Below are 288,358 nucleotides of genomic sequence, written 5' to 3'. Positions count from 1 at the left end.
ACTTTTCAAGAAAGGCATCCAGTCCCCTCTTAAATTTAAGTAATGAATCACTCGTTACAACATCATACGGCAGAGAGTTCCATAGTCTCACTGCTCTTACAGTAAAGAATCCGCGTCTGTTATTATGCTTAAACCTTTTTTCCTCCAGACGTAGAGGATGCCCCCTTGTCCCTGTCTCAGGTCTATGATTAAAAAGATCATCAGAAAGGTCTTTGTACTGTCCCCTCATATATTTATACATTAAAATAAGATAACCCATTAGTCTTCGTTAATCCAAACTAAACAGCCCCAAGTGTAATAACCTATCTTGGTATTGCAGACCCCCCAGTCCTCTAATAACCTTGGTCGCTCTTCTCTGCACTCGCTCTAGTTCAGCTATGTCTTTCTTATACACTGGAGACCAGAACTGTGCACAGTATTCTAAGTGTGGTCGAACTAGTGACTTGTATAGAGGTAAAATTATGTTCTCCTCATGAGCATCTATGCCTCTTTTAATACATCCCATTATTTTTTTTGCCTTTGTAGCAGCTGCCTGACACTGGCCACTGAATATGAGTTTGTCATCCACCCATACTCCCAGGTCTTTTTAATTGACGGTTTTGCCCAGAGTTTTAGAATTAAGCACATAGTTATACATCTTATTACTTCTACCCAAGTGCATGACCTTACATTTATCCCCATTAAAGCTCATTTGCCATTTATCAGCCCAAGCTTCTAGTTTACATAAATCATCCTGTAATATAAAATTGTCCTCCCCTGTATTGATTACCCTGCAGAGTTTAGTGTCATCTGCAAATATTGAAATTCTACTCTGAATGCCCCCTACAAGGTCATTAATAAATATGTTAAAAAGAAGAGGGCCCAATACTGACCCCTGTGGTACCCCACTGCTAACCGCATCCCAGTCCGAGTGTGCTCCATTAATGACAACCCTTTGTTTCCTATCCCTGAGCCAGCTCTCAACCCACTTACACATATTTTCCCCTATCCCCATTCTCATTTTATGTATCAACCTTTTGTGTGGCACCATATCAAAAGCTTTTGAAAAGTCCATATACACTACATCTACTGGGTTCCCTTGGTCCAGTCCGGAACTTACCTCTTCATAGAAGCTGATCAAATGAGTCTGACATGAACGGTCCCTAGTAAACCCGTGCTGATACTGGGTCATGAGGTTATTCCTCTTCAGATACTCCAGTATAGCATCCCTTAGAATGCTCTCCTGGATTTTACCCACAGTAGAGGTTAAGCTTACTGGCCTATAATTTCCGAATTCAATTTTTGTCCCCTTTTTGAATATTGGCACCACATTTGCTATACGCCAGTCCTGTGGCACAGACCCTGTTATTATGGACTCTTTAAAGATTAAAAATAATGGTCTATCAATGACTGTACTTAATTCCTGCAGTACTCGGGGGTGTATCCCATCCGGGCCCAGAGATTTGTCAATTTTAGTGATTTTTAGACGCCGCCGTACTTCTGCTGGGTTAAGTCATTTAGCATATTGGCTTTTTCCTCATCCTCATCCACCATTTCCCCCAGACTATTTTTAAGGGGGCCAACACTTTCATTTTTTAGTTTCTTACTATTTATGTAGTTAAAGAATATTTTGGGGTTATTTTTGCTCTCTCTGGCAATGAGTCTCTCTGTCTCAATTTTTCCTGCCTTGATTTGCTTTTTACAGAACTTATTTAATTTTCTGTATTTATTTAATGCCTCATCACTTTCTACTTCCTTTAATTCTCTAAATGCTTTCTTTTTGTCACTTATTGCGCCCCTTACAGCTTTATTTAGCCATATTGGTTTCCTCCTATTTCTAGTATGTTTATTCCCATACGGTATATACTGTGCACAGGTCCTATCCAGGATGCTAATAGACGTCTCCCACTTTCTTTGTGTATTTTTATGTCTCAGGATATCGTCCCAGTTAATTGCACCAAGATCATCTCTCATCCGTTGGAAATTTGCCCTCCTGAAGTTTAGTGTCCTTGTCACCCCTCTACTACACATCTTAATAAAGGATACACGAAAACGTATTATTTTGTGATCACTATTCCCCAAGTGACCCCCAACCCTTATATTTGATATGCGGTCTGGCCTGTTGGTTAATATTAGGTCTAGCAGTGCCCCCCTTCTTGTTGGGTCCTGAACCAGTTGTGAAAGGTAATTGTCTCTCATAGTTGTCAAAAAACGATTACCTTTGCTGGAACTGCAGGTTTCTGTTCCCCAATCTATTTCAGGGTAGTTGAAGTCCCCCATAATAATGACTTCTCCTTGAGTCGCAGCTTCATCTATTTGCTTTACGAGGATATTCTCCATTGCTTCCATTATTTTTGGAGATTTATAACAAACCCCTATCAGTAATTTATTTTTTCCCCCTCCCCTTATCTCCACCCACAGGGACTCTACATTTTCATTAAATTCACCTATATTATCACGCAGGATGGGTTTTAAGGACGATTTTACATACAGACACACCCCTCCCCCTCGCTTACCTGTACGGTCATTTCTGAAAAGGCTATAGCCCTGCAAGTTAACAGCCCAGTCATGGCTCTCATCCAGCCATGTTTCAGTTATCCCCACCATGTCATAATTATGCTCCAACAACATTAATTCTAATTCGTCCATTTTGTTGGCGAGGCTTCTGGCATTAGTATACATGCACTTGATGTTACTCTCTGTACCTCTAATCTTTCTTAAATTATTAACTGTTCTAACCCCACCCCCCATGCCACCGCCACCCCCAACTTCCTTATTTGTGCCCAGGTCTCTATCTGCCCTGTCTTCCCCTCCTATAAATTGAATACCCTCCCCCCCAATCCCTAGTTTAAACACTCCTCCAACCTTCTAGCCATTTTCTCCCCCAGCACAGCTGCACCTTCCCCATTGAGGTGCAGCCCGTCCCTAGCGTAGAGCCTGTAGCCCACTGAGAAGTCGGCCCAGTTCTGCAGGAACCCAAACCCCTCCTTCCTACACCAATTCTTGAGCCACTTATTAACCTCCCTAATCTCCCGTTGCCTCTCTGGCGTGGCACGTGGTACAGGCAGTATTTCGGAAAATACCACGTTGGAGGTCCTTGCTTTCAGCTTGCATCCTAATTCCCTGAAATCATCTTTAAGGACCTTCCTCCTGGTAGTTACCCCATATCCCGCACCACCACTTTACTTTATGGATCACACGTGGCCTCATAAGGAATTCTCCTTCCCTCTTTCCTTTCTTTTCAGCCCTTAAAGGGACCGTACCTCATTTTGCCTATTATCTGCTACACAGGTCAGTGCTTTCAGGCGTTTATTAATACCAGTTCACATCAGGTCCACTACAGGGTATCATTTAACTTACCATCCAACTCACTTTACTTAGCTTGTCCCCAGTCCTAGTTTATTCAATATTGCTCCTCGGAAATTACATAAACCCACAAGGGACCAGTGAGAAGATTCCAGTATATTGATCATACCTCATGAACTCTCTCCTAATAACGAGATTTATAAATAATTGATTGTAAATAGACTTGTTTGTACATTTGTCAATTTTTGTTTCATATGTCTTATTGTATGTACATAGCACTAATTGTAGTTTGCGTTTATTTGCAGTTTCAGAAAGACCCGCAATAGGGTCGAAACGTTACTCCATCTCTTATCCTGCTGTGTGTGTGTATATATTTGTTTCAACACATGTGATTAAATACATCACCTTTTTGCAAGATATAACCTGAAAGAGTGCGGCTGTTTTCTTGTTTATTGGACGACTTTGGGTTTCTTTCCCAAGTACAGCCTGCACCACCTAATTGGCCGAGTGCGCTCCATTTTTTGAATACCACCAGTGCAGTGGGCAGAGGTGCTGGCCCCCATTTGGCTGGTGAGCCCCAGATGGCCTGTTAAGATCTGGCATTACAGGTTGCGCAAGAGTATGCCAAGTTAAAAACTACAAATTTGGCATGCGCGGGAGTGACTATGTCAGTGAGAGCACAAAGGGTTCACCACTGGGCATATTGTGGGGGTAAACCGCCTCGGTCCCAAATGTTTGACCTACTGCATCTGGTGCAAAAATGTCTACAGCCAGAATCGTCCACTCCAGCCCAGATGGTCGAGCGGGTTGTCATGGGCAGATTCGTGCACTCCCTTCCTAGGCCGGTGCGGATCTCGGTTGCCCAGCAAGTAGCCCGAAATGCGGACAAACTGTTGGGCCTAGTGGAACGGTTCCAGGTGGTCGAAAAGGTCGCTAAGGAAACCGCGGGGTGGTGCATCCCCATTACGGGGTTACCCAGCGGGAACCTGAGTCCCAAAAGAGAGGTAGTAGAGCCACCTCTGGGGTTTGTCCTAAATCCCAAGGGGTTGCTGAGTGGTTGTCAAAGGCCAGAGGGAGAGACTTGCTTTGTTGAAGATTTCGCCGTTCAGGAAATATAGCAGCCCGTTGTCCCTTGGCCACCAAAAAGATGGACTTCATCCTAGGGAGGCGCTGCTCCTACTATGCATATCTCGTCTGCAGTGTGGACTATTAGCCCGGAGAAGGGCCGCAGTCATGTCCTGTGACCATAAACGGAGTGGTGGTGTCAGGACTGTTAGACTCAGGGAGCTTGGTGGCCTGTCCTATGACTGCTACACAGTAGCAAATGTGGGCATCCGCTGTATCCATGGGGATGCCAAGGACTATCCTGTTGCCAGTGGCTGGATAGGTCAGAGTGCATGCGCCAGCCTCTACCTTCTGTGCTTTTTCTTTTGCCTACTTCTCTTTCTGGGGCCCACCATGCATTTCACCGGTGTCCTGGTGGGCCAGTCCGACCCTGTATACCACCCTTTTTAGTCCTTTGCTAAACATTACAGATGGCTTTAACCCCTTTACCCCCAAGGGTGGTTTACATGTTAATGACCAAGCAAATTTTTACAATTCTGACCACTGTCCCTTTATGAGGTTATAACTCTGGAATGCTTCAACAGATCCTGATAATTCTGACATTGTTTTCTTGTGACATATTGTACTTCATGACAGTAGTAAAATTTCTTTGATATTACTTGCGTTTATTTGTGAAAAAAATGGAAATTTGGCGAAAATTTTGCAATTTTCCAACTTTCAATTTTTATGCCCTTAAATCACAGAGCTATGTCACACAAAATACTTAATAAGTAACATTTCCCACATGTCTGCTTTACATCAGCACAATTTTGGAACCAACATTGTTTTTGTTATGGAGTTATAAGGGTTAAAAGTTGACCAGCGATTTCTCATTTTTGCACCATTTTTTTTTTAGGGACCACATCACATTTGAAGTCACTTTGAGGGGTCTATATGATAGAAAATACCCAAGTGTGACACCATTCTAAAAACTGCACCCCTCACCACATTCAAGAAGTTTATTAACCCTTCATGTGTTTCACAGTATTTTTTGGAATGTTTAAAAAAAATGAACCTTTTAACTTTTTTCACAAAAAATGTACTTCAGCTCCAATATGTTTTATTTTACCAAGAGTAACAGAAGAAATTGGACCCCAAAAGTTGTGCAATTTGTCCTGAGTACGCTGATACCCCATATGTGGGGGTAAACCACTGTTTGGGCGTATGGCAGAGCTCGGAAGGGAAGGAGCGCCGTTTGACTTTTCAATGCAAAATTGACTGGAATTGAGATAGGACACCATGTCGCATTTGGAGAGCCCCTGATGTGCCTAAACATTGAAATCCCCCACAAGCGACACCATTTTGGAAAGTAGACCCCCTAAGGAACTTATCTAGATGTGTTGTGAGCACTTTGACCCACCAAGTGCTTCACAGAAGTTTATAATGTAGAGCCGTAAAAATAAAAAATCATATTTTTTCACAAAACGGATTTTTTCGCCCCCAATTTTTTTATTTTCCCAAGGGTATCAGAAGAAATTGGTCCCCAAAAGTTGTTGTGCAATTTGTCCTGAGTACACTGACACCCCATATGTTGGGGGGAACCACTGTTTGGGCACATGGCAGAGCTAGGAAGGGAAGGAGCGCCATTTGGAATGCAGACTTAGATGGAATGGTCTGCAGGCGACACATTGAATTTGCAGAGCCCCTGATGTACCTAAACAGTAGAAACCCCCCAAAAGTGACCCCATATTGGAAACTAGACCCCCCAAGGAACTTATCTAGATGTGTTGTGAGAACTTTGAACCCCCAAGTGTTTCACTGTAGTTTATAACGCAGAGCCGTGAAAATAAAAAAAAACATTTTTTTCCCCACAAAAATGATTTTTCAGCCCCCAAATTTTTATTTTCCCAAAGGTAACAAGAGAAATTGGACCCCAAAAGTTGTTGTCCAATTTGTCCTGAGTACGCTGATACCCCATATGTTGGGGTAAAGCCCTGTGCGTGGGTGCACGGAAGAGCTCGGAAGGGAAGGAGCACTGTTTTACTTTTTCAATGTAGAATTGGCTGGAATTGAGATCGGATGCCATGTCGTGTTTGGAGAGCCCCTCATGTGCCTAAACAGTGGAAACCCCCCAATTCTAAGTGACCCTAACCCAAACACACCCCTAATCCTAACCATAACCCTAACCACACCCCTAACCCGAACACGCCCCTAACCCTAATCCCAACCATACCGATAACCCTAACACACCCCTAATCCCAACACACCCCTAACCCTAATCCCAACCATAACCCTAACCACACCCAATAACCCTGACACACCCCTAATCCCAACCGTAAATGTAATCCAAACCCTAACTTTAGCCTCAACCCTAACTTTAGCCCCAACCCTAACCCTAATGGGAAAATGGAAATAAATACATTTTTTTAATTTTATTATTTTTCCCTAACTAAGAGGGTGATGAAGGCGGGTTTGATTTACTATTTATATCGGGGGGTTTTAGTGGATTTTTATGATTGGCAGCTGTCACACGCTTTGTATTGCAAAAAATAGTTTTTGCGTCTCCAAATTTTGAGAGCTATAATTTTTCCATATTTTGGTCCACAGAGTCATGTGAGGTCTTGTTTTTTGCGGGACGAGATTATGTTTTTATTGGTACCATTTTCGGGCACGTGACATTTTTTGATCGCTTTTTATTTCGATTTTTGTGAGGCAGAATGACCAAAAAACAGCGATTCATTAATTTATTTTTTTTGGGGGGGATGCGTTTATACCGTTCCACGTTTGGTAAAATTGATAAAACAGTTTTATTCTTTGGGTCAGTACAATTACAGCAATACCTCATTTAGATATTTTTTTATGTTTTGCCGCTTTTATACGATAAAAACTATTTTATATAAAAAATAATTATTTTTGCATCGCTTTATTCTGAGGACTATAACTTTATTATTTTTTCGTTGATGACGCTGTATGGCAGCTCGTTTTTTGCGGGACAAGATGAAGTTTTCAGCAGTATCATGTTTTTTTATATTCGTCTTTTTGATCGCGTGTTATTCCACATCTTGTTCGGCGGTATGATAAAGCGTTTTTTTTTGTTTTTTTTTAAACAGTGTTCACTGAAGGGGTTAACTAGTGGTATTTATTGGAACAATATTTTTTTTTCTTTATTTAGGAATTTTTTTTTTTTTTTTACACATGTCAATTTTTTTTTTGAGCAGGAGCTTGCAAACCACCTGCCTGCAGGACCCGGAAGGAGCCCCGTGGCCATTTTGGATCCGGGGTCTGCAGGGAGGAGACGCTCGGAACAATGCGATCACATCGCGTTGTTCTGAGGGTCTCAGGGAAGCACGCAGGGAGCTCCCTCCCTGCGTGATGCTTAGCTACTATGCTGCCGGAGCGCTGCGATCAAACCGTGTCGGGGGTTAACGTGCCAGGAGCGGTCCGTCAGCTGACACCCGGCCGCGATCAGCCGCGGTCCCCCCTTAAGCGAGGCTGATCGGTGATGACATACTATCCCGTCGGTGGTCATAGGGGCCCAGACCACCTCGATGGGTAGTACGTCGGATTTCAGAAAGAGGTTAATATTACAGAGTGATCTACAGTGGCGTGTAAAAATTTGGGCACCCCTGGCCAAAATTACTGTTATTGTGAACTATTAAGCAAGTTGAATATTAAATTATCTCTAAATGGCCTAAAGTTATAGATGACACATTTCCTTTGTATTTTAGGAAAAAAAATATATCTTCATCTTTTACATTTTAAAAATTACTTAAAGGATAATGGGTCTATGCAAAAGTTTGGGCACCCTGCATGGTTAGTATCTAGTAGCACCTTCCCCTTTGCAAGTATCACGGCTTGTAAACTCTTTTTGTAGCCAAAAGTCTTTCAATTCTTGTTTGAGTGATTTTCATCCATTCTTCTTTGGAAAATCCTTCTAGTTCTGTGGGATTCCTCTTGCATGCACTGCTATTTTGAGGTCTACCCACTGTTTTTCAGTGATGCTCAGATCAGAGGACTGTGAAGACCACGGTAAAACTTTCAGGTAGTTTATTGTGGATTTTGACGTGTGTTTAGGTTCATTATCCATTTGTAGAAGCCATCCTCTGCTCATCATCAGCTTTTTTACAGATGATGTTATGTTTGCATACGGTAATTAGTTGAAATTTCATTGAATACATTCTTCCCTCTACCCATGAAATGTTCTCCTTGCCATTGGCTGCAACACAACCCCAAAGCAAGATTGATCCACCTCCATGCTTAAAGGGTATATCTGGGACTTTATAAATAAAAATGCAACTTACCTGCCTGTTGTGCACAGCGCCGTTCCAGGCGGGGATTCAGCTGCCTCTCCTGACGCGATGGGGTGTGACTTCCGATGTCATTCTGACAGCCGGCTCCCCTAGTTATGCAGCAGGGATCTGGTTGTCAATCAGAATGACATCAGAAGTCCCGCGCTGCTCTGTAAACGTGACGTTAGCAGAGGCTTCTGAGTTCCCGGCAGAAGCGGTCTGTTACCATACTCTGATTTGCCTCTCTAGCTGTCACTGAAATTCTGAAATATAGCTTGGTCTTCCAGACCTTATTTTGACCTTCACTGTTCCTGTTATCTGCCATTTAAGCACCTTTGCCTGTTTTTGGGGTGTTTTTACTGTATTAAATAGGTAGCCATTAGAGATGATCAAATCAATTTGCGGGACCCTGGTAAGTTGCCTTGTCAGTAGTCTCTGGCTGCTGGATGGGAGACCTGTAACCCACCTCATACCTGATGGCATCCCCGGCGCCTTTTCTGACTACGGTAGTAGGCCCAGTGCGACGTTATGCCTGCATCACACCACAATGATGATGTTGTGCCAAGGATCCCCAATAGGTAGGAGGCCATTCCCCGAGCTCCCATGTTGTGGTAGCCTCGTGCTACTGACGTGGTCACTTGACCAAGGTTCTGCAAACAATAGTAGTCATGCTCAAACGATTACTCTCTTTGTAGATGATTTGATCTAATTTGATATTGTGTTAAATTTACAATCTACAACTCACTTTATTAAATAAATTATGTTGTCTTAAAATCACTTTACAGTGCTAACTGCTGGTTGTCTTCCTTTTGTGAACTAGTTGGTCACTGTCATGCGTAATCTGTCTACTAGAGGCAGAGAGATCAAGATTGAAAGTGGGGAAGAGTGTGTATCTTTGTGTTCCTACTGTACTATCGAACTACATATATACATAATGAATTGGGCTTTCAGTTCAGTACATTAAAACCCTTAGACAATGGCCAGTGCAATTCATGCTAGTAATTGAGCAAACGGAAGTTTCAGAACCTATAGTGCTGACGGAAAGATGATTACAGGAACTGTCCATTCAAAAAGAATGAATGAATTTGTAGAGCAAGAGAATTGGGACAGTCAGTGGCCATATTAATCTGGTATATGCGCTAAAGACAGTTTACAGGGCTGTTCCTGTCTGAGACATTTGTGAAGGACGTGTGTGGGCCCCATTCCCAAGAAATAGATGCACCTCCCAGTATGGGAACCCTCCTAATAGACATTTACATCATATGCTGTCAATATGCCATACCTGTTACAAAGGAGAGCATCCCTTTTCAGTTTGTGGAGGTGAGGGCAAAATAACCATGCATTTCTACAGGTTTTGTCTGAAAGCGCAGGTATACTTTAAAGAGTGTAAAAAAAAAGTTGAGTTAAATGCCTTGAAAATAAACTCTGAGCTCCACGAATTATGGCTCTCTATTCTGTTTTGCATTGCATCATTCCATTGCAGAGATATTCACATGTGTTGCATTTGGGGAGCAGTATGTGAAATCTCTACTTGAAGTCCAACTGAGTGTTTCTTCAGAGTCTTCTCTGGGGGCATGCACTTTCACTCTTCCCTTCCAGACACTGCCAATCACAGCTCAGCAGCTGCTCTGGCAATCTAGCAGTATTGAGTTGTGATTGGTAGTGTCTGGTAGGGAAGGGTGAAAGCGTGCACCCCTAGAGAAAACTCTGAAGAAATGCCCAGTTGGACTGCAAGCTGAGATTTCACATACTGTGCTCCAAGAGCAATAAATAATGAATATATGTGCAATGGTTTGATGCAGCACAAAATGGAAAAGAGCATCAGAATCAGGGGAGCCCAAGGATTTTTTCAGGACATGTGACTCATTTTTTGAGCAACTGACAGGTCCTCTTTAAGACTTTTTTTTTGCATATCTTGATTGAGATGGGCCATGAATGCACACTCTTTTCTTTATTACAGGGTATGAGTGTTGAAAAAATGTTGGCATATTCTGTGCTTTTCTGAGAGGTGTCCCAAAAGTTGAACCTCAACCTGTCAGACATTTATGCATACACAACTGATATGCCATAAATGAGCCATATGACTAGAGGGGAGGGGGGGTTGCACAGTCCCTTGTCTGTTTGGAGCAGAAAAGTTTGTGCACTCCTGATCTTGTGTGTAGTTATGTCCATTGGTAGTGTACTATAGTGTAATGTATAGTTATTTTCTATTTTAATGCATCCCTATTCACATTTTTCGTCTAATAGTACCATCATAATATTATAGTGATTGCGATATTGAGGAATGGCACACTGCAGCCCATTGAAAAAATCTTAATTTATATGTTATTATATGCAAGCAGCAGATTTGTATTATTTGCTCTCATGTGATGCACGGAAGTATTTGAGACTTGTTTAGCAGCAGAAGGTTAATGTTATTATTTTGCACTTTTAATTGTTAATGTACAGAGACAAAGTGGAGTAATACATTGCAGATCATTGTCACTAAATGCCTGCTGGAACGCATGGCGCTTTCTTGGGTTTCTTCCTTCTTTCTTTTCTTCCCTTTCCATCTTTCCTGTTTTTCCTTTTAGGGTTTTCAATGCAAGGTTTCATTTCTTGTGGAAGTGATGTTGTCACACCTTTGAACACTTCATGCTTGATGGTGGGCACAATAGTAGTAGTTACAGAGTCTACGTTTCTTATAGGTTCATCATTAAGTATATCATTGAATGGATCCTGTCTATGTCCTATGTCCAGCATGGAGTCCAGTGATGTGTTTGCCACAGACACTCTCTCATTTTTGACAATCTCCTCACCCCAGATGTCTTTGGAAGGGGATTTGATGTTTTCTTTATTGAGCCAATTCTTCCTTTTACCTTTAAGACCTTTTCCCTTTTTGTTCTTTTTCTCTTTCTGCTTTATTTTGTCTTTCTTCTTCTTCTTTGTAGTGTTCTTTGTGGTGGACGGATCAGGGGAAGTAGTTGGGCTCATTGTCACCATGATCTTCAGGAGATCCTCAGTAGCTTGCATAACTTGTCCCAGTGTTGGTTGTCCTGGTGGTAGCTCCAAAGATGGCTGTTGAGTAGAGTCTTTGTCTTTGGGCTTTACGGGCTTATCTATAAGATTTCCTCCATAATCATAGAGTCCAGACTCTCTGAGAACAGCAAGTGTTTCATTTTTGTACTTTTTACACCTGGAAGAAAAGCACTGTAAATATTGTAGCCTAGAACCACTAAAATAACACCTACATGTTTAAAGAGAATGTCCGCCCACAAGATATTGATGACCTGTATGTAGAATAGGTCATCCATATCAGATTGATGAGGTTCCGACACCTAGTACTCCTCGCCAATCAGCAGTTATGTTTTTGGGCTACCACTGACAGGTGTTGCACACGCCAGTCTTAGTGAACAGGCTCTCTAATTACATGTTTTGCTGCCAAGAGTTGCAAAAGCAGGTCAAGAAAGGAAAAAAGAAAAATTAATTTGGCCCATATTTATGAATTGCTTGTGCCATTTTGATGAATTTGGCGACAAAAGTGTCAACTAATATCACGAGACACAAAAGGAAAGTGAGGCTACTTTCACACTAGCGTCGGGCTCGGCCCGTCGCCGTGCGTCGGGCCGAGGTCCCCGACGCTAGCGTTGTCCCCGCCGCACAACGGGGGCAGCGGATGCATTTTTCCCACGCATCCGCTGCCCCATTGTGAGGTGCGGGGAAGTGCGGAAAGGTGTGGGCGGAGTTCCGGCCGCGCATGCGCGGTCAGAAAAAGCGGACCGTCGGGAGCAAAAAACGTTACATGTAAGGTTTTTTTTTCCCGACGGTCCGCTACCACACGCCCAAGCGTCGCAAAACGGACGCGACGTTTGGCAATGCGTCGCAAATGCGTCGCTAATGTTAGTCTATGACGAAAAAACGCATCCAGCAAGAACTTTTGCTGGATGCGTATTTTCGGCAAAACGACGCATTTGCGACGTATTGCAGTTAACGCTAGTGTGAAACTAGCCTGACTTAAAAAAAAACGAGAAATGATGAATCGCGGCCTAAATTGCTTCACATTGACCATTGGTTCCTAGTATTGTCTTAAAATACTTCTGTGATAGCATAAAGTAGAGACAGCCGATTACTTACCAACCATACCAATATCGCTCCACACACTGCTCCTTATATGTGAATTCAAAGCACTGCACCTGGATGACATTAAAGAAGGCTTGTCCCACAACCCTGGACGCGGTATCATTCACCTTTCGAAGACAGTCTTTAAAGCTAAAAACACAAAAGTAATAGAATATGTCAATAACAATAGTCTTGGAAGAGGTTATGCCATAAATAGCATTTATCACCAACAAGATAGATGATACATGTATGATTGCTTGCAGGTCCATCTCCAGGTCTCTGTTTGCCCCTTGGCGAAAGTCTCAGTGGGCCCCTTTAACATATGTATACTGGACCCCATATATTGCTCGATTAAGTATAACGGGCCTCATATAGTGCTCCATTCAGTATAACGGGCCCCATATATTGCTCTATTCAGTATAACGGGCCCCATATATTGCTCCATTCAGTATAACGGGCCCCATATAGTGCTAAATTCAGTATAATGGGCCCCGTATAGTGCTCCATTCAGTATAATGGGCCCCGTATATTGCTCTATTCAGAATAATGGGTCCCAAATAGTGCTCCATTCAGTATAATGGGTGCCATATAGTGCTCCATACATTAAAAATAAACAAATACTCACATCTCACTGTTCCACTACTGCTCCGGTATTCTGACCCTCTGCACTGCTCGGCACACAAGGCGCGCTATAGTTTTGCACCATTTTATCTACTTGCTGGGACTGTACTATATGATGGTTCAATAAAGTATTTCTACACTGTGTTACCCTCACTCTGTATTATGAGTATTATTTTGTCCACGAGAAAGGAGTACAGTCGTTCGGTGCGATGAAACATGCAGTCTTTCTAAAGACAGCCAGGCCAGCGGACGAGAGCACCTGCAGCGCCCCAGAGTCCTGGTCGTTGCAGTACTGTGGCTCCGCCGCTAAGGGGGGCTATAGTACGTCTGTTGGCACTGAAGGAGTTCATCTGACCAGGTATCACATACACCAATACATTTCACAGTCGGGCCTCCAGGGGGAGCTAAGGGTGCTATTTATTAGGCCACTCCTCACCGTGTGGGTAAACTGGGGGTCAGGCAGGAAGTTAGTGGAGAAAGCTGACTGGGTTGGAACCAGGCAACACCCTGTGGCAGGGGGTGTTGTGGGGAAGATTCGGTAGGGTCCCTGTCAGGTTTGGGACCCTGACAGAGGCCTGGCAACAAGAAAGAAAGTCACGGGACCGTGCCTGCTCAGCATAGCGGCGGTGCCCTAAGAAAGGATCAGAAGCGAGATATATTGTGCTGAGTGAGAAACGAGATCAAAGCAAGAAGGAGAATACCAGTAGGAGTCGTGCTGTAAGACCGAGGCAACATCCTACTGAGGCGCACAACCGGCGGCCGGAACACCGAGGAAGTATTCATATATCTAGCTCCAAGCAATACTTCAAACCAATGGCAGGACAGTCAGTCACAGGCGGGCTGTCTCACCTAAATCACCTATGCAGACTTGGGGGGCAACCTGTGGAGAGGGGCGACTAGGGTCCCGGAAGAGCTCCGAGCCTACCCGTCATACGGGTGCGTCCCAACCATACCACCGGGAGGGACGGAAGATTAGCAGAACATCATCTAATCGAGTTGTGAGGGAACACGAGAAACAGACACAACAGTTGTGGGGACTATCCCGTAAGCACAGCAGGGGAGGACCACAACACATAGCGCTAGCAGGAAGGCACAGATTTCCACCTGCAAGGAGAACTCTGGAGGTGCCATCGGACCGGCCGGACTTGCGCAGCCTGGTGAACCGTATTCCGGACTGAGGACCCAGAGACCTTCAGTAAAGAGGTAAAGAGACTGCAACCTGGTGTCCTCGTTATTTACTGCACCGCACCACCACCACTATCTACATCTATCACTGTACGCCCCTCAGCAGGGTCACGGACCGGGTCTAGCCACCGTGACAACCCCAGAGCAGAGACTCAGAGGCCCGGTAGCGTGTGCCCCTTGGCCCTGCGGCAGTGGGGGCGCTACAACTTGGCGTCACAAACAGGATCTACTTAAGCCTGAAGAATCAGGTCATGTGTGCCTTGGAACTGTGATTTACTGTGCTTGGACTGTGACTTATTGCAAAGACTGTGGATTGTCACTTGCCGCCAAATGTTCGCGCCAAAACTGCCGCCATTACAGCGCTAAGGAGAGCGCAGGAGAAGAAGAAGGGCTTGGAAGTGGGCGTGAACAAGCTGAAGAGCGCGAAAGACAATGGCCGCCCAGTCTAAATATCTCGGCCCCTTGAGGACGTGTCCGTCAGCAGCCGAGATCCGCCTCCTGATCCTCAATGGTGGGCAGAGACAGAGAAAACGAAACCGCCCACGAAGGAGAGAGCGGGAAAAGGACCAGGAAGAGGAGGTGAGCGACATGGAGGACGCCATGGCGAGTCACCCGGAGCCGGAGCGTGGGGTCAGAGCCGAGGACTCCCCCAGCTACCCAGAGAGGCACCGCAGCCAGACCTCCACAGTTGACGCTGACCTCCTGCAGACCGGAGCAGACGAGCTGATCCACCAACTCCTGCAGACGCAGCCGAGCACTGAGGCCGGGTGGAAGAAGACCATCATCGGGAGCCTCGCCAGACGTCTGTCGGCAGCCTCGTCTGGTCCGGAGCAGGAAAGAAGTTCCAGCGCTCTGAAGCTGGAAAGCAGGGCCCTGCCGGAAAGCGGGATGCTGCAAGCCGAGATGACAACATTGCAGCACAAGGCCCCGCAACCAGCGTTCCAGACCCCAGCGGAGACGGAGCAGACCGGCACCGGAGGGACCGCATCTGAAGCAGGTATGAAGGACGACCCTGCCCTGACAACCGACATCCCCCCAGTGGCTGCTAGTGCCACAGCTGCTGACTCCGTTCTAGTGACTGATCTTGCAGCAGCCGCTACCTCTGCTGCAGCAAATGCCCATACTCAAGCTGCGCAGACCTCCATCGCTGCGCATGATTTAACTGTACATGAAAGACGGATTAACGGCGTTTGTCCAGCACTGGGTGTAACCCTGGATCTCACTTTTCCCAGGCCAAGAAGGGTTAAGTGCCAGGTGCAGCCCTGGAAGCCGTCCCACTAAACCTCGGAAACCTGAACATGTAAATAGTTAACTGTTTCTACTGTTTTGCTGCTAAAACCCGTTTAGGGTTACTCTTAAAGGGATCCCTTTGTTGACCCGGGATCCCTATTACTTTTTGTTTGTTTTCCACTTTGTTGCACAAGTTATCAAAAACTGCTGAATCATGAACAATGCATGATACAAACTTCTTGTATATAGTTTGCACCTTCTTAAAGGTGCTTTCTACTGTTTTTTTCACAAAAACGGGACTCTTTGCGAAGAAACTGTTCCTGGAAACAGCATTGGAGTCCTTACTGTGAACAGACTTGCAGCTTGAGAAGTTGCACTACCTTATAAAGACTTGGTCCCCTCTTAAAGGGGATGTCAACGTATTGCGCTTATGAACCGTATTGCCTTAAGACAGTTGGGTGGCAATAATGTCTCAAAAAGAAAAAGTAATAATGCTGATATGTAAGAGTTAAATGTAACTAACTAGTTAATTGTGAGGAATGTTGATAATGTTGATGGAAGAATGAGGACAGGAAGTGAACCCGTAGGGGTTAGTGGTGAGTCCTCTTAGGAGTCATAAAGGGATGGCTCAGTGATCTTAAACCGAAGGAAAATGATATGTTCTATACTGTGTATAGTTGGGGAAGGACAGTAGGCCCGGGCAGAAAGGGGCGGTCCTGTAATAGAAAGGAGAGGCAGTAGGTCTGGAGCCGTTAGGACAGGCGGTCCTGCAGACATAAAGTAGGAGAATGTAGCACAGTTGCTTAAGCCTTATAATGTGTTATAAGAAGGTCTTTAGTGGATTCAGAGTGTACATCCTTAAAGGCAATGTTGAATTAATGTTTAAAATTTTGCACTTAGTAGAATACCCGGTTGGGTAAGAAAAGTTATTTGAAAGTATTTAACCATGTTTGTAACGTTTAAGTGTCCTCACCTCCCATAAAGGGAAGCTCTGTTCAAATATGCTTATTGTTATTGCACTCACAAAAATTGTATGTCTTTTTGCTGACATGTATTGTTGCTTTCTTCCCAGTCCCGGAGTACTGGATACTGGATTTAACCGGGGGGGAGTGCAGCGCCCCAGAGTCCTGGTCGTTGCAGTACTGTGGCTCCGCCGCTAAGGGGGGCTATGGTACGTCTGTTGGCACTGAAGGAGTTCATCTGACCAGGTATCACATACACCAATACATTTCACAGTCGGGCCTCCAGGGGGATCTAAGGGTGCTATTTATTAGGCCACTCCTCACCGTGTGGGTAAACTGGGGGTCAGGCAGGAAGTTAGTGGAGAAAGCTGACTGGGTTGGAACCAGGCAACACCCTGTGGCAGGGGGTGTTGTGGGGAAGATTCGGTAGGGTCCCTGTCAGGTTTGGGACCCTGACAGAGGCCTGGCAACAAGAAAGAACGTCACGGGACCGTGCCTGCTCAGCATAGCGGCGGTGCCCTAAGAAAGGATCAGAAGCGAGATATATTGTGCTGAGTGAGAAACGAGATCAAAACAAGAAGGAGAATACCAGTAGGAGTCGTGCTGTAAGACCGAGGCAACATCCTACTGAGGCGCACAACCGGCGGCCGGAACGCCGAGGAAGTATTCATATATCTAGCTCCAAGCAATACTTCAAACCAACGGCAGGACAGTCAGTCACAGGCGGGCTGTCTCACCTAAATCACCTATGCAGACTTGGGGGGCAACCTGTGGAGAGGGGTGACTCTAGGGTCCCGGAAGAGCTCCGAGCCTACCCGTCATACGGGTGCGTCCCAACCATACCACCGGGAGGGACGGAGGATTAGCAGAACATCATCTAATCGAGTTGTTGTGAGGGAACACGAGAAACAGACACAACAGTTGTGGGGACTATCCCGTAAGCACAGCAGGGGAGGACCACAACACATAGCGCTAGCAGGAAGGCACAGATTTCCACCTGCAAGGAGAACTCTGGAGGTGCCATCGGACCGGCCAGACTTGCGCAGCCTGGTGAACCGTATTCCGGACTGAGGACCCAGAGACCTTCAGTAAAGAGGTAAAGAGACTGCAACCTGGTGTCCTCATTATTTACTGCACCGCACCACCACCACTATCTACATCTATCACTGTACGCCCCTCAGCAGGGTCACGGACCGGGTCTAGCCACCGTGACAACCCCAGAGCAGAGACTCAGAGGCCCGGTACCGGGTGCCCCTCGGCCCTGCGGCAGTGGGGGCGCTACACACCCACTGACCTTCGTGTCTCTACAGACGTCATTGCACCCTATGCGCTGAGACATCACAGAGCTCAGACTCAGAGGTGGAGTTTTCAACTGTATTGACATCCAGTATGCCAAAATACATTAATGTACCATGCGCTGGCACAGTGTCCCCCTGGCTCATGACCTCGTAGTGTCCGCGTGGTCTGCCACCATTGGTGGTACGCCACTGAGTGGGCTTCCTCCTATTTGTTCAGGGCTCCGGCACTGATTGCTGGGGTTTCCAAAGTCCCCTGGGTGGTTTGAACGGTAGTGTGAAAATGCCTTTTGTGTATTGTTAGAAAACCACATCCCTCATAACAATATACAGATCTTATGACACCCCCCACTATCCTTAACCCCTTAGTGACAGAGCCAATTTTGTCTTTAATGACCAGGCCAATTTTTACAATTCTAACCACTGTCACTTTATGAGGTTATAGTTCTGGAACACTTCAACGTATCCCTCTGATCCTGAGACTGTTTTTTTCGTGACATATTGTACTTCATACAAAATAGATCAATGGCCAAACTTATCTGTGCTAAAAAACAAGGAAATGTGAAATATGTGAAATGTGAATAGCATACTGGCTTATGAACTTTATGAACAAACACATGAGATTTTTAGCACAAGATTTGCAAACGTTGTGAGCCCATTCAACAAAACGTCAAGGTAATCTCAGATCGAATGGGTAACTACACTGACTGTCTGGTGTGAACACTTACCTATGGTATCTGAGCTGAATGCCTAATGTGAACACTTACTTATGGCTAATGACAGGATAAAGCCTACTTATATAGGAGGCTCAGAACCAATTGTGTTGAGATGTAATTAAAACATGGAGAAAGGCAGGGCGTTCGAGTCAGAAAATAGTATATAGTAAAATAGATCAACTGACCGAACAATATATATATATATATATATATATATATATATATATATATATATATATATATATATATATATATATATATATATATATATATAAATAGTTTGTAGCCACATATTTCACATTTCCTTGTTTTTTAGCACAGATAAGTTTGGCCATTGATCTATTTTGTATTTGACTTTTTTTGGCTACAAACTATTTATATATATATATATATATATTGTTCGGTCAGTTGATCTATTTTACTATATACTATTTTCTGACTTGAACGCCCTGCCCTTCTCCATGTTTTAATTACATCTCAACACAATTGGTTCTGAGCCTCCTATATAAGTAGGCTTTATCCTGTCATTAGCCATAAGTAAGTGTTCACATTAGGCAGTCAGCTCAGATACCATAGGTAAGTGTTCACACCAGACAGTCAGTGTAGTTACCCATTCGATCTGAGATTACCTTGACGTTTTGGTGAATGGGCTCACAACGTTTGCAAATCTTGTGCTAAAAATCTCATGTGTTTGTTCATAAAGTTCATAAGCCAGTATGCTATTCACATTTCACATATTTCACATTTCCTTGTTTTTTAGCACAGATAAGTTTGGCCATTGATCTATTCTGTATTTGACTTTTTTTGGCTACAAACTATTTATATATATATATATATATATATTGTTCGGTCATATTGTACTTCATGTTAGTGGTAAATTTTCTTCTATATGACTTGCGTATATTTATGAAAAAAATGGAAATTTGGCAAACATTTTGTAGATTTTGCAATGTTCAAACTTTAAATTTTTGTGCTCTTAAATCAGAGAGTTTTGTCACACAAAATAGTTAATTAATAACATTTCCCACATGCCTGCTTTACGTCAGCACAATTTTGGAAACATAATTTTTGTTAGAAAGTTATAAGGATTAAAAGTTGACCAGCGATTTCTCTTTTTTTCCAACAAAATTTACAAAATCATTTTTTTTAGGGACCACCTCACATTTGAAGTGACTTTGGGGGATCAAAATGACAGAAAATACACAAAAGTGACACCATTCTAAAAACTGCACTCCTCAATGTGCTCAAAACCACATTCGAGAAGTTTATTACCCCTTCAGGTGTTTCACGAGAACTAAAGCAATGTGGAAGGAAAAAATTAACATTTTACTTTTTCACAAAAAAATTTCTTTAGAACCAAAATTTTTATTTTCACAAGGGTATCGGAAGAAAATGGACCACAAAATTTGTTGTGCAATTTCTCAAGAGTACGCCGATACCCCACATGTAGGAGAAAGCCACTGTTTGGGCGCATGGCAGGGCTCAGAAGGGAGGGAGCACCGTATGACTTTTTGAACACAAAATTGGCTGGAATCAATGATGGGTGCCATGTCGCGTTTGGAGACCCCTGATGTACTTAAACAGTGGAAACCCCCAACTCTAACTCCAACCCTAACACAGCCCTACCCCTGACCCTAATCCCAACCCTAACCACAACTCCAAAACCCCAACGGTAAACCCAACACAACTGCATCCCCAACACAACCGTAACCCCAACACAACAACCCTAAACCCAACATAACCCTAACCCTAGACCCAACCCTAACTCTAGCCCAACACTAACCCTAGCTCTAACCTCAACCCTAACCTTAGCCCCAACCCTAACTTTAGCCCAACTCACTTTAGCCCAACTCTAATGGAAGAATGGAAATAAATACAATTTTTTTATTTTATTACTTTTACCTAACTAAGGCTAGGTTCACATTGCGTTAGGGCAATCCATTTAGCGCTAGCGCTAGCGGATTGCGCTAACGCAATGTATTTGTAGTGGCCGCGTTTAGGGGTCGCGCTAACGTCCCCGCTCTCGCAGATCCCCGATCTGCGAGAGCAGGGAACGGACCTCGGGCGCGGCGCGGATGCTGCAAGCAGTGTCCGAGGCGCTCTACAAAAGAACGGCACATCGCTAGCGCGAGCCGAAAAAGGCACGCGCTAGCGATGCGCTGCAGGCGAAATTTACATTGCTGTCAATGGGTGCGCTAACAGACCCGTTGCACGGCGTTAATTGCGAAATTTTCGCCGTGCAACGCTGTCCGTTAGCGACCACCCACTAACGCAATGTGAACCTAGCCTAAGGGGGTGATAAAGGGGGGGTTTGATTTACTATTTTTTATTTTTTATTTTGATCACTGTAAGTCTTTCACAGTGATCAAAATGAACCAATAGGAAAAATCTCCTATTGTTCCCAGGTGCCGGCTGGCAGATCTCGGTGGGTGCACTGCGCATGTGCCCACCATTTTCTTCCAGGAAGAAGATGCCAGGTCCTGGAGACAGAGCCAGAGGGTCCAGGATACTGGAGGTACCAGGGGAGGCTCAGGGGACCACATTTCTCTCTGGTATGCTAGATCAAATCAGAGGAGTGTCGTTAAAAAGTGGCACTGAGGAATAAGTACCCTTAACTGCCACCGTTAAAAGGCGTATCAGCGGTCATTAAGGGGTTAAAGTAGATCTATCAGAATAATTCACAATACAAGCTGCACATTTATTAAACAGAACTCTGAGACTTGATAAGAATGATGTGTTTACTTTGATTATTTATGTCAGAATAGCTATATAATCCTTAATGAAAATTTCACCGAAATCGCCTCTTACCTAGCCTGGTAACCTGCTTCTTAACCCACCTGCTGCTGAGGTCTCACACTACTCAGTACAAGCTGCAGCTGTCAGTCAGGTTGGGTGCGTGGAGACTAAATACACTTGGATTAATGAACTATTTCATTATTGGGCTGGACTTAAAAATGCTCGTCTCTAATCTAACAGGATACTAAAATCATTTTGAAGTTTATTTTATTGTAAATACACAAGCATCATCAGATCTAAATCTGGTCACAGATCCATTTTGAGAACCCATTGGATAGATTCCCTCCATCTCCATCACATAATGCGTATGGGATATATTGTGGCAGCAGAACATAATACATTTCCTAAATTTTCTTAAACTTGGCTTACATAGATGCAATTCAGGTGACCTTCAGATTTTACAACATAACTGAATATTTCCCATTATAATGTTTTTTTTATTTTCCTTTTTACAAAAGTGTTTCGAGCATGGAAAATTAGAAAGAAAAATAAAACTTTATGGTCGGCTCATCTACCACTTGAGAGTAGGACTGTAGTAAGGCGGTGCATAGAAAAGTTGGGCAGGATCCCAGCTGTATTCAATGAAGGTAAAGATGAAGATAAAAGCATTGTAATCATAGACTATGAGCGGACAATGGGTGAGAAGCGCGCAGGACGAAGTGTTTCTCTTTCATTATCTGTGCTTCTTAAGACGAAGTAATAAATCTCCACTTTTACATAGGTGCTGGATTACAATGTTTTTAGCTTCATCTTTACCTTCATCAGAAGTGTTTGAATGTTTTCTTTCACACGGATCCCATCTTTGGCCTCCTGTTTTTCCTATCATGTTTTGTTTCTTTTTTTTTTCATGTTAATTTTTGAAGGCTTTAAATTTTTTTTCATCAACTTCATTTTCCTACATAAACTTGGTCTATAAAATTGGAAGGAAGAGGTGATTTTTTTATTAAATTTTCAGTATAAACACTCCCCCTGTAAATAAAAAATAGGAACTTTTAACAGTAATCTAAATAAACAGCACCCCTGAAAATGAGACAGACATGGTAAAATATGTCAGGGGGACACTCAGTAGGGGAGTTTTACCTAACCCCAAACTGTGCATTAGTATATATAAAGGCAACACGACCAGCCTCCACATCGTGCTGTTCTCTGATACCACAGACTGTAAATTGAGGGGTGGTACACATGCTCGACCACAGCTTCCTTCACGCTGTATATAATACCCCCTTTCTAATGATTGATCGAGGTTGAAGACAACAGACTCCACTGATCTACTAACTCTCACCTGTCTGGTGGGTAGGTGAAAAATTTTAGACTCTTCCCAACTGGAATACCCCATTAAGCATAAATTACAGTATAGCTATAGAATTCAGGATACAAAAGTCACATAAGGTCCTTTACTTTGTTCCATTAATAAAAGTTATATTTTATTAACGGAGAAGGCATTTAGTGCCTCTTGGTGACTGAATATATTATAGTGCACAAACTCATTGTTCAGTCTTACAATAAAGTGATAATATCACAGTTTAGGCATATGTTAAAGGGATTGTCCACTACTAGGACAACCCTTTCTTAAAATAAATGTTCGGCTCTGAAAAAATAATAAAGCCTACACTCACCTCCCGTGGCGGCTCCATTTCCGTGGTGTCGGCACTCCTGGTCCCGGGGCTGTGATGCCTTGGAATGACACATGATGCCGGAGCCCAATCAGCGCTGGTGTCACTGTCTGCGCTTTTAGACAAACTAAACATGAAGAGGCAGTCCGGGCTACAGCTGATCTCTGACTTCCTCTTCGTGTTAATTTTGACAGGAGGCGGGGACAGTGACCCCAGCTGTGATTGGGCGCTGGGTGTCACGTGTTACAACACCACATCACAACCCCGGGACCAGGAATGCCGACACCGCTGGAATGATGCCATCACTCTGTTCTTCTAAAATGCGACAGTGGCCTCAGATGTGTGCTTTGGATGATTAACATGTTGAAAACGTGCACATCTGCTAAGTACATGGAGTGATGCCAGAATCTTCTCTCTCAATATAGAGCAGTACATCTGTGAATTCTTGATACCATCAATGAAACGTAGCTTCCCGATACCAGCAGCGCTCATGCCACCACCATGTTTCTCTGTAGGCAACATGCATTTTGAGAAATTAAGTTAGAAAAATGCACGGTGCCTGCAGTGAAACAGGGTTGTGGCAGTGTCCTTATGTGGGGCTGCATGAAAGAGAGGTCTGAGGACACTGATCATTTTAATTTGGATCAAAACTGAAAAACTATATTTTTGTTGCCCATAGCAACCAAACAGAGGTCAAGTTTCTTTTTTTTTCTTTTCAGAATGATTTAAGCAGTGAAAGAGGATCTGTGAATGGTTGCGATTGGCAACAAAGACAGATTTATAAATGAGGACGATAGAGTTCAATGATTAAGACAAATCATGTTGTAAAAATAACCTAGAGGTTTAGATTATATTTCTTCTGGAATTGCAGTCTTAAAGGGGATCTGTCACTAGATGTCATAATTTGAACTGAATATATTATGAAATATCTCTTACACCTGATGAGGCTGGTATACTTACTCAGAAAATCCAAGTCAAAATGGGTGTATAATCCTTTTTGAAAGTTTTCTTGTACAATGTTAAAGTCCAGCTTTTGTTCAATTCATAATATGCTCATCTTAATATCAGGACTATTCAGCCATTCTGAAGTAAATTTTTCCAATTACACCAGCCTCATCAAGTCTAAGAGATCCATCTACTTGTTGTACATGCCACATAATCTGGGGGCAGCATGTTACAGAGCAGTCAACCACAAGAAGAACTATATATATATATATATATATATATATATATACACTCACCGGCCACTTTATTAGGTACACCATGCTAGTAACGGATTGGACCCCCTTTTGCCTTCAGAACTGCCTCAATTCTTCGTGGCATAGATTCAACAAGGTGCTGGAAGCATTCCTCAGAGATTTTGGTCCATATTGACATGATGGCATCACACAGTTGCCGCAGATTTGTCGGCTGCACATCCCAAAGATGCTCCATACAAGGCAGGATGGATCCATGCTTTCATGTTGTTTACGCCAAATTCTGACCCTACCATCCGAATGTCGCAGCAGAAATCGAGACTCATCAGACCAAGCAACGTTTTTCCAATCTTCTACTGTCCAATTTCGATGAGCTTGTACAAATTGTAGCCTCAGTTTCCTGTTCTTAGCTGAAAGGAGTGGTACCCGGTGTGGTCTTCTGCTGCTGTAGCCCATCTGCCTCAAAGTTCGACGCACTGTGCGTTCAGAGATGCTCTTAGGCCTACCTTGGTTGTAACGGGTGGCGATTTGAGTCACTGTTGCCTTTCTATCAGCTCGAACCAGTCTGCCCATTCTCCTCTGACCTCTGGCATCAACAAGGCATTCCTGCCCACAGAACTGCCGCTCACTGGATTTTTTTTCTTTTTCGGACCATTCTCTGTAAACCCTAGAGATGGTTGTGCGTGAAAATCCCAGTAGATCAGCAGTTTCTGAAATACTCAGACCAGCCCTTCTGGCACCAACAACCATGCCACGTTCAAAGGCACTCAAATCACCTTTCTTCCCCATACTGATGCTCGGTTTGAACTGCAGGAGATTGTCTTGACCATGTCTACATGCCTAAATGCACTGAGTTGCCGCCATGTGATTGGCTGATTAGAAATTAAGTGTTAACAAGAAGTTGGACAGGTGTACCTAATAAAGTGGCCGGTGAGTGTATATATATATATATATATATATATATATATATATATATATATATATATACATATATATATATATATATATATATATATATATATATATATATATTTTGTAAAACTAGTAAATTATTCATTAGTGCCTCTGCCCAGTCGGAGGCCTGTTCAGTGACTGGTAGGGTACCCAGTACTAGTGTGCATACAGATAGCTTGGCCAAGTCAAGAATGAACTGAGGTTTAAAGAACTAAAATACAAGTTTTTCTAATTATTTTTCCTCAAAAATTTATATCAATCTTCTCAGCTCATTTTGCTCTAAATTATGGCATCTGCAGATTTAACTTCATTTTTAACATGATTTTTTCCCTTTAATACAGTAGAAGAAACCTTCCCCAAGAAATACTTTTTATTTTTGTATTTTGTAGTCTCCAGTTTCTGCCCATCAAGTCTATACATCCAAGACAGTTTATGCCAGACACAATTCTTCCAGTCAAGGACCTGTCGCCTTATCCCTTTTCCCATTAGTCTCTCTCCATATTGTGTCCTTGTATATGGTGTCTTGTTTTGGGGTCCAGAGATGAAGTACTGCATTCCATTGATAAATAGGCATGAAGGTCACTATGACTGGTGGTCTCCATGAATAGTCAATATGGAAGAACAAAACAACTTGGCAACCATACTGCCTTAGGCTTCCTTCATATGTCCGTGTTTGCAGTACGTGTAGTATCTGTTTTTTTCATGCATGTCACACGTACTTATTATAACCTATGCTGCTGTGGACATGACCGTGTTTTCACATGAACCGTGTGTCCGTGTAAACCACATGGAGACATGTCCGTTTTTAACATGCAGCAAGGATGACAAGGTCCAATGCAAGTCTATGGTTCCATGAAAAACATGTGCCTTACGTATTTTACAATGAAAACTATATGAGAAGCTTTGTAATTTTGTTCTTTCTTTATCCATACCGGATAAGAATGGATGACACACTGATGGCACACTGGTGACACACTGATCCAAAATACTAATGACACCGGTACTGTTTTTCTGGTACTGTTTCTTATGCGAACGTGTGAAGGGGGCCGGAAAAAAACAGTACTGGTGTCATTAGTGTTTTGGATCAGTGTGCCATCGGTGTGTCCGTTTTTACATCAGTGTTTGCTCCGTGTGTCCATCTTTACCATTAGTGTTTCAACAGTGTTTTTCACAGATCAATAGAGAAATAAATACAATGGTTTGCGAAAGTACTCACCCCATTGGCATTTTTCGTGTTTTGCTACCTTGCAACCTACAATTTCACTGTTTTTTTTTTGAGGGTTTGCAAAGAACGTGCCTACAAGTGTGAACAATTGGTTTACTTTTTATTGTGAAGTAAACAACAAATAGGACAAAATAATTTAAATCTTCAGTGTGCATAACTATTCTCCTACCCTAAAGTCAGTACTTTGTAGAGCCTCCTTTCACACCAATTACAGCTGCAAGTCACTCTGGATAAGTCTGTATGAGCTTACCACATCTTGCCACTGGGATTTTTGCCCATTCCCCTGGTGAACAGCAATCTTCAAGTCTGACCAGAGATTCTCAATTGGATTAAGGTCTGGGCTTTGTCTAGATCACAAAAACATTTACACTGTTCCCCTTAAACCAATCGAGTGTTGCTTTAGCAGTATGCTTTGGGTCATTGTCTTGTTGGAAGGTGAACCTGCTCCCTAAACTCAAATCATTGACAGACTGGAAGAAGTTTTGCTCAAGAATATTCCTGTATTTCACACCATCCATCTTCCCTTGAACTATGATCATTTTCCCCCCGACCCTGCTGCTGAAAAATATCCTCACAGCATGATGCTGCCACCGCCATGTTTCACTTTGGGGATGGTGTTCTCCTGGTGATGAACTGTGCTGGTTTGGCGCCAAACGTAGCAGTTAACTTGATGGCCCAAAACTTCAATTTTGGTCTCAACTGACCACAGCACCTTCCTCCATATATTTGGGGAGTCTCAGACATGTTTTATTGTCAAACTCAATATGAGCCTTACAATTTTTGTATGTAAGTAAAAGCTTTTTTTTTCTGCCCACTCTTCCATAAAGACTACCTCTATGGAGTGTACAGCTTATTATGGTCATATGGACAGATTCTCCAGTCTCTGCTTGGGAACTCTGCAGCTCCTTGAGGGTTACCTTTGGTCTCTGTGCTGACTGTCTGATTAATACCCTCCTGAGAGTTTTGATGGGCATCCTTCTCTTGGCAGGTTTGTTGTGGTACCATGTTCTTTCCATTTGATGATAATGGATTTGATGGTGCCCCCGGGGGATCATCCGAGATTGGGATAATTTTTTATAACCCAACCCTGACTTGTACTTCTGAACTACTTTGTCCCTGACTTGTTTGGAGATCTCCTTGGTCTTCATGGTGTTATTTGGTTAGTGGTGCCTCTTGCTAATGGTGTTGCTGCCTCTCTGTCCTTTTATAAAAGGTAAAGTATATATACTGAAATACCATGTGACAATTAGATTGCACACAGGTGGACTTCCTGTCACTAAGCATGGTGCAACCAAGGGAACTGCTTGCACCAGAAATTTTTAGTTGCTTCATGGCAAAAGGGGTGAATACATATTAACATGTCAATTTTTAATTATTTGATCCCATAACTTTAATTTATGCCTATATTTTTCTCACTTCACTTCATCAACTTAGACTACATAAATTAAATTACAAAATATTTAAATACAGGTTGTAATTTAACAAAATAGGTAAAAAGCCAAGAGGGTGAATACTTTTGCAAGCCACAGTAAATGACAAAGCTTCTCTTATACTTTGCAATGTTAAACACTGAGGCCATCCATGTGCAGTACGTGTTTTTCATGGGCCCAAAAACTTGTATTGGCCCTTTTCATCCAGGCTGCCAGTAAAAAGCAGACATGTCTCTGTGTGTTTTGCACCATAGGTTATAATCGGTACATGCTGTATCCGTGGAAAAAACTAATGCAACACGTACGTGGAGCACGGATGTCTGAATGAGGCCTAATGTAGAGATAATATTCTAAATATTCTATACTCAAAAGCTCAGATCCATCAAGACTCTCGTTTTGCACAATAGTCTTGATGAACTATGTGCTGGAAAAGGGAAACAAAATTAATTACCAGGTGTACACATCTTAATGAATTTGTTGCATCATTTAACTGTCATGCGCCATCACCAGAAATTATCGCACATATTTGTCGTAATTTATGCTACAAATTTTGGCATAAATTATGATAAATTTGTCTGGCCACTCCCTGTCCAGCCCAAGCCTGTCCTTCTATTCAAAAAGTTAAAGCAGCCTACTGGGACTGTGCAAAAAAATTGCAAAAGTGTCAACATTTTTGCACAACTTTGCTTTGCGCCAATAATTTCTGATATTTCATGCAATTTTACCCCAGAAAACTGGTGAAAACTGCTTCATGAACTGGGGCCAAAGCAATTTCAGAAACCCAAAATCCACTACTGATATCCTATAGATTCTTCAGTTCTTGTCTGGTGCACATATCCCCACGGACACATCAGAAAATTGTTGCTGCAAAGTCTGCTACTCCCAATGCATGAAAGGTGAAAAAAGAAAGGTAAAAAGATACAGCCGGAAACTTACTTGTTGTCACACTGGCAATGACTGATGGTATGCCAGAGGAAGTTGCTGTAACCATAGCTGTAAGTAAAGGGATGGATGACATGTTCACAGTGATCGTGAGTCCTACAACATGAGTCTGTCTCCTTATGCTCACCTATATGATGACACGGATATAGAAGAAATTGAAAGATTAGCCCACATCACTGGATTATATGAATACAATGCATGGAACATTATTGCTACTCACCTGTCCTGGCTCCGGCGCTGGGCCTTGCTACCTTCTGTACTAGTAGGCACTGGATTACTCTGGTAACCCATCAAGCAGGAGCATAACTATCACAGTAGAGGAGGGTGCAACTGGGACCGGTCCCATGCGGGAGGGGAGCCCACTGGCACCAGCGCCTATTTCAGAAGGATATGCGTCAAGTTTAAGTGTATGGCGCAGAGACCCGATGGCTACCCACACTGCAATATACGCAACCGGCCAATCAGAGGCCAGCAGCTGATATCGGCATGCTAGTTATGGGCGGCGCATGGCAGTAAGTCATGCGCCACCCATGGCTGGCACATCGAAGCCAGCTGCAGGCTACAGAAGAGTGCGTTGCATGTTTATAGAGTCGAGGAAGGTAAGAAGAATTGTTTGTTTACTTTTCAATGTGTTGGAAAAGAGAGGCAGAACGGACATTATATAAAAAAGGGGCCGGGGATGGGGATATTATACCAGGAAGGAGTTCAGAATGGGGGTCAATATACCAGGATGGGGACATCATACCAGGATGGAGTAATTACATCAGAATGGGGGACATTATACGAAGATGGGGTGGCGTTATATCAAGAACGCGGTCATTATACCAGGAAGGGGAACTTTATGCCAGGGAGGGGTTCAGGATGGGGGACATTATACCAGGAAGGAGCTCAGGATGGGGGATATTATACTAGGAATGGGCCAGGATGGGGGACATTATACTATGAATGTAAATGGGCCAGGATGTGAGACATCATACCAGGAAGGGGTCCAGGATGGGGGACATTATTATAAGAAGGAGCCAGGTTATGGGATATTATTACAGAAGGATGCCAGGACAGGGGACATTATTAAGAGATGGAGCAAGACGGGTACGTTATTACATGAAGAGTGAGCACATATGTTTTTATAGGATCTAGAACGCTACAAGGGCCCATACATCTGACCAACATGCAGGTGGGGGCCTAGGTCCAAATTTTGCATTGGGCCCATTTGGACTCTAGCTATGCCACTGCCTGAAGCATCTTTGATGTCCTCACCAAAGGCTTTTGAAGGCAATCTCAGGCAGTTATGAGTTGCCTGATTATTCAGGAAGTATAGCACAATGCACCAAGTGCTTTTGCAGGAATTAGCCTCATCTTCGTTTCGGCTCTGCTCCAGTCACATCTCTTATTATCCGCCCTGCAATTCCTGTCTGCTTACCAGTATCCAACTATTTCCTAGCTCTGTCCAGTGAATCCTATTAATATTGGTATCTCAGCTCTTCTGCGTCAAGCTACTAGATACCAACTTGTCTCTGATAATGAGTTCTTCTCAATCAAGCTGCCAGCTCAAACTAATTTCTGATATCACCACTGGTAGGTGGTGTCGCCAAGTGGGGTCAGAAAATGTATTCAAATTTATGTTGAAAAAGTGGCAGAAATTATACAGTAATTTACAATAGACCCTGACTTGAGTACATTTCTAACATTGGCGAACAGCAGCTGAAACATGCCAAATTCATCAGCAGGCACAGGCGTCTTAATGAATTTGGCACATCCATACTGCATGCCAGTCTTAATGGATCTTGGCCAAAGCATTTCATGTTCTTTTCAGTTTCCAAATGCTGACTGAATAAGAACTGACAATCCTTACGCATACAGTCACACACATTTTAATTCTGTAAGAAGCTGCTGACAAAGTCACATAACTTTAAAAATGTCATACTGCAATCCGCCAACTCCACAAATTTCTCTTTCTTGCCTAAAATGAAAAAAATAAAGCTAAATAAATTACCAGTGAGCCCTTACCTTGCCCTACTGAGTGGTTCAATGTCAATAGATGAGTGCCACAGCAGTATATCTACTGATAGGTTAAGTGGATAACACTAAATAATCTCACTCTAAAGGTACCTTCACACGAAGCGACGCTGCAGCGATAGCGACAACGATGCCGATCGCTGCAGCGTCGCTGTTTGATCGCTGGAGAGCTGTCACACAGACCGCTCTCCAGCGACCAACGATGCCGAGGTCCCCGGGTAACCAGGGTAAACATTGGGTTGCTAAGCGCAGGGCCGCGCTTAGTAACCCGATGTTTACCCTGGTTACCAGCGTAAAAGTAAAAAAAAACAAACAGTACATGCTCACCTGCGCGTCCCCCAGCGTCTGCTTCCTGACACTGACTGAGCTCCGGCCCTAACAGCACAGCGGTGACGTCACCGCTGTGCTTTCACTTTCACTTTAGGGCCGGCGCTCAGTCAGTGTCAGGAAGCAGACGCTGGGGGACGCACAGGTGAGCATGTACTGTTTGTTTTTTTTACTTTTACGCTGGTAACCAGGGTAAACATCGGGTTACTAAGCACGGCCCTGCGCTTGGTAACCCGATGTTTACCCTGGTTACCAGTGTAAAACATCGCTGGTATCGTTGCTTTTGCTTTCAAACACAACGATACACGGCGATCGGACGACCAAATAAAGTTCTGGACTTTATTCAGCGACCAGCGACATCACAGCAGGATCCTGATCGCTGCTGCGTGTCAAACTAAACGATATCGCTAGCGAGGACGCTGCAACGTCACGGATCGCTAGCGATATCGTTACAAAGTCGTTTCGTGTGAAGGTACCTTAAGTGCAGCTGACAAGGGGTGAGATACACAGGGTGATTCACTCGCTACTGTACTTGGAAAAATTGCTGTTACTACTAAAAGAGACGGTTGACCGTACTGAAATTTGGACTGTACGTACCTTGGTTCATGAGAAACTGATATTTTAAAGTGTTCAAAATGTCCACGATTCACAACTGAGCACGCCTGCATGCGCGGTGCCATATTGTTGAATGTGTTCCACAGTATGTCTGGGGTCATAGCCTGAATTTCTCGCTGTATGTTCTCTTGGAGTGCCTTTAATTTTCATGGCTCGTTAATGTACACCCGACCTTTCAAATGGCCCCCAAGGAAGAAGTCCAGTGGACATTTTCAGACGTCGTCTATCATGCCTATTCAGTAACGTTCCTGTATGTTCCAGCTTAATCACCAATGAGAAGAATACACGGTTTGAACAGCAGATTTCGACCTTCAAACTTCTTTAGAAACCTACTTTGGCACCTCTTTAAGGACTTAGTTTTCCAATAATTTTTCACAATGAAAACACGCTCCTCTAAACTGTATCTGAACATTGTTAACAAACGAAGAAGTAATTCGGCAGGAGCGAAATGCAAACATCACACATAAACTGAAGGTGTGCCGCAGGTCTATCTTGTAGTGGAGACGACTGGCGGGGCGAAGAGTAGGCAAGACCGTATTTCTCGTCGCTGTTGCTGAGGTTCATTGCACTTTCACTTCTCGTGAACCAAAGGATGTACAGTCCAAATTTCAGCGTGGTCGACGGTCTCTTTTAGAAGTAACAGCAGTTTTTCCAGGTAAAATAGCGAGTGAATCACCCTGAATTAGGCAGCAAGTGAAAAATTAATTTTCAAAGTTGATGTTTTAGGAGCAGGAAAAATGTGCAAGTGTAAGAATCTAAGCACCTTTGGCGAGGGTTACATTTTAATGACTAGACTACTGGGTCTTAGAAACTTCAAAATGGCAGGTCTTGTGGGATGTTCCAAAAATGAATTGGTTAATACCTACCAAAAGTGGCTCTAGGAAGGACAAGCAGTGAAACGAAGTCATGGATGCCGAAGACTCACTGATGTGTGTGGGAAGGAAAAACTTGTGTGACCATGTTCACCCCTTCATGTCAGCGATATCCTCCATGTATAATATTATCTCATCACACTACAAAAATGTATCAAGAATTGTTTGCGGAACATGACAAAGAGTCCAAAGTAGTGATCATAAGCAATCAGTTATCTGTGGGATGTATTGATAAATCGTGCCTGATCCATGGAGTCTTGGAGTCAGATACTAGGACACCTTCAGAAGTCTCGTCTATTACTCAGTGGGTCAGAGGAGAGTTGTCAGCACAAGACGCTCACAAGAAAAATCTGGTGGTTTACGTTTATAGCTGATGGGTGCATATATTCCGAATATTAAATGTATCAGTGTCTTATGGATCTTACCAGAATATTCTTCAATGTTTTGAATGTTATATGTGAATAATTGATATTACCAAATATAAATGGAAATTGCCATACATATAAGTATGGGAATGAACCTCAATGGGAGTGAGGAAATCCTTCCCAAAAATCACTTATAAAGAGCGTCAATCAATATCTCTGCACAAATATACTTTTGTGGAACATCTTGGGAATAGTTGTCCGGCACAATGAGGCAGCAGATGTCACCACAATGATTCTATAGAGTCATTTCGGAAATTAAGCTTTCTCCTATTTTCTCATGTTTCCTCTTTATTCAGTGTTTTGGCTACTGCCGTATATAATATTTGCACATACATACTATTAAAACAAGATTACCCACAATAATCCACTGTTATCTGCTGTGTGGGACAAATATTCCTTTCTCAGGGAAGTTCATAAAAACTAGTGGGAACATTTATCTACATATTTCAAATGCTTGTGTCTGTAATTCAGGGCTCTTTACAGAAAGTAACCTGATGGGAATGACTTGTAGGGAAAGGCAGTGTTCACGTCCATATGTGTTCATTCATTTTCTGCTTTTCTTATAAAGTTACTACACGCAATGTAATATTTGAAATTAGATTGCCAGATATGTCTTTATATTGAGTATTCCAGGGGTGTACATTCTAATCCACTGTGGTGCATAAATTACTGAATATTATACTAAAGATCAAGTCCTGCAGGAATGTACGCAGGGTAGGGTCAATCCTATCAATGCATTTATGAGTAGACTCTGAACCAGGAGCAGGTTCGTGGGACATAGTATAAGTAGCTGCAGGATAACTGAGTGTTAAGTATTTGAGCTGATTTCAATGAAATTTTTTTTTTCGCTGCTCATTTTAATGAGATTACAGACCTGTTTTGCACTAAACATTATTTTCTCATAAGTTTGCATCTTACATGTTTGGTTAATTTCTTGATGGAAACATGCTACATATGGAAATGCTTTCTCTTAGATGTGTCTAGATGGACCTCCATTATTGAGATTAATAGGTTAATTATTAATATGATATTATATGATTAATAATGATATTATATGATTAATAATTGAGGTCTCTGTGGACCACCTTTTTAATCATGATGAGGATATATTGCCTACCAATAATTACATTGTAGCAGGTTATGGTAGAACATTGTGCAGGACAGCTATGACTTATAGCAGAGCACACCTGGACCTCTCGCTTTCTCGGGTCATTGTACAATAGGTAGCCATAAGCCCAACCTTCTTACCTAGATCACTCTCTTTTTCAGCATTGTTTCCTGCTCCACACCATAGTGTTCCTGGGTAGGTGAAGCCCCTCTTGACTCTGACATGTTGTCCTGTGAATTCTCCTCTCTCTCTAGAGTTGTGTGCACTCAAGAAGATCAGACATGCCATCCTGGATTCTGTAAAACCTCCAAAGTCCCACACACCATCTTGATTTTTCCTCTGGCATTTGGAGAGGAAATCTCTAACAGTCTCAGCATCTTCATCCAGAGAGCATGACACCAGCTGCCTGCTCTTGTCCCAAACTGATGTCACCAGTTCTTCACCATCAGTCACCTGGTGCACAGAATGGTGGCCCTGAAAGGACAGCTGGGCACAGTCCCGCACACCCACATTGCTCTGATCACCAAGAGCCCCCAACACCCAACACACAAAGGCGCTTATTAAGATTGCCAGCATCTCCCCCCTCCCCAAGGTCTCCTGTGACTTCAGCACCACAATCAGGAGACAGCACCAGATCAGAGCAAAGTGCCTTTATAAGGGGACTTTGCAAGGTGGTCTGAGCACAGACATTTAGGAGGAGGGACTTGCAGATCAGTAATGTGCCTCTCTGTCCCTACATAAATCATTAGGATCTACCTCTTGTAATTCAGCAATTCTGGAAGTTAACTTGTGTGACTACTATGGGTCTGATCCAAAATCCTGGCAGATCAGATGACCACCCTCCCACATATATCTCATTCTCTATACAAGGGGATACGGCTCTATTCATCTATTGAGTCAGGAACCTGTTGTTTTGTTAGAGCTGAAAGCTGTAGAGCTACATTATCCTGGGTAGCTTTTATATAAGAATTAAGGTATGGAGATAATACTTAAAATTCATCTCAATTCCTGTAACTATTCCTTACATTCATTGCAGTACTCTGCTGCAGAACATCTTTTTTTAAGTTAAGTGGTAATCACAGCTTTTCCAAAGAACAAAGAATTATGAGATATAAAATCCCCGAGCAAACTGTAAAGAAAAATTATATACACACTCATTAGACGCAATTATAGAAAGCACCACATAGACAAAGATACAAGAGGGAAAAGTAGCAGATTTTCAGGACCTCTTTTTTAAATACAACTTGAATTTCTTCTACTTCAAGAGGGTCTGCAGCGTTAAAGTGTGTATAGGATTGCTAGTCACATTGTGTCCCCAAGTGGCCCCTACAGTGTGTCCTCGGCCTCGGCGCTGAAGTTAATTCTCTATACTGGCAGCTACAGGGTATTCATTGCTAACCACAGCCTCCCATTGTGAGCAAAAATGCCCATTGTCAAATCTCCCCAGCATGGTTGGAAATAGGATTGTGTGTGGTCGTGTACGACCAATTGCTGAATGGCATTACGCTCCCCAACTGTGAACTATCTATTGTATAGAAACCCCAACTGTGTCCAAGTTTGCAGCAGACCCAATGACTATAAGTTGTACAAATTATACTCGCCCGTCTCACAGGGCATTATCTGATCCATACTCATGCCTATCTCACATGTGCAAACTCGGAACAACTAATCCTCGGAACAATCTGAAAGCGTAAAGCCTTGTTCACATACGGCTTCTGTGAGGATTTAGGCCTGCATTCTGTTCTCTAGTCTAGTAAGAGGTGGTGGAGGAAAACGGGAGAATTACTGGAGAATCAGACAACATAGGCTTTGTTTGTAGTCTATACAAAATTGCCAGGCGCTAGCGCTAAATACTATGAAAGCGTTTAGTGAATGGCCTTCAAAATAAAGTGTTTCAAAGGAGAGTCATAAGATGAAAAAGACAACATTTACATCTGAGGAATTGCTCATGCATCAGACCGATTTTAGTGTTCGACTGCATTCTGTGGTTTTCACGGATAGCACTCGTATGTATGATATTCTATGGGGCTGTGCACATGTCCGATTTTTTTACTCGGACCGAGTTGTCTTTGGAAAAAATTGGAGACGTCCTGGTTTGATCCAAGTGTTGTATCAAAATCGGCAATGTGAGTCTATGAAAAAATCAAACCGCACTCACAATGACATCTAAGTGCGGTCCTATTGACAGAATGGAGAAGGTGCAGAAACTTTTTTTTTTCTTTCTTTCCACATCTGAGAAAAACTGATGACATTCTCTGATCGAAGTCTGATTAGAATAAGTGGACCATTTTTATCAGATGTGGAGAAAACGGTAATGTGAACCTACCTGAAGACGGACTCTACCTCGGATAATGCTATTTTTTAAGAAACACTTTTATACTATTTTTTTTAGACTATTTATACACTTTTATTCTATGTATTTAGTGCTAATGGCTGGTGTTTATATTTCTTTTTCTTTTATTTCTGTTTAACTATTCACCACTCTGAATAGCAAATTTCAAGCACCCGTTGGCCACCGTGGAGGCACCTACAGCTCCTACAAAAAGAACGTTCCTGGTTCTACTTGCTCTGGGAAGTTGGAGTGGCATTCCTAATTAAAGGTGGGGACCTCCACTACTTTCGCTCTATATATCTTTTTGTGTGATTTGTAGTATGCTATGTGCCACCCTCTGCTTTTTTGTCATTTCAAGTAGCCAGGAATAGATCTCTAACAAATAAACACATTAAACACATATAGTTTATCTTTTCATCTTGTGACCAAGTAGAATCATTTTTATTTTACAAACCCAATTATAATCTTATAGTATAGATTATAAGCACTATTGCAATGTATTTCGGTGAAAGGGGTTGTCCGGCATTTAAAAAGGGATTTATGTTTGCTTTTTTCCAAGAAAAACACTACTTTGTTCATGGCCTGTGTGGGATATTGCACTTTATCCCCATATCAGAATCCTTCTGTGGACCGGTGTGGTGCTGTTTCTAATCCTGGACACATTATTTAAGTTACTGCATCACACACTTAAAGGGGGATTTTGAAAGCTATCACCTATCCCAAGGTGATAGAGGCTAACTTCCCGATCGCTGAGAGTTTGCTTACTGGGGTCCTGGCCCCCATCGATCCATGGAATTGGGGCTGATGAATGGAGCGATGGTCGATCATGTGCACTACCGCTCCATTCAATCTAATCAGAGTGCAGATCAGGCGAGCGCAGAGTTCACCGATCTCTGGGGTTCCCATTAAGAATGAATGGAGCAGCAGTGCACGATTGACCTCCGCGTCATTCACATGGACCTAATTCTCGGGATTAGTCGGACCCCAACGATCAGGAAGTTATCCCCTATGCCACAGAAAGAGGAAAACTTTCAAGCTTAAAAACACATCTTTGATTTTCTTTCTTTTATGTTTTTAGGTGTAGCTCATTAAAGGCTCTTTCCACTACTAGGACAACCCCTTTTCAATCTGAATGTTTGTGTTTGTTAAAAGAAACCAAATACCTACACTCGCCTCCTGTGAGAGCTATTAATGGGTAAACCCTTTAAATGTTCGGGATGAGGTATTTCTGTATTGATTATACAGCAGACGCAGAAGTGACATTGGTGGCCAACAGCCACTTGGACTTTCTGAGCACTGAAGAAAAATAAATTTTTCCAAAGTTTTACGGTAATTGTTAGCGCGGAGTATGAAGTATGGTTCCTGTATCTTATCTGTCGCCTTGCTTTGTCTATTCAATGTGCGTGAATGAAAATGTTTGAATGCTTCACGGCCGTGAGTTCAGATTGTGTCCCAGTGTACAATTCTAATCCCGTTCCCAGAACTCTGTGAACTTGAGTTACCTCCTCAACTTGTTCACCCAATTCCCCAGCTCACCGGGGAGGAGGGGCGGACGCTGGAAGTGTTGCTGTGGTGGTTTGGTGGTGTGATGCAAACGGACCCATAGGATTCTTCCTTTTTCAATTAGTCCCCAAGCTCCACATCATTTGTCATTCTGCCTTTCATGTTGTTGTCTTTTATTATTACTATTCCCCCTCCTTTGGGGAAAGAGGCCTATTGTGCGCTGCGGCACAGGCTGTGACCTATTTCTAGTCTGTGATCTGCGGGGAATGTACAAGAAAGAGTCTCTTTATTACAGCACATTAATCAAAGTTGTATTAAGAAACCCAGTGAGTTTTGATGGGGGATTACAGGGAAAGCTGTGAAGTATGTAGATACATTCCTCGGCTACGCGGCCACATGCTCGAGGATTGGTCATGTCCGATCAGCTGTTGTACCACCCGCCCATCCAACTGTACTCTATGTGATTCCTACAGATTTCTCACGCAATGTAGTCCATATCATGTAGATACCAGATTTCCTATTAATTCAGAGTACGCACATCACAATAACGCACCTCAAGTGGATTTTACACTGCACGATCTACACCCTAAGTAGAGATACCCTCCAACAAAGAACGTTTTATCTGCTTTATAGACAGTGTAGCACTTTTCTTCTCCTCACTAAATTATTTGGTAATTGATGTCTTTTTACCTGATTTACAATTTTGGACTTTTGGTGTAAATACCATATTTCTATGACTATTGACCCTTATTATATTATACTGTTGTATGATGTTGTGCTGTATGCTTATGACCGCTCAGGGACAGGAGAGCACAGGCTTCACTCCAATATACCATACAATGTACTTAGTCATGTTTGACCCTTGAACAATATTCTCATGGAGGGTCTCCTGTGCCCTGGTGAGAAAATCCAGATTGCTTATGCCCATTCTATTGTGAAGACATGGGAAGCAATAATGGCCTTGACCGTAGCAGAAAATCAAAGACGCCAGGAAGTACTTTACGTCATGGTGCTTTCGAAGAAGGAAATAAAAGGAATATTGTTATCTGGTCATGTAGAAGCTTCCTGTTTTACAGCGTCACAACATTTACAGTCATTTCCATTTGTTCAAGAGGAATGTTCGCACAATGTTATAGGACCAAAAAATCCAATGTCCTACATTATAATACATGACATTTCTAATTATTTTCTATGTCATACAAAATTAAGTCTTTATAGGTAGCTATTTCCCAAACACATCCACCATGTAATATTCTTAATATAAGTCATTTAGAATGATGCGATTATCTAGAAACATTTCCGGTACTTTTTGAAGAGCCTGGAACTGTGCTACTACTTTTCCTAGGAACCACATATTTAGTACATGTAACTAATCATTATACGAGACGAACAATCACTGGAGAAGGACGTCATGGTCAGAAGAATAGAAGGAACAAGGCGAAGAGGAAGACCAGCAACGTGATGACTTGATACTATCAAGATAATAGCGGAGAAGATCCTGGTGGACCTATCTAGGTTTGCACAAAATCGAATTTCCTACAGAGCTTCATCCATCAAGTCGCCGTGGCTCAAGATAGAGCAGAAGGCCATTAACAAAATAAATAAATAAATTTATAGTTGTGCTTACAAGAACTTTTATATCCCATTTATATTACTAAAAAATATGATAGGAATGTTTTCAAGAAAGGAAAGAAAAATGAAGGAAAACTGGATCCATAAAATAGGGTCAGTTTTAGCTTTCCTTATAGGATACAGACACTTTTGAAAGATTTCCCTAAGGCTGGCTCCCACTGTGCTAGTGTGCATCAAGTTTCTATAGTACTTTAGAGCGCACTTGTGATATCATCGCCTAATGATTTATACGGCAGACTCAGGCTGCTGCACATTGCCTGAGTATTCAGGTAGGAAGTGCCTGCTGCTGTGCTGTTCTATCCAGCAGTCTATCTACACTTCTTATCCAGTTCAGCAACAATTAGGAGCCTGATTGTCAATTTTGCTCAGTTGTTCCTAAGTGCTATCCACACTTAAGGTACCTTCACAATAAGCGACTTTACAACGATAACGATAGCGATCCGTGACGTTGCAGCGTCCTGGATAGCGATATCGTTGTGTTTGACACGCAGCAGCGATCTGGATCCTGCTGTGATATCGCTGGTCGTTGCTGAAAGTTCAGAACTTTATTTGGTCATCAGATCGGCGTGTATCGTCGTGTTTGACAGCAAAAGCAACGATGCCAGCGATGTTTTACAATGGTAACCAGGGTAAATATCGGGTTACTAAGCGCAGGGCCGCGCTTAGTAACCCGATATTTACCCTGGTTACCATTGTAAAAGTAAAAAAAAAAACAGTACATACTCACCTTCTGATGTCTGTCACGTCCCCCGGCGTCCGCGCTGCTGCTCAGAGCTTCCTGCACTGAGTGTGTCAGTGCCGGCCGGAAAGCAAAGCACAGCGGTGACGTCACCGCTCTGCTGTTAGGGCCGGCGCTCACACAGTGCAGGGAAGCGGACGCCAGGGGACGCGAATGTGAGTATGTAGTGTTTGTTTTTTTACATTTACACTGGTAACCAGGCCCTGCGCTTAGCAACCCGATGTTTACCCTGGTTACCCGGGGACTTCGGCATCGTTGGTCGCTGGAGAGCTGTCTGTGTGACAGCTCTCCAGCGACCAAACAGCGACGCTGCAGCGATCGGCATCGTTGTCGATATCGCTGCAGCGTCGCTTAGTGTGAAGGTACCTTTAGGCTCTCCTGTAACAAGGTACCTGTTTGTCTACTCTGTTTCAGAGTGCTGTCCACACATCTAAAGGTACCTTCACATTAAGCGACGCTGCAGCGATAGCGACAACGATGCCGATCGCTGCAGCGTCGCTGTTTGATCGCTGGAGAGCTGTCACACAGACCGCTCTCCAGCAACCAAAGATGCCGAGGCCCCGGGTAACCAGGGTAAACATCGGGTTGCTAAGCGCAGGGCCGCGCTTAGTAACGCGATGTTTACCCTGGTTACCAGCGTAAAATGTAAAAAAAACAAACAGTACATACTTACATTCGCGTCCCCCGGCATCCGCTTCCCGCACTGACTGAGCCCGGCCCTAACAGCAGAGCGGTGACGTCACCGCTGTGCTGTACTTTCACTTTCACTTTACGGCGCTCAGTCAGTGTGGGAAGCGGACGCCGGGGGACGCGAAGGTGAGTATGTAGTTTGTTTTTTTTACATTTTACACTGGTAACCAGGGTAAACATCGGGTTACTAAGTGCGGCCCTGCGCTTAGTAACCCGATGTTTACCCTGGTTACCAGTGTAAAACATCGCTGGTATCGTTGCTTTTGGTGTCAAACACGACGATACACGCCGGTCTGACGACCAAATAAAGTTCTGAACTTTGTTCAACGACCAGCGATATCACAGCAGGATCCTGATCGCTGCTGCGTGTTAAACTAAACGATATCGCTAGCCAGGACGCTGCAACGTCACGGATCGCTAGCGATATCGTTTAGTGTGAAGGTACCTTAACACTTGTGAATCAAGTCATTTATTTGCCTATTTGTTTATGCTAACTAACATGCTGTCCACTTAAGGTACCGTCACATTAAGCGACGCTGCAGCGATATAGACAACGATGCCGATCGCTGCAGCGTCGCTATTTCATCGTGTGGTCGCTGGAGAGCTGTCACACAGACAGCTCTCCAGTGACCAACGATGCCGAAGTCCCCGGGTAACCAGGGTAAACATCGGGTTACTAAGCGCAGGGCCACGCTTAGTAACCCGATGTTTACCCTGGTTACCAGTGTAAATGTAAAAAAAAACAAACAGTACATACTTACATTCCGGTGTCTGTTGGGTCCCCCGGCGTCCGCTTCCCTGCACTGTGTAAGCGCCGGCCCTAAAGCACAGCGGTGACGTCACCGCTGTGCTCTGCTTTACGGCCGGCACTGACACATTCAGTGCAGGAAGCTCTGAGCAGCAGCGCGGACGCCGGGGGATGTGACAGACATCAGAAGGTGAGTATGTAGTGTTTTTTTTTTTACTTTTACAATGGTAACCAGGGTAAATATCGGGTTACTAAGCGCGGCCCTGCGGTTAGTAACCCGATATTTACCCTGGTTACCATTGTAAAACATTGCTGGCATCGTTGCTTTTGCTGTCAAACACAACGATACACGCCGATCTGACGACCAAATAAAGTTCTGGACTTTCTGCTCCAACCAACGGTATCACAGCAGGATCCAGATCGCTGCTGCGTGTCAAACACAACGATATCGCTATCCAGGACGCTGCAACGTCACGGATCGCTGTCGTTATCGTTGGAAAGTTGGTCAGTGTGAAGGTACCTTTACTCAAATTTGCTGCATCAAGATACCTGTTTGTCTACTTGTCTCTCCTAATGCATGGCACGGTCAGCACACTCAGCTGTGCTTCAACAAGGCATCAAACAACCTGCATGTCTCTGTTTATCCAAGATTTTGTTTGCATGTTCAATTCTGCTGCATCAAAGTGCCTGCTTGTTTACTCATCTCTGCTGATCCAAGGCGCCTTCAGCAAACAATTCTGTTGGGTCTAGGTGATTTCTTGTCTCCTTGCCTCTGCTGATCAAGGTCCTGCCCTCACACTGAACTCTGTTGCATCAATGTGCCTTACTGCCTACTTACCGTATTTCTACTGAACAAAGGTGCTATCTACACACTTCTCACACGGCTCTGCTGCATTTAGCACTTTCAGCTCTGCAGATCTATGTGCCAGCTCTACTGGCCCTTCTCTGCATCAATGCCTCTGGTTCCTGATATTCACCTTGACTTATGGCTTTGCAAATCCATCTTACTGGGTGAGCTCATAACTCTGTCACTGAATTAAAGGGAATCTGTCACCCCATTTTTGGCTTATAAGCTGCGGCCACCGCCATCAGGAGCTTATCTACAGCATTCTGTAATGCTGTAGATAAGCCCCCGATGTAACCTGAAAGATAAGAAAAACAAGTTAAATTATACTCACCCAGCGGCGGTACCTGTGTGGTCCGTTCCGATGGGCATCGCGGTCCGGGTCCAGCGCCTCCCATCTTCATCCGATGACGTCCTCTTCTATGCTTCCTGTCGTGGCTCCTGCGCAGGCGTCATTCTCTGCCCTGTTGAGGGCAGAGCAAAGTCCTGCAGTGCGCAGGCACCGGGAAAGGTCAGAGAGGCCCAGTGCCTGCGTACTGCAGTACTTTGCTCTGCACACTCGGACTGGGTCGCGGTTAGCAGTGGGGTACCACAGGGGTCACAGGGACTGGATACCTTTCTGGAAAAGTATAATGTTACAGGGTATATATATTAGATTCCTTGATAGGGCGTTGATCCAGGGAACTAGTCTGATTGCCGTATGTGGAGTGGGGAAGGAATTTTTTTCCCCAATGTGGAGCTTACTCTTTGCCACATGGTTTTTTTTTGCCTTCCTCTGGATCAACATGTTAGGGCATGTTAGGTTAGGCTATGGGTTGAACTAGATGGACTTAAAGTCTTCCTTCAACCTTAATAACTATGTAACTATGTAACTATGTAGATAAGCCCCTGATGGCGGTGGCCGCAGCTTTTAGGCCAAAAATGTTGTGTCAGTTTCTCAGTAACAGAAATTTCTGAGCAGTGCTAAGGGTGTTTTCATTCTGGAAATTAGTAAGCTGACAAAGATCACAGTCAATGTCATCTTCTTACATTGTCAAAACAAAAAACATTCTGTAATTTTAGACTTAAAATCATCAGCAACTTCACTCTGTGTTTACATGCTCATAGAGGTGAAGCCTGCAGAGTCTTCAGGTACTGCTGAATAAACCCCATGATACAGGTTACATTGTAGATAGCAATACTGTTTGCACTCAAATGCAAATGGCACGTTTTGCTGAAAAGTCCCTTGAAATTATAATTAAACTAAAACATATACACAAATTAGCTATTTTTTTAATATTTAATATACTTAATAGACATTTCTATTTTCTTTACATAACTATGAGAATATACAGTAGCAGTTAAAAGTCTAATCATATTGTAGATTTAGACCACGAAGGTACACATAAGGAATAAAGAGACATATGTGAAACGAATCAGAATGTGTGTTAAACCTTAGATTCCTCAATGTACCCTCCATTACTCTGATGATAGTTTCACTCATCCTTGCAATTCTCTCAAGCAGCTATATTAGGTAGTCACCAATGAATCTTCCAAGCCAGAATATGGCAAGAACCACTCAATTAAAGTGAAACCATAGTAAATCATTACTTTAAGGCATGAAGGTTGTTCAATCTGAGAAAAAAAATGCTAGAACCTTGAAGGTATTTTCAAGTTCAAGTGCAGTCATGAAAACCATCAATCGCTATGATGAAATTGGATCTCCTGAGTATCGCCCCAAGAAAGGAAGACCAAGAATTATCTCTGCTGCTGGTTTAACTCAAAGTCCTCCTCTACATCCACCTGCTCTTCCTCCCTTCCCTTCTCCTTTTCTATCTCCTCCACATTCTTCTGCATATGACATTGTCCATGATAGCCACGAAGAACTCCAGGGCCACGATGAACATTTAGAAGTTGGTGTTCTTCTTCCATCCAATGTCCTTATAAGTGTTTTTTTTCCAATATAAATATGAAGGGGATGAGACAGTTTATGTCACAATTGTTCCTAATGATAAATTTAGTAGCCTCTTCGAAGAGTCTCAGTAGGCAACATGAGCATTTCATCAGCTACCAGTGACCGATTTCTACGTAAATCAAGCTCCAGTTTTCCTGCTGTATGATATAATCAGTCACCACTTTACGCTGCTTGTGCAGATCCTGTAATGTACGCAACGTCCAATTTCATTGTGATTCCATGGTACAAAGCATGTGGCACTTAGGTAGACCGTTCTGTTTTTGCAAAGCATTGAAGGTGTGCTTCGCCATGCAAGAATGGTTGAAATGCCCAGACACTCTCTTAGCCATGTGCATTACCTACTAAATTCGGAATATTTCTTTAAAAAATTAGAACAATTAGTTATAGGACATCATAGTTTTTTTCATAGTATTATAGTTTTTAAGGATAAAGGTAGACATAAGTCCATCGAGTTCAGTCTGTACCCTAACATGTTAATCTAGAGAAAAGCAAAAACCCTATGAGACAGATGCTAGTTACCCCATTTTAAGGGAAAAATTCATTCCTGACTCAACATACAGCAATCAGACTAGTTTCCTGGAATATTACACGTTATGGGTACTATAATCAAGTACCCAGAACCTGTAATATTATACTTTTTAAGAACGGCACCCAGGCCCTCCTTGAACTTTTAAAGTGAATCAACCATTACAACATCATGTGGCAGAGAGCTTCATAGTCTCACTGCTCTTACTGAAAAGAATCTATGCCAGCACTTATGATTCCACCTTCTTTTCTCTAGATCAGGGGTCCCCAAACTGTAGCTCGGGAGCCACATGTGGCTCGCGGTCCCATGAATTGTGGCTCGCGGCTGTTTGTCAGCTTGCTGCATTAGCTCCTGTTCTAGCAAACAGTTATGAAGAGCACATCTGAAAATGATGAATTTTTTGAGCAGCCCTGCACAAAAGAGCAGATCTGGATGCATATATCCTGGTCTTAGGGGTTTTTAAATAATTTAAGTATGGTACGCTGGAGACAAAATGACACCACCTGTCAAAGGAGGTGTTTGAAGCTGGATGTGACAGTGTCTTGGGAGTGCTTTATAGGAGAATACTGAATGGGGGTATTGTAGGAACCTCTGGATCTTTGTATACTGCTTTGGGGTGATTGATTTTTGTGGAAAAGCTTTCGTTACCATTATTCCTGTAATGGGGGCTTTTGGTTGCCACTATTGTGAGGGGAGCAGGAAGTGAATGTGGCTCTCGACCCTATCTCAAGGTTGGATGTGGCTCGCGGCCCTCTCTCAGAGCTGAATGGGGCTCTCAAGGTCTGAAATGTAGGGGACCTCTGCTCTAGATGTAGAGGATGCCCCCTTGTTATTGCTGCAGGACCAGGTGTAGAAAGATCTCTGTACTGTCTTTTCATATATATCTACATACTAATAAGACCGCCCCTAAGCCTTCATTTTTCCAAGCTGACTAATCACAACTTTGAAAACCTATATTGGTTTTGCAGTTGTTCCATTTACTTAATAACCTCGGTCGCTTTTCTTTGCATCCATGTGCCATGCTCGGAGCATGTGATACTTTGTCCAATGTAGTGCAGCCAGTGTTCCTGGCATTGCTGTTTACTACAATGTCCATTTGTACTTAACAAGGAGTTATCCATCGTGAGATTTGCTGCTTGATATAGAGGAGCGACTTGTCCGGCTTTTGTTGCCTATGCTCAAAAGCTGTAAAACAGCTTGGCAACGCTTAAACTTAGAAGAATGAAAAGACTGAGGGCGGGAAGGGGATGCAATGTTACTGTTGGGGGTGGGGTTTTGTCCATTGAAGAGATGTAAAAGGATATAAATAAGTCCAGTCTGGTGTTGAACCAGTCCTAGCTCCCAGCTGTCCTGGTTGCAGTGATGCATAAAAGACATGTACTGTCTCTATTCATAATTGCAGCTCAACATGTCATTGGTGCAAAGCACTTTTGAGGTCAATGACAAGTTAAGGGAACAGACCAAATTCTCTTACACATGAAAGCACAGGGCAGGCAACCCTTTCTGTGAGAAATAATGGGTGTCTTCCAACAAAGCTCAGTGCACACCATCATTTCCTAAAAAGCAGTGGAATGCACAAAGTGGTACAACAGTGGCATGGCAGCAACTGCACCACCAGCAACTTGACCAGCTGGGAGTTGAGATGGTATTATAGGTAGCACAGATGACACAGGACCAGATGTATGGACACACATAGGAATAGAAGAAACTGGGTATCTTCCAGCAGAGAAACAGTTGATCACTAGAATACAATCTGGGAGGACAATGGTTAAACACAGGACTAATTGAGAAGTTATATATGGTCATTGTGGGGCAGTATTTATCCGCCATGTTATTATTATTATTATTTATTTGTATAGCACCATTGATTCCATGGTGCTGTACATGAAAATGGGTTACATACAAATTACAGATATCACTTACAGTAAACAAACTAACAATGACAGACTGATACAGAGGGGCGAGGACCCTGCCCTTGCGGGCTTACATTCTACAGGATGGTGGGGAAGGACACAGTAGGTCGAGGGTTGCAGGAGCTCCGGTGTCATGAGGTGGTAGCTCCGGTAGTGGTGAGGAGGCAGCGGGGTCAGTGCAGGCTGTAGGCTTTCCTGAAGAGGTGGGTTTTCAGGTTTCGTCTGAAGGATCCGAATGTGGTTGATGGTCGGACGTGTTGGGGCAAAGAATTCCAGAGGATGGGGGATATTCGGGAGAAGTCTTGGAGGAGGTTGGGTGAGGAGCGAATAAATGTGGAGGAGAGAAGGAGGTCTTGGGAGGACTGGAGATCATTGTTAGAAGCTCCCTGTCCTCTCCAACAGCTGCAGGTACCTTTCATTGCAACCAGAAAAAATGTAAACCTTGTCCATTTATAATGACCACGGACAAGATAAAGATCCTCAATTCACATCAGGACTACAAGATCCCAGGTACTTTCAGCTGCGTCACTTCTAATGTGGTGTACTTAATTATTTGTACTAAATGTCCAACTGGGGGTCTGTATGTAGGGGAGACAGGGCAAAAACTGAGAACAAGGATGAACTCTCATTGCCATACAATAAGAGAAAAAACAATGGATCTACCTGTGGCAATACATTTTTGTCTCCCCAATCATAGCATTGTGGACATGAAATTACTTGTATTAAAGGGTAACTTCAAATCTCAGAGAAACCGAAGAGTATGGGAATATAAGCTGATGATGACCTTTGACACTCTCAGTGCAGGAATGAATGTGTCGCATGGATTTATGTCTTTTTACATTAACTAAGGAATTTGCTCCTCAGAGCATGTGGGGTCAGCATAACAGAACCAGACCCCAGTCAGAAGACAATAAAACATTCCTTATCTATGAACTGTTCCAATATTTATGGACGTAACTGTTTATCACTCACATAATGGCAATTCTGCTTCATGTCACTCTGTCTTCAGAATTTCTTTTAGTCTTTGCCTGATGAAGAGACCTGAGTAGTCTCGAAAGCTTGCAATTTGTTACCATCTTTTCAGTTAGCCATTAAAAGGTATCAACCATTGAGGACTGTCCCTTTTCCAAGAGCCATAACTTTTTTGTTTTTCTGCCAATATAGCCTTATGAGGGCTTGTTTTTTTCAGGACTAGTTGTACTTTTGAATGACACCAACAATTTTTTTAAACATAGTGTACTGGAAAATGGGAAAAAAATCCAAGTGCGGTGAAATTGCAAAGAAAAGTGCAATTCCAGAATTGTTTTAAATTTTTAAATTACCATGTTCACTGTATGATAAATCTGACCTGCCAATATGATTTTGCAGGTCAGTATAAGTACGCAGATACCTAACATGTATAGTTTTGTTTATTTAAGTGGCGAAAAAAAATTCAGAAGTTTGTATGAAAACATTTTTTTTTGCCATTTTCTGAGACTCATAGCTTTTTAATTTTTTGGGATAGGGGGCTGTATATGGACTTTTTTTCGTGCCTTTAGCTGACATTTTTACTGATACAATTTTGGTTTAAATATGATGTTTTGATCTCCTCTTATTGCATATTATTGCAATGTTGCTGGTGTTTTTAATATTTTTCATTACCCTGTTTCAAATGGATTAATTTATTTTAGAGTTTGATAGCTCTGACTTTTACGAACGCAGCGATACCAAATATCTATATTTTTTATTTTTTTTTATTGTTTTATTTTCAATGAGGCAAAAGGGAGGTGACTTGAACTTTAGTGGGTTTTTTTATTTTTTTTTTTAATATTTTTACAAACTTTTTATTTTTACTTTATTTAATAGGGTACTTGAAGCTGCGATCCTCCAATCGCTTGTGATTTACATAGCAGTGCATCAACATTGCTATGTATAGCAGAAATCACCATTTCCTATGAATGCCAGCCGTGGACCGGCATTCACAGGAGGATCATGACTAAAGGCACGGGGGTCATCAGCAGAACCCCGGCTGTCATGACAACACATCGAGATTGACAGCGGAATTTAACAGGGTGAAAGTCGCAGGCAAAACTCCACTCCACTGGCAGCTGTTAAAGGCACATGATATACTTAAATATAAGTCATATGTTGTGAAAAGGTTAAAAAGCCTAATGTGATGATTTAGAGGAGTTTACTTAAAAAACTACTGCAGAGGAGAGCGAACAAATAAGTTTTCAAAATTTGTTTGAGTAAAATAAAAAATATTGCTGGTAAAATTTTAACCCTTATAACATCCTATCAAAATATAAGAATGTATGAGAAATGATGCTGACACAAAGCAGGCATATGGCAAATTTTATTTATTTATTTATTTTTTGTGTAGTTTGATAGCATTATGTAGTATGAAGAATAACCATTCAAACTTTGAATACTGCTAATTTTTCAATTTTCTTTCCAAATTTATAAATAAATGCAAAATATATAAAAATTTACCACTAATGTAAAGTACAATGTATCTCGAAAAAAACATTCTGAGAATCACTAAGATCTGCTGAAGCATTTCAGAGTTATTACCATGTAAAGTGACACATGACAGATTTTAAAAATTGTTACCGATTACTACAGGGAATCTTTCAGTTTTCACATTGACTACTAGAGCAGTCACAATAGGCTGCTGGTTCCTATTTTCCATATTTTACTTGTTGGCTTTGCTGTATAGATTGGGACAATATAAGCAGAATGTTCTCATACTGACAACTTTATTATACTGATGCCTATATAAGGCGGGATAGCTGCATAGATAAGGCCTGTATACATCACTAAGCAAATACATATGATATTCCCTTTCATTTCACAACAAATAAACCAACTCTGCAGATGACATCCTAGATCTCTTATTCCTAGATCTCTGTGAGAATGACTTAGAGGAGATTGGTAATGAGCTTACATGCAGTCAAACCATCATTTTTAGGCTTTTCAGTGGTACTTTGTACTTGATTCTTGTCTTTGTGTGTTTTGTCATATTCATTTACTGATATTAGAAAGTAGAGTATCCTGTAAAAATGCATCATAATCAGCTGATTAAAGGGAATGCATCTCCAGATTTTTCCTACCCCTTCTGAGAGCAGAAGGATGAAGGGGCAGAGACCCTGATTTCAGCGATGTGTCACTTACTGGGCTGCTTGCTGTAGTTTTAATAATATTACTGTTTTTTCTGCTGCAGATCTACCAGTTCTCTGAATGCTGAGCTTTGTATAACCCCGCCCACACCACCAATTGGAAGTTTTTCTGCCCATGGACAGTGTATACAGAAAGCTGCCAATCACTGGTGGGGGCGGGGTTATACAGAGCTCATGGATATAGAAGACTACCTGGCAGCAGGTCTACTAGTTGTCTAGTGATAATCTTCTGCTGATAAAGCAGTGATTTTATCAAAACTACAGCAGGCAGCTCTATTGGTGACACATCCCTGGATTCAGCATCACTGTCTCTACATAATACTGCTCTCAGATTAGGGGGCAAAAACCTGATGACAAAATCCCTTTAAGAGTATTACACAGCTTTCCAATTATCTATATTGGGATTTTTGGGATTGGAACTTTGACCTTTATTCTAGATCTTATTTTCATAACCAATAAATGTCTTATTGAGTTTTATTCCCACATTATCAAACAAGCTAATTAGTTATAAATGTAAATAGCTAGTAATGAAGCTTCAATTACCATAGCTAATGAATGAATTACTGTACGGCATATCAACTGATTGGTTCTTAAAAGGGTCAAAGTCAGTATTTTCCCAATTTCCATCCTGCCAGAGGTCTTTCCAGTTCATTCACCTTCACTGCGTCCCACACAATCCTCTTTGTCGAAGCATACTTGCCATTCTAGGAGGCAGCTCAGTGTAGAATGAAGCTTTGTATTCCAAAATGAGAAAAAAAAGAAGAAAGTGGCGTGAGATGGTGTAAGGAAACCCCCGCTGAAAAGGGAATTGACATAATATGCTTTAAATATCTGACTGTAATCTACGTCCCTCCGCAGTGTACCGCAGGTCCCAAACTTTGTGTTGCATGTCTATAAACCCCCTTCAAACCTCCAGTTTTACAATGGCGTGGAATATGTTGCCCCATATAAATAAACTTGTAAGGTGGAGGCACAGTGGTGGTAGTATGCCCCCTTTAAATATATAGGATACAATGGCTATCGGTTATAGAGAGGGTCCCCCTTTCACAGATGGTGGAAGGAATGCAGTATTAAACAGAAGAGTGGCCAAGAACAATTCACTCATAAAGAGGCAATGAGCTTGTTAGTTACAGTATTGGGCAACAAGATTGATGACTTCAGCCGTCTTACGAGAGGTAACAGCTTGGTATCAGCATCTGTAGTATGTAGACATTTGGTATTTCCAACAACAGTGAGCTTGCACTTGTGACTTAAGGTACTTTATACAACTGCTGGCAAATTCTTCTGCAGCTCCTCCTTTATTTTAGCACAGTGCTGTAGTACTCGTATTACAGCACACTCTCTCGATGCTCGTCACAAACCCTTTCGCAGTCGCTTCTCTACAGCATCAATGCACCTCAATAGCTGTGGTACAAAAGAGGTGAAGTATGTTAACAAAAAAAGAGTATATTAAAATCATGGACAGTTCAGAACATAACAGTGGGGTTCATATGGCATAAGTGCTTAAAGGGAACATGTCACTATGAAAATGCCGTCCAATCTGCGGGCCCCATGTTATAGAGCAGGGGGAGCTGAGTGGATTGATGTATAGTTTTGTGAGAATAGCCTCTGTGTAACTTGTGGCTTAATCCTTTAATCCTCTGCTCCTTCTTGGACTTTTGGGCCAGTGGGCGGTCTTATAGAAAGAAAGCTGTCAGTCATAGGACCGCCCACTGGACCAAAAACCCAAATAGAGCAGAGCGTTAAATGATGAAAAAAATGTTATATTGAGACTATTCTCACAAAACTATATATCAGTCTATCCCCCACCACCACGCAGTATAACATGGTACCTGAAGATTGGATAGTTTGGAATGTATTTTCATGGTGACAGGGTCGCTTTAATTTTTGTGGCAGGCGTATTTTCAACACACATACAAATTTTCTTGAGTTTCCATCTGAGATTGGTCATAGGCCTGATATAGTACCATCCAATTTACTTTACATATCACTAGTGTCATAGTGACAGGAGGTGCAGATGTTTCCGTTGCCCCTATACCCAGGACAGTTGTTCTCTATTTATCAGGTGCCAATTGTGCCGAGGGGCTATTTCATTTTACATTTGGATCCAAAACTCGATCCAGGGGAAGGAATTGGGACAGCATGCAGCTGCAAATATACATCCAGTCATGCAGGAGTGCAATGTGACATTTCCAGAACATGTGAATCTAACAACAGGTCTTTGAGACCCCAATTGAGAGCAGCATGATGTAGGGGTAGAGACCTTGATTCCAGCAATGTATCACTCACCGGGCCGCATATTGTCATTTTCATAAAATTTCTGTTTTGTCTGTTGCAGATCTACCAGTACTGAGCTCTGTATAATCCTGCCCACACCACTGATTGGCTGCTTTACACTATGCATAGGCAGAAAGCTGCCAATCAGTGGTGCGGACGGTGTTATACAGAGCTCATGAATATGGAGGACTACTTGGCAACAGGTTTACTAGCCCTTTAGTAATAATCTCCTGCTGATAAAACTAGAATTTTATGAAAACGACACTAAGCAGCCCAGTAAGTGACACATCAATGGAATCAGGGTATCGGCCCCTTCATTATGCTGTTCTTAGATTAGGGGTCAAAAAAGTAAAAAACCTAGTGACAGATTCCCTTTAAGATGGCCATAATTTGAAGACAGAAGTAAGTTGATGGTTCAATGCTTTTTTCAATGTCTTATAAACTAGCATTTCATTGACTCAGTCACACATATTTTAGTCCAAAACTATTGCTTATTGTTAAATTTCACGCAATCAACTTTTCTTATCATTCATTTTCATCAACCTGCTTTCGTCTAATCTCTATGAGCACCTTTACTGTTCCATCACTCCTAATCCTTATGGGTGTATAGACCCACTTATTGAAGCCTTGCCTTTAATCAACATCTATTTATATTGAAAAAATGATGATTGTTATTTTACTAAAAAATATCTGGATAGTCATCATTTTATATACACTGTGTTCCAAATTATTATGCAAATTGGATTTAAGTGTCATAAAGATTTAATTGTTTTGCTTTTCAAATAAACTTGTGGATGGTATTGTGTCTCAGGGCTCAATGGATCAGTGATCTCAATCTTAAACACATGTGATAATTATTTTTCCAGGTGATTCAAATTAAAGGAAAACTACTTAAAAATGATGTTCCACATTATTAAGCAGGCCACAGGTTTAAAAAAATATGGAAAATAAAAAGGATCTTTCTGCTGCTGAAAAGTGTTAAATAGTGCAAGGCCTTTCAGGCATGAAAACATTAGCTATTTCACGAAAACTTAGGAGTGATCATCATACTGTGAAGAGATTTGTGACTGAACCAGAGCGCAGACAGAGTTCATGCAGATAAAGGCATAATGAGGAAGGTTTCTGCCAGACAAATTCATTGGATTAAGAGAGCAGCTGGCAAAATACCATTACAAAGCAGCAAACAGTTATTTGAAGCTGCTGGTGCCTCTGGAGTCCCTCGAACCTCAAGGTGTAGCATCCTTCAAAGGCTTCCTGTGGTGCATAAACCTACTATTCGGCCACCCCTAAACAGTGTTCACAAACAGAAACGAGTGAAGTGGGCCCAGACATACATGAAGACTAATTTTCAAGCAGTCTTGTGTAAGTGTAAGGTCATGCACTTGGGTAGAAGTAATAAGATGTATAACTATGTGCTTAATTCTAAAACTCTGGGCAAAACCGTCAATGAAAAAGACCTGGGTGTATGGGTGGATGACAAACTCATATTCAGTAGCCAGTGTCAGGCAGCTGCTACAAAGGCAAATAAAATAATGGGATGTATTAAAAGAGGCATAGATGCTCATGAGGAGAACATAATTTTACCTCTATACAAGTCACTAGTGCGACCACACTTAGAATACTGTGCACAGTTCTGGTCTCCGGTGTATAAGAAAGACATAGCTGAACTGGAGCGGGTGCAGAGAAGAGCGACCAAGGTTATTAGAGGACTGGGGGGTCTGCAATACCAAGATAGGTTATTACACTTGGGGCTATTTAGTTTGGAAAAACGAAGACTAAGGGGTGATCTTATTTTAATGTATAAATATATGAGGGGACAGTACAAAGACCTTTCTGCTGATCTTTTTAATCATAGACCTGAGACAGGGACAAGGGAGCATCCTCTACGTCTGGAGGAAAGAAGGTTTAAGCATAATAACAGACGCGGATTCTTTACTGTAAGAGCAGTGAGACTATGGAACTCTCTGCCGTATGATGTTGTAATGAGTGATTCATTAATTAAATTTAAGAGGGGACTGGATACCTTTCTGGAAAAGTATAATGTTACAGGGTATATACACTAGATTCCTTGTTAGGGCGTTGATCCAGGGAACTAGTCTGATTGCCGTATGTGGAGTGGGGAAGGATTTTTTTTCCCCAATGTGGATCTTACTCTTTGCCACATGGGTTTTTTTTGCCTTCCCCTGGATCAACATTTTAGGGCATGTTAGGTTAGGCTATGGGTTGAACTAGATGGACTTAAAGTCTTCCTTCAACCTTAATAACTATGTAACTATGTAACTAAGTCTTGTTTACTGATGAGTGTCGAGCAACCCTGAATGGTCCAGATGGATGGAGTAGTGGATGGTTGGTGGATGACCACCATATCCTAACAAGGCTGTGACGTCACCAAGGAGGTGGAGGAGTCATGTTTTGGGCTGGAATCATGGGGAAACAGCTGGTAGGTCCCTTTAAGGTTCCTGAAACTGTGAAAATGACCTCTGCAAAGTATATAGAGTTTCTGACTGACAACTTTCTTCTATGGTCTAAAAAGCAGAAACGTGCCTTCAGGAGCACAATCATCTTCATGCATGACAATGCCCCATCTCATGCTGCAAAGGATACCTCTGAGTCATTTGCTGCTATGGGCATAAAAGGAGATAAACTCATGGTGTGGCCACCATCTTCCCCTGACCCCAACCTTTGGAGCATCATCAAGCTAAAGATCTATGAGGGTGGGAGGCAGTTTGCATCAAAACAGCAGCTCTGGGAGGCTATTCTGACTTCATGCAGAGAAATACAAGCAGAAACTCTCCAAAAACTCACAAGTTCAATGGATGCAAGAATTGTGAAGGTGATATCAAAGAAGGGTCCTATGTTAACATGTAACTTGGCCTGTTAGGATGTTTTGGAGTTAAATAGCTTTTTTGTTCAGTGAATGTGACCTCCTAATGCTGAAAATTCAACAAATGAGCATTTTAATTTCTTTAAAACGTATCAAATGTTTAGAAATTCTACTGTGCCTAATAATTTGGAACAGTGCATTTTGAGTTTTTTTTTTCATTTTGGAGATTATACTGTTATCATTGGGAGGTTTATTCAATAAAATTCGATGTATAATCTAACGGGTGATGACTTTTATTAGACGGACTGTCATTTGCACCGACCATTTAGGAAAATCTGAGAAAAACGTAATTTGCATAATAACTTGGAACATAGTGTAGAGCAATGGGTATCATTGGACAGTGAAAGAGTTAACAATAATAACCTGGTGATCCAGGGCAGTGACATGGGTTAATGGGTTATCCAATGGGAAAATACTAATGTAGTGGATCACAAAGTGGGGTCTTTCTTTCTGTGAGGGGGTCACCTTTGACAAAAGCTGCAAGATGTTTTCCTCAATCTCCTTCATCTGCACACTGCTCAGATACAGTGATTCTGCACCATTAGCTATCAGGCAATAACACAGCAGCTCAGACAGTTTTAAAGGGAGTGTGCCAACCCCCTAACACCTTTACTGTAATAATCATTCCCTTCTTTGTGCAGAAAAATACTCTTTATCCAATGTGCAAATTAGGGTTCTCAATGCACCATTTGCATTGTTAGATAGCTCAATGCACTGTTGTGTCCCCTGAGTTTGCATGCAACGCCTCCTCCGTCTCTGTTGATTGACAGGACTGATGTACCCAGAGCTAGATATTTCTGTAGTGAAAACTTTGGGCATGTGCACACTTTTTAGGATGGAGCGAAGTGCTTGCGCACACTGCCCTCTCTCATCTCCTCTACAGCTGCTCAGTACGCAGTGTAGAGAGGGCTGTGTGCACATACGCTCCAACGCTGACACAGCGCACTCTTATGTCTGTTGTGATCGCTTGTAAATCAGTTTAGCGAGAGGCCATAGCATTGCTGGGAGCAGGCGGTGTGCGCAAGTGCTCTGCTCTAGCACTAAAAGGTGCACAAGACCATTTTTCTCTCCATCCGAGAACGGTCTGATTATGCTGATCAGAGTTTGATCAGAGTTGGATCAGTTTTTCTTGGATGAGAGAAAAAAAAAAAGTTTCTCCACCTTCTCCATTCAGTCTGTGAAAATCAGACTGCACTCAGATATTATCCGAGTGCAGCCCGATGTGTTCCACGGACCTATAGACTTGCATTGTCGGCTTTGATCTGACACTCAGATCAAAATCGAACATGTCGCCGATTTTTTCCTTCATGGGTACTAGTGGGTACTAATGCCATCTTTCAAAACCACGGATAGCACTCATGCGATATAATAAACGGCTGTGTGCACCTGCCCAAACAGCGAGCGCACGCACCAGGCTTTATCTTCAGAAGACAGCGCTGGCTCTGGGCAAGACAGTGCTGTTAATCTACATAGAGGGAGGCAGCAAGGCATGCAAAATCAGGGGGGCAGAACAGCGTACAAAGCCACTAGGCCACATCAAGAGTGCACCAACTAACCTAATCTGCACATGAGATAAAAAACATTTTCTACATAATGGGAAGAGGGGAAAAAGCTGCTGTCAATCATCTGTGGTATTGGAATTCAATGTGCCTGACCCTCAAAACACCTGCCAGGGGGAAGACAGCACTCCAGAGGGTGTGCGACTTTAATGTGCCTGGGTGGTCTTCATAGAGAGTGTGAGCTGGGGATGGGAGATGTCACCACACGCAGGATGATTGATTTAATACCGCCTGTACCAAAGAGCGCTCAACTGTCCCCTCCGGGCGTCTGCGTTTCCTCCTGACAAGAACATTACTCCATAGCACCATTTTGTACCAACATAAAATGCTTTATTATGAAGGTCAAACAATGTAGGAAAATCATAACTGAGGCTATTTTTCATGGTGGGTGCAGAATATCTCTAAACTGTTGATCTTGTCTTTCAAGGGATCTTTTAGAATGTTATCATATATGAAAAACAGAGTTTTATTATAGTAGTGTTGAGTAGAGATGAGCAAAATTCGCTTCAAGCAGGTTCCATCAAATCGGCCAGCAGATTAGATTCAGTCCAAATAAATTCAGTCTGAATTGAAAGCACTCTGATTGCCTTTAATAAGCTTTAAGGTCTCTCAATACCCCAAAGCATAATGGACAGAGTGGAAGGAAAAGGTTAAAAATAATAAAACATTCAGGAGCGTTGCCCCCCATTTGACTGTGTGGGGCTCAGTGCTGGAAGAACTGAAGATCGGAGTGGAGGACCAGGATATCTGCGGCTAGGAGTGCATAGGATGAGGAGGTACAATAGGGTTTAATCTTAATACCTTCCCTCCCCTCCGTTTAATATCCCTTAGGGTTTGGCGAAACCTAGGAACTTATCAACATTATCTTAATAACCCCTTCCCAGCCTTTGAGAGTGTCCATCAAAATGGTAGCTGTTTGGCAGAATTTGTGCAAATCAAATCCCGAAAATTTTGGCTTCGCAAGAATCTGAAATTTCAGGAAATTTGTAATTTGCTCATCTCTACTTCTGAGCAGAACAATATATGTGACATCACTGATACACACAGCACAATATTGGCAGTTACTGCAGCCATGACATCACAATACAGAACGCAGGATGTTGGCTCAGGATTCTGAATTGCACCAGTAAAGCTTTACCAAGCAGCCATTTGGTCTCCTCACTAACAGACTGTACAATGCAGGTCCAAGGTGATGTTCCCATTGATGATGCTCCAATGAATCCCCCCAATGTGCAAAAGTATAAAACAAGTTATATCAATGACAACTTTCAGCCATGTTCCCGTGAAGATGAGCTCAGAAAAATCAGGGATTCTCCTTTTAGGTTGAGGAGGAAGGTTTCAATGGTATGTATTGCCTACAAACACTGGTTACTAAAATAAGGTGAAAGTCACTGAGTAGCGTCCACCTACTCTATAGTTAAAGAATAACCGTTGTTTTCATTTTTATTTCATAAATCAATAGAACACATGAAAATAAGCAACTTTGTAACAGAAAACTGTTTCTCTCTCTGCCACAATTGATCATTATCAAAATTCTTAATTGTGAGATAAAATCGCTGATTGGGCGGCGGGGTCATATGTCACAATAACCTCACTTTCTTTTGATGGTAAGAACAGAACTTTTTGGTCCATGTTATTCTTCTGACATAAAGTTTTTTCTTCTCTTTAGAAACCTAGGCTGGAGACCATATTAGAACGTCCTGATGAAGAAGAAAATGAAGATGACACTGGGTCTCCAGAAAATTTGTGGACATCACCATCATGTCCAAAAAAACCTACAGCTGCACCTCTACAAGCTGATGTGGCACAGAGAGATTTCACCCAAGTGGCCAACATGGAGGAAGAGTGAAATCCTGGGGATAAAGCAGTGCCAGAGACTGATATCACTTTAATAAAACTCTTTGGTCTCATGATCCGTGTGAAGATTTATCCTTGAGTAGTTGTTCGGCATTGGAGAGAAGTGCGGATACTGGTTTCTCACAGCTGCTTAGCATATATTTGATAGTTAATATTCCCATAACTGTTCACACCACGCAGTGAATTATGCACTTGTGACGAGCACGCCGCTAGGCTCAGATAGGGACGGGACAGGTCTCATGGATTCTTTGGAACTCTGGGGGAACCATTACTCAGGGTGACCATGTACTGCAGCTTCCTCAGGCACAAGATGGATCCACTTGTTCACACAGATACAATTGATTGAGTCCTCATGAACAGATGAACAGTGTAGTTTAATGTCACAGCACATTCAGTACAATTCAAGTCTCTTAAAGGGAAGGTGCCACCAGTTTTCTTGTAGTTTTTTTTTTTTGTGAAATTAAGCGTAAAATAGTAAATAAAATGTATTAATGCAATGTTTGCAAACATTTCTATATGAAAAATATTATATATTTTCTTACAAGTATATATATTTACCACTAGGGGGAGCATTTTCCGTTTTAGACCTCAAGCAGCTATAGTGAGACTTACCAGCTTTACTGTTAGCTGGAAAATTGGGGCAGTAACTGCTGACATCAGCATTTCTCTCCCCTTTTGGGTGGTCTAGCATCCCTGGGGCAGAATAAAGAGCAGCATCACAGGGCAGCGCCATTTTGTGTGTGACTGCCCTGTAGCATACTATCACCAGCAGTTACTGCATTAGAAGTACAGCTATAGAGTTTACAGAAGAGCAGAACACAGTGGGCTCGGCAGCATGGTGGACTGGAGGAAGAGTGAAGACATGTAGTGTGTATGGAGCAGCATTATCTGAGGGGAGCTGTCTGTGACTCATCCCTCAGTAAGATAAGAAGGAGATCCAGGTCTGCAGTGAATGGCCAGGCATTGTGGAGGGAGGGGAGAGATACATTGTATGGCTGAGAGAGACTGATGGGAGAGCGAGACATGTAGAATGATGAGTGAGACACATATGGAGCATGATGGGAAGAGAGGAAGAGACATGTAGTATTAGTGAGACACATGGAGCGTGATGGGGTGAGAGATACACATGGAACAGCAGGGGTGAGACACATGGAGCGTGATGGGGAGAGAGACATGTAGTATGATGAGTGAGACACATGGAGCGTGATGGGGAGAGAGACATGTAGTATTAGTGAGACATATGGAGTGTGATGGAGAGAGACACATGGAACAGCAGGGGTGAGACACATGGAGCGTGATGGGGAGAGAGACATGTAGTATGATGAGTGAGACACATGGAGCGTGATGGGGAGAGAGACATGTAGTATTAGTGAGACATATGGAGTGTGATGGAGAGAGACACATGGAACAGCAGGGGTGAGACACATGGAGCGTGATGGGGAGAGAGACATGTAGTATGATGAGTGAGACACATGGAGCGTGATGGGGAGAGAGACATGTAGTATTAGTGAGACATATGGAGTGTGATGGAGAGAGACACATGGAACAGCAGGGGTGAGACACATGGAGTGTGATGGGGAGAGAGACATGTAGTATGATGAGTGAGACACATGGAGCGTGATGGGGAGAGAGACATGTAGTATTAGTGAGACATATGGAGTGTGATGGAGAGAGATACACATGGAACAGCAGGGGTGAGACACTTGGATGATTTTGATGCGTTTCTGCAGCGTTTTTGGATGCGCGGAATTGCATCAAATCCGCAGTGTAGTGCACAACCAATGTTAGTCACTGGGAAATTGAGAATTGTTGTGCACATGCTGCAGAAAAATACGCACGGATTTGCAGGGTTTTATTTTCCACAGCATGTCAATTCTTTTTGCAGATCTGCAGCGTTTCTGCACCCATTGACTACCATTGAGTTAGGCAAATCCGCAGCAAAACTGCAGGTGTAAAAATCCGTGGTTTTGCTGCGGAGTTGCGTGCGATAAACGCTGCAGATAGGGAGGAGGAAGCGTGTGCGCGGAGACTGTGAACTGTGAATATGTGCATGTCTGTGCGGGTGTCCGTGTGTATCTGCGTGTATGTCTGTGTGCGGGAACAGGGAGTATACTGCTGGTTTATTTATTTATTTTTTTTCTGGAGATTGAGGGCGTTGCACGGTTAGCTGACTAATAAAGATGAGAAACTGTGTAGTGTTTTATTTCATTAAAATACTTTATTCTTGCTGTGTGTTTATTTAACCCCTTAACAACTATAGGATTAGTAATGGATAGGTGTCTTATTGACGCCTCTCCATTACTAAGCCGGCTTGATGTCACCTTACAATACAAAGGTGATATTAACCCCATCAATATTACCCATATTACACCTCTATAGGGTAGTGGGAAGAGAGAGGCTAAGTGCCGGAATTGGCGCATCATAGAGATGCGCCATTTCAGGGGTGGCTTTGAGCTGGTGTTTGTAGCTGGGGAAGGGGGGGTGCAATATCCATGGCCCCTTCTTAGGCTATTAACATCAGCCCACAGCTGTCTGCATAGCCTTTTCTGGTTATTAATTATAGGGGGACCCCACGTCGTATTTTGGGGGTCCCCCTATTTTAATAGCCAGTAAAGGCTAAATATACAGCTGCAGGCTGATATTCATAGCCTGGGAAGATCCATGGGTATTAACCCCTTCCTAGGCTATAAACATCATATAGTTCTCACAAAATACCGCCATATAAATCACACATAATGGCTCATATAGTTCTCATATGATACCATCATATAGATCACACATACCGCCATAGTGTTCTCATATAATACCGCCATATGCTTCTCACATAATACCGCCATATAGATCACACATAATACCGTTATATAGATCACACACACCATGTACAGTAGATCACACATAAAACCACCATATAATTGTCACATAATAATGCCACATAGATCACATAATCCCACAATATAGTTATCATATAATAGTCATATATTTTTTACATTATTCCACCATACTAATCAAACATAATACTACCATACAGATCACATATAATACCGTCATATAGATCACACATAATGCCGTAATACAGATCACACATAATACTTGTCCGCATCAAGTGTGGTCTATATGACAGTACTATGTAAAAAATATATATAGTGGCATCATGTGTGATCTATATGGCAGTATTATGTAATAAATATATATGGCGGTATAATGTGTGGTCTTTATGGGAGTATTATGTGATAAATAGATATTGCAGCATTATGCGTGATCCATATGGCAGTGTGCTGTTCTATGGGGGGTCACAGAGAGAGATATACGGTGGAGGGAGCACAGAGTATTTCAGGAGAGCATTGTGCTGGTCTATGGGGGGAGTGTGCGCACGCTGACACTCACAACTGTATACTTAGCCTTTACTGGCTATTAGAAAGGGGGACCCCAAACAAAAAAAATTACGTGGAGTCCCCCTATAATAACCAGCAAAGGTTATGCAAACAGCTGCGGGATATTAATAGCCTAGGAAGGGGCCATGGATATTGCCCCCCCAGGCTAAAAACCATCAGCTCTCAGCCGCCCCAGAAATGGCGCATCTATTAGATGCGTCTTTTCTGGCATTTTGCCTGACTCTTCCCACTTGCCCTGTAGCGGTGGCAAGTTGGTTTCATATTTGTGGGGTTGATGTCACCTTTCTATTGTCAGGTGACATCAAACCCACAGCTTAGTAATGGAGAGGTGTATATAAGACACCTATCCATTACTAATCCTATAGTATTGTAAATAAAGACACAGCAAGAATAAAGTCCTTTCTTAATCTTAATTAAACCATACTTACCAAAAGCATAATCCCCGAATCCCTCGTCTCCTGCAACAAAAATAAAATAAACCACAAATATTCCTCACCTGCCCGCCGAGAAGATAATCCATAATGTCCCACGACGATCCTGATCACTTTGAGAGCAGTCACATCAGTGATATGGCTGCTCTCAAAGACAGCCGGCGATAGACTGAGAGGATGAGATCGCCCCCTGCAGTGGATCACTGCGCCACCATGAGTATAATGTTTTTTTTTATTTTGATGTGAATGTGTATGTAATGTAACTTTTTTTTTTTTTAAACTGTGAGCACAGGTAGCGGCAGATGATACTACTCTCCCATCAGACATAGATATATGCAGGTGACCTGACTGCAGGTCACAGTCAGCTGCAGAATCACGCTGACATCTGGCAGCATGATCCCGCAGCGCTGTGACCGACAGTACCAGCGGTAGCATTACAGCAGGTGACAGTGACAGCTGTGGGGGTCACGCTGACATGTCACAGCATGACCCCCGCAGCTCCTGTTATCGCACACACTGAGCTTTGTGTGCAATGGGGAAAGACATGCAGGGGGAGAGGAGTGCATAGGAGGGAGAGCGACCCATGGAGAGTGAGACATGCAGAGGGGAGAGGAGAGAGAGCGATCCATGGGGAGAGAGACATGCAGGGGGAGAGGGAGAGCGACCCATGGGTAGAGAGACATGCAGGGGGAGAGCAGTGCATAGGAGCAAGAGCGACCCATGGGGAGTGAGGCATGCAGGAGGGAGAGCGACCCATGGGGAGAGAGACATGCATGGGGAGAGGAGTGCATAGGAGCGAGAGTGACCCATGGGGAGTGAGACATGCAGGGGGGAGAGGGAGAGCGACCCATGGGGAGAGAGACATGCATAGGAGCGAGAGCGACCCATGGGGAGAGAGACATGCAGGGGGAGAGGAGCAAGAGCGACCCATGCAGGGGGGAGAGGAGCAAGAGCGACCCATAGGGAGAGAGACATGCAGGGGGAGAGGAGTGCCTAGGAGGGAGAGCGTCCCATGGAGAGTGAGACATGCAGGGGGGAGAGGAGGGAGAGCGACCCATGGGGAGTGAGACATGCAGGGGGGAGAGGAGGGAGAGCGACCCATGGGGAGTGAGACATGCAGGGGGGAGAGGAGGGAGAGCGACCCATGGGGAGTGAGACATGCAGGGGGAGAGGAGGGAGAGCGACCCATGGGGAGTGAGACATGCAGGGGGGAGAGGAGGGAGAGCGACCCATAGAAAGAGAGACATGCAGGGCGAGAGGAGGGAGAGCGTCCCATGGGGAGTGAGACATGCAGGGGGGAGAGGAGGGAGAGTGACCCATAGAAAGAGAGAGACATGCAGGGGGAGAGGAGGGAGTGCAACCCATGGGGAGTGAGACATGCAGGGGGGAGAGGAGGGAGAGCGACCCATAGGAAGAGAGACATGCAGGGGGAGAGGAGGGAGAGCGACCCATGGGGAGTGAGACATGCAGGGGCAGAGGAGGGAGAGCGACCCATAGGGAGAGAGACATGCAGGGGGAGAGGAGTGCCTAGGAGGGAGAGCGTCCCATGGAGAGTGAGACATGCAGGGGGGAGAGGAGGGAGAGCGACCCATGGGGAGTGAGACATGCAGGGGGGAGAGGAGGGAGAGCGACCCATGGGGAGTGAGACATGCAGGGGGAGAGGAGGGAGAGCGACCCATGGGGAGTGAGACATGCAGGGGGGAGAGGAGGGAGAGCAACCCATAGAAAGAGAGACATGCAGGGCGAGAGGAGGGAGAGCGTCCCATGGGGAGTGAGACATGCAGGGGGGAGAGGAGGGAGAGTGACCCATAGAAAGAGAGAGACATGCAGGGGGAGAGGAGGGAGTGCAACCCATGGGGAGTGAGACATGCAGGGGGGAGAGGAGGGAGAGCGACCCATAGGAAGAGAGACATGCAGGGGGGAGAGGAGGGAGAGCGACCCATGGGGAGTGAGACATGCAGGGGGAGAGGAGGGAGAGCAGGGGTTGGGGGGTTTTAGCCCAACTCCACCCTGTAATGGAATCCTGTGTCCCAATGGTTTACTTGCCTGAACTTTTGTAAGAGAGAGATCACACACCACTCATCCCTTTGGCTGCTGCAACAGTAAACAAATTTCCCACAATCCCCCTGGGGCTCTGCTAACCACTCCCTGTCTCCTGTGACTGTGTTAACCCCTCTAGTTGCTGGATGCTTTTGAAGCACATCATTTAGCACTACTTCTACATGTCACACACTGGCAACATTGTATTGTGTAATCTTTGAATCAGGAGTCCGAAGTAGAAAATTAGACTTTAGGGTGTAAAAAGTATAGATTTCCTTAGAGGCAAATTTAGCTGTTCCATTGTATTAGCAAACTTTAATTTCTTTTGACATATCAAGCTATTTCCACACGTTGCGTCTTTGCTGCGTCTTTAGGCAAATTAAAAGTTGCTTTCAGCATTTTTTCAGTGATTTTTTTACCCATAGAAAGCAATGTGTAAGAGCATAAAAGCAACAAAAATCGTTGCCATCAGTTTCCGTGGAAGTTTTAGTAAAAAAAACAAGTACATCAGGATGTAAAACCCATTTACTTTTGTGATCATCTCAATTTTATACCATAATGATTGGTCTCCTCATTTGAGAATGGCAATGAGGATTAGTGCAGTTTAATTAAATTAGTGATATGTGTCAACACTGGCCGACCAATGTGTGAGATTGAACAATACATGAGCAACTCAAGGGTTGACCAATGTGTGAAAGTAAACAGTAAATGACCTTTATTCTCCCTGCCAGCATTTCCTATTCAATCATAGAGGTGGCTCAGTGCTCTGAGTATACAGAGCGGCCACTATAACCATATATAGCCTTGGCTGACACTATACATTGAGGCCGGCTGTCAGTCAGGGCCAGGGGCGCAGTTACTGCAGCCAAGTGAACCCAATGTCTGATGTTTTTTACGCACTCATTGACTTGCATGGCCGAGTGCAATCAGAATATTGAATCAAACTAGGCCATACAGTGATTTTATTTCAGGCCCGAGGGAAAAAATCGGACACAGGAACAGCCCCATAGAATTGCACTCATCTTATTATTACAGTTGTGTGCACGAGATCTCAAAATAATACATTAGATCAAGTGTATATATTAGGACATCACATTCACTGTGAGTATTTTGCCACCAATGCACATATGTGAGATGTGTCTGAGGGATGTGAGCATGGATCTCTGTACAAGCAATGGCAGATAATGTTACTCACTATCCTTCCCTCCTATGTTTGACCAGCTGCATGTGGTTGATCTGGGAAGGACGATGCAGTGATGAACTTTATACACTTTTTATTCACAGTACATTGGTGAGATGAGGTAGGATGTCATGGAAGGTGAAGGGATGAAGATGAGGTAGAAAATGGAGGGTGGTTAGTAGAGGTAGCATGAGAATACTGGCTTCAGTCCTGATGTATGTGCTGCAAGATGGTACTGATCACATGAAAGGATGTGAGGAAACAAGATAGGAGGAATTGCAGAGACAGAGAGGTATAGTGGGAAATCACAGTAATAATACATGAACAACATGTTATAACAATGGCCAGTAGATGTCAGCAAAGTGCAACAAATACTGAACCATAAAACATATGATAGATAAATGGAGTAAGCCATATAACATTAGGCAAATGTCCCTGAGGGCAATGTAAGTTCTCTGGCTTACATGACTGTGACGTATCAGGACAATATGATGCGGCCTGAGGGTTAAGTTGCGGTTTAGTCTCTAGATGGCCTGCTGGCAGTGGCCTAAATTGTGGGTTAGTGCAGGGAGTTAACTTGTCAGTAGTGGGTGGTGACATTCCTTGTCTTGAGGGTGCAACAATGTGGTAGATTGGAGGTGGCGCTGGTACAGATGTTAAATGTCTTAGCACATGGTCATTAGGGCGATCAGCTGGGTCTTCCACTTTTCTTGCAATGAGGCAGTCCATATCAGCATCCTGACCTAGTATAAAAACTTGATTCCAGCTCACCTAGCAGCTCTATGCTCATCCACCTGGGGCTCAGACACAGGCCTAGCCCTGACCTCACACCAAGGAAAATAGAAAAAATTGGAGTCCGGATCAACAGGACTGGATTTTCCTTTTCTTTTTCAAAAGAATATATAGTGCATATAAAAGAAAAATTTACATGGTCGACATGACCCGGTCGACGCGTTTTGACTGCACTAAGCAGTCTTACTCATGACTCATGAACTGCTTAGAGCAGTCGAAATGCGTCGACTGGGTCATGTAACTTTTTCTTTTGTATGCACTATATTTTCTTTTGAAAAATAAAAAGAAAAGGAAAATCCAGTCCTGTTGAGACGGACTCCAATTTTTTTTTATTATCCTGACCTAGTGCTTGTCCAAGGACTTTAAGTTTAGTGAAGGGTGCTGCTTCTTCCCTTTCTGCTTGGAGTATTTTTAATAGGGCCTCCATCTCTGCTTCCTGCCTTTTTAATTGGGCTTCCATCTCATTTCTTTGGGCTTCTACTTCTGCCTCTTGCCTTTTCCTTTGGATTTCTATCTCGGCTTCCTTCCTAGCTAAAGAGCTTCTAACTCTAGCTTCCTCTGCAGTCGCATGGATTTCCAGTAGCTTGTCAGACAATGTTGACTTCCTAGAGTGAGATGATCTGGAAGATTGCGATGTGATTTTTGTCGATGTCGTACGATGTGACTTAACCTCTTGGAGGTGTGTGATGCGGAGTTCTAACTTATCCTGGGCATTTTGCACTAGTGCGGTCTTTTCCTTGAGTAAACTCTCCTTTTCAGCTAGTTGCATCATCCATCTCAGAGTTGCCCAGGAATGTGATGTACTTTGCAGACAGTCTATGGTAGCTATCATAGGCGGAAGTTAAACAATTCAATGCGGCTGTTAAATCTGCTGTGTCTCTGTTAGAGCATGGAATGGTTGCTAAATAGTGATCATCTCTGCCCCATAAGTCATCTAGTTTGTCAAGAAACTCATCTCTAGTTGTCTCAAAGTTCTCTCTGACCTTTGGTGTCATCTTGGTTACATGTTTAGGACGTACGCCATGTTCTGCAGTAAGCATGGACTCTGCTGCCGATGCATCTGTGGTGTCAGGAACATGATGCTCTTGCCTCACAAACAGGGCCGGACTGGGACTAAAATTCAGCCCTGGCATTTGAAGTTACACAGGCCCACTTGTCACATGGTGACTGTATAATATGTTTGTACACTTGTAGTCAGGGCCGGTTTTAGGCAAAGTGGGGCCCTAGGCAAAGTTTAAAATGGGGCCCCAAATGCTAACATATTGCACATCACACAAAAGCATTTCGGTTGTATTTACATGCGCGGAGTTCAGGCCGCTAAATGAGTTTGATCGACAATACTGAAGTTGTTCAACGCTTGTTTCCACCGTCTGAGAAAGAATGATGGGACAGAACGATAACTAACACTGGTCAACAGCATTTTTGGTGCCAAAGATATTTCATCGAATTTAGGGTATTTTTGGGGTGCTGATTCTGAATATGTCATCAGTTTTGCCAGATTGGCTCAAGTTTTTGAGATTTTTGGTATCTTATTTATAGCACTTGTTGGTAAATGCGACGCATCATCTCATTAATTTCTTTGGATTAGTACTTGAACTGAGCAGTTCTCAATATAGTTTTGTGTTAATTAGTGTTCTAAAAGTTTGTTCATAGCTTGATTTTTGCACTAACTTTATGTTGTTGTCTGTTTTCCAGTGAAAAGCATGAACTCATCAAGAAGAAGTTGTCTTAACGATCCAGATTCATTCTGTTACATTTGTGGTGAATACACACTGCCAAAACATAGAAGAAACATAACAGACTTCGTAAAAAAAGTGTATTTTGCCTATTTTGGGGTTATGCTTGGGGACCAAGACAAGTTTTGGGCACCACACATAGTGTGCAAAGCATGTATCAAATTATTACGAAAGTGGAGCAAAGGACAAAGAAAAAGCTTCAAATTTGGTGTTCCAATGGTGTGGAGAGAGCCAAAAAATCATCATGATGACTGTTATTTATGGTAAACACAGGTACAGGCACATCTTCACAATGAGGGACAGGCCTTCTTGCAGATTCCATGTTACTCCCATTTTCGTTTCTTATGCTTATTGAATCCTTGCACTTGCACTGCACAGAAATAACAGTCATCATGATGATTTTTTGGCTCTCTCCACACCATTGGAACACCAAATTTGAAGCTTTTTCTTTGTCCTTTGCTCCATTTTCGTAATAATTCGATACATGCTTTGCACACTATGTGTGGTGCCCAAAACTTCTCTTGGTCCCCAAGCATAACCCCAAAATAGGCAAAATACACTTTTTTTATGAAGTCTGTTATGTTTCTTCTATGTTTTGGCAGTGTGTATTCACCACAAATGTAACAGAATGAGTCTGGATCGTTAAGACAACTTCTTCTTGATGAGTTCATGCTTTTCACTGGAAAACAGACAACAACATAAAGTTAGTGCAAAAATCAAGCTATGAACAAACTTTTAGAACACTAATTAACACAAAACTATATTGAGAACTGCTCAGTTCAAGTACTAATCCAAAGAAATTAATGAGATGATGCGTCGCATTTACCAACAAGTGCTATAAATAAGATACCAAAAATGTCAAAAACTTGAGCCAATCTGGCAAAACTGATAGCATATTCAGAATCAGCACCCCAAAAATACCCCAAATTCATTAAAATATTTTGGACACCAGAAAAAAAATTTTTTTTTGTTGACCTGTGTAATAGATCACTAACAGATCACCATACAGTATCATGTTATCAGCAGCACATCTACAGTTTACAGCGGCGATGTGCTGCTGAGAACAAGGATTTTTGTTCCGGCAAAAACAATCTGAATATGCAGCATTTTACTTGTTTAGTAAAATACACCCCATAGTCCTCCATATATTATAATGTGCACCACAGTCCTCCATATAGTATAATACACTCCCTATAGTCCTCTGTATATTAAAATACACTGCTCAGTCCTCCACATAGTATAATACACTCCTCATAGTCCTCCATATAGCATAATACACTCCTCATAGTGCTCCATATAGTATAATGCACCGCCATAGTCATCCATGTAGTACAATTCACTTCCCATAGTATAATGCACCCCATAGTTCTTCATATAGTATAACGTATTCCCTATAGTCGTCGATACAGTATAATGCAGCCCACATACAGTATAATGCAGCCACCACCCTACAGAGTGTAATGCAGCCACCCCAGAGTATAATGCAGCCACCTCAGAGTATAATGCAGCCACCCCAGAGTATAATGTAACCCCCCATAGAATATAATGCAGCCCCCCTCATAGTTTAATGCAGCCCCCTCATAGAGTATGATGCAATCACCCCTCATAGAATATAAATATAATACAGCCCCCCATAGAATATAATGTAGCCCAAAATAGAATAGAATACAGCCCACCTCCCCATAAAATATAATGCAGCCCCATCAAAGAGTATGATGCAATCATCCCTCATAAAATCTAATACAGCCCCCCATAGAATATAATACAGCCCACCTCCCCATAATATATAATGTAGCCCCCATAGAATATAATGCAGCCCCCCATAGTATATAAGACAGCCTCCCCCATAGAATATAATATACCCCCATAGTATATAACACAGCCTCCCCATAGAATATAATATACCCCCACAATAGTATATAACACAGCCACATAGTATATAACACGGCCTCCCCTATAGAATATAATATACCCCCATAGTATATATCAAAGCCCGCATAGTATATAGCACAACCCGCATAGTATATAGCACAGCCTGCATAATATAGCACAGCCCATGTAGTAGTATACAGCACAGCCCGCGTAGTAGTATACAGCACAGCCCACGCAGTAGTATATACAGCACAGCCCACACAGTAGTATATACAGCACAGCCCACACAGTAGTATATACAGCACAGCCCACATAGTAGTATATACAGCACAGCCCACATAGTAGTATATACAGCACAGCCCACACAGTAGTATATACAACACAGCCCACACAGTAGTATATACAGCACAGCCCACACAGTAGTATACAGCACAGCCCACAGTATACAGCACAGCCCACACAGTAGTATATACAGCACAGCCCACACAGTAGTATATACAGCACAGCCCACATAGTAGTATATACAGCACAGCCCACACAGTAGTATATACAGCACAGCCCACACAGTAGTATATACAGCACAGCCCACACAGTAGTATACAGCACAGCCCACAGTATACAGCACAGCCCACACAGTAGTATATACAGCACAGCCCACACAGTAGTATATACAGCACAGCCCACACAGTAGTATATAGCACAGCCCACACAGTAGTATATACAGCATAGCCCACACAGTAGTATATACAGCACAGCCCACACAGTAGTATATACAGCACAGCCCACACAGTAGTATATACCGCACAGCCTACACAGTAGTATATACAGCACAGCCCACACAGTAGTGTACAGCACAGCCCACTCAGTAGTATATACAGCACAGCCCACACAGTAGTATATACAGCACAGCCCACACAGTAGTATATACAGCACAGCCCACACAGTAGTATATACAGCACAGCCCACACAACTGTAACTGAGGCATTGACAGACTAGCACAGCCCACATCTCATCTCTCCTCCCCCCCGATAATGGCCCCACAGTCCAGTAAAAAAAAACACTCCTCACCTCTTCCCTTGCCCACTCTGCTCCCTGCTCCTGTCTCAGCAGCTGCAGTCTGCCCGGGACACAGCAGGTGCGCGATGATATGACATCATCGCGCATCCGCAGTGTCAGAGGCAGAGCGGGAATGATGGGAGAGGGAGCATCAGCAGACGCTCTCTCCTTCATCATTGCATTGAACTGTACCGGCGACATAGACGCCGGTATAGTTGAATGCGGCAGCGGCGGCGGCACTGGCGGGGGGAGGGGGGTAAGAGTGCAGCGGCCCACTACTGGCACCGGCCCTTCTGGCATTTGACAGATCTGCCCGATGGCCAGTCCGGCCCTGCTCACAAAGTGATTCACACAACTTTTCGTGTGCATGCCTTAGCTAAGATGGTGGATGGTCATAGACTTGCTAGCAAACAATGCATACGCACACTGATACTGTAGGCTTAGGTTTCTATTCTGCCACCGATGCACATATCTGAGATGTGTCTGAGGGATGTGAGCATGAATCTGTGTACAAGCAATAGCAGCAAATGTTACTCGCTATCCTTCCCTCCTATGCTTGACCAGCTTCATGTGGTTTATCCAGGAAGGACGATGCAGTGATGACCTTTATCGGCTTTTATTCACAGTACATTGGTGAGATGAGGTAATATGAAGGGATAGTGGAGGGTAGAGGTAACAGCAGAATCCTTTCTTCAGTCCTGGGGCATGTGCTTCAAGATGGCACTGACTAGAGATGGTTCATTCGTGAACGATCTGGTACAAGGAGCGGGCTCTCTGCTGTGAACGATGGGATCTGGCAGCCCATTGAGAGCCACTGAATTCTCTGAATGGCTCTTACTGGGTGTAAAATTCCAGTGTTCTGTGGATGTAACTCCTCCCACCTGATTCAAACTCCACCCATTCATTAATTTAATTGGCTACCTGCAATTGGGCGGGGTTTCGGCCGTGGGTGGGTGGAGTTTCGGCCACGTTCCCATTTTTTTAAGTATGTGTTCACATATTGTGAACACATATTTAATAGTGATCCATTTAGCATTCAAAAGAGCCGGCTCTTCTTGGTGAGCTGAGCCGAATCACCAAAAAGAGCCGGACTGCCCATCACTAGCACTGACCAGCAGAAAGGATGTGAAGAAACAAGCCAGGAGGAGTTGCAGAGAGATGTATTATGGGAAATCACAGTAATAATACATGAACATGTTATAACAATGTCCAGTAGATAGCAGCAAAATACAGCCAATAATGAACCATAACACATATATGATAGATAAATAAAGTAAGCCATAGGACAGTAAATGTCCCTGAAATGGCTGAAAGCTTTTGCAGATGATTAGCTGAACAGCACAGTGATGCATACTGTGAAATTGTATTGTCATTGTCACTGCAGCTCTGGATGTGAATTAAGTGAAATTCATGACGTAGTAGTAGAATAGTAACTGCTGCTCTGGATGTGACTGGAGTATGACACATGAGGCAATAGCAGAATAGTGACTGCAGCTCTGGATGTGACTGGAGTATAAGACCTGATGTAACAGCAGAATAGTGACTGCAGCTCTGGATGTGACTGGAGTATAGGACCTGATGTAACAGCAGAATAGTGACTGCAGCTCTGGATGTGACTGGAGTATAAGACATGATGTAACAGCAGAATAGTGACTGCAGCTCTGGATATGACTGGAGTATAGGACCTGATGTAACAGCAGAATAGTGACTGCAGCTCTGGATGTGACTGGAGTATAAGACATGATGTAACAGCAGAATAGTGACTGCAGCTCTGGATGTGACTGGAGTATAGGACCTGATGTAACAGCAGAATTGTGACTGCAGCTCTGGACCTGCCTGGAGTATAAGAATCAGGCCTTCTGAAGATTACCATCATGTGACATGTCATGTAAGCCCTGGCCTAATATGTGCTCCAAAAAGTGACACTGAAAACTAGAACTGCTGTAAGAAAAACAAAGCAAAACGCCCTGATATAGCCATAGTGATGGAAAAGTTAAAACAATACTGAATGTGATGATGAAAATATAAAGATATAAAACCTTGATGCTTAGGCAATGTTACACAATGCGATCCTACTGCACACTTTGCTGCAATTTTTCAATCTCCCTGTAAAACAACGGCAATTTTACAGCGTTTTCAGAACGTTATTGCAAAAAAAAAAGAAAAAATAACAGTGCAATTGCACTGTGTGAACATGCCCTTAAGGCCCGAGCAGGCCTGATCGTTAAGGGTTGATGTACTGCTTGCTGATTATGGCACTTTTTATAGCACCGCTATGGACAGCTGTATACAAGGTATTCTGTACAGTTTTACTGCTTTTCTTATTATTTTTTTAGCCCTTTTTAAAGATCGCCTTCTCTCTCTTCCTCCACATTCCTTTGGTCTGTCCAAAGACCACTCAGTAGGAGTTCATTTACCCGCCCGTCACACAGCTATCAACAGACCTACTGTTTCCCCTTATAGCAGTGGATGAATTTAGCTTGCACTTGGGTTACATAACTGGGCAAGGAACAAGCATAACAACCAGGGAGCAAAGTTTGTGCCTAACCAAACTTTTAAAATGTCAGGTAAGATGTGTCTGTGTGTCTGTGCGGGAAATGTGTGCACTGCAGGGGACTCATGCCACCAGTGGCATCGACAGGGCTGAAATAAGGGGGGAGTTCTAATGTGTGCACTGCAGAGCTGCACCCCACTGCCACACTCCCCCATCCCCCACCATGTGGGCATATGATCTCCAGGTGCAAAGTTCAGAGTCAGCAAGGAAAACCCTGCCTGAGATGTCCACCTTCTGTATTGGCAATATCCCTGGAATTTCTGTAATCTATGAGTCCTAATGGGGACAGGGACCCGATGTGAGAGATTACATTAGTATGCAGCGCTATGGAATATGCTGGCGCTATGTTCAATGAATGCTGCAATTGTACGGGACATGGCAGCTATGTAGCTCTGTGATTACTGGTAATAATCTGGATAAATGACTGATAAGCTGCAGGAATCTTCTTATGGCCGCCACAAGCTGTAACAGCAACCAGTTGTCACTTGCTGACATAGTGTCCATAGTGGCAGACCACCCACTGTTGGCCTGCTTCACACCATGTTTTTTATATAAGTTTTAACAGCTTCTCTTTTTTTATATATAGAAAACACAAAATTGATCTGATCTAAGTATATAAGTATATTCGTCTGCATCCACTTTTTTTTAAACAGATCAAGACATAAGGAGGAGTTTCAGGAGATGTGACATGTATTCTGGCCAAAAAAATGGAAAGAAAAGACAGATGAAAAAAGAGTAGGCAAAGATATGACAAACTTGCATCCATCTCCCATAGAATTCAATGTTCAAAAAAACTAATCTGATTTTCAACCATTTCATCCTGTTAAAAACAAACAAACAATTGAAACAGATTTGTTCACAAACATATGTCATACTGAGACTGAATTCAAGTTTTTTCTTGTTGTATTCTATGTAAATACCGGCACTGGAATTGCACATATTGCAGCAGACTTACTTATTATATTGGGTCAGATCTTTTTGGCAAATTTAGGCCAAGTTCATTAAGACTGTCATTTACATTAACTTTAAGGCTAAGTTCACACTGGGTGTTTTTGCTGCATTTTTAATGCTAATTTTCAGCTGCTTTTTACAGTACCAGCAAAGCCTATGAGATTTCAGAAAGCTCATGCACACACATTGGGTTTTTTGTCATCAATATTTTGTGCTTTGCTTGTTTTTTTGGACATAGAACATGTCACTTCTTTCAGTGTTTTTTCAGCGTTTTTCACACATTGACTTGAATGAATGGTGAAAAAAGCTACAAAAAGACAGCTATAATTTTTGCAGCGTTTTGGCTGCAGAAAAGTCAAGGACATCAGAACCTCACAGACAGCCCTGCTACATTTAGATGGCAGGTTGCATGGTTGCAGCATGCATGGCTCGTGGTGACGTCAGACAGGTTATAGGAGTTCACAGCGAGACACTGAGCAGCGATAGCAGATGCTGCTCAGTGTCTCTGCTGGATGACAGGCTGTATGGTAGCATCATGCAACCATGCAGCCAGCCATCTAGATGTAGCAAAGCTAGACCCATTGTGGGACAAATGGATTATCATCTTCTCAGCGGACAGGGGAGGAATTTTGTTGTTTGTTATTTTAATTCTCTTGCAGTGGACAATGGCCTCACTGGAAAGGGCGATGCAGTAAGTATGGTTTAATTAAGATTTATTAAAGGAGTCTGTGTCATTCTTTCAATGAAAGTACTTTTTTTCTGGTTGTCTGTGTTTTTATACAATATAACTATTGAGTTAGTAATGTGGGTGTCTTATAGACCCTGCTCCATTGCTAACCTCTGAGCTTGATGTCACCTGATAATACAAAGGTGACATCAACCCCCCAACTATCACTTCATTATAGGGCGAGAGGGAAGAGCAAGGCTAAGTGCCAGAATTGGCACATTTTAGCGATGCGCCTTTTCTGGGGCAACTGAGAGCTGATGTTTTTAGTCTGGGAGGGGGCCAGTATCCAGGGCCCATTCCTAGGCTATTAATATCAGCCCGCAGCTGTCTGCATAGCCTTTGCTGGTTACTAATTATAGGAGACCCTACATCATTTTTTTGGGGGGGGTCCCCCATTTTAATATTCAGTAAAGGCTGAGTATACAGCTGTGAGCTGATATTAATAGCCTGGAAAGCTCCATGGGTATTAACCCTTCCCAGGCTATAAACATCAGCCCCCAGCAGTCGGCTTTCCCTCTGTTGGTTAAGAAAATTATGCGGGAGCCCACGCCATTTCTTTCTGAAAAATAATCTTTTAATAAATACATGTATAGTAAGCTGCACACACTGTACTAATTGTATATGTCTTCTTTATATCTATCTATCCTATGTGTATATACTGTATGTATTCTATCAATTATGTCCTGTTGGGTCACGCTGTTATTTTACTGTATGCGGCTGCTGAATTGCCAGCTTTTCAAAGGACATCAGTGTGTAAAAATTAGACAGCACTCGCATGGTCCGAGTGCTGTTCGATTTTTTTCCGGTCCGATCGTGATCCACAGGTATGGTTCTACAGGAAGTAGTTTTTTTTTCCTCTGGGGGCACTAAACTTTTTTAGCATGCATGAAAAGACACAAGTTATCCCAAAAAACGCACCAAAATCGCAACCAAAAACGCACCAAACATGCATTCTTTCCTGCAAAGAAATCAGGTTTTGCTTCAGAAAAAAAACGCATCAAAATGCCCAGTGTGAACTTAGCCTAATAAAGGGAGCGCTGGAATAAAATGTATCAAACTCATTAAGAAATATGCACCTAAAACTTAAAGGTGATAAAAAAGCGAGATTAAAAAGCACTCCAAAAATCGCAAAACTCTCCAAAAAATAAATGATAACTTGCCCCCTAAGTTGACATTGTAATACAGGTGCAACTCACAAAATTAGTATATCATCAAAAAGTTAATTTATTTCAGTTCTTCAATACAAATATATATATATATATATATATATATATATATATATATATATATATATATATATTAGATAGTCATTACAAACAGAGTGATCTACAGTATTTCAAGTGATTATTTCTGTTAATGTTGATGATTATGGCTTACAGCCAATGAAAACCCAGAAGTCATTATCTCAGTAAATTAGAATACTTTATAACACCAGCTTGAAAAATTATTTTAAAATTCAAAATGTTGGTCTACTGAAATGTATGATCAGTAAATGCACTCAATACTTGGCCGGGGCTCCTTTTGCATCAATTACTGCATTAATGCGACGTGGCATGGAGGCGAACAGTCGCTTGTCTGCATTGTTGGGTCTGGTATCTCTCATCTTCCGCTTGACAATACCCCATAGATTCTCTATGGGGTTAAGGTCAGGCAAGTTTGCTGACAAATCAAGCACAGTGATAATGTTGTTTTTAAACCAGGAATTGGTACTTTTGGCAGTGTGAAAAGGTGCCAAGTCCTGCTGGAGAATGAAATTTCCATCTCCAAAAAGCTTGTCGGCAGAGGGAGGCATGAAGTTCTCTAAAATTTCCTGGTAAACGTCTGCTCTGACTTCGGTCTTGATAAAACATAGTGGATCTACACCAGCAGTTGACATGGCTCCCGAAACCATCATTGATTTTGGATATTTCGCACTAGATCTTGGAAATTAAGGTCCCAGAGTCTGAAGGAAGAGTGGAGAGGCACACAATCCAAGCTGCTTGAGGTCTACTGTGAAGTTTCCACAATCAGTGATGGTTTGGGGAGCCATGTCATCTGCTGGTGTAGGTTCACTGTATTTTATCAAGACCAAAGTCAGAGCAGCCGTCTACCAGGAAATTTTAGAGCACTTCATGCTTCCCTCTGCCAATAAGCTTTTTGGAGATGGAAATTTAATTCTCCTGTAGGACTTAGCACCTGTCCACACTGCCAAAAGTACCAATACCTGGTGTAAAAACAATAGTATCACTGTGCTTGATTGGCAAGCAAACTCGTCTGACCTTGGCCCCATAGAGAATCTATTGGGGTGCATTGATGCAGTAATTGATGTAAAAGGAGCCCCGACCAAGTATTGAGTGCATTTACTGAACATACATTTCAGTAGGCCAACATTTTGGATGTTAAAATCATGGTGTTATAAAGTATTCCAATTTACTAAGATAATGACTTTTGAGTTTTCATTGGCTGTAAGCCTGAGGTGTCAAACTGCATTCCTCGAGGGCCGCCAACAGGTAATGTTTTCAGGATTTCCTTGTATTGATAATTTAATCACCTGCACAGAATGATTCCAGCACCTTGTGGAATGCTAAGGAAATCCTGAAAACATGACCTGTTGGCGGCCCTCGAGGAATGCAGTTTGACACCTCTGCTGTAAGCCATAATCATCAACATTAACAGAAATAAACACATGAAATAGATCACTCTGTTTGTAATGACTAGGGTTGAGCGAAACGGGTCAACCATTTTCAGAAGTCGCCGACTTTTGGCAAAGTCGGGTTTCATGAAACCCGACCCGACCCCTGTGTGGGGTCGGCCATGAGGTCGGCGATCTTCTGAATCTGGTATCGGGATTCCGATACCGAGTTCCGATATGTTTGCGATATCGGAAATCGGTATCAGAATCCACATTTAAGTGTAAAATAAAGAATTAAAATAAAAAATATTGATATGCTCACCTCTCCGACGCAGCCTGGACATCACCGCTGGTAACCGGCATCTTCCGTTCCTAAAAATGGCGCTTGAAAGACCTTTTGAATGCTTCACGGCTTGTGATTGGTCGCGGCGGCCCACGTGACCGCTGAGCGACCAATCACAAGCCGGTGACGTAATTCTAGGTCCTGTTCTGGTTCTCAGGTACATGAGAATTACGTCACGGCTTGTGATTGGTCGCTGAGCGGTCACGTGGGCCGCCGCGACCAATCACAAAGCCGTGACGTCATCGGAAGGTCCTTCACGCGTTCATTCTTAAGAAGGAAGGCTGCCGGAAAGAAGCAGGGCGCGTACGAGGGTGAGTATATACCTAATAGGAATATACTCACCCTCGGCTTCTTTCCGGCAGCCTTCCTTCTTAAGAATGAACGCGTGAAGGACCTTCCGATGACGTCACGGCTTTGTGATTGGTCGCGGCGGCCCACGTGACCGCTCAGCGACCAATCACAAGCCGTGACGTAATTCTCATGTACCTGAGAACCAGAACAGGACCTAGAATTACGTCACCGGCTTGTGATTGGTCGCTCAGCGGTCACGTGGGCCGCCGCGACCAATCACAAGCCGTGAAGCATTCGAAAGGTCTTTCAAGCGCCATTTTTAGGAACGGAAGATGCCGGTTACTACCAGGGTGCGTCAGAGGGTGAGTATATACATTTTTTTTATTTTAATTCTTTATTTTACACGTAAATATGGATCCCAGGGCCTGAAGGAGAGTTTCCTCTCCTTCAGACCCTGGGAACCATAGTATCCCATTGCACTGCATTGGGTTTCGTGTTTCGGCCGACCCCGACCCCGACTTTTTTATAGGATCGGCCGATGTCACTCGACCCGACCTTTGAGAAAGTCGGGTTTCGTGAAACCCGACCCGATCCTATAAAAATAAAAGTCGCTCAACCCTAGTAATGACTCTATATCAGGGGTGGGCAATTAATTTTGCCATGGGGCCGCATGAGAAATTGGCATGGTTTTAGAGGGCCGGACTAATAATTAACTCATTTTTACCCAATACTGTAGTATACATATGCTATCTTTTCATAAACAAACAGTATGTTAAACAATGCAAAGATTTACAATACAAAGAAAATATGGAAGACATACTTACATCATTATTTAATGATGAGATGATGAACTGCAACGAGCTTGTTCACTGTAGAAAACTGTAGAAAACGTGCTGTTGTAGATCAAGATATGTCCCTGCATATAGGGATCAGACCCCTCTGTGCCTCTAGCAATCCCCCTGTCCCCCTCCCCAGTATGTGATATCACCATTTTAGGTAGTATTCCCCATGTAGCACCCAATATGTAATATCCCTTAATGTAGCCATCCCTTGTAAGTAATCCCCATTGGTAGCAATCCCCCCTGCCCCCCCTCCCCAGTATGTGATATCCCCCACTTTAGGTAGTATTCTCCATGTAGCCCCCAATATGTACACTATGTTCCAAATTATTATGCAACTGACATTTTTATCGGATTTTCCTAAATGGTCGGTGCAAATGACAGTCAGTCTAATAAAAGTCATCACCCGTTAGAGTATACATCGAATTTTATTGAAGAAACCTCCCAATGATAACAGTATAATCTCCAAAATTAATAAAAACTTAATGCACTGTTCCAAATTATTAGGCACAGTAGAATTTCTAAACATTTGGTATGTTTTAAAGAACTGAAAATGCTCATTTGTGGAATTTGCAGCATTAGGAGGTCACATTCACTGAACAAAAAAGCTATTTAACGCCAAAACATCCTAACAGGCCAAGTTACATGTTAACATAGGACCCTTCTTTGATATGACCTTCACAATTCTTGCATCCATTGAACTTGTGAGTTTTTGGAGAGTTTCTGCTTGTATTTCTTCCCTCCCAGAGCTGCTGTTTTGATGGGAACGGCCTCCCACCCTCATAGATCTTTTCCTTGATGATCCTCCAAAGGTTCTCTATAGGGTTGAGGTCTGGGGAAGATGGCGGCCACACCATGAGTTTATCTCCTTTTATGCCCATAGCAGCCAATGAGGGATTCTTTGCAGCATGAGATGGTGCATTGTCATGCATGAAGATGATTTTGCTCCTGAAGGCACGTTTCTGCTTTTTATACCATGGAGGAAAGTTGTCAGTCAGAAACTCTATACAGTATACTTTGCAGAGGTCATTTTCACACCTTCAGGAACCTTGAAGGGCCCTACCAGCTGTTTCCCCATGATTCTGGCCCAAAACATGACTCCTCCACCTCCTTGCTGACGTTGCAGCCTTGTTGGGACATGGTGGCCATCCACCAACCATCCACTACTCCATCCATCTGGACCATCCAGGGTTGCTCAACGCTTATCAGTAAACAAGACTGTTTGGAAATGAGTCTTCATGTATGTGTGGGCCCAATGCAACCATTTCTGCTTGTGAACACTGTTTAAGGGTGGCCGAATAGTAGGTTTATGCACCACAGCAAGCCTTTGAAGGAGCCTACACCTTGAGGTTCGAGGGACTCCAGAGGCACCAGCAGCTTCAAATATCTGTTTGCTGCTTTGTAATGGCTTTTTAGCAGCTGCTCTCTTAATCCCATGAACTTGCCTGGCAGAAATCTTCCTCATTATGCCTTTATCAGCACAAACACATTTGTGCTCAGATACAGCCACAAATCTCTTAACACTACGATGATCAATCTTAGGTTTTCGGGAAATTTCTAATGTTTTCATCCCTTCACCAAGGCATTGCACTATTTGATGCTTTTCGGCAGCAGAGAGATACTTTTGTCTTTCCCATGTTACTTGAAAACTGTGACCTGCTTAATAATGTGGAACATCATTTTTAAGTAGTTTTCCTTTAATTAGAATCACCTGGAAAACTAATTATCACATGTGTTTAAGATTGATTTCAGTGATACATTGAGCCCTGAGACACAATACCATTCACGAGTTTATTTGAAAAACAAAACAATTAAATCTTTATGACACTTAAATCCAATTTGCATAATAATTTGGAACACAGTGTAGTATCCCTTAATGTAGCCATCCCTTGTAGGTGATCGCCACTGATAGCAATCCCCCCGGCCCTGCCCCCCCAGTATATGATAGCCGCGGCAGCCCCATGTAGTAGCCCCCCTCCCTCACACTCCCCAGCAACACAGGGACCCCCTCTCCCCCCAACCACGCGGATACTCACCCTCACCCGAAGGAGACTGCCAGCCAGCTTCACCGCAGCACATCCCGCTCGGCGCTGGAGTGACGTACGCATGTGACGTACAGGGCCTATGCGGAGCTCAGCCTCTTGTGACCGGTGGCATAATGCTGCCTCTGGTCACAAGAAAGATTGACACAGCCGAGAGCCAATGGCTCCTGATGCTGTGTCAATCACATCCTGACCCTGGACTCTGGAGGAACTGTATGCGCTGCAAGCGCATACAGTTCCGACAGCGTGTGGATGAGCTCGGGGCCTTCACTCCAGCCGCCAGCGGTCCTCCTCAGAAGCGTCTGGCGGCTGGCCGAGCGGTGCCAGGGGCGGCTGTCAGAAGTGACAGCTAGCTGGCGGGCCGTTTAAAATCATCAGGCGGGCCGGATGCGGCCCGCGGGCCGCATCTTGCCCAGGTCTGCTCTATATAATATGAGTTTCACTTTTTGTATTGAAGAACTGAAATAAATTAACTTTTTGAAGATATTCTAATTTTGTGAGATGCACCTGTGTATATATTAGACAGGATTAGTAAATCTACCCCATCCTTTCTGCTTGAGGTTAGTGTAATAATTATAGGGGATAACTCAGGAGACTCTTTGCATGGAACAAGACAACTACAGGACACAGTTTTACAAGTGGTAAAGTCTATATTATCACACGGTGATTCAAACAGGTGCAGAGAGAAACTCAAGTCCACAACACTTGGTGCAAATATCAAATGCAGCTCAGCAGTCTATAGGAAACTTCAGAGGAAAATGCAATCACGCAGAAAGTCTATGAAGCACAATTATTCTTGAGGATACTTGACACGAATAAGTCCTTACTTAGTCCAAAACACAGATAGATATGCTTATAAGGCAGTTCAAATAATATCTTGGCTCAACCAGGGAGGCCTGGGTAGTAGTCTCAGGTTCTTGCAGAGCAGAAACAGCTTAAATGTCCAGCAAATGCAGATGGAAGCAAATGCAGCGCCCCCACTGCCGCAGGGCCGAGGGGTAGCCGGTACCGGGCCTCTGAGTCTCTGCTCTGGCGTTGTCACGGTGGCTAGGCCCGGTCCGTGACCCTGCTGAGGGGCGCCCCAAAAATAATAGGGGAAGGATGGTGGTAGTGGTGGTAGTGGTGCGGTGCAGTAAATAACGAGGACACCAGGTTGCAGTCTCTTTACCTCTTTACTGAAGGCTTCTGGGTCCTCAGTCCGGAATACGGTTAACCAGGCTGCACAAGTCCGGCCGGTCCGATGGCACCTCCAGAGTTCCCGTTGCAGGTGGAAATCTGTGCCTTCCTTCTAGCGCTTGTGTGTTGTGGTCCTCCCCTGCTGTGCTTACGGGATAGTCCCCACAACTGTTGTGTCTGTTTCTCGTGTTCCCTCACAACAACTCGATTCTGATGTTCTTCTTATTCCCCCAGACCTTATGGTAGGACGCACCCGTATGACGGGAAGGCTCGGAGCTCTTCCGGGACCCTAGAGTCGCCCCTCTCCAAAGGTTGCCCCCTATGTCTGCCTAGGTGATGTAGGTGAGGCAGCCAGCCTATAGCTCTCTGCCCTGCCGTTGGTTTGAAGTAATGCTTAGAGCTCTGTACTTCCTCGGCGTTCCGGCCACCGGTTATTTACGCCTCAGTAGGATGTTGCCTCGGTCTAACAGCACGACTCCTACTGGTATTTCTCCCTGTTGTGTTGATCTTGTTTCTCACTCAGCACAATAAATCTCGCTTCTTGTCCTTTCTTAGGGCACCGCCGCTATGAAGTGCAGGCGCGGTCCCGTAGCTTTCTCTCTGATTGCCAGGCCTCTGTCAGGATCCCACGCCTGACAGGGACCCTACCGAATCTTCCCCTACAACACCCTCTGCCACAAGGTGTTGCCTGGTTCCAACCCAGTCAGCTTTCTGTCTCACTTCCTGCCTAACCCCCAGTTTTACCAGACTGTGAGGAGTGGCCTAATGAATAATACCCTTAGCTCCCCCTGGAGGCCAGACTGTGAAATGTATTGGTGTATGTGATACCTGGTCAGATGAACTCCTTCAGTGCCATCAGACGTACCATAGCCCCCCTTAGCGGCAGAGCCACAGTACTGCAACGACCAGGACTCTGGGGCGCTGCACAAACACGAGCAGCAGATGAAGGAGGATTACTGGAACTGGGGTATGCAGCAGAAACTCAAAGCAGAGTAGCAGGATAACCCCACAGGTTCACAGGAGCAGGTATATAGCCAGGGAGTCACCAGAGGTCAGGAGCTGGATGCAAGGCAGAATACTCTAGCACAGACTGAAGGCTGGGGTGGAGTTTTATAGCAGGAAGACACAGTGAACATGAGACCAAAGACGCCATCTTGGAAAAGGGCAGCAATGCACAAAAAGGTAATAAAAAATGTTCAGAGTCCTGACAGTTAGAACATGTATTATGAACATTTATCTAAGCTCTTAAAAAGATTGTGATCCCTCTCTACCAGAAGGGAGACTCACTTGTTAATGCCAGGTTCACAACACGTTTTAGCTACATTCGTCTGAAGCCATGAAAAATGGGATTCAGGTGTATTTGCCGACGGGACCAATGACTTTAATGAAACAGACAGAGTCACTTTGTGCTCTGACCTCATTTTTGGCAGTGTCTACCTTTTTGAGTTTGGCACAAAAACGCAGTTGACCACGTTTTTGTGCCAGCCTCAATAGGGCAGACACTGCCAAAAATGAGGTCAGCCAGAGCACAAAGTAACTATGTCTGCTTCATTAAAGCACCTCTCCGGGTTGTGTTTTCATTTCACTGCAGGAATGATATCACGTATTCTGTTCCCTGCGCCTAGTAATATACTTGCCGCCTTCTTCTGCTCGTCCACTCAGGTCCTTTCTTACCATCTTGTGGCCGCAGCTTCTGACTGGCCGGGAGTCACAGATAACGGTCACAAGCTCTGACTGATTTGTCACGAACACCACTTGCTCACAACACACATGCCTTGGATGCTACTGTAAAGGGGGACTCCGCTTCCCATACTTACTCATCCACTAACCCATCGCAATAGCCTGACATAAGCTGAGCTAGTTCTCACTGCCGAACCACACTTTTTGCTGGCACCACTCGCAGTTTTGACAGGCCAGCGAAACGCCTGCACTGGGTCACCTACCATCACACGCCAGCCCGCTTTCTTGATCAACTAATAGGCACTCTACCTGCACTCTGGCATACACATATTAACACAACCAAGCTATTCTCACTCCTCAGAGGCGCACTGCGCATGTACGCCAGTGAGGAAGACATCTTCTTCACTTCTGGACATGTGTGGAGCACTCCTGGAGTTGGGAAGCATACACCCAGCTTCAGAGGCGCACTGTGCATATCCGCCAGTGAGGAAGACATCTTCTTCACTTCCGGATATGTGCGGAGAACCTCTGGGGCCTGGAAACGTACAACTGGCTTCAGAGGAGCAATGATATGGGCGAGGAAAGCCACGCACATGCGTGAGATTTGCATAGAGCTGGCAATGATGCTGACTCTTGTCGTGGCCAATGGGGCGTGATAACATGCAAAGAGGAACGACTAGTCTGGGGAAAACGACATCCCATCGACTAGTCAAAGACCTAATTAGCATAGGAAAAGCGAACTATATAGAACCTTTTTTCAAACATGTATTATTTATGTGATAATCACTATAAGGCCACGTTCACACGTTCAGTACTTGGTCAGTATTTTACCTCAGTATTTGTAAACGAAAACCAGGAGTAGACCGATCAGAGGAAAAGTATAATAGAAACACGTCACCACTTCTGTATTTATCACCCACTCCTGGTTTTTGCTTAAAAATACTGATATAAAATACTGACCAAATACTGAACGCATGAACGTGAACTAAAGGGCTGGATAGGCAGGGTATTTAACAACAAATGCACAAATGCTGGTGGGTTGGAGGCTATGGGGAACCTGTCAGGTTCTGCATCTAACCTATTTGTTTTAGATTTCACAGTAACACTTCCAAGATCCTGTGAAGTCAATGTTATAGCTGCCGTACAATAGTAGAAAGATGATTTTTATGATATGGCTGGTTGGTATACATATGATCTATAGTTTATCCGTAACAAAAGAATAAAAAATATTTTAAGATCTGAATATCTTTTATATTTTTACTTAAAAATGAAAGGCTGCAACTCATCACTTGTCCACTTGGACCTTTACAAGAGTCCAGAGAAGAAAATTCCAGGCTGGTATCTATCATTAATGGCTCCTAATGAAAAAGGGCCAAGCTATGCTTGGCTGGACCCATCAAGGCTCTACTGTCATCGGGAGGTTAGTTCCAACTCTGTATATTGGTGCATTTTATAGCTTATATAGGAGGTATGGATGAATGTATAACACTATACAACAGATTGTTTAAATGTGTCCACCAATCACATTGTGTTAATCTGGCCACACACATGAGATAGTTGTCTGCCAAATGTTCCTTTGGGAAAACTAGGTCGACTCCCCCATGCAGATGAGCGATCAAGTTGGCTGAGCATTCATGTTTTTTCATGGAGAGAGAGGAAAAAGCTGCTGCCATATGCTTCTGACAGTGACTTATCTTCTGGAAAAACAAAGGGATCAACCACTGAAATTCCAACAGCTCGATCCTTCACTCTCCAACAACATCTGTCTCGGGAGAGTTGGGAAGCTCCCTTCAGATTCTCAAGATCGAAGAGCTCAGATAACTCTCATCTAAAGTATATGGGGGCCTTTATTTTCCCACTTTAGCCAATGTATAATGTATAATAGATGGCTGAGGGCTCGAGCTTTGCCATAACAGCTTATTACTGAGGGATCCTTCTAACAATATAGGATTATCCATAGCACACACCCTGTTTGTAGTGTTCATTTAATACAGTGGCACTTATGTTACTGGCCCCTGCCAGTTTTCCTATGGTTCCTTTGTATTACCATTTACAATATACCATTACTAGATTCACTTATAAATGCTGAATATCTTCCACACAACAAATAAATGCATTGTCTGAGCTGAGAATACTATTCATTATGGTTTAGATACATTAGAAAACATTTCTATACAACCTCAGTTCCAAAATTGTTTTTGACTTGTCATCAATTTCTAAAGGAGTTATTTATTTTATTTGCAAATTAAATGTCAAAAATGTCTAACTTTCACCTTCTGATCTGTGTACTATGTCATGTTGTGAATAATATGGCTATAAGAGAATTCCACATCATTGCATTCTTGTTTTCTTTCCATTTTACATAACATCCCTTTTTTGGAATTAGAGTTGTACATTACTCATTGCAAACTTCCATCTCCTATATAGGCCCTGAAGGACTGCATTGAAGATCTCCTGCAACCCTTTAAGAATGACCAGATAGATCTTGTTGCTGGCATTGACGCCATGGGATTCATTCTAGGTAAACGTTGCAAAATATAAATTGTGAATTTACAAAGTATGATGATGAATAATACGTAGAGTGTGACGACGATGGCTGATGATTTCTATTTCCTGTAGTCTCGCTGGTGCTTTGGTCAGAGGAATCCTTGACCTGATTCTTAGGAACCCAATTGTTCAAGCAGGGTGGTGTTTCCTAGAATTTTGAAGCCCCCTCAAAACCATTCTGAAGAAAACATTATTTGAAAATATTCTTTTTGCTGCCATTCAGGTGAATTATTCTTGCATTTAATGAGAGGGCACACTGAGCTCCTCCTAATGGTGGCTTCCTTTTTTCTAAGTAGTTCCTAGACCAACCTGTGGCTGTCAGGCAATGCTGGAAGTTGTAGTTTCAGAAACACTGGTATGCCCAGAGTGGCTGATCCCTGTGTTAAAATAATAACATCAACACCTAATCTTACTTTTTTAAATGTGTGTATTTTCTATAAAGTTAACATAATTTGGATGGCCTATCATCAATATCTGATCGTTGTCAATATGACACCCGGCACCCCCGCTATTCGGGTGCTCCCGATGCAGTCGTTGGCCGGATGTGCTGTGTTGCAGAACTGGACAGGACATCTTTGGCAGAGGAATAGTGGCTGCGGCTGGGTACTGCAAATCCACCACCTAATCAAATCAATAGAGGGCGGATGTGCAGTACCTAGCCGCAGCCACTATGCAGTTAGTTGAGCTGTACTGTGCAGCTCCGCAACGCAGCGCATCCAACTGGCACAGCTAATCAGCAGGGGTCGCAAACCCGCAATCAGATATTGAGGACCTATTCTAAGGGCGCAGTCAGACGGCCTTGTAAATCAGAGCAAAATCGGAACGCAGTCCACAGACTGGCCAGCGGTTCTTCTAACTCGAGTATGACAGCTTCATATATTTTATGCAGCTGTCATACTAGCCAGTCTCCGCACTGCGGTCTGATCTCACTCTGATTTATTCAGCTGTCTAACTGCACCCTAAGCATAGACCATCAGTATAAAAGTCCCTGACAACCCGAATATAAGTGTCTCCAAATTCTTCTTCCCTAACAGGAGCTGCCATAGCCTCACATTTAGGAAAAGGATTTTTAGCCATTAGGAAAGTTGGCCACCTATGTGTTAAGACACGTAGCCAGTCATATGTGGACTACTCTGGAAAAGAAAAAAACATGGAGGTTCGGACTGATGCCATTAAATCAGGTATGAGATTGTAATAAGTTTTAACGCAGCAGAACACATAGCTTGAGATGGCGGAGATATCTGCGTGAGCCGGGATAATAATAAGGTCAATGTGATTTTCTAATATGTTATTAACCCAAAAAACAAAAACTAAACTTCCCAACAAAGAAATTGCAACACCACAAAGGAAATGTCATGCAGGGTAAAAAATTACAGTAGAGACAGACATGTTAATGATATGAAAATGATGAAAAAGTGGAAGCAGAAACTTCTGGATCCAAATATCAATGAGGTTATTATTGACTGTTGAATGTTCTGCCACGCTGAATCCACTTGGGCAAATTGTCAAGATCCACTGCTGGCAGCGCCCTTTGCAGTTGCCGACCAATGACTTCCCAGATGTGCTAGATGGGAGACAAGACTGGAGACGCTGCAGCCCATGAGAGAACATTTAGATCATGCAGGTTGCTCACAGTAGCACAAGTAACATGAAGCATGATGTCGTGTTGAAAAACTGCTCATGGAAGAAAGTTACCGTATATACTCTAGTATAAGCCGAGATTTTCAGCCCCAAAAAATGGGCTGAAAGTTCCCACTCTCGGCTTATACTCGAGTCATGGTTGGCGGGTGAGGGGGGGCGACGACTGTCAAATACTCACCTGCTCCTGGTGCTCCTGACGTGGTCCCTGCATGTCCCACGGTCTTCGGGCACGGCAGCTTCTTTCCCTGTTCAGCAGTCACTGGTACCGCTCATTAAAGTAATGAATATGGACTCAACTCCCATAGGAGTGAAGCCGCATATTCATTACTGTAATGAGCGGTACCATGTGACCGCTCACTACAAGAAGAAGTTGCCGCGCCCGGAGACCGTGGGACATGCAGGGACCGCGTCAGGAGCACCGGGAGCAGGTGAGTATTTCCGCGTTCCACCGACTCTCCGTCTTCCGCGTCCTCTGCATTGACTGTTCAGGTCAGAGGGCGCGATGACGTATTTGTGTGCGCGCCGCCCTCTGCCTGAACAGTCACTGTGGAGAGACGGGACGCTGAGGAGCAGCGGGCAGCAAGAGAGGTGAGTATGTCATTTTTAATTTTTTTTAGTGCAGCAGCAGCAGCATTACATGTGGCACAATGTTATATGGAACATCTATGGGCTATAATGAACTGTATGGAGCATTATATGGGGCGTCTATGGGGCCATAAAGAACTGCATGCAGCATTATATGGGGCATCTATGGGGCCATAAAAACTGCATGGAGCATTATATGGGGCATCTATGGGGCCATAAAGAATTGCATGAAGTATTATATGAGGCATCTATGAGGCCATAAAGAACTGCATGGAGCATTATATGGGGCATCTATGGGGCCATAAAGAACTGCATGGAGCATTATATGAGGCATCTATGAGGCCATAAAGAACTGCATGGAGCATTATATGGGACATCTATGGGGCCATAAAGAATTGCATGAAGCATTATATGAGGCATCTATGAGGCCATAAAGAACTGCATGGAGCATTATATGAGGCATCTATGGGGCCATAAAGAATTGCATGAAGCATTATATGAGGCATCTATGAGGCCATAAAGAACTGCATGGAGCATTATATGGGGCATCTATGGGGCCATAAAGAACTGCATGGAGCATTATATGGGGCATCTATGGGGCCATAAAAAATTGCATGAAGCATTATATGAGGCATCTATGGGGCCATAAAGAACTGCATGGAGCATTATATGGGGCATATTTGTATATGGAGCATCTTATGGGGCCATAATGAACTGTATGGAGCATTATATGGGGCTCCTGATTCAATAGGGATATGCAAAAACACTTAACCTACTGATGTCTCAATTAATTTTACTTTTATTGGTATCTATTTTTATTTTTGTCATTTACCGGTAGCTGCTGCATTTTCCACCCTAGGCTTATACTCGAGTCAATAAGTTTTCCTAGTTGGTTGTTGCAAAATTAGGGGGGTCGGCTTATACTTGGGTCAGCTTATACTCGAGTATATACGGTAGTTAGAAAACCATGTTCAGGAATTTAAACTTAAACTCTGCCTGGGCAGCACCACAAGTCCCAGAATTTTACACATATCTGCTGCATTGTCACCCTGCATTGCCCAAAATGAAAGTGTGATGCAACCCGGTGACAGAAGCGATGGAGAGAGGACAGACATGGATGTTACAGCACCATAAATAATCCGTTACCGTTACACGGATACTAAATATGTCCATGTTTTTACTGCTTTGTGAAGTTTATTTTGTTTTTAAAAAATGTGATTATTGTAATTATGTGTTATGTCCCATAATTTTTGGGGGAATTGTGCTTCAAAAAAACTTTGACCCTTAATATACAGTTACATAGAAATCTACTGGTATATAAACACAGAGTAGACACAGACAGAAGATGGCCCCCGTGCAAGAAGAGTATAGTGGCGCTTTGCAGTCCATTTGTAACGCACCCCTCTGTGTGTCAGTGAGATAAGCTGCTTTGGAGCTGAAACTGGACCCCCTTATTCTTTGGCCCCTGTGCGGCTGCACATTTTACACCAATGGGGTTTCCGTCCCTGTATAGAGATACAGTGGTCAGCATAAATGAGTACACCCCATTTGAAAAGTAAGACTTTAGTCAATATTTCACTGAACACAAGAACAATTTCCAAAATGTTGACAAGACTGAGTTTCAGAGATTTATTTTTAACCCATAACATTAAAGTAAGATTAACAATATAACTTTCATTATAAAATCTTCAGTTTTATTCAAATTATTTGATGCCACAATGAATACACCCCATATAAAAAAATAAATAATTAATCTAGTATTTTTTATGCCCTCCATGATTTTTAAGGACATCACCAAGTCTTCTAGTCCTAGAATGAACAATTTGGTGACATATTACATAAGTGAAAGCCAGGAATGAGACCCACCGGTCACCTGGCTCCATGGAGATGTTCGGAGAAGCCAGGATGTGACCCTCAGGTCACCTGGCCTTGTATCTCAATGGACTGCCAGCTTCATAAGCTTGCTGTTATCTCCTGTCTATGCATGCACAAGTGGGGTAGTCAGCCCTGGAAGCTCTGATGTCACAGCTGCTCTTATCCCGTTAAGTCAGTGGAAGGGTGAGACTATAATTTTGCACCATCTTGGGTATTTTGCTGTGACTGTTCTATGTGTTAGTTGCCAGTTTTATGGTTCAATAAAGTATTACAACACTATTTTACCCTCACCCTGTGTTGTTGGAGTAGTATTACACCCATGGTAAAAGGAGACCGGTTGTTTGATGGATGATCCCTGGTCCATGCGGTTTCGGCTACCGGACCAGAGCACCCGCTGATAACCGTGTATCCACACCCCTGGTGGTATTTCCTGCTGGTGATAGTCTCATTTGGATGTCCAGCCATACTGTCATTGTTTATGCCAGTCAGTGAAAGACCAGCTAGGGTTTATCTCACTGCTGATTATACTTTTCATCCAGAACCTATCTTCTGTTTCTTTTATAGGATGTAGGCGGCATACTCTCTAGCAGTACATACCATATCTCCTCATTTTGTATTTCATGGTTTGTTTTACTCACTCTGAGTACTCTTTCTATGTCAGCACACTTTCCTTTCTGTAGGAAAATCGCTCTCTGCTCTGCCCTCTGGTTCCTTAGGAGGAACGTGAAGCACTTGACTGCCTTTCAGGCGGCATAGGTCCGAGCTGCTATAGTTTAGTCTGTTGTTAGGGCTATTCCAGCCCACGTAGGAATCATTAGGGACTGGCGGGTCAGAATATCTAGTCTGTACAGGAATCGGCTGGGCCAGTTGAAGTTTCTAGTGTTTTACCTATTTTCCTGTGTGAGTTTTTACACAATCATAACAACAGTATTCTTAATGATAAGTAAAGTTTTGCTGATCTTGTAGCCTTCACCTTTCTTGGGTAAATAAATAATTTTCTGTTTTAGGGTACCGTCACACAGTGAAATTTCCATCGCTACGACGGCACGATTCGTGACGTTCTAGCGATATCGTTACGATATCGCTGTGTCTGACACGCTACTGCGATCAGACATCACGCTGAGAATCGTACGTCGTAGCAGATCGTTTGGAACTTTCTTTCGTCGCTTGATCACCCGCTGACATCGCTGGATCGTTGTGTGTGACACCGATCCAGCGATGCGTTCGCTTGTAACCAGGGTAAACATTGGGTAACTAAGCGCAGAGCCGCGCTTAGTAACCCGATATTTACCCTGGTTACAAGCGTAAACGTAAAAAAAACAAACAGTACATACTCACATTCCGGTGTCTGTCCCCGGCGTCTCAGCTTCTCTGCACTGTGAGCGCCTGCCGGCCGGAAAGCGAGCACAGCGGTGACGTCACCGCTCTGCTTTCCGGCTATGGTGCTTACACAGTGGAGAGAAGCAGAACGCCGGGGACAGACACCGGAATGTGAGTATGTACTGTTTGTTTTTTTTACGTTAACGCTGGTAACCAGGGTAAACATCGGGTTACTAAGCGCGGCCCTGCGCTTAGTAACCCAATGTTTACCCTGGTTACCCGGGGACTTTGGCATCGCTCCAGCGCCGTGATTGCAAAGTGTGACCGCAGTCTACGACGCTGGAGCGATATTCATACGACGCTGCGACGTCACGAATCGTGCCGTCGCAGCGATGGAAATTTCACTGTGTGACGGTACCCTTAGGTCTTGTGATATGTCTTGTGATTCCATGTGGTGCCATTGCTGAAAGCAAGAAATAGAAAGGGTTTTTATTTAATTAATGCCCTTTTGTAGTCATCTGCTGGACACCTGTGTACTGTATAATTAGATGTATATGGGGTTGAATTCTTTCTATTTAGAATTTTGTAGTCTACACTATAACCTTGATCCCAAGACTTTCATTGGAGTGTACTCATTTTACAACATGGTCTTGTATTAATTTATTAGGACTATTACTTTTTTGGTGTGAAAAATAAAAAATCTTGTTTGTAATTAACAACCCTCGTTTCCAGTAGTACTTTGTAGTATGATATCTCACAGAAAATGATGATTATTAAAGGAAACTAAAGGTTTTCTGACAAATCAGTAGGGGTGTACTCATTTATGCTGAGCACTGTATATCAGTACAATCTGCCTGTAATGAAAATGATTTTAGGCTTCTTTTACACTTGCCGTGATTTTGCTGCCTGTTTTTGTGGCCCCAATACATTTCTATGAGGCAGCAAAAACGGGCTGCATAAATGTGTCAGAGTGCCTTACGCCGTATGTCCGTGAGGGCTGTTTTTACGGTCGTGAAAAAATATCGAGCTTGCTCGATATATTTTACAGTCACGGGCCCCATTGAAAATCAATGGGGCCGTAAAAACAACGGAAGCTTGTTTATTCGGTGCACCGTGATCACCGTACTTTGCGGAACGCTGTGGTTTTTTTTCTACTTTTTCACTACTATTCGAAACCAGAAAAAACGGCGATCCGCAAGTTTTTTGAGGCCCGTTTTTTTGCGGTAGACTATGAAAATTATGGCAATATGGCCCGCAAAAAGGCCAGCAAAAAGGGCTGCAAAAAACATGGCAAGTGTAAAAGAAGCCTTACAGAGAAAATCATTTTTTTGCAGTTAAGCCTGCTGCTCACAGTTCAAGCTGCAGACTGCCATGTAAGAGGTTCTGAGTTTGAATCTTAGGGAAGACCACACTTCAAGAAACGCAAATAGATATAAAGGCATCTAATGAGCACAGGCACATGCTGCGTCTCTATCCTCTGTTCTTAGTCAGAGTAGAAAACTGAAAGAATATGTGGCGCCCCAGGGTCCTGGTCATCACAGTAGCATTGCTTTCCTCACGCTCACGGGGAGAGTGATGTTACGCTTGAAGGCAAGAAGAGATAACTGTAACTAGGTAAACACAAGCATGCAACACATTCACACTCCAGGCCACCGGGGGAGCTTTTGATCCTATTTATTAGGTGACTCCCCATATATAAGGTAGTTTAGGAGGGAAAAGACAGAACAGTTCTTGCCAGGAAACAGACTGGATCAGTCTGAGGCAGAAGAGGGTTTACGGAGCTGTGTAGCCGCAGTGCAGCAGCTCCTGGAAAGAGACATTCAGCAAGCCAAATATATTGCAGGGAACGTTCAGGAGAGCAAAGCACAGGAGAGGATACCAGGGGGAGACCAGCCCCATGCAGATAACCGGTAGCCGGAACACCGAGGATGGTAAGGGCCTCTACGACTTACAGCAGAGACCGGCAGGACAGCTGAACTTCACGTTACCTGTCCACCTTAATACCCAGGAGACACGGTGACACCTTTAGAGCCAGGGGCGTGCTAGGGAGTCCCTATAAACAGACTCAAGTCACCAGTCATACGGGTTATGTCCTATCCTATACGGGGGATAGAGAGAGAGAACATCTGTGAGGACCTTATCTGAAGCCATAGGCAGTAAGGGACTACAACACCACGGCGCTAGAGGAAGGCTTTGATTTCCACCTGGATAAGGGGACTCCTAACTTGCCTCCAAGCCGGCCGGACCCTGCCTGCCCTGTGATCTGGTGCCCTGGACTGTGGCTGCCTGAAGTCGACAGTAAACAAGGTAAAGAGACTGCAACCCTGTGTCCTCATTCTTAACTGCGCCATTCACCATCTTCCATCTACACACTGGGAGCCCTGGGGATACACTTCACCTGTGGGAAGTTATACCATCTACCTGCCATAATATCACCCCAGAGGACCCCTTAAAGCAGCATCGGTCCCCACTGACCGAATACCACAGGTGGCGTCACGAACATAAACTTTATTCCCCTTTAAAGACCTTTCCCTTTTACATGGGCACCCAGGGCCACGGACCGGGTCGCCTCCGTGACATCCCCCTGTGAATGCAGGACCCGGTACCGAGTACCCCATGGCCCTGGCGGGCGACTCAAATACATCAGAGTCCTGACTTTGCAGCATACTGTGTGACTGTGCAGCGCCCCAGAGTTCTGGTCGTTGCAGTACTGTGGCTTCGCCGCTAAGGGGAGCCATGGTACGTTCGATGGCACCGAAGGAGTTCCTCCAATCAGGTATCACAGACACCAATATGTTTCACAGCAGGGCCTCCGGGGGGAGCTAAGGGTGCTATTCATTAGGCCACTCCCCACCATAGTGGGTAAACTGGGGGTCAGGCAGAAAGTTAGAGAGAACGCTGACGGGATTGAACGGAGCAACACCCTGTGGCAGGGGGTGTTGTGAAGGGAGAGACTGTAGGGTCTCTGCCAGGGGTGGGATCCTGGCAGAGGCTTGGCATTGAAAGAACGTAACGGGTCCGCGCAGGCTCCTGGAAGCGGCGGGACTCAAGGAAAGGACTAGAAGCGAGACAGATTGTGCTGAGTGAGAAACGAGATCAAGCAGAAGGAGAATACCAGCAGGGGTTTTGTTGAAAGAGGCAGCACCCTGCTGAGGCGCAATACCGGTGGCCGGAACGCCGAGGGAGTGGATTAGAATACAGCTTCAAGCCATACTCCAAACAGCGGCAGGACAGTCGGTCTCAGGCGGGCTGTCTACCACATATCACCTATGAAGTCTTGGGGGGCAATTGCGGGAGAGGGGCGACTCTAGGGTCCCGGAAGAACTCCAGGCCTACCTGACAAACGGGTGCCATTCCAACCTGAATACAGGGAAGGGGTGGATTACAGAGGAACATCAAATCGAGTTGTGAGGGAACTTAAGAAACAGACACAACCGTTGTGGGGTTACTTTCCGTAAGCACAGCAGGGAAGGACTACAACACATAGCGCTAGAAGGAAGGCACAGATTTCCACCTGAGAGGAGAACTCTGGAGGTGCCATTGGACTGGCCGGACTTGCGTAGCCTGGTGAACCGTGTTCTGGACTGAGGACTCAGAGATCTCCAGTAAAGAGGTAAAGAGACTGCAACCTGGTGTCCTCGTTATTTACCGCGACTTACACCCCACAACTGCACCGCTCCACCGCTATCATTACTACCACCTATTACACCGGACGTCCCCCACTGACGGACAGGGCCACGGACCGGGTCTAGCCACCGTGACAACCCCGAGACTGAGAACTAGAGGCCCGGCTCCGGGTACCGCTCGGCCCTGCGGCGGTGTGGGGGCGCCGCAGACTTGGCGTCACGAACAGGATCTACTTAAGCCTGAAGAATCAGGTCATGTGTGCCTAGAGACTGTGATTTACTGTGCTTGGACTGTACTTTATTGTAAGACTGTGCTGCGCCATTAGCCGCCAAAAGTTCCCGCCAAAAGGCGCCGCCATTGCTACACCCAAGGGGAAGGAGGGCGTGTTATGGGCGGAGACTCCCAGTGTGGCGCGAGAAATGGCTACCGCCCCCTGCACTTCTGGCTGCAGAGGAATGACCTGCCCCAAAGCAGAAGAGAAACACCCCTTGATATGCAACGGCGAGAGGCTGGTGACGGAGAAGCCCAACCTCAGAGAAATGGCGGAGTTAGGTGCATGCACTGCCACCGACTATCAGGCAGCGATGATGAACGGCGAGTGCCTGAGCGAGGAAGAAGCAGTTCCGGCCTGCCCTTCTTCAACGGAGATGGACCGGAAGCCTGCGGACCCAACAGCGGAGTTACGTCCACCAATCCCGACCTCGGAGTTAGAGGAGGAGGAACCACGGCCAGCGGAGCCGAATCCGAGCATCCCATTGGAGGAGCCCCGGTCCGGGCTGCAGCAGACTCTAGCGTCCTCGTTAACGGACCGGAGCGACACCGATGGAACCATATTGGGCGCAGGTATGGCCGGCGTCCCTGCTCCCCTCCGCGAGCCCGCTTCCATGACCCACCTCTATCGCAGTAGGGAGCGACTTATCTCGGCAGGGCTAATGGTGCTATCCCCCGATGACCTGGGAAGGATGGTGCCACCGCTGTCGACTGGAGTGGGGGAGCCTGTGGATGTGAGCTTAGATGGAGTAGTTCTTCGGTGGGACACCCCCTGGTTTAGAGCAGATGGATCCCGGGAGAACGGGTCCACTCTTGCGGTGCTTACATGGGAACAATATAGACAGTGCTTGATTCTACAGTGGAAAGGCCGGAAAGAGGCCGAGTCGATGGGCCCATCGAAAGTGCAACAACCCCCTCCGGCATGGGATGACAGAGACGTGACAAGGCGGGGCACTGTGTTGGCCTACCATGCAAGAAGAGGGTGGGGCCTCATACACGAGCCAGGATTGGATACTGACGTTTTTGTTGCGCATTGTAACGTGAGGGCTCCCTGCTGTGGCCGAAGTGGAGAACCATTGCAAAAGGGGGATTCGGTGACCTACAGCCGCCACCAGAACCCGCTCGGGTGGTATGCACGGAATGTTCGGCGGTGTATGTCTGGAGCCGCGACCCTTACCGCCTCGGACCTGGTTCCAGGAGCACCCGATCTTGTCACCATCGCAACGGTGCGCCTGGTTGCGGCCACCGAGTTGGCCAGTCGAGTTCATCTTCACGTTCGAACCGCGGACGCTGGCACCACGGTGGCTGGGGGGCAGGAGCCCGAGCCGCCTGAAAAAGAGTAAACCTCGGAAATCTGAAAATGTAAATAGTTACTGTTTGTCTTTTATTCCTTTAAGTTGCTGCTAAACCCGCCCAGGGTTAATGGATCCCTCTGTTGACTCGGGATCCTCTTTGTTTGTTTTCCTTTTCTGAAGTTGTTGCACAAAAGTTACACGAACTGCAGAAATCATGGACTGTGCATGATTCGAACTTCCCTTGTAAATAGTTTGCACCTTCTTAAAGGTGCTCCCTACTGGTTTTAGCCAAAGACACTTTGCGAAGATATTTGCCCTATTTGTTTGAGCCAAAGACACTTTGTGAAGATACCTTTCCTACCGGTTCTAGTTAAAGACACTTTGCGAAGATACCATGCCGGAACCTTTGCATGGGCCGGTAGGCTGAGAAGACGAGCTACCTTAGAAAGACTTGGTCTCCTCTTAAAGGGGATGTGAGAAACTGAACTTGAGAGAGATACTGTTGCAGAACAGTAATGCCATAATGATGCCTTGAAAAGAAATGTAACTGTTTTACATGCTAAGTTATATGTGTTGAATTTGTTGAAATGTCTAAATAATGTTTTGCAGAAAGAAAAGATGCAGAGAGCCCGTAGGGGTAGAGATAGAGGTCTGCATAGTTGAAAGTAAGCAAAGTAATAATGAAGGTGAGGATAGAAGGTAAACCCCGCGTCCCCATTGAAAGTTACTTTGTTACTAAGGACAGAGAGTGAACCCGTAGGGGTTAGAGAGTGAGTCCTTAAAGGAGCCGAGTAAGAGCTGGCTCAGAGTTCTTTAAACGAAAGGAATGTTATGTCTATACCATGTATAGTAGAGAAAGGCAGTAGGCCCTGGATGAACAGGGCGGTCCTGTAAAAGAAAGGAGAGGCAGTAGGTCTGGTGCCATAGGGACAGGCGGTCCTGCAGGTTCAAAGTAGGAGAATGTGAAGTTACCTTACCCTGTAATGTGATTATAGGAAGGCCTTTGGTAAACTAAGAGTGTATGTTTCCTAAAGGCAATGTTAATTTATTGTTTCAGAATTTGCACTAAGTAGAATACCCGGTTGGGTAACAGGAGTTATGCATAGCCTGTAATTTATAATGTTGACCATGTTTGTAACGTTAAAAGTGTCCTCACCTCCCATAAAGGGAAGCCTGTTCAAGTATACTTATTGTTTTGCACTCAACAAAATTGTATGTCTGTTTACTAATCTGTATTGTTGTTTTTCTTCCCAGTCCCGGAGTACTGTGTTTAACCAGGGGGGAGTGCAGCGCCCCAGAGTTCTGGTCGTTGCAGTACTGTGGCTTCGCCGCTAAGGGGAGCCATGGTACGTTCGATGGCACCGAAGGAGTTCCTCCAATCAGGTATCACAGACACCAATATGTTTCACAGCAGGGCCTCCGGGGGGAGCTAAGGGTGCTATTCATTAGGCCACTCCCCACCATAGTGGGTAAACTGGGGGTCAGGCAGAAAGTTAGAGAGAACGCTGACGGGATTGAACGGAGCAACACCCTGTGGCAGGGGGTGTTGTGAAGGGAGAGACTGTAGGGTCTCTGCCAGGGGTGGGATCCTGGCAGAGGCTTGGCATTGAAAGAACGTAACGGGTCCGCGCAGGCTCCTGGAAGCGGCGGGACTCAAGGAAAGGACTAGAAGCGAGACAGATTGTGCTGAGTGAGAAACGAGATCAAGCAGAAGGAGAATACCAGCAGGGGTTTTGTTGAAAGAGGCAGCACCCTGCTGAGGCGCAATACCGGTGGCCGGAACGCCGAGGGAGTGGATTAGAATACAGCTTCAAGCCATACTCCAAACAGCGGCAGGACAGTCGGTCTCAGGCGGGCTGTCTACCACATATCACCTATGAAGTCTTGGGGGGCAATTGCGGGAGAGGGGCGACTCTAGGGTCCCGGAAGAACTCCAGGCCTACCTGACAAACGGGTGCCATTCCAACCTGAATACAGGGAAGGGGTGGATTACAGAGGAACATCAAATCGAGTTGTGAGGGAACTTAAGAAACAGACACAACCGTTGTGGGGTTACTTTCCGTAAGCACAGCAGGGAAGGACTACAACACATAGCGCTAGAAGGAAGGCACAGATTTCCACCTGAGAGGAGAACTCTGGAGGTGCCATTGGACTGGCCGGACTTGCGTAGCCTGGTGAACCGTGTTCTGGACTGAGGACTCAGAGATCTCCAGTAAAGAGGTAAAGAGACTGCAACCTGGTGTCCTCGTTATTTACCGCGACTTACACCCCACAACTGCACCGCTCCACCGCTATCATTACTACCACCTATTACACCGGACGTCCCCCACTGACGGACAGGGCCACGGACCGGGTCTAGCCACCGTGACAACCCCGAGACTGAGAACTAGAGGCCCGGCTCCGGGTACCCCTCGGCCCTGCGGCGGTGTGGGGGCGCCGCAACTGCCCCCCAGCCCTCCTCCACAGGTTCACAGGGAACAGTCACATTCAGTACATCTGCTCTTGGTCTCGGTATAATCTTCGGCAGAAGCTGGCGGCAAGTATTTTATTTTCTAGCAACTCCACCGCAGGAAACGTATAGCATTACAAGGTACTTATTGAAATCAATAAGCTCTATCTAGAGAGGAACATGCTCTTAGTAGCTGCTCTTCTCTACATTGTAGCTTCCTAATGGAGGATCTGAATAACAGACTGCCCTCGTTTAACACAGAATTCACTGCTAGTGGATCGCCCCCATGGGGCCGTGGGGTACTCGGTCCTGCGGTTCACAGGGGGATGTCACGGTGGCTGACCCGGTCCGTGGCCCTGGAACGTCCGTATGAAAGGGAAAGGTGTTTAAAGGGATAAAGTTTGTGTTCGTGACGCCACCTGTGGTATTCGGTCAGGATGACCGACGCTGCTTTAAGGGGTCCGCTGCTTTGATGTTATGGCAGCTAGATGGTATACCTTCCCACAGGTGAAGTGTATCCCCAGGGCTTTCCGGTGTATAGATGGTGATTGGTGAGTGGCGAAGAGAGGAACGAGGACACACAATTCTGCCTTCGATGTCTCTTTCTAAGAGCTGCAGCTCTGAGGGCATGCACAGCTCTGTGTTCTTCTCCTTTGCTCTTGGACAGGATCCCACCCCTGCCAGGGACCAACTAACTGAGCGGAGCTCAGACAGCAACTGACTAACTTTCCCTACAGGCTACCAGTTTTACCAATGTGGGGAGTGACCTAACAAATAGGAGCAAGAGCTCCCCCTGGTGGCCTGGAGTGTGAAATGTGTTGCATGTTTGTGATACCTGGATGCACTTGTCCTTCTTTGCTTCCAAACTTAGCATCACTCTCCCCGAGAGGAAAGCAATACCACTGCGACGACCAGGACCCTGGGGCGCCACGCTAGGTTACTGAAAATTAGCTTTTAACACCAAACAACCATTTTAACATCAACATTAAAGGCCCCGTCTCACATAGCGAGATCGCTAGCGAGATCGCTGCTGAGTCACAAGTTTTGTGACGCAACAGCGACCTCCATAGCGATCTCGCTATGTGTGACACGTACCAGCGATCAGGCCCCTGCTGCGAGATCGCTGGTCGTGTCGGAATGGCCTGGACCTTTTTTTGGTCGTTGAGGCCCCGCTGACATTGCTGAATCGGTGTGTGTGACACCGATCCAGCGATGTCTTCACTGGTAACCAGGGTAAACATCGGGTTACTAAGCGCAGGGCCGCGCTTAGTAACCCGATGTTTACCCTGGTTACCAGCGTAAATGTAAAAAAAAACAAACAATACATACTCGCCTTCTGATGTCCGTCAGGTCCCTTGCCGTCTGCTTCCTGCTCTCACTGACTGCCGGCCGTACAGTGAGAAGTGAGAGCACAGCAGTGACGTCACCGCTGCGCTCTGCTCTCACTGTACGGCGGCTCAGTCAGAGCAGGAAGCAGACGGCAAGGGACCTGGACACCGAAAGGCGAGTATGTACTGTTTGTTTTTTTCGGTAACCAGGGTAAACATCGGGTTACTAAGCGCGGCCCTGCGCTTAGTAACCCGATGTTTACCCTGGTTACCCGGGTGCTGCAGGGGGACTTCGGCATCGTTGAAGACAGTTTCAACGATGCCGAAGTCGTTCCCCTGATCGTTGGTCGCTGGGGAGAGCTGTCTGTGTGACAGCTCCCCAGCGACCACACAGCGACTTACCAACGATCACGGCCAGGTCATATCGCTGCTCGTGATCGTTGGTAAATCGCTAAGTGAGACGGGGCCTTTAGACATCACATATGCACTTTGTGCATATTTGTTTAACCAGATTGCCTGAGGCCGGTCTCTATTTCCTGCTGTGCCAACATAGGGACATATGACCGCTAAAGCCAATCACTGAACTGCTGCAGTCAGTGATTGTCTGGAGCCGATCTCTATTGTTTGCTGTGCCAATACACGGACACGAGAATGCCAAAGCCAATCAATGGTCTGCTATAGTCAGAGACTGGCTCCATAGCTCACATGTCCCCTGGCTGTGACATTTCCACTGCAGCAGGAAGAAGAGACTGGTGGGGGACAAGGCAGAACAAGAATAGGAGAGAATCGGTAAGGTGCGTATCATTTTGTTTAAAGAAACAAGGCTGTGCATAAACTTTCCTCTCCAGACAAGCCTTTAACCCCTTAGTGACAGAGCCAATTTGGTACTTAATGACCGAGCCAATTTTTACAATTCTGACCAGTGTCACTTTAAGAGGTTATAACTCTGGAACGCTTTATCGGATCCCACTGATTCTGAGATTGTTTTTTCGTGACATATTGTACTTCAAGTTAGTGGTAACATTTCTTCGATATTACTTGCGATTATTTATGAAAAAAATGGAAATATGGCGAAAATTTTTAAAATTTTGCAATTTTCAAACTTTATATTTTTATGCCCTTAAATCAGAGAGATATGTCACAAAAAAATAGTTAATAAATAACATTTCCCACATGTCTACTTTACATTAGCACAATTTTGGAAACAATTTTTTTTTTTTGTTAGGGAGTTATAAGGGTTAAAAGTTGACCAGCAATTTCTCATTTTTACAACACCATTTTTTTTTTAGGGACCACATCTCATTTGAAGTCATTTTGAGGGGTCTATATGATAGAAAATAACCAAGTGTGACACCATTCTAAAAACTGCACCCCTCAAGCTGCTCAAAACCACATTCAAGAAGTTTATTAACCCTTTACGTACTTCACAGGAACTGAAACAATGTGGAAGAAAAAAATGAACATTTAACTTTTTTTTGCAAACATTTTACTTCAGAACCATTTTTTTTAATTTTCACAAGTGTAAAAACAGAAATTTAACCACAAATTTTGTTGTGCAATTTTTCCTGAGTACGCCGATACCCCATATGTGGAGGTAAACCACTGTTTGGGCGCACCGCAGAGCTTGGAAGTGAAGGAGCACCGTTTGACTGTTTCAATGCAGAATTGGCTGGAATTGAGATCAGACGCCATGTCGCGTTTCGGGAGCCCCTAATGTGCCTAAACAGTGGAAACCCCCCACAAGTGATACCATTTTGGAAACTAGACCCCTTAAGGAACTTATCTAGATGTGTGGTGAGCACTTTGAACCCCCAAGTGCTTCACAGAAGTTTATAACGTAGAGCCGTGAAAATAAAAAATCGCATTTGTTTTCACAAAAATGATTTTTTCGCCCACAAATTCTTATTTTCACAAGGGTAACAGGAGAAATTAGACCACAAAAGTTGTTGTGCAATTTCTCCTGAGTACGTCAATACCCCATATGTGGGGGTAAACCACTGTTTGGGCGCACCGCAGAGCTTGGAAGTGAAGGAGCACCGTTTGACTTTTTCAATGCAGAATTGGCTGGAATTGAGATCGGATGCCATGTCGCGTTTGGAGAGCCCCTGATGTGCCTAAACAGTGGAAACCCCCCACAAGTGATACCATTTTGGAAACTAGACCCCTTAAGGAACTTATCTAGATATTCGGTGAGCACTTTGAACCCCCAAGTGCTTCACAGAAGTTTATAACGTAAAGCCGTGAAAATAAAATATCGCATTTTTTCTACAAAAATGATCTTTTTGCCCCCAAATTTTTATTTTCACAAGGGTAACAGGAGAAATTAGACCACAAAAGTTGTTGTGCAATTTCTCCTGAGTACGTCAATACCCCACATGTGGGGGTAAACCACTGTTTGGGCGCACCGCAGAGCTTGGAAGAGAAGGAGTGTCGTTTTACTTTTTCAATGTAGAATTGGCTGGAATTGAGATCGGACGCCATGTCACGTTTGGAGAGCCGCTGATGTGCCTAAACAGTGGAGACCCCCCACAAATGACACCATTTTGGAAACTAGACCCCTTAAGGAACTTATCTAGATGTGTGGTGAGCACTTTAAACCCCCAGGTGCTTCACAGAAGTTTATAACGTAGAGCCGTGAAAATAAAAAAATCGCATTTTTTCTACAAAAATGATCTTTTTGCCTCCAAATTTTTATTTTACCAAGGGTAACAGGAGAAAATGGACACCAGAAGTTGTTGTACAATTTGTCTTGAGTACGCCGACATCCCGTATGTGGGGGTAAACCACTGTTTGGGTGCATGGCTGAGCTCGGAAGCAAAGGAGCGCCATTTGACTTTTCAATGCAAAATTGACTGGAATTGAGATCGGACGCCATGTCACGTTTGGAGAGCCCCTGATGTGCCTAAACAGTAGAAACCCCCCAAAAGTGACCCCATTTTGGAAACTAGACCCCCCATGGAACTTATCTAGATGTGTAGTGAGAACTTTGAATGCCCAAGTGCATCACAGAAGTTTATAATGCAGAGTCGTGAAAATAAAAAATATTTTTTTTTTAACAATAAAGATTTTTAGCCCCCAAGTTTTTATTTTCACAAGGGTAACAAGAGAAATTGGACCCCAAAAGTTGTTGTCCAATTTGTCCTGAGTATGCTGGTACCCCATATGTGGGGGTAAACCACTGCTTGGGCGCACGGCAGAGCTCGGAAGGGAAGGAGCGCCATTTTGGAATGCAGACTTTGATAGAATTGTCTGCGGGCGTTATGTTGCGTTTGCAGACCCCTAATGTACCTAAACAGTAGAAACTCCCAACAAGTGACCCCATTTTGGAAAATAGACCCCCCAAGGAACTTATCTAGATATGTGGTGAGAACTTTGAATGCCCAAGTGCTTCACAGAAGTTTATAATGCATAGTAGTGAAAATAAAAAATATTTTTTTTTCCCACAAAAAAGATTTTTTTAGCCCCCAAATTTTTATTTTCACAAGGGTAACAAGAGAAATTGGACCCCAAAAGTTGTTGTCCAATTTGTCCTGAGTATGCTGGTACCCAATATGTGGGGGTAAACCACTGTTTGGGCGCACGGCAGAGCTCGGAAGAGAAGGAGCGCCATTTTGGAATTCAGACTTTGATAGAATTGTCTGTGGGTGTTATGTTGCGTTTGCAGAGCCCCTGATGTACCTAAACAGTAGAAACCCCCCACAAGTGACCAAATTTTGGAAACTAGGCCCCCTAAGGAACTTATCTAAATATGTGGTGAGAACTTTGAATGCCCAAGTGCTTCACAGAAGTTTATAATGCATAGTAGTGAAAATAAAAAATATTTTTTTTTCCCACAAAAAAGATTTTTTTAGCCCCCAAATTTTTATTTTCACAAGGGTAACAAGAGAAATTGGACCCCAAAAGTTGTTGTCCAATTTGTCCTGAGTATGCTGGTACCCAATATGTGGGGGTAAACCACTGTTTGGGCGCACGGCAGAGCTCGGAAGAGAAGGAGCGCCATTTTGGAATTCAGACTTTGATAGAATTGTCTGTGGGTGTTATGTTGCGTTTGCAGAGCCCCTGATGTACCTAAACAGTAGAAACCCCCCACAAGTGACCAAATTTTGGAAACTAGACCCCCTAAGGAACTTATCTAGATATGTGGGTGAGAACTTTGAATGCTCAAGTGCTTCACAGAAGTTTATAATGCAGAGTAGTGAAAATAAAAAAATATTTTTTTTTCCCACAAAAAAGATTTTTAGCCCCCAAGTTTTTATTTTCACAAGGGTAACAGGAGAAATTGGACCCCAAAAGTTGTTGTCCAATTTATCCCGAGTACGCTGATGCCCCATATGTGGGGGTAAACCACTGTTTGGGCGCACGGCAGAGCTCAGAAGGGAGGGAGCACCATTTGACTTTTTTAGCGCAAAATTGGCTGTCGTGTTTGGAGACCCCCCTGATGTACCTAAACAGTGGAAACCCCCAAATTATAACTCCAACCCTAACTCCAACACACCCCTAACCCTAATCTTAACCCGATCCATAATCCTAATCACAACCCTAACGATAATCACAACCCTAACCCCAAAACAGTCCTAATCTCAACCCTAACCATAACCCTAATAAAAACCCTAAATCCAACATACCCCTAACCCTAATCCCAAACGTAACCCTAATCCCAACCCTAATCCAAACCCTAATCCCAACTCTAACCCTAACTTTAGCCCCAACCCTAACCCTAACTTTAGCCCCAACCCTAACCATAACTTTAGCCCCGTCGTCACAAAAAAAGTTCAATGTAACCTTTTTTTTGTACGTCGCGTCCGCCATTTCCGCGCATGCGTGGCCGTAACTCTGCCCCCTCCTCCCCAGGACATAGACTGGGCAGCGGATGCGTTGAAAAACTGCATCCGCTGCCCACGTTGTGCACAATTTTCACAACGTGCGTCGGTACGTCGGGCCGACGCATTGCGACCGCCCCGTACCGACGCAAGTGTGATAGAAGCCTAAGGCTACTTTCACACTAGCGTCGTACTCGGCCCATCGCAGTGTGCCGGGCCGACGTACCGATGCTAGCGTTGTAAGCGCCGCACAACGGGTGCAGCGGATGCTGTTTTTTCAACGCATCCGCTGCCCCATTGTGAGGGGAGGCGGGGGCGGAGTTCCGGCCGCGCATGCGTGGTCGGAAATGGCGGACACGTCGCACAAAAAAGTTACATGTAGCTTTTTTTGTGCCGGCGGTCCGCCAAAGCACGACGCATCCGTCGCACGACGGATGCGACATGTGGCAATCCGTCGCAATGCGTCGCTAATGCAAGCCAATGGAGAAAAAACGCATCCTGCAAGCACTTTTGCAGGATGCGTTTTTTTCTCCGACGCATTGCGACGGAAGCCAAAAAACGCTAGTGTGAAAGTAGCCTAACCCTAACCCTAGCCCTAACCCTAACCCTAAATTTAGCCCCAACCCTAACCCTAGCCCTAACCCTAACCCTAACCCTAACTCTAACCCTAACCCTAACTCTAACCCTAACCCTAACCCTAATTTTAGCCCCAACTCGTCTTCTCCTGCCGGCCGGCAGATGGCAGCAGATGGCGGGTGCACTGCGCATGCGCCCGCCATAAGGAAAAAGCCGGCTGGCAGGAGAAGACAGAAGAGGACCCAGGGACACCGGGTGAGTATGTTAGGGTCCCCGAATCCCCCTATTTCTCTGTCCTCTGATGTGTGATCACATCAGAGGACAGAGAAATACAGATCGCTTTTTTTTTTTTTTTTTTGCGGTCGCCGGTAAACTGTTAATTACTGGCGATCGCAAAACATCAAACAAACAACAAACAAACATCAAACAAACAAAAACCGGCGATCATGTTCTTTGGGGTCTCGGCTACCCCCGGCAGCCGAGACCCCAAAGATCTTCCGGGTGCCGGGCGGCGGGCGTACTGCGCGTGCACCCGCCATTTTTTCCCGGAAAAAAGATGGCGGCGCCCATGGGGACCCACGAGGAGCACCGGGGGAGGTAGGTAAGTATCGGGGGGCTATTGGGGGCCATCGGGGACCCTATTTCTCTGTCCTCCGATGTGCGATCACATCGGAGGACAGAGAAATTAAACGGCACATCGCGTTTTGTTTTTTTTTGTTGCGACCGCCGGTAAACGGTTAATTACCGGCGATCGCAACTCGGGGGTCGGTAAAAAACCCCCGAATCATGTTCTCTGGGGTCTCGGCTACCCTCGGCAACCGAGACCCCAGAGAAAATCCGACTCTGGGGGGCGCTATTCACTTTTTCCACAGCGCCGTTAATTAACGGCGCTGTGGTTTAAGTACCCTTAGCGGCCGCCGTTAAAAGGCGTATCGGCGGTCGTTAAGGGGTTAATATAAATGATATGTGTTGTGATCCTAGTGGTAGAGGATCACAGAAGTTCCAGCTAAGTCCGCAAACACAAAATCTAGCTCATAGGGAGGTGGTAACTTGGCTGACCGAATATCTAATCCTAGCACACAACTAACAGTAGCCGGGGAACATACCTACGTTGATTCTAGACGTCTCGCACCAGCCGGAGAACTAACTAACCCTTTCAGAGAAAATAAGACCTCACTTGCCTCAAGAGAAGGGACCCCAAAGTTATGATACAAGCCCCCAACAAATAATAACGGTGAGGTAAGAAGAAAAGACAAACATAAGTATGAACTAGATTTAGCAAAGTGAGGCCCACTAATTAATAGCAGAAAATAGAAAGAGGACTTATGCGGTCAGCAAAAAACCCTACAAAAATATCCACGCTGAATATCCAAGAACCCCCGCACCGACTAACGGTGTGGGGGGAGAATATCAGCCCCCTAGAGCTTCCAGCAAAAGACAGGAATCACATTGTAACAAGCTGGAACAAAATAGCAATAATGCGGATAAACAAAAATAAGGAAGCAGGACTTAGCTTATCTTGCAAAAAGCAGGAGACCAGGAGACAGGAGCCAAAAGACATAGACTGATTACATCGATTCCAGGCACTAGACTGAGTTTCCAGGAAGTCTAAATAGGAACACCCAAGGCCTAACGACCCAGGTGGGTACAAACCTGGAGAAAGGCAATCCAAGAGTCATACCGTTAGTGATCACAAGAGGGAGCCAAGAAATACAATTCACAACAGTACCCCCCCTTTAAGGAGGGGTCACCGAACCCTCACCACGACCACCAGGGCGATTAGGATGAGCCGCGTGAAAAGCACGAACCAAATCGTCCGCATGAACATCAGAGGCGACCACCCAGGAATTATCCTCCTGACCATAGCCCTTCCATTTGACCAGATACTGAAGCCTCCGTCTAGAGAGACGAGAATCCAAGATCTTCTCCACCACGTACTCCAACTCGCCCTCCACCAAGACCGGAGCAGGAGGATCAACAGCAGGAACCACAGGCACAACGTACCGCCGCAACAAAGACCTATGGAACACATTGTGAATGGCAAACGACACCGGAAGATCCAAACGAAAAGAAACCGGATTAAGAATTTCCAAAATTTTATAAGGACCAATAAAGCGAGGCTTAAACTTAGGAGAGGAAACCTCAAGAGGGACATACCGAGAATACAACCAAACCAAATCCCCAACACGAAGTCGGGGACCCACACCGCGGCGGCGGTTGGCAAAATGCTGAGCCTTCTCCTGTGACAATTTCAAGTTGTCCACCACATGACTCCAAATCCGCTGCAATCTATCCACCACGGAATCCACCCCAGGACAGTCAGAAGATTCAACATGACCCGAGGAAAAACGAGGATGAAAACCAGAGTTGCAGAAAAATGGCGAAACCAAAGTAGCGGAACTAGCCCGATTATTGAGGGCAAACTCAGCCAATGGCAAGAAGGTCACCCAATCATCCTGATCCGCAGAAACAAAACATCTCAAATAAGCCTCCAGCGTCTGATTAGTTCGCTCCGTTTGGCCATTAGTCTGAGGATGAAAGGCAGATGAGAACGACAAATCAATGCCCATCTTAGCACAAAAAGATCGCCAGAACCTGGACACAAACTGGGATCCTCTGTCAGACACGATATTCTCAGGAATGCCATGCAAACGAACCACATTCTGAAAGAACAAAGGAACCAGATCGGAAGAGGAAGGCAACTTAGGCAAGGGCACCAAATGGACCATCTTGGAGAAGCGATCACACACCACCCAGATGACAGACATACCTTGAGACACCGGAAGATCTGAAATGAAATCCATGGAAATGTGTGTCCAGGGTCTCTTCGGGACTGGCAAGGGCAAAAGCAACCCGCTGGCACGAGAACAGTAAGGCTTAGCCCGAGCACAAATCCCACAGGACTGCACAAAAGAACGCACATCCCGCGACAAGGAAGGCCACCAAAAGGACCTAGCTACCAAATCTCTGGTACCAAAAATCCCAGGATGCCCTGCCAACACCGAGGAATGAACCTCAGAGATAGCTCTGCTGGTCCATTTATCAGGAACAAACAGTCTATCAGGTGGGCAAGAGTCAGGTCTACCAGCCTGAAATCTTTGCAACACACGTTGCAAATCAGGAGAAATGGCCGACAAAATTACTCCCTCTTTAAGAATACCAGCTGGCTCTGAGACTCCCGGAGAGTCAGGCACAAAACTCCTAGAAAGAGCATCCGCCTTCACATTCTTCGAACCAGGCAGGTATGAGACCACAAAGTCAAAACGGGAGAAAAACAACGACCAACGAGCCTGTCTAGGATTCAGGCGCTTAGCAGACTCGAGATACATCAAATTTTTGTGATCAGTCAAGACCACCACACGATGCTTAGCTCCCTCGAGCCAATGACGCCACTCCTCAAATGCCCACTTCATGGCCAACAACTCCCGATTACCCACATCATAGTTCCGCTCCGCAGGCGAAAATTTCCTAGAAAAAAAAACACAAGGTCTCATCACAGAGCAACCAGAGCCTTTCTGCGACAAAACAGCCCCTGCACCGATCTCAGAAGCGTCCACTTCAACCTGAAAGGGAAGTGAGACATCAGGCTGGCACAAAACAGGCGCTGAAGTAAACCGGCGCTTCAGCTCCCGGAAAGCCTCTACGGCTGCCGGAGCCCAATTAGCCACATCAGAACCTTTCTTGGTCATATCCGTCAAAGGTTTAACAATGCTAGAGAAATTAGCAATAAAACGACGGTAGAAATTAGCAAAACCCAAGAACTTCTGAAGACTCTTAACGGACGTGGGTTGAGTCCAATCATGAATAGCTCGGACCTTGACTGGGTCCATCTCCACTGTAGAAGGAGAGAAAATGAAACCCAGAAAGGAAACCTTCTGCACTCCAAAGAGACACTTTGAGCCCTTCACAAACAAAGCATTATCACGCAAAACCTGAAACACCATCCTGACTTGCTTTACATGAGAATCCCAATCATCAGAAAAAAACAGAATATCATCCAGATAAACAATCATAAATTTATCTAGATACTTCCGGAAGATGTCATGCATAAAAGACTGAAACACTGAAGGAGCATTAGAGAGCCCAAAAGGCATCACCAAGTACTCAAAATGAACTTCGGGCGTATTGAACGCAGTTTTCCATTCATCTCCCTGCTTAATGCGCACAAGGTTGTACGCACCACGAAGATCTATCTTGGTGAACCACTTGGCACCCTTAATCCGAGCAAACAAGTCCGACAACAGTGGCAAAGGATACTGAAATTTGACCGTGATTTTATTCAGAAGCCGATAGTCTATACAAGGTCTCAAAGACCCGTCTTTTTTGGCTACAAAAAAGAATCCCACACCAAGAGGGGAAGAGGATGGACGAATATGTCCCTTCTCTAAAGACTCCTTTATATAAGAACGCATTGCAGCATGTTCAGGTACAGATAGATTAAATAAACGTCCCTTAGGAAATTATACTCCGGAACTTCAGAAGGAGTAGAAGAAGCAATAGACACCGACGGGGAATCGCAATGAATTCCCTGACAACCCCAACTTGACACAGACATTGCCTTCCAATCCAAGACTGGATTATGGGTCTGTAACCATGGCAGACCTAAAACGACCAAATCATGCATTTTATGCAGAACAAGAAAACGAATCACCTCCCGATGTTCAGGAGTCATGCACATGGTCACTTGTGTCCAATACTGCGGCTTATTCTCCGCCAATGGCGTCGCATCAATTCCTCTAGGAGGAATGGAATTTTTTAAAGGCTCCAGGACAAAACCACAGCGCTTGGCAAACGACAAGTCCATAAGACTCAGGGCAGCACCTGAATCCACAAGTGCCATAGCAGGGTAGGAAGACAATGAGCAAATTAGAGTTACAGACAAAATAAACTTAGGATTCAAATTACCAATGGTGACAGGACTAATCATCTTTGTTAGGCGCTTAGAGCATGCTGAGATAACATGTGTAGAATCACCACAGTAAAAACACAACCCATTCTGACGTCTATGATTTCGTCGTTCAGCTCTAGTCTGAATCCTATCACATAACATTAAGTCAGGTGTCTGTTCAGACAGCACTGCCAGAGGATTAGCAGATTTGCGCTCCCGCAAACGCCGATCTATCTGAATGGCCAGAGCCATAGAATCACTCAGACTTGTAGGAATGGTAAAACCCACCATCACATTCTTAATGGCTTCAGAAAGGCCATTTCTGAAATTTGCGGCCAGAGCACACTCATTCCATTGAGTGAGCACGGACCATTTCCGAAATTTTTGGCAATACACTTCAACCTCATCCTGGCCCTGAGAGATAGCCAGCAATGCTTTTTCTGCCTGAATTTCAAGATTGGGCTCCTCATAAAGTAATCCGAGCGCCAGAAAAAACGCATCAATATTTGCCAATGCCGGATCTCCTGGCGCCAATGCAAAAGCCCAATCCTGAGGATCGCCACGCAAGAAAGAGATAACAATTTTAACTTGCTGAGCTGAGTCTCCAGACGAACGCTAGAAACAAGATAGAAACAATTTACAATTATTCCTAAAATTCCTAAATTTAAATCGATCACCAGAGAAAAGCTCAGGAATAGGTATCTTAGGCTCTGACATAGAACTACTAGTAACAAAATCCTGAATGCCCTGCACTCGTGCAGCAAGCTGATCCACACTAGTAATCAGAGTCTGAACATTCATGTCTGCAGCAGAGCTTCAAGCCACTCAGAGGAAAAAGGGGAAGAAGAAAAAAAAAAAAACTCAGAACTTCTTTTCTTTTAATCCCGCTTCAGCAATGCATTAATGGCCTGGAATACTGTTGTGATCCTAGTGGTAGATGATCGCAGAAGTTCCAGCTAAGTCCGCAAACACAAAATCTAGCTCATAGGGAGGTGGTAACTTGGCTGACCGAATATCTAATCCTAGCACACAACTAACAGTAGCCGGGGAACGTACCTACGTTGATTCTAGACGTCTCGCACCAGCCGGAGAACTAACTAACCCTTTCAGAGAAAATAAGACCTCACTTGCCTCAAGAGAAGGGACCCCAAAGTTATGATACAAGCCCCCAACAAATAATAACGGTGAGGTAAGAAGAAAAGACAAACATAAGTATGAACTAGATTTAGCAAAGTGAGGCCCACTAATTAATAGCAGAAAATAGAAAGAGGACTTATGCGGTCAGCAAAAAACCCTACAAAAATATCCACGCTGAATATCCAAGAACCCCCGCACCGACTAACGGTGTGGGGGGAGAATATCAGCCCCCTAGAGCTTCCAGCAAAAGACAGGAATCACATTGTAACAAGCTGGAACAAAATAGCAATAATGCGGATAAACAAAAATAAGGAAGCAGGACTTAGCTTATCTTGCAAAAAGCAGGAGACCAGGAGACAGGAGCCAAAAGACATAGACTGATTACATCGATTCCAGGCACTAGACTGAGTTTCCAGGAAGTCTAAATAGGAACACCCAAGGCCTAACGACCCAGGTGGGTACAAACCTGGAGAAAGGCAATCCAAGAGTCATACCGTTAGTGATCACAAGAGGGAGCCAAGAAATACAATTCACAACAGATATGTAGATAAATACAAATCTGAAAGGCTCATAACCTGCGAGTCAGTGGAGTTTCTCATGTCCAGGACTTGTGTTTTTAGGTGTACGCATCTTATTAGTGGACCAGTGGATTGAGACTGGAGGAACAATGAAAGCTGCTATTAAACTAGTGGAAGATCAAGGTGGGGTTGTTGCAGGTAAGAATCAATATAAGAATTTAATGCATTTCAGATTTTTTATTTTTCTCAGACCGATAAGCCTGCATTTTCATTTTCTGCTGCATCATTTATATATTAGATACAAAAGTCTATAATAGCAGTATAGAAAGGCCTGTTTCACACGTATGTGTGATGCACCATCATACAGCTCTGACAAAAATTAAGAGACCACTACATCAAAACCCTGTCATGGGCAGCCCAATCTCCAGACATGAACCCCATTGAAAATTTCTGGAATAAATTCAAAAGGATGATTGATAGTCACAAGCCATCAAACAAAAAACTGCTTACATTTTTGCGCCAGAAGCAGTGTGAAAGACTGGTGAAAAGACGCATGAAAGCTGTGATTAAAAATCATGGTTATTCCACAAAATATTGATTTTTGAACTCTTCCCGAGTTAAAACATTAGTATTGTTGTTTCTAAATGATTATGAACTTGTTTTCTTTGCATTATTTGAGGTCTGAAAGCACTGGAGACATGTTGTCAGAAGTTTACACAATAAAAGAACAATTTACATTTTACTAAAAAATATACCTATAAAGAGAAAAATCATACAAACTGAACATTTTGCAGTGGTCTCTTAATTTTTGCTAGAGCTGTATATGCCTAGGACGTTGTCAAGTTTGAGTCAGCAAGCCCATAGCCGGTCAATGCATCGCTGTCTATACTCGGATGTGTGAAATCGGTCTGTGGCTACTAGGTGATGGTGTGAGGAATGGGTGGAAGAGGCGCCATACACAAGTCATTGACTTAATCATTGTCTTTTTCCTATAGGAGTTGCTACCATCTGTATTGAGGACAGTGCTGGAGGCAAATGGGTGAGAGAACACTACAAAAGTTCGGACTGTGTCCCTGATGACGTAAGGAGCCAGTTTAATGGACACTTCTTGGAGAGCTTTCATGCCTTCAATGACCAGCAGAACAATTTGTGACAGTTTCCCTGGTATCAAAGTGTCTTCATTCATCTGAATGAGTAGATTCATGAAGTAGTTCAATCTGTATTCCAATACCATGTTATCTGTCATAGGACTGACCACAAGTAGTTTCAATACCTCAGCGCTATCATATATAAACTGCCATATATCCACTTCTCCAAGACGGGAAGGAAAGATGTGCCCCAGAAATTATCCATGTCACAAGATGTCTTGGTGTCTTCATTCCTAACTACCTTTCATAACTACAAGTAGGGTAAAGAAATGAGAGTTGGCAGTAGTGATCCTTTACTTTATGTTAAAGAACTGTGAATTATGTTAATGTCCTTGCCATTTGGGAAAATTGTAAATTAACTAACCTACTCAATACTGAAATAAAGCATCAAACACCAACTGGGTTCAGTCTGTTAATTCTCAAATTGTAAGAAGCTTAAGATCTCTGAAAAGTTGCTTCAAGCAAATCAATATACAAATAGTTTACTATAATTTACTTTGATAGGATATACAGTTGTGCTCAAAAGTTTACATACCTTGGCAGAATTTGTGCTTTCTTGGCCTTTTTTCAGAGAATATGAATGATAACACCAAAACTTTTTCTCCACTCATGGTCAGTGGTTGGGTGAAGGCATTTATTGTCAAACTACTGTGTTTTCTCTTTTTAACCCCTTTCTGACATTAGACGTACTATCCCGTCGAGGTGGGGTGGGCCCATATGCCCACCGACGGGATAGTACGTCATAGCGATCGGCCGCGCTTTCCCCGCAGCTGACATCCGACACTATGTGCCAGGAGCGGTCACGGACCACCCCGGCACATTAACCACTAATCAGTGTGTGTGCATAAAAGCTGAGTGAGTTTCTTTGATCCAGACAGACTCTTGCATCTTTCATCCAGCCACTAACATTTCTGGATTGTGAATCATGGCAAAAACAAAAGAATTGTCAACGGATCTACGGGAAAAGGTAGATGAACTGTATAAAACAGGAAAGGGATACAAAAAGATATCCAAGGTATTGATAATGCCAGTCAGGAGAGTTCAAACTCTGATTAACAAATGAAAAATCAGGGGCTCTGTAAAAACAAAACCATGGTCAGGTAGACCAACAAAAATGTCATCTACAACTGCCAGGAAAATTGTTTGGGATGCAAAAAAAACCCACAATGAACATCAGCTGAAATACAGGACTCTCATTGGCTACAGCAGAACAAAGTGAAGGTTCTGGAGTGGCCATCTCAGTCTCCTGATCTCAATATTATTGAGACACTCTGGGGAGATCTCAAGCGCACAGTTCATGCTAGACAGCCCAGGAATTTACAAGAACTGGAGGCTTTTTGCCAAGAAGAGTTTGCAACTTTACCATCTGAGAAATTAAAGAACCTTATCCACAACTACCACAAAAGATTTCAAGCTGTCATTGATGTTAGAGGGAGCAATACACGGTATTAAGAAATAGGGCATGTGAACTTTTGATCAGGGTCATTTGGATTTTGGATTATCATTAAGAATTATTATCCAAGAAATATCGTTTCTCCTTGCGGAGATCGACATACTAAGCATGCCGAGATGAGGAGACTTAAAGCCGCAATGCTCCTCTGGATAGTATGCTAATTATGCAAATTGTCTCTTCAGAGAGGAAGAGAGCTATAACTCTAGTGCCACCTATTGGAAGGTAGCAATCCTACAAGTCAATGTTGACCCTTTAACGAGCCTTGTCACATGACTTAGGATAATAGCCAAACCAGAACCTCAATTTGCAGACACTGTGTTTCGGGCTACTTCCCCTCATCAGTGCAAAGTGGAGATCTGGTTTGGCTGTGTGAGAGGCGTCAGACCGTTATCCAAGAAGTATCGTTTCTCCTTACGGAGATCGACATACTAAGCATGCCGAGATGAGGAGACTTAACACATATCTTTCCCAATTCCCCCATAACAAACGTCGGACTAGTCCTGGTGAAACTGATTGTTTATGAGGGCCTTTAGTGTAATACACGAATTAGATGAATATTAGAAAAAAATCTCAATTTGCTTGACAACCTTATGCTAATATATAGCTTAGGTTCATACTTATGCAGTACCCTATGCTGAGCATTGAGTGGAGGTTTCCGTCAGTAGCCTTGAAAAACATGATTTCAACATAAACCCCAACAGCCACTCTGTCTTCCCGGCCTTTATTCCAGCACAGTCCGTGGTTTTAGGAGGTGCACAAAAGTTTAGTCTATCACGTTTTTGTGCACGATCAAAAAAGAAGGAGACTGCTGCGATGGAGGCCAGAAGGAGTCAGAAGTAACACAGTTTGCCTTATAATGACTCCATTGGAACTCTGTTTCGGTTTCTGACGGAATCCTGTGTTACGGGAATTCTGACTGATGGGTGGAGTTATGATTTATACAGATGAAATGCTGGGGATATTTGATCACTGCCTGCAACCCCCACTGTGAAAAGGTAATTGAAGCAGGTTATCTGATGAAGAGCCAACATTTCTGGTGAGGCAAGGAGACGCTCGCCACTGAGATGTGCTGAATATATGAAAGGGGTTTTACCAGGAACAAAGTACATTTTAATTAATAATCTTGGAATAATAAGTTCCACAATTGAATGTGTTTAAAAAAATGTTCCTGTGCTGAGATAATCTTATACATGTGCCCCTTCTGTGTACTGTGTAATGGCTGTGTCTGACCGTGAAGGAACATGGTCTGATCATACCACATCTCCTGGGCAGGGGAGGAAGCAAAAGAGTATACAGACAGGACAGCAAGGGATCACAGGTGATACTTTCCATGAGATAAAGCTTTTAATGCTTGTTTTTAAAAATGTTTAACCTCACAGAAAGAATCAGCTGCGATCCACTGCTATAATGTCTGTATACTCTTTTGCTTCCTCCCCTGCCCAGGAGCTGTGTTATGATCAGACCATGCTCCTGCACGGTCAGAAACCGCTATTACACAGTACACAGCAGGGACACATTTATAAGATTGTCTGGGCACAAGAACATTTTTTTTTAACACATCCAACTGTGGCGTGTATAACGTCAGCATTCATTAGTAGTGCCCTTAGTGTGCTACATTATCTACAGGTGTACTGAGTTGAGAAAAGGTTGAACAGTTTTGATCACATAATAAAGAATTATTCTTTTTTTTTGTACTGAGAATGCAAAATGTTTATTTTAAAGCATAATTCATAAAAAATATAATTGGTTTTACAAAAAGATATCGTATTGCAATGTGCCCAAAGATGTCATGGTCATATAATAAAAGACATAAGCATTGTCACTTTCGGTAAATGTTATAAAACCATGTGCATAGTGTTACACATAGGGTAAGGCTAAGAGGACAGCATCGTTATAGAATATCACTAGGAAATTACACATCATCAGGAAGTAGTACGGGTTTATAAAAGCCTTCTGCTTTCTGCTTTTCTCCAGAAATGGCGCCACTTTTTTTCCACAGGCCGTGTCCAATGCAGATATTTCAGCTCATCCCCAAATTAAATGTATGGGGATAAACTCTAACACCAGATGCAGTACAGTAACAAGGATGGTGCTTTTTCCAAAATATACAGTATATATAATCCAAGACAGCTTCTGTAACTCTACCCTGCTATTAAATGGTATCTACTCTGTGGAGCAATGGAATAAGTGTAAAACACATGAAAATGTTATCTTTTTCTATTTAAATAAATGATCTTTGAAAATGAATAATAGAACTTTGCCCTGCGATGCTCTATGTTTCATCTTCTGGCAGAATGCAATGAAATGTACCTGTAATATTCAGCAATATTATAAGATGGACCCTGAAAAACCTCCTAGAACAGAGCAGGGCAGCAACGGTTTACATTTATATGTAGTAATAGGTATCTTCTCCCAGATCTGTGCGACGCTGTGGTGATGTGACTGTCCCTTGTCACTGACAACACTTAGACTTGGTCTTCTTTGTGCTTTGGTACAAGTTGCTGTCATTGCTGTTTATTCCTTAAAAAAGAAAGAAAGAAATGAGGTTTTACACCTTTGCACCAGATGTCGCACAAAACCCTGATAGATCTTTAGTAAAATGATTGCTGTGTGAGCTTTGGAGCATGCTGTTCTACCAGACCTGTATGTGCCATCTAGTGGAAGCTGCAGGCATTAATAATGTTATCTATTGCATTCAGGTCTAAGCAGTAGAACTAAAGGGGTTTTCTGGACTACTTTTGTTTTTTTACTATAGACCAAGAAACTAACAGGCAACTGCCTTTTCTACCCGGCACCAGCAGAGAGCAATCACCGATCTTTCCTGCTGACGATTGAGCTGCTCCATGTCTCTTCTGAGCTGCTCTGTTGACCGGTCATAAGTGCGAGCATTATGCTGATGGACAGCCAGCTCCCCGCAGTTAGACAGTGGGGAGCCGGCTGTCAATCAGGATGACATCAGCAGTCACACAGGTCAACAAAGCAGAGCTGCTCTGTCAACGTAACGTCAGTGGAAGCCACTGAACCACCGGCAGGAGCAGTCTGTGACCACTCTGTGCCGGCCGAGATTGGCACAAAAAGCACGTTGGTAGCAACTACCTGCCTGTTATTTCTTAGGCCCATAGTAAAAAAAATGAAATAAACACTCTGAAGTTCTGTAGTGTATAGGAATGACAAAGTTCCCACCTCTATAGAAATACATCAAGAAATTAGAAAGCACATTATTGTTAACCTATTTAGATAAAAAAAAAAATTCATAGGTGACATGTACTTTACGTCTGTAGCCACATTGGTCTGAAACACGAAGATTTCCGTCTCATATCGCATGTAATTATTTCAATGGTTTCTTATAGATTGATCGCTAAATATCTCGATACAACTATGGTGAAAGCACACAACCCTGTCGGAGTTTTTCTAACCGCCAATTCCCCCACACACTTTTTTATTAACAGTGGAAAGTGGTATTCTGTTGTCTGTTACTAAGGACCGAGAGAAGAGAGCCTGGGTGGCCGCTGATCCATATTGTACGTCGTATGGGGACTTGCTATGAAATTATCCTCCCTATAAGCAAAGTAAACATTGGCCTAATTATTATACCCTGCGGGATTAAAAAAAATCCAGAAAACGTATTTATACCTCATATAAAACGTATGGAATAATAATTAGGCCCCTACAGATTTCCATGGGCCCATTTGAGAAGGTTCAGAAACCATTAAAGCAGATGCCATTAAATTGAACAAGACAAGGTGTATACATTATTACATAGATATCAGAGCTGATGGAGCTGGTGTACTTGCTTTCAAAATCCATCCAAGAATGACTGTATTATTGTGAAAGTATCCCTGCCTGATATTAATACGAGTCTTTTTTATGAGATGCAGCTGGACTGCTAATAAGCTCATTGTAATCTGAGTATTATACAGCTATTCTGCCATTTATTTTCATTTATTTTGAAAGTACACCAGTCTCACTGGGTCTAACAGGTTAATTTATAAATGTCTGCAGCTTGTATGTTGCTTTAATTTGGTCATGTGCATGAAGTATCACACTTATGTTACACAGATGAAATATTTTATGGATTGTGTTTAACTTTATTATTAGTGGAACATATCGTATATACCGTACATAACCTCTGCTACCAATTTATCAAAAAGTGAGCATCAGATTATTATTATTACTTACTCACTACATCACCTATCCTACGTGCATTAGTTTTCTCCAACTCAGCTAGCACACTGGTCTCAAATGTTAAGGATGCCACCCGGAAAAAGAATTCCTTCACGTTTTCTCCTGGAAGAACATACAATTTGTTCAGATAAATTAGAATGTCTCAGATTTTTTAATTAACACTTTTATGCAACAAAAAAATACAATTTTTTTTTTAGGAGAGAAAGATTTATTGGCTAACCAAAAAAAATCTATTTGCAAATATTCGGAGCACAGAGCCCTCTTCATCAGGTGAGTTTATAAATGAGTGACTGAGACAAGAGCACAACATTTAGGAGATGAAACAACAGGACATTTGTGCAGAGGGTGGATGGGGTGAAGAATCATAAAGAGAAGTCAAGGTAATAAAATTGAGGTTTTGAAAAGTCAAAGGTGAAGGGAGTGATGACTTAAGATGACCATACACATAAGAATAATGTCGGCCGAATATGCCAATATTGACAGGTTCAGCTGACAGTCTGTGTTTGGCGGTGCCGGCTGAATAATTGTTGGTGGAGATTTGATCAATCATGTCTGATTGCGGACTGCAGATTGCATTGTTCTCCTGTAGACCGACTCATCAGAAAACAAAGGTGTGCTTGGCCGAACGAGTGTTTCAGTGCATGGGAGATCTGGCAGAGATGGCTGCCGGACGAATGATCAGCCACAGCATCGTTTGGCAGACTCCCATCTAATTTGTATGGCCGGCTCACTTTCCCAGTGTCCATTAATACTTCTCCGACACTCCTCCGATCTTTGTTGACACCCTGAAGTGGTGATGTCATGACTACAACACACATAATTGCTGCAGCTAATCACAGGTCTCGGAGGCTCTGCCAATGTAACTGGCTTTATATAAGCACAGTGATTGGCTGCAGGGGTCAAGTGCCCTGTAGCCTTGTTTGTAGATCTGCATGCCTATAATTAAGGAGACAAATATTCCTGGACAACCGCTTTGAGGCTATGTTCAAACCCTGAAGAACTAGACTATAAATGGCAAAATCAACAAAAATTGAAGTCTGTTGTCCTTTCATTCTGCTTATTGTTGGGGGTCAGAACCCCACGAATCAAACATTGATAACTTACCCTAAGGACTGAACATGGATGTTTATATGGGTTTTTCAGGAGTGATATACTGTACTTATGAACTGTCCTCTTGGGTGCTGCCATTAAGCTCCTATTGAAGTGAAAAGGAGCTGAGCTGCAATACCCAAGAAAGGCAGGCCGAGCTCCACATCTGTACACTTTATACATTTGGCCACAGCATGAGCTGAAAACAGCTGTTAGGTCAGATTTCCAGGTGTTGAACCCCCAATGATCTGATTTTGATGATCTTATCCTAAGGATAGGCCATCAATATCTAAGTAGTGGACAATCATTTTAAGTTCTAAAAAAAAGTTTTGATATATTGAAAATGATATGTTTAAGTTAAGGATGACCTTTTAAACTCCCTGGACATACCTGTCAATGAGGACACAGACCAGTATTCTGCCTGCATCTCCTTAGCCACCTTCAAGGCGTCCCGTTCAATGAGGGCATACTGAGATGGAGTCTGTCGGGAGAGAAAACCAGCATAACCAGATCGCTAGGTAATGTATTAAGGCAGTTAATAAAAGTTAAAATCTGAATGTAAAAGCTGTGCTTGTGCGTGGGAGAGGTTGGCTAGCAGCATCCTATAAGGGATTACTGAAATTAAAGGGGAATTCCCTTCTCCGAGATCCTATCCCAATATGTAGTTGGTGTAATAATAATAATAATAATAATATCAGCAAATACCTCCAACTAGAAATGTAGTATAGTTTTTATTGATTCGCTATGTCTCTTTCTCCATGCAGGCCATTGCAGGACCAGTCCTCAAGGGGAGATATATATCATCGAGGCTGGTAGCCTTGGTGATGTAAGTCCAGAAGCATCTTCAGTACATTAGTGCTCAGAGAGTTAATAGAACGTGTCAGAGATGGGTTTAGGAGCAGTCAGAGAGATGGGTGGGATTGGCTGCTCACATATCCCCACCCCGGGGCGTGGTACGGCAGACAGAAAGCAGACCAGTTGCCTATGGAGTTTCTAATAAACCAGCCTGGACATTTTACTGAAACTGCTTCCATGCATAACTCATAATGCAACCAAGTGAGTAGAAATCTTACACCAGGTTATTGCCACCTAATCTGAGAACAGAATAATGTAAGGGCAAAGACCCTGATTCCAGTGATGTGTCACTTACTGGGCTGTTTGCTGTCGTTTTCATAAAATCACATTTAACAGCAAGAGATTATCACTAGAGGACTAGTAAATCAATTGCCATGTAGTCCAACCAGGTCCTCAGCACTAATTGGCACCTATCCACAGTGTGAAGCTGTAAATCAGTGGTGTGGGCGGGGTTATACAGAGCTCAGCATTCAGAGCACTGGTAGATCTGCAGCAGATAAAATAGGTATTCTATCAAAACTACAACAAGCAGCCCAGTAAGTGACACATGACTGGAATCAGGGTTTCTGCCTCTACTTTGTGCTACTCTTAGATGGGGCAGCAAAAACCTGGTGACAGATTCCCTTTAATTACCTGTTGTAATATACTGTTAATCGATGCCAAACCCGGTTTTAGGGGAGCTTCCCCAATATACATCCTGGTCTGGAGGAGGATTTAAGTTAGTCTGGTAGAGACAAGAGACAGGGAAGGAGCAGAGGAGTGATCAGGAGCTTGAGGAGGCTACGATTAAGCCTCTCAAAGCTGAGCGCAGAAACCGGGCATCGGGAGCCCGAGGCTGTGTGGAACTGCAAGTCCCACAGCAGACCCGGAGGGCAGAGAACTGAAAGTAACCTGCCCACATTAAACCTGAGGTACAGCAGCATTCCAGAGCCCGGCGTCACCGTGTAAAGAGACCCCAGAGAAATGGCTCAAGTTGCCTACCGTGCAGGTACTGTCCCAGGACAGGAGAGAAGGAGGACCTTGTCAGGACACTACAGGCAGCAAGAGACTAATAGTCAGCGCAAAGTGGATGGCTCCCAAACTGACCTGTCAAAGGGGTTTCCACCTGTCTTCAGGCTGCCTGGACTCCATCTACACCTGTTGCCGGTACCCTGGACTGAGGCTGACTACAACAACAGTAAACCAGGTAAAGACTGCAACCCTGTGTCCTCCGTTTATTTACCGGCAACCCACCATCCTTGCCCACTACACTGGGAGCCCTGGGGACCCGCTTCACCTGTGGGAAGCGTCACCATCTATGCTGCAGTAACATCACCCCAGAGGACCCCTTTAAGCAGCGTCGGTTCCCTCTGACTGAGAACCACAGGTGGCGTCACGAACACAAACTTTATTCAAAACCCCTTTAAAGACTTTTCCCTTTTACTTGAGCGCCCACGGCCACAGACCGGGTCGCTGCCACCGTGACCACCCCTTTAACTGTGACCGGACCCGGTACAACGTATCCCCATTGCCCTGGTAGGGTATTCAGCAGGTTTTTGGATTTCAGAAAAATTGTATCATAATATTATTGCAGTCTACAACTTGCAGGCCAATCTCAGACATCGATGAAACATAGTCAGAATGCAAATCAGGATGTCTGGATTGGTCACGAGTCTACTTATTCAAAGTCAACAGCCTCATTGGCATATATAAGGATGTTGACTTCAGGTCAAGAGACCAGCGGTCATCACGGTTCATACTTGGGCCATGTGCCATGAGCATCTGAATTTGGCCTACATGAGAATTACTTAAAACCATGACTAAATTTGAAAAACACTGTTCTAAAAGCTGTGCTGATATAAGACATTACTTACAGTGAGATCTTTCTTGGAGCCAACCAGGAATAGTAGCACAGAAGAAGGGTCATTTTCCCTAAGAGCATCCTGAAGCCACTGCCTGGTAGTAAAAGAACATCAATTAACAATAATTCCAGAGAAGCAAGCGTACATGTATAATATATACAGTGCCTTGAAAAAGTATTCATGCCCCGTGGCCTTTTCCACGTTACACCCATAAACCTAAATGTATTTTATTGAGATTCTTTGTGATATAACCACTGTGGCAGTTTAACTCACTTGGCGACACACTGAGGTAGAAAACAGGAACACTGTCTCTTTAAGTCTTCAGTTGGTTTACTATAAGGCAGCATAAACCAACAATAAGGGCAAAGCAAACACAGCCCTTCAGACAAAAACAGGAAAACAGAAACGAAAACAAAATGCTGTAACAGAGTCCGAGGGTATCATCCCGCTCTGGAGCAACACAGGTTCAGACTTTCCTCCACAAGACACAAACCACTGACCAAAGACTGCCTCTGAAGTCCAACTATTTAAGCCCCAGACCATGTGACTCCTTCTCCCATGTGACTGAACACCTGACTGTGACATCACACAGGTCCTGTCAGCACACGGCCGTGCAGGCTCTGCAGGTGGACAAAAGGTGGACAACCTTCCACCCGCTCTATGGTTGCCACATAAAAACCAGCCCATTTATGCAACTTAGCTTAAATCACACAACATGTAGTGTGCTGGAGGAAAATACTCTGCGTTTTTGGGTTTTACATCACTGACGCCATTAAGCGTAGTGACACAGATTTCCCCTTCAGTACTTTACCAGTGACTTTGTCACACCACACAAAGTAGCAAGCACTTGTGAAGTGTAAAGGAAATGATACATGGTTTTCTAATTATTTTACAAATATAAATCTGAAAATTGTGACATGCATTTGTATTCAGCCCCCTCTGAGTCAATACTTTGTACAACCATCTTTCACTGCAATTAGGTATGGACTGTGACTGGGCAATTCACACACATAAATATGCTTTAATCTAAATCATACCATTGTAGCTCGGCAGTATGTTTAAGGTTGTTGTCCTGCTGGAAGGTGAACTTACGACCCAGTCTCAAGTCCTCTGACAGGTTTTCCTCCAGGATTATCCTATACTTAGCTCCATCCATATTCCCATCAACTCTGACCAGCTTCCCTATTGCTTCTGAAGAAAAGCCTCACCACAGCATCAAGATACCACCACCATGGTTGATGGTAGGGATGGTGTTTTCAGGGTGATGTGTAGTATTAGCTTTCTGCCACACATAGCATTTTGAATTTAGCCTAAAAAGCTCTACTTTGGTCTCATCTGATCATAACACCTTCTTCCACATGCTAGCTGTGTCCCCTTTGTGGCTTGTTGCAAACTGCAAACAGGATTTCTTATGGCTTGCTTTCAAAATTGACTTTTTTCTTACCACTCTTCCATAAAGGCCAAGTTTGTGGAGTATACGATTAAAAGTTGTCCTGTGGACAAATTCTCCCTCCTGAGCTGTGGATCTCTGCAGCTCCTCCAGAGTGACCATGGATTTTTGGCTGCTTCTCTAATTAGTGATTAGTGCTCTCCATGCTTGTGATGTCAGTTTAGGTGGACGGCAATGTCTTGGTAGGTTTGCAGTTGTGCCATACTCCTTCCATTTTTGGATGATGGATTGAACTGTGCTCTGTGAGATATTTAGAGCTTGGGCTATTTTTAATAATCTAATCCTGCTTTACTCTTCTCCACAACTTTATCCCTAACCTGTCTGGTGTGTTCCTTGGTTTTAATGATGTTGTTTGATCCATAATGTTCTCAAACAAACCTCTCAGTCCTTCATAGGACAGCTGTAGTTATACTATGAAAACATTTTACACGGGTGGACTCAATTTACTAATCATGTGACTTATAGAGGCAATTGGTTACTCAGGATTTTATTTAGAGCATCAGACTACAAGGTGCTGAATAAAAATGCATGCCACAATTTTCAGATGTATACTTTTTAACCCCTTCACCCCCAGAGCTTTTTCCGTTTTTCCGTTTTCGTTTTTCGCTCCCCTCCTTCCCAGAGCCATAACTTTTTTATTTTTCCATCAATTTGGCCATGTGAGGGCTTATTTTTTGCGGGACGAGTTGTACTTTTGAACGACATCATTGGTTTTAGCATGTCGTGTACTAGAAAACGGGAAAAAAATTCCAAGTGCAGTGAAATTGCAAAAAAAGTGCAATCCCACACTAGTTTTTTGCTTGCCTATTTTGCTAGGTTCACTAAATGCTAAAACTGACCTGCCATTATGATTCTCCAGGTCACTACGAGTTCATAGACACCTAACATGACTAGGTTATTTTTCACCTAAGTGGTGAAAAAAAATTCCAAACTTTGCAAAAAACAAAACAAAACAAAATTGCGCCATTTTCCGATACTCGTAGCATCTCCATTTTTCGTGATCTGGGGTCAGGTGAGGGCTTATTTTTTGCGTGCCGAGCTGGCATTTTTAACGATAGCATTTTGGTGCAGATACGTTCTTTTGATCGCCCGTTATTGCATTTTAATGCAATGTCGTGGCGACCAAAAAAACGTAAATCTGGCGTTTCGAATTTTTTTCTCATTACGCCATTTAGCGATCAGGTTAATGCTTTTTTTTTATTGATAGATCGGGCGATTCTGAACGCGGCGATACCAAATATGTGTAGGTTGGGGTTTTTTTTTATTGATTTATTTTGATTGGGGCGAAAGGGGGGTGATTTAAACTTTTATATTTTTTTATTTTTTTCACATTTTTAAAAACTTTTTTTTTTTTACTTTTGCCATGCTTCTATAGCCTCCATGGGAGGCTAGAAGCAGGCACAGCCCGATCGGCTCTGCTATGCAGCAGTGATCATAAGATCGCTGCTACACAGCAGATTTACAGGTGTGCTGTGAGCGCCGACCACAGGGGGGCGCTCACAGCCACCGGCAATCAGTAACCATAGAGGTCTCAAGGACCTCTATGGTTACAATGGAGGAGCATCGCCGACCCCCGATCATGTGACGGGGGTCGGCGATGCGCTCATATCCGGCCGCACGGCCGGATGTGGTAGTTAAATGCCGCTGTCTGCGTTTGACAGCGGCATTTAACTAGTTAATAGGCGCGAGCAGATCGCGATTCTGCTCGCGCCTATTGCGGGCACATGTCAGCTGTTCAAAACAGCTGACATGTCCCGGCTTTGATGTGCGCTCACCGCCGGAGCGCACATCAAAGCGGGGGTCCCGACATGTGACGTACTATACCGTCAGATGTCGGGAAGGGGTTAAAATAATGAGAAAACTATCTGTCATTTCCTTTGCATTTCACTAATACTTGCTACGTTGTGTTGGTATATCACATAAAACACATTTAAGTTTGTGGATGTAACGTAAAAAACGTGGAAAAGTTCATTGGGTATGAATACTTTTTATAGGCACTGTAGATGTGACAAACAGACTAATGTGAAATCACTTACTTAGTATGCTCTAAGGATGAAATATCTGTCAGATCAAAGGCTATAACTATGGCTGGAAAACAGAAAAGCTGGATGTTAGCATACGATTAAGAAGAAATAATTTCTGGTAATGTTGCAATAAGGCAAATGCACTAATTCTGTTGTCTCTTGTAGAAGGGAAGTGAACCCAAAATGTATATCTTTACATAGAGATGTGTTTAGTGCATGTTTTGGGTATATCCCACATATATACCACATGGAGCAAAGCCCCCCCTCCAGCCTGCTGTAAAACAAAGCTGCCATGAGCTGGTATATCAGGTGTCATTTAGGACTTAGGCCAGTGGACAATAGATTTGTGACCTCATCCCCACACACCTGGGGCTGGACACACCTCTTCTCTGGCTCTTGTGCTGTGCCTGCATTGCCTGGAATGATGATGGACCCACATGGCTTAAGTATACTCTGTATCCCCTTTTCTTAATAGGCCCTGTACTATTTATTAAGGTTAGCTAGCCATAGGTGAGAGGGCTGATATTGTATATGTGATTTGGGTAATCGGGCAGTTAATTGTGAGTTTTTATATTGTGGTGATATTGTTGTGATATTACTGGTTATTGTGGGTTATTTCTGTGTGATACTGTTGGGATATCACTGTATACTGTAGTGATATTACTGTATTAGTGTTGTGATATCCGTATATTTGTATATATATATATATATATATATATATATATATATATATATATATATATATATATATTTATAGTCGTCAGCTTGGGTATAAATATATATGTATAATATAGACTGCAGACTTGTATGTGTGTAATAAATACCCTTTATTGTTGCACTGTTTTGTCTCAGTTAGTATATAGCATAAGGAAAAGATAACGTTGAGGCGTATTAAATGGATATTAATTATTAATAGCCAAGTTCGGCGATAATAGTTGATATTGGACCTCAATAGAGGTGTAAGGAGGTTCCCCCCTTTTGGTAACTATAAGTTTAGTAAATTGTGGAGGATATCCCACCCTTTTACATCTCTCCTATGGGTGCATTAGTATTTTACTACACTAAACATCAATTTAGGAATACAACATAATGGCTGGTTGTACCAAGCGTAGATTTCCGCTCAGAAAAATGTGGGAAAACATCGGTAAATAAGTTACATTGGAATAGATTTTACAGAATACTGTACATTTTTTTTATTGCAGTGAACAGAATAATTCCCTTGCTTCCTACAAGAAGCATAATAATAGGGTACTTTTGTACCAAACCTTTTGAGGACCGATTCAGTTTTGGCCTTAAGAAACTTTTCATTGTTCATTTTTTTCTGTGTTGTGTTCAAGCAGCCATAACTTGTTGATTGACGTAGTTTATTAGATTTTTTCTGTATAACGAGTAGTACTGTATATAGGTGACGTTTTTTAGTACGTATACATTTTAACTTAATTTCTATTCATTTTTATTTTGGCAACAATGCTGAAAAAAGTAATTATGTTGCATAAATCATGTAATAAATATATTGTTCATGTTTTTATGATTGTGACAATATCAAATATGTAAATATAATTCCACATTTTACTTATATTAAAAAAAAGTCTTCATTATATATATCTATATGCCAGTACATTAGCAGGAGGTGCAACTTTAGTCTGCCTCCACGTGGTGCACCCTGGGTAATGCTAAAGGACTAACAATCTTGACAACCAAACAATCAAACAAACTACATCTAGATCTCCTGGTCAATATATTTTACATCATATTTGGTTCATACAATTAAAAACATACATTAGCAAATGTAATAAAAATTCATAGACAATTATTACAGGAAACATGGCCAGAAAGCTCTGGAGTTCTTCCCTGGATCCTACAGCATCTTCCTTTACATACTACATGCGATTAGTGATGAGCGAGCATGCTCGGATATTGTTTTATCCGAACATAATTGGGTATTATCCGAGCATCTGGGAGTGCTCATATATTATGTTTTAGTGCCCGCAGCTGCATGATTTGCGGCTATTAGACAGCCTGAACATGTGGGGCAATCCCTGCATGTGTTGTAGCTGTCTAATAGCCGCAAATCATGCAGCCGCAGGGACTAGAACATAATATACGAGCACCCCTAGATAAGACGTTATCCGAGCACATTTGCCCAGCACTGCATGCGATCAAAGGCAGGCCACTCACAGTCTCTCCCTTTGAATGATGAGATCAGTGAAGTTCCTCTAATATTCATCTTTGGATCAGGGTTGTGTCTCTGTATTAAGGTACCGTCACACTCAGCGACGCTGCAGCGATATAGACAACGAGCCGATCGCTGCAGCGTCGCTGTTTAGGTCGCTGTAGAGGCGTCAAACACAGCAGCTCCAGAACGATGCAGGAGCGATCCTGTGACGTAGCGGTGACTCATTTATCGTTCTCACAGGTCGTTAGCTCCATGTAAAACATTGCTGGCATCGTTGCTTTTGCTGTCAAACACGACGATACACGCCGACCTGACGACCAAATAAAGTTCTGGACTTCTAGCTCCGACCAACGATATCACAGCGGGATCCAGATCACTGCTGCGTGTCAAACACAACGAGATCGCTAACCAGGACGCTGCAATGTCACGGATCGTTGTCGTTCTCGTTGTAAAGTTGCTGAGTGTGAAGGTACCTTTACAGCTGTTTTCTTGATTCTGATAGCATGGTTACACCTACTTTGTCCACACAATTAGTAGGACAAGAAAGCTTCCCTGCTGCTTAGGATGAACATTCTTGTCCAGCATCTTCGACATGTTTCAGAGTATACAGTGCCTTGCGAAAGTATTCAGCTCCCTGGAACTTTTCAACCTTTTCCCACATATCATGCTTCAAACACAAAGTTACCAAATGTACATTTTTGGTGAAGAATCAATAACAAGTGGAACACAATTGTGAAGTTGAACGAAATTTATTGGTTATTTTAAATTTTTGTGGAAAATCAAAAACTGAATAGTGGGGCGTGCAATATTATTCGGCCCCTTTAACTTAATACTTTGTTGCGCCACCTTTTGCTGCGATTACAGCTGCAAGTCGCTTGGGGTATGTCTCTGTCAGTTTTGTACATCGAGAGGCTGAAATTCTTGCCCATTCTTCCTTGGCAAACAGCTCAAGCTCAGTGAAGTTTGATGGAGATCGTTTGTGAACAGCAGTTTTCAGCTCTTTCCACAGATTCTCGATTGGATTAAGGTCTGGACTGTGACTTGGCCATTCTAACACCTGGATACATTTATTTGTGAACCATTCCATTGTAGATTTTGCTTTATGTTTGGGATCATTGTCTTGTTGGAAGATAAATCTCCGTCCCAGTCTCAGGTCTTTTGCAGACTCCAACAGGTTTTCTTCAAGAATGGTCCTGTATTTGGCTCCATCCATCTTCCCATCAATTTTAACCATCTTCCCTGTCGCTGCTGAAGAAAAGCAGTCTCAAACCATGATGCTGCCACCACCATGTTTGACAGTGGGGATGGTGTGTTCAGGGTGATGAGCTGTGTTGCCTTTACGCCAAACACATCATTTGGAATTGTTGCCAAAAAGTTCGATTTTGGTTTCATCTGACCAGAGCACCTTCTTCCACATGTTTGGTGTCTCCCAGGTGGCTTGTTGCAAACTTTAAATGACACTTTTTATGGATACCTTTGAGAAATAGCTTTCTTCTTGCCGCTCTTCCATAAAGGCCAGATTTGTGCAGTGTACGACTGATTGTTGTCCTATGGACAGACTGTCCCAAGTCAGCTGTAGATCTCTGCAGTTCATCCAGAGTGATCATGGGCCTCTTGGCTGCATCTCTGATCAGTCTTCTCCTTGTTTGAGATAAAAGTTTAGAGGGATGGCCGGGTCTTGGTAGATTTGCAGTGGTATGATGCTCCTTCCATTTCAATATGATCACTTGCACAGTGCTCCTTGGGATGTTTAAAGTTTTGGAAATCATTTTGTATCTAAAACCGGCTTTAAACTTCTCCACAACAGTATCACGGACCTGCCTGTTGTGTTCCTTGGTCTTCATGATGCTCTCTGTGCTTCAAACAGAACCCTGAGACTATCACAGAGCAGGTGCATTTATACGGAGACTTGATTACACACAGGTGGATTATATTTATCATCATTAGGCATTTAGGACAACATTGGATCATTCAGAGATCCACAATGAACTTATGGAGTGAGTTTGCTGCACTGAAAATAAAGGGGCCGAATAATATTGCACGCCCCACTTTTCAGTTTTTGAATTTCCACAAAAATTTAAAATAACCAATAAATTTCATTCAACTTCACAATTGTGTTCCACTTGTTGATTCTTCACCAAAAATTGACATTTGGTATCTTTATGTTTGAAGCATGATATGTGGGAAAAGGTTGAAAAGTTCCAGGGAGCCGAATACTTTCGCAAGGCACTGTATGTCAACAAATTACACAAAACAAACTCAGACCATATGAGACTGGAGTGCTTACTTTGAAACTCAATTTCAGAATGGCTGTATGAGTTTCAACTCAGTCTCCAACATTCAAGCGCCTCAGAGTTCCTCCTCCCTGCTGTAGCTAAAATCTCACTATACTCAGTACAAGCTGCGGCTGTCAGGCTGGATGGCCAGAGGTTGAATACACTTGTCCTCATGAGTTATTTTGTTCTATTACAGAATTAATTTTAGAATTTCAATTCTGAAATTTTCAAAGCAAACACACCACTTTCCTTAGATATAAAAAATCTATTAATAATGTATATAGTTGTAATTGTGAAATGTGGAGCACGGTGGCTCTGTGGTTAGCACCCTTTCTTTGCAGCATTGGTGTCCTGGGTTCAAATCTCACTAAGGACAACATCTGCACGGAGTTTGTATGCTCTCTGTGGGTTTCCTATGTGTACTCTTGTTTCCTCCCATACTCCATAGACATACTAATATGGTATTTATATTGTGAGCCCCAATGGGGACAGAGAAGACATTATCTGTAAAGTGCTTTGGGATATGATGGGTTCATTATAATATAAAAGTGTATAAAAACAGTATTAAAATACAAATTCTGTAATTGTCAATGAACATAGTGGTGAACATACCCTGGGCCCCTCTGTAGTAAGTGGAAGCAATGCATTTAAATCTTTCTTGTCCGGCCGTGTCCCATCTAATTAAAAGAAAAAAAAACATATTTAGTACATGCAAATGATTGTGGGTGACTTAAGGTACCATCACATTAAGCGACGCTGCAGCGATATAGACAACGATGCCGATCGCTGCAGCGTCGCTGTTTCGTCGTTGTGTGGTCGCTGGAGAGCTGTCACACAGACAGCTCTCCAGCGACCAACGATGCCGAAGTCCCCGGGTAACCAGGGTAAACATCAGGTTACTAAGCGCAGGGCCGCGCTTAGTAACCCGATGTTTACCCTGGTTACCAGTGTAAATGTAAAAAAAACCCAAACACTACATACTTACATTCCGGTGTCTGTCGCGTTCCCCGGCGTCCGCTTCCCTGCACTGTGTAAGCGCCGGCCGTAAAGCAGAGCGGTGACGTCACCGCTGTGCTCTGCTTTACAGCTGGCCGGCGCTGAAACAGTGCAGGGAAGCGGACGCCGGGGGACGCGACAGACACCGGAATGTAAGTTTGTAGTGTTTGTTTTTTTTTACATTTACAATGGTAACCAGGGTAAATATCAGGTTATTAAGCGCGGCCCTGCGCTTAGTAACCCGATGTTTACCCTGGTTACCAGTGAAGACATCGCTGAATCAGCATCACACACACCGACTCAGCGATGTCAGCGGGTGATCCAGCGACGAAATAAGGTGCTGGCCTTCTAGCTCCGACCAGCGATATCACAGCAGGATCCTGATCGCTGCTGCGTGTCAAACACAACGATATCGCTATCCAGGACGCTGCAACATCACGGATCGCTATCGTTATCGTTGTTAAGTTGTTCAGTGTGAAGGTACCTTTACTCGTACAGTATATACATTTTTGTGACCCAACAAGATTCTTCATTATTAATAAGGAAAGTGAAATCATCTTCTTTTACTTCAGAATATACTCAATATGGTGAGATATTCACTAAGAACTCAAATAATTAAGCAGTATATAAAATATCGGTCAGGATTTCATCCAGAAAAGTAGGATTTTTCTCACTTATCTGTATACAATCCATTTTTTACAGCAACAGGTATAAATCATCTACAAGACCATATACAGTTTCCTATATTACAAAATGCAATGTCTCTATAAAAATCGGATGTTATACTTTGGCTCTTTGTGGCATGTGATTTTTTTGTGCACCCATGGACTTGAGTGGGTGAGCCTCATCAGAATTATGGAGGAAACTAGCGCAGATTCGGTCAGTGAAAAAAATCTTTCATCTGCACTGACCCATTGAAGAACATTGGTTGGAGTCCTGTCCGTTTTTTTTTCACAGACAGCACTCAGACCGAAAATGCGATGGTGTGAACGAGCCCTTACAGTTATATCCTCCACAAGGGATCCACAGTAGCGTTTGACGTTGGAGAACATCCTTAGTAATATTTCAAGTCAGATCAATTTTCACCTGGAAAGTAATTTGTTTTAAATAAATGCCCTTTTAATAGTCAAAGGTCTCAAAGTGCTGGTCCAATTACGGGCAGGTCATCCTATGTATTGGCAGGTTTATGTTCAGGGCTTGCTGGGCATCATCTCATTCACCCTGGTAAAGAAGGTAGCAATGCACATGACGTCTGTTCCCATGAGGCTGAGGTGTAGCTAGCAGGTGGTTATTGGGGGTGGCTGCTCTGAACCACTCACATGGAGGTGCCCATTAGCAAATTGGTAATCTGGTGAGTCCTGCTGCTCCGCTTCTTCCTTGGTGAGCAGCAGAATTGATCTTTCCCCGGGAACCAGAGCACTCAACACTTCCTAAATAAATAAATCACCGCATCAACCGATTCCCCACCTCCCCTTTGTACCTCTGCAAATGTTTTTTTTTTAACAAAATGCTAGACCTATTTTGAAATAAAAACGCTGAGGCTAAGCAGCGACTTTGATCCCAAGGTATGTGCACATGTTTAGTATTTGGTGTTTTTCTGACCATTTCTGTATCTACATCAAAGACACCCAGGGCAGCGGAGGAGCCACAGTAGAGCTGAAGACCCTACCCACAGTCCCGGCCCGACGCATGGGAGCCCAAATGTCTGATGATGATTTAATAGAAACCAGGCTGCGGATTTCTTCACTGAAGGTATCTAGTGAATCTGTAAAACAACGCCACTATGCCCATATCTTTAGTTTAAGGGCTCATACCCATCACTGTTAAAAGAAATGGTCCGATTTTGGTCCAGAAAAGTGGGACGAGTGTCATTCGATTTTCATGCGAGAGCAATGAGATTTTTAACACCTAGCATCCGATTTACATCCGATTTACATGCGAATCCAATTGCAATTTTAACATGAGTGAGCTTTTACATAGAGCAATTCTCTATGTAATTTACAGTTTTCAAAGGCATTATTCTTGAAAATATATATACAGGTGCTTCTCACTAAATTAGAATATCATTAAAAAGTTAATCTATTTCAGTTCTTCATTACAAAAAGTGAATCTCATATATTATATGGAGTCATTACAAACAGAGTGATCTATTTCAAGTGTTTATTTCTGTTAATGTTGAAGATTATGGCTTACAGCCAATGAAAACCCAAAAGTCATTATCTCAGTAAATTAGAATAATTAACAAAAAAAACACCTGCAAAGGCTTTATAAGCGTTTCAAAAAAAGTCCCTTAGTCGTTTTCAGTAGGCTCCACAATCATGGGGAAGACTACTGACTTGACAGATGTCCAGAAGGCAGTCATTGACACACTCCACAAGGAGGGTAAGCCGCAAAAGGTCATTGCTAAAGAAGCTGGCTGTTCACAGAGTGCTGTATCCAAGCGTATTAATGGAAAATTGAGTGGAAGGAAAAAGTGTGGTAGAAAAAGGTGCACAAGCAACCGGGATCCCACAACATATCATTAAACAGCAGAGGGAAAGGGGACAGCAGGTGGCAGATGTTTATAGCCTGGGAAAGGGGTAATACACATGGAGCTTCCCAAGCTATTAATATCAGCTCAGAGCTGTATAAGTAGCCTTTACTGGTTATTAAAATGGGGGACCCCCCCAAAAAAATGACATAAGGTCCCCCCATAATTAATAATCAGCAAAGGCTAGGCAGACAACTGCGGGCTGATATTAATAGCCTAGGAAGTAGCCATGGATACTCCCCCCTTCCAAACTAAAAAAATCAGATCTCCGCAACCCCAGAAAATGTCGGGGGATCCCACAGCTTTTTTTCCAGCAATTTATTTATTTATTAAATACATGTACAGTAAGCTACACAAGCAAGCGACTAATTATATATGTGACTGGCATCTTTATATCTATCTATTCTATGTGTATATATAGATTCTATGTATTCTATTCTGTTGGATCATGCTGTGATTTTACTGTATGCTGCTGAGTTGTTGGGTTTCAAGGACATGGGTGTGTAAAACTTGCATGGTCTGAGTGCATTGTGCAATTTTTTTCTTGCAGCCATTAACTTGCATTGGCGAGTCTTGTCCGAGATGAGAGAACAATCGCAGGATGCTGAGATTTTTTTCTCAGTCTCATTTCGGCTGAGAAAAAAAAAAAATTGCAGATGAGCTGTGACTCATAGGTTAACATTGGTCCGAGTGCAATCCGATTTTTTATTGGATTGCACTCATCTGTTTTTCTTCCAAATGAGTATGAGCCCTAAATCTTGGATTTCATCAAGTCTGCACCATACATTAACCTGCGGTTTTCATATCTGCAATTTGTAAATTTATGCTGCAGTTTTCAGGATAGTATTACGATATATAAGAAACACCACTGCATGTTCAAAGCAAAATCTGTGTTCTAAGGCCGGGATCACACATACGCGAGATACGGCCGAGTCTCGCAGGTGAAATCCCTCCTCTGGCACCGGCACTTGGGAGCGGAGCGTGCAGCTCCATGTGTTGCTGTGCGGCTACACGCTCCGCTCCGGAGTGCCGGCGCCAGAGGAGGGATTTCACCTGCGAGACTTGGCCGTATCTCGCGTATGTGTGATCCCGGCCTGATAGTGTTTACTGTGATCGGAGAAGCAAGCCTTATTATGGAGGAATATTGGGAGTTCATAGTATTTGGCTGCATCGCAAACATATTTTTTGTAAAACCACTTAAATGGTTATTTCAGGATATTTGTTTGATTAGGACCAAAATCCATATCAGCTCAGCAGATGTATACTGATACATTATACTTACAGTTGCAAGCTAAAAGGAATTCCCAGGATTTCAAACCTCTCCATCTCAAAGTCCACCCCAATTGTAGCCTTGTAATTTTTATCAAAGGCATCTTTACAGAACCTTAAAAAAATTAAAAACAAAATAAAAATGAATATAAAAAAATGTACATAATTGCAAGAGACCCTAAGGCCTAGCAATGAGTATTTATAACATTTTGATGTTGCAGATTTTCACCAGTATTTCTGCCCCTATTAGGTAAATTAGGTTTCTTGCATTTTTATCGCATTTTCAAAGCTGCAGTTTTTTTCTCTTGTTGGCATGTCATGTTTTAAATAAAGCTTCTTTGTTTTAGAAACGTTGGCGTTGCCAAAATGTTATTGATTCAGACATGCAGTTTACAGGTGTTTTTAGTGCATTTTTAACTTGTGTTTTTTCTGTATCTAAGGGTACTGTCACACAGTCACACTTTGATCGCTACGACCGTACGATCCGTGACGTTCTAGCGATATCCATACGATATCGCTGTGTCTGACACGCAGCAGCGATCAGGGACCCTGCTGAGAATCGTACGTCGTAGCAGATCGTATGGAACTTTCTTTCGTCGCTTGATCACCCGCTGACATCGCTGGATCGTTGTGTGTGACAGCGATCCAGCGATGTGTTCGCTTGTAACCAGGGTAAACATCGGGTAACTAAGCGCAGGGCCGCGCTTAGTAACCCGATGTTTACCCTGGTTACCAGCGTAAACGTAAAAAAAACAAACAGTACATACTCACATTCCGGTGTCTGTCCTCCGGCGTCTCAGCTTCTCTGCACTGTGAGCGCCGGCCAGCCGGAAAGCGAGCACAGCGGTGACGTCACCGCTCTGCTTTCCGGCCGCTGTGCTTACACAGTGGAGAGAAGCAGAACGCCGGAGGACAGACACCGGAATGTGAGTATGTACTGTTTGGTTTTTTTACGTTTACGCTGGTAACCAGGGTAAACATCGGGTTACTAAGCGCGGCCCTGCGCTTAGTAACCCGATGTTTACCCTGGTTACCCGGGGACTTTGGCATCGCTCCAGCGCCGTGATTGCAACGTGTGACCGCAGTCTACGACGCTGGAGCGATAATCATACGATCGCTGCGACGTCACGGATCGTGCCGTCGCAGCGATCAAAATGGCACTGTGTGACGGTACCCTAATGCAGTTCTATGGGGAAAATTTGCACATAATACTAAGTGTACCCGTAAGAGAAATTGACACAAACCGCAGGTTCATCACAGTGGGGGTAAACAAAGTATGGAATTGTAAGGGAAACTATAAAGTCAGTAAAATAACTAGTAAGGCTGCATCCATCTCTAAGTCTAGGGACAGAACAACTGCAGCCTACTCTTATTGCAGGAACTCAGAACCACAGGGGGGTCTCCTGGGAGAATACTGAGAAGTGTCAAATATGGCACCTTTCCTGGACGATCAGCTTTAAAGCAGCTAACAGATGGTTTGGAAGCAAGAATATTTCCCATTGACTGTATATAAAGGAGGGGGGTGTGATGGTGTTATGTGGGTATCATTTTGTGTATATTTATATTTTACTGATTATCATGGTGTTCTCTTGTAGGATGAGCTGTTATTTGCCATCTGATATCAGCCCCCACAGTCCTGTACTGTTATCTCTCCACAGGGTCAGTGAATAATGTTGTTTGCTAATATGCTAATGACATATTGAACTAGCTTGTTGAAACAATGAGCCCCTGTGACCCACCCCCCTAACCTGTGCATGAGGAGGGAGACTTGTAAAAATCAGGGAGGTGAGACACAGATCAGTCTTGTGTGGAATGATAATGTGAACACAGCACGTCAGAGAGAAGGGGAAGCATATGGACCATTTTTTATCCTCTGTCTGCTGGATTTTTGGACTCTCATCTCCTTGGACATTTATCCGGTTACTGAACTGCATTCGGCTTCTGGACTATCTTATCCTTTGTGTGGTGGATAGTATATGGACCTTTCATGTTTTTGCCTAAATAAAGCTTTTGGAATCATTCACTATTCTCTTGCTCTGTTGATTGTGTGGTATCGGAGAAGGACCCTGTGACAGGGGGGACCACGGAATATTTGAAATGCAAGGCCCTTAGCTCACCATCCAACCACAAACAGCAATTTTTAAATAGTTCAATCCAGGTGATCCTGGAAATATGAGCCTATGGTCCGGACTATAAAAAGCTAGGTGGCACAAAAGAAAGATACTCACAAGTGAGAGCTGTGTATGCTTATGTGCTCCATAACTCAGTTCTCCTTTCCTCAAGGAAGCAGAAGACAAGTGTAGACTGAAACATTTATGTATTTCTGCTATTTCTACCTTTTATTTTATAACTGTTTTGCATATTTGTGTGTCATTTCATTTTGACCTTTTTATATCTTTTATTGCTAGCACTGTGTATTTTTATATTAAAACTTAAAATCTTTAATAAATTTCTTCCTTGTATGCATGTGGCCTAAGAATCTCTAAAACTATAATTTCTCAATGAGCAGTTGCAGTCAGAGAGAAGATGGATACAACACCAGGTAAATATGTGATCTTAGTGCAGTATAACAATTTTCATGCCGCTGTCTTTGAGGAACAAAACGTCTGGATCGTACCTATTTATCATACATGTCTTGCCCACGGAAAGATCTCCGACCACAATAACTTTGGAAATTTTAAATCTGCTGGGAAAGGAAAAGAGACATAAATCCAAGTAAAATTATGTCAATATGATGCGTTATAAAATGGGTAACCGGGAGGCATCTACATCTTAGGGTATGTGCACACGATCTGGAGTTGCTGCGGGTTTGATGCTGCGTATTTATAATACAGCATCAAACCTGCAGAGGCCAGATGTTACAGCATAATGGATGGGACCACTATGCGTCCACAGACGTCCGCGGCTGACCCGTGGAGACAGACATGCGGCATGTCTCTCCAGACCGCAGCATGTCAATTTCTCTTGAGGAGACGCTGTCTCAGCAAGAGAAATTACACCAGTAGAATGTGTTGAACTTGGTGAATCGGCACGGTTCAGTGATCACGTGCGGATTCACCTGCGTTCAATAGAAGGCAGCGCTTTGGATGCAGCAAACATACACTGTGTCCAAAGAGCTGCTAGTTCTGGAACATGGATACCCCACCATATGCTATATAAACTGATCAGCCATAACATTTGTACCGTCTGTCTAAAGGCAAGTGCAGACGACAGCATATGCTCTCTTCCGGGATAATCGGGCGCAAATCACACTCTGTCCAAACTGTGATCACAGTTTGATCTGATTCTCTTAGATAAGGAGAGGATGGGAAAAAAAATAATTAATTCCTCAATCTTCTCCATTCAATCAGACCATGGAAATCGTACTGCACTCAGATGTGATTTGAGTGCAGTCCAATGGTTTCCATGCACTCATTGACTTGCGTGGCCGAGTGTGATCTGAATATTGGATCAAACTTGTGCATTCAGGGATTTTTTTCCTGGGATCGGCTCAATGAGAGGAAAAAAAAAAAATCAGACGTGCACAGATTCATAGACTAACAATGGTCCGAATGCAATTTGATATTTTGGCGTCTGAACCTGCCCTTATACTGTGTACAGTATATCCCCCTTATCCCTGATCCATCGAGATATAAACTCCAAGATGCCCTGTGGTATTTTGTGCCGAGACATTAGGTACAAATCCTTTAAAGTGATTTAGCCAGCTGAACATAAATGCTTGTGGCCACTGTACGTGCTGAATCCTGAAATAATATAAGTCCAACTACCCAATTGCAACCAATATTGTCACCATTAGAGCTGTCACAGGAGTGGTCTCCTCAATTCTCCAAACTCCTGAATGCCAAATATACTATATAAATCACTGTATAACCAGTAGGCCTAACAAGGTGGAAAATCTGGGAGGAAGCTGTAGGCTGTAATGGTAACCATACTAATTGTAAGTAACAAATAAAACTCAGGACTCATTCCGACATCATTTTTCTTGCATGCGAAAAATGGTCGGAGATCAATTAGTTTTTCTTTCTTCATAAGAGTTTGGTCAGTGACATTTTTTACCATCAGATGATCAGAGTTTCATTTGGTTTTCTCGGATGCAAAATTGAACTGACGGAGGTTTCTCTAGATTCTCCTATCAAACAATCCATGAAAAACAGACAGCGCCCAACTGGCATCCGAGTCACAGACCCATAGACTTGCATAGAAGGAGTTTGATCCAAGATTCGGATCAATATCGGACATGTCTCTGTGATTTTGCGTGGACCACTCGGGTGGGCTGTAGTAGGTACGAGTTTTACCCGTGAAAAACACAGATAGATGTCGTACATGAAAGATGGAAGTCTGAATGAGCTCTTATGGTCTGTTTACATGGACGAGGACTATTTCTATCCTCTGTGTCATCCATTTTGCTTGCATTCTAAATCCTTATTTCTCATATATGTTTAAAAGAAAAAAAAGTTGGCAAACTGTATAAACTTTTTTTTTTTTCTTTTTTTTTTAATAATTATTGCTTAGCAATAGATCCATTAAAAACAGCTTCCATTTTTCATTTGTTTTTAACCCATCCCTATACACAAGAATGACTTTGAAAAAGAAATGCACTGAGTTTAAAGGAGTTGTCGGGCTTGGAGTACAAGTCTGCAGTCACTCTATGTGACTGTAGACTGGTGAATCCTCACACTCTGCACCCTGCGCACTGTGAGGATTCTTGACAATACACGGCTGCATGACCACAACCACAAGTATGTGATTTGCAGCAGCGGAGAATCCTCACAGTGCGCAGTGCACATGATGTGAGGATTCACAAGTCTGCCGTCACATAGAGTAACTGCATACTTGTACCCTAATGCTGGACAACCACTTTAACAGAAAAAAAAAAAATGATGTGTGAATACTTCTACTAAACTTTACGGGTTGATGTGATGTATGTGTTAAATGTTGACAGTGGTTGTTGTGTGAATTTGCCCCAAGAATCAACACTTAGTTCAAGCAAAATCATAATTTGACCTGAATACGTTATATGTCACTATTAATTTAGTGGCATTCTTGATAAGATATTATGCAGCACACTGGTGCTTTTATTATTATTGTTATTATTTGTATCAATGTACCTGTCTTCTGTATAAGAGATGCTTGGCATGTAACTAGTTAAGTATTTTCCTTCTTCCAAGAAGTAAATCTGTCTCTAAAAGGTGGAGCGTCATGTTGGCTGTCACTATGGTAAAGATGACGCCATTCTTCTTCTGCACTAACACTAATACTATGACCTGCAGGAAGAACACAGGCACCAGGCCGCACACCCAGAAGGAAAATATTTGGGAAAGTCAGGGTGGATCAGAATGAGGAATGTTGTTGTGATCAGATCATAAACCAAGGCCGTCACTGACCTCTGCTATGGGGAAAGAAACCACGCACTTATAGATAGTCAGCTCTGCAGCCTGAGCACTGAAGAACCTGCACAAACACCACTGCAACAAGCAGCATTGTTCTGGGGAGGGTTTTTGTTTTGTTTTTGGTTTTTTAAGTTTTTCACTGCTTTTTTTTTTGTTTTCAAAAATGAAGATGTGACAGGCAAAATATACAAAGGGTGAATTGATGAAAGTCTTAAGACAGTGTTTTGGCTTTAAAACGTCGCAAATGCCAGTCACGAAGTTGAAAGGAGCAATGGATCGAAGACTGGTTATCGAAACTGACTCCACTACTAACTGCCTGATAAGATACAAGATCTCAGATATAGAAACCATATTATGCAAAATAGTCCTACGGTTGTCAACCGGGACTAGCATAGGCTATAACCCTATGGAGCTCCCAAATACCATTAAAACATAAGAACACGGAGCATGTAAACCACTAAAGAATACGTAGTAACTAAAAAGGTATATTTTTAATGACACAAAAGATCATGAAAGACAATACATAGCATATATCTCAAAATAGTTTTATCAAAAACAGAGCTATTCAAATCTGGTCAAAGGTGCACCAAAAATGTGGTGTCACCCCACGGGCATAAATATGGCGAGGAAGAACCACAGAACCAAAGTCCTTAATCAGGTATACATATAAAGTGACAGTGCAACTAATTACCATATGTAAATGCGCCTCCTTCAGTGAATATGAGCAAGGTATACAAGAAGGACATTGGGGACACTTATACCATCTTGGCCTGCTGAGTGAGCCGATGCAAAACTCGCGTAGGGGCGCGTGTGTACACTCACAGCCATGAATACGGGTAAGAACCAATAATGGGATTACTTGCATCACCACTGTTTAGGTCTAAAAACTTGAATGGTCACTGACCTTAGTAGTACATATTTTCCCCTAGGTGGTGGTAGTGAGCCTGTCATTTCCTAAACTACTTTTTACATATGGTAATTAGTTGCATTGGCACTTTATATGTATACCCGATTAAGGGTACCGTCACACAGTGCCATTTTGATCGCTACGACGGTACGATCCGTGACGTTCTAGCGATATCCATACGATATCGCAGTGTCTGACACGCAGCAGCGATCAGGGATCCTGCTGAGAATCGTACGTCGTAGCAGATCGTTTGGAACTTTCTTTCGTCGCTGGATCTCCCGCTGACATCGCTGGATCGTTGTGTGTGACACCGATCCAGCGATGTGTTCGCTTGTAACCAGGGTAAACATCGGGTAACTAAGCGCAGGGCCGCGCTTAGTAACCCGATGTTTACCCTGGTTACCAGCGTAAACGTATAAAAAACAAACAGTACATACTCACATTCCGGTGTCTGTCCTCCGGCGTCTCAGCTTCTCTGCACTGTGAGCGCCGGCCAGCCAGAAAGCGAGCACAGCGGTGACGTCACCGCTCTGCTTTCCGGCTATGGTGCTTACACAGTGCAGAGAAGCTGAGACGCCGGAGGACAGACACCGGAATGTGAGTATGTACTGTTTGTTTTTTTTACGTTTACGCTGGTAACCAGGGTAAACATCGGGTTACTAAGCGCGGCCCTGCGCTTAGTAACCCGATGTTTACCCTGGTTACCCGGGGACTTCGGCATCGCTCCAGCGCCGTGATTGCAAAGTGTGACCGCAGTCTACGACGCTGGAGCGATAATCATACGACGCTGCGACGTCACGGATCGTGCCGTCGTAGCGATGAAAATGGCACTGTGTGACAGTACCCTAAGGGTTTTGGTTCTGTGGTTCTTCCTCCCCGTATTTATGCCTGTGGGGTGACACCACATTTTTGGGGCACCTTTGACCGGATTTGAGTAGCTCTGTTTTTGATAAAACTGCTTCGAGATATATGCTATGTATTGTCTTTCATGATCTATTGTGTCATTAAAAATATACCTTTTTAATTACTACGTATTCTTTGGTGGTTTATATGCTCCGTGTTCTTATGTTTTAATACTAACTGCCTGATGTATATTACAATCATACCAAAAGATAACAATTCTATGTAAGGCTACGTTCCCACAATGAGTATTTGGTGAGTTTTTAATGTTGTAGATTTTCTGCACCAATTAGATAAATTAGGTCACTTGCATTTTGAGTGCGATTTTTTTTTTACATGTGTTTTTATAGCATTTTTTTCAGCTGTAGATTTTTACTCTTTTTGACATATAATTTTTTAAATAAAGCAGCTTTCCTTTGGATATTCTCTCTTTACTTAGCTTTGATAAGACTATTGATAAAGTGATGTGCAGATTACATGTGTTTATACAGTGTCCTCGGTTCGAAAAAGTCCTAAAAACACATATGCCGGGTTTTTACAGGAGGACTTTCCTCAACGCATTCAAGTCTATGGGGAAACCTAGACTCAGATAATAATTTTTCCGTCATGGTATTATCCATCATAAGTCAGCTGGATCGGGTACAGCGCTTTTAGCCAGTTGATGTACACTCTGACATTCTGTGATCACTCATTGAGAACAGAGGGACGGTTTTGGAAATCTGCAATTGTAACTATTCAGCTGCATGTATATACCGGTACATGCTTCATTCAGACTTTGCTTACCCCACAGTCCCGGTTCTCTGCTGCTTACAGGCACCGATGACTTTGGAATGAAAGGAGTCTCTGGTGTGAAGACATGCCTCTTTTTTGAAGCACTGAAGAAACAAAAATAAAACACAAATTATTGTAATTTCAATAAAAAATTATGAAACTTATTTTTGTTAAGTGTGTCTAAGCTTCTGCCACATATAGTATCTAAATGAATGTCCGGTTTTAGCACGCCATATCCATGTTGATTTCCTGATAATTTTTTTTTTCTCCGCTCCATTAGGGCACAGTTAATATCAGTGAGTACAGTTTAAATGCAATATCTTGTCTCCTTTATATTGCTCGGTACAAGCTTTTTTTTACAAGCTCGCCTCCTAATTAGCATAAAGACTCCTATAAACATAAAACTAAAAATGGCTAAATCTGCCGATATCGGCTGACATCTAGTGTATATTGGGGCCTCTCGGCCTCTTCTATAGATGATGTTGGGAGGACCTGGCATGTCCAATTTCGTACTGCCAATCCTTTTGCTCTCTGGGACATAAGCTGCAGCCAGAAGAGTCTGGCGGTGACTATCATACAGGACACAGAAGCGCTCATCTGAGCCGAGAACTACTGTATATGAGGGAGTCAGGGTGGTTGGCCGCACATTTGCTCGGCTGACGGATATCTATTCTGTATGAGAAGCTCAATCATTGAGGAATTATAAACTACAAGCATGTAGATCCCCACTAGAGAAAAAGATTTTTGGAAAAAAACACAAAGACTGAAGTGCGCACACATAAAATATCTTTATACCATCTGATAATCTCTTTATGCCAAGAAATTCTCTCCTAAAAGTAGTTTTCTGTCAGATTCATCCAAAATCTTTCCGACTAAAATACTCTGCATGCCTCTTTATGAAAAAAAGAATACATATCGAGACACAGTGGGTCCATAGAAAAGTCTTCAATCAATGATTTAATCAATCACTTGTTGTTCTGGGACGCATTGCTGTTATTATGAGGTCATGTAGAAATGTGTACATAACTAGTATCCTGTAGATGCTCCTTAGGTGACTACACACTACATGGATAAATGTATTGGGGAACACGTCTTGATGATTGAATTCAGGTTTTTCATTCGGTTCCATTATCGCAGATGTATAACATCCATCCCTGTGCCGTGCAGTCTGTCTGTACATTTGTGACAGGATGGATCCTTCTACAGATCGCACTGATAATAGTGCATTTTTTTGCTGATATTAAAGGGAATATCAGGGGCTTTGCCACCAGTTAGGAAGCTGAGATCCGGATGTCAATAAGAATGATGTTGCTCTGTCGACAGAGCAGTGCAGAAAATACGCCTCCGCTCTGTCGATGTGACGTCAGCAGAGTCAGCTGAATCGCCAGCAGGAGTGGCCTGTGACCGATCTGTGTCGGGGAAGAATGGTGACGGGAAGGTAGGTAGCAACTAACTGCCTGTTACTGCGTAGGTACATTTTTGGTTTTTCACAAAGTCCTGGACTTCCCCTTTAATACCAGAGGAGGTTTGGTCTCTGCAGTTGTGGAGTCAGCAGAGTGACTTTTATGCACCTCAGCATTTGGTGAACCCACTCACTCATTGAACCCGCTCAATTGTTGTTGCATTTCGTAAATGTTTCCACTTTTCAATAACATCACTCACAATTGAAGCTGGAATATTTACGAGGAAAGAATTCTCATGAACTGACTTTATACACCGTTGGCCTCCTATTCCAGAATGACAGCATTGGGAGCTTCATGGCATGGGTCTCCATGACCAAGCAACTGGTTGCAAGACTTACATCACCAAGCACAACAACATATGTCAGACAAAGTGGTGTAAAGACTCTGGAGCACTGAAAACATGTTCCGTGGAGTGATGGATCACAATTGTCTGTCTGGCAGTCTGATGAACGAGTTTGTGTTTTGCAAATACCAGAAAGAGAATTCTTAAGGATTCAGCACATCAAGACATCTTGAACAATTGTATACATCCAACTTTGTGGGAACAGTGTGGGGAAGGCCCTTTTCTGCTCCAGATGGACTGTGCTCCAGTATACATGGTCCATAAAGAATTGTTGGAAGAGTTTGGTGTTGGAGAACTTGACTGATCTCTGCGCCATTGATCCCCTTCGGGATGAACTAGAAAAGAGATTGCTCTTCTGGAAGAATGGGAAAAATCCCCACATGTACAAGCCAAAAGTCTTCTCAGAAGACAGAAAACTGTTTTAGTAAGGGTAAGAGGGGGGAAACTCCACATTAATTTTTATGGATTCATAATGAGATGTCATAAAAGTTCCTGTAGGTGTAACGTGCAGGTGTCACAAAACTTTTATCTATATAATGTAACTTTCTGCAGTCTGTAAATTCTCTCCTGGAGTTGGGCTGGGATGTTGGTGTTGTCTGCGCTCCAAGCACGAGTTCTGCAGCGGAGAGAAAGTGAGCCATAACTTCCTGTCTGGCACCGCTCATTAGACACTTTGCTTTGTTGCTCATCCTACTTGCATAGACATGAAGACCTGAGGCCACATGCACAAAGTTGGGACCGCACAGGGTGAAAGCCCTAAAGGCTCAATAATGAGAGACAGTGTCACGTTACATAGTGGAAAAGAGCCTGGAAATAGAGAACGGACCTGAAGAGTCTAACCAGTTATTGCAACACTACAGCTGACATGTCCTAGATTGTCCTATGCAAATACAACAGCAATAGATACATGTTATCCCTCTCATTATGGGGCATGTCCAAAAACAATTCCAACTCATGTGCATGTTTTTTTTTTCTCCTACAACTCTGAATAGGATTTTCCCCTAGATAAAATGTCACCTCCTACCCTCGTTACACACAAACATTTCACCATCCCTGGTAATACAGGGTGTAAATATATCCAGTCGGAAGTGCAGCGCCCCAGAGTCCTGGTCGTTGCAGTACTGTGGCTCCGCCACTATGGGGAGCTATGGCACGTCTGATGGCACCGAAGGAGTTCATCTGACCAGGTATCACAGACACCAATACATTTCACAGCCGGGCCTCCGGGGGGAGCTAAGGGTTCTATTCACTAGGCCACTCCCCACCATAGTGGGTAAACTGGGGGTCAGGCAGGAAGTTAGATTAGAAGCTGACTGGGTTGGAACCAGGCAACACCTTGTGGCAGAGGGTGTTGTGGGGGAAGATACAGTAGGGTCTCTGTCAGGGGTGGGATCCTGACAGAGGCTTGGCAACTTGAACGAACGTAACGGGACCGTGCCTATACAGGATAGCGGCGGTGCCCAAGGAGGGACTAGAAGCGAGATAGATTGTGCTGAGTGAGAAACGAGATCAAAGCGATAGGAGAATACCAGTAGGAGTCGTGCTGTAAGACCGAGGCAACATCCTACTGAGGCGCGCAACCGGTGGCCGGAACGCCGAGAGAGTATTATAACATTCAGCTTCAAGCAATACTCTAAACAGCGGCAGGACAGTCAGTCTAAGGCGGGCTGTCTCACCTAAATCACCTATGCAGTCTTGGGGGGCAACTTGTGGAGAGGGGCGACTCTAGGGTCCCGGAAGAGCTCCGAGCCTACCCGTCAAACGGGTGCCGTTCCAACCAGAACATCAGGGAGGGACGGAGGATTAGCAGAACATCATCTAATCGAGTTGTGAGGGAACTTAAGAAACAGACACAACAGTTGTGGGGACTTTCCGTAAGCACAGCAGGGAAGGACCACAACACATAGCGCAAGCAGGAAGGCACAGATTTCCACCTGTGAAGAGAACTCTGGAGGTGCCATTAGACCGGCCGGACTTGCGCAGCCTGGTGAACCGTATTCTGGACTGCGGACCCAGAGATCTTCAGTAAAGAGGTAAAGAGACTGCAACCTGGTGTCCTCGTTATTTATCGCGACCTGCACCCCACAACTGCACCATTATCACCACTTATTGCACTGGACGTTCCCCACTGACAGACAGGGCCACGGACCGGGTCTAGCCACCGTGACAACCCCAGAACTGAGACTCAGAGGCCCGGCTCCGGGTACCCCTCGGCCCTGCGGCGGTGTGGGGGCGCTCCAACTTGGCGTCACGAACAGGATCTACTTAAGCCTGAAGAATCAGGTCATGTGTGCCTTGGAACTGTGATTTATTGTGCTTGGACTGTACTTTATTACAAAGACTGTGTGCTGCGCCACTTGCCGCCAAAATCCGCCGCCATTGCAGCGCTGAGGAGAGCGTAGGAAGAGAAGAGGGGCGTGGAGTGGGCGTAGGCAAGCTGGAGAGCGAGAAAAACAATGGCCGCCCAGTCTAAATATTTCTGCACTGTGAGGACGTGTCCGTCAGCAGCAGAGATCCGCCTCCTAATCCTCAATGGAGGGCGGAGACCGAGAAAACGACACCGCCCACGAAGGAGAGAGCGGGAAAGAGACCAGGAAGCGACCCACGTGGAGGACGCCATGGCCAGCAGCTCTGAACCCGACAGTGGGGTTGAAGTGGAAATCTCCCCCAACTACACGTATGAGCACAGCAGCCCGTTCTCCGTGGACAGCACCGAACTCCTACGGGTCGAGATGGAGAGCTTACTCGACCAGCTCCTTCAGCTGAGCATAAAGGCCCAGGCTCCGCACCAGGCAGCACCGGAAGAAGGTCCTTGGGCGCCGGATCCTGCACCGTTACCGGAGCAGCCGCTGGGACCCTCGCTGACCCCACCGGAGGAACCCGTTGCGGAAGAAGAACCTACACTGGCCGGTGAGTCCGCCGACCCCGTCCCGCTGGCCGAGGGTTTGCTGGTGGGTCCCGTAGCAGCACCCCCTCCCCCGGGAACCCATCGACTCCAGCGCCTGCTACCGTGGGAGGAAGCCACGGGCATGGAACACCGTATGCGAGCCCCAATCACCCCTACTCCCCTGCTGTGTGAGATCCACGCGGAGCGCACGGTGTGCCGCTGGGTGAACCCCGGGTCCGATCTTATGGGGTTCCCTGGGGTGGAGACCCAGGAGGGAGAGAGGGTGCAGGCCCTAAGCTGGGGAGAATATCAGGCCCAGCTACAGCAGCGGTGGAAGGAACAAGACGACAAGTACCAGGCCGGGCTGGAGGCCTGCCATCGGAAAGACTTGGCGGTGAAGGACCGGGCCCGCAAGGACCCCACTGCCCACCAGGCCCTGCGCAGGCAGGGCATCATTACCACCTTTAAGCTCCGTGGGGGCTGGGGCTTTATCAAGGAACCGGGTCTGTATGCGGAGGTGTTTGTGAACCGGAGGGATGTTGAATCGCACCTCAGGGAGGGCCACCCAGGCCGGGATCTCTATCCGAGGGATAAAGTCTCCTACACCAGGCACTTTGGGGAAAAGGGGTGGTTTGCCCTGAATGTCTACAAGGAGCCAACCCCTGTTATGCCTCCGATTAGGGTGCCAGTAAAGCTGACCCCTGTAGCAAAGGTGTCCCCTTGTGGTCAGCCAGTGGTCGTGGCCAGAACCACCGAAGATACTCCCACGTGCACTATAGTCAAAACCACGACATGCAGCATCGTCACCTCCACCACCCTCGTAGCCAAGGAGACACCGCTTACGGAGGGTGGTGCCCGTACTGCTGCGGAGCTGAAGACTGTGGGTACACAGACCCCCAGTTGGGACGACAGACCCCCTTATGCAGTACCAGGTGGATCGCAATACCCAAAGGGGTTGCCTCCGCCGGTGCTGCCCCCTGAGTGGTTTAAGTAAGCATGATCGCTTTAAATATGTAAATAGTTACTGTTTCCTGATTTCTGCTAAAACCCGTCCAGGGTTAACTTTTTAAAGGGATCCCTTCGTTGACCCGGGATCCCTATTGTTGTTTTGTTTATTTTTTTCTGAGTTTTGCACAAGTTTTAAGAACTGCCGCAATCATGAACAGTGCATGATACAAACTTCTTGTACATAGTTTGCACCTTATTAAAGGTGCTCCCTACTGGTTTTACTTAAAGAAGGACTCTTTGTAAAGATACCACACTGGAACCTTTGTTGAGTATGGACTGGTAGCTTGAGAAGACACGCTACCTCATAGAGACTTGATCCCCTCTTAAAGGGGATGTTCATCTACGTACTTATGAGTAATACTGCCTTAAAACAGTAAAGTGATGATGATGCTTTGAAAGAAAATGACACTGTTTACATGTAAAAGTTATATGTATTGAACTGGTTAACTGTAGGAGAAATGTTGATAATGTTGATAGAAAATGGGGATAGAAGGTAAACCCTGAGTCCTCCGTGGAAAGCTAGTTTATTGAAAGAAAGAGTTAATAATGTGTTACCGAGGACAGAAAGTGAACCCGTAGGGGTTAGGTAGTGAGTCCTCCTAGGAGCCATCTGAAGAAGGCTCAGTAGTCCTAAACTGAAAGAATGTTATGTTCTATACTGTGTATAGTAGTGGAAAAGACAGAAGGCTCGGGCTGAAAGGAGCGGTCCTGTAAGAAAGGAGAGGCAGTAGGTCTGGTGCCGATAGGACAGGCGGTCCTGCAGATTTAAAGAAGGAGAATGAAAAAGTTAAATTACCTTATAATGTGATTATAGGAAGGCCTTTAGTGGATTCAGAGTGTATGTCCTTAAAGGCAATGTTAAATTATTGTTCAACAATTTTGCACTAAGTAGAATACCCGGTTGGGTAAGAAGAGTTATTTATAGCATGTTGCTATGATATTTAACCATGTTTGTAACGTTCAAGTGTCCTTACCTCCCATAAAGGGAAGCCTGTTCAAGTATACTTATTGTTATTGCACTCAACGAAACTGTATGTCTTTTTGCTAACTTGTATTGTTGTTTTCTTCCCAGTCCCGGAGTACTGTGTTTAACCAGGGGGGAGTGCAGCGCCCCAGAGTCCTGGTCGTTGCAGTACTGTGGCTCCGCCACTATGGGGAGCTATGGCACGTCTGATGGCACCGAAGGAGTTCATCTGACCAGGTATCACAGACACCAATACATTTCACAGCCGGGCCTCCGGGCGGAGCTAAGGGTTCTATTCACTAGGCCACTCCCCACCATAGTGGGTAAACTGGGGGTCAGGCAGGAAGTTAGATTAGAAGCTGACTGGGTTGGAACCAGGCAACACCTTGTGGCAGAGGGTGTTGTGGGGGAAGATACAGTAGGGTCTCTGTCAGGGGTGGGATCCTGACAGAGGCTTGGCAACTTGAACGAACGTAACGGGACCGTGCCTGCTCAGGATAGCGGCGGTGCCCAAGGAGGGACTAGAAGCGAGATAGATTGTGCTGAGTGAGAAACGAGATCAAAGCGATAGGAGAATACCAGTAGGAGTCGTGCTGTAAGACCGAGGCAACATCCTACTGAGGCGCGCAATCGGTGGCCGGAACGCCTAGAGAGTATTATAACATTCAGCTTCAAGCAATACTCTAAACAGCGGCAGGACAGTCAGTCTAAGGCGGGCTGTCTCACCTAAATCACCTATGCAGTCTTGGGGGGCAACTTGTGGAGAGGGGCGACTCTAGGGTCCCGGAAGAGCTCCGAGCCTACCCGTCAAACGGGTGCCGTTCCAACCAGAACATCAGGGAGGGACGGAGGATTAGCAGAACATCATCTAATCGAGTTGTGAGGGAACTTAAGAAACAGACACAACAGTTGTGGGGACTTTCCGTAAGCACAGCAGGGAAGGACCACAACACATAGCGCAAGCAGGAAGGCACAGATTTCCACCTGTGAAGAGAACTCTGGAGGTGCCATTAGACCGGCCGGACTTGCGCAGCCTGGTGAAACGTATTCTGGACTGCGGACCCAGAGATCTTCAGTAAAGAGGTAAAGAGACTGCAACCTGGTGTCCTCGTTATTTATCGCGACCTGCACCCCACAACTGCACCATTATCACCACTTATTGCACTGGACGTTCCCCACTGACAGACAGGGCCACGGACCGGGTCTAGCCACCGTGACAACCCCAGAACTGAGACTCAGAGGCCCGGCTCCGGGTACCCCTCGGCCCTGCGGCGGTGTGGGGGCGCTCCAGAAGATTGCCGTGCTTGTGCCAAGGGAGACCGCCACTCGTGTGTATTTTTCCAAGATTTATTCCATCACATCATCAAATAACATCATAAATGACGCATTACGGCTTTACCTGAGCCCTTTTCAAACAGAATGTTAACATATTATCATATGGAAACTACTTTAGTACATGTGAGTGCCAGTCTTTCTATCATTGTAAGACAGGGTGGTGATACTCAATGGTATCTGTGATAGTCTCGGGTGATTAATAATAAATACTTTACATCCCTAGAGTGTTTAGAGCTGCCATTGTCTGATCTGGTGATACAAATATTATACAACGGTTACAAAATATTACTTACACACTGCAGAACACGCCAACCCACACCATGAGAATTGGAAGACATGTCTAATTGCGGTGCCACGGAGTTGCCAGTAAAGGCTAGTCTGATTAGGACCCATCGACGGCACAACCCGGCGCTTCTGATTATGAACTAGAGCAGATATTGCTGGTAGATGCTCACTCTGCTCACACTAACTAAAGCTTTTTAATATGCAAATTGTCTCTTCAGAGAAAAAGAGGACTTAAACTCTATAGCGCCACCTCACCGTCTCAATCAACCCTTTAACGAGTCGTGCAATATGACTTAAGGTACCTTCACACGAAGCGACGCTGCAGCGATAGCGACAACGATGCCGATCGTTGCAGCGTCGCTGTTGGGTCGCTGGGGAGCTGTCACACAGACCGCTCTCCAGCGACCAACGATGCCGAGGTCCCCGGGTAACCAGGGTAAACATCGGGTTGCTAAGCGCAGGGCCGCGCTTAGTAACCCGATGTTTACCCTGGTTACCAGCGTAAAATGTAAAAAAAACAAACAGTACATACTTACATGCGTCCCCCGGCGTCCGCTTCCTGCAATGACTGAGCGCCGGCAGTAGCAGGGCACAGCGGTGACATCACCGCTGTGCTGTGCTTTCACTTTCACTTTGCGGCGCTCAGTCAGTGTGGGAAGCAGACGGCGGGGGACGCATGTAAGTATGTACTGTTTGTTTTTTTTACATTTTACGCTGGTAACCAGGGTAAACATCGGGTTACTAAGCGCGGCCCTGCGCTTAGCAACCCGATGTTTACCCTAGTTACCAGTGTAAAATATCGCTGGTATCGTTGTGCGGCGCGCCCCCACACCGCCGCAGGGCCTAGGGGTACCCGGAGCCGGGCCTCTGGGTCTCAGTCCTGGGGTTGTCACGGTGGCTAGACCCGGTCCGTGGCCCTGTCCGTCAGTGGGGGACGTCCGGTGAAATAGGTGGTAATAATGGTAGCGATGTAGCGGTGCGGTTGTGGGGTGTAAGTCGCGGTAAATAACGAGGACACCAGGTTGCAGTCTCTTTACCTCTTTACTGGAGATCTCTGAGTCCTCAGTCCAGAACACGGTTCACCAGGCTACGCAAGTCCGGCCGGTCCAATGGCACCTCCAGAGTTCTCCTCTCAGGTGGAAATCTGTGCCTTCCTTCTAGCGCTATGTGTTGTAGTCCTTCCCTGCTGTGCTCACGGAAAGTAACCCCACAACGGTTGTGTCTGTTTCTTAAGTTCCCTCACAACTCGATTTGATGTTCCTCTGTAATCCACCCCTTCCCTGTATTCAGGTTGGAATGGCACCCGTTTGTCAGGTAGGCCTGGAGTTCTTCCGGGACCCTAGAGTCGCCCCTCTCCCGCAATTGCCCCCCAAGACTTCATAGGTGATATGTGGTAGACAGCCCGCCTGAGACCGACTGTCCTGCCGCTGTTTGGAGTATGGCTTGAAGCTGTATTCTAATCCACTCCCTCGGCGTTCCGGCCACCGGTATTGCGCCTCAGCAGGGTGCTGCCTCTTTCAACAAAACCCCTGCTGGTATTCTCCTTCTGCTTGATCTCGTTTCTCACTCAGCACAATCTATCTCGCTTCTAGTCCTTTCTTGAGTCCCGCCGCTTCCAGGAGCCTGCGCGGACCCGTTACGTTCTTTCAATGCCAAGCCTCTGCCAGGATCCCACCCCTGGCAGAGACCCTACAGTCTCTCCCTTCACAACACCCCCTGCCACAGGGTGTTGCTCCGTTCAATCCCGTCAGCGTTCTGTCTAACTTCCTGCCTGACCCCCAGTTTACCCACTATGGTGGGGAGTGGCCTAATGAATAGCACCCTTAGCTCCCCCCGGAGGCCCAGCTGTGAAACATATTGGTGTCTGTGATACCTGATTGGAGGAACTCCTTCGGTGCCATCGAACGTACCATGGCTCCCCTTAGCGGCGAAGCCACAGCACTGCAACGACCAGGACTCTGGGGCGCTGCACTCCCCCCTGGTTAAACACAGTACTCCGGGACTGGGAAGAAAAACAACAATACAGATTAGCAAAAAGACATACAATTTTGTTGAGTGCAAAACGATAAGTATACTTGAACAGGCTTCCCTTTATGGGAGGTGAGGACACTTTTAACGTACAAACATGGTCAACATTATAAATTACAGGCTATGCATAACTCCTGTTACCCAACCGGGTATTCTACTTAGTGCAAATTCTGGAACAATAAATTAACATTGCCTTTAAGAAACATACACTCTTAGTTTACCAAAGGCCTTCCTATAATCACATTACAGGGTAAGGTAACTTCACATTCTCCTACTTTGAACCTGCAGGACCGCCTGTCCCTATGGCACCAGACCTACTGCCTCTCCTTTCTTTTACAGGACTGCCCCGTTCAGCCAGGGCCTACTGCCTTTCGCTACTATACATAGTATAGACATAACATTCCTTTCGTTTCAAGAACTCTGAGCCCGCTCTACTTGGCTCCTTTAAGGACTCACTCTCTAACCCCTACGGGTTCGCCTTCTGTCCTTAGTAACAAAGTAACTTTCTATGGGGACGCAGGGTTGACCTTCTATCCTCACCTTCATCATTACTTCCTTACTTTCAGCTATGCAGATCTCTATCTCTACCCCTACGGGCTCTCTGCATCTTTTCTTTCTGCAAAACATTATTTAGATTTCACATTTCAACAAATTCAACACATATAACTTAGCATGTAAAACAGTTACATTTCTTTTTCAAGCTTCATTATCACATTACTGTTCTGCAACAGTATCTTTCTCAAGTTCAATTTCACACATCCCCTTTAAGAGGGGACCAAGTCTTTCTGAGGTAGCTCGTCTTCTCAGCCTACCAGCCCACGCAAAGGTTCCGGTATGGTATCTTCGCAAAGTGTCTTTAACTAGAACCGGTAGGAAAGGTATCTTCACAAAGTGTCTTTGGCTCAAACCAATAGGGCAAATATCTTCGCAAAGTGTCTTTGGCTAAAACCAGTAGGGAGCACCTTTAAGAAGGTGCAAACTATTTACAAAAGAAAGTTCGAATCATGCACAGTCCATGATTTCTGCAGTTTGTGTAACTTGGTGCAAAAACTTCAAGAAAAAGAAAAACAAACAAAGGGGATCCCGGGTCAACAAAGGGATCCATTAACCCTGGACAGGTTTAGCAGCAGCTTAAAAGAACAAACAGTAACTATTTACATTTTCACAAAGCGAAATCTTACTCTTCTTTCAGAAGTTTCCATGAGGCGCCACCTGGCGGGCGGACCCCTGCAATTCAGGTTTCAGGTCCACTCCCGCTGCCAGATACACCCCATGGGTTCGGGTCTGTTGCACGACCAGGTCTTTTGCGCGGCGATCAAGGTCTGTGTCCCCACTTCTCTCTGTGCTGGTACATCCGGAACATCGGTCACTCGAAGGGGCACCTCCTTAGGCACGACGGTGGTGGCGGCGATCGGGTGGCAGATCGCAAGTTCTGTGGTCAGGCAGGTGGGGCCGACCAGGGTGGTTACAGATCGGTCACACGGCGGCACTTTGGCCACAGGGGCTGGTTTCTCTTTCTTGTAGACGTTCAGAGCGAACCACCCCTTTTCCCCAAGATGCGGGGTGTAGGTAACACTGTCTCCCGGATAGAGGTCTCGATCGGGGTGACCCTCTCTAAGGTGTGACTCGACATCCCGTCGGTTAACAAAGACCTCCGCGTATAGCCCCGGTTCTTTAATGAAGCCCCAGCCTCTTTGGAGTTTAAAGACGGTGATGATGCCCTGCCTGCGCGGGGCCTGGTGAGTGGTGGGGTCCTTACGGGCCCGGTCCTTGACCGCCAAATCTTTTTGATGGTAGGCCTCCCGTTTAGCCTGATGTGTTTCCTCTTCCTCTCGCCACCGCTGTTCTAGCTGGATCTGGTATTCTTCCCAGCTTAGGGCCTGTACCATTTCTCCCTTCTGGGTCTCCACCCCGGGGAACCCCATGAGATTGGATCCAGGGTTCACCCAGCGGCACACCGTGCGCTCCGCGCTGACCTCACACGGCAAGGGAGTAGGGGTGATTGGGGCTCGCATACGGTGTTCCATGCCCGTGGCTTCCTCCCATGGTAACAGGCGCTGAAGTCTATGGGTCCCCGGGAGAGGTGGTGCTGCTACGGGACCCACTAACACACCCTCTGCTGGTGGGGCAGGATCGGCGGACTCACCCACTGGTACGATTCCACTTTCCGCAACAGGTCCCGCTGGTTCTTCCGATGTCCGGGAATCCACTGCCGGTCCCACCTGATGCGGGGCCTGGACTCTTACATGCAGTTGGAGGAGCTGGTTATATAAATCCTCCATCTCGGCTCTCAGGAATTTGGTGTTATCCACGGAGGACAGGCTGCTGGGCTCATCCGGGTAGTCAGGGGAGACTTCCACTTCAACCCCGCTGTCGGGTTCGGAGCTGCTGGCCATAGCGTCCTCCACGTGGGTCGCTTCCTGGTCTTTTTCCCGCTCTCTCCTGCGTGAGCAGTTTCGTTTTCTCTGCCTCCGCCCCCCATTAAGGATTAGGAGGCGGATCTCTGCTGCTGACGGACACGTCCTCACTGCACAGAAATATTTAGACTGGGCGGCCATTATTCTTCGCGCTCTCCAGCTCGTCTACGCCCACTCCACGCCCCTCTTCTCTTCCTGCGCTCTCCTCAGCGCTGCAATGGCGGCGGATTTTGGCGGCAACTGGCGCAGCACAGTCTTACAATAAAGTACAGTCCAAGCACAACAAATCACAGTCTCTAGGCACACATGACCTGATTCTTCAGGCTTAAGTAGATCCTGTTCGTGACGCCAAGTTTGCGGCGCGCCCCCACACCGCCGCAGGGCCTAGGGGTACCCGGAGCCGGGCCTCTGGGTCTCAGTCCTGGGGTTGTCACGGTGGCTAGACCCGGTCCGTGGCCCTGTCCGTCAGTGGGGGACGTCCGGTGAAATAGGTGGTAATAATGGTAGCGATGTAGCGGTGCGGTTGTGGGGTGTAAGTCGCGGTAAATAACGAGGACACCAGGTTGCAGTCTCTTTACCTCTTTACTGGAGATCTCTGAGTCCTCAGTCCAGAACACGGTTCACCAGGCTACGCAAGTCCGGCCGGTCCAATGGCACCTCCAGAGTTCTCCTCTCAGGTGGAAATCTGTGCCTTCCTTCTAGCGCTATGTGTTGTAGTCCTTCCCTGCTGTGCTCACGGAAAGTAACCCCACAACGGTTGTGTCTGTTTCTTAAGTTCCCTCACAACTCGATTTGATGTTCCTCTGTAATCCACCCCTTCCCTGTATTCAGGTTGGAATGGCACCCGTTTGTCAGGTAGGCCTGGAGTTCTTCCGGGACCCTAGAGTCGCCCCTCTCCCGCAATTGCCCCCCAAGACTTCATAGGTGATATGTGGTAGACAGCCCGCCTGAGACCGACTGTCCTGCCGCTGTTTGGAGTATGGCTTGAAGCTGTATTCTAATCCACTCCCTCGGCGTTCCGGCCACCGGTATTGCGCCTCAGCAGGGTGCTGCCTCTTTCAACAAAACCCCTGCTGGTATTCTCCTTCTGCTTGATCTCGTTTCTCACTCAGCACAATCTATCTCGCTTCTAGTCCTTTCTTGAGTCCCGCCGCTTCCAGGAGCCTGCGCGGACCCGTTACGTTCTTTCAATGCCAAGCCTCTGCCAGGATCCCACCCCTGGCAGAGACCCTACAGTCTCTCCCTTCACAACACCCCCTGCCACAGGGTGTTGCTCCGTTCAATCCCGTCAGCGTTCTGTCTAACTTCCTGCCTGACCCCCAGTTTACCCACTATGGTGGGGAGTGGCCTAATGAATAGCACCCTTAGCTCCCCCCGGAGGCCCAGCTGTGAAACATATTGGTGTCTGTGATACCTGATTGGAGGAACTCCTTCGGTGCCATCGAACGTACCATGGCTCCCCTTAGCGGCGAAGCCACAGCACTGCAACGACCAGGACTCTGGGGCGCTGCAGTTGCTTTTGCTGTCAAACACAACGATACACGGCGATCGGACGACCAAATAAAGTTCTGAACTTTATTCAGCGACCAGCGACATCACAGCAGGATCCTGATCGCTGCTGCGTGTCAAACTAAACGATATCGCTAGCCAGGACGCTGCAACGTCACGGATCGCTAGCGATATCGTTACAAAGTCGTTTCGTGTGAAGGTACCTTAAGGATAAAAGCCAAATCAGTATCTCAATTCGCAGACACGGTGTTTCAGGCTGTTGGCCCTCGTCAGTGCGAAGCATGAGAACTAATTTGGCTAGATGAGAGGCTCTGGACTGGGGTCTAAAGGTACCTTCACACGAAACGACTTTGTAACGATATCGCTAGCGATCCGTGACGTTGCAGCGTCCTGGCTAGCGATATCGTTTAGTTTGACACGCAGCAGCGATCAGGATCCTGCTGTGATGTCGCTGGTCGCTGAATAAAGTTCAGAACTTTATTTGGTCGTCCAATCGCCATGTATCGTTGTGTTTGACAGCAAAAGCAACGATACCAGCGATATTTTACACTGGTAACCAGGGTAAACATCGGGTTACTAAGCGCAGGGCCGCGCTTAGTAACCCGATGTTTATCCTGGTTACCAGTGTAAAATGTAAAAAAAACAAACAGTACATACTTACATTCGCATCCCCCGCCGTCTGCTTCCCACACTGACTGAGCGCCGCAAAGTGAAAGTGAAAGCACAGCACAGCGGTGACGTCACCGCTGTGCCCTGCTACTGCCGGCGCTCAGTCAGTCAGTCAGTGCAGGAAGCGGACGCCGGGGGACGTGAATGTGAGTATGTAGTGTTTGTTTTTTTTACATTTTACGCTGGTAACCAGGGTAAACATCGGGTTACTAAGCGCGGCCCTGCGCTTAGCAACCCGATGTTTACCCTGGTTACCCGGGGACCTCGGCATCGTTGGTCGCTGGAGAGCGGTCTGTGTGACAGCTCTCCAGCGACCAAACAGCGACGCTGCAGCGATCGGCATCGTTGTCGCTATCGAAGCAGCGTCGTTTCGTGTGAAGGTACCTTAAGGAGTAACGTTTCTCCTTAAAAGCTTAAAGCTTTTTAAGAACTGTTAGTCATTGTGCAACACGTGCATAAAAGATTTATCCCCAGGGGTGTACATAGGAATTACCGGACCCCGAACCTAGATGTCTATTTGGATCCCACCTCCTATTTGGAGCACACCCCAAAAATAATGATGTGGCAGGGTCAAGCCTCACGACTTTTAAAAACAGGAAAAGGGACATGTATTATGTAGTAATTATGTCCCCACTGAAGTCCCATAATGTTCTCACCTACTACGATAGATATTCCTTTCTTGACAATTTAAAGAGTAAGATGCCGTCTAAGATGCCCATCACACACAGTCTGATCCCTCCACAGTGAATTCCCACCCACAATTTCACCATACAGTCGCTTTCCACACACAAAGCCTGACCGACCCCAATGTGTCTCCTGCTAAGTATGACCCCCCACAAGTGACCTCCAATACACTAAATACCCCACACAGCACAATGCTCCTAAACTTCCTTCCACATAGTATGATGTCCCCATAGTTCCAACACACACAGAATGATGCCCCCATAGCTCACCACACACAGTATGATGCCCCCATAGTTCTTCCACACACAGTAGGATGTCCCCTTAGCCCACCACACAGTTTGATGGCCTTGACACAGTATGATGACTACCACAGTTCCCAAACACAGCATGATCGCCCCCATAGCCCACTCCAGAGTATGCTGGTCCCCTGGGATGCAGGGTTCAAATCCCACCAAAGACAACATCTGCCAGGAGTTTGTATGTTCTCCCCATTTTTTATTGGGTCTTCACTTACAATACAAAGACAAACTGATATGGAATTGAGATTGTGAGCACCAATGGGGACAGCGATGCTGAAGTCTGTAAAGCGCTGTGGAATTAATGGCACTATATAAGAAAGTAAAAGAAATAAATCCTAGTGGTGCAGCTCAAGAGCCAAAACTTAGTACTGCAGATCCTCCATTCTCAGGATAAGTGGGTTTCCCAAAACTCTGTCCCCCACCAATCATAAAGTGATGACATACCTTAGCGATATGTCACATCTTTAAGAGATGGTAATATGCCTTTACATTTAATTGCTGTGAATTTCCAGCCACAAATTCTTGTAACCTGCATACTGTAAGGCTATATGTTCACACATTGCATTTTTTCCTGCAGGCAAAACCCATTCTCTTGGCAGTAAAAAAAAGCTGCTTACAAACAACATGTTCTGCTGCGTCTTTCAGGATCCCAAAGTTCAGCTTAGCTTCCTCCTCAGAAGCATGGATAAAACAAGGTGTTAGGTACCCAATGCAAGACATATGTGAGACCATTTTGGAAAAAAGGGCAATTTGATCAAATAATTTAGTGGACAAAAAAATTTTATGTCTGAAAAAATATTGATTATTCTGAACAAAAAAGTCCACACGAGTTCATGAAAAATGCACAGTTACAAATGTAAAAGCTTGGGGGCAGTTGAATAATTTACCTAAGACATTGGCAGAGTACTGAGTTTGTAGGACACTGTTTACTTTCACACATTGGTCAGCCCTTGAGTTGGTCAGGCATTGTTTAAGTTCACTAAATGAAACAAAAGTGAAGATTCAGCTCACCATTACGATGTTTCTCTCACAGCCCATGAGAGCAATCCGAGCACGGAAAAACGTCTCTGCTTGACGCCAAGTACTTGTACATGAAAACGAATTAAGATCAAAAGTCTTTATTTGGCAACTTTAAAAAGAAGCTGCTTTGACAAGCCGGTGCATACCGGAGGAAGAAATGCCTTGAGCAACTGGACGCGTTTCGAACACGTGTAGTGTTCTTGGTCCTCAGTTGTTTAATTTCACACCTTGGTCAGCCGATGTTTACTTTACACATATGACTAATTAAATTAGACTGCACTAAAGGTACCTTCACACTAAGCGATGCTGCAGCGATACAGACAACGATGCCGATCGCTGCAGCGTCGCTGTGTGGTCGCTGGAGAGCTGTCACACAGACCGCTCTCCAGCGACCAACGATGCCGAGGTCCCCGGGTAACCAGGGTAAACATCGGGTTGCTAAGCGCAGGGCCGCGCTTAGCAACCCGATGTTTACCCTGGTTACCAGCGTAAAAATGTAAAAAAAACAAACAGTACATACTCACCTCCGCGTCCCCCGGCGTCCGCTTCCTGCACTGACTGTGAGTGCCGGCCCTAACAGCAGAGCGGTGACGTCACCGCTGTGCTGTGCTTTCACTTTATGGCCGGCGCTCAGTCAGTGCAGGAAGCGGACGCCGGGGGACGCGGAGGTGAGTATGTACTGTTTGTTTTTTTACATTTTTACGCTGGTAACCAGGGTAAACATCGGGTTACTAAGCGCGGCCCTGCGCTTAGTAACCCGATATTTACCCTGGTTACCATTGTAAAACATCGCTGGCATCGTTGCTTTTGCTGTCAAACACAACGATACACGGCGATCTGACGACCAAATAAAGTTCTGAACTTTAACCAACGACCAGCGATATCACAGCAGGTTCCTTATCGCTGCTGCCTGTCACACTCAACGATATCGCTATCCAGGACGCTGCAACGTCACGGATCGCTAGCGATATCGTTTAGTGTGAAGATACCTTAATCCTAACTGGCATTCTCAGGTGAGAAGACCAAAACATTATGGTTTAAACATGAGAAAATACAAAAATAAATGGACTCTACATGTTTCTTTTTCTCTAGAAACACAGCAAAACATGATACCTGCATTTTTGCACTTGCTCATTGCTTTTTATGGGTGATAAAAAGTTGCAAAAACGCGGGGCGTGGCCTAGCTGCAGATGGAGTAGGTCACACAGTGTGGGAGCTCCATGACCAGGAACCTTAAAGCGGCTCATATCTTCTTCCCGGCGGACTCTCTGTCTCCTATAATACCAGCATCGCTCCCTGGTGCGACGGTGAGTGTATGGGGAAATCCAGAGCCGGCACACGCGACCCGTCAAGGCGGATTATAGATTTCTTTGCGGCCTCCCCCCGGCTGCTGCAGGATCCCAAGATGGCGCCGTCTTCACCCAGAGCTTCCCGCTCCTCACAACGCAACGCTCAAGCGTCGCTTTCGGGCGCTTCATCACTCCCGAGTGTTGCGGTTTCCGACGCTGCAGCGTCGCATTCTCCCGACGCTCCGGTGACTGCTGCTTTACTTAAAGATCTGCTTGGGGATCTCAGGGCCTCCATTCAGGAAGACATCCGCACCATGCTGGCAGAGCTGAAAGGAGAGGTGGTGGAGCTGGGGACCCGCACGGATTGTTTGGAGCGTAAGATGGTGGAGCTGATCTCATCTCATAATGAATTATGGGACGCTCAAGAGTCTCTGCAAGATCTGCTCACTAAAACCCACGCCAAAACCATGGATTTGGAAGATAGGTCCAGAAGGAACAATGTTAAACTTAGAGGCGTTGGAGAATCTGTACTTCCGGGAGACTTGAAAGTTTTCTTGCAGGATTTTATCGCTGCTGCTCTCCCTCACTTTGCCCCAAGGGACATTATAATTGATCGCATACACCGGATTCCTAAGCCGACTGGTCTTGGACCTTCGGTCCCAAGAGATGTGCTCGCCCGCATACACTTCTACGAAATGAAGGAGAACTTTCTCCAGGCTCTGAGGAAAAATCCTGCTTTACCTGAAAGATTTGCCTCTATCACCGTCTTCCCAGACCTCTCTCCGGGCACCCTGGCTCTCCGTAAAGCTTTTGGACCCTACACTGCTGTTCTCAGGGAAAAAGGCATTCTGTATCGTTGGGGATTTCCCACTAAGCTTCTCATCCGCAAAGATGGATCCATCACCACCTGCCTGACCCTGTCCCACGCGGCGTCTGCATTGGCGGGATGGGGCCTGTCGGCTCCTGGTTCCCCAGTCTCGAGGGGTCCCTCTGGGTCTGAGAATGCCCGTAATCCCAAGGCCCGTGTTGCATCGGACTGGGAGGTCGCTTGAAGAATGTTACCACCTTTGGTTCCTGGCTATTTCCCGCAATATTTTGGTACTTTTTTTCCTCTCTTGAGGTTTTTCCTTTTTTTGATTTCATATGTTGTGCTGGTCTCCTTGTGGGAGTATTTGCAGCACTTCAATTTTTTTGCCCCATAGGTGAACTGTTTTTTCTGATTTTCACCTTCTGGACTCAGGATTTGCCTGAATGGACCTTGATGTCCTAATTTTTGTGTTGTTTGTTCTGTTTGTCCTTCCCTCCCCCCTCCCAACCACCCGGTTCCCCCCCACGCATGTTCTGGTCCGCAGCTCTCATGTTGCTTCTTCTTGTGCATATTTCACTGGTGCTCATTATGAGCTAAGTCTATTTATACTGTTTTACCATGAGTGTTTCGCTGTATTCCATTAATGTGAATGGTCTCAACTCCCCAGGCAAGAGGTCGATTGTCTGGAGGCATCTGGGTAAATCTCGTCGGGACATTATATGTCTTCAAGAAACACATTTATTGGAATGTGATAATGTTAGAATGTACTCAGGTTTATATCCACATCAATTCTTTGCAAATGGTCCGTCAAGGAAGGCGGGAGTAGCGATTTTCTTTAGCAAAGCCAATGCCTTCCAACTGATCCGTTCCATTGTAGATCCGATGGGTAGGTTCATTGTAATCCTTTGTCTGATCAATAATGCCCCCTATACCATTGCTTCAGTTTATGCTCCTAATGCCGGTCAACTTAAATTTTTAGAGGGTTTTTTTCAAATTTTACAGGACATCCAACATGGTCACAAACTAATTGCTGGGGATTTTAATGTGCCAATATCTAAAGTGCTGGATTGCTCTGTCGCTTCCCTGTCAAGGAAGGAGGCAGGGCCGCTAATCAACTCATATAAGCTGCATGATATATGGAGGTATCTGCATTGTGGCGAGAGAGATTACACGTTCATGTCTCCCAGACACGGTTCCTATAGTAGGATTGACTATGTGCTGGTGAATGATGTGGCTCTCCCTCACTGCATCTCGGCAGATATTGGTAGTATCACATGGTCAGATCATGCCCCGGTGTCCCTTGTTCTAAAGGACCCCCTTGCTATTAGACCCCCCGCACACTGGCGTCTCAATACCCATCTTCTTACTGATCAACTAAATTCCCAGTTTATGGAAAGGGCCTTACAAGAGTTCTTCTCCTCCAATGATACCCCGGACATACGGGACGATACCCTTTGGTTTGCTCACAAGGCGGTTGCTAGGGGTTGCTTTATTAAAATGGCTGCAACAGCTAAGAGGAAATATAATTCGACCCTTCAGTCGGCCCTAGACGAACTAGCCCGTCTTGAGTCTGCCCATAAGATGTCCCCTAGCCCGGCGCTTTTTTCTGACCTTTCTAAAGCTCGCATGCGTGTTCGCCAATTACTTCTACATAAAGCTGAAAATGCCCTGAGGAAAACTAAAGCCAGATTCTATGCAATGGGGGATCGAGCGGGCGCTGTTCTCGCTAGGCGCGTTAGGAGGAGAGAGGCTCAATCCAAGATTCCATTCCTGTTTGGGTCTGACGGTTCTCGTGTTTACAATCCCATCCATATTGCTGAGGAGTTTGCTTCGTATTACTCCTCTCTCTATGATCTTGGTTCTGACCCGGGAGTCCCTCAGCCCTCGCCGGAGCTAATCATGGCGTTCTTGGAGAAAGCTAATCTTCCCTCGGTCAATGCGGAGCAGCTTTCCTTTCTGAACTCTCCTATTGTTGAATCTGAGCTTTCCCAAATTGTCAGGGACTCTAATAAATGTTCTTCTCCAGGCCCGGACGGTTTTCCTTTTCTCTACTATGCACAATTCCTCTCTGTCCTCTCCCCTTTTCTCCTTCGCTTATTTAACAACTGGGCGTCTGTTGGCAGCATCAGGGCGGAGGGGTTGGAGGCCTCCATCGCAACCCTCCCTAAACCGGGGAAGCCCACAACGTCTCCGGGAAATTTTCGCCCCATAGCCCTCCTGAATTGCGACGTTAAAATCTATGCTAAAATCTGGGCCAATAGATTGATAGCGGTGCTCCCCAGCCTTATACACCCCGACCAAGTTGGGTTTGTCCCTGGTAGGCAGACCAGAGATGGCACAAGACGATTGATTGATCTCCTGGATGTGGTGGAGAGGGAGGGTCTCCCCAGTGTTTTCCTGTCTCTCGATGCTGAAAAGGCGTTTGACAGGGTGCACTGGGGATATATCGAGCTCACGCTCGGAAAATTTGGGCTTACGGGACTGATTTCCAAGGCCATTATGGCTCTATACTCTAATCCCTGTGCGTCGGTTTGCTCGGGCGGCTTTAAATCTCGGACATTCCCGATTTTGAATGGGACCCGTCAGGGCTGTCCCCTCTCCCCCCTTATTTTTGCTCTGATCATGGAGCCTATGGCTGCCTTAATTAGACAGTGCCCTGATATTAAGGGGGTGCGGGTTGGGGAGACTGAACATAAAATTGGACTTTACGCTGACGATGTAGTGCTGACTTGTACCTCGGCTTTAACTTCACTGAACGCGATCACTTCAATTTTATCCCAATTTTCCGCGGTATCATATTATAAACTTAATCTGACTAAATCCATTATTTTCCCCCTTTTTCTTCCGGTTGATTTCCAAATTCAAATTCAATCTAAATTTGCGTTTATTTGGGCCCCTATGGGGTTTTCCTACCTGGGCGTCCGGATAACTAGATTGGATAACATCGTTCGTTCTAATTGTGAGGAAACTATCACCGAAATTAGGAGGGGCATCGATCAGCTATCGAGCTCTTCGCTCTCGTGGATGGCCCGTATACAAACTGTTAAAATGCTATTTCTCCCCAAAATTATCTATTTATTTCGGTGCCTCCCCCTTTCCATACCTTCCAAATTTATTTCGGCTTTCCAATCAATCATAGATCGGTTTATTTGGAATAACAAGCCACACAGGATTAAGCGCCAAATCATGTCCCTTCCGTACTCTATGGGTGGTTTGGGTGTTCCCTCGATTCAGTTTTACTATAGGGCGGCGATCTTAGAGCCTCTTAAGCTTTGGTGGGAGGGGAACTCGCGGTTACCCTGGGTGCTCATTGAATCTCATTTCGCCCCTAGAAATTCTCTCAAATTACTTCTGGAGCTTTGGTTGCTCCAGGTCTCTCCTCGTGGCCCTACTCTTCGCTCTATCAAGACGGCCTCTAAAATATGGTCGTCTGTTTGCTCTTCCCAATTCCTATTTATGTATGACTATGTCTCCCTAAGGGCCCTGGAGTGTGCTATTGGGCACACCTCTCTCTCCTCCTGGGAGATGCGGGGGGTGCGCCGGGTGGCTTACCTGTTTGGGTCGGATGGCTTATTGTCGTTTGAGGTCCTTGCGGGTAGATTTTCTCTCTCTGGCAGAGATTTCTTTCAATATCTACAACTCCGCAGTTTTCTCAGGTCGCGTCGGCTATTCGGTGCCCCCCCGCCTCTGTCGGAGGACCCAGCACACCGGTTCTTTAGACCGGCCACTCTCGTGCCCCATGGCGTTTCTATTATCTATAAGGCCCTCATATGCCATGATATTCCAGCTAAGCTTCCTTTTATGATTTCCTGGGAGTCCTCTCTGGGTTTTGATGCATCCCTAGAGGACTGGCACTTTGCGATGGTACACCCTTCTAAGTATTCCTCGTGTATAGGCCACTTGGAGCAGTCTAAAAAGATCCAGCTGCAGTGGTACCTCACCCCTGCTCGCTTGGCCAGGTTTGGTCCCTCCGCTTCCCCTCTCTGTTGGAGGGGGTGCGGGGCTATTGGTTCCGGTTCCCATATATGGTGGTCCTGTCCACGGGTTCAGGTCTTCTGGCGTCAAGTTGAGTCTCTAATCGCGGAGGTCATCCAGGTTCCTTTTGTTTTAAGCGGGTGTTTGGCTGTTTTGGGTGTCTCTCTCGCGGGATTCCCCTCCCCTCTCCGTCCGATAATTTCTAATATTTTGATTGCTGCCAGACAATGTATAGCGAGTCACTGGAGATCTTCAGATATCCCATCTATGGCTGCTTTGATTTCCAAGATTAACCTTCATTTTACCTATGAAGCAATTATGGCACAGAGTCTCTCCAAGAAAAATAAGGTGCTCTCCTGGTGGGATCCTTGGGTTTCCTCAGTTCACATTCCTTCGTCCGCCCTTGCTCTCATTTAGTATCTTTTGTAAGCGGTGATTTGTGTTATAGTTAATTTTGTATTCTATGCTAAAATTGCTGTGATTCTAGAACAATGTGTATTGTTCCCCCTCCCCCTTGTTCCTTTTTCCCTCTTTGTTTCTCCTGCGGGGGATTTTTGTATGTACCTATTTCTTTATTGCTAATAAAAAGTTAATTGGTTAAAAAAAAAAAAAAGTTGCAAAAACGCTGAAAGAAGTGACGTGCTGCATTTTTCAAGAACGCAGCAGTTTTCCAATTCAGTCAGGAAAAAAAAGCAATGTTTGTGCATTAGATTTTTGAAATCCGATAACTTTTGCTGGTACTGTAAAACACAGCTTGAAATTTGCATTAAAAAAAAAATCGCAGCAAAAAATATCCTCCAGCAAAAAAACAACGTGTGAACATAGCCTAATACTCAGGGCCGGCGTCAGCACCTGGCGCACCTGGGCAAGTGCCGGGGCCCTGGCGAGACAGGGGGGCCCACTCATGCTGTCTGGGATACAGCCACTACAGCAGAAGCTCCACTGATAATCATAATCAGTGAAGCTTCTGATGTAGAGACTGGTTGAGGACCTGTAGTGACATCACGATCATCTGACCTGCCATGTGACCGTGATGTCACCACAGGCCATGTATTCATAGGCCAGTGCACCTTCCTCCTGTCCTCCTGCACGGAGCTTCTGAGGGGAGGGAGGGCTAAGACCTGGGCCGGCACCTACATACCTGAGCTGTGATGTGAGGTACCATAAGTCGTGCAGCACCCTTTGTGTGTGCTGCTCCTGTGATGATGGCTCCTGTCAGCTCCTCCTGCTCTTGTCGGCAGTCCCAGCAGAGCAGAGGGCAGGGAGGTGTCTGCTGGGATAGTGCTGCTGGGAGCAGGAGGGCTGCATCTGATACTGTGCAACATCTCATTCCCTACAGCATAAAGCAGTGTATGTGAGGTGTGCGTATAGTGTGTGGTATGTGTAGTGTGTGCTGTCTGTGAGCTATGTGTATGTGTTTATATGAATCACATGTATCAAATGAGCATTTGTTGTGCAGCATGTGTGTGCCATGTATGTGTGTTTGTGTGCCATGTATGTATGTGCGTGTGCCATGTATGTATGTGTGTGTGCCATGTATGTATGTGTCGCGTGTGCCATGTATGTATGTATGTGTCGTGTGTGCCATGTATGTATGTGTCGTGTGTGTCATGTATGTATGTGTCGTGTGTGCCATGTATGTATGTGTCGTGTGTGTCATGTATGTATGTGTCGTGTGTGCCATGTATGTATGTGTCGTGTGTGCCATGTATGTATGTGTCGTGTGTGCCATGTATGTATGTGTTGTGTATGCCATGTATGTATGTGTCGTGTGTGCCATGTATGTATGTGTCGTGTGTGCCATGTATGTATGTGTCGTGTGTGCCATGTATGTATGTGTCGTGTGTGCCATGTATGTATGTGTGTGTGCCATGTACATGTGTGCTCCATATACGTATGTTCCATGTACTGTATGTATGTGTGTGCCATGTACATGTACTGTATGTATGTCATGTACATGTACTGTATGTATGTGTGTGCCATGTACATGTACTGTATGTATGTACCATGTATATGTGTGTACCATGTACGTGTGTGCGATATGTACATGTACTGTATGTATGTGGGTGCGCCATGTATATGTACTGTATGTATGTGTGTGCCATGTACGTGTGTGTGTCATGTACATGTACTGTATGTATGTACCATGTATATGTGTGTACCATGTACGTGTGCGCGATATGTACATGTACTGTACTGTATGTATGTATGTGTGTGCGCCGTGTATATGTACTGTATGTATGTGTGTGCCATGTATGTGTGTGTGTCATGTACGTGTGTGCCATGTACATGTACTGTATGTATACATTTTTGCACATGTCACTTATTGGGGTCAGTCATCAGCACTACAAATCGACAGTGAATTCAAAACAATGGGACAACGAATACTGATGTGTTGTGATGCTGCAGCCTGCAACCCATTTTGCCCTTTTACAAATGTTCTACGTTAATACTTTCTAATGTTTACTTTAAGGCTGTGTGCACACATTCAGGATTTTTTTGCTTTTTTTCTCGCGTTTTTTTCTCTATAAAAACGCAAAAAACCGCATACTTTAAGCATACTATTATTAGAATGCAATCTGCAATTTTTGTGCACATGCTGCGTTTTTTTCCGTGGCGGAATCGCATAAAGGGAAAAAAACGCAGCATGTTCATTCTTTGTGCGGAATCGCAGGGATTCCGCACACATAGGAAAGCACTGATCTGCTTACTTTCTGCATGTGGCTATGCCCACCATGCGGGAAGTAAGCGGATCATGTGCGGTTGGTACCCAGGGTGGAGGAGAGGAGACTTTCCTCCAGGCCCTGGGAACCATAAATTGTAAAAAAAAGAATTAAAATAAAAAATCATGATATTCTCACCTTCCGGCATCCCCGACAGCCTTCCCGCTCCTCGCGATGCTTCCATTCCCAATAATGCATTGCGAAAATGACCTGTGAAGACGTCGGTCTCGCGAGACTGCTACTTCATCTGGGGTCATTGTTGCAATGCATTATTGGGACCGGAGCATCGCGAGGAGCGGGAAGACTGCCAGGGATAGGCAGCATAGGCAGCATCAATAGTAAAAAGTTGGTCACACTTGTCAAACAATGTCTGACAAGTGTGACCAACCTGTCAATGAGTTTTCCAAGCGATGCTACAGATCGCTTGGAAAACGCTAGCATTCCGCAAGCTAATTACGCTTGGAAAACGCTAGTGTTTAGCGGGAAAACGCATGCCAATTCCGCATGCGATATACCCGCAGCAGGAGTTACGGAATTGCCGTGGAAATTTCCGCAGCAATTGTGCAACATGTACACATAGCCTAAAAAGTTTTCCACAAAAATTGGCATATAAGGGGTTGACTTATATAAAGCCCCTCTGCTGTATGGTATTGTAGAATTTACAATAGCTATCACTCATATAAGAAGTGAATTGTGGCATTGGACTATACCTAGATTTCTCTGCTGTATCTGTGATTCATGAATTGTGGTATGTGTTAAAGGGGGGGGGACCAGTGAGACTCTTTCGCCCGGGGCCCTCAAAAACCTGGAGCCGGCCCTGCTAATACTGATATTGAAGAATCTGATAAAATGGAACATTTATGTCAACCTGTTAAATTATAATTTTAGGCAATGCCCTGGAATAACGGAAGTAATGGGGCTCAGAATATAAAGTAGTATTAGTAACATCTCTTCTTACCTGGGGGAGCTCTGCCACAATCCGATCTCGCCGCACTGGAGGTAGGACGCTCATTATTAACTGTCAAGTCTCAAGACTATGTCTGAAAAACAAATCGTTTTATATTACTATACATTGAACAAAACATGAGTATTTATCAACCCTTCCCTCTCCCTCTAAAAATTAAAAAAATTAAAGCTTTCTCTTTTGAACTTGAAATGTAAAAAGCATTTCCCATTAAATAAAAACTAAAAACTGTTGTGATCACATTGTCTGAATATCGTTATCTGAGAAGCCAGTGAATTATTTAGTTATTCGCGGCTTTATTCCTGCAAACCTGCACAGCGACTCCAGACCATGTTTGCATTTCCTTCATTCCTTATGACCAAGGACACAAGTTTCTATTTCCCTTTCGTAAATTACATATATGGACAATAGAAATGTAATTAAGAAACCGCCCATATTATTTTCTGCATCTGCGTACTCCATATTTATTTCAAAGAGAAAAGTAGTAACACATCCTCTAGATGCAGGACAAGTCAATAGTGGAGTTTTGGAACTTAAAGGGTTTGTTTATAAATGCCGTGTTGGGGGGTCACCAAAGCTTGCATAGATGCATGTTTATGAACAGTACCCCAGGCTGCTGCTCGGAGCTCTATTCAGCCAGTGGAATATCACCCTGATAAATCACATCTTAAAGTAGTGCTATATTAAATGGGTCTGTCTACTGTCAAGATTCTGTTAAAAAGAACCTGTCAGCAAGATTTAGCCCTATAAACTAAAGCCATAATGGCACTGTGATGCTGATTAATATGATACCTGATGTAAAGGGATCCGCTCAGTGAATGCTGAATATTCACCTGGTGAAGTTTTCAGGAAATGGGTGCTCAGGGGCGGGACACGGGGGCAGAGTCTTGTTCTGGTTCTCCGCTCCCCCTACCAGCCTCCTCTGCTTTTTGTACCAATCACTGGTTATTCACTGATCGGCCTCCTTTTTAAAATTCAGTAATTGTGTGGGCGGCTCGTGCGCAGTGTGAGTCGGCGTCCTGCGTGCAGATGTGCATGCGCAGATCGAGATTTCAGCTCGGTGAAAAATTTACTGAGTTGAAATCTTGATCTGCGCATGCGCCATTTTATTGAAGTCCTGCTCATAGGACACCGACTCACACTGTGCACGCGCCACCCACACAATGATGGCGGCGGTGAGGAATTTTAAAAAGAGGCAAGTTATCGACTAATCAGTGACCTGTAAAAGAAGCAGATGAGACTGGTGGGGGCGGAGAGCCAGAAGAAGACTCTGCCTCCATGTCCTGCCCCGAAGCACACAGAAGCACACAAGATGTCATTTTATGAAAACTTCATAAGGCGAGTATTCATCAACCACTGAGAAGATTCCTTTACATCAGGTATCATATTAATCAGCATCACAGCACCATTATGGTCTTGCCTTTAGTTTATAGGTATACATTTTGCTGACAGATTCTCTTTAAGTACTAATCTTCAAAAGTGTATTTCCATTGAGAATGAATATTAGGTATATTACTCTATGTGGCATATTTAAGGCTATGTTCACATTACCCTAAGAGCCTCCAATATATACACACCATGGTAAACTCCCATGAAATACATTAAAGTGCACCAGATTGTCGATTCTTCCTGCCCGAACTACGTATGGCTCAGAATCTAGTTTTGTTATTGCAGTCGTATATGTTTTACTCTGAAATGCTGCAATGCTTCAGATAAAACACTTCTAGTAGCCATCATGGGACAAGTTGAAAAGTTCAAGATGCCGGACCTCAGTGGCTTTTCCCCTCCTCACTCCTCTTCACTGTCCCACATAGGGTAAAACCTGTCAATAAAAAGAAGAGGGGCGGGAAGAAGAAACTAGGGACTTCTTTCAGGCTTGGAACCTGTATAGACTAATACAAGATCTATTTTAAAAATACACTGTAACCCTTTCATGACATATCCATTAAAGGAGTTCTGGGACTATTTTATTTTGTTACTATGGGCCTAAGAACTAACAGGCAAGTAGTTGCTAACTACCTGCGTGTTCTGCCCACTGCCGATTTGGCCAGATCAGCCCGGTCACAGACCACTCCTGCCGGTGAATCTGTGGCTTCTGCTGATCTCACGTCAACAGAGCAGCTGCTTCTCTTCCGGGCTGCTCTGTTGACGTGATATGACTGCCGATGTCATACTAATTGACAGACAGATCCCTGCTTCCTAACTGCTGGGAGCCGGCTGTCAATCAGCATGATGTTGGCAATCACATCATTGACAGAGCAGCCCAGAAGAGGAAGAGTTGCACTGTTGAAGTGAAGCAGCAGAGTCGCTGGCAGGAGCGGTACATGACTGCTCTGATCTGGCTTCAGGCAGACCAGGCAGATAGTTGCTAGTTCTTAGTCGCGTAGTAAGAAAATAAACCAGCCCCAGATTACACTTTTGAAAGGCTGCTAATATAAAAGGGAACCTGTCACCCCCAAAATCAACGATGAGCTAAGCCCACCAGCATTAGGGGCTTATCTACAGCATTCTGTAATGCTGTAGATAAGCCCCCGATGTATCCTGAAAGATGAGAAAAAGGAGGTTAGATTATACTCACCCAGGGGCGGTCCCGCTGCAGTCCCGGTACGATGGGCGTCGCAGTCCACTCCGGGGCCTCCCATCTTCTTACGATGACGTCCTCTTCTTGTATTCACGCTGCGGCTCCGGCGCAGGCGTACTTTGTCTGCCCTGTTGAGGGCAAAGTAAAGTACTGCAGTGCGCAGGCGTCGGGCCTCTCTGACCTTTCCCGGCTCCTGCGCACTGCAGTACTTTGCTCTGCCCTCAACAGGGAAGACAAAGTACACCTGCAGCGGAGCCGCAGCGTGAATACAAGAAGAGGACGTCATCATAAGAAGATGGGAGGCCCTGGACCAGACCGCGACGCCCATCGTACCGGGACTGCCCCTGGGTGAGTATAATCTTACCTTTTTTTCTCATCTTTCAAGATACATTGGGGGCTTATCTACAGCATTCCAGAATGTTGTAGATAAGCCCTGATTGTGAGGTGGGCTGAGCTCATCGTCGATTTTGGGGGTGACAGGTTCCTGTTAACTATAGGTGACAGATGCCACTCTAGCTTCTACCACAGACATCCATCATCCATAGGTTATAATGGCACTGATTTGAAGGGAATCTATCAGTAGGTCTTTCTATGTAATCAGACAGCAGCATGAAGTAGAGATTCTAGCGATGTATCACTTAGCTTACTGGGTGCAGAAGTTATGATAGAATCACAGTTTTCTCTGCTGTAGATGTAGCAGAGCTCTAATGCTGAGCTGTGTATAACCCCACCTACACTACTGATTAGCAGCTCTCTGTGTACAATGTATAGTTATAGTGATGGAGGAGTGGTTGTTCTAGGTGGCAAGGCCAGTTTTCCTGTACTGATAATCTCCTGCCGATTATACACTGATTGTATTGAAACAGCCCAGTAAGTGACACATCCCTGTAATCACACTCTGTACTCCTACATTACATGGCTCTCAGATTACATTGAAAAAACCTGGTAACAAATTCTGTTTAAAGATCGAGTCATGAAAACATTTACAGTTGCAGCCATCAGTCATGGGCTGACGGATGCTATTTCTTGTGATACGTTGCTATGCTACTGACATCACGGCTATTCATTGGGAATTTTTTTGTAATAAATTGGTGAACAAGAGACAGTGTCTTGTCTTAATTTCTCTCTTTATGTTTTTCAGGTTACAATTTTTGGACAATGTTAGATTCCCTGGACTACGTTGGGCCGTCTTTTTTTTTCTTCATTAATTGGTGAACCAGTGAAAGTGTGGGGGGAGTGTCTCTTCAAATAAATTATTTTTGGTGTGTGTGTGTATGTGTTTTTACCGGGTTAGTAATGGGGGTGTCTGATAGACCTCTCTTCATTACTAAACTCTGGCATTGATGCATGCGCACTGACTCTGAGTGTACAGCCCCAGCTTCATGTCAGATGCGCGTACGCCTGCCTCTCTGAGTCAGTGGCCACATGACGTGTGAGCGCGTATGCTATGCACACTACCTTGTCCCCGTCCACTCTGCACTCCAGAGCATGCGCACATGTGACATGAAGCTGGGGCTGTACACCCAGAGTCAGTGCGCATGCCCGGGGAGCGGATGGGCAGTGCACAAGCGCCGGATTTGATACGTGGTTGCTGTGACTGCGGGCCAGTCACGGCAATCAAAAGTAATGCTGTGAGCGTGAATCAGTCAGTACACTGACTGATCCGTGGCTGAAAAGATAAAGTCATCACCTCTATGACTGAAAGAAAAGGTATCTGAGGGAATCCTCTAATGATATAAAGTGTTTTTAAATCTAATACTTGGAGCTTTTCTTTGACAAAAACATGTTAGTGATGCACACTGCTTAACTAACACCACACTGCGACCAGTATAATAGCAAAACATGAGGCGACAGGTTCCCTATAAATTTCTATTCCGGCACGGGTCACACAGACGGCACACGCGGATGTCACACCTTATGTCATCTGTGTGCACGTGTGCTGTATGTAATGTAAGGTCATCCGTGCCGACAGAAAAAAGTGGACATGTCTATGTGTGGGTCAGACGGACACAAGGTCAGTGTGAAAACACGGACATGTGTGCAGTCCCATAGACTATAGTGGGTGTGTATATGTCTCTGGTACATGTGAAAACGGACGCCACATGTACCGGAAACAAGGACGTGTGACGGGGCCTAATATGTGTCTAGAAAAGCCCAGGCGCTACAAATCCAGCTCAATAACCGCCATCCTATAGTAAGTGCAGCCTGGGGCAACGTACACGAAACACTGGGACACAATAACAACACTCGCCTCCTGTGGGATTACTGCACATTTTCTATGTGAGACATTCGGAAAGAGAAATATTGAGACTCAATGTGTCATTAACGAAAAGCCAAGAGAAGCCGGAAAATACTTTCCGAAAGTTAATGAAAAAACATCTTACCTCATTCATGAAACATCTCAGAAAGAGTTTACATAAAGCCCAGTGTGTGCCGGAGAGCCATGCTGGATCATCCCATAACAATGCTGCACAAAGCCTGACTGGGGCAAAATCTGCAGAATTGTGGCCGTAACATGAGAGCAGGAAATTCCAAGAGATCTGAACCGCATCTAACACAGGCACAAGTCCTACAGCCTGGGAGGACTGATCCTAACCAGGAACAGCATGCAGCCAGCACAGGCATGGCAACGAGTGACAACACAAGAGCATCGCCACCATGGCTGTGACAATGTGCACAGCGCAGCCCCCACAAAGCCATATACGTCCCCATCCTCATTTATATCTATCATTCTGATCGGCGGCTCTTAGGCACATGATGATCTGTTCCCTTTATAGATGTATAGTTTTGATATTTTTTCTCCGTGCAATGCACCTTAGCAAATAGTAGATTGCAATCCCTCATAGACAAGCTCCCTTCTGCCTCTGTACCACTCAATTATTAATTTTATGTATTATGCTATGTATTGCTATTAGTGATGAGCAAATGTTCTCGGATAAGGTGTTATATGAGCATGCTCTGGTGCTAACCGAATGTCTTCGATGTGCTCGAATACTATGTTCGAGTCCACGTGGCAGCATGCCTCGCAGCTGTTCGACAACCACAACACATGCATGGCTTCCCTAACAAACAGGTAATCCCTGCATGTGTTGCGGCTGTCGAACAGCCGTGGGGACTCAAGCATATTTTTCGAGCACGCCGAAGACACTGGGTTAGCACCTGAGCATGCTCAGATAACACCTTATCCAAGAACATTCACTCATCACTAATTGCTATACAATTAGTGCGAATGGTTTCTCAGGACAGCCGTGGATGTCTGAAGATATGAGGAGGTAGTCGGGGCTCCCGTCCAGCTGCCATGTTGGACGCGGTCCTGCGAATCCATTTGCCCTGACTCTATTTTATAACACGGGAGTTGCGTGATGGCAGAGATGGGAATACTCTTTTAAGAAAGCTTTAGAATTAATAATAAGACATACAATAATAAGACATAAAATCAGCATAATCTACAGAATTATCTCAGTTTTTCCATGAAGACGGGATTTAGGAGCGCTGCTCCAGACGCCATCTGTTGTGCCTGGCAGCATTAACTAATAGATGTTGGGGACGTCAGCTTACCTGGCATAGAAAATCAGCACCACTGGAAATAGTGTCACGTTGTTCCCCACTTCACAAGAACTCAGGCAACAGGGAGGGAAGAAGAGGCGGCCCAGCTGCCAGCAGCTGCTTCTTATTACTGTGACTCAAATATCTCAGTGGCCTGGTTATTATTCCTCTGCCCTGATTCCTCCCCTGCTGCTGCTGACTCTTGTGTTCCACCCTGAAGTGTGAGGGGGGATGAGAGCAGTGACTAAGCCCCTATGATGAGGCTTGTTCAGCCCCAGGAAGTTCTCCTGTGCCCCCTGCTGAGAGGAGAATCCACAGAAGTGTCAAAGATGGAGAATTAGCAGTGATTTCCATAACCTCCCCCTTCCAGTTAGTTACCACTTCATTGGACTAGTTACATCCTTTTGCATATTAACATTGTCACCCTGGTTAGCAACCAAGGAAGGATGCCAGCGGCTAAAAAAACAGAAATAAGTGCAACATGTTACATGCAGTCCAAAAATATCCAAATCCATCTAAAGTAAAGCTTGTGAAGGACATACAGTGGGTACAGAAAGTATTCAGACCCCTTTAACTGTTTCACTCTTTGTTTCATTGCAGCCATTTGGTAAATTCAAAAAAGTTCATTTTTTCACATTAATGTACACTCTGCACCCCCCATCTTGACTGAAAAAAAGAACAGAAATGTAGAAATTGTTGCAAATTTAATAAAAAAGAAAAATTGAAATATCACAGTCATAAGTATTCAGACCCTTTGCTCAGACACTCATATTTAAGTCACATGCTGTCCATTTCCTTGTGATCCTCCTTGAGATGGTTCTACTCCTTCATTGGAGTCCAGCTGTGTTCAATTAAACTGATAGGACTTGATTTGGAAAGGCGCACACCTGTCTAAATAAGACCTCACAGTGCATGTCAGACCAAATGAGAATCATGAGGTCAAAGGAACTGCCCAAGGAGCCCAGAGACAGAATTGTGGCAAGGCACAGATCTGGCCAAGGTTACAACAGAATGTCTGCAGTTCTCAAGGTTCCTAATAGCACAGTGGCCTCCATAATCCTTAATTGGAAGAAGTTTGGGACCACCAGAAGTCTTTCTAGACCTGGCCATCCAGACAAACTGAGCAATCGTGGGAGAGAAGCCTTGGTGAGAGAGGTAAAGAAGAACCCCAAGATCACTGTGACTGACCTCCAGAGATGCAGTAGGGAGAAAGGAAAAAGTTCCACAAAGTGAACTATCTCTGCAGCCCTCCACCAGTCGGGCCTTTATGTAACACCCCAGGAATCCAGTTGTTACAGTGGTGTTGCCTTCCTTTCGGGGAGGGTGATGCCTTGCCTGTAAGCGAGGAGGATCCCTTTAACAGGTGGCATATACATTCAACACTTTCTTACTCCAGGCCAGAAGGGGGAGCTCTGAACCCAGTTTCAGGGGAGCTTCCCTAGAGATATATTCTGGCTTAGAGGAGGAGTTAGGCAGTTGGTCGAAGACAGTGAGAGAGTGAGTTGTAGGAGAGAGAAATGTGAGCAGGAAAGCTGGAGCCATACAGGTTACAGGTGGTTCTGCAGCTCCAGGCCAGAGTGGAGGAGTCAGACAGAGTGGTGTCGGTAGCACGTGTGAGAGGAAGAGAAGCACAGGAGCAGTGAGGATCTGGAGGGGAGCTGCGACTAGGCTCCCTCCACACTGAAGCGCAGGAACTGGACACTGGGAGACCGAAGCTGTGTGGGACTGTATGCCCCACAGCAGAAACCGGAGGGCAGAAGACTTCAGGTCGTCTGTCCGCACCCACACCTGAAGGTACAGCAACATACAGAGCCCGGAGTCATGACAGAGACAACTGTAAAAAGGCTTGCATTGCCTACTATGCATGTACTGTGAGAGAGAGAGGACCTTGTGAGGAGCCATAGGCAGCAAGGGACTCGCCTTACAGAGCAGGAAGGAAGGCTTCCAATCTCACCTGAAAGGGGGATCCATAAACGCTTCCAGGCCGACCGGACCTCACCAACACCTGTTACCGATACTCTGGACTGTGGCCGTAAACCACCAGTAAACAGGTAAAGAGACTGCAACCTTGTGTCCTCTGATTCTTTCTGGCACAAGACCATCTTTCCCTACTACATCGGGAGCACCTGTGGGAAGCCATACCATCCTTGCTGCAGTGCCATCACCCCCAGAGGACCCCTTTAAGCAGCTTCGGTCATCCCTGACCGAATATCACAGGTGGTGTCGCGAACATTCTTATTCATAAAAAACCTTTAAAGACCTTTAATTTGGAAGCCCAGGGCCACGGACCGGGTCGCTGCCCCTTTAATGACCACCGGACCCGGTACCAAGTAGCCCCTAGGCCCAGGCGGGCGCACCATTTATGGCAGAGTGGCCCGACGGAAGCCTCTCCTCAGTGCAAGACATATGAAAGCCTGCACAGAGTTTGCTAAAAAACACATGAAGGACTCCCAGACTATGAGAAATAAGATTCTCTGGTCTGATGAGACGAAGATAAACCTTTGTGCTGATAATTCTAAGCGGTATGGGTGGAGAAAACCAGGCACTGCTCATCACCTGCCCAATACAATCCCAACAGTGAAACATGGTGGTGGCAGCATCATGCTATGGGGGTGTTGTCTAGCTGCAGGGACAGGACGACTGGTTGCCATTGAAAGAAACATGAATGCGGCCAAGTACACAGATATCCTGGATGAAAACCTCTTCCAGAGTCCTCTGGACCTCAGACTTGGCCGAAGGTTCACCTTCCAACAAGACAATGACCCTAAGCACACAGCTAAAATAAGAAAGGAGTGACTTCAGAACAACTCTGTGATGATTCTTGACTGGTCCAGCCAGAGCCCTGACCTAAACCCAATTGAGCATCTCTGGAGAGACCTGAAAATGGCTGTCCACCAACATTCACCATCCAACCTGACGGAACTGGAGAGGATCTGCAAGAAAGAATGGCAGAAGATCCCCAAATCCAGGTGTGAAAAACTTGTTGCATCATTCCCAAGAAGACTCCTGGCGGTACTAGCTCAAAAGGTGCTTCTACTCCATACTGAGCAAAGGGTCTGAATACTTATGACCATGTGATATTTCAGTTTTTATTTTTTAATAAGTTTACAAACATTTCTACATTTCTGGGTTTTTTCAGTGAAGATGGGGTGCAGAGTGTACATTAATGAGAAAAATAATGAACTTTTTTGAATTTACTAAATGGCTGCAATGAAACAAAGAGTGAAACATTTAAAGGGGTCCGAATACTTTCCGCACCCACTGTAGGTTTCTTATAGAAGAAGAAATGCATGAGAGATTTCTAATTGCTTCCCAAAGAGATAATAATACATTGAACTCCCACCAAATATGTGAGATAATGCCAATGTGTGCTAGAGAAGTCTCAATATGTTTTTGGTCCATTTATGAAGTGTCAGGTAACATCTATAGTAATAATACTGTGCGGGGTGGGTATAATACTGTGCAGGGGGAGAGGGGGCGTTAGGGTATGTGCACACGTCAGGATTTCTGGCAGAAATTTTCCTGACAAAAACAGAAATCCGCATGCGTTTTTACAGCGATTTTACCGCGTTTTTACCGCGTTTTTGACGTGTTTTTTTTGTGCGTTTTTCCCAATGCATAGAATAGCAGGAAAAACGCAAAAAAAAAGCAAAATTAATGAACATGCTGCTTTTTTTACCGCGATGCGTTTTTTTCGCGGAAAAAACGCACCATGTGCACAAAACATGCAGAATGCATTCTAAATGATAGGATGCATAATGTATGCGTTTTTAATGAGTTTTTATAGCGTTTTTATCGCGAAAAAACGCGAAAAAAACGCAAAAAAACCTGAAGGTGTGCACATACCCTAATACTGTGTGGATGAGCTGAGGGGAGGAAATACTGTGCGGGGTCCGGGGCATAATACTGTGTGGAGGAGCTGGGGGGGAAATACTGTGCGGGGCCCGGGGCATAATACTGTGTGGAGGAGCTGAGGGGAGGAAATACTGTGCGGGGCCCAGGGCATAATACTGTGTGGAGGAGCTGGGGGGGGGGGAAATACTGTGCGGGGGCATAATACTGTGTGGAGGAGCTGGGGGGGGGGGAAAACACTGTGCGGGGCATAATACTGTGCAGGGGGGCAATAATACTGTGCGGGGGGGGCATAATACTGTGCAGGGGGTGGGCATAATACTGTGCGGGGGTGCATAATACTGTGTGGAGGAGCTGGGGGGAAATACTGTGCGGGGGGGCATAATACTGTGCGGGGGGGCATAATACTGTGTGGAGGAGCGGGGAGCCCATAATACTGTATGGAGGAGCTGGGGCATAATACTGTGTGGAGGAGCTGGGGGGCGTAATACTGTGTGGAGGAGCTGGGGGGGGGGGAATACTGTGCGGGGGCATAATACTGTGTGGAGGAGCTGGGGGGGGGAAACACTGTGCGGGGCATAATACTGTGCAGGGGGGCAATAATACTGTGCGGGGGGGCATAATACTGTGCAGGGGGTGGGCATAATACTGTGTGGAGGAGCTGGGGGGGGAAATACTGCGGGGCATAATACTGTGCAGGGGGGCAATAATACTGTGCGGGGGGGCATAATACTGTGCAGGGGGTGGGCATAATACTGTGCGGGGGTGCATAATACTGTGTGGAGGAGCTGGGGGGAAATACTGTGCGGGGGGGCATAATACTGTGCGGGGGGCATAATACTGTGTGGAGGAGCGGGGAGCCCATAATACTGTATGGAGGAGCTGGGGCATAATACTGTGTGGAGGAGCTGGGGGGCGTAATACTGTGTGAAGAAGCACGGGGCCCACAATACTGTATGTAGGAGCAGGGGGCCCATGATGTGCTGTATGGAGGAGCATTACATGGGGCCCATAATACTATATGGAGGACTATGAGGTGCCCATAATACTGTATGGAGGAGCATTATATGGGGCCAATAATACTGTATGAAGGAGCATTACATGGGGCCAATAATACTGTATGGTGGAGCATTATATGGGGCAATAATACTGTATGGTGGACTATGTGGTTCGGTTCGTCATATTACTGTATGGAGAACTATGAGGTGCCCATAATACTGTATGGAGGAGCATTATATGGGGCCAATAATACTGTATGGTGGACTATGTGGTTGGCCATAATACTGTATGGGGGACTATGAGGTGCCCGTAATACTGTATGGAGCACTATGTGTTGACCATAATACTGTATGGCAGACTATGAGGTGCCCGTAATAATGTGTGGAGCACTATGTGTTGACCATAATACTGTATGGCACACTATGAGGTGCCCGTAATACTGTATGGCGGACTATGTGTTGACCATAATACTGTATGGAGGACTATGAGGTGCCCGTAATACTGTATGGAGCACTATGTGTTGACCATAATACTGTATGGCAGACTATGAGGTGCCCGTAATACTGTATGGAGCACTATGTGTTGACCATAATACTGTATGGCGGACTATGAGGTGCCCATAATACTGTTTGGAGGACTATGTGGTTGACCATAATACTGTATGGAGGACTATGAGGTGCCCGTAATACTGTATGGAGCACTATGTGTTGACCATAATACTGTATGGCAGACTATGAGGTGCCCGTAATAATGTGTGGAGCACTATGTGTTGACCGTAATACTGTATGGCACACTATGAGGTGCCCGTAATACTGTATGGCGGACTATGTGTTGACCATAATACTGTATGGAGGACTATGTGTTGACCATAATACTGTATGGCGCACTGTGTGGTGCCTATATATTGTACTATATCTGTTTTTTTATTTGTGCACCAGGAATCGTGGCATGTGTTAAAGGGGCCCACTGATACTCTTTCGCCCGAGGCCCATGAAAACCTGGAGCCGACCCTGGCGACAACGCACGTCAAGATGAATGCTGGCTGCAGCTGTGACAGGGCGCTCTGCTCTGTGACAGGCCATGTGTTGAAGTCACATAGCAGTTTTGTTAAATGACTTCTGCAGCCTTTGATAGGCCGGCGGCCTTTCAATGTTACTGCTATGTGACGTCAGCGCCCGGCCTGTCACAGAGCAGAGTGCCCTGTCACAGCTGCAGTCGGCAGCCATTGTAACGACCACGCCGAATATGAAGCCAAAAGAGGATGCTGGGGAGCGCAAGAAGGTGAGAAGAATCCCCCCCTCTGTAGTTGGGTAAGGTAGTGGCCATAGGGACGGACATAGGGGCCCAGGGAGGGTACATTAAATAAAGGGGCCCAGGATGAGGACATTATTCCTGGAAGGGGCCAAGGATAGGGACCTTATTAAGGTGGACATTGGGGTCCAAGATGGAGACATTAAATAAAGGGGCCAAGGATCTGGCACATTATTAAATAAAGGGGTGACATAATTACTGTATTGAGGTCAGGATGAGGAACATACATTATTGGTTTATGGTGGCAAATCGGGACATAATTGCTGTAGGGGGCAATCAGGGGACATTATTACTGCTGTAATTTACTTTTGATCTTACTGTCTTCCATGGAGAGAACAAAAGGGTCCTGCTACTGAGCAGGGTGGCACTATGTCTTTTTTTTCTTCATCTGACATAGTATAGAAGTCGAGGAAAATAGTGGGGAATGTGCTCTGGAAGCGATCAGCTATAGCTAACTGTGTTATTTTCTGCAGAGACGAGTCTTTGCTGGAAGAAGTAATGGCGGTCTGCACTGGATGAAGAAAAAAGACCTCAACTACAGATGTCACCGGTGAGTCAGTGTGTTGCTTGTACACTTACACTATATACTGTGTACAGAGCTCCTTTGTATAATGTCACTGGTGATCACTGTATTATGTGTACACTGACACTATATACAGAGCTCCTGTGTGTAATGTCACTGGTGATCCCTGTATTACCTGTACACTGACACTATATACAGAGCTTCGGTGTGTAATGTCACTGTATTACCTGTACACTGACACTATATACAGAGCTCCTGTGTATAATGTCACTGGTGATCACTGTATTACCCGTACACTATACAATATATACAGAGCTCCTGTGTATAATGTCACTGGTGATCACTGTATTACCTGTACACTGACACTATATACAGAGGTACTATGTACATTGTCACTGGTGGTAATAACAGTGTTGTTAGTATTGTGGTTTGTATTCATAACCAATATTGTAGTATTCGGGCACTATGTGTTGGTAATTTGTGGTCTGGTCACGGTGTAGCAGTATTTCTCCTTGTATGTGGTATCATGTGGTCCCTATATGCTGGTAATATTTATTTTTATTCATTTTTACTCATTTATATAGCGCTATTAATTTCACAGCGCTTTAGAGACATTATTGCCACTGTCCCCGATGGGTCTCACAATCTAGATTCCCCATCAGTATGTCTTTGTAAATATGGGAGGAAACCAGAGTACCCAGAGGAAACTCACGCAAACACGGGGAGAACATACAAACTCATTGCAGATGTTGTCCTTGGTGGGATTTGAACCCAGGACCCCAGCTGTCATGATCTCAATGGCAAGAGAACATAGCATAAGCATATATAGGAACTAGCTCTTGGAAGATGGGAACTGAGCTGACCATGAACTAAACCTAACGCACAACTAGCAGTGGCCGGGTAGCATGCCTACGTTGATTCTAGATGCCCAGCCCAGCCGGAGGACTAAATAAAGCTAGCAGAGGAAAATATTAGTCCTAGCTCACCTCTAGAGAAATACCCCGAAAGGAGACAGAGGCCCCCCACATGTATTGGCGGTGAGTTGAGATGAAATAACAAACGTAGTATGAAAATAGGTTTAGCAAATTTGAGGTCCACTTACTACATAGCAGAAGACAGAAAGGACACTTTCATGGTCAGCTGAAAACCCTATCAAAAACACCATCCAGAAATTACTTTAAAACTCTGGCATTAACTCATAACACCAGAGTGGCAATTCCCGTTCACAAGAGCTTTCCAGACACAGTAACGAAACTACAGCTGTGAACTGGAACAAAATGCAAAAACAAACATGGACAAGAGTCCAACTTATCTAGTAGTTGTCTAGGAGCAGGAACAAGCACAGAGAGGCTTCAGATAACATTGTTGACCGGCAAGCAACTAACAGAGCAGCAAGGTTATATAGCGACTCCCACATCTTGATGGGAACAGGTGAACAGAGAAGATGAAGACACCAGTTCAATTCCACCAGTAGCCACCGGGGGAGCCCAGAATCCAAATTCACAACAGTACCCCCCCCTCAAGGAGGGGGCACCGAACCCTCACCAGAACCACCAGGGCGATCAGGATGGGCCCTATGAAAGGCACGAACCAGATCGGAGGCATGAACATCAGATGCATTCACCCAAGAATTATCCTCCTGGCCGTATCCCTTCCACTTGACCAGATACTGGAGTCTCCGTCTGGAAACACGAGAGTCCAAAATTTTCTCCACAACGTACTCCAACTCACCCTCAACCAACACCGGAGCAGGAGGCTCAACGGAAGGCACAACCGGTACCTCATACCTGCGCAATAATGACCGATGAAAAACGTTATGAATAGAAAAGGATGCAGGGAGGTCCAAACGGAAGGAAACAGGGTTAAGAATCTCCAATATCTTATACGGGCCGATAAACCGAGGCTTAAACTTAGGAGAAGAGACCCTCATAGGGACAAAACGAGAAGACAACCACACCAAATCCCCAACAGAAAGCCGAGGACCAACACGACGGTGGCGGTTGGCAAAAAGCTGAGTCTTCTCCTGGGACAACCTCAAATTGTCCACCACCTGCCCCCAGATCTGATGCAATCTCTCCACCACAGCATCCACTCCAGGACAATCCGAAGATTCCACCTGACCAGAGGAAAATCGAGGATGAAACCCCGAATTACAGAAAAACGGGGACACCAAAGTGGCAGAGCTGGCCCGATTATTGAGAGCGAACTCCGCCAATGGCAAAAAAGCAACCCAATCATCCTGGTCAGCAGACACAAAACACCTCAGATATGTCTCCAGGGTCTGATTAATCCGCTCGGTCTGGCCATTCGTCTGAGGATGGAAAGCGGACGAAAAAGATAAATCTATGCCCATCCTAGCACAGAATGCCCGCCAAAATCTAGACACGAATTGGGTCCCTCTGTCAGAAACGATATTCTCAGGAATACCATGCAAACGAACAACATTTTGAAAAAACAGAGGAACCAACTCGGAAGAAGAAGGTAACTTGGGCAGAGGAACCAAATGGACCATCTTAGAAAAACGGTCACACACCACCCAGATGACAGACATCTTCTGAGAAACAGGCAGATCTGAAATAAAATCCATCGAGATGTGCGTCCAAGGCCTCTTAGGAATAGGCAAGGGCAACAATAATCCACTAGCCCGAGAACAACAAGGCTTGGCCCGAGCACAAACGTCACAAGACTGCACAAAGCCTCGCACATCTCGTGACAGGGAAGGCCACCAGAAGGACCTTGCCACCAAATCCCTGGTACCAAAAATGCCAGGATGACCTGCCAACGCAGAAGAATGAACCTCAGAGATGACTCTACTGGTCCAATCATCAGGAACAAACAGTTTATCAGGTGGGCAACGATCAGGTCTCTCCGCCTGAAACTCCTGCAAGGCCCGCCGCAGGTCTGGAGAAACGGCTGACAATACCACTCCATCCTTAAGGATACCTGTGGGCTCAGAGTTACCAGGCGAGTCAGGCTCAAAACTCCTAGAAAGGGCATCCGCCTTAACATTCTTAGAACCCGGTAGGTATGACACCACAAAATTAAACCGAGAGAAAAATAATGACCAGCGCGCCTGTCTAGGATTCAGGCGCCTGGCGGTCTCAAGATAAATCAAATTTTTGTGGTCAGTCAATACCACCACCTGATGTCTGGCCCCCTCAAGCCAATGGCGCCACTCCTCAAAAGCCCACTTCATGGCCAAAAGCTCCCGATTCCCAACATCATAATTCCGCTCAGCGGGCGAAAATTTACGGGAAAAGAAGGCACAAGGCCTCATCACGGAGCAGTCAGAACTTTTCTGTGACAACACTGCCCCAGCTCCGATCTCAGAAGCGTCGACCTCAACCTGAAAAGGTAGAGCAACATCAGGCTGACGCAACACAGGGGCAGAGGAAAAACGGCGCTTAAGCTCCCGAAAGACCTCCACAGCATCAGGGGACCAATCAGCAACATCAGCACCCTTCTTAGTCAAATCGGTCAATGGCTTAGCAATATCCGAAAAACCAGCAATAAATCGACGATAAAAGTTAGCAAAGCCCAAAAATTTCTGAAGACTCTTAAGAGAAGAGGGCTGCGTCCAATCACAAATAGCTTGAACCTTGACAGGATCCATTTCAATGGAAGAGGGGGAAAAAATATATCCCAAAAAGGAAATCCTCTGTACCCCAAAAACACACTTAGAACCCTTCACACACAAAGAATTAGACCGCAAAACCTGAAAAACCCTCCTGACTTGCTGGACATGAGAGTCCCAGTCATCCGAAAAAATCAGAATATCATCCAGATACACAATCATAAATTTATCCAAATAATCGCGAAAAATATCATGCATAAAGGACTGGAAAACTGACGGAGCATTAGAAAGACCAAAAGGCATCACTAAATACTCAAAGTGGCCCTCGGGCGTATTAAATGCGGTTTTCCACTCATCCCCCTGCCTGATTCGCACCAAATTATACGCCCCACGAAGGTCAATCTTAGAGAACCACTTGGCCCCCTTTATGCGAGCAAACAAATCAGTCAGCAACGGCAATGGGTATTGATATTTAACAGTGATTTTATTCAAAAGCCGATAATCAATACATGGTCTCAAAGAGCCGTCTTTTTTTGACACAAAGAAAAAACCGGCTCCTAAGGGAGATGACGATGGACGAATATGTCCCTTTTCCAAGGACTCCTTTATATATTCTCGCATAGCAGCATGTTCAGGCACAGACAGATTAAATAAACGACCCTTTGGGTATTTACTACCCGGGATTAAATCTATGGCACAATCGCACTCTCGGTGCGGAGGTAACGAACCAAGCTTGGATTCTTCAAAGACATCACGATAGTCAGACAGGAACTCAGGAATTTCAGAGGGAATGGATGATGAAATGGAAACCACAGGTACATCCCCATGAGCCCCCTTACATCCCCAGCTCAACACAGACATAGCTCTCCAGTCGAGGACTGGGTTGTGAGATTGCAGCCAAGGCAATCCTAGCACCAAATCATCATGTAGATTATACAGCACCAGAAAGCGAATAATCTCCTGGTGATCCGGATTAATACGCATAGTTACTTGTGTCCAGTATTGTGGTTTATTATTAGCCAATGGGGTGGAGTCAATCCCCTTCAGAGGAATAGGAGTCTCCAAAGGCTCTAAATCATACCCACAGCGTTTGGCAAAGGACCAATCCATAAGACTCAAAGCGGCGCCAGAGTCGACATAGGCGTCCGTGGTAATAGATGACAAAGAGCAAATCAGGGTCACAGATAGAATAAATTTAGACGGTAAGGTGCAAATGGAAACAGATTTACCAAGCTTTTTAGTGCGCTTAGAGCATGCTGATATAACATGAGTAGAATCACACAATAGAAACACAACCCATTTTTCCGTCTAAAATTCTGCCGCTCGCTTCGGGACAGAATTCTATCACACTGCATACTCTCTGGCGACTTCTCAGTGGACACCGCCAGATGGTGCACTGGTTTGCGCTCCCGCAAACGCCTATCGATCTGAATAGCCATTGTCATGGACTCATTCAGACCCGCAGGCACAGGGAACCCCACCATAACATCCTTAATGGCATCAGAGAGACCCTCTCTGAAAGTCGCCGCCAGGGCGCACTCATTCCACTGAGTAAGCACAGACCATTTACGGAATCTTTGGCAGTAAATTTCCGCTTCATCTTGCCCCTGAGATAGGGACATCAAAGTTTTTTCTGCCTGAAGCTCCAAATGAGGTTCGTCATAAAGCAACCCCAAGGCCAGAAAAAACGCATCCACATTGAGCAACGCAGGATCCCCTGGTGTCAATGAAAAAGCCCAGTCTTGAGGGTCGCCCCGGAGCAAGGAAATCACAATCCTGACCTGCTGTGCAGGGTCTCCGGCAGAGCGAGATTTCAGAGACAAAAATAATTTGCAATTATTTCGAAAATTCTGAAACCCGGATCTATTCCCCGAGAAAAATTCCGGCAAAGGAATTCTCGGCTCAGATACAGGTGCATGACAAACAAAATCTTGCAAATTTTGTACCTTCGTGGCGAGATTATTCAAACCTGCAGTTACACTCTGAAGATCCATTACAAACAGGTGGACACAGAGCCATTCAAGGGTTAAGAGGAGGTAAGAGGCAGCTAGACAGCAATTAAGGGCTAGGCAGCAAAACTCTGAGGGGGAAAAAAAAAAAAAAAAAAATTTCCCTTCAACACTTCTTTTTCTCCTGCTTCAGCCCAAACAATTAACACTTTGCGGGCCGGTCAAACTGTCATGATCTCAATGGCAAGAGAACATAGCATAAGCATATATAGGAACTAGCTCTTGGAAGATGGGAACTGAGCTGACCATGAACTAAACCTAACGCACAACTAGCAGTGGCCGGGTAGCATGCCTACGTTGATTCTAGATGCCCAGCCCAGCCGGAGGACTAAATAAAGCTAGCAGAGGAAAATATTAGTCCTAGCTCACCTCTAGAGAAATACCCCGAAAGGAGACAGAGGCCCCCCACATGTATTGGCGGTGAGTTGAGATGAAATAACAAACGTAGTATGAAAATAGGTTTAGCAAATTTGAGGTCCACTTACTACATAGCAGAAGACAGAAAGGACACTTTCATGGTCAGCTGAAAACCCTATCAAAAACACCATCCAGAAATTACTTTAAAACTCTGGCATTAACTCATAACACCAGAGTGGCAATTCCCGTTCACAAGAGCTTTCCAGACACAGTAACGAAACTACAGCTGTGAACTGGAACAAAATGCAAAAACAAACATGGACAAGAGTCCAACTTATCTAGTAGTTGTCTAGGAGCAGGAACAAGCACAGAGAGGCTTCTGATAACATTGTTGACCGGCAAGCAACTAACAGAGCAGCAAGGTTATATAGCGACTCCCACATCTTGATGGGAACAGGTGAACAGAGAAGATGAAGACACCAGTTCAATTCCACCAGTAGCCACCGGGGGAGCCCAGAATCCAAATTCACAACACCCAGCGCTGCAAGGCTGCAGTGCTAACCTCTGAACCGTGCTGCCCTAATATGTCATGTTATTCGGTCACTATGTGGTGGTAATATGTGATCTGGTCATGGTGTGGCGGTATTTGTCCCTTGTATGTAGTATTATTCGGTCACTATGTGGTCTGGTCATGGCGTGGTGGTATTTCTTCCCTGTATGAGGTAATATTGGTCTTGGTATAGTGGATTGTGTTGTGTATGGCGGTCATTTGTTCTCTCTGATATTAGGAGAAGATTCTTTATTTCCATTAGAGTTTTAATGCTTTGCACACAAAGGCGGAGATGCACTTACAGGGGTTTCCTGTGGAAAAAAGTAATCACCTCTCCACAGGATAAGTGATAACATATTGATTGGTGGGGGGGTCTGACTGCTTGGACCCATTCAGCAAAATGTGGAACTTTTTATCCCCATTAGACTGGAGTGGCATGTCCGACTAGATCACTGATCCATTCATTCTCTCTGTGGCTGCACTTGTTTTTTTCTGGAAGCCCCAAAGAGAATGAATGGAGCTGCGGTCAGACATCCCACCTGCCGCTGTATTTTAAAATAGTGATAAAAGTGTCCTGTCAGGGATAAAACTTCCCCATTCTTCCGATCGGTGCAGTTTCTAATGGTCGGACCTAAGCGATCACCTCTCCTGTGGAGCCCATGGATCGGTGATAACTTGTTTTAACCAAGAACCCCATTAATGTAAACTACCGTAATTATACATCCCAGTTATTGGGGCGCACAGTAGATGTGCAGCAGCCGCCTGTGTTTTACAGCCGATGCTCCACTATAATGACAGATGTTTGCATATAGCTGTAGGGTGGGCCCCTAGAGTCCATTCCCCTGGTGGGCCCAAGACACCCCAGTCTGACCCTGTCCTCGAGTATCTACATATATATGTCCTCCATCCTGGTACAGTATATATGTCCCCCCTATTCTGGTATATATGTCCCTTATGCTGCCTGGACCCCATCCCGGTATATATATATCCCCCATCATTACAGAGATTACAACAAAGACATATCTGACGTCTCACATTTCCAGCACAGTCCCCATCTATCCTCAACCTGCATAATCTCCTCATCCTGCTGATACTCCAATGCTGAGCCGCTGCTGCTGTATGTGTCCCTATTAGGGTATGTGCACACGTTGCGGATTAGCCTGCGGATTTATCTGAAGAGAATCCGCATCTCTTGGCAGAAAACGCATCGTAAAACACTTGCGGTTTTCCAGCGGATTTATTGCGGTTTTTCTGCAGAATAGATGCGGATTCTAGTGCGTTTTTGCGAGAGAGAGAAAGAGCTATATAATAGCCCTCACATTAGCTCCCATGCTATATAATGGCCCTCACATTAGCTCCCATGTTATATAATAGCACTCACATTAGCTCCCATGTTATATAATAGCCCTCACATTAGCTCCCATGCAATATAATGACCACACATTAGCTCCCATGCTATATAATGACCCCACATAAGCTCCCATGCTATATAATGACCCCACATAAGCTCCCATGCTATATAATGACCCCACATAAGCTCCCGTGCTATATAATGGCCCCCGCTTTAGCTCCCATGCTATATAATGCCCTTCACATTAGTTCCCATGCTATATAATAGCCCCAACATTAGTTCCCTTACAATATAATGGCCCTCACATTAGCTCCCATTCTATATAATGCCCTCCACATTGGCTCCCATACTATATAATGGTCCCCATATTATCTCCTAAAATGTATAATAACCCCTACATTTTATGATGTCCCCACACTGTATGAGGGCCTCCACAGTGGGTCCCTACAATGTATGAGGGGCCGCACACTGTATGAGGCCCTCACAGTCACATCATTTGTTCTAATTAAAATAAAAACATAATATACTCACCTACTCCAGGATCATGACGAATCCTCCTCCAAGACGCCGGCGCACACACTGGACATCAGAGTTCCGCTACAGAGAGATGACGTCACCGCGCCCGGACACTCGGACTTCCTGCGTGTGCACCAACACTTCTGTCCCGGCATCGTCTGCTGTTCTGTAGAAAGCAGGCTTAAAGCGACCTGTGATCTACAGAACATAGAGCGATAGTGCAGAGAGATTGTGCTGTGGGCACCAATGCAGTTAGGAGTGGTGTAGCTCTGGCTGGGCCCCTCAGAGTGTGAGGCCCGGGGTGACTACACCTTCTGCTCTCCCGATAGCTACACTACTGGGTCAGATCTTCAGAGATCAGAAAATTATCCCCTATCCCGGGAAAATCTGCTTTGTTGTTCCTCTTTAATCGCCATTTGAAGTTTTCTGCTAATTATATTTTGGTGCACAGGGGCCGGGCTGTGCACCGGGTCTTCTCTTCCCTGTCTGTGATTCCCCGGCCCCTCTGCCTGTCTCCGGTCTGTTAATGATCTGCCTCCTCTGTGTGAAATCTCACCAGTGACCTGTTATTTACCGACCGGAGGCAGCGCAGGGGCCGGGGAATCACATACAGGGAAGAGAAGACCCGATGCACAGTCCAGCCCTTGTGCACCGAAATATAATTAGCACAAAACCTCAAATGGCGAATATCCCCTTCATGACCATTGCGTTTTCGTTTTTTGCTCCCCTTCTTGCCAGAGCCATAACTTTTTTATTTTTCAGTCAATATGGCCATGTGAGAGCTTGTTTTTTACGGGATGAGTTGTACTTTTGAACAACACCATTATTTTTAACATATCGTGTACTGGAAATTGCAAACAAAATTTTTTTTTCGTGATCTTGGGTTAGGTGAGGGCTTATATTTTGTGTGCCGATCTGACATTTTTATTGATACTATTTTGGTGCACATACAACCTTTTGATTGCCTGTTATTGCATTTTAATGCAATGTTGCGGCGACCAAAAAAACATAATTCTGGCATTTTGACTTTTTTCTCGTTACGCCGTTTAGCGATCGGGTTAAATCTTTTTTTCATATTGATAGAACGGGCAATTCTGAACGCGGCAATACCTAAATATGTGTATGCTTGATTTTTTTTTATTGTTTTATTTTGAATGGGTAAAAGGGGGGTGATTTCAACTTTTATATTTTTTAGTTTTTTATTTTTTCGGCGTATTATTACTCCCGATGTTGGAAAAGGGTTAAAGAGGTACAACAAAGCGGATTTCTTCACCAAAAGTATCAATATAATCAGTTTTACAGCTCCATAACCGCCAAGTCTTTATTTTACATTACAGAATAGTGCTGACAGCTTCTCTTTAAAAAAAAAGGTGCTGATAGAAAGATGAATGTGGCACAAGCAAAATATAGGAGAAAAAACGTAACAAATAACAGACGCACATGCAATAATGAGTCTGGCCCCATATTTTTCTTTAATTGGGTTCTGTTACAGCAATTATGGAAGGCCAAGAATTACACTGCACTGTGTAAAAATAAAAAGTAGCCTAAAGGCCCGTCAGCCTGATTACACAGATATGTCATGTTATATGAGACAGATTCTGCTTCCTTCTAGCAGCAGGCGGGGAACCACTGTGGTCACTAAATGACCTTGTCCCATCATTTCACAATCAAAATCTGTTATAAGTGTCCAACCATTCAGACGGCCTAGAAAATACAGAAATGTCATTGAAAGTGGGATAAATACAATTGTAAGCTCATTTGTAATATGGATTGGGGCATATAGGCTCAGACTGACCCACAGGGGAAATGGTGAATCCCCAGGTGGATCCCTGTGCAGGAGTAAGCCACTAACCCCTCACACGAGCAGTAGCTGGCCAATACACACAATTCAATATGTAGAGGGAAGAGGAACATCTCATCATTCATTCAAACTACCCGGTTTATTATTATTTTATTATTATTTAGAAGCAGAGGTAAATTTATGAATGAGGGTAATGTAATATTTGCATGTAACTAAACAGTAGGAGCCAGAGTCAGTGTTACTGATGGGCCCATGCCACCCCAGTGCAACACTGGGGGCATATATTTACTTTGGCGGGTTTTGGTGTGATCTGATGGAGATAGTCTATTATACAGATAATTGCTACATATATAACCTAAAATATGAGACGCGATTACATATAAAATTAAATTTTTTATTTAATAAACACATAAAATTGAGATTATCAGGGAAAAAGAACTCAACAGGACAAACATTGAACACAAGAAGTGGTTGTCATGTAAATGTATAAAAATATAACAATTACATTCCAGATTGACCGAAGTGGCTAGTATATAGTAATTACTAATTGTCAAAAAAATCTTGAATAGTCTAAACCCATATTTAAGCAAAATTCTATGCAGTTACTTGATGTGTAACACTAATTTTATAGTATGGAGACTAAGGAGGAAATTAAAAAGTCCAAAAAAATATATTGAAACTAGCCTTGTCAGAACATACAATGATTAAATAGTAACATTTAATGGTAAATCAGATAGTAAATCACATACACACATGATTAAATATTTACTGAAAAGATAAAATACATACCGTAATTTAGTCTGAGCCATTTGAGATGAGCTGTTTTTGAAATCTATAGAAAATGAATGTAGCCCACAGATCAGTAAAATATATTAATCAACACCAAATGGTATAATGTAAAGTGACCAGTGCTGTAAGGTGACAGATGATCTGTGGTAGTGGATGTCAGGACAAAGTGTCTGTACAAAGAAGAGCTGCTGACAAAAATAAACAAACCTGCTCTCACAGTGCTGTCCCCGACGCGCGTTTCGCCGCAGCTTTTACCAGGGAATAAAAATTTTAATTTTATATGTAGTTGTGTCTCATATTTTGGGCTATATATTCCAAATGGATACACAACAATAAAGAATTATTTGTTGTGTTAAGATAATTGCTACATGTACTTGGCCATAACAATGAGATCATCTGACCTATATAAAATATCAATGATTGATTACCGTAGGTTGTTCACTACATTCATTGTAGGAAAACAGCATTTTACAAGTTTTTGTTTTCTACAATGAGAACATTTTTACCTATTTCTATCCTAAAATCACAAGATTAATTTACAGATAAGTATGCAGAAATCAATTTGCTGAAAACGCATTAATGTGTACTTCCACTTGCAAAAGAAATACTGATTATAGAGCAGGACTTTGCAGTATAGTTGTTTTTCTCAATCACTATATTATAGTTTTTTGTTGTTAACCCGCAGCACGGAGGTCTGTGCGAAGCTACACTAAACAATGACGGAAAACGTATTGACTTTCTGTAATCACTCTCTAAGGTTACACAGCAACAAGGTGAGACAGCGACGATTCCTCAGTAACTAGTAAGCCATTAACGGTGGTCAAGGAAGTGGAAACAGTAAGTGCTCACTGTCACCAGCATGTAGTAGTGCAGTCCAGAGGCCGCATTGTTTTGCAGTTTTCAAATGCTCTTATTTACAGCAAATGGCCTAAATGTGAATATAATCTGGCATCTGGCTAATTTTGGGGCAATATGCACAGCAGAGATAAAACAGCTGCTCAATCCTATATTATATATTGTACTGTGCAAAAGTTTTAGGCAGGTGTGCAGAAGTATACTAAGAAAAGAACGCATTAAAAATAGAAGCGTTGGTTGTTTATTTATATTATCAAAATGCAAGGTAAATGAACAAAAGAGAAACATAAATCATATCAATACTTGGTGTGACTACCCTTGGCCATCAAACAGCATCAATTCTTCCAGGTACACTTATGAAGCATGAACCAGCCCTTTGTTCTCTGCCGTGCCTCTGCCAGCCCTGTGTTCACTGCCATGCATCTCTGCCAGCCCTGTGTTTTCTGCTGTGTAACTGCCAGCCCTGTGTTCTCTGCCGTGTCTCTGCCAGCCCTGTGTCTCAGCTGTGCCAGCCTACTCGTCTGAGTTTCAGCCGTGCTCTTCTGCCAGTCCTGCCTGATGCCCGCACCAATCCTGCTGTTCCTGTCTCCCAAGTGGGATTAGCAGCCACAGCCAGACACCACCCTGGAGTAACACCTGGCAGCTGCCTGCTGCACAAGCCTGACCTCACCATCAGAGGCTCCAGTGAAAACCCAGGCAGCTGACATAGTCACGACTCTTCTTCCAGGGTAGTCTGGTTTGTGGCACAGTGGGGCCACAAACCCCCCCCCCCCCCCCGAGCTCACACCCACCAGTCAGGGAGTGAGCGTGACACCCACCACCGGTTCCTATGCTTGCATATATAGTTGAGTCAATAGGACTAGCTTCCATGTTGAAGGTATGATTTTTTTCTGCAATTCTTCCATGAAGACCACTTTTGGGCAGTCTTCTTTAACCAATAGATGAGTGTAGCTGGGTCCCACTGGCTTCTGCCAGTTCTTGACTGAAGCAAACTGTGGACATTTTCTGATTTTGAAGGGAAGTAAGCATTATGTATCTTTCATCTGTAGGACTAAGTTTCTTTTGCCAACCATTGTGGCTACAGTCCACAACAGTGGCCATTACTTGGTGTCCTCAATGTTGAAAAATACAGACAGATACTTATCCATCAAGTAAAACCATCAGGCAGGTGTCCGGTTGGCTTCAAATTTATTCTACAGCAAAACAACGACCCCAAACATACAGCCAGTGTGATTAATTATAATAATTATAATTTTATTTATATATAGTAACAACATATTCCTCAGCACTTTACAATTAAGCGGGCACATGAACAGACAATAAAGACATCACAAAGTAACACTCAGTTAACTAGGGCTGTGGAGTCGGAGTCATGGAGTCGGAGCCCATTTTGGTGGAGTCGGTGTCATGGAAATTGAGGAGTCGGAGGTTTGGGTTACCGACTCCACAGCCCTGGCAGATGCAAAATGGATACCATCTGTTATTATCGGAAAGCCATAGACTTCAAGTTTTTGGTTTCTTTTTAAAAAGAAAAAAAAACCCTGAAACACTGGGATACAGTTTTCTTGTGCCAGGCAAAATAACTACATTTCTTTCATCAAGTTTATGCAAATTGCCTATTCAAAGAAGATGACTTGAACTCCAGCGCCACCTATGGGAAGTAGCAGTAAATAGCTTTAACGAGCCTTGCCATATGACTTAAATAAAATCTTAAATCAAGCTTAAAAACAGATTGCAGCTACAAAGGAGACAAATAGCAGATACTTAATGACACTTCTGTGTTGATTCAAATGAATAGCTCCTGTACTGAAACTTTTTATTTCCATTTTTATGATCCCAGAATGTATCAACAAATGGTGATAACTACTGGACATGAGAACATTATTACTGTGTCTGCCGGGATCACAAGGCCGTAGATTCACTCATGCTAGAGAATGGGGCTGATTATGCTAATGTCACTCGGATCTGTCAGTGTTGGAGCCGAGTTTCATCTTAGGGTGATCCGATTCTCTTGCATGAGAGAATCGCAGCACAGCTGTGGAGAAGATGGAGAACTAAATTTCTCCATCTTCTCCATTGTCTGTATCCGCGGATGTCGATCTGCACTTGGATAAACATCCAAGTGCAGTCCGATGTTTCATGCACACACCCACAGAATTGTATGGGTGAGTGCGATCCGAATATTGCAGCCTAACCAGCATGAGAAAAAAAATTGCAGATCTGCATTGCGCAGTAGTCTAACAATGGGCCGAGAGCTATCCAATAAAACATCAGATAGCACTCAGCTGTGTTATGCGATCATCTTAGAGATCCCTTATACAGATATACATAGCAAGAATAAAGAAGAAAAAAATAATTTCAAATGTTTATATTCTGCAAATAATGCATTATCGTATTATTTTCCAGATCTACAGGAGTGCCCTAATATATCCCCAGACACGTCTTCTGGATACTTGTTACAACTTGTTTCACAATATCATATGTATAAGGTAAGGCTGATGAATAATCAGGATTATAATTATGCAGTGCTGTCACATCACTGTTATTAACCTTTTCCAATGTCTGTTGCAATATAAGTGTTATGTAACTCACTCATACATGGGTAATGGGAATAACAAAGATTACAACACAGAGAAGCCGCACTCACATCCTACTGGTCCCTGTACAGACTATTCAATCCTTAGCTGTACAACTAAAAACACCCCCTCGGGCCTGCCTCCCTAAAAGGCCTTCTAGGGGTTTCTTGTGCCTCCTGAGGAACCAGAGGGGAGGACGCTGTGCATGGTTAACCAGGTGAGGGAAAGTGTGCAGATACAAGGACCCAGGGTGAGGAAACTTAAAGCAAGTACAAGAAGGGGAACTAAGGAGAGTAATAAATTAAAGAAGAATCATCTCCCACCAACCTAATTGAGAATGGAAAGGTGCTGGGAAGGCAGACATACAGCAGAAATACAAACAGTGTTTGCCTACTAGGGAGAATCCCTTCACTGAAGGGCTGGAACTAATTACCACTAATCCGCTTACAATTATAGCCAGCAAGGAAATGTAGTGAAGGGAGAATATATACATAGTCCGGCCCAGAATGTGATAGGGCAACCAAAATGGGATAATGGGAAACACCTGAAGAGGAACAAACCCAGAAAGGAAAAACAAAGGCAATAGGAACCATCAGCACAAGGACGGGAGAAAAGAGCTCAGCAGACAGGAAATCCAACCACAGAATCAGAGGTCACCGAATCGAATTCCCAAACCGAGTAATGACAATAAGTTTATAATAACACTTAGCATTATCACAAATGTCATACCCCTAAGGTAAAGTGTGAATAAAGGCTCACAACTGGTGATGAACCAGAGACTGGAGAAACAGAATTGTGATGCCACTTTTTTTTTTTTCTCCTACATTTCTATTTTGGGAAGATCAAAATGTCAGTCATCCTTTTAAAGAGGAACTGTCACCAGATCACATGTTGTAAGTTTTTGCTTTTTCTTCATTTTATTTGCCACTGATCCAGTGAGTAATCTTTTTTTTCAATCGTGCATACTAGACCTGGGTAAATTGCATCCTGCGGGCCACATACAACCCCCTGGCTGTTCCAATCTACAACCCGAGACTATCGAGAGCTTGAAAAGAGTGGCCAACGGGCTACAGTGTGCCCTATGCCACCGCCTGCTGTCACCACTCTCGAGGATACGGACAGCAGTGAATACATTTGTGGAGAACTGGGTCCCCGGCTCCTTCTTCCACCAACCAGTGTGTGACAGAGCATGCGTGATGTCATCACTTCATCGCGCTGCTGCTCAGAGTAAGCAGTAGACAGGAGCAAAGAGCCGGGGGAATGTTGTGAATTTGCTTTTTGCTCCCTCTAGTGGTTACTAGTTTTTTGACTCTGGTTTTTCTGTCATTCCTTTTATCCGCACCTGGGTCGTTAGTTAGGGGTGTTGCTATATAAGCTCCCTGGACCTTCAGTTCAATGCCTGGCAACGTAGTTATCAGAGCTAGTCTGCTGTGCTCTTGTCTACTGATCCTGGTTCCAGTTATATCAGCTAAGTCTGCCTTTTGCTTTTTGCTATTTGTTTTGGTTTTGTATTTTTGTCCAGCTTGTTCCAAATCTATATCCTGACCTTTGCTGGAAGCTCTAGGGGCTGGTGTTCTCCCCCCGGACCGTTAGACGGTTCGGGGGTTCTTGAATTTCCAGTGTGGATTTTGATAGGGTTTTTGTTGACCATATAAGTTACCTTTCTTTATTCTGCTATCAGTAAGCGGGCCTCTCTGTGCTAAACCTGGTTCATTTCTGTGTTTGTCATTTCTTCTTACCTCACCGTCATTATTTGTGGGGGGCTTCTATCCAGCTTTGGGGTCCCCTTCTCTGGAGGCAAGAAAGGTCTTTGTTTTCCTCTACTAGGGGTAGCTAGATTCTCCGGCTGGCGCGTGTCATCTAGAATCAACGTAGGAATGATCCCCGGCTACTTCTAGTGTTGGCGTTAGGAGTAGATATATGGTCAACCCAGTTACCACTGCCCTATGAGCTGGATTTTTGTATTCTGCAGACTTCCACGTTCCTCTGAGACCCTCGCCATTGGGGTCATAACAGTTTGCCAGGCCAGTATTAAATGTTTAATGCATTGCAGAAGAGGGATTATAAGAAAGAAGATTCTGAGTTTTTTTTTTCTCCTTCCCCTTTACCTCAGAGTGGCTATGCTTGCTGCAGACATGAATGTCCAGACCTTGATTACAAGTGTGGACCAGCTGGCTACTCGTGTGCAGGGCATACAAGACTATGTTATCAGAAATCCTAGGTCAGAACCTAAAATACCGATTCCTGAACTGTTTTCCGGAGACAGGTTTAAGTTTAGGAATTTCGTGAATAATTGTAAATTGTTTTTGTCCCTGAGACCCTGTTCATCAGGAGATTCTGCTCAGCAAGTAAAAATTGTTATTTCGTTCTTACGGGGCGACCCTCAGGATTGGGCTTTTTCGCTGGCGCCAGGAGATCCGGCATTGGCTGATCTTGATGCGTTTTTTCTGGCGCTCGGTTTACTTTATGAGGAACCCAATCTTGAGATTCAGGCAGAAAAGGCCTTGCTGTCTATGTCTCAGGGGCAGGACGAGGCTGAAGTGTATTGCCAAAAATTTCGGAAATGGTCCGTGCTGACACATTGGAACGAGTGTGCACTGGCCGCTAATTTTAGAAATGGCCTTTCTGAAGCCATTAAGAATGTTATGGTGGGTTTTCCCATTCCCACAGGTCTGAATGATACTATGGCACTGGCTATTCAAATTGACCGGCGGTTGCGGGAGCGCAAAACCGCAAATTCCCTCATGGTGTTGTCTGAACAGACACCTAATTCGGTGCAATGTGATAGAAAAACCGCAAATTCCCTCATGGTGTTGTCTGAACAGACACCTGATTTAATGCAATGTGATAGAATCCTGACTAGAAATGAGCGGAAAATTCATAGACGCCGGAATGGCTTGTGCTACTACTGTGGTGATTCTACACATGTTATCTCAGCATGCTCTAAACGTATAGCTAAGGTTGTTAGTCCTGTCACCGTTGGTAATTTGCAGCCTAAATTTATTCTGTCTGTAACTTTGATTTGCTCACTGTCATCTTATCCTGTCATGGCGTTTGTAGATTCAGGTGCTGCCCTGAGTCTCATGGATCTCTCATTTGCTAAGCGCTGTGGTTTTACTCTTGAACCATTAGAAAATCCTATTCCTCTTAGGGGTATTGATGCTACACCATTGGCAGCAAATAAACCGCAGTATTGGACTCAGGTTACCATGTGCATGACTCCTGAACACCGCGAGGTGATACGTTTCCTGGTTTTACATAAAATGCATGATTTGGTCGTTTTAGGGCTGCCATGGTTACAGACCCATAATCCAGTCCTGGACTGGAAGGCTATGTCAGTCTCAAGTTGGGGCTGTCGTGGTATTCATGAGGATTCCCTGCCTGTGTCTATTGCTTCTTCTACGCCTTCGGAAGTTCCGGAGTATTTGTCTGATTATCAGGATGTCTTCAGTGAGTCTGAGTCCAGTGCACTGCCTCCTCATAGGGACTGTGACTGTGCTATAGATTTGATCCCAGGCAGTAAATTTCCTAAGGGAAGACTGTTTAATCTGTCGGTACCTGAACATACCGCTATGCGTTCATATATCAAGGAGTCTCTGGAAAAAGGACATATTCGTCCGTCTTCTTCCCCTCTTGGTGCGGGATTCTTTTTTGTGGCAAAAAAGGACGGATCTTTGAGACCTTGTATTGATTATCGGCTTTTAAATAAGATCACTGTCAAATTTCAGTATCCTTTACCGCTGTTGTCTGACTTGTTTGCCCGGATTAAGGGTGCCAAGTGGTTCACCAAGATAGACCTTCGTGGTGCGTACAACCTTGTGCGCATTAAGCAAGGTGATGAATGGAAAACCGCATTCAATACGCCCGAAGGTCATTTTGAGTACTTGGTGATGCCTTTTGGGCTCTCCAATGCGCCTTCAGTTTTTCAGTCCTTTATGCATGACATTTTCCGGAAGTATCTGGATAAATTTTTGATTGTTTATCTGGATGATATTTTGGTTTTTTCTGATGATTGGGATTCGCATGTGGAGCAGGTCAGGTTGGTCTTTGAAATTTTGCGTGAAAATTCTTTGTTTGTCAAGGGCTCAAAGTGTCTCTTTGGTGTACAGAAGGTTCCCTTTTTGGGGTTCATTTTTTCCCCTTCTGCTGTGGAGATGGACCCAGTCAAGGTCCGAGCTATTCTTGATTGGACTCAGCCCTCGTCAGTTAAGAGTCTTCAGAAGTTCTTGGGCTTCGCTAACTTCTACCGTCGTTTTATCGCTAATTTTTCTAGCATTGTGAAACCTTTGACGGATATGACCAAGAAGGGCTCCGATGTAGCTAACTGGGCTCCTGCTGCCGTGGAGGCTTTCCAGGAGTTGAAACGCCGGTTTACTTCGGCGCCTGTTTTGTGCCAGCCTGACGTCTCACTTCCCTTTCAGGTTGAGGTGGATGCTTCGGAGATTGGGGCAGGGGCCGTTTTGTCGCAGAGAGGCCCTGGTTGCTCTGTTATGAAACCTTGTGCCTTTTTCTCTAGGAAGTTTTCGCCTGCCGAGCGAAATTATGATGTGGGCAATCGGGAGTTGTTGGCCATGAAATGGGCATTTGAGGAGTGGCGTCATTGGCTCGAGGGTGCTAAGCATCGTGTGGTGGTCTTGACTGATCACAAAAATCTGATGTATCTCGAGTCTGCCAAACGCCTGAATCCTAGACAGGCCCGCTGGTCATTGTTTTTCTCCCGCTTTGATTTTGTTGTCTCGTATTTACCAGGTTCAAAGAATGTGAAGGCCGATGCTCTTTCTAGGAGCTTTGTGCCTGATGCTCCTGGAGTCGCTGATCCTGTTGGTATTCTTAAAGATGGAGTTATCTTGTCAGCTATTTCTCCGGATCTGCGACGTGTGTTGCAGAGATTTCAGGCTGATAGGCCTGAGTCTTGTCCACCTGACAGACTGTTTGTCCCGGATAAGTGGACCAGCAGAGTCATTTCCGAGGTTCATTCCTCGGTGTTGGCAGGTCACCCGGGAATTTTTGGCACCAGAGATCTGGTGGCCAGGTCCTTTTGGTGGCCTTCCTTGTCAAGGGATGTGCGGTCATTTGTGCAGTCCTGTGGGACTTGTGCTCGAGCTAAGCCTTGCTGTTCTCGTGCCAGCGGTTTGCTCTTGCCCTTGCCTGTCCCGAAGAGACCTTGGACACATATCTCCATGGATTTCATTTCTGATCTTCCGCTATCTCAGGGCATGTCCGTTATCTGGGTGATATGTGATCGCTTCTCCAAGATGGTCCATTTGGTTCCTTTGCCTAAGCTGCCTTCCTCTTCCGATCTGGTTCCTGTGTTTTTCCAGAACGTGGTTCGTTTGCACGGCATCCCTGAGAATATTGTGTCAGACAGAGGATCCCAGTTCGTTTCCAGGTTCTGGCGATCCTTTTGTAGTAGGATGGGCATTGATTTGTCGTTTTCGTCTGCTTTCCATCCTCAGACTAATGGACAGACGGAGCGAACCAATCAGACTTTGGAGGCTTATTTGAGGTGTTTTGTCTCTGCTGATCAGGACGATTGGGTGACATTCTTGCCGTTGGCTGAGTTTGCCCTTAATAATCGGGCTAGTTCCGCCACCTTGGTTTCGCCTTTTTTCTGCAACTCTGGTTTCCATCCTCGCTTTTCTTCGGGTCATGTGGAGCCTTCTGACTGTCCTGGGGTGGATTCTGTGGTGGATAGGTTGCAGCGGATCTGGAATCATGTGGTGGACAACTTGAAGTTGTCACAGGAGAAGGCTCAGCGCTTTGCCAACCGCCGCCGCGGTGTGGGTCCCCGACTACGCGTTGGGGATTTGGTGTGGCTTTCTTCCCGCTTTGTTCCTATGAAGGTCTCCTCTCCCAAATTTAAACCTCGTTTTATTGGGCCTTACAAGATATTGGAAATCCTTAATCCTGTATCTTTTCGTCTGGATCTTCCTGTGTCGTTTGCTATTCACAATGTATTTCATAGGTCCTTGTTGCGGCGGTACATTGTGCCTGTAGTTCCTTCTGCTGAGCCTCCTGCTCCGGTGTTGGTTGAGGGCGAGTTGGAGTACGTGGTGGAGAAGATCTTGGATTCTCGCCTCTCCAGGCGGAGGCTTCAGTACCTGGTCAAGTGGAAGGGCTATGGTCAGGAGGATAATTCCTGGGTGGTCGCCTCTGATGTTCATGCGGCCGATTTAGTTCGTGCCTTTCATGCCGCTCATCCTGATCGCCCTGGTGGTCGTGGTGAGGGTTCGGTGACCCCTCACTAAGGGGGGGGTACTGTTGTGAATTTGCTTTTTGCTCCCTCTAGTGGTTACTAGTTTTTTGACTCTGGTTTTTCTGTCATTCCTTTTATCCGCACCTGGGTCGTTAGTTAGGGGTGTTGCTATATAAGCTCCCTGGACCTTCAGTTCAATGCCTGGCAACGTAGTTATCAGAGCTAGTCTGCTGTGCTCTTGTCTACTGATCCTGGTTCCAGTTATATCAGCTAAGTCTGCCTTTTGCTTTTTGCTATTTGTTTTGGTTTTGTATTTTTGTCCAGCTTGTTCCAAATCTATATCCTGACCTTTGCTGGAAGCTCTAGGGGCTGGTGTTCTCCCCCCGGACCGTTAGACGGTTCGGGGGTTCTTGAATTTCCAGTGTGGATTTTGATAGGGTTTTTGTTGACCATATAAGTTACCTTTCTTTATTCTGCTATCAGTAAGCGGGCCTCTCTGTGCTAAACCTGGTTCATTTCTGTGTTTGTCATTTCTTCTTACCTCACCGTCATTATTTGTGGGGGGCTTCTATCCAGCTTTGGGGTCCCCTTCTCTGGAGGCAAGAAAGGTCTTTGTTTTCCTCTACTAGGGGTAGCTAGATTCTCCGGCTGGCGCGTGTCATCTAGAATCAACGTAGGAATGATCCCCGGCTACTTCTAGTGTTGGCGTTAGGAGTAGATATATGGTCAACCCAGTTACCACTGCCCTATGAGCTGGATTTTTGTATTCTGCAGACTTCCACGTTCCTCTGAGACCCTCGCCATTGGGGTCATAACAGGGGAATGAGAGTAAGGTATGTGTTTTTTTCATTCTTTCATATGTGTATGTGATGTTCACATGTATATAGAAGACTATGTGTGGGCTCATGCTGTGTATTGGATGCTATGTTGGGGCTCATACTGTATCGTGTTTTAGAGGCTATGGGGGGACTCACTGTATATAGGCGGCTACGTGGGCCTCATGCTGGATATTGGAGGAAATGTAAGGGCTCATACTATATATAGGAGGCTATGTGGGGGCTCATCCTGTATATTGGAGGCTATGTGGGGGCTAATATTGTACTGTATAGTGTAGGCTATAAGGTTTATGCTGTATATTGGAGGCTATGTGGGGGCTTCAAAACATCAAAGGCTAGAGTGGTATCTAAGGCTACGTTTCCATAATGAGCTTTTTGGTTGCTTTGACGCTGAATTTCTTCACCTATTATTTAAATTAGGTTATTTGTGTTTTTTATTGAGTTTTTGATCGTTTTTAAGTCTACTTTTTTTTATCTCTTGTTGGTGTTTCATGTTATAAATAAAGCTACTTTGGTTTTAATACTTCCTGGTATTTGGCTTTGAAAAAACTTTAAAACATTTTTGATGAATTTCCTCTGTGGAAATCCACTTAAAATGAATGTGCAATTTTTACCTGTGAAATTTCCGCACCTAATGCAAGTCTATGTGGAAAATTGGCACATAAAACTCAGTGTACCCGCAAGAGAATTTGACAAGTTGTGGATTTAATACTTGCAGCGCAGGTGAAAATACGCTGCATTAAAAAGGACAGTGAGCAGGAGATTTCTATAAATTCCAGGCACTTTGCTGGAACTGTAAGATGCTGCACTGCAAAACTATGCGGAGTCAAAAAGGAACCAAAAGCTCATTGTGGGAATGTAGCGTTCCATTGTGTGCACACAGCCTAATGGTGACGGTCACACGCTCTCAGTGTAAGTACATGGGAGCCGGAATAAGGCCAGAACGAGGATCTCTTAGACTTCCATTGAAGTGACCTCCGGCTCGCCCAGCAAACACTGGAGCGGGCACATAACAGCAGAAGATGGCGGCTGGTGAATGTAAGACTAATGGCAGGGAACTTAGATTGGTGGCACCACTCAGTAGCGTAGCTACTTAGGGGGCAGAGGGGGCCATCGCCCCGGGCCCTGTCACATGAAGGGGCCCACTGGGAGCCAGGGCAGAGCCAATTCTGTGACGAGGCAGAACACCGCATAGGAGCAGAGCAGTATAATGTCTGCTCCCGTCTGACGGAGACTCTGCACGCTGCTAGCACAGTGGCGGCTGCAGTCTCCCCCCTGCAGTGAATGGTTTCGCCCGTCTGACCTGATCATGAAGCTTTTCCTGGCTGCAGTTTTCTTCACTCTGTGCACGCTGGGATTGACTCAGGCACGCTGGGTCCTAGTGCCCACTTTGCATTTCACCTAGACATACACTTCCTGGTCCTTGCCTGCGAGCTTTATCAGTAAGTGGGGATGGACCTTATTAGGTGTATTAGTTTCAGGTATGTCAGTGTGAGACCAATGGGGTATTGTGGGGGCTGAAAGTGAGTGAGGGGGAACAGGGTACTGAGGGGTAAATGTGAGACCATGGGGGTGTTGTGGGGGAGGGGAGACAGGGCACTGGGGGGTGAATGTAAGACCATTTGGGTGTTGTGGGGACTGAAGGTGGGTGAGGTGGGACAAGGCATTGAGGGGTGGACTGGATGTGAGATGATGGGGGTATTGGGGCTAAAGTGGGGGAGGGGAGACAGACAGGTCACTGGGGGCTGAATATTATAATGTTTTGTTCTGATATTATATGTACTCCATCATGTAATATTTGCTGTCTGGGGAGGCTGGAGATTGGGGTGGTTAGGGGGCTATTGATACGTACCACCTGGGTCTTTTATGAGTATTAGTATAAGGAGCCCGCATACAGTAACCAAGCGCTGCATCACATTTACAGCACCACTTCAGCGTTATTTTTTATTTAATTGCTGGAGCGGTGCTGAAAATCCCCGTCCAATGCCCTCTGTCTGATACCTTCTGGCGTTTTCATCTGTTTTTGTCTCCGATCGGCTCCGTCTCCTGCAGTTTGTGTCCTGTCCGAGGCTCCAGTGTTTCATGGAGCAGCGCAGAGGTCACTAATCAGTGTGAGTCTGTGGGAGCCTCGTTCTGGCCTCTTTCTCACTCTCAGGCTATGTGCACACAGTGTGGATTGGCCGCTGCGGATTCACAGCAGTTTTCCATCTGGTTTACAGTGCCATATAAACCTATGGAAAACCAAATCTGCAGTGCCCATGGTGCAGAAAATACCACGCGGAAACGCTGCGTTGTATTTTCCGTAGCATGTCAATTCTTTTTGCAGATTCCGCAGCGTTTTACACCTGCTCCTGTATAGGATTCCGCAGGTGGTAAAACGCAGGTGAAATCTGCACAAAATACACAGGAAATCCACGGTGAATCCGCAACAAGTGCACATAGCCTCACATTGAGCGCTTGTGACATAGCTTCTAACTTCTGGCCTGTCAGAAGCTGCGCTCACAAGTTTGAGCAGCGGCACTGCAGCAGTGCCATAAAATAGTGAATACACCGGAGGATGAGTAAATGACCAGGGCATCCAAACCATGACAGGGAGCTGCGGGCCCATCATACTGTGTATATGGGAGCTGCGCTGCGGGCCCATCATACTGTGTATAAGGGAGCTGTGGGCCCATCATACTCTGTATACGGGAGCTGCGGGCCCATCATACTGTGTATAAGGGAGCTGCGGGCCCATCATACTGTGTATACGGGAGCTGCGGGCCCATCATACTGTGTATACGGGAGCTGCGAGCCCATCATACTGTGTATAAGGGAGCTGCGGGTCCATCATACTGTGTATAAGGGAGCTGCGGGCCCATCATACTGTGTATAAGGGAGCTGCGGGCCCATCATACTGTGTATAAGGGAGCTGCGGGCCCATCATACTGTGTATAAGGGAGCTGCGGGCCCATCATACTGTGTATAAGGGAGCTGCGGGCCCATCATACTGTGTATAAGGGAGCTGCGGGCCCATCATACTGTGTATAAGGGAGCTGCGGGCCCATCATACTGTGTTATAAGGGAGCTGCGGGCCCATCATACTGTGTATAAGGGAGCTGCGGGCCCATCATACTGTGTATAAGGGAGCTGCGGGCCCATCATACTGTGTATAAGGGAGCTGCGGGCCCATCATACTGTGTTATAAGGGAGCTGCGGGCCCATCATACTGTGTATAAGGGAGCTGCGGGCCCATCATACTGTGTATAAGGGAGCTGCGGGCCCATCATACTGTGTATAAGGGAGCTGCGGGCCCCTCATACTGTGTATAAGGGAGCTGCGGGCCCCTCATACTGTGTATAAGGGAGCTGCGGGCCCGTCATAATGTGTATACGGGAGCTGCGGGCCCATCATACTGTGTTTATGGGAGCTGCGGGCCCATTATACTGTGTATACGGGAGCTGTGGGCCCATCATACTGTGTATAAGGGAGCTGCGGGCCCATCATACTGTGTTTATGGGAGCTGTGGGCCCATCATACTGTGTATACGGGAGCTGCGGGCCCATCATACTGTGTTTATGGGAGCTGTGGGCCCATCATACTGTATGTAAGGGAGCTGCGGGCCCATCATACTGTGTATAAGGAAGCTGCGGGCCCATCACACTGTGTATAAGGAAGCTGTGGGCCCATCATACTATGTACAGGGGAACTGTGGGGGACATCATACTGTTTGATGGGAGCTGCCGGCCCATCATACTGTGTATAGGGAACTGTGAAGGCATATTGTGCATATGGGAGCTGTTGGCCCATTACACTGTATATAGGGGAGCTCTGGGGGGCATTATACTTTCTATAGTGGAGTTCTGTCAGCATTATACTGTGTATAGGGGAGCATTGGGCTCATTATCTATAGGGGAGCAGTGGGAACATAATACTGTGTAAAGGGGAGCAGTGGGAACATACGGTGTATAGGGGAGTTATAGAATCATCATACGGTGTATAGGTGAGCTGTGGGGGCCTTAGACTGTGTATAGAGAAGCTTTGAGCTCACCATACTGTGTATAATGGAGCAGTACATGGGGGAACTTAGGGGACATTATTAAATGTTAAGTGGGCACTTAAGCATCATTGTTATAGGGGCACTCAGAGTATTGTGACCATCAAAGTTGCATATGGTCACAATATGGTGGTAAAGTCAATGTTCGTTTTTGTATATAGATTTATTTTCAACTAGCTGTACTACCCGGCTTCGCCCGGGGTAATAACTGCTGTTAGCAAAATAGAATGTGTTAACAAAAATTTATTCTGCACAAAAAACCCACAAAACAAATAGATAGAAATGTAATTATTAAAAGGCAAAAACTAAGCTAATAGAAGCATTTTACAACATATATTTCAACACCAGAGATATTCCACACAGATTTAACTAAATTGGCCAAGTAATGTGAAGTAATCTTCTACTACTTATTCGAGAGCCTTTTGATAAACGACATTCTTAGTTTTTCCTTCAGGTGCAAAGACAAACAGATTTTTGGCTGTTCCAACTCTTGAACAGGCCACATAAAGTTGACCATGAGAAAAGCATGAAGATTGTAAATCTAAGCTAGCTGAAGAGCCCGGCGTTGCCTGGGCATAGTAAATATCTGTGGTTAGTTATAGCACCTCACTTCTCTTATTTTCCCATCACGCCTCTCATTTTCCCCATCACATCTTTCATTTTTCCCCTCACATCTCTCATTTTCTCCCTCACACCTCTCATTTTCCCCCTCACTCCTCTTATTTTCCCCCTCACTCCTCTCATTCCCCCCTAACACTTGTAATTTCGACCTCACATCTGTCATTTTCCGATCACTCCACTATTTTACCTCACTCCTCTCATTTTGCACTCACACCTTTTCATTTTCACCTCACACCTCTCATTTTCACCTCAGTATATACATGTTTGTCATCTCCCTTATATATAGTATACACCTGTATGTCATCTCCTGTATATAGTATATACCTGTATGTCATCTCCCCTGTATATAGTATATACCTGCTGTGTGTCATCTCCCCTGTATATAGTATATACCTGTATGTCATCTCCTCCTATATTTAGTATATACCTGTATGTAATCTCCTGTATATAGTATATACCTGTGTGTCATCTCACCTATATATAGTATATATCTGTGTCATCTCCTCCTGTATATAGTATATACCTGTATGTCATCTCCTCCTATACATAGCATATACCTGTATGTCATCTCCTCCTGTATATACTATATACCTGTAGGTAATCTGCTCCTGTATATAGTATATACCTGTTATGATCCTAGTGGTAGAGGATCTCAGGAGTTTCAGCTAAGTCCGCAAACACAAAAACCAGCTCATAGGGAGGTGGTAACTTGGCTGACCGCAAACCTGATCCTAGCCCACAACTAAAAGCAGCCGGGGAACGTACCTACGTTGATTCTAGACGTCTCGCACCAGCCGGAGAACTAACTAACCCTTTCAGAGAAAATAAGACCTCACTTGCCTCAAGAGAAAAGTACCCCAAAGTTATAATACAAGCCCCCAACAAATAATAACGGTGAGGTAAGAAGAAAAGACAAACGTAAGAATGAACTAGATTCAGCAAAGAGAGGCCCACTAATTAATAGCAGAAAATAGGAAGCGGACTTATGCGGTCAGCAAAAACCCTACAAAAATATCCACGCTGAATATCCAAGAACCCCCGCACCGACTAACGGTGTGGGGGGAGAATATCAGCCCCCTTGAGCTTCCAGCAAAATCAGGAATCACATTTTGAACAAGCTGGACAAAAATGAGAGCAATGCAAATAAACAAAAATAAGAAAGCAGAACTTAGCTTATCTTGCAAAAATCAGGAGACCAGTAGACAGGAGAGAACAGACATGGACTGAATACATCGATTCCAGGCACTAGACTGAAGATCCAGGAAGTCTAAATAGGAACACCCAAGGCCTAACGAACCAGGTGAGTACCAACCTGGGGAAAGACAATCCAAGTGCCATACCGCTAGTGACCACAAGAGGGAGCCAAGAAATATAGTTCACAACAGTACCCCCCCTTTAAGGAGGGGTCACCGAACCCTCACCAAGACCACCAGGGCGATCAGGATGAGCAGCGTGAAAGGCACGAACCAAATCGGCCGCATGAACATCAGAGGCGACCACCCAGGAATTATCCTCCTGACCATAGCCCTTCCATTTCACCAGATACTGAAGCCTCCGTCTAGAGAGACGAGAATCCAAGATCTTCTCCACCACGTACTCCAACTCGCCCTCAACCAACACCGGAGCAGGAGGCTCAACAGCAGGAACCACAGGCACAACGTACCGCCGTAACAAAGACCTATGGAACACATTGTGAATGGCAAACGACACCGGAAGATCCAAACGAAAAGACACCGGGTTAAGGACTTCCAAAATTTTATAAGGACCAATAAAGCGAGGCTTAAACTTAGGAGAGGAAACCTTCAGAGGGACATACCGAGAAGACAACCAAACCAAATCCCCAACACGAAGTCGGGGACCCACACCGCGGCGGCAGTTGGCAAAACGCTGAGCGTTCTCCTGTGACAACTTCAAGTTGTCCACCACATGATTCCAAATCCGCTGCAACCTATCCACCACGGAATCCACCCCAGGACAGTCAGAAGGCTCAACATGACCCGAGGAAAAATGAGGATGAAAACCAGAGTTGCAGAAAAATGGCGAAACCAAAGTAGCGGAACTAGCCCGATTATTGAGGGCAAACTCAGCCAATGGCAAGAAGGTCACCCAATCATCCTGATCCGCAATAACAAAACATCTCAAATAAGCCTCCAGCGTCTGATTAGTTCGCTCCGTTTGGCCATTAGTCTGAGGATGAAAGGCAGATGAAAACGACAAATCAATGCCCATCTTAGCACAAAAAGATCGCCAGAATCTGGACACAAACTGGGATCCTCTGTCAGACACGATATTCTCAGGAATGCCGTGCAAACGAACCACATTCTGAAAGAACAAAGGAACCAGATCGGAAGAGGAAGGCAACTTAGGCAAGGGCACCAAATGGACCATCTTGGAAAAACGATCACACACCACCCAGATGACAGACATTCCTTGAGACACCGGAAGATCTGAAATGAAATCCATGGAAATGTGTGTCCAAGGCCTCTTCGGGATGGGCAAGGGCAAAAGCAACCCGCTGGCACGAGAACAGCAAGGCTTAGCCCGAGCACAAGTCCCACAGGACTGCACAAAAGAACGCACATCCCGCGACAAGGAAGGCCACCAAAAGGACCTAGCCACCAAATCTCTGGTACCAAAAATCCCAGGATGCCCTGCCAACACCGAGGAATGAACCTCGGAAATAACTCTGCTGGTCCATTTATCAGGAACAAACAGTCTATCAGGTGGGCAAGGGTCAGGTCTACCAGCCTGAAATCTCTGCAACACACGTCGCAAATCAGGAGAAATGGCCGACAAGATTACTCCCTCTTTCAGAATACCAGCTGGCTCTGAGACTCCAGGAGAGTCAGGCACAAAGCTCCTAGAAAGAGCATCAGCCTTCACATTCTTCGAACCAGGCAGGTATGAGACCACAAAGTCAAAACGGGAGAAAAACAATGACCAACGAGCCTGTCTAGGATTCAGGCGCTTAGCAGACTCGAGATACATCAGATTTTTGTGATCAGTCAAGACCACCACACGATGCTTAGCTCCCTCGAGCCAATGATGCCACTCCTCAAATGCCCACTTCATAGCCAACAACTCCCGATTACCAACATCATAGTTCCGCTCAGCAGGCGAAAATTTCCTAGAAAAAAAAGCACATGGTCTCATCACAGAGCAACCAGAGCCTTTCTGCGACAAAACAGCCCCTGCACCGATCTCAGAAGCATCCACTTCAACCTGAAAGGGAAGTGAGACATCAGGCTGGCACAAAACAGGCGCCGAAGTAAACCGGCGCTTCAGCTCCCGGAAGGCCTCCACGGCTGCAGGAGCCCAATTAGCAACAACAGAACCTTTCTTGGTCATATCCGTCAAAGGTTTAACAACGCTAAAAAAGTTAGCAATAAAACGACGGTAGAAATTAGCAAAACCCAAGAACTTCTGAAGACTCTTAACAGACGTGGGTTGAGTCCAATCATGAATAGCTCGGACCTTGACTGGGTCCATCTCCACAGTAGAAGGGGAGAAAATAAAACCCAAAAAGGAAACCTTCTGCACTCCAAAGAGACACTTTGAGCCCTTCACAAACAAAACATTATCACGCAAAACCTGAAACACCATCCTGACCTGCTTTACATGAGAATCCCAATCATCAGAAAAAAACAGAATATCATCCAGATAAACAATCATAAATTTATCTAGATACTTCCGGAAGATGTCATGCATAAAGGACTGAAACACTGAAGGAGCATTAGAGAGCCCAAAAGGCATCACCAAGTACTCAAAATGACCTTCGGGCGTATTAAACGCAGTTTTCCATTCATCTCCCTGCTTAATGCGCACAAGGTTGTACGCACCACGAAGATCTATCTTGGTGAACCAACTGGCACCCTTAATCCGAGCAAACAAGTCCGACAATAGTGGCAAAGGATACTGAAATTTAACCGTGATTTTATTCAGAAGCCGATAGTCTATACAAGGTCTCAAAGACCCGTCTTTCTTGGCCACAAAAAAGAATCCCGCACCAAGAGGGGAAGAGGATGGACGAATATGTCCCTTCTCCAAAGACTCCTTTATATAAGAACGCATCGCGGCATGCTCAGGTACAGACAGATTAAATAATCGTCCCTTAGGAAATTTACTACCAGGAATCAAATCTATAGCGCAGTCACAGTCCCTATGAGGAGGAAGAGCACTGGACCTGGACTCACTGAATACATCCTGATAGTCCAACAAATACTCAGGAACTTCAGAAGGAGTAGAAGAAGCAATAGACACCGACGGGGAATCGCAATGAATTCCCTGACAACCCCAACTTGTCACAGACATAGCCTTCCAATCCAAAACTGGATTATGGGTCTGTAACCATGGCAGACCTAAAACGACCAAATCATGCATTTTATGCAGAACAAGAAAACGAATCACCTCCCGATGTTCAGGAGTCATGCACATGGTCACTTGTGTCCAATACTGCGGTTTATTCTCCGCCAATGGCGTAGCATCAATTCCTCTAAGAGGAATAGGATTTTCTAAAGGCTCCAGGACAAAACCACAGCGCTTGGCAAATGACAAGTCCATAAGACTCAGGGCAGCACCTGAATCCACAAATGCCATAACAGGGTAGGAAGACAATGAGCAAATTAAAGTCACAGACAAAATAAACTTAGGCTGCAAATTACCAATGGCGACAGGACTAACAACCTTTGTTAGGCGTTTAGAGCATGCTGAGATAACATGTGTAGAATCACCACAGTAAAAACACAACCCATTCTGACGTCTATGATTTTGCCGTTCGGTTCTAGTCTGAATTCTATCACATTGCATTAAGTCAGGTGTCTGTTCAGACAACACCGCCAGAGGATTAGCGGATTTGCGCTCCCGCAAACGCCGATCAATCTGAATGGCCAGAGCCATAGAATCATTCAGACTTGTAGGAATGGGAAAACCCACCATCACATTCTTAATGGCTTCAGAAAGGCAATTTCTGAAATTTGCGGCCAGAGCACATTCATTCCATTGAGTAAGCACGGACCATTTACGAAATTTTTGGCAATACACTTCAGCTTCATCCTGGCCCTGAGAGATAGCCAGCAAAGCTTTTTCTGCCTGAATTTCAAGATTGGGCTCCTCATAAAGCAATCCGAGCGCCAGAAAAAACGCATCAATATTTGCCAATGCCGGATCTCCTGGCGCCAATGAGAAAGCCCAATCCTGAGGGTCGCCACGCAAGAAGGAGATAACAATTTTAACTTGCTGAGCTGAGTCTCCAGACGAACGAGGTCTCAAAGATAGAAACAATTTACAATTATTCCTAAAATTCCTAAATTTAAATCGATCTCCAGAGAACAGCTCAGGAATAGGTATCTTAGGCTCTGACATAGGACTACTAGTAACAAAATCCTGAATGCCCTGCACTCGTGCAGCAAGCTGATCCACACTAGTAATCAGAGTCTGAACATTCATGTCTGCAGCAGAGCTTCAAGCCACTCAGAGAAAAAGGGGAAGAAAAAAAACAAAAAAAAACCTCAGAACTTCTTTTCTTTTAATCCCGCTTCTGCAATGCATTAAATATTCACTTAGGCCTGGAATACTGTTATGATCCTAGTGGTAGAGGATCTCAGGAGTTTCAGCTAAGTCCGCAAACACAAAAACCAGCTCATAGGGAGGTGGTAACTTGGCTGACCGCATACCTGATCCTAGCCCACAACTAAAAGCAGCCGGGGAACGTACCTACGTTGATTCTAGACGTCTCGCACCAGCCGGAGAACTAACTAACCCTTTCAGAGAAAATAAGACCTTACTTGCCTCAAGAGAAAAGTACCCCAAAGTTATAATACAAGCCCCCAACAAATAATAACGGTGAGGTAAGAAGAAAAGACAAACGTAAGAATGAACTAGATTCAGCAAATAGAGGCCCACTAATTAATAGCAGAAAATAGGAAGCGGACTTATGCGGTCAGCAAAAACCCTACAAAAATATCCACGCTGAATATCCAAGAACCCCCGCACCGACTAACGGTGTGGGGGGAGAATATCAGCCCCCTTGAGCTTCCAGCAAAATCAGGAATCACATTTTGAACAAGCTGGACAAAAATGAGAGCAATGCAAATAAACAAAAATAAGAAAGCAGAACTTAGCTTATCTTGAAAAAATCAGGAGACCAGTAGACAGGAGAGAACAGACATGGACTGAATACATCGATTCCAGGCACTAGACTGAAGATCCAGGAAGTCTAAATAGGAACACCCAAGGCCTAACGAACCAGGTGAGTACCAACCTGGGGAAAGACAATCCAAGTGCCATACCGCTAGTGACCACAAGAGGGAGCCAAGAAATATAGTACACAACAATACCTGTGTGTCATCTCCTTCTGTATATAGTATATACCTGTATGTCATCTCCTGCTATATGTAGTATGTACCTGTATGTCATCTCCTCCTCTATATAGTATATACCTGTAGGTAATCTCCCCTGTATATAGTATATACCTGTATTCATCTCCTGCTGTATGTAGTATGTACCTGTATGTCATCTCCTCCTCTATATAGTATATACCTGTAGGTAATCTCCCCTGTATATAGTATATACCTGTATGTCATCTCCTCCTGTATGTAGTATGTACCTGTATGTCATCTCCTCTATATAGTATATACCTGTGTGTCATCTCCCCTGTATATAGTATATACCTGTATGTCATCTCCTCCTGTATGTAGTATGTACCTGTATGTCATCTCCTCCTCTATATAGTATATACCTGTGTCATCTCTCCTGTATATAGTATATATCTGTGTGTCATCTCCTGCATATAGTATATACCTGTGTGTCATCTCCCCTGTAAATAGTATATACCTGTGTGTCATCTCCTCCTGTATATAGTATATATCTGTATGTCATATCCTCCTGTATTAGCACTCGTTCACACGTTATTTGGTCAGTATTTTTACCTCAGTATTTGTAAGCTAAATTGGCAGCCTGATAAATCCCCAGCCAACAGTAAGCCCACCCCCTGGCAGTATATATTAGCTCACACATACACATAATAGACTGGTCATGTGACTGACAGCTGCCGGATTCCTATATGGTACATTTGTTGCTCTTGTAGTTTGTCAGCTTATTAATCAGATTTTTATTTTTGAAGGATAATACCAGACTTGTGTGTTTTAGGGCGAGTTTCGTGTGTCAAGTTGTGTGTGTTGAGTTGCGTGTGGCGACATGCATGTAGCGACTTTTGTGAGATGAGTTTTGTTTGGCGACATGCGTGTAGCAACTTTTTGTGTGTCGAGTTGCATGTGACAGGTTAGTGTAGCAAGTTGTGTGCAGCAAGTTTTGCGCATGGCGAGTTTTGCGCGTGGCGAGTTTTATGTGTGGTGCCTTTTGAGTATGTGCAAGTTTTGTGTGAGGCAACTTTTGCATGTGTTGCAACTTTTGTGCATGTGGCAATTTTTCCGCATGTGCAAGTTTTGCGTGTGGCGAGTTTTCCATGAGGTGAGTTTTGCACGTGTGGCGAGTCTTGCATGTGGAGAGTTTTGCGTGTGGCGAGTTTTGAGCGGCGACTTTTGTGTTTCAACTTTTATGTGGCGAGGTTGGTGTATGTGTGGTGAAATGTGCGCTGAGGGTGGTATATGTGTTTGAGCACGTGGTAGTGTGTGGCGCATTTTGTGTGTGTGTTCATATCCCCGTGGTGGTGTGGTGTTTATCCCATGTCGGGGCCCCACCTTAGCAACTGTACGGTATATACTCTTTGGCGCCATCGCTCTCACTCTTTAAGTCCCCCTTGTTCACATCTGGCAGCTGTTAATTTGCCTCCAACACTTTTCCTTTCATTTTTTCCCCATTATGTAGATAGGGGCAAAATTGTTTGGTGAATTGGAAAGCGCGGGGTTAAAATTTCACCTCACAACATAGCTTTGACGCTCTCGGGGTCCAGACATGTGACTGTGCAAAATTTTGTGCCTGTAGCTGCGACGCCTCCAACACTTTTCCTTTCACTTTTCCCCATTATGTAGATAGGGGCAAAATTGTTTGGTGAATTGGAAAGCGCGGGGTTAAAAATTCACCTCACAACATAGCCTATGACGCTCTCGGGGTCCAGACGTGTGACTGTGCAAAATTTTGTGGCTGTAGCTGCGACGGTTCAGATACCAATCCCGGACATACATACACACATACATACATACACACATTCAGCTTTATATATTAGACTAGCTGTACTACCCGGCTTCGCCCGGGTTAATGACTGCTGTTAGCAAAATAGAATGTGTTAACAAAAATTTATTCTGCACACAAAAACCACAAAACAAATAGATAGAAATGTAATTATTAAAAGGCAAAAACTAAGCAAATAGAAGCATTTCACAACATATATTAGCTTTGTTATACTGAGAATGTCTTTGTTGCCTATATTAACCAATCAGAGCTCAGGTTAATTAACTGTAGCAAAATAGAAGCTGAGCTGTGATTGGTTGCTATTGGCAGCCTGATAAATCCCCAGCCAACAGGAAGCCCTCCCCCCTGGCAGTATATATTAGCTCACACATACACATAATAGACAGGTCATGTGACTGACAGCTGCCGTATTTCCTATATGGTACATTTGTTGCTCTTGTAGTTTGCTTATTAATCAGATTTTTATTTTTGAAGGACAATACCAGACTTGTGTGTGTTTTAGGGCGAGTTTTATGTGTCAAGTTGTGTGTGTTGAGTTGCGTGTGGCGACATGCATGTAGCGACTTTTGTGAGATGAGTTTTGTGTGGCGACATGCGTGTAGCAACATTTTGTGTGTTGAGTTGCATGTGACAGGTTAGTGTAGCAAGTTGTGTGCAGCAAGATTTGTGCATGGCGAGTTTTGCGCGTGGCGAGTTTTATGTGTGGTGCATTTTGAGTATGTGCAAGTTTTGTGTGAGGCAACTTTTGCATGTGGTGCAACTTTTGTACATATGGCAATTTTTCTGTGTGTGCAAGTTTTGCATGAGGTGAGTTTTCCATGAGGTGAGTTTTGCACGTGTGGCGAGTTTTGCGTGAGCCTAGTTTTGCATATGGCGAGTTTTGCATGTAGCGAGTTTTGAGTGGTGACTTTTGTGTTTCGACTTTTATGTGGCGAGGTTGGTGTGTGTGTGTGGTGAAATGTGTGCTGAGGGTGGTATATGTGTTCAAGCACGTGGTAGTGTGTGGCGCATTTTGTGTTTGTGTTCATATCCCCGTGTGTGGTGAGTATCCCATGTCGGGGCCCCACCTTAGCAACTGTACGGTATATACTCTTTGTCGCCATCGCTCTCATTCTTTAAGTCCTCATTGTTCACATCTGGCAGCTGTCAATTTTCCTCCAACACTTTTCCCTTCACTTTTTCCCCATTATGTAGATAGGAGCAAAATTGTTTGGTGAATTGGAACGCGCGGGGTTAAAATTTCACCTCACAACATAGCCTATGACGCTCTCGGGGTCCAGACGTGTGACTGTGCAAAATTTTGTGGCTGTAGCTGCGACGGTACAGATGCCAATCCCGGACATACACACATACATACATACACACATTCAGCTTTATATATTAGATATACCTGTATGTAATCTCCTGTATATAGTATATACCTGTGTCATCTCACCTATATATAGTATATATCTGTGTGTCATCTCCTGTATATAGTATATACCTGTATGTCATCTCCTCCTATACATAGCATATACCTGTGTCATCTCCTCCTGTATATACTATATACCTGTAGGTAATCTGCTCCTGTATATAGTATATACCTGTGTGTCATCTCCTCCTGTATATAGTATATACCTGTATGTCATCTCCTCCTGTATGTAGTATGTACCTGTATGTCATCTCCTCCTCTATATAGTATATACCTGTGTGTCATCTCTCCTGTATATAGTATATATCTGTGTGTCATCTCCTCCTGTATATAGTATATACCTGTGTGTCATCTCCCCTGTAAATAGTATATACCTGTGTGTCATCTCCTGTATATAGTATATAGCTGTATGCCATCTCCTCCTGTATTAGCCCTCGTTCACACGTTATTTGGTCAGTATTTTTACCTCAGTATTTGTAAGCTAAAATGGCAGCCTGATAAATCCCCAGCCAACAGTAAGCCCACCCCCTGGCAGTATATATTAGCTCACACATACACATAATAGACTGGTCATGTGACTGACAGCTGCCGGATTCCTATATGGTACATTTGTTGCTCTTGTAGTTTGTCTGCTTATTAATCAGATTTTTATTTTTGAAGGATACCAGACTTGTGTGTGTTTTAGGGCGAGTTTCGTGTGTCAAGTTGTGTGTGTTGAGTTGCGTGTGGCGACATGCATGTAGGGACTTTTGTGAGATGAGTTTTGTGTGGCGACATGCGTGTAGCAACTTTTTGTGTGTCGAGTTGCATGTGACAGGTTAGTGTAGCAAGTTGTGTGCAGCAAGTTTTGCGCATGGCGAGTTTTGCGCGTGGCGAGTTTTATGTGTGGTGCCTTTTGAGTATGTGCAAGTTTTGTGTGAGGCAACTTTTGCATGTGTTGCAACTTTTGTGCATGTGGCAATTTTTCTGCGTGTGGCAATTTTTCTGCGTGTGCAAGTTTTGCGTGTGGCGAGTTTTGCACGTGTGGCGAGTTTTGCATGTGGAGAGTTTTGCGCGTGGCGAGTTTTGAGCGGCGACTTTTGTGTTTCTACTTTTATGTGGCGAGGTTGGTGTATGTGTGGTGAAATGTGCACTGAGGGTGGTATATGTGTTCGAGCACGTGGTAGTGTGTGGCGCATTTTGTGTGTGTGTTCATATCCCCGTGGTGGTGTGATTATCCCATGTTGGGGCCCCACCTTAGCAACTGTACAGTATATACTCTTTGGTGCCATCGCTGTCATTCTTTAAGTCCCCCTTGTTCACATCTGGCAGCTGTTAATTTGCCTCCAACACTTTTCCTTTCATTTTTTCCCCATTATGTAGATAGGGGCAAAATTGTTTGGTGACTTGGAAAGCGCGGGGTTAAAATTTCACCTCACAATATAGCTTTGACGCTCTCAGGGTCCAGACGTGTGACTGTGCAAAATTTTGTGCCTGTAGCTGCGACGCCTCCAACACTTTTCCTTTCACTTTTTCCCCATTATGTAGATAGGGGCAAAATTGTTTGGTGAATTGGAAAGCGCGGGGTTAAAATTTCACCTCACAACATAGCCTATGACGCTCTCGGGGTCCAGACGTGTGACTGTGCAAAATTTTGTGGCTGTAGCTGCTACGGTTCAGATGCCAATCCCGGACATACATACATACATACATACATACACACACACACACACATTCAGCTTTATATATTAGATAACAGTGTGGTCATATTCTGAGGTTCCCCTATATTCACAATAAGTGCGCAACCGTAGCTGTAATCAGGGTTAGCTGGTTAGGGGCCCACTCAGATGTTTCGCCCCCGCTAAGTTGAAAACCTAGCTACGCCTCTGGCACCACTCCAATAAAAGAGAAAACCGCTGGAATGGTGCAGTAAAACATCATAAGATACCATTAGCTAACATGTAATGCCAGAGCGCTGTACAGAAGGACACACTTTATGCCACTGTGCAAAGAAATCGACTGCAGAGGACACGATTCTTTTTTCCATACACTAGAGTCACAGCTCTCCATATGAATAGCAACGTACTGCTGCGCCAACCACAGCATGGCGTCACACGTGCGGCCTAGGACTGCCTGCCGCTTCCTCTTCTCTCTCTCAGACTTCTTGTTGCCAGTGCCACAGCGCCACCTCCGGGTTATAGCGGTTACTGCAGCTGTGGAGGTCTGATCGCAGCGCTGTGTCGCTCTCCAGGGCTGTAGTACCCGGCTCCCTAATCCCTGCACAACTGCCGGGAGCCGCGGCTGGGGACCGGAAGGTCTAATTCCCGGGAATCCACGTGAGTTCACAATGCGCGGAAGTTCCCTAAACCGTAGGAGAAAACTACATAACCCATGATGCACTGCGGCGCGTTGACACGTTTTCTCGCGTGGTTTCCTCTTCCAGCCCCTGCTGATATTGCCTCAGAAACCCGTCGCCCTTCCTTTTTCTCAAGATGGCTCCGAAAATAAAGAAGCAAGGTAAGAGCTGCAGGATGTGTCGGTGCGTTATACCGGGAGGACGAGGCCATTATTGGCCGCTGAGCGGTGCACAGTGCGGCGGTGGCTGCCCCGGGGATGTGTGCGGAGAGGGGAGCTCCCTGCCCGCCTCCATGCGGGTCATCTCCTCCTATATATAGTATATACCTGTATGTAATCTCCTCCTGTATATAGTATATACCTGTGTGTCATCTCACCTATATATAGTATATATCTGTGTGTCATCTCCTCCTGTATATAGTATATACCTGTATGTCATCTCCTCCTATACATAGCATATACCTGTATGTCATCTCCTCCTGTATATACTATATACCTGTAGGTAATCTGCTCCTGTATATAGTATATACCTGTTATGATCCTAGTGGTAGAGGATCTCAGGAGTTTCAGCTAAGTCCGCAAACAGAAAAACCAGCTCATAGGGAGGTGGTAACTTGGCTGACCGCATACCTGATCCTAGCCCACAACTAAAAGCAGCCGGGGAACGTACCTACGTTGATTCTAGACGTCTCGCACCAGCCGGAGAACTAACTAACCCTTTCAGAGAAAATAAGACCTCACTTGCCTCAAGAGAAAAGTACCCCAAAGTTATAATACAAGCCCCCAACAAATAATAACGGTGAGGTAAGAAGAAAAGACAAACGTAAGAATGAACTAGATTCAGCAAAGAGAGGCCCACTAATTAATAGCAGAAAATAGGAAGCGGACTTATGCGGTCAGCAAAAACCTTACAAAAATATCCACGCTGAATATCCAAGAACCCCCGCACCGACTAACGGTGTGGGGGGAGAATATCAGCCCCCTTGAGCTTCCAGCAAAATCAGGAATCACATTTTGAACAAGCTGGACAAAAATGAGAGCAATGCAAATAAACAAAAATAAGAAAGCAGAACTTAGCTTATCTTGCAAAAATCAGGAGACCAGTAGACAGGAGAGAACAGACATGGACTGAATACATCGATTACAGGCACTAGACTGAAGATCCAGGAAGTCTAAATAGGAACACCCAAGGCCTAACGAACCAGCTGAGTACCAACCTGGGGAAAGACAATCCAAGTGCCATACCGCTAGTGACCACAAGAGGGAGCCAAGAAATATAGTTCACAACAGTACCCCCCCTTTAAGGAGGGGTCACCGAACCCTCACCAAGACCACCAGGGCGATCAGGATGAGCAGCGTGAAAGGCACGAACCAAATCGGCCGCATTAACATCAGAGGCAACCACCCAGGAATTATCCTCCTGACCATAGCCCTTCCATTTGACCAGATACTGAAGCCTCCGTCTAGAGAGACGAGAATCCAAGATCTTCTCCACCACGTACTCCAACTCGCCCTCAACCAACACCGGAGCAGGAGGCTCAACAGCAGGAACCACAGGCACAACGTACCGCCGTAACAAAGACCTATGGAACACATTGTGAATGGCAAACGACACCGGAAGATCCAAACGAAAAGACACCGGGTTAAGGACTTCCAAAATTTTATAAGGACCAATAAAGCGAGGCTTAAACTTAGGAGAGGAAACCTTCAGAGGGACATACCGAGAAGACAACCAAACCAAATCCCCAACACGAAGTCGGGGACCCACACCGCGGCGGCGGTTGGCAAAACGCTGAGCGTTCTCCTGTGACAACTTCAAGTTGTCCACCACATGATTCCAAATCCGCTGCAACCTATCCACCACGGAATCCACCCCAGGACAGTCAGAAGGCTCAACATGACCCGAGGAAAAACGAGGATGAAAACCAGAGTTGCAGAAAAATGGCGAAACCAAAGTAGCGGAACTAGCCCGATTATTGAGGGCAAACTCAGCCAATGGCAAGAAGGTCACCCAATCATCCTGATCCGCAGAAACAAAACATCTCAAATAAGCCTCCAGCCTCTGATTAGTTCGCTCCGTTTGGCCATTAGTCTGAGGATGAAAGGCAGATGAAAACAACAAATCAATGCCCATCTTAGCACAAAAAGATCGCCAGAATGTGGACACAAACTGGGATCCTCTGTCAGACACGATATTCTCAGGAATGCCGTGCAAACGAACCACATTCTGAAAGAACAAAGGAACCAGATCGGAAGAGGAAGGCAACTTAGGCAAGGGCACCAAATGGACCATCTTGGAAAAACGATCACACACCACCCAGATGACAGACATTCCTTGAGACACCGGAAGATCTGAAATGAAATCCATGGAAATGTGTGTCCAAGGCCTCTTCGGGATGGGCAAGGGCAAAAGCAACCCGCTGGCACGAGAACAGCAAGGCTTAGCCCGAGCACAAGTCCCACAGGACTGCACAAAAGAACGCACATCCCGCGACAAGGAAGGCCACCAAAAGGACCTAGCCACCAAATCTCTGGTACCAAAAATCCCAGGATGCCCTGCCAACACCGAGGAACGAACCTCGGAAATAACTCTGCTGGTCCATTTATCAGGAACAAACAGTCTATCAGGTGGGCAAGGGTCAGGTCTACCAGCCTGAAATCTCTGCAACACACGTCGCAAATCAGGAGAAATGGCCGACAAGATTACTCCCTCTTTCAGAATACCAGCTGGCTCTGAGACTCCAGGAGAGTCAGGCACAAAGCTCCTAGAAAGAGCATCAGCCTTCACATTCTTCGAACCAGGCAGGTATGAGACCACAAAGTCAAAACGGGAGAAAAACAATGACCAACGAGCCTGTCTAGGATTCAGGCGCTTAGCAGACTCGAGATACATCAGATTTTTGTGATCAGTCAAGACCACCACACGATGCTTAGCTCCCTCGAGCCAATGACGCCACTCCTCAAATGCCCACTTCATAGCCAACAACTCCCGATTACCAACATCATAGTTCCGCTCAGCAGGCGAAAATTTCCTAGAAAAAAAAGGACATGGTCTCATCACAGAGCAACCAGAGCCTTTCTGCGACAAAACAGCCCCTGCACCGATCTCAGAAGCATCCACTTCAACCTGAAAGGGAAGTGAGACATCAGGCTGGCACAAAACAGGCGCCGAAGTAAACCGGCGCTTCAGCTCCCGGAAGGCCTCCACGGCTACAGCAGCCCAATTAGCAACATCAGAACCTTTCTTGGTCATATCCGTCAAAGGTTTAACAACGCTAGAAAAGTTAGCAATAAAACGACGGTAGAAATTAGCAAAACCCAAGAACTTCTGAAGACTCTTAACAGACGTGGGTTGAGTCCAATCATGAATAGCTCGGACCTTGACTGGGTCCATCTCCACAGTAGAAGGGGAGAAAATAAAACCCAAAAAGGAAACCTTCTGCACTCCAAAGAGACACTTTGAGCCCTTCACAAACAAAACAATATCACGCAAAACCTGAAACACCATCCTGACCTGCTTTACATGAGAATCCCAATCATCAGAAAAAAACAGAATATCATCCAGATAAACAATCATAAATTTATCTAGATACTTCCGGAAGATGTCATGCATAAAGGACTGAAACACTGAAGGAGCATTAGAGAGCCCAAAAGGCATCACCAAGTACTCAAAATGACCTTCGGGCGTATTAAACGCAGTTTTCCATTCATCTCCCTGCTTAATGCGCACAAGGTTGTACGCACCACGAAGATCTATCTTGGTGAACCAACTGGCACCCTTAATCCGAGCAAACAAGTCCGACAATAGTGGCAAAGGATACTGAAATTTAACCGTGATTTTATTCAGAAGCCGGTAGTCTATACAAGGTCTCAAAGACCCGTCTTTCTTGGCTACAAAAAAGAATCCCGCACCAAGAGGGGAAGAGGATGGACGAATATGTCCCTTCTCCAAAGACTCCTTTATATAAGAAGGCATCGCGGCATGCTCAGGTACAGACAGATTAAATAATCGTCCCTTAGGAAATTTACTACCAGGAATCAAATCTATAGCGCAGTCACAGTCCCTATGAGGAGGAAGAGCACTGGACCTGGACTCACTGAATACATCCTGATAGTCCAACAAATACTCAGGAACTTCAGGAGTAGAAGAAGCAATAGACACCGACGGGGAATCGCAATGAATTCCCTGACAACCCCAACTTGTCACAGACATAGCCTTCCAATCCAAAACTGGATTATGGGTCTGTAACCATGGCAGACCTAAAACGACCAAATCATGCATTTTATGCAGAACAAGAAAACGAATCACCTCCCGATGTTCAGGAGTCATGCACATGGTCACTTGTGTCCAATACTGCGGTTTATTCTCCGCCAATGGCGTAGCATCAATTCCTCTAAGAGGAATAGGATTTTCTAAAGGCTCCAGGACAAAACCACAGCGCTTGGCAAATGACAAGTCCATAAGACTCAGGGCAGCACCTGAATCCACAAATGCCATAACAGGGTAGGAAGACAATGAGCAAATTAAAGTCACAGACAAAATAAACTTAGGCTGCAAATTACCAATGGCGACAGGACTAACAACCTTTGTTAGGCGTTTAGAGCATGCTGAGATAACATGTGTAGAATCACCACAGTAAAAACACAACCCATTCTGACGTCTATGATTTTGCCGTTCGGTTCTAGTCTGAATTCTATCACATTGCATTAAGTCAGGTGTCTGTTCAGACAACACCGCCAGAGGATTAGCGGATTTGCGCTCCCGCAAACGCCGATCAATCTGAATGGCCAGAGCCATAGAATCATTCAGACTTGTAGGAATGGGAAAACCCACCATCACATTCTTAATGGCTTCAGAAAGGCAATTTCTGAAATTTGCGGCCAGAGCACATTCATTCCATTGAGTAAGCACGGACCATTTACGAAATTTTTGGCAATACACTTCAGCTTCATCCTGGCCCTGAGAGATAGCCAGAAAAGCTTTTTCTGCCTGAATTTCAAGATTGGGCTCCTCATAAAGCAATCCGAGTGCCAGAAAAAACGCATCAATATTTGCCAATGCCGGATCTCCTGGCGCCAATGAGAAAGCCCAATCCTGAGGGTCGCCACGCAAGAAGGAGATAACAATTTTAACTTGCTGAGCTGAGTCTCCAGACGAACGAGGTCTCAAAGATAGAAACAATTTACAATTATTCCTAAAATTCCTAAATTTAAATCGATCTCCAGAGAACAGCTCAGGAATAGGTATCTTAGGCTCTGACATAGGACTACTAGTAACAAAATCCTGAATGCCCTGCACTCGTGCAGCAAGCTGATCCACACTAGTAATCAGAGTCTGAACATTCATGTCTGCAGCAGAGCTTCAAGCCACTCAGAGAAAAAGGGGAAGAAGAAAAAAAAAACAAAAAAAAAAACTCAGAACTTCTTTTCTTTTAATCCCGCTTCTGCAATGCATTAAATATTCACTAAGGCCTGGAATACTGTTATGATCCTAGTGGTAGAGGATCTCAGGAGTTTCAGCTAAGTCCGCAAACACAAAAACCAGCTCATAGGGAGGTGGTAACTTGGCTGACCGCATACCTGATCCTAGCCCACAACTAAAAGCAGCCGGGGAACGTACCTACGTTGATTCTAGACGTCTCGCACCAGCCGGAGAACTAACTAACCCTTTCAGAGAAAATAAGACCTCACTTGCCTCAAGAGAAAAGTACCCCAAAGTTATAATACAAGCCCCCAACAAATAATAACGGTGAGGTAAGAAGAAAAGACAAACGTAAGAATGAACTAGATTCAGCAAAGAGAGGCCCACTAATTAATAGCAGAAAATAGGAAGCGGACTTATGCGTTCAGCAAAAACCCTACAAAAATATCCACGCTGAATATCCAAGAACCCCCGCACCGACTAACGGTGTGGGGGGAGAATATCAGCCCCCTTGAGCTTCCAGCAAAATCAGGAATCACATTTTGAACAAGCTGGACAAAAATGAGAGCAATGCAAATAAACAAAAATAAGAAAGCAGAACTTAGCTTATCTTGCAAAAATCAGGAGACCAGTAGACAGGAGAGAACAGACATGGACTGAATACATCGATTCCAGGCACTAGACTGAAGATCCAGGAAGTCTAAATAGGAACACCCAAGGCCTAACGAACCAGGTGAGTACCAACCTGGGGAAAGACAATCCAAGTGCCATACCGCTAGTGACCACAAGAGGGAGCCAAGAAATATAGTTCACAACAATACCTGTGTGTTATCTCCTTCTGTATATAGTATATACCTGTATGTCATCTCCTGCTGTATGTAGTATGTACCTGTATGTCATCTCCTCCTCTATATAGTATATACCTGTGTGTCATCTCCCCTGTATATAGTATATACCTGTATGTCATCTCCTCCTGTATGTAGTATGTACCTGTATGTCATCTCCTCCTCTATATAGTATATACCTGTGTGTCATCTCCCCTGTATATAGTATATACCTGTATGTCATCTCCTCCTGTATGTAGTATGTACCTGTATGTCATCTCCTCCTCTACAGTATATACCTGTGTGTCATCTCCCCTGTATATAGTATATACCTGTATGTCATCTCCTCCTGTATGTAGTATGTACCTGTATATCATCTCCTCCTCTATAGTATATACCTGTGTGTCATCTCTCCTGTATATAGTATATATCTGTGTGTCATCTCCTCCTGCATATAGTATATACCTGTGTGTCATCTCCCCTGTAAATAGTATATACCTGTGTGTCATCTCCTCCTGTATATAGTATATATCTGTATGTCATCTCCTCCTGTATTAGCCCTCGTTCACACGTTATTTGGTCAGTATTTTTACCTCAGTATTTGTAAGCTAAATTGGCAGCCTGATAAATCCCCAGCCAACAGTAAGCCCACCCCCTGGCAGTATATATTAGCTCACACATACACATAATAGACTGGTCATGTGACTGACAGCTGCCGGATTCCTATATGGTACATTTGTTGCTCTTGTAGTTTGTCAGCTTATTAATCAGATTTTTATTTTTGAAGGATACCAGACTTGTGTGTGTTTTAGGGCGAGTTTCGTGTGTCAAGTTGTGTGTGTTGAGTTGCGTGTGGCGACATGCATGTAGCGACTTTTGTGAGATGAGTTTTGTTTGGTGACATGCGTGTAGCAACTTTTTGTGTGTCGAGTTGCATGTGACAGGTTAGTGTAGCAAGTTGTGTGCAGCAAGTTTTGCGCATGGCGAGTTTTGCGCGTGGCGAGTTTTATGTGTGGTGCCTTTTGAGTATGTGCAAGTTTTGTGTGAGGCAACTTTTGCATGTGTTGCAACTTTTGTGCATGTGGCAATTTTTCCGCATGTGCAAGTTTTGCGTGTGGCGAGTTTTCCATGAGGTGAGTTTTGCACGTGTGGCGAGTTTTGCATGTGGAGAGTTTTGCGCGTGGCGAGTTTTGAGCGGCGACTTTTGTGTTTCAACTTTTATGTGGCGAGGTTGGTGTATGTGTGGTGAAATGTGCGCTGAGGGTGGTATATGTGTTTGAGCACGTGGTAGTGTGTGGCGCATTTTGTGTGTGTGTTCATATCCCCGTGGTGGTGTGGTGAGTATCCCATGTCGGGGCCCCACCTTAGCAACTGTACAGTATATACTCTTTGGCGCCATCGCTCTCATTCTTTAAGTCCCCCTTGTTCACATCTGGCAGCTGCTAATTTGCCTCCAACACTTTTCCTTTCACTTTTCCCCATTATGTAGATAGGGGCAAAATTGTTTGGTGAATTGGAAAGCGCGGGGTTAAAATTTCACCTCACAACATAGCCTATGACGCTCTCGGGGTCCAGACGTGTGACTGTGCAAAATTTTGTGGCTGTAGCTGCGACGGTGCAGATGCCAATCCCGGACATATATATACACATACATACATACACACATTCAGCTTTATATATTAGATAACAGTAGGGTCACATTCTGAGGTTCCCCTATATTCACAATAAGAGTGCGCAACCGTAGCTGTAATCAGGGTTAGCTGGTTAGGGGCCCACTCAGATGTTTCGCCCCCGCTAAGTTGAAAACCTAGCTACGCCTCTGGCACCACTCCAATAAAAGAGAAAACCGCTGGAATGGTGCAGTAAAACATCATAAGATACCATTAGCTAACATGTAATGCCAGAGCGCTGTACACAAGGACACACTTTATGCCACTGTGCAAAGAAATCGACTGCAGAGGACACGATTCTTTTTTCCATACACTAGAGTCACTGTTCTCCATATGAATAGCAACGTACTGCTGCGCCAACCACAGCATGGCGTCACACGTGCGGCCTAGGACTGCCTGCCGCTTCCTCTTCTCTCTCTCAGACTTCTTGTTGCCAGTGCCACAGCGCCACCTCCGGGTTATAGCGGTTACCGCAGCTGTGGAGGTCTGATCGCAGCGCTGTGTCGCTCTCCAGGGCTGTAGTACCCGGCTCCCTAATCCCTGCACAACTGCCGGGAGCCGCGGCTGGGGACCGGAAGAGGTCTAATTCCCGGGAATCCACGTGAGTTCACAATGCGCGGAAGTTCCCTAAACCGTAGGAGAAAACTACATAACCCATGATGCACTGCGGCGCGTTGACACGTTTTCTCGCGTGGTTTCCTCTTCCAGCCCCTGCTGATATTGCCTCAGAAACCCGTCGCCCTTCCTTTTTCTCAAGATGGCCCCGAAAGTAAAGAAGCAAGGTAAGAGCTGCGGGATGTGTCGGTGCGTTATACCGGGAGGACGAGGCCATTATTGGCCGCTGAGCGGTGCACAGTGCGGCGGTGGCTGCCCCGGGGATGTGTGCGGAGAGGGGAGCTCCCTGCCCGCCTCCATGCGGGTCATGCCTGGGAGGCCTGGAAGCGGCCTCCGCCGCGTGTGCCGGGCCGGAGCCCACGGGTGAGGAGCCGGCGGCCATAGAGCCAGCGGCCACAGGTGAGGAGCCCACAGATAAGGCCACAGATCCGGCGGCCGGTACACGTGATGTGATCAGCGATCAAAGTATGAGCCCCGTGATTCCAGCATGATACTGATGTACCGGCCGGGGGCTGCACGCAGGGAGCGGCTGGAGCTCTGGAGGCCGCTGGATGGTCTGAGCTGCACTTGTATGATGGATCCTGGGCCACAGTCACCTTCCTTCATGAAGATCTTTTCTTTGCACTTCCCTTTTGGTCTCCAGACTAATCTCCGCATATAAGTGCAACCTGGACAAAAGCGGGACTCCTCACCAAAGAGGACAGCCCTCCATTACAGTCTCTGCACCCTGAAAGCGGTGCTTAATGGTGAGGCGTTCATGATGGAGCGTCACTCTGGTCTATGGGGTGGATAATGTACAGCAGCAGGGCTCTGCTACTCTTCATTCCAGTTGGAGTTACCAGTAGTGGTCATTTCTCTAAAGTGTCCCAGGAGATCTTTTCAAACACGATGGCGCCAGGCCACATGTTGCTCCTGCTACTGTGAGCAGCCAGTGTGGCCTAAACATGCTACCGTGGCCTGCAGCATCTCCGGGCTTGACTCCCATTAAGCACATCTGGGACGCCATTGGTCAACATTTGCAAAGGGAGCCGCCAGCAGCGGATCTTGATGATTTGCCCACTCAGTGAGGCAGAACACTCCTCAGACGACAATTAATAACGTCCATTGATGGCAGTCAAGGTGTGTTAAGTGTGCTCATACCCCATACTGAATAAATGAAGAAAAGGTTTGGAAAAATGTCTCTCCCTTTTTTTTTTTTTTTTTTTACTCATCATTTGCATATCATTAACATGTCTGTCCATCCTGTGATTTCCACCCACGACTTTTCCTATGGAGCTGGCGACTTTCTAGCATGTTATCACTGAGTAATTGCTGCTTTAGTTACACCCACTGTGTATATAGTGGTTTCTGTGTAGATTGCATTCACAGGTGGAATAACCAGTGAAGACTTGATATAGATATATATATATTTTTTCTTTTTCAGGCTTTAAATGTTAAAATTATCCCACATGAATGTTAAACTTAATCTGAATTATTATTATTATTTTTATTCATTAGCTGTCCCCCCTAAAACTGAAGCAAAGTCTAAGGCTCTTAAGGCCAAGAAGGCTGTGCTGAAGGGAGTACACAGTCACAAGAAGAAGAAAATCCGGACCTCCCCTACATTCCGGAGGCCGAAGACCCTGAGGCTTAGGAGGCAACCCAAGTACCCCAGGAAAAGTGCTCCCACCAGGAACAAGTATGTTGTCCTGTAATCCGGGGTGTCCAGTTTGCAGTGTCGGACACCCACATATCATGGGGGTGGTGTTTATAGAAGTTGCTGCAAAGGAGTAGTGTCATTTCCTTCAGACACCAGTCTGATCACAGCTGTCTTTTTTCCTTGCACTTAGGAATTTGATAGCTGCATGCCACCTGGATGTCTTTGGCAATTACTCCATATTTTTGTCTCCCCCATGTATTATTGGGCTTTTCACTCATGTTTTAGGCACAAATGATGTATTTTATAGCGATCAAAGCCTGAGTGTCTGTGATTGCACTTATTTTTGCTGATGTGCCTTATTCACACGCTACAGCCATGTTTGCAGTTTTGAAAGAATTGTGGGAAGAACCCACATAATACGACCGCAATGTGTAAAGACGTCCTCAGCTCCACTCCCGAAGGTCTCATGATGCTCTCCAGATTGTTATTTAGAGGGAACTTATTAGGTTTCCTCATTCAAGAAAGCACAACCACCATGTTTCCAGGTGTTCAATTTGCTTTCTAACAACCAGTCCTAGGTATCCGCTCTTATTCAATAGGAGCTGCTCAGCAGGATCCGGCAGCAGCCACTAAGCATTGAACAGTGCCGCCATGTTCAGAGTTTACATCCGGCTGCTGTTCGAGCTGAAAACCAGATGATCGGTGGGGTTACCGGGTGTTGGACCCCAGCGATATGATACCAATGATCGCTCCTCCTGTGGTTAGGACAGCCATGTTATATTCCCCTTATGCATAAAGATGAGGAAAGCTGGCTTTCCTTTCATTTCAATCAGTGTCCGTTTTGTCAGAATATAATTTAGTTTTGGATGTTGTATTGTCAATACTTGTTGGCTTGTTTCCTGCCCCACTAAGTTACTGCACTGGAATGGTGTCAATTTTATTGGAATTGTATGAAATGTGGTGGTCTGATAAGGTATTAATAATGCAGACTGCTGACAGGTCACTGATCCCTCACTGACCTGCCCCTAGTCTATATAAGGAATATATGTACATACTGTAATAGAGAAAAAAAAAAAACCTGCAGGCAGGTATAAGCATTGGCACCTGCGCTGCAGCATAATCTCATGTCTTGGCCACAAACTAATACTGCCATCTCTGCAAGTGAACACCAGCTGGTCGGTGGGGGTGTCGGACCCTGACCAGAGGTTGATTACTTATCCTAAGGATGGTAGTGGACAACCTCTTTAATGTTGTTTTGGTAAAATTTGTGCACCCTGTTGTGGCTAACATTTGTAGAGTGGGCAGAATATATAAAATACAACTAGCTAGTGTTTTCTTTCTGTTTTTTTTTTTTCCTGGGAGAATTTTTCTCGAATAGTTCTCATTGTTGTTCTTGTGTTTTTAGGCTTGACCATTATGCCATAATCAAGTTCCCACTTACCACAGAGTCAGCCATGAAGAAGATTGAAGACAATAACACTCTAGTTTTCATTGTTGACGTCAAAGCCAATAAGCACCAGATCAAGCAGGCCGTGAAGAAACTGTACGACATTGATGTGTCCAAAGTGAACACCCTCATCAGGTGAGAGCTCAGAGCGATGAGCGTGTACATATGCCAACATATGCACATGATGGAAACCATATCCTGGCTGATCACTGTGATGTTTCCAAAGGAACCACTGATGCATGAGTAGACCTGAAGCAATGTATACATGTAGGATATACACTTTTGACTTCAGATTTTTTTTATTTTTTTGTTTTCTCCAGGCCTGATGGTGAAAAGAAGGCATACGTGCGCCTTGCACCAGATTATGATGCCCTTGATGTTGCCAACAAGGTAAATTCTGATCATATTCTCTAATGGCTGCATTAAATATCTGTAAGCGTCATAGTTGCCTTTCAGAAGTGTCGGTTCGGGGGGCACTTTTTTTTTTTTTTTTTTTCCCCTGAATTAAACCGCCTCCCAGCCATCAGTCAGCCCCTCAGTGCGCTGCTTCCTGTCTTCAGTCACATACCCGGCGCTGTGCTTTTCTTTTTCGGGCATGCGCAGTTTGCGCTGCCCTTCAACTCACATCACTTGATCTCTTCATGTCGCGTGTAGCCGAGGGCCAAGATCTTGCCCTGCAGTGTGTTCTGATTTATTCACACTGCAGGGCTGGGAATCTTGGGCATGGGCAATCAGACAGAACAACTGCACATGTTATATGTTCACACCTTCAGAGTCCCCTTCAGTCTCACATTTGATGAGGGAGGGTGCAGGTCTGCTCTGATGACCCAGTGCCCATCACATAGACCCTCCTGTATATGGAGCCAATATTTGTGGATCAGCCCAATTATTTGTCACGTTTGGCTAGACCTCTCAAGCCTCGTAATAATTTGGGACATCTCTGTGCATATGATGGAAACTTGCATTGTCTGAATACATTGATGTGTTCAAAGGAACCACTGATGCACTATAGTCCCTGCTATGACTGATTAATGAAGGTTTTTCTCTACACATCCTATAGCAGCAGGCTTTGAATTTTTTTCTTACAATAAAAAAATCTTTCTTTTATTTTACAGATTGGCATCATCTAAACACGAGGCAAGATGTTCTGTACAGAAATAAATAAAATAAACCAATACTATTTTTTTTTCTGTGTTTTTGTGAATAGTAATTTATAATGCGTACAATGCACAAGGGATATGATTGGTGATCAAAACGCATGGTCACAAAAGACTGCATACTGGCTGGGCATTACTACAGCACAAGTATGGATGTTGGCTCTTTTACAGCAAACTACGATCTGACATTTCCTAGTTAGTGTATTGTACATGTATGTAGTTTCTGTGGTCATTATGTGATGGCTAACCATGTCTTGCTCATGGTACAATCATCACATGTCTGGCCTTAATGACATGGTGCTAATAAAATGTGGAATACATCAAAGCAACCCTTTATAATGCTGTCTACTTTTCAAAGGGCTTTTAACGTTTTCCCAATGTGTGATGTACATTGGTAAATTGTCGTGTGTGTGTGTGGGTGTGGAGAGCAGGTTCAGAAGCCTAGCATGCACCCTACCCGGCAGATACCAACTATTGTGCAGCCACTGCTGTCTAACAGACGTGATTGGACTAGCTCCAATAACCACCTTTAAATGTTGCTGTTAATTTCTGACAACAGCATTTAACACTATTCCATCATTTCGGGTGCCAATGAGCCCCCCAGAAGATGATTGTCAGGTGGTGATTGCCATGACAGTTGGCATCCTAAAGGCTCCAATGGCTATTTATATGCAGCCTATTCTCAGGGTACCGTCACACAGTGGCATTTTCATCGCTACGACGGCACGATTCGTGACGTTCTAGCGATATCGTTACGATCTCGCAGTGTCTGACACGCTACTGCGATCAGGGACCCTGCTGAGAATCGTACGTCGTAGCAGATCGTTTGAAACTTTCTTTCGTCGCTGGATCTCGCGCTGTCATCGCTGGATCGTTGTGTGACGTTGTGTGTGACAGCGATCCATCGATGCGTTCGCTGGTAACCAGGGTAAACATCGGGTTACTAAGCGCAGGGCCGCGCTTAGTAACCCGATGTTTACCGTGGTTACCAGCGTAAAAGTAAAAAACAAACCGTACATACTCACCATCTGATGTCCGTCAGGTCCCTTGCCGTCTGCTTCCCGCTCTGACTGTCTGCCGGCCGGAAAGTGAGAGCAGATCACAGCGGTGACGTCACCGCTGCGCTCTGCTCTCACTGTACGGCGGCACTCAGTCAGAGCAGGAAGCAGACGGCAAGGGACCTGATGGACATCAGATGGTGAGTATGTACGGTTTTGTGAAAAAAAAACACAAAACCGTACATACTCACCATCTGATGTCCATCAGGTCCCTTGCCGTCTGCTTCCTGCTCTGACTGAGTGCCGCCGTACAGTGAGAGCAGAGCGCAGCGGTGACGTCACCGCTGTGATCTGCTCTCACTTTCCGGCCGGCAGACAGAGCGGGAAGCAGACGGCAAGGGACCTGACGGACATCAGATGGTGAGTATGTACGGTTTGTTTTTTACTTTTACGCTGGTAACCACGGTAAACATCGGGTTACTAAGCGCGGCCCTGCGCTTAGTAACCCGATGTTTACCCTGGTTACCCGGGGACTTCGGCATCGCTCCAGCGCTGTGATTGCAAAGTGTGACCGCAGTCTACGACGCTGGAGCGATAATTATACGACGCTGCGACGTCACGGATCGTGCCGTCGTAGCGTCCAAAGTGTCACTGTGTGACAGTACCCTTAGTCTGATTTTGATAGAATGGCATTTTCTCATTATATGCTAATTTCCCAGGACAGCACATCAGGAGCTAGTCATACTCCTCCTCTAGGGACAGAAAAACAAGGGAGGTTAAAAGCCACCCCCCTACACCCTTCACCTCACCCTCAGTGTTTTTCCTGTCCCTAGCAGGAGAGAGCAGAGAGAGGAGCTCAGGAAGAAGGAAAAAAAGCTTACCTGGGGGATCGGAGGGGCCTCACGTTCTTTCTATCCCTCCAGGCTGATGTCTCACTGGGCGGGGGTCCCTCAGCCAGTCGGTGGAGTAGGACGGGGCTCCTGCCTTCCGCGCCTTACCTCTGCGGACGTCTCTAGGCGCTGTGCTGTAGCAGCCGTCTGGGACTTCTGGGTCCCGTGTATGGGCATGCATTCCAGTGGGGACGTCCTGTGGTGTCACAGATTGGACCAGCATAGCGTGGGTTTCAGCATGGAACACTGGAAAAGGCTATGGTAGAAGTATCAAGCAAACCTGGGATTGGGTGTGCTATCTGAACCAAGGATTCTAATTCTTCATGCTCAGAAGCACCATCAGAATAGTCCTGGCCAGTGTAAGTAACCCCCATGGCGGTCATGTGTTTTTTAACTTTCGCCATGACAGCACCCACGTGAGAGAGGGATCCATCCATAGGAACAGGAAACCTACAGAAATAAGAGGGCAGTCCACCTCAGTTGGTTTCCTGTTCCTATGGGAACCGAAGGAAGAAGGCCTACAGAAAGAAAACACCTGGGCCAATGCATGCTGCCTGTGCGGTATCTGTGGGAACGGCAGGGGCTGCGGTTCAGAAGCAGCGTCGGGGGAGTTCTCTCCATCAGTCTCCCTCCTCGTCTGACAGGTATCCATGCGTATTGAGTCCGGGGAGGGCGGCCCGGTACCACGTCGACGCGTGGTTGGTGTTCGGGTGAGGCTGCCCCTGACGCACGATATCGGGGGGAAGCATCCGGAAAATGGGCCAGATGCTGGCCGCCTCCGCTACTCCACGGAGGCTGATATCAGTGGGGCAGCCCAGAGATATTGCTGCCTAATGTGCCGGGGAGCGCTCCTGTCCCGCCCGGAAGTGATGGATACTTCTGGGGCAAACCGAAACAGGCGGGGGAACCGCGCCGGATTCAAAATAGCCAGAAGCAAGGGAGCCACCGGTGTGCAAATATGTCATCCCCACAAGAGGAGGCTCAGGACGTGCACTCACCAGAGGTGGACTCTCAAGCGCAAAACACTGGATCCAGGCCCTCCAGCAGAGGTTCCTGCAGGCAGGAGTCGGAAGGATGATGTGGCAGATGCACCCAGGACTCAAGACTATACCCCGTCCTCCAGAACTGGTATTGTATAGCTTCACTGGGCGAGTGTATGGGGCTCTACCTATTAGGTTGACTTATCCTCTTGCTATATAGCCCTTCTTTCAGACCAAGAGGAGACAAAAATCAAAACATAAAGAATGTGCCTTATGTACTCGGCCCCTCCCTGACTCCTACCCTAAGAGATTGTGTCAGGATTGCATTAATAAAACAATGCAGGAGGCTCTGGTGTCATCAGTAGACATCTGCACAATGATAAGGGAAGAGCTTCAGGCCCTGAGCCAGACCAGTATGCCCCAAAGGCACAAAAGTAAGAGGAAGGAAAGGTCCCTCATCCTCTCGGAATCAGACTGACATTAAGCGAGCCTCCGACTCCTCGCAGTCATCTTCGTCACCTCCTTCATCGGACATGGAAGGTCGCTCATGTTTCCCTATAGTTCAATGTTTCTCAACTCCAGTCCTCAAGACCCCACAACAGGTCATGTTTTCACGATTTCCTTGGTCATGCATAGGCGATGGAATTAATGCTTGAGCAGGTGATGAAATTATCACCTGTGCAATACTAAGGAAATCCTGAAAACATGACCTGTTGTGGGGTCTTGAGGACTGGAGTTGAGAGACACTGCTATAGATAGTATCGGCAACCTAGTTAAATCAGTTAGGAACACTATAGGGTGCACAGATTCCAAAGAGGCCCAAACTACGGAAGAGATGTTAGCAGGACTGGCAGAAAGGAAAAGGAGGGCCATTCTTGTAATCCCAGCAGTAAAAGCCCTAAGGCTGGAGTCACACTACAACGAGATACGGCCAAGTCTCGCTGGTTAAAACCCAGCTCTGGCACTGGCACTCCGGCGTGGAGCGTGCAGCTCCATGTATTGCTATGCGGCCGCACACTCCGCTCTGCAGTGCCGGTGCCAGAGCTTGGTTTTAACCTGCGAGACTCGGCTGTATCTCGCTGTGTGAGATCCCGGCCTAATTAAAAGGGAATGGGATAAACTCAGCGGGGCTTCCTTCCCTCAGCTTCTAAAAGGAAGCATCCGTTTAGTGATGAGGAAGTACTAAGCTGGTCAAAAGTCCCTAATGTAGACGCAGCAGTTGCCTCCACTTCCAGACAGCTCAACCCGTGGAAGATGCGGCCATTTTATCGGATCCACTTGACCGCAAATCAGAATCTTCACTAAAAAGGTCCTGGGAAGACGCTACAGGTATTTTTAATCCAGCCATAGCCAGTACATGTACGGCTAGATCCATGCTGGTATGGATCGATCAGCTGGAGCAGCAAGTTTAGCAAAAAGTGTCCAGAGACAAATTGCTATCGGCCATTCCTTTAATCAGAGAGGCAGCAGCATTTATGGCGGATGCTTAAAGGGACACTGTCACCTGAATTTGGAGGGAACAATCTTCAGCCATAGGGGCGGGGTTTTCGGGTGTTTGAATCACCCTTTCCTTACCCGCTGGCTGCATGCTGGCTGCAATATTGGATTGAAGTTCATTCTCTGTCCTCCGTAGTACATGCCTGCGCAAGGCAATCTTGCCTTACACAGGCGTGTACTATTGAGGACAGAGAATGAACTTCAATCCAATATTGCAGCCAGCGGGTAAGGAAAGGGTGAATCAAACAGCCAAAAACCCCGCCTCTATGGCTGAAGATTGTTCCCTCCAAATTCAGGTGACAGTGTCCCTTTAAGCTGACTCTTTACGCCTGGCAGCTAGATCGGATTTTGAGTATAGTTAAAACGGGGCAAATGTTAGAATTCCATCACATCCCCCATGAATCATTTTTCATTACATCTCTCAGGTCGCTGATACAACAGGCGGCTCTTGAGTCAGAAATTGACAGTCTATTATCCAAAGGAGTCCTGATAAAGGTTCCAGAGGGCCAGGAGGAAAGGGGATTTTATTCCCCTTTGTTCCTGGTCTCTAAACCAGATGGGTCGTTTAGAACGATCATTAATTTAAAGAAGTTAAACACATTTATCCTCAATTATAAATTCAAAAAGGAATTAAGTCCACCATAAAACTTCTATTTCCTAGATGTATGATGGCCGGCCTGGATCTAAGAGATGCATACTATCATCTTGCCCATACATGGCGAACATCAGAAATACCTCAGAGTGGCGCTATCTTTTGCGGGAGAGATTCACCACTTCCAGTTTACGGCAATGCCCTTCGGTCTCACTATGGCACCCCGAGTTTTCACGAAGGTGATGTTAGAGGTTATGGCTTTCTTACGTCAGAAGGACATGTTAATTATACCGTATCTTGACGACTTCCTCATAGTAGGAAATTCAACCACCCAATATAAAAATCGTCTAGCTGACACAATTTCGTCCTTTCAGGCATTAGGGTGGATCATCAATTTCAAAAAATCCAGGCTTGTACCTCAGACCCTCCAGTCCTTTTTAGGTCTTCACCTAGACTCAAACGAGTCAGAGATGCCTGCTTCCAGAGGTAAAAATATTACTCATAAAAGAAAAAATTAAAGCTGAAATGGACAGAACCCAGATGTCTCTAAGAAAGGCTATGTCCCTGTTAGGTTCCCTTTCCTCCTGTACCCCGGCAGGCCCAGTATCATACCCGGAAGTTGCAGCATCAGATCCTCTTTGAGGGGAAATGTTTGCAGGGTCATCTTGGAGGAATAATAACTCTATCCGCAGAAGTCTTATCCTCTGGTTTGGTGGTTAGATAATACTCTATCTAGAGGTGTCTCATGAGTGGTGAAATCCTCCTGTATAATCACTACAGACGCTAGCCCTATGGGGTGGGGAGCCCATATGAAAAATGTTACACAGGGTCCGTAGAATATAAGAGAATTACAAGAGTCATCAAATGTAAAGGAGTTAAATGCGGTTAGTTATGCACTGGACCATTTTTTTTCCACAGCTTCAAGGAAAACACGTAAGAGTCATGCCAGACAACAACACAGCAATTTCCTATGTGAGCAGACAAGGCAGAACCAGATCAGAAAGCCTAATGTCTTCTGCAGAGAAAACTTTCGTTTTCGCTGAAAATCATTTGCTATCCTTTTCTGCTCTTCATATTGGGGGGCAAGGACAATTTAAAAGCAGATTTCCTAATCCGCCATACATTGAGGCAAGGAGAATGGTGTCTGAATCACGAAATATTCAGGAAGATCGTGGACATTTTGGGTCTTCCTCAAATAGACCTTTTCGCCACGAGAAACAACAAGCAGGCACAGCGATTCGCCTCCCTGAACGTAACAGATCATCCGGAGATAGTGGATGCCCTTCAAGCTTCATGGCATTTCGAACTAGCGTTTGCGTTTCCGCCAATAATACTGTTGCCACTGGTCATCAGGAAAATCAGGGAGGAGAGGACGAAAATAATGCCGATCGTACCATTCTGGCCCAAGAGGCCATGGTTCTCCTGGCTGCAAGCCATGTCAATGTCAGACCCATGTATCCTCCCTTCAGTCGCCAATCTGCTCTCTCAAGGTCCATTCTTCCATCCTCAAGTCCCACAGAGCAGGAAACATTCCACAACAAAAATTTACTCTAAGATGAGGCGAAAATTCTTAGATTTGTATATGGACACTTGTTCTGGGGATGTTCCGATAACACCTATCTTAGAATTCCTGCAAAGAGGTAAAGATTTAGGCCTGTATTAATACACTAAAAGTCCAGGTATCTGCCCTAGGGGCTCTTTTCGGTTATAACATAGCAGGAGATAGGTGGATATCTCAGTTCATCAAAGCATGTGAAAGTATGAATTCTGCCATATATCTCGTAATCCCCCTGGGACTTGAATCTGGTCCTGGATGCTCTAACGGGGCCCCCCTTTGAACCATTGGACTCAATACTGAATTGGCTTTAAGTCAGATTGCACGACTCGTTAAAGGGTTGATTGTGAGTTTTAGGATCGCTACTTCCAACAGGTGGCGCTATAGAGTTTGTCGTCTTTTTCTCTGAAGAGGCATATTAAATTTCCCAGAAGAGCATTGCAAGGCGAATAAGCCTCCTTACCTTGACAAGCCAGAGCTGGTATGTCACTCTCCATAAGGAGAAACGTTACCCCATAGATTGCAAGAGATCTTTCTTCCCTCTTTCCTTAGTGATATTGTCACTCCAGAAGAAGAAAAATTTCATACCCTAGATGTGAAAAGAACAGTCATGAAGTACATAGATAGATCTAGGGATTGGAGACAGTGCAGGACTCTGTTTATATCCTTTCAGGGTCACAAAAAATGGTACGGAGTCACGAGGGGCACCTTATCACGTTGGATCAGGGACGTGATTTTCCTGGCATACTCCAAAAAATGAAAAACCTCCGGAGGGTATAAAGGGCGCATTCAGCTCAAGCCATGGCATCTTCCTGGGCTGAGAGGGCAGACGTTCCAATTGAATCTATATGTAAGGCTGCTACTTGGTCGACTCCGTCTACTTTCTATAATCACTACAGACTCTTTCTTTCTTCATCTTCTGACTTGTCCTTTGGCAGAGCTGTACTCAGCACGGTGGTCCCTCCCAGGTGATGGATGTCTAGAAGTCTCTCAAGTGGGTGCTGTCGTGGCGATGGGTAAAAAGCCGGATTACTTACCAGTAATGCTCTTTAAATGAGTCCACTACAGCAGCCACTCAGTTCCCTCCCTAGGTTAGTTGTAAATGGTACACGTAATATAGTAGGATAGTATTCTTGGATGTACAAATTTCCTCTGGTACTCTGAAATCCAACTGAGGTGGAGAGGTGGACCGCCCCTTTTATTTCTGTAGGTTTCCTGTTCCTATGGGCGGATCCCTCTCTCAAGTGGGTGCTGTCGTGGACTCACTAAAAGAGCATTACCGGTAAGTAATCCGGCTTTTTCCATCTAACAGGAAGGAATCCCATAGCTAACAGCTCACAATTCTATCTTAAATATGACAGAGGGACTCCTTAAGACCAGGATCTTTTTCCCGCAAAAAGCCTATGGCGTGCAATGCAAAGCTGTGAGAGTCCTACAAAAAGCTTTGTACAGAGTGAATCGCAAAGTTCCTTAAGGACGAACAATCGTCCTTGTTAGCGGACATGCGGGCCATGATTAGGGAAGAGGTCCAAAGTACAGTCGCTAATCTAATACCAGCTCAACCAGCCCAGCGTACTTCCCATCACAAGAGGACTAGGTGGGAGGAATCTTCTGAGGAGGCATATGCTTATTCATATTGCTTGGAAGAGGACGTGGTAGAAGAGTACTCCCCAAATATACTCGGAGGAGAGAAATATGTCTTCTCGTCCGAAAATACGTATGACCTGATAAGAGCAGTATGGGCAACCATGAAGGTTGAAGAGACTACGGTGCCACATACAATACAGGATCAGATGTTTGGAGGGCTGAGAACACAGAGGAACAGAGTGTTCCCAGTCAACCAACACATAGCGCAATGATTCTGGAAGAGTAGGAGGACAAAAAGAGGACTTAAAAATCCTCCAGAAAATTGGAAAAAAATCACAGAGAAAAAAGCAGAGATGATTACCTGCTGAAGCCTCCAAACAAATGCACCAGCAGGGCGCATCGGACTCGATTAATGATGGCAAAAACACAGGTGCAAAAAATACCGATGAAACAACCACTTTCAATCCAGTGTTGGCTGTTTGGCATTAGTGCACAAAAAGATAAGCGATAATAGTCTGTATGTGGCATTGTTCACAGAAGCAATGCAGAGCATCTGGTCTACAGCCTATTACTAAGGCACATACAGGCGGGCTCCCAGTGCTACAAAATGCATGCTGTGTGAATAGAGGCCTACAGTTTACAGAGCCATCTTGGTCCGTTAGTAATAGGCTGTAAACCAGATGCTCTGCATTGCCTGTGTGAACAATGCCACATACAGACTATTATCGCTTATCTTTTTGTGCACTAATGCCAAACAGCCAACACTGGATTGAAAGTGGTTGTTTCATCGGTATTTTTTGCACCTGTGTTTTTGCCATCATTAATCGGGTCCGATGCGCCCTGCTGGTGCATTTGTTTGGAAGCTTCAGCAGGTAATCATCTCTGCTTTTTTCTCTGTGATTTTTTTCCAAGAGTAGAGGACACAAACGTCTGGTTATCCCCAGAGATTTCAAGGCCTGGCTTCCATTTGACCAGGAGGAGGTCAAAATTGGAGAAAATTCCAAAAGTAGATATTCCTAATGCCAAAGTGGCAAAAAAGACCTCAATACCCTTTGAGGATTCCTCCTGCCTCCGGCATGCTATGGACAAAAAGGCAGAGGGCTACTTAAAAGGAGTTTTGAATCCTTAGTAGCCATCATAGAGGCTAATATAGTAGCCAGGTCAATGTGCATATGGATTGATGAGTTGACAACGCAGCTAAAAAATGAATACCCCTAGGGAGGTCATGGTGGACTCCCTCCATATGTTGAAGATGGCAACATAGCTTATGGCGGATGCCTCAGCTGAGTCCGTAAGGTTTGCAGCTAGGAGCAATGTGTTATCCATACGACGGGCCATATGACTCAAGACATGGTCTGGGGTTAGCCATTCAAAGAGGAAACTCTTCAATCCCGTTTTCAGGCACATGTGTCTTTGGTCCGGTCCTAGATGACACCTTAGAGAGGGCCTCTGATGATAAAAAAGAGCGTTCCTGGAGGAAAAATCAAAAAGATATCATTACTTTCGTAGGCCATGTATCCCATATCAATCCCATAAATGGGACTACAAGGGGAAAGGGGAGACTGGAAGGTAGAGTTACCCCAAGGGTGGTAGAGCTATATCTACTCAGTTTTCTTCCGCCCCCTTCGGGAAGACCCTGACGCCAGAAAGGTATCTGTGTGTGGGGTGGGGAGGGGGGACTGCAGGGTTTCCTAACGCAGTGGCAGACCATCACAAACAACCAATGGATCGTGTAAACCATAGGGGAAGGGTATTGGATAGATTTTTCCCATCTCCCCCTCAACAATTTGGTATCACCAGACCTCAAACCCTTTCTGCGTCAAAAAGACTCGGGGGATCATTAAAAATCAGGGGCAATCAGTCCAATACCTCTTGCGGAAATACGTCAGGGTCACTATTCTACCCTTTTTTCCATAAAGAAAAGCCTTGGGGCAAATAAGTAACCATTGTAAATCTAAAACCCCTAAATCAATGGGTCAGTTACAGGAGGTCCAAAATGGAGAGCGTAAGATCACATATTCTCCTAATGGGGAAAAAGTCAGCCATGTGTACACTGGACTTAAGGGACGCATACTGTAATGTGCCCATCCATCCCAACCACCAGCAGTTCCTGAGGTTTGCACTGGAGCATCAAGAGTTAGTCCATCATTTCCATTTTAGGTGCCTACCATTCGACCTTTCCTCGGCACCACGCATCTTTACAAAGATAATGACGTAGGTGGCAGCATTCCTGAGGAAGATAGGAATTATCATAATTTCCTATCTGGATGATATCCTGTTAGTGGTGGACTCATCCATCCTCAGGCAGTAGCTTGCTCATTTGCATACTTATAGTGCAAACTTAAGGCACCCATACATATTAGAATAAAGTATGATGAACCTGTCTATATCGGCACGACACCCGACTCTTCCCTGACATATGATGTCTGGAGATAGAAATATTTGGCATGTTGAATTCCTTTAGATAAGCTGTTGTCAGAAGGGTCCGACAATGGCTCCTTCATAGAAGGCTCAGCCAAGTTTTCCTGGGACGATGGAAGAAATGGCTGTTGGATGAATGATTATTCACCCAACAAGTATCTCACGTGTATGGGGGCCCTTGGACTTGACAGTATAAAGATGCAGCAAATTTATCAAACAATATGGTCCTGTTTGATAAATCTGGCATAGGGTAAATTTTCTTTAACAGGATTAGAAAATCAGCCATGTTGAGTTTAGAATGCTGATAACCTAATAAGAAAGCGATTGTGATGTAATAGATACTTAAAAAGAATTCAAAGCCATTACTGTTAATAACACCTCGGGCAGCACTGGTGATGGATGTAAATTAGAGAAATTGGAGGTAGGAAATGAGATTGTGAGAATGTAGTAGTTTTTTACGATTACTGGCATTAGAATTCTATATATAGAGATATATATCAGTGTTGAAGAAGTGTATTGCAGTTACTGCATCCTTCCGCTGCCACTGTAAGAAATATACTCTAGTCAGGGCCTGGTGTTCATTGCTGTAATGTAAGACCATTTATTGGGCAATAATGCTGCGACATTTTAAGGTTTACTACAGAAAACTGGCAAAAAATTATTTATGAATGGTGTATATCTCTATTTTTTAATTACTATAAATATGGTTAATTTCACAAAAAAGTATTTAAAAAATCAGTCTCATTCTCATCCAGAAAAGTGGGACAATTTTTTTCTCACTTGTCATTCGCGTGCAATCTGTATTTTTACTCTGCAGCTATTAGTTACTTACAGGACCATTTACAGTTTGCTATGTTACAGAATTGTAATGTATCCGTAATAACCAGATGCCATACTGATGGTCTGTTTGGCATCCGATTATTTCTCATACTCATCCGACTTCAGAGTCAAATCGGCCATCTGCACTGCCTCATTGCATAACATAGGTCAGCGTGCTATCCTATAAAAAAAAATGGCTGTCTGATGTACCCGGTAGTGAGCAAACCCTTAATCTTTTAATCCATATCACAAGCATTACAGTGAAGTCACGTCACAAGGGTCTTTCTTGCTGATGGGATTGGGGTACTAGGCACCCTCTGATCAAATTTTGATATTCAATCAAAATGCCATAAATATATATATTGGGTATGCCCATTTGCACCACATGTACAAATACCTACAGTATATAGACAATTTATAGACAATAATTTGATTTCCGTATATCCTAAAGAAAGTGTCCACTTTTTTTAACCCCCCCCCCACAAAAGTTTCTCATCATTGAGCAGCTGCTAGAAATATTAACTCTTTCTAAGTTTATATTATCCAAATATTGAACAGTGTTAGTAAACTTTGGCCAATGTTTGTTGAGAAGATGAACATTGTGACTTTGTGAAACATACTGCAAGCAAATAAAATTATTTTAAAGCACCACTCCAGCATTTTTATTTAATTCAATTCTGGAGTGGTGCCACTAATCTAAGGTCTCAGCACTTAGTCTTATACTTCAAGCCACCGTCTTCAGCTCTTCCCAGAGCCGCTCTGATCTCGCGCCACCATCTTGTAACCGAAACTTCTGACTGACGGGAAGTCAGAGGTAATGGTTACAAGCTCTCGGTGTAGGTCTATGAGACCCTCGTCCTGGCTCTCATCGACTTACAATTTTATGTATGTCTATGGAGTGATCCGGCAGGTCTCAAGACAGCCGGAGAGGCGCCAATAACAGATGAAGACTGCGGCTGGTAAGTATGAGACTAGGGCAGAGAATATACATTAGCGACACCATGCCAGCATTGAAATTATAAAATTACAAAAAAAAAAATTGCTGGAGTGGTGCGTTAGTAATACATTTTCCAGATCAAAGGAAAAAAAATTGATAGAATTGTCAACACACTCATACAAAAGGAATCCACAGTGAGGTTGTTTTCCCATGTCTATGAAATGCAGGTTGTAATCTTATTACAAGACCCGGCCCGATCGCCGAGTCTTCTGATCTGCGCTGGCACACACGTAGGCATAAATGATGCAGTTAGCTCAGGTCAGGAGCACCGGTGGTCAGGCTGGACAAGTGAGACCGGCCATTGCTGCCAAGATCGAAAAAGTTCATTTCCTCCCGATAGTTGGGTGCTCAGTGTGGCCGCCGTATGGATTTAGAACGCCAAAATCCATCAGATTAATCCCATAAAGCAGTTTTTTACATAACACATTCCCTTTAAATGGTATGTGCCCACAATCAGGAAATTTGGACGCAGCATATTTTTGCTGCATCCAAAACGCTATGTTCATGGAGTTAATTCTGCATGAATTCATTGAACAATGCGGATTTACTGCATCCAATACATTCTATTGTGGAAATTTCTGTTGTGAAGAACGCCGGTGAGTTTATGCAGGGTTAAATAGAAGCACAATGGGCATGGGATTTCTATAAATCCCATCCACTGTGTTTGTATCGTAGAACGGAGCGTTTAGGACGCAGCGCAGGTGAGCTGCTATTCCTGATCGTGGGCAGGTACCCTAAGAGTCACCCAGTTCCTCTGAAATTAACAGCTTAGGGAAACTTTAATATATGGGGTCTTTAAAGCGAACCTATCAGTGGGATTTTGCTAAGTAAACTACAGGCATTGTCAGGTTGCCGCTGTTACACTCATTAAAATGGTACATGGGGTAATCCGTCTTGTAGTTCTTGTGTAATCAGTATGGTACATGGGGTAATCCGTCTTGTAGTTCTTGTGTAATCAGTATTACAAGTTTTCGGTAGATGAGATGCTCGTACTCTGAGGCGGTACTGTAGGCAGAGTCTTATAGTCTTATCTTCCTGCTTTAACCAGATTAAGGAATAAACCGAAGCCCAAACATGTTCCTTATCAGAGAGACAGACTGTTTGTGCTTCGGGGCGGCCTGTGGGCAGGTCTTTCCTTGGTTTCCCTGGCTTAGAGCAGGAAGATAAGACTCTGCCCTCAGTCCGCCCCGGAGCACATGCATATCATTAACTGAAAACTTCTAACACTGACTACACAAGAACCACAAGATTGATTTCTTCACCCTGGTATCATTATAATCAGTTTAACACTGCCAACCTGACAGTTTCTGTAGGTTACTTTGCAAAATCCTGCTGACAGGTTTGCTTTCAAAGTATCTGTTACTTTTTATGAATCCAGTAGATTAGGCTGGCTTCATATGTCTGTTGGTTGCAACTTCTGTCATTGTACAAAAGAAAAAAAATGCGTCATGCTGTCATTTTTTCCCCCATTATATTGAACAGCACCCAAGCAAACTCCACTTTAGTAACGGGCTCATGTGGCGCTATTTGGGTTTGTGAAAGGATGGAACGGTTTCTTACAAGCGGTCCATTTGGCACTCCCAAGCACTTGTGTAAACCTAGTCTTACATAGAGATGAGCGAATATGGTCGGCTCCCTTCTTATTTGGCAAGCTATAGCACTTACCGAATAAGCTGCATCAGGACCCCGGATACCTGGCGCGCTCCTGATAATCAGCTGTATGTGTTGTGGCTGTGTGACAGTGAGAGACTGTGTGTTGGGCTCTCCATGCATGTGTTGTGATTGTCACACAGCCGCGACACATGCAGCTGCGGGGCCGGACAGCTGATCAGCAGGAGCGCTCCAGGTATCCGGGTTCCTGATGCAGCTTATTCGGCAAGCGCTATAGCTTGCCGAGTAAGGAGGGAGCCGAACATATTCGCTCATCTCTAGTCTTACACTTTTGAAAACAAACAATTGTAATAAATATCTCCTTTCACATTTTATTTTTTATTGCAGAGAAGTAACCATCTGTGGCAACAATCAACATCTCCATGATGTCTTTTGAGCAATAATATAAATCTTCAAAACCTGAAACATCTCCATCCCAGTAGAGAATCGTCACAAAATGCCTTTTCCCAGCTATGACATGTGCAGAGACTCCCAGCATAATTCTAGTAAGACCAAGTGCCAGTCAAGTGCCACCGATGAACTCAAATGTTTCCACTGCCATTGTACGTGTTGCTGTCATAGACCTGGGAAACGTGAGCATATTGTTCAAATCACAATCAAAGGCGAAATAACAATCAAAGGCGAAATAACAATCAGCTGTCCTTCTCGCACCTCTCTTTGCTATGAGCACATTCTTCCTTGTAAATGTGTCAAGGCCAGTACTTGCACTGTCGAAAATTGCAAAAAAGCCTTAATACTGGCGGAGAAATGGAACGGCCTCATCCCTAAGCCTTTAAACAGTGTCCTCTCTTCTTCATGTCACTTAAAGAAACCGTATTGCAAATGTGGCACCATGTCTTCCAATGATTCATCTCTGATTAAGAAAATTTAAATGCCTGGAATTCTGAAAGCAGCCATATTAGTCACCTGATTCTAGGAAGGTTTTCATGGACCATGGCATGCCACCTCCTCAAGGACTTCGAAACAACTGTATGTTGATGCTTCTTACATGAAGAATAAGCATTTAAGCAGGGGCTGTAAGACATTTGTTGATACCATTAAACAGTTTGTAGGCTCAGCATGATTCAATGGTTTTGACGCTTAGTACTTGTAGCATTTATTACATTTGTGTAGAATCATATTTGACGTGTGTCACACGTGCGTGCGTACTGTTTCGAGTGAACGTGGATCGTGGTCCCACTGTGCTGTGGCCCGAGGAGAGTCTGGAAGGGCGTGACTAAGTGGCTCCCCAAGACTGACCCCAGATGCACGGCGAAACATGGTGTCGCGATCCGAGGAGAGTCTGGAGAGACGTGACCAGGTGCTACAAACCAGGACTGACCTCTGTCACACGGCAGCTGACCCTCAACGAGATATGAAGGTTCTGGCGGAGACGACTGATATGCAGGCAGGTGTAGAGCCCAGTTCAGTCTAGACGTGCAGGAACAGGTTCAGGAAGAACTGGGTCACTGGCAGGTATGACTAGAATACAAGAACGGATAAGACCTACTTCAGACTGGAACAGGTTTACATAGAACATACTGGGTCAGGTAAGGACAAGTACACACAGGACCAATTCACACAGAGGCAAGAGATTAGAGATAGGTACTGGTTCAGGCACTGCAGGTTTTACAGATAGGTATTGCTTCAGACACTGCAGGTTTTAGAGATATGTACTGGTTCAAGCACAGGGAATTTAGGAAAAAAAATCTTAATTTAGATACAAACAGGTTCAGGAATTGGTCCTAATTTAGACAAGGACATACACAGGTTCAGGGTTCGGACCTGGGTATTCAACCCCCAGGATGATGGAACGAGGAAAGATCAGATACAGGTATAAGTACATATTCAGGGTTCAAGCCTGGGTATTCAGCCTCTAGGGTGGAAGGAACAGGAAAGGAACTGGAAATTCAGCAGTTGCACAAACACACTGAAAGAGAATATTGCTCACACACTTCCCAACAGGTGGAGGTGCCTTAAGTACCAAGTGCCACTCAGCAATAGGCTTGGGACACATTAGGAGTGCACACACTGGCTCATTGAGAACCAGGAAGTGCACGCACAGGTGCCTTAAGCATGCACAGCAAGCAGAGGACCAGGAGCTCGCTGCACGACCTCGGGTGGTGAATACATTGGTGTCCCTGCATGGTGGGGATTGGGAAGCCAAGGTAGTGTTGTTACAAAGTGTTGAGGCAATATGGTGAATAGTCACGCACATAGTCAAGAACATCATATCAAGCTAATTGCTACATGTCACCTATTAACAAAAAAACCTAACACTTTCTCCAGGTGTACTGAGGCTGAATTACCACCATCGTATTTTCAATCTTTGTGCTCTTCTAAATGGCAAAAGACTGCATATAGACTGACAGTCAACAGCTCCAATTTTTCATATGGACTATGTGTCCATGTGGAGAAAAATCACAGCATGCACCACTGGGACTTAGTTTCACAGATAAGAGTTGGATATTTTAAAGGGAACCTGTCACCCGAAAACCCCGCCCATATGACCCAAAACCGGTCCCGCCAAATTCAGGTGACAGCCAGGTTCCCTTTAAATTGTGCCAAATAACCCGTGTGTGCACTGTAGACAGGCGCCCAGAACAAGGAGTGCAAACATGTTTTCTACAACTAGATAAAATATTCAATCCTTCACATGAGAATTTATCTTCATATACAGAATAAAGCAAGATAAAAGGGAAAAGTACCAAATACTCATTCCCCATTTGTTCTAAATAGCATCTAGATTTTTCTCCCCTGCTTCTTTCATTCCAGCATTCGTACGTGTAAAACACATCTCAATAGGAATTTTAGAACATACACACAAGTGTATACTGGCAGCAGTCAACGTCAGAAGAGCATGATTATACAGTGTGTGTGTGTATATATATATATATATATATATATATATATATATATATAAATATATATATATATATTTTTTTTTTTTTGCAAAAAGAGCAGTGGGTTCATTCATACAAACTGCGATGCACGGACCAGCCTCGAGTGTTCTGACCCAAACTCAATAGCTTTCTGGGCACATATAGCTGAATCTGGCTGTCACTGAGGTGTTGGGACCTTGTGTGCTAACCAGGTCCCTAGAACTAGGGGTGCCCTGGTCTATCCATGTCCCTCAGATTACTAATGAGGGTGGAGATGCCGGGTTATCGTGCTTTGCTATGCTCCTATATCTCCACAGGGTAGTGGAAAGCTGAAGTGTATAGTAACATAAAAAAAATTCAAATATCAACCATACAAAATACACACAAAGTAAGGAGAAACTAAATTTGAGAATATGAGGATGTGCACACAGACAAAACTCCAAGGAACAATCTCCTGAAAAATCTCCAGACATGACCTCCAACCATGAACTATGCCCCCAGCTCCAGAACCAGGCAGTAAGAACTAACACTAGCAATCCCTGAGGGTATGTTTCCACGTTCAGGAAACGCGTGTTTGACGCTGCGTAGAGCCGCAGCGTCAAACATGCAGCGTCCAGATGTTACAGCATAGTGGAGGGGATTTTATGAAATCCCATCTCCACTATGCGTGGTAACACGCATCCGGCGGCCCTGCGATTCTGGACATGCGGCGTGTCTTTTTAGATCGCAGCATGTCCATTTACCTTGCGGCGATGCTGAGCCGCCGCAAGGTAAAACACAGGACCCTATGTGTGGGGTGCGATGATGCCGGATGTGTGCAATGAGCACATCCGGCATCATCGCGTCTACAGAAGGGGGCAGCGCTTAGGGCGGAGCGGGTTTGCAGCTCCATCCAAACCGCCGGCCATCCTGAACGTGGACACGTACCCTGAGTGCCAGAGATGAGCATATATAGCAGAGGGGAGTGGCCAACAATAAACAGCTGAGACAATCCAAGTAGGAAAGCCCCAAGAGCTTCAGCTGAACAGATTAACACTTGCACTGCTAGCAACGAATAATGCTGAACTGTTTAATATGCTGGCGAAGTACTTCTAACCAGTGCAAGAGTGCGTGAAACAAGACACCGCAGTCTTCTGAACGCCCTCTATTGAGATGAACTTTTGTTGATGACCAAACACTTATTTTCCACCCTAATTTGCAAAATAAATCTTGCCAAATCAGACAAGGTGATTTTCTGGATTTGTTTTCTCATTTTGACTCTCATAGTTGTGGTCTACCTATGATGTCAATTACAGGCCTCTCTCATCTTTTTACGTGGGATAACTTGCACAATTGGTGGCTGACTCAATACTTTTTTTCCCCACAGTAGATCTCACTGAGAATCTACGTCCAGAGATTATTTTGAATGAAAGAGGGCATTACCAGTTTGAAAAATGTAATGACTTACTGTCTGCTCTCCTGATCTACATGTCTCACACTGGTAACACCCACCTTCATTTAACCCCTTCATGTTGCAGCCATTTGCCTTTTTTTTTCTCCCTTTCTTGCATGAGCCATAACTTTTTTTATTGTTCCGTCTACATAACTGTGTGAGAGCCTATTTTTAAGGGGACAAATTGTACTTTAAAATGACGCCATTCATTTTATCATGAGATGCACTGGAAAGCGGGGTAAAAATGAATTGAAGTGCATTGAAATAAAAAAAGGTGCATTTTCACAATTGCTTTTTGGGTTTTTAAATTACCATGTACACTATATGGAAAAACTGACCCGGCAATATGATTCTCCAGGTCAGTATGATTACACAGATACCAAACATGCAGAGTTTTTTTAATTTAAGTGTTAAAAATTATTTCGGAAAATGTAAAAAAAAATAATAATTTTGCTTGTGTCTCTATTTTCCAGACCCTAATGCTTTCAATTTTCAGGATATGGGACTGGGTGATGGCTTATTTTTTGTGCCCTGAGAGGATGTTTTTACTGATACCATTTTGGGCAGATACTTTGCTTTGATCACCTTTTATTGCAATGTTGCGGTGGCTGAAAAAAAATTAATTCTGGGGTTTCGTTTTTTGCATTGTTTACACTGTTTACCAAGTGGATTAATTCAATTTATATTTTGATAGGTCGGACTTTTACAAACTCAGCAATTCCAAATATGTGTATTTGTATTGTTTTATTTTTAATGGGGCAAAAAGGGGGTGATTTGAACTTTTTTAAAAAAAAATTCATAGTTTTAAAAACATTTTTTTCACATTTTGCTGTGTTTAATAGTCCCTTTAGGAGACTTGAAGCTGTAATCATCTGATTGCTTGTGCTACACATAGCAGTGCATCAGCTTCACGCCCTGCGATCATGTCACAGGCATGTTGTGAAGGGGTTAATATAAGCTCTGGAGGCAGATTCTCAGAGAGATCTACGTCCGGCTCATAGATCTTAACAGTGGATTTCTCTGGAATAAGACATTGGATTGGAGATTTCAAGGTATCATTTTTATTCGGTTTCCTATGACCTACATGCCCATTACAGACTACTGACAAATTCCCATTAAAGAGGTTGTTTGGTACTTTATCAGTGCTTATGAATGGATCCACATGTCTCTTCCATTCAAGGTCACATTCAAACGTGCATGAATAAAATGGACTGCTTTCATTCAGGGTGTTGGAACAGATTTGGCCCGTGTGTCTGTCTTTAATATTCCAGGACTCTGATCAAAACCAAACATGTCTCTGGTCTGCAAAAGGGTACGGTTTCTCCTTGTGGAGAGTGACATGCCAGGTCTGGCACGACCGTATGAGAAGACTTAAACGTCTCGCATGCTCCTCTGGGAAATTATCCTAAGTCACATTGTAAGGCTCGTTAAAGGGTTGATATTGACTGTTAGGATTGCTACTTCCAATAGGTGGCGCTAGAGTTCCACTCCTCTTCCTCTCTGAAGAAGCAATTTGTATGGTCTGCTGAAATTAATGGAAATCATGGACGTTTGAAAAGCCTTAAATATTCCATCAGTGAAAATCACGGCTAGATTACATAGGTGACTCAGGGATGCCTGAATGAAGCCCAATGTGAATTCCAAAGTGCTGCAACACCATCTACTGCATTTCCGCAACGCAATGTACAGAGCTGTGCCAGTTCAGGTGCAGTGGTCAGTGGCGGTGCCTGGAGTTGGATCCCCGCCAATCTGATAATAATGATCTATCCTAAAAATAGGTCACCAAAATTGAAGTTATGGAAAACATCGTTAGTAGTGTTGAGCATTCCGATTCCGGAAGTATCGGTATCGGCCGATACTTGCGGTATCGGAATTCCGATACCGAGATCCGATACTTGCTGCGTATCGGATACCGGAATCGGAAGTTCCCAGGATTCAAACTGCACGAATTCAGCCAATGAGGAATGATTCTGAGTGTGGACACATCCTGTTCAGCATGGTGGGCATGAAACTACTGGCAAGGCTGTGATTGGCTGCTAAAATGATGTCATGCTGCAGTTTAAAAGTCGCTGGCGCCATTTTGCGCTCACTCTGCTGTGAATTCAGTTAGTGACAGGACGCTGTTTGCTGACTGAGGGCCAGTTGAGATAGCGATTTGTTTCATTGTTCTTTTCCAAGGCTAATTTAGCAACCGCTGTGTTCACCTACTAATCACCTTGCTTTCACCAGGGAACAGGCCTTCATGCGCAGCTTTGTCGTAGAGCGCCATACACCGCTGCTGCGTGAAGAACAAATTGAAGCCGTTGTCGGATGGATGGCAGCTAACGCATCGACTTCAATTAGTGCCACATCCTCTCAGACACAGAGCACTGGAGAGCACCCATCTGTCTCTTCACCACCTGCCAAATTGCCCAGGCAGACAGAGAGCCCAGGACAGGAGCCGTCTCTACTTCTGTTCTCTGAATCTCTTGGCTTGGAAACAGGGGGCCAGCCAAGCAGCATTGGAGAAATGGAAGAAGAGGCAGTGTGCAGTGATGCCCAACAGCTTTTTCTCTCTTCCTCTGAAGAGGCGGGTGGGCCAGTGCCTCCGGTCACCACACCGCAGAACGCATCCGCTGATGATGACACTCAGGTGCCACTTTCTGGTGCGTGCTCTGCTGCTGAGACTACCCAGGAGGAGCAGTTGGTGGCAGAGGGTAGTGTAGATGATGAGGTCCTTGACCCATCTTGGCGTGAGGGACAGGAAGGAGGTGGGAGCAGCTCTGAGGAAGAGATTCCCCAAACAGGCCAAAGAGGGAGAGGGAGTGGGAAGACTGCGGATCCTGTAGCCTCCACTTTGGCACCCGTTAGGAGCATGTCTCTTCCAAAAGCCAAAAAGGGCGCTCCCAAGACTTGCAGTGCCTGGTCCTTTTTTGACACAGCTGCAGATGACATTTGCTATGTCAAATGCAAGGTGTGTCATCACAAAGTCAAAAGAGGGAGAAATGTCAGCAACCTCAATACCTCCAACATGTGGAAACATGTGCGGACCAGGCATGCGGCGAAGTTACAAAAACACACTGAAGAGCTAGGCCAACCAACAGCGGCAGCTACCACCTCTTCAGCTCGTGTTGCCTCTTCCTCCAGCTCACACGCAGCTGGTTCGGCTTCCTCCCAGGATCGCCGTGGAAGAACCTCTAGCCCTGTTGTCCAGAGAGCCACTGTAATTCTACCCGCAGCACCACGTTCCCAGTCATCCTCACACTCCCAGCCCAGTCTACAGCCATCGGTAGTACAGGCATGGGAGAAAAGGCGGCCTTTCTCGTCAAACCACCCACGAGCACAGGCTCTGACTGCAGGCATTGCCAAACTTCTGTCACTGGAAATGCTGTCATTCAGGCTGGTGGAGACTGACAGCTTCCGTGACTTGATGTCATTGGCAGTCCTACAGTACAATGTGCCCAGCTGCTTTTATTTCAGCAGGCAAGCCGTCCCTGCCCTGCACAAGCATGTGGAGGGACACATAAAACACGCTCTACTGAATGCCGTCAGTAGCAAGGTCCACCTCACCACCGATGCGTGGACCAGTCAACATGGACAGGGGCGATACCTTTCCCTCACTGCCCATTGGGTAAATGTTGTTGAGCCGGGTACAGATCGTGCGAGTGGCGCAGGACGTGTCCTGCCCACTCCAAGGATTGCAGGAATCCAGTCTGTACGCATTGACTCCTCCTCTTACACCAGTTCCTCAGAATCATCGCTGCAGGAGCCGTCACAGTCCACCTCCACATGGACCCGTGAACGTTTACTGTTGTGAACTATAGTTCTTGGCTCCCTCTTGTGGTCATTAGTGGTATGGCACTTTGAGTGTCTTTCCCCAGGTTGGCACTCACCTGCTTCGTTTGGTCTGGGTGTGCCTATATAAACTTCCTGGATACTCTGTATTGTGCCTGGATTCGTTGTTATCAGACCTTGTCTGTTTTCTCCTGTCTCCTGGTCTCCTGATTTTGCAAGATAAGCTAAGTCCTACTTTCTTATTTTTGTGCATTCGAATTTCCCTTATTTTGTTCCAGCTTTGTTTAAAATGTGATTCCTGATTTTGCTGGAAGCTCAAGGGGGGCTGTTATCCTCCCCCCACACCGTTAGTCGGTGCGGGGGTTCTTGGATATTCAGCGTGGATATTTTGTAGGGTTTTTTGCTGACCGTATAAGTCATCTTTCTATTTTCTGCTATTAGTCAGTGGGCCTCTCTTTGCTAAATCTTGTTCATTCTTACGTTTGTCATTTCTTCTTACCTCACCGTTATTATTTGTTGGGGGCTTGTATTCTAACTTTGGGGTCCTTTCTCTTGAGGCAAGAGAGGTCTTATTTTCTCTGAAAGGGTTAGTTAGTTCTCCGGCTGGCGCGAGACGTCTAGAACCAACGTAGGTACGTTCCCCGGCTGCTGCTAGTTGTTTGTGTTAGGATCAGGTATACGGTCAGTCAAGTTACCACTTCCCTATGAGCTGGCTTTTTGTGTTTGCAGACTTAGCTGGTACTCCTGAGATCCTCTGCCATTAGGATCATAACAGGTTACCTGTTACGACCGACATGAGCACAGCCGTGGCCAAACGTCAACAGGCCGTCTTGAAATTAATTTCTTTGGGGAATCGAAGCCACACAGCGCAGGAGCTCTGGAATGCCATCAAGCAGGAGAGCGATGTGTGGTTTGTGGCAGCGAATCTCCAGCCAGGCATGGTAGTGTGTGATAATGGTCGAAATCTGGTGGCAGCTCTGGGCCTCGGCAACCTCACTCACATCCCATGTCTGGCACATGTGCTCAATTTGGTCGTGCAGAGTTTTTTGAGGGACTATCCGGATCTTGATGCACTGCTGCACAAGGTCCGCCTAGAGTGTGCTCACTTGCGGCGTTCCAGCACAGCAAAATCGCGCAATGCGGCTCTGCAGCGCCGATTCCGCCTTCCGGAACATCGCATCATATGTGACCTACCTACCAGGTGGAATTCCACGTTACATATGTTGGAGCGGTTGTGTGAGCAGCAGCAAGCAGTAATGGAGTACCAGCTGCATCAGGCGCAAAGAAGTCGCACTCCGCGCCGTTCAGACTTCACAACCACAGAGTGGGCCACTATGAAGGAAGTCTGCCAGGTTTTGCGTCCCTTCGATTATTCCACGCGGATGGCGAGTGCAGATGATGCACTAGTCAGCATGACTGTCCCCCTTATCTGCCTGCTTGAAAAATCACTGCAAGCGCTAAGGGATGATGTTGTGGAAGAGGTGGAGGATGAGAATTCACCATTTCCATCATCTTCTGGACAGTCAGCGCCACGTGGTTCCTCACAAACGTGTAGGCAGGGGACACTTTGTGAGGAGGATGAGGAGGAGTCAATGGAGGAGGAAGACATCCGTCCAGAGGAGGGAGTTACACAATTGTCCAGTAGTCAGTGTGTACAGCGAGGGTGGGGTGATGACGAGCGGGCAGAGATCACGCCTCGAGCAGGGGACAGCATTTTTTGGCCAGTTGGCAGTCTGCAGCACATGGTGGATTACATGCTGCAGTGCCTGAGAAACGACCGCCGCATCGCCCACATTCTCAACATGTCTGATTATTGGGTGTTCACCCTCCTCGATCCTCACTACCGGGACAACGTAGAAAGCCTCATCACACCGTTGAACCGGGAGCGAAAAATGCGGGAGTACCAAGACTCACTGGTGAATTCCATCATCTTCTCCAGTCCAACTGAGAGAAGTGTTGCTAGTGCATTACAAAGCAGCTCAGTGCGTCCAGGCAGTGGAGGAGGCTCTGCACAAAGAGGGAGCAGAAGCAGTGCCTCTGCCCAAGGCAAGACCAGTATGGCCCAACTGTGGAACAGTTTTGTGTGCCCGCCACAAAAGTCTACACCATCACAGACGGCTCCATTCAGCAGGAGGCAACGGTTCCGTCAGATGGTGACAGACTACATGTCTTGCCCTCTTGCTGTACTCCCAGACGGCTCTTCCCCTTTCAAGTTTTGGGTCTCAAAGCTGGATACATGGCCAGAGCTAAGCCAGTATGCATTGGAAGTGCTGGCTTGCCCTGCGGCTAGTGTATTATCGGAACGCGTCTTTAGTGCTGCAGGTGGTGTACTAACTGACCGTCGCATGCGACTATCCTCCGATAACGTTGACCGGCTTACTTTCCTGAAAATGAACCAGGCCTGGATCTTGGAGGAATTTGCCACTCCTCTTCCTGATTAAATAATTAGGTGTGTCTACAGTATCCAGGTCTCCTGTTGTGTTCATCTTTCTACCACCTGAACTTTCATTCCTGGGCTCCAACACCGCCAGTTGAGGCTCAGAAGTGCCGTCTGCACAGTCAAAACATACGACCCAGTGTTATTTGGTGTCAGTAACGTCAGCTGATCCCCAGCTGTGTAGCCGGCAATGTGTCCTGCGACCGCCACGCTGACACAACAACTGAAATGTAAGGGAACCTGTCCCCCCCCCTAGGCGTTTGTTACTGAAAGAGCCACCTTGTGCAGCAGTAATGCTGCACAAGGAAAAGGTAGCTATTTTTGTTTAGCTCCTTGCACACGCAGAACTTAACACTTATAAAATGTGTCCACTGATACCGTAAAACCGTCCCGGAGGTGGGACTTTCCTTCGTAATGGGACACAGCACAGCCGTCATTCTTACCCCCTTGGCGCCGTGCGCCAGCTCCTCAGCGTTGTTTGATTCCGTCCCGAAGCCTGCGCTGTTATGTTATCCCTTGGCCAGGCACACTTAGCGCTGCCCCTCTTCTGACATCATTTGGTGTCAGGCTGACTGCGCCTGTGCGGCCGCGCTGGCCGAGATCCCGCCTCGCAGTGTCTTCTGATTTAATCACACTGCGGGCCTGGGATCCATGGGCATGCGCAGTGCATATCTTAACCTCCGCCTCTCACTCATCTCCCTACGCCTTCTTCAGACTGTGCAACGTCAGCTGATCCCTAATAGCATGCCACGGCCGTGACGCCGCACAGTCTGAAGAAGCCGTAGGGAGGGGAGTGAGAGGCGAGGATATGCACTGCGCATGGCCACGGATCCCAGGCCCGCGGTGGGATTACATTAGACGACACTGCGAGGCGGGCTCCCGGCCAGCGCGGCCGCACAGGCGCAGCCAGACTGACACCAAATGATGTCAGAAGATGGGCAGCGCTAAGTGTGCCTGGCCAAGGGATAACATAACAGTGCAGGCTCTGGGACGGAATCAAACAACGCTGAGGAGCCGGGGCACGGCGCCAAGGGGGTAGGAATGACGGCTGTGCTGCGTCATATTACGAAGGAAAGTCCCACCTCCGGGACGGTCTCACGGTATCAGGGGAGACATTTTATAAGTGTTTAGTTCTGTGTTTGCAAGGAGCATAATGAAAAGAGCCACCTTTTCCTTTTGCATCCTTTGTGCTGCACAAGCTGGCTCTTTCAGCTACAAACGTCTTGGGGGGGGTTAAAGGTTCCCTTTCGACTTTCTCCAATCAGGCTTTGGCCTACACTGTGTTCCTTTGCTCCTCCTGCTGTCCCTGGGCTCCAACATCGCTAGTTGGTGCCTGGAAGTGCTGTCCGCACAGTCAACACTTGCTGCCGTGTTATTGGGGTTCAGTAACGTCAGCTGTTCCCACTGTATGTGTGGCAATCCCTCCTATCTCCTCCACCTCCTCCTCCTGCTGTCCCTGGGCTCCAACACCGCTAGTTGTTGTCTGGAAGTGCTGTCAGCACAGTCAACAGTCGCTCCTCTGTTATTGGGTTCAGTAACGTCAGCTGTTCCCCAGCTGTGTGTGTGGCAATCCCTCCTATCTCCTCCACCTCCTCCTCCTGCTGTCCCTGGGCTCCAACACCGCTAGCTGTTGTCTGGAATTGCTGTCCGCACAGTCTCAACAGTCCCTCCTCTGTTATTGGGGTTCAGTAACGTCAGCTGTTCCCCAGCTGTGTGTGTGGCAATCCCTCCTATCTCCTCCACCTCCTCCTCCTGCTGTCCCTGGGCTTCAACACCGCTAGTTGTTGTCCGGAAGTGCTGTCTGCACAGTCTCACCAGTCGCTCCTCTGTTATTGGGGTTCAGTAACGTCAGCTGTTCCCCAGCTGTGTGTGTGGCAATCCCTCCTATCTCCTCCTCCACCTCCTCCTCCTGCTGTCCCTGGGCTCCAACACCGCTAGTTGTTGTCTGGAAGTGCTGTCAGCACAGTCAACAGTCGCTCCTCTGTTATTGGGTTCAGTAACGTCAGCTGTTCCCCAGCTGTGTGTGTGGCAATCCCTCCTATCTCCTCCACCTCCTCCTCCTGCTGTCCCTGGGCTCCAACACCGCTAGCTGTTGTCTGGAATTGCTGTCCGCACAGTCTCAACAGTCCCTCCTCTGTTATTGGGGTTCAGTAACGTCAGCTGTTCCCCAGCTGTGTGTGTGGCAATCCCTCCTATCTCCTCCACCTCCTCCTCCTGCTGTCCCTGGGCTCCAACACCGCTAGTTGTTGTCCAGAAGTGCTGTCCGCACAGTCTCACCAGTCCCTCCTCTGTTATTGGGGTTCAGTAACGTCAGCTGTTCCCCAGCTGTGTGTGTGGCAATCCCTCCTATCTCCTCCACCTCCTCCTCCTGCTGTCCCTGGGCTCCAACACCGCTAGTTGTTGTCCGGAAGTGCTGTCCGCACAGTCTCACCAGTCGCTCCTCTGTTATTGGGGTTCAGTAACGTCAGCTGTTCCCCAGCTGTGTGTGTGGCAATCCCTCCTATCTCCTCCACCTCCTCCTCCTGCTGTCCCTGGGCTCCAACACCGCTAGTTGTTGTCCGGAAGTGCTGTCCGCACAGTCTCACCAGTCCCTCCTCTGTTATTGTGGTTCAGTAACGTCAGCTGTTCCCCAGCTGTGTGTGTGGCAATCCCTCCTATCTCCTCCACCTCCTCCTCCTGCTGTCCCTGGGCTCCAACACCGCTAGTTGTTGTCCGGAAGTGCTGTCCGCAAAGTCTCACCAGTCGCTCCTCTGTTATTGGGGTTCAGTAACGTCAGCTGTTCCCCAGCTGTGTGTGTGGCAATCCCTCCTATCTCCTCCACCTCCTCCTCCTGCTGTCCCTGGGCTCCAACACCGCTAGTTGTTGTCCGGAAGTGCTGTCCGCACAGTCTCACCAGTCGCTCCTCTGTTATTGGGGTTCAGTAACGTCAGCTGTTCCCCAGCTGTGTGTGTGGCAATCCCTCCTATCTCCTCCACCTCCTCTTCCTGCTGTCCCTGGGCTCCAACACCACAAGTTGTTGCCTGGAAGTGCTGTCTGCACAGTCAACAGTCGCTCCTCTGTTATTGGGGTTCAGTAACGTCAGCTGCTCCCCTGCTGTGTGTGTGGCAATCCCTCCTATCTCCTCCACCTCCTCCTCCTGCTGTCCCTGGGCTCCAACACCGCTAGTTGTTGTCCGGAAGTGCTGTCCGCACAGTCTCATCAGTCGCTCCTCTGTTATTGGGGTTCAGTAACGTCAGCTGTTCCCCAGCTGTGTGTGTGGCAATCCCTCCTATCTCCTCCACCTCCTCCTTCTGCTGTCCCTGGGCTCCAACACCGCTAGTTGTTGCCTGGAAGTGCTGTCCGCACAGTCAACAGTCGCTCCTCTGTTATTGGGGTTCAGTAACGTCAGCTGCTCCCCAGCTGTGTGTGTGGCAATCCCTCCTATCTCCTCCACCTCCTCCTCCTGCTGTCCCTGGGCTCCAACACCGCTAGTTGTTGTCCGGAAGTGCTGTCCGCACAGTCTCACCAGTCGCTCCTCTGTTATTGGGGTTCAGTAACGTCAGCTGTTCCCCAGCTGTGTGTGTGGCAATCCCTCCTATCTCCTCCTCCACCTCCTCCTCCTGCTGTCCCTGGGCTCCAACACCGCTAGTTGTTGCCTGGAAGTGCTGTCCGCACAGAGCCAAACACCTCGCCAATGTGTTAGTGGGGTTCAGTAATGCCTGCTGCTCCCCTGCTGTGTATACGGCAACGTGTCATGTGACCGCCATGCAGGCACAACAACTTAAATTTAAGGGAACCTGTCCCCCCCCCCCCAAGGCGTTTGTTACTGAAAGAGCCACCTTGTGCAGCAGTAGTGATGCAAAAAGGAGAAAGTGCCTCTTTTTGTGGTGCTCCTTGCACATGCTGAACCTAACACTTATGAAATGTGTCCCCTCACACCGTTAAACCGTCCGGTAGGTGGAACTTTCATTTGTCATGTGACGCAGCACAGCCGTCATTCTTACCCCCTTGGCGCCGTGCGCCGCCTCCTCAGCGTTGTTTGAATCTGTCCCGGAGCCTGCGCTGTTATGTTAGCCCTTGGCCATGCCCCCTTTAGCGCTGCCCGTCTTCTGACATTATTTAGTGTCAGGCTGGCTGCGCCTGTGCGGCCGCGCTGGACGAGATCCCGCCTCGTAGTGTCTTCTGATTTAATCCCACTGCGGGCCTGTGATCCATGGACATGCGCAGTGCATATCTTAACCTCCGCCTCTCACTCATCTCCCTACGCCTTCTTCAGACTGTGCAACGTCAGCTGATCCCTAATAGCATGCCACGGCCGTGACGCCGCACAGTCTGAAGAAGCCGTAGGGAGGGGAGTGAGAGGCGAGGATATGCACTGCTCATGCCCATGGATCACAGGTCCACAGAGTGATTACATTAGATGACACAGCGAGGCGGGATCTTGGCCAGCACGGCCGCACAGGCGCAGCCAGCCTGACACCAAATGATGTCAGAAGACGGGCAGCGCAAAATGTGTGCATGGCCAAGGGCTAACATAACAGCGCAGGCTCCGGGACAGATTCAAACAACGCTGAGGAGGCGGCGCACGGCGCTAAGGGGGTAAGAATGATGGCTGTGCTGTGTCACATGACAAATTAAAGTTCCACCTACCGGACAGTTTAACGGTGTGAGGGGACACATTTCATAAGTGTCGAGTTCAGCGTTTGCAAGGACCATAATTAAAAGAGCTAAGTTTACCGGAAGTGCTAGCTGCACAGAGAAAAACACCCGCCAATGTGTCAGTGGGGTTCAGCAACGCCAGCTGTTCCCCTGCTGTGTAGCCGGCATCGTGTCCTGCAAACACCACGCAGACACAAGAACTGAAATTGAAGGGAACCTGTCCCCCCCCAGGCGTTTGTATGTATAACAGCCACCTTGTACAGCAGTAATGCTGCATTTGTACAATGTGGCTCATTAAGTTACTCTCCTTGCACAAGCCGAACGCAACACGTCTAAAATGTGTCCCCTGAGACCATTTAACCGTCCCTGAGGTGTGACTTTCCTTTGTAATGACACGCTGCAACCCCCTTGGTAGCGCTGCCTGTCTTCTGACATCATTGTTTGGCTGGCTGCGCCTCTGCGGCCGCCCTGCCCGACACAACGCCCCTCGGTGTCTTATTTATTTTGACTGCGAGGGTGTGATTGACGGGCATGAGCAGTGCATATGTTCGCCTGTCCCTCATCTCCTTCCGCCTTCTTCACACTGTGTGGCCTCATGGCCGTGGCATGCGATAAGGGATCAGCTGGCGCCGCACAGTATGAAGCAGGTGTAAGGACCCGAGTGAGAGGCGAACATATGTACTGCGCAAGGCCATGAATCCCAGCCCCGCAGTGTTTTAACAATGTAAAGACACTGCGGGGCTGGGATTCATGGGCATCGCGAACCGCACCGGCCGACACCAAATGATGTCAGAAGACGGACAGCGCATGGCCAAGGGATAACGCAACAGCGCTGACTCCTGTACAGCAAAATGCGATGCTCAGGAGCCCGCGCCAAGCACCAAGTTGGTATTTTTGCCAGCTGTGCTGCGTCTCATTACGAAGGGAACTCCCGCCTCCAAGACAGATTGACTGTATAAGGGCCAAAATGTTGTACGTGTTTCATTCAGCTTGTGCAAGGAACAAAATTAAAAGAGCAACCTTTGACTTGTGCAGCACTACTGCTGCATAAGGCGTGGCTCTTCTAGTTTGTAACACCTGAGGGGGGGTTAAAGGTTAACTTTAAAATTGGTTAAATTAGGCTTCGGCCTACACTCTGCTCCCTCTGCTCCTGCTGACCCAGGGCTCTAACACCGCCAGTTGGCGCCCGGAAGTGCTGGCTGCACAGAGCCAAACACCTCGCCAATGTGTCAGTGGGGTTCAGCACCGCCAGCTGTTCCCCTGCTGTGTAGCCGGCATCGTATCCTGCAAAAGCCACGCAGACACAAAGCTGCCGCCAGTGCATGCTTCGGCCTACACTCTGCTCCCTCTGCTCCTGATGACCCTGGGTTCTAACACCGCCAGTTGGGGCCCAGAAGTGCTGGCTGCACAGAGCCAAACACCTCGCCAATGTGTCAGTGGGGTTCAGCAACGCCAGCTGTTCCCCTGCTGTGTAGCCGGCAACGTGTCCTGCAAAAGCCACACAGACACAAAGCTGCCGCCAGTGCAGGCTTCGGCCTACACTCTGCTCCCTCTGCTCCTAATGACCCTGGGCTCTAACACCGCCAGTTGGGGCCCGGAAGTGCTGGCTGCACAGAGAAAAACACCCGCCAATGTGTCAGTGGGGTTCAGCACCGCCAGCTGTTCCCCTGCTGTGTAGCCGGCAACGTGTCCTGCAAATGCCACACAGACACAAGAACTGAAATTGAAGGGAACCTGTCCCCCCTCCCCCAGGCGTTTGTATGTTTTACAGCCACCTTGTACAGCAGTAATGCTGCATGTGTGCAAGGTGGCTCATAAGCTTATTCTCCTTGCACATGTGGAACAGAACAAGTCTAAAATGTGTCCCCTGAGACCATTAAAACGTCCCTCAGGTGTGACTTTTCTTTGTAATGACACGCAGCGACCCCCTTGGTAGCACTGCCCGTCTTCTGACATCATTGTTTGGCTGGCTGCGCCTCTGCGGCCGCCCTGCCCGACACAACGCCCCTCGGTGTCTTATTTATTTTGACTGCGAGGGTGTGATTGACGGGCATGAGCAGTGCATATCTTCGCCAGGCTGTCACTCATCTCCTTCCGCCTTCTTCAGACTGTGCGGCTTCATGGCTGTGGCATGTGATAAGGGATCAGCTGACGCCGCACAGTCTGAAGCAGGTGTAAGGACCCGAGCGAGAGGCGAACATATGTAGTTTGTAACCCCTGAGGGGGGGGGTTAAAGGTTACCTTTAAAATTGGTTCAATTAGGCTTCGGCCTACACTCTGCTCCTCCCGCAGAGCCTGGGCTCTAACACCGCCAGTTGGTGCCCGGAAGTGCTGGCTGCACAGAGCAAAACACCCGCCACTCTGTCAGTGGGGTTCAGCACCGCCAGCTGTTCCCCTGCTGTGTAGCCGGCAACGTGTCCTGCAAACGCCACGCAGACACAACAGACCTACAAATGCCTCCAGTGCAGGCTTCGGCCTACACTCTGCTCCCCCTGCTGACCCTTTGCTCCAACACCGCTAGTTGGGGCTCTAGGAAGACAAGCTTGAATAGGTCCCCATCCTGGTTCCAGCACCGTCAGCTGGTTCCGGGCAGAGCCTTTGGCTTAGGTGCCTCCTTCTGGGTATCCGAGTTCGACCAACGTCAGGTGGTCCTTGGTAGTGCTTTCAGGCACGGGTACCTCCTGCTTAGTAACCGGGTTCCAGTAACGTCAGCTGGTCCTCGGTAGTTCCATTGGCTTTTGGACCTTCGGCTACCCATCCGGGTTCCAGTACCGTCAGCTGGTTCTCGGCAGTGTCTTTTGCTCTTGTACCTTCTGCTCCCCATCCTGGTTCCAGTACCGTCAGCTGGTTCCGGGCAGAGCCTTTGGCTTAGGTGCCTCCCTCTGGGTATCCGAGTTCCACCAACGTCAGGTGGTCCTTGGTAGTGCTTTCAGGCACGGGTACCTCCTGCTTAGTAACCGGGTTCCAGTAACGTCAGCTGGTCCTTGGTAGTTCCATTGGCTTTTGGACCTTCGGCTACCCATCCGGGTTCCAGTACCATCAGCTGGTTCTCGGCAGTGTCTTTTGCTCTTGTACCTTCTGCTCCCCATCCTGGTTCCAGTACCGTCAGCTGGTTCCGGGCAGAGCCTTTGGCTTAGGTGCCTCCCTCTGGGTATCCGAGTTCCACCAACGTCAGGTGGTCCTTGGTAGTGCTTTCAGGCACGGGTACCTCCTGCTTAGTAACCGGGTTCCAGTAACGTCAGCTGGTCCTCGGTAGTTCCATTGGCTCTTGGACCTTCGGCTACCCATCCGGGTTCCAGTACCGTCAGCTGGTTCTCGGCAGTGTCTTTTGCTCTTGTACCTTCTGCTCCCCATCCTAGTTCCAGTACCATCAGCTGGTTCCGGGCAGAGCCTTTGGCTTAGGTGCCTCCCTCTGGGTATCCGAGTTCCACCAACGTCAGGTGTTCCTTGGTAGTGCTTTCAGGCACCTCCTGCTTAGCAACCGGGTTCCAGTAACGTCAGCTGGTCCTCGGTAGTTCCATTGGCTCTTGGACCTTCGGGTAGCCATCCGAGTTCCAGTTCCATCAGCTGTTTCTCGGCATTTTCTCAGCCTTCTTGTACCTTCTGCTACATTTCCAAGTTCAAGACCCTAAAGATGATGACCCGGAAGACCACCCCTAAGATGACGACGACACCAGAGACGACAACCACTGAGATGACGCCAACCCTGGAGACGATGACCCTGAAGACCACCCCGATGACGACAACCCCGGAGACGACGACCCTGGAGACGACGACGACATGGGAGACCGAGAAGCAGAAGAACAAGAGGCTGCAGAACAAAGAGCAGAAGAACATTAAGCATAACACTAAATATCAGAGCAAAAGATATTATCTAAATTATAAGCAGAAGAAGACTAAGCAGTGTATGGGGGTGAGTCCGTTCCTCCTCGTGGTGCCCCTGGATAAAGCCTGATGCTGCAGGCCAAACTGAACACGGACAAAACGGAAGGTGTAATCTTCAAACTTTTATAGATAACAACTACGGGAATGCCTGTCACAAATAAGAATATGATGAAGAAGTTGAATACGAAGAAGATAATAGTTAAATAAAAAGAATATGAACAATGTAACAAAAAAAATAATAGGTAGAAGATGAAGAAGAAGATGAATAAGGTGAAAAAGAAGTTGATGTCAAAGAAGCTGATGATGATGAAGAAGAAAGTGTGGGAGAAGTAAAAAAGAGGGTGAAGGGCGTGGAAGTAGTGAAACATCAATATCTGACAAAATAAAAAAAAATCTTAACATAGTCAATATCTTTGTAACTCCGAACGTCTTTAAAAAAAATTAAAATTCCTGCTATTCTATTTGATTGGGCTAAACCTCTATGCCTTTAATGTCTCCGCCACCTCCCCCAATACATCCTTCATTATTCTTAGTTGTTTTCCTTCATGTAGAATGAACCTACAAGGAAAGAAAGGGTTTATTTTAATTCCGATATTTTCGTCCCATTGACTTGCATTGGGATCGGGTATCGGAATCGGCGAGATCCGATACTTTGCCGGTATCGGCCGATACTTTCCGATACCGATACTGTCCGATATCGGAAGGTATCGCTCAACACTAATCGTTAGACTATGTTAGGTTCATGTCTAACATATTAGCGTGACACAAAGTTTATTTTACATTTGGAGAACCACTAGGTGGCAGCAGAGTAATTTCTATGTGTACTTTTGCGCCTTCATTACCTGTTAACGCTCCTGTCAATCTTTAAGGATCAGCTGATCAAGAGGCATTGTAGACAGCTACGTGTGGAATGTTTACAGGTTTCATGGGTGCTGGAGCCATGGCCACTGCTAGGTAGGAAGAAACACACCTGAAGCATGACTCACTATTGATGATAAGGTGGGACAAAGTACCTTTGTTGGCAGTGCCTGAAATTAACTCGTTCACATGCTTGTCAATTCACGGTCAAGAAAATCCCATATAATAATTTCATTAGGCATGTACATACTGTAACATACTTGTGTAGGATAAGTAATTAACCCTTTCCCATCCTATAGCATACAGTTACATCATATGACAGGTATCTGACTTTGATACGGGCTTGCAAGCCGAGCCCCCATGTTTCCCGCAGATGATGGCTGTGTTATTCCACCATCATCTGCCTCTAACAGCCGCGAATGGAGCAGAGTTCCCCTTGTGTCTGGTAAGCTGTTAAATGCTGCTATTAATCTCTGACAGCAGCATATAATGCATACCGGCAGGGGGCGCCTCATTATATGTGTGCCAGCAGCAAAATGCGCGGGTGTCCAGCCTCCCGTGACGTCACGGCTTGTGATTGGTCGCGTCGCCCATGTGACCGCGACGCGACCAATCACAAGCCAGAACGTAATTTTAAAATCATGAAGGACCTGAAATTACGTCACGGCTTGCTGTGATTGGTCGCTTCGCAGCCACATGGGCGGCACGCGACCAATCACAAGCCGGGACTTCACGTAAGGAAGTAAACGCGCGAATTTTAAGCAAAAAACGCTGCCGGTTCCCTCGGTGAGGTGAGTATAGCAATATTTTTTATTTTAATTCTTTCTTTTACACATTAATATGGATCCCAGGGCCTGAAGGAGAGTTTCCTCTCCTTCAGACCCTGGGAACCATCAGGGATACCGTCCGATACTTGAGTCCCATTGACTTGTATTGGTATCGGGTATCGGTATCGGATTAGATCCGATACTTTGCCGGTATCGGCCGATACTTTCCGATACCGATACTTTCAAGTATCGGACGGTATCGCTCAACACTACTCATAACATGTAAAATACAGGTCTCTTTGCTGTGAACCGTTTCTAATGATAAGGAACATTTAACAAAAGAGAAACTATTGAAAGTGTAGGGACCTGGCTATGGTCCTACATATCAGTGGCTGGCGCAGAGTGGCAGAGTCATGGCACCTGACCTGCGTCAGCATTCACTGACCTGGCTAGCTTAGCCAGACTTCCTTAGTACCCTCCCTGTACCTAATGCTTAGCTTATGGCATGCGGCAGCCTTCTCCGATCCCAACAGAAGCTTCTAGGTGCTACCTATTCGGCTATATGATCGCTCCCTCGGATTAGATCAGGAAGGAGGCGGAGCCACGATGTTGGCGTGAGAAGAGGTTTCTCCACCGCGGAGAACAGCAGGACTTCACTCTGGATCTTCAGTCACTGAATTACTCTGCGTAAATGATTTTTGTAAATAAACTTGCGTTCATTTCATTTTGTGTTTTTGCATTACATATTGCAACACCTTGAAAAATGGGCCTCCCTCCAAAATGGGCCCCGGGCCACCCAACTCTTAAATCCGGACCAGGAGAAAAGTGTGGTGCTGCAGAAGAAGTAGGCTGTGTATACGATACGCTATATTGCAATTAGTGAAATTTCTCTCGTGATCAAGTGTTTCCAATTGTATATGGAAGAGGAGTGTGAGGTGCTGCCGGAGGAGGCAACTATAAAGGAGAAAAGCTGTGCTGCATAAAAATGCTGTGTATAAAGGAGGAGCGTAAGGTGAAAGAGGAGGCTATGTAAAAAGAAGGAGCATGAGGTGCAGGAGTAATAAGGCCCCTTAACTGCCGCTGTTAAAAGTCGTATCGGCGGTCGTTAAGGGGTTAATATTGTGTTAAAAAAACCTTTTGCTTCAACAAAATGCCGCTGGTTGTGTTCCGTGTACCAGTGCAGGGGCCGTCCTTGAAAGTAGTAGGGATCGATTTGCAATCTCCATGCTTTTCTCATGGTCAACTTTACTTGGCCTGTTCAAGAGTTGGAACTGCAAAAAATCTGTTCATCTTTGCACCTGAAGGAAAAACCAAAAATGTTGTTTAACAAAAGGCTCTTGAATTAGTTGAAAATAAAATACTATCGATACTTGGGTAATCATTTAGTTAATTTGTGTTGCAAGTCTGTAGTGTTGAATATATGATGTGAAATGTTTTTATGTGCAATATAATCATTATAATTTGTTATATCTAACCACAGTTAGTTACTATGCCCGGGCAACGCTGAGCTCGTCAGCTAGTTAAAAGTAAAGAAATAATACACATAGTTGGTATCGCTACACCCATAAAAGTCTTATCTACCAAAATATAAAATAAATAAATCCAATCGGTAAATGATGTAATGAGAAAAAATAAATTAAACACCAGAATTACGGGTTTTGGCAGCATGCAACACTGCAATACAATGCAATAAGAGGCCATGAAAACATTGTATCTACCCCACATTGGAATCAATAAAAACGTCACCTTAGGGCGCAAAAAAATAAGCCATCACACAGCCCCATCAGCCAAAAATGTAAAACATTACGTGCCTCGAAAAATTGTGACAAAAGCTCATTTAAAAAAAAAAAAATCTGATTTTTTTTTAACCATTTACATAAAAAAACTATTCATGTTTGGTACCTGCATAATCGTACTGACCTGGAAAATCATATTCCCAGGCGTGTTTTACCATACTCAAAAAATAATTCTGGAATTGCACTTGCAATTTCAACGCACTTGGATTTTTTCCCTGCTTTCCGGTGTATCACAAATAAAATGAATGGTGTCATTGAAAAGTACAATTTGTCCTTAAAAAAACAAACCCTTATATGGCCATGTGGAATGTCATAGAGAAAAAGCAAAATCCATAAGACATCTTTGGAGAGGGGACATATGACCCTCACATTGAACAGTAATTTGGAGAGTAATTATAGCTAGGGAAGAGAGAAAACTAATTATAACGGGGGAAGTGAGAGAGCTGACACCTTGATCTCTACTGAAGTAGGAGCCCCTGCAGCAACCAGGTAATTGCAACAGGATATCTATTCTGTGAGCTATACACCAATATATGGATTTGTTTAGGCTGGGGCAGAAAAGTACCCTTTCAAGCCAAGAACTTCCTGTCATCAAAGCACTGGTCCCCAGGCTTTTTGGAGCCAATGGTCAGCCATGAACATTAGCGTTTGCACTAATATTTATGGGAAATATATTTTTGGCATCACAGTGAAGGGACCAACATAACCCATTCACTCATATCACTGTAGGGCCATGCTAACCTCTCCAAAATAATAACTGACCAGGAAAAGTGGATTGGTCGTCGTGGGCCAGTTTAATGTCCACCAAGGTCTCCCGATCTGACCCCCTAAGAGTTTTATCTTTGGGGTCATCTGAAGGCAATTGCCTATGCAGGGCCGGCGTTAGGGGGCCCCCAGCTAGTGGCAAGTCCTGCCACCAGCGCCGACTCCCCCGCCGCATTGAACTAAACCGGCGTCTGCCGATACAGTTCAAAGCAATGATGGACGAGAGAGCGTCACTTGACACTCCCTCTCCCACCATTCCCCGCTTGGCCTCTGACACTGCAGGTGCGCGTCAACATGCACTCACTGTGTGCCAGGCAGTGCGGCGGCAGCCGCCGACACAGGAGCAGGGAGCAGCGCGGGCACGAGGAGAGGTGAGTAGCTTGTTTTTTTTTACTGGACTGTGGGGCCATTCTCGGGAGGGGAGAGGAGGAGAGGGGGGATGTGGGCTGTGCTGTATACTACTGTGTGGGCAGTGCTGTATACTGCTGTGTGGGCAGTGCTGTATACTGCTGTGTGGGCAGTGCTGTATACTACTGTGTGGGTAGTTCTATATACTACTGTGTGGGCTGTGCTGTATACTACTGTGTGTGCTGTGCTGTATACTACTGTGTGGGCAGTGCTATATACTACTGTGTGGGCAGTGCTTTATACTGCTGTGTGGGCTGTGCTGTATACTACTGTGTGGGCAGTGTGTATACTACTGTGTGGAAACAAACACTATAACCAAGACCTGGAACGCCAAAAGGAGTGAATCCACACAGAAGATAAATGTTAAATAGCCTTTATTATAGTGAGATGGCAACAAGGTTATACATAAAAATGTTAAAAAAATAAATAAAAGAACAAGTACGCGGTTTTATAACAGGACAATTTACCAAAAATATATAATTTTAATAATAAATATATATGGTGACCTCTAGTACTGGTTAATACAGACAGGACGCTAAAAAATGTATAAAAAGTGAAGATATAAAAACTAAAGAGATCCCAAAGGGCTGTTAGTAATAATATCAATTTATAGAAATAAAGTGTGTAAAATGAAAAAAATAATATTTAAGATAAACCACAAAGATTATATTGTTTATCCAAAAAAAATGCCGTTTGTGAAATACAATCTACACTGTGTAACAATATATGTGTACCATAAATGCGAGTCTATTTTTGACTCAAAAGGCACTGGATAAAGTGCATATGTGCAAACAAGAAAATAATATATAAAATGCAAAAGGTGAACTAAATATCCACACGGAAAATGTAGCAGCACACAAACAATATACTAAAATATAGTGCAAAGAAAAAAAAAAATATATATATCTATCCACGTGCCACATGTGTTAGTGTGCAACTATATGATAAACACACAGCTATAATATATAGTGTGCCATAAGTATTTCCTCAATAGATGCAGAGCCACAGTGAAGGTAGTACACGGCTGAGAGCAAAGTGAGCACACCAGCAAAGTGCAAGGTGCAAGGTGCAAATAAATAAAAAAATCAAATCACTGTCTGTAAATTACCTCTCGGGAGAATCACCAGGTCCTGACACCGCGCACCCCGACGCGCGTTTCGGAAATCGCTTTCCTTCGTCAGGGGGACTGTGTGGGCAGTGCTGTATACTACTGTGTTGGCAGTGCTGTATAATGCTTTGTATACTACTGTGTGGGCTGTGCTGAATACTACTGTGTGGGCAGTTGTTGTGAATCCGCTTTTGGGCTCCCCTGGTGGTTGCTGGTGGTACTGGTGACTTGTTTGCACTTTGCTGCTTCTGTTCACCTGCTTCCATCAGTGTTTGGGAGTTTCCTATTTAGCCTTGCTCTCCAGTCATTTCCTTGCCGGTCATCATTGTAACCAGAGCCTCGGTTGCATGTTCCTGCTTCTAGTCTGCTGATCAGCTAAGTGGACTTTGTCCTTTTGTTTTGTATCTTTTGTCCAGTTTGCAGTTTTTGTTACTCTCTGTAGCTGGAAGCTCTTGCGGGCTGAAATTGCCACTCCTGTGTCATGAGTTGACACAGGAGTCTTAAAGTAATTTCAGGATGGTTTTTGAAAGGGTTTTCAGTTGACCGTGAAGTCCTCTTTTGTATCTTTCTGCTATCTAGTAAGTGGACCTCTCTTTGCTAAATCTACTTTCATACTGTGTATGTCTTTTTCCTCTTAACTCACCGTTATTACATGTGGGGGGCTGCTATCATCTTTCGGGGTATTTCCCTAGAGGTAAGCCAGGTCTGTTCCTTCCTCTACCAGGCGTAGTTAGTCCTCCGGCTGGCGCGTGGCATCTAGGAAGCCGTAGGTATGCTCCCTGGCTACTGTTAGTTGTGTGGTAGATTTAGCTCACGGTCAGCTTTAGATTCCATCACCCAGGGCTCGTCCGTTATTTTTGTGTTCTGATGTTTCCCTGCCATTGGGAACCATGACAGTATGACCGGCCACTGTTAAACTTATTGGCAGAAGAAAGGAGAGAAAAAAGAAGTCTGTAAATTTTTTTCTTTTTTTTTTCTTTTTCCCCTATGCTTGCTCCATAGTTGGATCAGTTGTATTTCAGCTTTAATTACAGCCTTTGCCTTTCTCTCCTTATAATCCTTGAATGGCTCTGAGCTCACCTGTTTAAAGATGGATCCTCAGAGTTTGACTGCAGGTTTAAATAGTCTTGCTACGAAGGTTCAAAATTTACAAGATTTTGTTATACATGCTCCTATTTCTGAACCTAAAATCCCTACACCAGAGGTGTTTTCCGGAGATAGATCTCGGTTTTTGAATTTCAAATATAATTGTAAATTATTCCTTTCTCTCAGACCTCACTCCTCAGGAGATCCTGTCCAGCAGGTTAAGATTGTAATCTCTTTGCTGCGAGGTGACCCTCAAAATTGGGCATTTTCATTGGCACCAGGGGATCCTGCGTTGCTCAATGTGGATGCGTTTTTCCTGGCTTTAGGGTTGCTTTATGAGGAACCTAATTTGGAGATTCAAGCTGAAAAAGCTTTGATAGCCCTATCTCAAGGGCAAGATGAAGCGGAGATATACTGCCAAAAATTTCGTAGGTGGTCTGTGCTTACTCAGTGGAATGAGTGCGCCTTGGCGGCAAATTTCAGAGAGGGCCTTTCTGATGCCGTTAAAGATGTTATGGTCGGGTTCCCTGCGCCTACAGGTCTGAATGAGTCCATGACAATGGCAATTCAGATTGATCGGCGTTTGCGGGAGCGCAAACCCGTGCACCATTTGGCGGTATCTTCTGAAGAGACGCCAGAGAAAATGCAATGTGACAGAGTTATGTCCAGAAGCGAGCGGCAGAATTATAGGCGTAAAAATGGGTTATGCTTCTATTGTGGTGATTCTGCTCATGTTATATCGGCATGCTCTAAGCGTACTAGGAAGGTTGACAAGTCCATTTCAATTGGCACTTTACAGTCCAAATTTATTTTGTCTGTAACCTTGATTTGTTCATTATCAGTTATTACCGTGGATGCCTATGTGGACTCTGGCGCCGCTCTGAGTCTTATGGACTGGTCCTTTGCCAGGCGCTGTGGGTTTGATTTAGAGCCTCTGGAAGTCCCTATACCTCTGAAGGGTATTGATTAGTGTTGAGCATTCCGATACCGCAAGTATCGGGTATCGGCCGATACTAGCGGTATCGGAATTCCGATACCGGGATTCCGATACTTGGCGCGTATCGGATACCGGAATCGGAAGTTCCATGATTCAAAATTCAGAAATTCAGCCAATGAGAAAGATTCCAAGTGTGGGCACATCCTGTTTAGCATGGAGGGCATGAAAGTACTGGCAAGGCTGTGATTGGCTGCTGAAATGATGTCATGATGCAGTTTAAAAGTCGCTGGCGCCATTTTGCGATCACTCTGCTGTGAATTCAGTTAGTGACAGGACGCTGTTTGCTGACTGAGGGACAGTTTAGAGATAGCGATTTGCTTCTTTGTGCTTTCCAAAGGCTAATTTAGCAACCGCTGTGTTCACCTACTATTCACCTTGCTTTTGCCTTGTAGCGCTGTTTTCACAGCGATCTGCAAGGTCTCTCTGTGTGTGTGTGTGTGAGTGCAGCCCACTCTCTAGTCTGAGTGCAGCCACATAGGCCATCCATAGCTGGTTGTATTCAGTTCAGGGAGGGTGGTTCATTGCCTCATACTGTCCTTTTTTTTTTTTTTTTTTGAAGTAGTGCAGGCTGCTGCACATTTTTTCAAATAATTCCTATTAGTGTCTTTCCACCCGTCTCCATCTAATTTGTGGAAAAACACTACATAGGATAAAGTAGAGGAGGGTTTTTGGGCCTTGCAGCGCCGTTTACGGCTGTCTGCACGGTCTCCGTGTGACTGCAGCTCGCCCTGTAGTCTGTGAGCAGCCGTAGCTTGGTTGTCTCCAGCTCAGGGTTGTTCACTGCGTCATACCGCCAAATCAATTTTAATTTTTTTTCAAGTACTGTAGTCTGCTGTTAATTAATTTAAAAAAATCCTATTAGTGTCTTTCCACCCGTCTCCAGCTAATTTGTGGAAAAACACTACATAGGATAAAGTAGAGGAGGGTTTTTGGGCCTTGCAGCGCCGTTTACGGCTGTCTGCACGGTCTCCGTGTGACTGCAGCTCGCCCTGTAGTCTGTGAGCAGCTATAGCCTGGTTGTCTCCAGCTCAGGGTTGTTCACTGCGTCATACCGCCAAATCAATTTTAATTTTTTTTCAAGTACTGTAGTCTGCTGCTAATTAATTTAAAAAAATCCTATTAGTGTCTTTCCACCCGTCTCCAGCTAATTTGTGGAAAAACACTACATAGGATAAAGTAGAGGAGGGTTTTTGGGCCTTGCAGCGCCGTTTACGGCTGTCTGCACGGTCTCCGTGTGACTGCAGCTCGCCCTGTAGTCTGTGAGCAGCCGTAGCTTGGTTGTCTCCAGCTCAGGGTTGTTAACTGCGTCATACCGCCAAATCAATTTTAATTTTTTTTCAAGTACTGTAGTCTGCTGCTAATTAATTTAAAAAAATCCTATTAGTGTCTTTCCACCCGTCTCCAGCTAATTTGTGGAAAAACACTACATAGGATAAAGTAGAGGAGGGTTTTTGGGCCTTACAGCGCCGTTAACGTCTGTCTGCACGGTCTCCGTGTGACTGCAGCTCTATCCGTTGTCAGTTCAGCCCCCAAAAAAGAAATAAATAATAAAGTTCACCAAACACACCAGTTACACCACTTTACATTTGTGTAGGCCACATTAACTCATATTAAAGTCTAGTCCACACTTTAGCTAATTAGTGTTTCTTATACCTGTTAGGAGGAGTTTTTCAGGAATAAGCACACAAAGCCGTTAGTACTTTTCTGCTTTTCTTTATCAGTCAACCACGATGAAGAAGGCAGTGAGTAAGGCACGTGGGCGTGGGCGCGGAGCAGGGAGGGGACGTGGGGATTCTGTGCCCGCTGCGGGCACCGGTGACTCATCAGCACCCACTTTCACGAGGGAACAGTCGTTCATGCGCAGCTTTGTCGCCGAGCGCCGTACACCGCTGCTGCGTGAAGACCAAATTGAAGCCGTTGTGGGATGGATGGCAGCTAATGCATCAACTTCCATTAGTGCCACATCCTCTCAGACACAGAGCACTGGAGAGCAGCCATCTGTCTCTTCACCACCTGCCAAATTGCCCAGGCAGACAGAGAGCCCAGGACAGGAGCCGTCTCTACTTCTGTTCTCTGAATCTCTTGGCTTGGAAACAGGGGGCCAGCCAAGCAGCATTGGAGAAATGGAAGAAGAGGCAGGGTGCAGTGATGCCCAACAGCTTTTTCTCTCTGAGTCTGAAGAGGCGGGTGGGCCAGTGGCTCCGTTCACCACATCGCAGGCCGCATCAGCTGATGATGACACTCAGGTGCCACTTACTGGTGCGTGCTCTGCTGCTGAGACTACCCGGGAGGAGCAGTTGGGGGCAGAGGGTAGTGTGGATGACGAGGTCCTTGACCCATCTTGGCGTCAGGGACAGGAAGGTGGTGGGAGCAGCTCTGAGGAAGAGATTCCCCGTACGGTCCAAAGAGGGAGAGGGAGGGGGAAGACTGCGGATCCTGCAGCCTCCGCTTTGGCACCCGTAAGGAGCATGTCTCTTCCAAAAGTCAAAAGGGGGGCTCCCAAGACTTGCAGTGCCTGGTCCTTTTTTGACACAGTTGCAGATGACATTTGCTATGTCAGATGCAAGGTGTGTCATCAAAAAATCAAAAGAGGTCAAAAAGTCGCCAACCTCAATACCTCCAACATGTGGAAACATGTGCGCAACAGGCACCCGGCGGAGTTAGACAAACACACTGAAGAGCTAGGCCAACCAACAGCGGCAGCTACCACCTCTTCAGCTCGTGTTGCCTCTTCCTCTAGCTCACACGCAGCTGGTTCGGCTTCCTCCCAGGATCGCCGTGGAAGAACCTCTGGCCCTGTTGTCCAGAGACCCGCTGTAATTCCACCCGCAGCACCACTTTCCCAGTCAACCACACACTCCCAGCCCAGTCTACAGCCATCGGTAGTACAGGCATGGGAGAAAAGGCGGCCTTTCTCGTCAAACCACCCACGAGCACAGGCTCTGACTGCAGGCATTGCCAAACTTCTGTCACTGGAAATGCTGTCATTCAGGCTGGTGGAGACTGACAGCTTCCGTGACTTGATGTCATTGGCAGTCCCACAGTACAGTGTGCCCAGCCGCTTTTACTTCAGCAGGCAAGCCGTCCCTGCCCTGCACAAGCATGTGGAGGGACACATAAAACACGCGCTACTGAACGCCGTCAGTAGCAAGGTCCACCTCACCACCGATGCGTGGACCAGTCAACATGGACAGGGGCGATACCTTTCCCTCACTGCCCATTGGGTTAATGTAGTTGAGCCGGGTACAGACCGTGCGAGTGGCGCAGGACGTGTCCTGCCCACTCCAAGGATTGCAGGAATCCATTCTGTACGCATTGACTCCTCCTCTTACACCAGTTCCTCAGAATCATCGCTGCAGGAGCCGTCACAGTCCACCTCCACATGGACCCGTGATGAACGTGTACCTGTTACGACCGACATGAGCACAGCCGTGGCCAAACGTCAACAGGCCGTCTTGAAATTAATTTTTTTGGGGAATCGTAGCCACACAGCGCAGGAGCTCTGGAATGCCATCAAGCAGGAGAGCGATGTGTGGTTTGAGCCAGCGAATCTCCAGCCAGGCATGGTAGTGTGTGATAATGGCCGAAATCTGGTGGCAGCCCTGGGCCTCGGCAACCTCACTCACATCCCATGTCTGGCACATGTGCTCAATTTGGTCGTGCAGAGTTTTTTGAGGGACTATCCGGATCTTGATGCACTGCTGCACAAGGTCCGCCTAGAGTGTGCTCACTTGCGGCGTTCCAGCACGGCAAAAGCGCGCATTGCGGCTCTGCAGCGCCGACACCGCCTGCCGGAACATCGCATCATATGTGACCTACCTACCAGGTGGAATTCCACGTTACATATGTTGGAGCGGTTGTGTGAGCAGCAGCAAGCTGTAATGGAGTACCAGCTGTATCAGGCGCACAAAAGTCGCAGTCAGCGCCGTACAGACTTCACAACCACAGAGTGGGCCACTATGAAGGATGTCTGCCAGGTTTTGCGTCCCTTCGATTATTCCACGCGGATGGCGAGTGCAGATGATGCACTAGTCAGCATGACTGTCCCCCTTATCTGCCTGCTTGAAAAATCACTGCAAGCGCTAAGGGATGATGTTGTGGAAGAGGTGGAGGATGAGGATTCACCACTTCCATCATCTTCTGGACAGTCAGCGCCACGTGGTTCCTCACAAACGCGTAGGCAGGGGACAGTTTGTGAGGAGGATGAGGAGGAGTCAATGGAGGAGGAAGACATCCGTCCAGAGGAGGGAGTTACACAATTGTCCAGTACTCAGTGTGTACAGCGAGGGTGGGGTGATGACGAGCGGGCAGAGATCACGCCTCCAGCTGGGGACAGCGTTTCTTGGGCAGTTGGCAGTCTGCAGCACATGGTGGATTACATGCTGCAGTGCCTGAGAAACGACCGCCGCATCGACCACATTCTCAACATGTCTGATTACTGGGTGTTCACCCTCCTCGATCCTCGCTACCGGGACAACGTAGAAAGCCTCATCACACCGTTGAACCGGGAGCGAAAAATGCGGGAGTACCAAGACACACTGGTCAGTTCCATCATCTTCTCCATTCCAACTGAGAGAAGTGCTGCTAGTGCATTCCAAAGCAGCTCAGTGCGTCCAGGCAGTGGTGGAGGCTCTGCACAAAGAGGGAGCAGAAGCAGTGCCTCTGCCCAAGGCAAGACCAGTATGGCCCAACTGTGGCACAGTTTTGTGTGCCCCCCACAAAAGTCTACACCATCACAGACGGCTCCAGTCAGCAGGAGGCAACGGTTCCGTCAGATGGTGACAGACTACATGTCTTGCCCTCTTGCTGTACTCCCAGACGGCTCTTCCCCTTTCAAGTTTTGGGTCTCAAAGCTGGATACATGGCCAGAGCTAAGCCAGTATGCATTGGAGGTGCTGTCTTGCCCTGCGGCCAGTGTATTATCGGAACGTGTCTTTAGTGCTGCAGGTGGTGTACTAACTGACCGTCGCATGCGACTATCCTCCGATAACGTTGACCGGCTTACTTTCCTGAAAATGAACAAGGCCTGGATCTCGCAGGAATTTGCCACTCCTCCTCCTGATTAAATAATTAGGTCACTGTATACGTTATCCAGGTCTCCTGTTGTGTTCATCTTTCAACCACCTGAACTTACATTCCTGGGCTCCAACAACGCCAGTTGAGGCTCAGAAGTGCCATCTGCACAGTCAAAACATACGACCCAGTGTTATTGGGTTTCAGTAACGTCAGCTGATCCCCAGCTGTGTAGCCGGCAATGTGTCCTGCGACCGCCACGCTGACACAACTGAAATGTAAGGGAACCTGTCCCCCCCCCCCCCCAAGGCGTTTGTTACTGAAAGAGCCACCTTGTGCAGCAGTAATGCTGCACAAGGAAAAGGTAGCTATTTTCATTATGCTCCTTGCACACGCAGAACTTAACACTTATAAAATGTGTCCACTGATACCGTAAAACCGTCCCGGAGGTGGGACTTTCCTTCGTAATATGACGCAGCACAGCCGTCATTCCTACCCCCTCGGCGCCGTGCCCCGGCTCCTCATCGTTGTTTGATTCCGTCCCGGAGCCTGCGCTGTTATGTTATCCCTTGGCCAGGCACACTTAGCGCTGCCCATCTTCTGACATCATTTGGTGTCAGGCTGGCTGCGCCTGTGCGGCCGCGCTGTCCGAGAGCCCGCCTCGCAGTGTGGTCTAATGTAATCCCACCGCGGGCCTGGGATCAGTGGCCATGCGCAGTGCATATCCTCGCCTCTCGCTCCACTCCCTACGGCTTCTTCAGACTGTGCGGTGCCAGCTGATCCGTAATAGCATGCCACGGCCGTGGCAGCGCACAGTCTGAAAAAGCCGTAGGGAGGGGAGCGAGAGGCGAGGATATGCACTGCGCATGGCCACTGATCCCAGGCCCGCGGTGGGATTACATTAGACCACACTGCGAGGCGGGCTCTCGGACAGCGCGGCCGCACAAGCGCAGCCAGCCTGACACCAAATGATGTCAGAAGATGGGCAGCGCTAAGTGTGCCTGGCCAAGGGATAACCTAACAGCGCAGGCTCCGGGACGGAATCAAACAACGATGAGGAGCCGGGGCACGGCGCCGAGGGGGTAGGAATGACAGCTGTGCTGCGTCATATTACGAAGGAAAGTCCCACCTCCGGGACAGTTTCACGGTTTCAGGGGACACATTTTATAAGTGTTTAGTTCTGTGCTTGCAAGGAGCATAATTAAAAGAGCCACCTTTTCCTTTTGCATCTTTTGAGCTGCACAAGCTGGCTCTTTCAGCTACAAATGCCTTGGGGGGGGGGGTTAAAGGTTCCCTTTCTCCAATCAGGCTTCGGCCTACATTGTGTTCCTCTGCTTCTACTGCTGTCCCTGGGCTCCAACACCGCTAGTTGTTGCCTGGTAGTGCTGTACGCACAGTCAACAGTCGCTCCTCTGTTATTGGGGTTCAGTAACGTCAGCTGTTCCCCTGCTGTGTGTGTGGCAATCCCTCCAACCTCCTCCAACCTCATCCAAACTCCTCCTCCTCCACCTGTCCCTGGGCTCCAACACCGCTAGTTGCCGTCCAGAAGTGCTGTACGCACAGTCAACAGTCGCTCCTCTGTTATTGGGGTTCAGTAACGTCAGCTGTTCCCCTGCTGTGTGTGTGGCAATCCCTCCTACCTCCTCCTACCTCCTCCTCCTCCACCTGTCCCTGGGCTCCAACACCGCCAGTTGCCGTCCAGAAGTGCTGTACGCACAGTCAACAGTCCCTCCTCTGTTATTGGGGTTCAGTAACGTCAGCTGTTCCCCTGCTGTGTGTGTGGCAATCCCTCCTACCTCCTCCTTCCTCCTCCACCTGTCCCTGGGCTCCAACACCGCCAGTTGCCGTCCAGAAGTGCTGTACGCACAGTCAACAGTCCCTCCTCTGTTATTGGGGTTCAGTAACGTCAGCTGTTCCCCTGCTGTGTGTGTGGCAATCCCTCCTACCTCCTCCAACCTCCTCCAACCTCCTCCTCCTCCACCTGTCCCTGGGCTCCAACACCGCTAGTTGCCGTCCAGAAGTGCTGTACGCACAGTCAACAGTCGCTCCTCTGTTATTGGGGTTCAGTAACGTCAGCTGTTCCCCTGCTGTGTGTGTGGCAATCCCTCCTACCTCCTCCAACCTCCTCCTACCTCCTCCTCCTCCACCTGTCCCTGGGCTCCAACACCGCCAGTTGCCGTCCAGAAGTGCTGTACGCACAGTCAACAGTCCCTCCTCTGTTATTGGGGTTCAGTAACGTCAGCTGTTCCCCTGCTGTGTGTGTGGCAATCCCTCCTACCTCCTCCTACCTCCTCCACCTGTCCCTGGGCTCCAACACCGCCAGTTGCCGTCCAGAAGTGCTGTACGCACAGTCAACAGTCCCTCCTCTGTTATTGGGGTTCAGTAACGTCAGCTGTTCCCCTGCTGTGTGTGTGGCAATCCCTCCTACCTCCTCCAACCTCCTCCTACCTCCTCCTCCACCTGTCCCTGGGCTCCAACACCGCCAGTTGCCGTCCAGAAGTGCTGTACGCACAGTCAACAGTCCCTCCTCTGTTATTGGGGTTCAGTAACGTCAGCTGTTCCCCTGCTGTGTGTGTGGCAATCCCTCCTACCTCCTCCTTCCTCCTCCACCTGTCCCTGGGCTCCAACACCGCCAGTTGCCGTCCAGAAGTGCTGTACGCACAGTCAACAGTCCCTCCTCTGTTATTGGGGTTCAGTAACGTCAGCTGTTCCCCTGCTGTGTGTGTGGCAATCCCTCCTACCTCCTCCAACCTCCTCCAACCTCCTCCTCCTCCACCTGTCCCTGGGCTCCAACACCGCTAGTTGCCGTCCAGAAGTGCTGTACGCACAGTCAACAGTCGCTCCTCTGTTATTGGGGTTCAGTAACGTCAGCTGTTCCCCTGCTGTGTGTGTGGCAATCCCTCCTACCTCCTCCAACCTCCTCCTACCTCCTCCTCCTCCACCTGTCCCTGGGCTCCAACACCGCCAGTTGCCGTCCAGAAGTGCTGTACGCACAGTCAACAGTCCCTCCTCTGTTATTGGGGTTCAGTAACGTCAGCTGTTCCCCTGCTGTGTGTGTGGCAATCCCTCCTACCTCCTCCTACCTCCTCCTCCTCCACCTGTCCCTGGGCTCCAACACCGCCAGTTGCCGTCCAGAAGTGCTGTACGCACAGTCAACAGTCCCTCCTCTGTTATTGGGGTTCAGTAACGTCAGCTGTTCCCCTGCTGTGTGTGTGGCAATCCCTCCTACCTCCTCCTTCCTCCTCCACCTGTCCCTGGGCTCCAACACCGCCAGTTGCCGTCCAGAAGTGCTGTACGCACAGTCAACAGTCCCTCCTCTGTTATTGGGGTTCAGTAACGTCAGCTGTTCCCCTGCTGTGTGTGTGGCAATCCCTCCTATCTCCCCCACCTCCTCCTCCTCCTCCTGTCCCTGGGCTCCAACACCGCTAGTTGCTGTCCAGAAGTGCTGTACGCACAGTCAACAGTCCCTCCTCTGTTATTGGGGTTCGGTAACGTCAGCTGTTCCCCTGCTGTGTGTGTGGCAATCCCTCCTATCTCCTCCACCTCCTCCTCCTCCTCCTGTCCCTGGGCTCCAACACCGCTAGTTGCTGTCCAGAAGTGCTGTACGCACAGTCAACAGTCCCTCCTCTGTTATTGGGGTTCAGTAACGTCAGCTGTTCCCCTGCTGTGTGTGTGGCAATCCCTCCTACCTCCTCCAACCTCCTCCAACCTCCTCCTCCTCCACCTGTCCCTGGGCTCCAACACCGCTAGTTGCCGTCCAGAAGTGCTGTACGCACAGAGCCAAACACCTCGCCAATGTGTTAGTGGGGTTCAGCACCGCCAGCTGTTCCCCTGCTGTGTATACGGCAACGTGTACTGCGACCGCCACGCAGACACAACAAGTTAAATGTAAGGGAACCTGACCCCCCCCCCCCCCAGGCGTTTGTTACTGAAGGAGCCACCTTGTGCAGCAGTAATAATGCAAAGGGAAAAAGTGCCTCTTTTCGTGATGCTCCTTGCACATGCTGAACCTAACACTTATGAAATGTGTCCCCACACAGCGTTAAACCGTCCGGTAGGTGGAACTTTCCTTTGTCGTGTGACGCAGCACAGCCATCATTTTTACCCCCTTGGCGCCGTGCGCCCACTCCTCAGCGTTGTTTGAATCTGTCCCGGAGCCTGCGCTGTTAGGTTAGCCCTTGGCCATGCACACATGTTGCGCTGCCCGTCTTCTGACCTCATTTGGTGTCAGGCTGGCTGCGCCTGTGCGGGTGCGCTGGTCGAGATCCCGCCTCGCAGTGTCGTCTAATGTAATCCCACCGCGGGCCTGTGATCCGTGCCCGTGCGCAGTGCATATCCTCTCCTCTCACTCCCCTCCCTACGGCTTCTTCAGACTGTGCGATGTCAGCTGGTCCCTAATAGCATGCCACGGCCGTGACAACGCACAGTCTGAAAAAGCCGTAGGGAGGGGAGTGAGAGGACAGGATATGCACTGCGCACGGGCACGGATCACAGGCCCGCGGTGGGATTACATTAGACGACACTGCGAGGCGGGATCTCGGCCAGCGCACCCGCACAGGCGCAGCCAGCCTGACACCAAATGAGGTCAGAAGACGGGCAGCGCAACATGTGTGCATGGCCAAGGGCTAACCTAACAGCGCAGGCTCCGGGACAGATTCAAACAACGCTGAGGAGTGGGCGCACGGCGCCAAGGGGGTAAAAATGATGGCTGTGCTGCGTCACACGACAAAGGAAAGTTCCACCTACCGGACGGTTTAACGCTGTGAGGAGACACATTTCATAAATGTTTGGTTCCGCATGTACAAGGACCATAATTAAAAGAGCTAAGTTTACCTTTTCCAGCATTAGTGCTGTACACAATGGCTCTTTCAGCTACAAACGCCTGGGGGGGGGGGTGTTAAAGGTTTCCTTTCAACTTGCTCGAGTGCAGGCTTCGGCCTACACTCCGCTCCCCCTGCTCCTCCTGCTGACCCTGGGCTCTAACACCGCCAGTTTTTGCCCAGATGTGCTAGCTGCACAGAGAAAAACACCAGCCAATGTGTCAGTGGGGTTCAGCACCGCCAGCTGTTCCCCTGCTGTGTAGCCGGCAACGTGTCCTGCGACCGCCACGCAGACACAAGAACTGAAATTGAAGGGAACCTGTCCCCCCTCCCCCAGGCGTTTTTACGTTATCCAGCCACCTTGTACAGCGGTAATGCTGCATGTGTGCAAGGTGGCTCATAAACGTATTCTCCTCGCACATGTGGAACTGAAAACACGTCTGAAATGTGTCCTCTGTGTGACCATTTAACCGTCCCGGGGGTGTGACTTTCCTTTGTAATGACACGCTGCAACCCCCTTGGTAGCGCTGCCCGTCTTCTGGCATCATTGTTTGGCTGGCTGCGCCTCTGCGGCCGCCCTGACCCACACAACGCCCCTCGGTGTCTTATTTATTGGGACTGCGAGGGTGTGATTGATGGGCAGGATCAGTGCATCAGTTCGCCTGTCCCTCCTCTCCTTCCGCCTTCTTCGGACTGTGCGGCTTCATGGCCGTGGCATGCGATAAGGGATCAGATGACGCCGCACAGTCTGAAGCGGGTGTAAGGACCCGCGTGTGAGAGGCGAACATATGTGCTGCGCCAGGCCCTGAATCCCAGCCCCGCAGTGTTTTAACAATGTTAAGACACTGCGGGGCTGGGATTCATGGTCATCGCGAACCGCAACGGCCGACATTAAATGATGTCAGAAGATGGGCAGCGCTAACGGCGCTAGGCCAGGGGATAACACGACAGCGCAGACTCCTGTACAGCAAATAACAACGCTCAGGAGGCTGCACCCAGCACCAAGGTGGGATTCTTGACATCTGTGCTGCGTCTCATTACAAAGGGAACTCTCGCCTCCATTACACAGTTTGACTGTATAAAGGGCTAAATGTTATACGTGTTCCATTCAGCGTGTGCAAGGAGAAAAATTACAAGAGCAACCTTTGACTTGCGCAGCACTACTGCTGCATAAGCTGTGGCTCTTCTACTTTCTAACCCCTGAGGGGGGGTTAAAGGTGACTTTTGAAATCGGTTCAATTAGGCTTCGGCCTACACTCTGCTCCACCTGCAGAGCCCGGGCTCCAACAACGCTAGTTGCTGTCCGGAAGTGCTGGCTGCACAGAGCCAAACACCTCGCCAATGTGTCAGTGGGGTCCAGCACCGCCAGCTGTTCCCCTGCTGTGTAGCCGGCAACGTGTCCTGCAAAAGCCACGCAGACACAACACACCCAAAGCTGCCGCCTGTGCAGGCTTCGGCCTACACTCCCCTCCCCCTGCTCCTCCTCCTCCTGCTCCTCCTCCTGCTGTCCCTGGGCTCTAACACACCGCCAGTTTTTGCCCAGATGTGCTAGCTGCACAGAGAAAAACACCAGCCAATGTGTCAGTGGGGTCCAGCACCGCCAGCTGTTCCCCTGCTGTGCAGCCGGCAACGTGTCCTGCAAAAGCCACGCAGACACAAGAACTGAAATTGAAGGGAACCTGTCCCCCCTCCCCCAGGCGTTTTTACGTTATCCAGCCACCTTGTACAGCGGTAATGCTGCATGTGTGCAAGGTGGCTCATAAACGTATTCTCCTCGCACATGTGGAACTGAAAACACGTCTGAAATGTGTCCTCTGTGTGACCATTTAACCGTCCCGGGGGTGTGACTTTCCTTTGTAATGACACGCTGCAACCCCCTTGGTAGCGCTGCCCGTCTTCTGGCATCATTGTTTGGCTGGCTGCGCCTCTGCGGCCGCCCTGACCCACACAACGCCCCTCGGTGTCTTATTTATTGGGACTGCGAGGGTGTGATTGATGGGCAGGATCAGTGCATCAGTTCGCCTGTCCCTCCTCTCCTTCCGCCTTCTTCGGACTGTGCGGCTTCATGGCCGTGGCATGCGATAAGGGATCAGATGACGCCGCACAGTCTGAAGCGGGTGTAAGGACCCGCGTGTGAGAGGCGAACATATGTGCTGCGCCAGGCCCTGAATCCCAGCCCCGCAGTGTTTTAACAATGTTAAGACACTGCGGGGCTGGGATTCATGGTCATCGCGAACCGCAACGGCCGACATTAAATGATGTCAGAAGATGGGCAGCGCTAACGGCGCTAGGCCAGGGGATAACACGACAGCGCAGACTCCTGTACAGCAAATAACAACGCTCAGGAGGCTGCACCCAGCACCAAGGTGGGATTCTTGACATCTGTGCTGCGTCTCATTACAAAGGGAACTCTCGCCTCCATTACACAGTTTGACTGTATAAAGGGCTAAATGTTATACGTGTTCCATTCAGCGTGTGCAAGGAGAAAAATTACAAGAGCAACCTTTGACTTGCGCAGCACTACTGCTGCATAAGCTGTGGCTCTTCTACTTTCTAACCCCTGAGGGGGGGTTAAAGGTGACTTTTGAAATCGGTTCAATTAGGCTTCGGCCTACACTCTGCTCCACCTGCAGAGCCCGGGCTCCAACAACGCTAGTTGCTGTCCGGAAGTGCTGGCTGCACAGAGCCAAACACCTCGCCAATGTGTCAGTGGGGTCCAGCACCGCCAGCTGTTCCCCTGCTGTGTAGCCGGCAACGTGTCCTGCAAAAGCCACGCAGACA

General features: G+C 45.4%; 4 protein-coding genes, 1 long non-coding RNA gene and 3 other non-coding genes across 14 annotated transcripts; 6 read left to right on the top strand and 2 right to left on the bottom strand.

Annotated features, from left to right (window-relative positions):
- Nucleotides 1-10,917: 10,917 nt before the first annotated feature.
- Nucleotides 10,918-34,931, bottom strand: PROCA1 (protein interacting with cyclin A1). Its single transcript, XM_077299430.1, has 4 exons — nt 34,385-34,931; nt 28,876-29,008; nt 12,732-12,866; nt 10,918-11,793 (listed from the first exon to the last, which is right to left on the bottom strand). Exons 1-4 carry the CDS (start codon nt 34,818-34,820, stop codon nt 11,103-11,105), a joined length of 1,395 nt encoding a protein of 464 aa, XP_077155545.1. The 5' UTR covers nt 34,821-34,931; the 3' UTR covers nt 10,918-11,102.
- Nucleotides 34,932-58,054: 23,123 nt separating this feature from the next.
- On the top strand, nt 58,055-58,916 carry LOC143817970 (uncharacterized). The gene is made up of 2 exons (XR_013224232.1): nt 58,055-58,347; nt 58,673-58,916. It is a non-coding gene; the product is annotated as an uncharacterized LOC143817970 (long non-coding RNA).
- Nucleotides 58,917-73,788: 14,872 nt separating this feature from the next.
- LOC143817969 (adenine phosphoribosyltransferase-like) lies at nt 73,789-114,993 on the top strand. 2 transcript variants are annotated; one of them, XM_077299427.1, is made up of 6 exons: nt 73,789-73,926; nt 85,848-85,993; nt 87,001-87,094; nt 88,155-88,301; nt 113,552-113,647; nt 114,445-114,993. In XM_077299427.1, the coding sequence occupies exons 1-6, from the start codon at nt 73,920-73,922 to the stop codon at nt 114,600-114,602; spliced, it is 648 nt and encodes a 215-aa protein (XP_077155542.1). In that variant the 5' UTR covers nt 73,789-73,919; the 3' UTR covers nt 114,603-114,993. The 2 variants fall into 2 exon arrangements, with proteins under 2 accessions (XP_077155542.1, XP_077155544.1); XM_077299429.1 differs by lacking the exon at nt 73,789-73,926 and adding an exon at nt 85,730-85,751 and having other exon boundaries at nt 114,445-114,748.
- A 2,748-nt stretch (nt 114,994-117,741) lies between these two features.
- On the bottom strand, nt 117,742-177,656 carry RAB34 (RAB34, member RAS oncogene family). Of its 5 annotated transcripts, none has more exons than XM_077294346.1 (11): nt 177,519-177,656; nt 171,374-171,455; nt 144,722-144,813; nt 139,359-139,427; nt 136,755-136,856; nt 132,559-132,623; nt 127,507-127,558; nt 124,033-124,114; nt 121,715-121,805; nt 120,230-120,337; nt 117,742-118,570 (listed from the first exon to the last, which is right to left on the bottom strand). In XM_077294346.1, the coding sequence occupies exons 2-11, from the start codon at nt 171,425-171,427 to the stop codon at nt 118,503-118,505; spliced, it is 783 nt and encodes a 260-aa protein (XP_077150461.1). In that variant the 5' UTR covers nt 171,428-171,455; nt 177,519-177,656; the 3' UTR covers nt 117,742-118,502. The 5 variants fall into 5 exon arrangements, with proteins under 5 accessions (XP_077150461.1, XP_077150465.1, XP_077150462.1 ...); XM_077294350.1 differs by having other exon boundaries at nt 139,359-139,424; XM_077294347.1 differs by lacking the exon at nt 177,519-177,656 and adding an exon at nt 176,345-176,530.
- A 44,617-nt stretch (nt 177,657-222,273) lies between these two features.
- On the top strand, nt 222,274-234,943 carry RPL23A (ribosomal protein L23a). Of its 2 annotated transcripts, none has more exons than XM_077294345.1 (5): nt 222,274-222,313; nt 232,180-232,360; nt 233,727-233,903; nt 234,089-234,158; nt 234,884-234,943. In XM_077294345.1, exons 1-5 carry the CDS (start codon nt 222,289-222,291, stop codon nt 234,896-234,898), a joined length of 468 nt encoding a protein of 155 aa, XP_077150460.1. In that variant the 5' UTR covers nt 222,274-222,288; the 3' UTR covers nt 234,899-234,943. The 2 variants fall into 2 exon arrangements, with proteins under 2 accessions (XP_077150460.1, XP_077150459.1); XM_077294344.1 differs by lacking the exon at nt 222,274-222,313 and adding an exon at nt 230,760-230,849.
- LOC143764105 (small nucleolar RNA Z17) lies at nt 232,606-232,677 on the top strand. The gene has a single exon (XR_013213065.1). It is a non-coding gene; the product is annotated as a small nucleolar RNA Z17 (small nucleolar RNA).
- LOC143764100 (small nucleolar RNA SNORD42) lies at nt 233,944-234,009 on the top strand. The gene has a single exon (XR_013213061.1). It is a non-coding gene; the product is annotated as a small nucleolar RNA SNORD42 (small nucleolar RNA).
- On the top strand, nt 234,711-234,775 carry LOC143764099 (small nucleolar RNA SNORD42). The gene has a single exon (XR_013213060.1). It is a non-coding gene; the product is annotated as a small nucleolar RNA SNORD42 (small nucleolar RNA).
- Nucleotides 234,944-288,358: the final 53,415 nt, after the last annotated feature.

The sequence above is a fragment of the Ranitomeya variabilis genome, chromosome 3 (assembly GCF_051348905.1).
Source record: "Ranitomeya variabilis isolate aRanVar5 chromosome 3, aRanVar5.hap1, whole genome shotgun sequence".
In the NCBI taxonomy this organism is placed as follows: domain Eukaryota; kingdom Metazoa; phylum Chordata; class Amphibia; order Anura; family Dendrobatidae; genus Ranitomeya; species Ranitomeya variabilis.
Note: the sequence above shows the minus strand (reverse complement) of the source record. Positions and strands in the feature narration are given on the sequence as shown.

Bases quoted from the DNA above. Each gene is read 5' to 3' on its own strand.
- PROCA1 (XM_077299430.1), bottom strand. From the start codon at position 34,820: ATGCTGGCAATCTTAATAAGCGCCTTTGTGTGTTGGGTGTTGGGGGCT. The intron at 12,867-28,875 runs GTAAGTTTCCGG...TTGTGTTTTTAG, and splicing joins CATTGCCAGTGTGACAACAA to CTTTAAAGACTGTCTTCGAA. The intron at 11,794-12,731 runs GTAAGTAATCGG...CTTTTCTTCCAG, and splicing joins GAGCGATATTGGTATGGTTG to GTGTAAAAAGTACAAAAATG.
- LOC143817969 (XM_077299427.1), top strand. The intron at 85,994-87,000 runs GTTAGTTCCAAC...TCTCCTATATAG, and splicing joins GGCTCTACTGTCATCGGGAG to GCCCTGAAGGACTGCATTGA. The intron at 113,648-114,444 runs GTAAGAATCAAT...TTTTTCCTATAG, and splicing joins TCAAGGTGGGGTTGTTGCAG to GAGTTGCTACCATCTGTATT.
- RAB34 (XM_077294346.1), bottom strand. From the start codon at position 171,427: ATGAGCGTCCTACCTCCAGTGCGGCGAGATCGGATTGTGGCAGAGCTC. The intron at 132,624-136,754 runs GTAAGTATAATG...TCTTTTAATTAG, and splicing joins ATTCCTTTTAGCTTGCAACT to ATGGGACACGGCCGGACAAG. The intron at 121,806-124,032 runs GTAAGTAATGTC...CTCTCCCGACAG, and splicing joins GCTCCAAGAAAGATCTCACT to ACTCCATCTCAGTATGCCCT.
- RPL23A (XM_077294345.1), top strand. From the start codon at position 222,289: ATGGCTCCGAAAATAAAGAAGCAAG. The intron at 222,314-232,179 runs GTAAGAGCTGCA...TTTATTCATTAG, and splicing joins TCCGAAAATAAAGAAGCAAG to CTGTCCCCCCTAAAACTGAA. The intron at 233,904-234,088 runs GTGAGAGCTCAG...TGTTTTCTCCAG, and splicing joins AAAGTGAACACCCTCATCAG to GCCTGATGGTGAAAAGAAGG.